At 42.0% G+C, this 243,793-nt stretch overlaps 3 protein-coding genes and 2 long non-coding RNA genes across 9 annotated transcripts in view; 1 reads left to right on the top strand and 4 right to left on the bottom strand.

Moving 5' to 3' along the window:
- Positions 1–3,547: 3,547 nt before the first annotated feature.
- On the bottom strand, positions 3,548–31,168 carry LOC310670451. Its single transcript, XR_014507572.1, has 7 exons — positions 31,081–31,168; positions 22,706–22,805; positions 20,440–20,544; positions 19,324–19,459; positions 12,426–17,227; positions 5,576–5,685; positions 3,548–4,357 (listed from the first exon to the last, which is right to left on the bottom strand). It is a non-coding gene; the product is annotated as an uncharacterized lncRNA (long non-coding RNA).
- TOLLIP (toll interacting protein) lies at positions 30,326–64,756 on the top strand. 5 transcript variants are annotated; one of them, XM_083425642.1, is made up of 7 exons: positions 30,340–30,719; positions 47,050–47,199; positions 48,149–48,331; positions 50,290–50,442; positions 51,861–51,951; positions 57,271–57,291; positions 61,397–64,756. In XM_083425642.1, exons 2-7 carry the CDS (start codon positions 47,161–47,163, stop codon positions 61,609–61,611), a joined length of 702 nt encoding a protein of 233 aa, XP_083281768.1. In that variant the 5' UTR covers positions 30,340–30,719; positions 47,050–47,160; the 3' UTR covers positions 61,612–64,756. The 5 variants fall into 5 exon arrangements, with proteins under 5 accessions (XP_083281766.1, XP_083281768.1, XP_083281765.1 ...); XM_083425639.1 differs by having other exon boundaries at positions 30,350–30,922; XM_083425641.1 differs by lacking the exon at positions 30,340–30,719 and adding an exon at positions 31,215–31,371.
- Positions 64,757–70,247: 5,491 nt separating this feature from the next.
- LOC310672041 (mucin-5B-like) lies at positions 70,248–133,122 on the bottom strand. The gene is made up of 49 exons (XM_083428572.1): positions 132,997–133,122; positions 130,492–130,563; positions 128,381–128,642; positions 127,756–127,870; positions 126,129–126,219; positions 124,601–124,710; positions 123,967–124,180; positions 122,425–122,550; positions 122,055–122,172; positions 120,130–120,268; positions 119,254–119,364; positions 117,475–117,544; positions 116,265–116,402; positions 116,002–116,166; positions 115,352–115,446; positions 112,792–112,918; positions 111,773–112,028; positions 111,262–111,314; positions 110,822–110,922; positions 109,718–109,869; positions 108,455–108,593; positions 108,242–108,355; positions 107,081–107,260; positions 105,884–106,123; positions 104,263–104,419; positions 103,700–103,828; positions 103,147–103,291; positions 102,524–102,567; positions 102,247–102,435; positions 91,313–101,458; positions 90,509–90,622; positions 89,409–89,674; positions 88,381–88,549; positions 87,568–87,815; positions 86,844–87,027; positions 86,003–86,234; positions 85,060–85,238; positions 84,266–84,335; positions 82,533–82,633; positions 81,568–81,599; positions 80,132–80,309; positions 78,893–78,997; positions 77,881–77,924; positions 75,354–75,476; positions 75,053–75,148; positions 73,727–73,855; positions 73,132–73,183; positions 72,448–72,559; positions 70,248–70,924 (listed from the first exon to the last, which is right to left on the bottom strand). The coding sequence occupies exons 1-49, from the start codon at positions 133,019–133,021 to the stop codon at positions 70,750–70,752; spliced, it is 16,632 nt and encodes a 5,543-aa protein (XP_083284698.1). The 5' UTR covers positions 133,022–133,122; the 3' UTR covers positions 70,248–70,749.
- A 28,442-nt stretch (positions 133,123–161,564) lies between these two features.
- Positions 161,565–223,316, bottom strand: MUC5AC (mucin 5AC, oligomeric mucus/gel-forming). Its single transcript, XM_083428543.1, has 49 exons — positions 223,205–223,316; positions 219,291–219,419; positions 215,545–215,616; positions 214,648–214,909; positions 214,093–214,207; positions 212,979–213,069; positions 211,695–211,804; positions 211,258–211,474; positions 210,567–210,692; positions 208,931–209,048; positions 207,902–208,040; positions 205,848–205,958; positions 204,934–205,003; positions 204,470–204,607; positions 203,359–203,523; positions 202,391–202,485; positions 201,812–201,938; positions 199,990–200,242; positions 199,035–199,087; positions 198,545–198,645; positions 197,774–197,925; positions 197,520–197,658; positions 197,300–197,413; positions 196,557–196,739; positions 194,807–195,046; positions 194,027–194,183; positions 192,970–193,098; positions 191,507–191,657; positions 189,771–189,817; positions 189,442–189,669; positions 181,128–188,174; positions 180,685–180,905; positions 178,467–178,638; positions 178,058–178,308; positions 176,936–177,119; positions 176,291–176,486; positions 175,249–175,427; positions 174,600–174,669; positions 174,295–174,398; positions 173,454–173,485; positions 172,408–172,585; positions 171,317–171,421; positions 170,134–170,174; positions 168,755–168,877; positions 168,540–168,635; positions 166,968–167,087; positions 165,710–165,761; positions 164,670–164,781; positions 161,565–162,927 (listed from the first exon to the last, which is right to left on the bottom strand). The coding sequence occupies exons 1-49, from the start codon at positions 223,275–223,277 to the stop codon at positions 162,627–162,629; spliced, it is 13,689 nt and encodes a 4,562-aa protein (XP_083284669.1). The 5' UTR covers positions 223,278–223,316; the 3' UTR covers positions 161,565–162,626.
- A 15,151-nt stretch (positions 223,317–238,467) lies between these two features.
- LOC310672085 overlaps positions 238,468–243,793 on the bottom strand; it is a 25,465-nt gene continuing 20,139 nt past the window's right edge. Inside the window, exons 3-4 of the long non-coding RNA XR_014508388.1 lie at positions 242,940–243,042; positions 238,468–238,594 (exon numbers count right to left, since the gene is read on the bottom strand). This is a non-coding gene — a long non-coding RNA (uncharacterized lncRNA). The remainder of the gene's footprint in view (positions 238,595–242,939; positions 243,043–243,793) is intronic.

The following is a 243,793-nucleotide window of genomic DNA, read 5'->3' as shown; positions in this document are numbered from 1 at the left end:
AACCTTCACATTTCCGTGGTATTGTGTTTTTTTAAAAAAGAGACAATTGCTTCTTAGTTGATATTTAAGGAAACTGCCAATGAATGCTCTTTTAACCATGGTGCTAAACATTTTAGAAATTAAGATCCCATCATATTAAATGTGAGTCTCTCTTGTCCTGTAATGCTGCTGTGTGTTAGGCTGAAGAAAGACAGTAGTATTCTGGTTTTTGTTTTGTTTTTCTGGAAGAGTTGAAGATGCTATGAAAGCACCATGATTATCTGTGTTATATGTACCGGTACTATTATCACACTATGCCCCCATTTATGTATAAAAGATTGGCTTGGACCATTAATTTAACAAAGAGACTGGTTTGTCTACTTCAGCAGTTCCTTTCACTACAGAATCCCATCTTACAGATATAAAACAACAGGCTTATGGGAGACCCCAAAATGCCACCCCCCCCATCATAGATCACTAGGATGGGTTTACAGAGAGGGTATTCACTAGAGTTGCATCTTGGCTGAAGGATCTTGACATCATGGTGAGCCGTAGAAATTTTTATGTTTCTTTTGTAGATCTAATTCATTTGTAGAAAATACATTTCTATAATGTGTATAACATTGGCTGGGTTGAATTGTGAGCTAGTTTGCAATAGGTTCAGAACATTATCTGTGCCATGAGAGAATCTGGGCAAGCCAAGAGGATTAGGAAGTTGTGTGTGTCTACCTTTGCGTGGAATACTGAAAGTTATATATCACTGCTGTATTTAGCCAACTGCGGAGGAAAAACTAATACTCTGATATAATTGTCCAGAGTCAAAGAGATACAAACAGCAAATTCATTCAGGCTACAAAATACCACTTTAATTTTCACATATTATGAACAGGCAACATGTACAAAGTATCTTGATGGAAAAATGAATCTAACTGTACTGTGGTTGATTTTACCCATGAATACACTGAAAAGAATTGATATATGATGGAACTGTGGCAAAAGCAATTGGGCATAAAATAAGCAACGTTCTGTATACTCAACTGATTGATAATGGTTTGTATCAAAACCTAATAATGTTTATACTCATGTGAAATGCAGCTTAATATTCCATGCATTTTAGTACAACCATCACTGTATTTACTTGTTTAATGAAATAAGGAGCTTAAGACCTTTCTTCTTTCTCCTTTCTCAGGAAAAACTCAGTGAAGTGGAAAAAAAATGTACTCATACCATGTAATGGAATCACTTATTTATGATTTCAATTAATTTTTCATTATATGTTTCAAATTAGAAGTATATCCAACACCAGATATTACATTAAAAGATATCTGTACAAGAAAAAGGATGAAAAAGTGAATCTCAATTTAGATATAAGCACTAGAGCTGAATTTGTAAGTTCTGTTTTGGTTTGCTCTATTGTCAACAATACCTCTATTTTTCCACTGCATTTTTAAACTGCCCCCTTGCTGTTACACTTATTTTTTGTCCAAGTCCAGGACATTAGAAAGAAGCATGCAAAAGCTACTTTTTAAGGCTCCTCATAAACATGGTGTCTCTGAGCTACTTTACAGGGCAGCACAGGGAATGATGTGATTCCTAAGTTTATCTGTTGAAGGTCAAGGACATTCTCCAACAAACTAAGCTTAGGCAAATGCCAGTGTATATGCTCCCTGTAGCACATATGTGAGATAGCATGGAGCTATGCAGTAGAATAAATTAGAGATATTAACTTGAACAAATCTACCTTTCCATTTCCCCCCATCTCCCCTCCCCTCCCTTGCTCTTCTTTGGTATGTGCACTGTGGCTTTGGCTGTGCAGTGTGTCTGGGCTTTTCTGGACAACATGTTTCTTCAGCATCCATCCTGATTTGCTTGCACACAGCTTACAGAGTGGTTAGACTATGTCCAATCTTTATTGAACATTTGTTCCAACTTGCTTACAGGGCAGTTACATGACAGTGAGCATTCATCCCCAAGTCATCCTGATTTGCTTGCAGGATGCTTTATACGTCTTCTCATTATTCATTCCTTCAGCTCACACCTTCCAATGCACTGCCCTCCTGCAAAATACTAAGAGCCCTGAGGCAGCCTCTATCTACATAAAGACAGGTATCAGCTGTGATCCAACAGCCAGCTATGTTGAGCACAGGCAGGGTTATGCCAATGCCAGCTATGGCACTGTAAAGCTTGTATTTGAATTTCACAGCTCTCCATAGCAGACAAGGGGACCTGGTTTCACAAGTGTTACGCTGCATCAGGATCACTGTATTGATACAGTAGGTGTACCTAGGGGTTGGCAAAACCAGCCCCCATTGGGGGTGCAGGCCTGGGAGGGATGGGCATGTGCACTAAAATCTCCCCAGAAATCTGTCTCCAGTTACTTGTGTAAGGTTGCAAGCTTAGACAAAAGCTGGGAGCTGAGCAATAGGAGAAATGGCAAGGCGGTATAAAGGTAAACCATTGGAGACTATGGAGTGTATGACATATATGTGTGTTGCGAGATGACACTGTTGTCAAACACCTGACAAGGTTCCTGTCCTTCTTGCACTGTAGCAGAAAGGCGTGTGATTTTGTTCGCCCTTCCTCCTGGCCTTGCTCACACTCCATACACTTCATATATATGGTTTGTATAAAATATAGTAATTTCTAATGTGGCTACCGCAACAAAGTGATTATTTTTCGGGGGTGGGGTGTGTGCTGAGAAAACAAAGGATCCCAGGTATGCCTCTAATTGTATTATGCTTGGTCCTGAGAACCTTCTCTCATTTGGAGGTCAATATGGCAGTGTTAATACTTTGGGGCAGGCTTGCTAACAATAATTACTATATAGCATACTAAACACAAATGAATAGGGTGGCAACCAATGTTCATCATACCCACAGTAGATCCATTTAAGTCAAATAATTTAAGCGCAAGGGAGGTCTACTGCCGGACTAACATTGGATATCACCCATGATATTTAAAGATATCAGAATAACAGAACAAAACAAAAAACATTTCAGTAAGTGTTTCATTGGGTTGAGAAAACTCAGGAGTGCGAAGGCCAGCCTGCTGAAGTCATTTGTCATCAGTGGGGCCAAAGATTTGTAGAGATGACAAGAGATCCATCTCTCTAACTTGCAATTAAGTCGGGCAGGGGAGAGTGATTGATTTTAAGAGCTGACCTTAATTTTTTGTTTAAAACGAAATCAGCCCCATGGCAAAAAGCAAATGAACTGCATTTTCAGTTTAATTAAAATGCTGACATTACAATGTAAATAATTGTGTTTTATTAATCATTTGCCTTCAAGCTTGTGACAGCAGCAATACTAAAGACAATTAAGTTGCTGGTGCTGAGTGCAATGCCTTAATAATTATGTGGCCAAAAAAAAAAGCTTAGGAAAATCTACATAGCAATTAGTCTGTCTGTCTGAGCTTTTTAGGACTGAAAACAAAAGGTGCAACTTTAAGCTAAAGTTATGCTCTGGAATAGACAAGGATACACTAGGAAAGCTAAACTACAGCACACAATTTGTGTGAATTCCATGATTAGATCAAATGATACACTGAAAAGTAATGCAGAGAGAGGCCCTTCCATGTAATTAAGAAAGATATCTTTATTCAGACAAATAAGAGTAAAGGCTTGGTAGTAGGCAACAGACTGCAGGAGTCAAGATTCAGGAGTTCTGGCATCAGGCAAGTTATTTGGAGAGAAGCAACAATGGGAACTGCAGTTTTCAAAACAGAGGAGGCTGAAGAAGTAGCTATGGTACAGGTCTGAACTATGCCCAGAAAAATTATGTGTTTTGACACATTATCAACACTGATAATTGTACTAATAATCCCATTTAGTGATGCTTCATAAATGGAGTAGCAGCTGTCTTCAGATGGCTTATGATTAATTAAAGTCCAGCGCATTTGAGGAAACCTTGGTATATTGGTTCCCTTTTTGCTGCAGTCCACAAGCCAGCAGAACACAATGAAGATGAAAATCTAGAAAAATGCTAGGGGCGTTAGCATTTTATTTGAGTCTTGTGCTATAAGAAAAGTAGCAGGTATTTAACTGACATACAGCTGAACAAATGAATTCAGAGTTTATATATTTATGTCTGCAAGACCATGTTGTCAAAATAATTGTACTGGATCCCCCTGCCTCCTGGATGCTTTGCTTTCATTTGTACAGGAATCACAATTCAAAATAGTGACATTTTCCGCTGCCATCAAAATGTCAAAGCTTGGAAACATTCATTGTACAGGTAGGAAAAGGAAGTAGTGGGTTGGATTCAAAGGTGCTGTTCTGGATGTGGGAGGAATCTCTTGTTCACAAAAGGGCTACTTCTCACCTTGTAGTACAGCTTTGCATGAGGTAAAAATGGGGGAGGGGGGAATCCTGCTGTTCCACCTGTGGAAGTGTTTGTACAGTTAGAAGCATGATAACTCCTAAAGGATCTGCCCATTATTTCACTAGCATTTGCACAATTGTTTGCGTCACAGTTTTAACAGAGGATGCTAATATTTGGGGCACAGAAAATCTACCTGACAAATTACAGGTTGCCCTGGGTTATATGGATACTGATAGTTCGTACGGTGCTTGTTGTAGAGAGGCCCAGGAATTAGTTGTTTAGCATGAGGAATTAATTCCATTCTTAACAGTTCAACTAAAGCTAGAATAAAGGAGGTCAAGCTGATCAGCCAATGATTATGAGATGAGGCTCTCTTGAAGCACCGGCTAAGTCAAAACCAAGAAAAGAAAGGCTTTTGAAATGACTGGCTCCTAATGCATCTGAGGTGAGCCCTACTCATCGTCGACTTAAGCTGAAGCGCTTGGATTTAATCTTGTGAACTACTGTTTGGAGAGAACAGATTTCCAGCAACAAATAATCATTTACAGTGCTACATTAGTACTTTAGACCTGTCCTAGGTGATGTAGCCAAACTGCATATTAGTAGAGAATTAGGGCAGGGTTATTGATGCCCCCCCCCCCGAAAAACCCCCATGAAAAATGCTGGTTTTGTTTTGGGCCAATGTTCAAGTGCAAAGGCCCATTCAACAACCAGGCAATTGCCTTCACAGAGCCCAGGTATTATAAGTCCTCCTATTGTTGGAGCAACACCTCTCTCACCAAACCCCTTGCTTTAACTCTTACTACCTGGCTGAAGAGCTCCCCTGTTGGTTCAATACTTCTGCCTTGTCTTCCTGTCTCTCTGCCCTACTAACTGCCTCAGAGAGTCTTTGGCCTGGCTCAGATGTTCTGCAGCTTGTAACCATAGTTTCCTAATCTACATGCAATGGGACACAATGGTTAGTTGAACTCTTCCTGGTTTACCACTACATAGTAAAAAAGGAAGAGGAAGCATGCGCAGACACAAGGATTGTTCATATCTTAGCTTATTAAGCTGAAATATGAATGTCTGGCCATTGTCTAAATGGCTAGGAACAGCAAAATGAGATGCAATCAAAGCTGTTAATTTGTGGAATTTTTGGGGGGTAGATGGTTGCCCTAATCCAGCTTGGTTCAGGCAACAATCAGATGCTGGGAGGGAAGGCAGTGTTTGAATGAACCCCACCCCCCAATGACCTGCCCCATCAAGCTGCTGTGGTATTCATGCACATAACCCACCTGTGTGGAATGACTGCAATATGAAGCGGTAGCTCTGGCATGATGTTTTTCTCCCTCTGAATCTCCCACTCACTTCCTGTGCGAAGGAGGCAGCGCAGAGAATTAAGGGTCTACGATAGGTTGAGTGGAGACATATAGAAGCTATTATTAGCATTAGCAGTTTGAACAGTCAAATTGATGAGATGCTTGAGGAAGATGTTGGTAAATTAAATGCAATTAGCAACATTCTAAAACCATTCTATCGCTGATTTTTTAAAGGACATGTTTATTGCAAGGATGACCAAATGGAGCTAGAACTCAGAATGCTGTGCTGAATACCAATCCACCAAGAGAAAATGTATCTATTACATATTCGTAACAGGTTTGTGAAAAAGCAGATTATGCTACTGGGCAAAAAAAAAAGTGTGGGGGGGGGGATAAAACTGAGTGTAAATCAGAACAAGATGAGGGGAGCTGAAACAGAACCTTTTAATTGCTTTCTGATAGTCTGGGTCAAATGCTGAATGTGATTTTTTAAGAAGCTAACAGAGAAGTACAAGATCTTCTATTTGATACTCCCTCCTGCTGCTCTTTGAATGGATGTGGAGAAGCTTTGAATCTAATTTTTAAAGAGAGGGAGAGATTTCTTAGGGTTACCTGCTTTTTCCCTTTTTTAAAGATTCAAGCATTACTTCTGAAAAATGCTTCTCAATTGTAAAGCATAAGCATTCCTTTAGAACATACAACAGACACACAATCAGCGGCAATCACCCAATCCCAAATTACATCTAAGATTCTTGGACTGATTAACACAGAGAGATTATTATTATTATCATCATGATTATTATTTTGATTATCAGTCCAATGCAAAAGGAGCATGAAATTAACTGAAGGACAGATCCAGGTCTAGTTTATCAGTTGGAAGTTCCATTTGTGTCAAACAGCCAGAGGGATGATACAGTGGTACCTTGGTTCTCAAACTTAATCCTTTCCGAAAGTCCGTTCCAAAACCAAAGCGTTCCAAAACCAAGGCTCACTTTCCCACAGAAAGTAATGCAAAATGGATTAATCTGTTCCAGACTATTAAAAAAAACCCCTAAAACAGCAATTAACATGAATTGTACTATCTAATGCAGGGGTCTGCAACCCGCGGCTCCGGAGCCGCATGTGGCTCTTTTACACCTTTGCCGCGGCTCCGGGGCGGATACTAGCGACGGGAGGAGGCGCACTGTGTGCCCCGACACTCCCCACTGTGGCGGGCGCTGTACTGGCTGTGACGTCGCATGGGGGTGGTGCGTGCGTTAGTCACGCACCATCCCAACGTCACCTTCCCGCCCGCTGTCAGATCGCGGCTCCGGAGATATATTTGTTTTAAATGTCGCAATGGTTTTGTGGCTCCCAGTTGTTTTTTCTTCGGAAACGGGTCCAAGTGGCTCTTTTTGTCTTAAAGGTTGCAGACCCCTGATCTAATGAGACCATTGATCCATAAAATGAAAGCAGTAAACAATGTACTGCAGTCACACAGTCAATTAGTAGCTGAACTGGGTTCCACACAGGCACACAAAAACCAACAAAAAAGAGCCACAAAAATGCAAAATAAATAGCAAAAACAGACAGACCTCAGCATAACACTCAAAACGGAAGTATGTCACTCAAATCAGAAGCGTAACACTCAAAACGGAGCATGTTCAGCTTCCGAAAAAGGTTCGCAAACCGGAACACTTACTTCTGGGTTTGCAGTGTTTGGGTTCCAAGCTGAGTACAAGGCGTTTGAGAACCAAGGCACCACTGTACTTAAAAGAAAGAAAGAAAGAAAGAAAGAAAGAAAGAAAGAAAGAAAAGGAAGCCCTCAGAGAGTCATTTGCTATGCATTTTCGCAGTTCCTTTTACAATGACTAACTCCCACAAAGAAAGCAGGCTCCACAGTCACCTCTGTGTCTACCTCTACCAACTCAAGGGATTAATTTGGTTAAATGTGCTCATATTGTTTAGGGGAAGGAGCTGGGAGGCACAGCTAATGGCTTCTCTTCTTGGCAAGGAGCCCAAGGAGGTGCCAGGCTGGTGATTATTTTTTACCTTGCACTGGCAGTCCCTTGGAGAATGCATTTCCTTCCCAGTTTGGGACACTAGCCATTATTTTGAACAGTGCCCTTTTCCTCTAGCCTTTCAAGATGAAACTCCTTTTCCTTTTATTATGTTAACATACTATTTCTTCCTCCTCATCCTGGAACTCGCACCTCCCTTTCTCTACCTTCTGAAAGGGTGTTCAGGTAATGTCATTCAGGAGCTTTCAATACTGTACACTGTGCCTAAGGGCCAGTGCACACACTCGCCTAACTGAATGGTGGAGGAGAGTGTGTGTTCTCACATGCCGCTTCCTTCATGCACAGAAGAAAATGAGAGCTGCCCCTTACTTGGCGGGAAAGTCCCTTATCCCAGTGCTGTGTCCCACTGCTGCCCCTTATTGATGCTGTCCCTTAAATTTCCCGGGTTTCAAAGGAAGCAGCTCCTCTCCCTCCCTCCCTGCTGGCTAGGGAGGAGGGGGGCTCCAACTGTGTTGCTTGGCTGCGTTGCTCACCCAATAAGGAGTCTAAGAACAACTGGGGGGTGGAGCTTGCATGCCTTGTGCTGATCAAATCAGCTGCGTTGCCTGTGGACTCGCCTTTGCTCAGCGCTTCCCAGCGGAGAGGTGACGGTGGTTTTCCTTGCTGCATCCCCTTTGCCGGGTTGCTGCGCTGTGGGAACCACCTCTTGAGGCTTCGTTTGGCTGTTGGCCTTTGGCTCAGAGGGGCTCAAATCCCTTATTTTGGCTGCTGATCCCTTACTTTGAGGCTGTAAGTTGACAGCTATGCCCCCTACTCCTTTCTGAACTGGACCTATGGAGTTCCTGGGTATGGAGCATTCATATCCCACATTACTTAGAGTACTCAGGTACTCTGGCAGCCATTTCTGGGCCCGGGAAAAGAATTATTTGCACTTTTTATGATTATGTAACTCTTTTCTATCTTATTGTATTTTAAATATACTGTAAGTTGTCTCGTGAACCTTGCTTAGCAGGCAGAGTATAAATGCTCCAAACTAACCAACTGCTGGAAATGGAAGTTGTCTCAGTAGGAGGCAGGCTCACATTTTCAGGAGGCCCTTCTGCAAAGATGGAATGGCCATCTGCCAGGGAGGCTGGATCTGACACTGAGCTGAGGCTGGACTATAAGACCCTTCCAATTCTGTTTTTCCATGGGGCAGTCCAAGGTTCCCCCAAAATGAGGGCTACGGTTCTGCTTGTTTTGCACTGAGCCTATATACCCTTCAAGTATCCCTATTTTCCAGGGACATACCTGATTTAGAGAAGCTGTCCCGGTTTCTGATTTGATCCTGGAATGTCCCACTTTTCCTTAGGATGTCCCTATTTTCATTGGAGAAATGTTGAAGGGTATGAGCCTACACACTGGGGCATAATGAAAAAACATCTCTTTGGGTCTAGGAAACTCTCTCACTGAAGCAGTTCATTAACATTAAATATTCATTTGGATAAAATAAAACCCCTATGCTAACTACTAATGGTAGTAATAGGGTCCTTGTCTAAGTCAGATTTCTACCCTTCTTGTCAGAAATAATCTCTTTTTGCTGTCACCTCAGTCACCTCAAATGTTAGCATAGATAAAACGGTATTGTATATTAAATATTATGTCTTGGGTCTTAAATATTGAGTCTGTTTCTCAATATTTATGTGAACAAGTCAGGGTTTATCCACATTTGAACATTATTTAGCTGTTAATTAATTTTCCTCCCATGTGAATTAGACCAGAGTAGACCATACTCAGATACGTCTGAATTTGTATATGAGAATCAACTTTGGTCTTTTCTGTTCATGTCAGTAGGTGCTCCCTTTTCGTGTTAGTCCCTGCCTCCTATTTTTTCATGTCCATAATGCTGACAGGGCCTGTGTGCAGATAGCTATGCAACCTTGCTTTTAAAAAACAAAAACAAACCACCCAAGAACTGTGCAAAAGCAAACAGGCAATTGTAATTTTTGTTGTGTAGCTTTCTGTGCAAATCTGAGGGATTGAAAGAAAAAACTTCATCTTCCACAGCACATGGGAAATAGTTATGAGCAACAAATGGAAAAGAATTGGAAACATTGAGGAAGTGACCCCAGGTGCAGCAGAACCCGGTTTTTCCCAGTTTATCAGATTATTCCTGTAGTGGGTAAACCCGAATTTACAGGAGAGAAACAACAAGGCTGGTGTTGTTTGAAGGTAAAATCATGTGGACTATGCAAATTATATGGGAACACAAACAGCTATAAACACACAGTCAATTCCAGCGTGGACAAGCCCTCATTGAGTTCAACACGTGTTGTTGGAAAAGCATAATACAAATATTAACCCAAATCAAATATTAAATCAAATTGTTGGTAATAAGGTGAAATATAGGCATTTATAATTACGGTAATATGTGCTTTTTGGTTTCTATTTGAATTACAAATGGCTCAAGGCAAAACCTACTTTAACCTTCATCTGTGAAAACACTTTTACATTGCTTCTGGAAGATTCTCCAGCTTCCTTCAGAAGTGAAATCAGAAATCCCAGGAGCCTCTACCAGCCTTTCTCAACCTGTGGGCCCCAGATGTTGTTAAACTACAACTCCCATCACCCCTAGCTAGCAAGGCCAGAGCTCAGGGATGATGGGAGTTGTAGTCCAACAACATCTGGGGACCCACAGGTTGAGAACCACTGCGTGACAAAAACGAATAGAGACTCATGACCTCAGCATTGCTTTCTTTCTGCTTTTCCCTCAGAGTGCTGTTGGGATGATAGGGGCTCTTCAGGAGGCATTTATTCAGGGCAGGTTTTTGAAGCCGGTCAGAATTGGCTTTATTTGATGCACCCGATGTGCCTACAGGGAATTAATTTGCAGCACAGGGCTTTGTAATTTCATGCTAGAACAGCATAAAATGGAGGAAGAACAACTCATCCAGAAGGAGGAGATTATGTAACAAAAGCAAAGAGGAATCTGTAGTGACATTAAAGATCCTTTGGAACAATCTTCTTGCTAGTTCTGTAATTCTGTATACCCCTCTAATTGGCTTTAAACAAGAAGCTGATAAAAAGAAGAAAATAACCCAGAATTAATTGGCTTCAGTTCCCTAAACTTATTTGAACAATAAATATATTTCAACTGAAGAAACGTATCACATCTTGTACAAATTTATTATGATTAAACACCACTCCACACATACACACCCATAGCATTTCCGGCTTTCTCTTTAAGCACATTACAACTCTGGTAAGTGGTTGCTCTTGTGGTCTATGCACGACCAAGAAGTCTTTGCTGCTACTGAAGGCAAATTGGGTTTTTGAATGGAGACTTGCAACCCAACAAGTGGCACCTGTGTAATACACAATTTGAAACACCAGCCTGCCATATTTGCATTTACATGTTCGATTCTACACTTAATTTAACTTTACACCTCACCTAAAAGAACAGCCCTGCTGGTTCAAACCAAAGGCTTATCCAACACCCATCATCCAGTGAGAATGCTGTGAGGCCAACCAGATGCCCACACAAGCAGCACATGAGCTCAACACCACTCTCCTCCTCATGTTCCTCAGCAACTAGTTTTCAGAGGCATGTTGTCTGTGATACTGGAGATAATATATCATGTCTAGTCTCCCCAGATTGGTTTATCCTCCACGAATTTGTCTAATCCTCTTTCAGAGCTATTCAAGTTGGCAGGTGTAATCTTGTGGCAGCAAATCCTGTAGTTTAACAATGCTCTGTGTATAAAGGCACTTGGTATCAACTGTCCTGAATCTTCCAGCTTCGTTGGAGGACCACAATGTGGTACAAACACTGTGCCTACTGGGGACAGAGATAATAATAATAATAATAATAATAATAATAATAATAATAATAATTTATTATTTATACCCCGCCCATCTGGCTTGTTTCCACAGCCACTCTGGGCAGCTTCCAACAGAATATTAAAATACAATAGTCTATTAAACATTAAAAGCTTCCCTAAACAGGGCTGCATTCAGATGTCTTCTAAAAATCTGATAGTTGTTTTTCTCTTTGACATCTGATGGGAGGGAGTTCCACAGGGCGGGCGCCACTACTGAGAAGGCCCTCTGCCTAGTTCCCTGTAACTTGGCTTCTCGCAGTGAGCGAACCGCCAGAAGGCCCTCGGCACTGGGGAAAGGACTGCATACCTTCAGAGGGAGGGACTTTATCCTCAAAATGATAGGCCAAACAACCAGAGCAGGTCTACCCTGTCTCCAGAGGCCTGTTCCCACCAACACCATTATTATTATTATTATTATTATTATTATTATTATTATTATTACAATATATTTTTATTAAAGATTTCTTAGTTTACAAAATAAAATGTGCATTGTCTCTTTTTCAAGTTGTGTTTTCTATAAATCAGTTTCATTTTTTTGTGAGACATTAGTATTGCATGCAGTAATAGACTGGGGAAAAAAGAGGGGGAAAGAGGGGGGGTGGTGAGTGGGGTGGGGTGAGGTGGTAATGCTTCTATTCTTCTACTTAGTGTATGTGTGGGGTTTTGTGTCAGTGTCACTTGCTGGACTATTATTTGAGGATGTAGCAGAGGCCATGAAGTAAGACTTCTTTGCTGCCTTTATTGCCACATGGTAGATGTGATTATGTGTTCTAACCAGTGCTTCATTGGCCTTAGAGTGAGACTTATGCCACTGATCATAACATGGAGGCAATGGCTTATCAGGTGTCTAGAGAAGCCATGAAAGTGAAGACGATGCATGTGTGAAGAAGAAGCCCATCAGAGGTGCATGTGTGTTTGTAAATATGAAACTATCAGTAAATACTCGGGCTTCAACAACATGCTTACCAGTTGCAGACTGATAGTACATACTGCCACTTATGGCTAACCCCATATTTCCATACAGTTCCCTTTGCTATCTGCTTTGAGAGTTTCAAGTGAATGGTACCGATGGTTAATCATTATGACATCAGAGTGATGTGAAGGTATAAGTAGAGAAGAATTCTGAACAAATATCTTACTCTTCCCGCTGCCTTCACAATATTCCCTAAACAGGCACGCATAAGTTGATGAATGGGGAATTATCTAAGTCAGGGATATGAAGCCTGTCAAACAGCTGCAAAACGGCATTCTCCAAATAAGATGCGGTTAAAAGAAAGAAACATTGTTCAGGACCTGAACAGGAGTATAAAAGACAAATCGCAGTCCCTCAAGAAATGGGTGGAAGAACTGGATAGAGATGTGGAGGTGGTTATGAGCCTGATAAATGAGAAAGAGGAAAAGATTAAGAAATTAGAAAGTCGCAACAGGAGCTTGGCACACATCAATCGAAAACTAGGCACAAACAAGAATAATGGCATCAAGGTTTTTCAGCATCAAGATGATAAACCAGGACCTGCCTTACAGAGTAGAGAAAGCAACGAGCAGGCCAATGTAATTCAGGCCAGAAGAAAAGAGCCTCATTTATCTACGAAGAAGCCCGATTCTTATTTGGCAAGGACCAATTCTGATACAGAAACAACAATAAGAGACCCTGTGGAACAGTCTGAAAATATTAGGGGGGTACCTGTACAGTATCAAATTACTCCAAAGTTACCAGAGGGAAATGAGAGAATGAGTGCTGAAGACTTACTCATAAGGCCTAAACAAGCCAAATTGTCAGATTACCTCTCCGATCCTTTAAAGCTTTTGCATGCAGTTTTACTTTGCATTGGACTTTGCACAGTGTTCATACTATTATATACCTACTTCTTCAACAATAACTTCATAGTTAATAGCCTTCTCCTGCTGCTGAATGACCAAGACCTTGCAGAACTGATACAATTTTTTTCGCCATGCCTTACTTGGAAAAATAATGGCCTAATGCCATTTTAAGAATCACTCTTCTCAACCTTCTAGGAACACCTAAGATCACTTTATTGCCACTTTAAAAAGCAATATGTACTTTAAATTTATAATTTCCTTGTATTAAAAAAAAAACCCACTCTCCAAAAGTATGTCATCTGATTCTTTAACTATTTTGCTAACATGAATTAAGAATTTCAGCAAGGTTTGTTCTCCTGTACAGAAGACATCATTAAAGAAAGGCTGTAGCTCAGAAGTAGCTTGAGTGCTTTGTATACAAAAGGACCCAGGTTCAGTCCACAGCTTATCAAGGTAGGTTGGGAAAAACTCCTGTCTAAAATCCTATACAGCTGCTGGCAGTAAGTGTCAGTCATACTATGCCAGATGGAGCAATCACCAGACTCAGCCTAAGGCACCTTGCTATATGTTCCTATATTCACATTATGTACCATGCCAATTTAGGTGTTTAATGCTACAATTCTAAACCCACCATTTGCTAGAGATCAGGCCCCATTGAACACAAGGTAACTTACTTCCAAGTAAACATGAATAGGATGATGATGTTATAGTGCAGTACAGTAGTTGCGTGTTTACTCAGAAGTAAATTCTGCTGCATCAGTTGGGCTTATCCCTGACTAGTAAGTGTGTTTAGCGTTACAACCTTACAATTGATTTTGAGAACATTCCAAGACATCTTAAAATTGTATGTTGCTGATGATTAAGAATGCTAAGAAATAGAAGGAGGGTAGTTCTTTAATTCTTCCAGAGTTTATTTACCCAGGGAGGCAGACTGGTCAAGTAGGGAGGAAGGAGAAGACCTCTTGCAAGAGCAATGCCTGCTCATGCTACATTGGGTTTCACCCATCTTTTGCTTACATTAGCTGCTTCGGTCTTTACTTAGGGCCTACCCAGAAAAGTATGAGAAATAAAATGTCTCATATATATATATATTCTAAATACACTTGACAAAATTTACCAAATGAAGCCATCAAAGCCATGTTCAAAGGGGTTTCAGTGGGAGACCTCATTTGCTTTTGGAAGAGGCTGCAAATACATTACTATTGTCTTTTCAAACCTCTATGCATACATTATTCAAAATCTTTACAATAATCCTGTAAAGTTGGTCAGTATTATTATCTGCCCACTGCAACTGGAAGACTGAAGCATAGTGCCTTGCCTAAGGCCACACACCCATGAGCTGACACCAGAGGTGAGCTCTGAACCAATAGTTTCCTATGTCACAGCTACTCAGAATTAGCCATTATGCCATGCTTCCGCTATCATGACTTATGTAGTAATTTCACCTCATGATACAGGAAATGTATGTTTGTTCTAAAAATCAATTTAGGAGTCAGGAAGCCGTGAGTCCAAAGTCTAGAATTAACCTATTCTCTTGGTTTGTAGGAGGCGAATCAACTTGCGAAAGCCTTAGATTTTCTTCTCTCTCATTTGTGCTGGAAGCTAGAGGAAGAAGGAAGAAAAGTCACAGAGTTTGCTTGGATTTGTGAATAAATGTTTTCATTGCGGACATTTGGCCCAGATGTTCCATATTTGCACTAGGCAAGCTAGGCAAATGTGTTTCGTAAGTGCTTTCAGAGCACATTGGCAGATTTAAAATCAACTGAAATAAACAGATAGCATTTTGCGACAGGCAAATAAAAATCCTAAAGATCAACATGGCAACCAGCCAAGTGGCAGCCAAGTTGAAGCTTCAGAATGGTATCTGACATTTATGTGTAAAGCAGATACACGAAGCCTGCCAGGCAGAGGCCTGTAGATAAACAGAAAACTGAATAAACAAGATACAGAAAATGAAAACTTTACCGTAGGAAGGGGACAAGACTGATACGCCATTGGTTTGCTTATATGGGGCAATGTAGCCTTGGAGTTTAGTAACAGTAAGCAATAATAATAATAAATTAAAATCCTGCAACTTATTGTGGTTCCTTTCAAGCATATGGTTATGAGAAGATGGTCCCCCATGAAGTAAACAGAGAGAAGAATCATCGGGGGGAAATGCCCAGATTACAATGGCCAATGAAACTATGAAATTCATTGCCATAGGATGTTTCTGTTGGTGACTAGGATGGAAAAGAGGATTAGGTACACATGGGAAATGGTTCTTTTTGAAGCTTTAGGCTGTGGCAAACAGACATTGAAAGGCAATATACTGCTGAGACTGGGGAATGGCAATAGGCTGCAGCTGAATTGTCATTGACCTGCATGTAAAAACTTCCTTGTAACTTTTGGTTAGTCACTGTTGAGAGACAGAATACCAAGCTAGATGGACCATTGACCACAGACTGATGCTTATTTAGTTCTAACGCATGTTTTTCAGTTTGGGAACAATTCTTAAGGATTCGAGAAAGTAAGCAGACAGATCATTTCAGACAACCTGGAGTCATTTCCAGAATTTCTCCAAAAAGCATCATATGAATAAGCTAAGCAGGATCTGCATCCTTTTCTGAATGTCTCCAATAAATAGTGAATAGCATTTAAAATATGCAGAATGTTTTTATCCACAATCACAGGTTATTAGTATGCATGTCTGAATGCTGTTAATATAGAACAGAAGGTTTGCCTTTGGGTTTTATTTTGTATATTCTGTAGTCAGCATAAAAAATGTAGATGTAGGATATGCAAAAATCAGTCAAGGTGCTGCTTGTGGAAAAGCTCATATACTTTCCTCTTTATTTTTTCATGCACCTGTGCATACTAAGGCAGGTTGGTGGAATTTCAGGGGATTCTGATCAGCAGCAGGACCACAGGGGGAGGAGAGGGAGAGTTTGAATTTTACCCCACATAGTCTCAAGCTGCTGTTTGCATCAGGAGCCAAAAGCCTCCATTGATCTCCCCATGTAAGTTATAGAACCTTCATGGAGTAATTTTCATTAGAACAATGACAAGAGGGGAAAGGGTTGATCTCTCCCTTCTCTTGCAGTCCTATTGCAGCTTTGACTCCACTATAGCTGCTATTTACAGTTATCAAAACAAACATTCCTATTAGTCCTATTTGCACAATTAACAATACATGTAGTCTGACCCTTACATTGCTGTGAATGCCTCAGTTCCTGTTCATGCCCAGTACACGACAAAACAGCTGTAACGTCACTCAGCTTCATAAAGGACCACATCACAGTGTACAATCCAAGATGTGTTTTCATTTCCACAGCAGAAGTATGAAATACTGAAGCCAACAGTGAGATGGGGCCAAGATGATTATCAGAAGCTGAATCCCTTCAAAATGCCTGTGTCTGCCTGATTGCCCACACCCATGCAGAATCAGTCTCTTGACCATTCCTCCAGATCCAATGAAAATGTGCCTGTCCTGTCTTGCATGAGGCCAACATGCACTGAAGACCCAAGCCTACTATGAACTGTAGACACACACACAACTGGGTTATCAAGCAGCAGTCCATTTTAAAAAAATATTTCCCTCCTTTTCTCTGTGTGTATAAGGGTGTGTGTCTCTCTCTGTGTGTGTGTATACACACACACACAGCCATCAAGCACTTTGTTTGCTCAGGTTCCTAAACAAGACATTTCACCCTGAAAAGGACAATCATCTAAAAATGGGGTGCTCTCCTCTAAACACTTGGTATGTTTACACCTAGCTTTTCTCATGTTAATTGCTCTATAACTACAATATGGCAAAATGCCCTCTTATTGGAAAACAGCCAATAGGTATACAAAGAACAGCTTGGAACTTCAAGTAACATTAAGGTAACAATGCTCTGCTGAAATCAGTGTTACTGCTTTCAGTCACGCCAGTAGGGGGAAAAAGTGCCCCAGAAAACACCCCTTACCTGAAAATTTACATAAACACGTTACCATAGAGACACCCCCTCGAGCTTTGAGCTTCCTTTAAAACTAGTCACTGTTCTTCAAAAGTCTCCCCTCCCCCGCCCCCATACCCCTGACAACCTGTCAGACCCCGGAGGAATAGCCCAGTGGTAAGCTGGAAATAGAAAAAAACCCTGGTACTTCAGACCAATTATGCTGTACTGTATCGTTTAAAACTAAATATTTTTCCAAGGGGAATTTTTGGACTGGGGTCTTTAAGACGACAGGGTTTTAAGGCTGACAAATGTGCTAGCGTGTCAATGTGGTAATGAAGTTAGTTCTGCACCGAGTGCAGCATGAAAAACAGAAAATTTCCTTGCAAGGTTTGTGATTAAACATCTAACAGAAAATAATGATTTGCTTGAAGGCACTCAAGCACCAAAAACAGTGAGGTGACGGGAGAGAGAGAGAAACAGGATATGGTAGGGGGGTGGGGTGGGTGGAACCTGCTGAATGTCACTATTGGGAGCTTCTATTATCTTAAAATCTCTTTAATATTCACTGTTAATTATAAAAACTAATAGCTATAAAATTGGAGTACCCAATGGGGGAATGTATGACATTCAAGTGGCAGAACCTCCTCCCCAGCCCCAGCCCCCACTTCCATTCCTACTGCCTGACTTTCCACTTCACACATGAAATTGATAGGAGCTGATTTGCATGTCTATCCTGTTACTGCAGGGAGAGGAAAGGATTAGCTAAATTATAGGGGATAAACACAGTTTCACTGCATAAAAGCAAAGACTACTTGTAATGAACCAGAGTCAAAAGAATAATGATGTTGACTTTGCTTGAGAGAGAGAAATGTATTTTTTCACAGAGTTAATGAGAACAAGACGTTGGAATTACCCTCCATTTAAATTTCATCAATTCACCAAAAGGACAATTTCCAAAGGGTTTTGCTATTTATTTGGTGACTACCCTGCTCTGTCTCAAGGGCCCAGAGCTAGAACACTATTGCGCTTTTTGAGAGGTCAAGAAAAATACTTCAGATGTCTAATTGGCATATGAACATCAGAACCACCTGCTGGATCAGGCCAATGCCCCATCTAGTCCAGCATCCTGTTCTCACAGTGCCCAACCAGGAGCTTATGGGAAACCTGCAAGCGGGACCCCAGCACAAGAGAACTCTCCCCTCCTGAGGTTTCCAGCAACTGATAATCAGAAGTATTACTGCCTCTGACCCTGAAGGCAGAGCATAGCCATCATGGCTACTAGCCATTGACAAACATATTCCCCCATGATTCTGTCTAATCCTCTTTCAAAGCCAATGAAGTTGGTTGCCATCACTGTCTCCTGTAGGTACATAGTTTAACTATGCACTGTGTGAAAAAAATGCTTCCTTTTATCTGTCCTGAATCTAACACACTAACAGCACCATTATTTTAATCAGAGGTCATTTTTGCTGTTGCTAAAATTGGAAAACAATGCATCTCACAAGTAGGGTGTTGTTGTTTTTTAAGTCACCTTGGTATTGTTCCTATTAATCCAGCATGTTTTAAACACATTGAAACGAAAACAAAGACCCCCCAATGTGTTCAGCTGGATATGATTGCCACCTGAAAATATGTGTAAAGCGCTCCTTTCCCATAGAGGCCGCCTGAGATGCTGGCGTGAACTTGATTCACATTGAAATAACTTTCATTTTAAGACTGCCCATGCAATGAAGATGTAGTCCTGAAATAAATAATGATTGTGCTATAACGTTCAATTTTGTCTCTATTGAGCTGCTCAACCAGGTGTTGAAACCCAATAGAATTTTCTTTTCTCCCTTTGAAAAGCTATTCCAAGTGCTGCATGACTGAAGAATGGCCACTTATTAACTGCTCAGCAGTGCTTTCCACTCTTCTGCTGCAGTCTCCAGCAATTGTCAGAACACCAGTTCTGCCAATATTAATCTAGTCCAATCACTAACTATGACAGTGTGGTACACAATTATGGAGACAGGGAGGGATGCGTGCTGTTTGGTCTAATGTCTGTTTTATAAATTGAAGCCTGGAATCTATTTATCTGTTTGGCAAAACAAGCAGAGTAATCTTTATTATTGCTTTATACTTACTATGCCTTGCCTCCATGAACCTGACTTTAGAAATGGATAGCAGCCATTCTTCTTCTTCCATCTTCCCTTTTGTTCCAAACCATGTATGTGTGACAGACATAAAGGCATAGCCCACCAGCGTGAACAGAACCACTGTCTTTGGGGAGTAAAGCAAACATTTAGTTTTATTTTAAAAAAAACACTGCTTGATATAATAAAAATCTTACATGGGGGGGAAAAGATACATCAATATTACACCGTATTTGAAGATGGTCATTGGTTATCATCTCTCCTCTCAGTTCCCTTGATCAGAATACAATACTTCTGTTGATGTAGCCTGGAATAGCATTACCTATTTTTACTGCTGTATCATACTATTGACTCATGTTAAACTTGTGGCCTTGTAAGATCCCTAGATCCTTTTCACATGTACTACTGGCAAGCCAGGTGTCCCCCATCTTTTATTTGTGAAATTGGCTCTTCCTGCCTAAGGGTAGAACCTTACATTTGTCCCTATTGAAATTCATTTAAAAAAAAAAAAATAGTTTGGGCCCAGTTTTTCAATCTGTGAAGGTCATCTTGAATCCCGATTCTGTCTTCTGTGGCAATAGCTATCCCTCCCAGTTTGATATCATCTGCAATTTTCATGAGCATCCCCTCAAATCCTTCACACAAGTCATTTATAAAGACATTGAACAACAACAAGCTCAGGGCAGAACCCTGCGGCACCCCCCTTGTAACTTTTTCCAGGATGACAAGGAACTATTATTGAGTACTCTTTGGCTCCAGTTGTCAATATAAGTATTTCTAAAGTGCTGGAGGATCTTTTCAAGAAAGGTGCAACTGAAGAGCAGATATTCCACTCTGTTTCACCTGGAATTTACATTTTATTTTTTTATTCTCTGTCACTTTACTTGAGAACGTTGCAAGAAAGGAAAACACAATTGCTGTAATTTCTGTGTAGGCTTCTGCATGCGGGTCCTACATCCTGTGAAAGGAGAGGAAGAGTGGCTTCATAGCAACCCAAGAGCAATTCCTCATTTCTCTTCTATAGTTTCTCACGGATTTTGCTTGAAATTCTCCACAAGAAAAGATCTGTTAATTCCAGCCCTCAAAAATTCACTTATGGAGATGCACCTGAACCTTCTGCTGAAACTGCTATGTGGTATCTAGATGGTTCTTTCTTTTGTTGGCAGCAAGTCCGAGGGCAAGGTACAGCATCCCGTGAAGTGTTCTATGGTTCTGTAGGAGACAAAGCACACAACATTCTAGGGAGATATATTGCACTTCTTCAACTCGCTTTACTTTGTGCTGCATGAACAGTAGACATTCTGCTGGTCTGGTGTGTATTTCATTCCTCTTATTTCTCTGCTGCCCAGTGAGCTACCTGTCTGAACACACATTTCACAGCTGTGTTTCACTTAGCCTTTACACTGAAACAGTAGGTCAACTTTGAGGAGCTCTGAAAGGGCATTTTTCTGTCTCTGCTTTCTTCACAAGCTCCATGGTACAGGTATGGATTTAAGAGGTACAAAAGCCCAAGACTCCCTGGGGCTGCTTCTCAGCAGAAGTAAACGGTGCATTTCATTTATGGGATGAAAGGCTTCCTGAAACAGGAATGTCTTCAACAGGTACAAAAAAGTAGAGAAATCTAAAAGGTCCATGGAAGGAGGTACCTCGTAACATCTTCCCCTAGGCTTTATCTGAAATGCAAGAAGCTAGAAAAGATAACTAATAAGCTTCTGAGATCTGCACCCTTGCTGGTTTTGTTTTTCAACGGAAGCTCTTCCCTTTAAAGAGTATTTCTACACCCTTATTATTCACCTAATGATTTATTTAAAAGTAAAAATACTCTAGAAAAATGTTAACAAAAAGCTTCTGTGCCTCCCTGTACTTGTAAAAAAGCCCAGCCAAGGACTTAATAGGGTTTTCAGGAAGTTCAGGACCCCATTAAACCTACAGAGTGCAAACAACTGGAGAGATTATTTAAATAAGGAAAGAACACTCACAAAATATTTGTCCACCTCCAAAGTAAGGTGAGCCCAACAAAAACCTTGCACCTTACCCATGAGAACATCACTGAAATGTTCCTTCCCTTTTGATATTTTTCCAATGCATTTTTAAAAATTAATTGGTAGAAAATGTTCAGATAAAATGTGGAACAATTTTTGGCACAGTATTAGTTTTGTCAGCAGGATAGGTACATAAAGATCTTGGTGCAGCCATGACCGCTTCTAGATTGTGCTGCTAAGGTCTCCACAGGTAACTGAAAGAAGAACCTGTGCTCTAATAAGCTACTGGCCTATTAGAATCAAGGATACTATTGTTGACAACTAAAGACAGGTTACAGATGTGTCTAAGTCAGAGACAGAGACACAACAGGGAGTTGCTAAGCGTAACACTACATTCCCTAGCCAAGGTAATGCAGAAGCACTCATTCCTTGGAAAACAGACAACCAGAGAGGTACACTGGGGAAACCAGTGGCGGGTAGTTCCAAGGGAGGAACTGTAACAACAGGGGATTGTTATATGTATAACAACTGTTTGTTTTCTTCTCTGGATCAAGCTCTGTTCGCAGCTCACATTGATTCATATGGGGGTATGTTACGATATAGAAGCAATGCAACTGCAAACTGGTAGCTTGAAAACAAAACATGATGTTGGGACTGTCTGTGGGAAACAAAGGGACAGTCAGTTCACAGGGCAATGCACCGGAATTAGCTCAGAGTGTAATATGAGCTCTTCCTCTTGTGTATGTACAGGAAGTACAGGAAGTCTTTGTCACTTGATTGCTGGAGTTTGAAGTGAGCAGACATGTTTTCTGTAATGCTGCAAAAACAGAAATAAAGGCATGTAAATACATTTCTGTCTATTTCTTTTCCCTGCTGGGGGAGGAGGGAGGGGGGTGTTCTTCCCACGTTTGGGAAGAATCGCCTATCGAGACCTAGCCTGGATCTTGCTGGGGAATGCAGCCAGGGCGGTCAACAGGAGACCAAGCCGGGTGCCTGGGAGAGTTGTCTGTTTCTCCCGATAAAGGCTTGATTTCCGACACTATTTGCAACAAGAAAAAGCGTTGGATTAATGCAACAACTCGTTTTTGTTACTGGCACTTGCAATCACTCATGGTAGTCAGACTGGGAGTAGAAATTATCATGCTAACAAATTATCATGCAAAAATTATGCATTAAATTAGGGAGGGGAATGAAAGCAAAGGCTGAAGGAAGAACAAACGCAGGAACTCAAATTATGGAATGGGGAGGGGAAATCTTAGTGTCTAAATTTTTATTACAAAACAAATTTGATTTGTAGCCATTTTAGACACCTTAACTGCTTCTCCAAGCCGCTTTTGAAAATTACATCCATATGTTACCATAGTGGATTTTTAAGACTTCTGTTCTCTCACCTTTCCCATGGCTTCAATTTTCACTTTAATTACCAGATTTAGTATGAATTCATCAGATGCCTTTGTTCACCAGTGACTTCTACTTTTAGAAATAGTCCACCTGGGAAAATAGTAACACCTGTCACTCCCATTAATAACTACTTGCTCTTTCATGAACCGCTGAGCCAGTGGCAATGGCAACCTTCCTGCCCCACTCCTCCCACCTCATATCAATGGCTGCTAATGGCTAAGCTGGGGAAACATAAAATGTGATGAGTCCAGTGCTTCTTTTCTGGGGGTACACAGTACTGGCACCTCCCCCCCCCCCCAATGTTAAAAGTGTGGCACTTACTGTAACTTCATGGTGAATGCTAACACCTTTTTCTCTTAAAAAACAACACCGGTTATGACATCACAGTCCATGTTCCTTAAGCACTACTAGAACGAGGCAGGTTCACTCATCTCTATTAATGCTTTAGCCACCTCCAGTGACTTGGGGGTACCAAGATAATATAGAGCCTACAAGTAGCCTGTGCTATGTGGATTTTTGATATTGTTGTTTTTGTGCGGGATTGACTCTGAACTGTGAGTTTATGTGGTTTGCATGCTCATTACCCTGGTATAAAAGTGATCACAAAGTGTTTCTCTCCACTCCCAAATCACCTCTTCTAAGCTAAAATAAGTAACTCCCTCTCCAGGCTACAATCATGATGATATCTCTCAAACTTTACATATTTTTTCTTTAAAAAAAATGAGTTCATAACTGGTAGGTGATGTTCTTGTACTTAGCATTGTTAAGTTTAATGAGCTGAATATATGCATGCTTTGCTTGAAATGTGGCAAAAACAAGCACATTACTTCAATGCTTTGTCTCCTCAGCATGGAAGAAAGCATCATCATCATCATCAGTAAATAACCTACAATTGAAGAGCTGGAAACTTTGCTAAACTTTAAGAGTAGGATACCTCCAGAGAGTAAACAACTAATCAGGCTACATTTGAATAATTTTAAAAATTGGTTTTCATTTTTACTTTGTGTAAGAGGCCTAATATCTGCACATATAAATTACATAGAAGCATACACACACAAATACAGATTTTGGAGGAACCCAGGAGAGGCTTTTCAGTCTGAGGCATTCTGTAAATCTGACCTGCACTGGATATGCTGCTGCTGCTTTAGATCTGCTTGATTTTCTGTATTAAGATTTCTGATTATTCATATGCTGACTTCTTTATAACTGTATTTGATTGGATTCAGTTTTGTACACAGTTTTGTACCCTGCAACCAACAACCAATACTTGTTGGTTTGTGCTGTTTGTTGCTAATACTTATATTAAGAGAAAATAAATTATTTGAATTTTACTTCAATCTAGTAGCATATGATTAGATCGCTGCTGCTTGATGCAATAATCTCAGAAATAAAGGATTCTGAATGCTGGCAGCACTTGCAAAGATGCAACACTGGAAAACCTTTCAATTTTAATTGGGCTGACACCAACAAGTTCATTAGTTTGCACTGGAATAATTGGATTGAATCCAAATTCTTGTGCAGCTAAGTGAACATCGTTCACTCACACAACAGAACTTCCCCCACTGCCTCTAAGTGCCCTTCTGAGGTTTGAGGGGAGATGCAGAGCAGATTTGGGGCAAAGTATGGCAGTCATGCTGGGGGAGGAGAGGGCGGGGAGGTGTTGTACAAGAGCAATTCATTCCATTTCCACAATGACTTTGCTGGAAACAGCCCATCAGATTTACACAGATAGGCCTATACTGAGGATCTAGTCCATATCCATAGAAATAAAAATTGAATCCTGCTTGATTTTGTTATTACAACTTTGAAATTAATTGTTTTGCTCACATGAGAGAATGAAATGTGCAAAGGATTGTTCATTCCACAAATAGCCAAAATCCTAGCATCTGTAACAATATTCTAGGAGATCCTTTTACTGACCCACATTTGTCACAATCCAAGGCAGAAGCAAGCACCATTGAGTTACTTGGAGCTTACTGCTAGTGAAGCAGGTCTAGAATTGTAGCCTAAGTGTACATCCTTCTAGCTAAGAAACAGCAATAACAGATGAAAATTAAAGCAGGGTTTTTAAAAAATAAGGTCTAGATCAGGAATGCATTACCGCAGCAGGATACATTCAACAATCCATGTAGCGTTCTAACTTCGTCCCACAGACCTATTATCTGTGGACAGGCTGCAATGCATCAGTATTGCCCCTAGCAATAAGGTGAAATCCTAAGCATGTTTAATCATAAGTCCCTCTTGGGGGGGGTTACTTCTGATTACATGAAAAAGATAACAGTGACTTCAAAAAACATTCTGCAAACAGGAACCCGCCGTAGAAAAGACCCATTCTCGTGCTGTCACCCTGCAGACCTCTTGTGGAGGGAGCTCATGAAAAAGGGCCTCAGGTGATGACCGCAGGGTCCAGTTGGTTCATATGGGGAGAGGCAGTCCGTGAGGTATTGCAGCACCTTTTGCTTGGTAAAGGCTCTATCCACCCCACTGGGTTCCTATTGCCTTACAGGGTTACCAGCTCTGGGCTTTCAATACCCCAATCAGTCTTCTAACCAGTGCTTTTCTTCTAGGAAACCAAAGTGCCAGTACTCACCATGAAGTTGTTACAATAAGTGCCATACTTTTAATCAGTGCTTTGCTGCTGCTGCTGCTTCTTCTTTTAAAAAGGTGCCGGTACTGTGTACCATTGAGTAACCCCAGGAAAAAAGCACTGCTTCCAACTACGGGTATTCCACTGCCAGCTTCAAATCTCCATTGAGCCATGGACCTCATTGTGTGATCTTAAGTCCGTAATTATCCTTTCAGATGAACCCTCCTCACAGAATTGATGTGAGGATAAAATGGATAGTAGGGAATAACTCTTTATTTAACACTGAGCTCCTGTGAGGGATGGTGGTATATGAATGTCAAAGGTAATAAGATAAGGCTGCAATTCTATGCACATCTTCCCAGGAGTAAAACAAATTGAACACAGTGCGGCTGGCGATTCAGTAAAGATGAAGCCAAGCCATAGGACTGTGCTACAAGCAGATACCAAAAAACCTTTGCTGATATTCAAGATACACTTTCCTTAACCAAGCTGTTAGGAAATTTAGTTGCAAGACCTGGTAAGCAGACAATAACTTAATGTCCAGAAAGCTATGCAGGAGGATTCAAGAACTATGGTAGTTCTGTTACAGTTAATTTTATAGTGATGATCTGCATTGTCAATTCTGCTTCAGCAAATTAAATGCCAGAAACAAAGGTTGTGATCAGAATTACCCAGAGCCACAACTAACAGGTTTTCTTTTCTTTTCTTTTGCCACAGAGCCCAAACTTGATTTTCATGTCACAAATTTGTTTTCTAGGTTTGTCCTTCAGCATTTCAGTTTTATCTTAACAGCATGTAAGTACACAAGTATCCATACTGCCAAATACAATCTTGGACTAACCACGACCACTTCTTGAGATTTCCCTTCTATGAGAATAAATTCCTAGGAGAAATCTACTCCAGGCCTTCAGCGCAAGCAACCAGCAAATTTGCTCTAAATCAAGCACAGCCTTGCAGAAACAGCCTGGAGATTCTTGGATAACTGTTAACATCAAATGAGGACATGCTTGCAGCCTACTGCCCCCTTCTGGCCCTGCTTAGAAACAAAACCACTCTGGCATACTACAGTACTGATTTGCGTTAGCACTCAAAGATCAAGGCAACAAACAGCAGGATATATAATCATTTGGCTAAACAAACCCTATGTTCACTTGCCTGAATTGAATTCTATTTTGTTGCTGACATTTGGTGGCCTTTGTTTTCAAATTGTCCTGCTAGAATCTAGTAGATGCTATCTTTCACACTCTGTGAATTGCATCCATTTATAATCAATGTATTTATTGGAGCCAGCATGATAACTCTGAGCTGCCATACCTTCATACATGCATTACAATAGTGCATAAAAATATCTGTTATAAATTTAGAAAGCTCCTAATTGCACTATTCTATTTCCAGCTGTTGGGATCTGCAGCACGAATTTTAATTAATGACTAAATTAATGCTGCAGATATTAGCAGCAGGAAGCAGCTACATTATTCAAATAGACTTTGAAATGATCAGATTTTTATCTCCCAGAACAGCACTCAGATTAACATGAAAGTTGTCTTTGTTCTGTTGAAGAGACCAGAATTACACAAGAGGCTAGAGGAGGTCAGATGCTAAATATTTAAAAAGCAGGCTGAACTTGCAGCAACTACCATTTGATGCAGACTCCTCTTTAGTGATGGCACAAATTGCTCTTCCTCTATACAAGGACCAACCGCCGCTTCCTTCAGAAAATCAGAATATGTTCCAAGACTTCAAAGGCCAATTCTTATGCACATGTATGTTACTTCAGCTCAGTTTGACCCAGCATGTAAGACTGCAGGAACAAACCATTGGCAATGGTTTCCAGCTTGTGCAAAATATGCCTTGGTCTACAAACTGAGCAGAATGTGGTAAAATTCTAGAATGGACAGTACCTCTTTAAACTAAAGAATGCTATATTGGAATGCTCCCTTCAAAAACCACACTGCCCTTTGTCAGGGAGCAAAGATCTAGCCCATGTCAGCTTCCTACATGCAAATATTTATTACTACTACTCAAGAGGCGTAACTAGGGGGAGGGGGGGCACTGGCTGCCACACTGTGGAGGGCTGCACTTACCATGGGGCCTGCAGGCACCCGAGCCATGCATCTCTTCTGGGAGTGACACAGTGGCTCAGGCCCCTGCAGGTTCAATGCTGCCTAAAGCAGCCGCATGGGGCTTGCATCTGCCCACTGCCCCTTCCTCAGCCGCCCTACAGCTGAGGGGGAGGTGGTGGCAAGTCTCTGCACAGCATGCCCTGCCCCAACGTGTCCCTCCCCTGTGTGTAGGGTGCGTGTGCTGCCCAGGACACCCAAGCAGCTAGCTATGCTGCTGCTACTACAGTGGTACCTCTAGTTACAAACTTAATTTGTTCCGGAGGTCCGTTCTTAACCTGAAACTGTTCTTAACTAGAGGTGTGCTTTCACTAATGGGGCCTCTTGCTGCCGCTGCGCAGCCGGCACACTATTTCCGTTCTCATCCTGGGGCAAAGTTCTCAATTCGAGGTAACTCTTCCAGGTTAGTGGAGTTTGTAACCTGAAGCATTTGTAACCTGAGACGTTTGTAACTTGAGGTAGCACTGTACTGCCATATAAAAGGGCATTCAAAAATACGATTCTCCTCTAGTACAAGTCCTGCTTGTAGGCTTCCCATAGACATCTGCCTGGCCACCGTGAGAACAGCATGCTGGATTAGTTGGGCCTTTGTTCTGATCCAGTTGGGCTCTTCTTATGTAAAGTGGTAATGGCTATTCTACCACTTAGGAACTCTTATCACTTAATTCTTCTGCACATGTAGATGCAGACCACACACCATGAGAGATATATGCACATGAAGCTGCTAAGTTTGCTCAAACTCTCCACCTCCTTTGTGATCAATAGATTATAGCACACCACACTGCAAGCATAGCCTTCATAGAGACAGAAGAAACAGGTAGCAAAGTAAAATATTATCACCCCCCTCCCCATCTGCTGGTGCATCTCTGGTAGGACAGGATCCTTCTCCTTTGAGCTACCATGGACACCAACTACCCTGTAAGGAAGAAGCAGCTAATGAGACAAAATGTCACCATCACTATATAGTTAAATAGGACAGTTAAAAACCACACACTTCTATTTTTTAAAAATGATTGATTTTTAAATAAATATGTAAGCCACTCTTGGAGCTGTGTCACCTAAAGGTCAAAGGAAATGCTTTAGATAAATAAAACACACCACACAATGTGGCTCCTGTCCCACTGACTCAGATGAATGTATGAACCGCTTTGATTAAAATATTATAACATATATGAAACTGGTGCCTGTACTGGCTTTCATACTTGTGACTCATTGACTGATGTTATAAGCCCTATTTGGGCATTCTTTGTTCCTCTGTAGAACAAGGAGCGAGGCCTTGCTAAGTATTCCTTGGCATTACATGTGTTCCTCTGCAGCAAGGGAGCCTTCATTGAATGAAGGCAACACTGATCACATTTACCCAGCCTTTAGGAAGGTATTTGAAATCACCCATTAACATAACACTTCCTACTTGGGATACCTCATTAATTTCATTCTCCATCTCAAGTACCCCCTGCACTTAATTAATTTTGATACTGATACTACCACTGAGTGATTCTATGAAGGAGTCTACACCTCTGAAAATTTCTAATTTGTTGGACATCTGTGCCCTCTTTGTTATACAGAGCAACAGGACTTCCAAAATGCCTTCCATTAGAGAAGAGATGGGGAATTGGACTCACCAACAGGCCAGATGTGTGATACCATTTAAATCCTGGAGGCCAACTGACAAGTGGGCAGCCGAAGGCCACCCACCCTTTAAAGTCAATTTTCAGGTGCAGTTTGGATTCAAACCATACCAGCAAACAAATCAGCACTGAAAGTGATCCCTCTCAGCTGTCCTATGCAGTTTTTGATTGGGAACTTCTCCTTGCTGTTGATTCCAGTAGCCCCACGTGCAAAAGACCAGCCCTACACTTGATGTCACGTCAGCTGTGGGGCAGATGAGCAAGGTTTAAGGAAAACAGTCCCATGGGCCCAGATGGGACCCATGTCTGGGCCTAACTAAGCCCATAGGGTGGAAGTTACCCCTTTGTAGTGTTTGTACAGAAAGATAACCATGACCCACTGGTTCTCTCCACCAGGTTGCCATTATGTTCACTATATCTATGTTCTCCTTTAAAACCAAGCACTCCAGCTCAGCCATTTGGTCCAGCAGGCTCCAGCATTAGTATATAAACAGTGTCTCTCACCGTGTGTTTTACTTGAGGGACCTTTAGCCTCTTTGAATTCTCTCCCTCGACTGCCATTGCATAGTTCTAACCCTCTCCAATTTGGACAATCATAAACATCATAAACGATTGGACTACATAACCCGTAGACTCCTTTCTAACTCTAAATATGCATAGAACTGCACTGTTAACCATGGCCAAAACAACATTGGCTTTCTATCACTCCTATTACCACTTCTTCTTTTATCATGTGCTGATATTGCTACTTCTGGCCATTTATTCCCCAGCCCGACTAGTTTTATGGTAAACTCTTTAGATAGTGTGTTTTTCCCCTCTCCTGCACAGGAGCAGATGAACCAGCCATGCAGTATAATTAGTGTTCTGGCCCATTCACTTGTGAGATTAGCGTGAGAGCTGAACGAAGCTATCATATTCCTGTATACTGTAGATGCAGGGAGAAAGAGAGCGAGCGGGTGTGTGTGTGTGTGCGCGCGCGCCCGTGCCCCCCCCCCCCAACTTCTCTCCTGCGAAAAGACGGAGAGAAGTTTGGGGTGGACTCGTGCCAGCTGTTTTTAGTTGTAGGAAGTTTCAGGGGTGGCTTATATTCACACACACAGGTACCCCTCACTTAGTCTGAAGCGACAGGGGTCAGAATTCTACCATCTCACTTTTCTGCGCGCGCAGGAAGACAAGCGGCGACGGATGAAAGGTCACGCGACCCTTCCGCTAGGACTAACGCGGCCCCGCCCACCCGCACTCAGTCAGCCAATCAGGAGGTGCACGGGCACGGTTGCGTCAACGGGTTCAGTGAAGCGAGAAGCCCTTAGCTTAAAGTCCACTAGGGTGGGAAATGGCGGTGCCTTTTTAATGGGCGGGGCGGGGCTAGTGACGTTAATAACGGCCCGTTAAAGCAAAACGTTTCTAAAATATTCAGCCGCCCCTGCGGAGCCGTTTCTGTCATTCGGCACATCCACGGCAACGGGCCCCAGATACTAAACAAATCCGTCTGGGCGCGCACGCGCCTTAGACGGCAGCAGACTCTGGGATTCCCATCGTGTGCGGCGAAAAGGGGATGAGAGGATAAAGGATGAGAGGCGCGCGACAGCAGCAGTTTGAGAACGGAACCTCCTCTGGCCTGCGCCTGCGCGTGATCACGTAACGGTTCTTACGGCGGCGTCTACTGAGGGTGAGGGGCGGGGTGGGATCCTCCAGGCGCACGCGCAGTGCCGGATAGCGGTGGACTGGGGGCGTGGCCAGACGGTAAGGAAGGGGGAATCAGCTGACTCTGCCGCGTCGGATTGAGGGACGTTTCATCGGCGGAAGGAGGGACGACCACCCCGGTTTGAGGGAGGTGCCATGGCGACCACTGTTAGCACTCAGAGGGGCCCGGTGAGTACTGGCCGCTGCTGTGACTGACGACGCGTCCCCTGGGGCCCCGACCCGCTCCCTGCTTCTTCCTCCGGGACCTTCTTCTCGAGGGTGTGGCGGGTGGCCGAGGAGGTGCCCCTTTTTGCCCCACGGAGGGTTAGGCCGACGGTTCCGTTTACCTGCGTGGGCCGAGAGTGCCCCCTCAGCTCCCTCCAGGGCAGAGGGATGGGGCGGACCATGTGTCCGCTTCATTTCCCTCCGCCCGGCCGCTCCTTGTGACACGCGCGAAAATGGTCTTGCCCCGTCGTCATGCCTCTTTCCTCACTCTTTCCCTCCTCATCCTCCGCCTCTGTCTTAACCACGCCGGGTATGTGGGCGAGCGAGGGAAGGGAATGCGAAAAACAGTCAGGCCGAACTAAGGAAAGCCCGTTTTAAAAGAAGAGGACGGTTTTCCGTCATTCCTCACATCGGTATGTAATTCTGTCCTTGGCAGTGTAATGTGTAAGCTGCAAATAGGAGCTTCTCTCGGCTGGGGGGCGCGTATTTGCAAAAACGAGACTTGCACAAACTTTGGTACGTATTTGAAATCCATGCTTTCCCCCCTCTTGGCCTAAAAGAGCTGAGAAAGTCCTAGCGCACCGTACCGGCTTTTTAAACAGAGTGGCTTCGTGGAAGGCTCCAAAAGAATCTGTTATGTTTGTGAATGTAGGTCTGTATTTGTGCAAAAGGACACGTGGATTTTGCTGTAAGGGAGCTTTATTTATTCTGACATACACGTCAGAAGTGGATGAGCATCCTGAAAGCTTGTGTTATAAGGTCTGCATACCGGTACTGGCTTTCCCCTTTGCAGAAGATTTAACACAAACATATTAAGTACTACCAATTGCAAATTATAGTATTCCTCCTTAAAAAAAAAAGTAACCAGGAAGAATGGTTTAACATTCAAACGTTTTAAATAAATACATAATAAATTAAGTAAAACCATTTTTGAATAAGTCTTGGCCTGTAACCTATAGGACATTTCGTTACATGGTGAATACATAGTATGTGAATTGACCTTTGCCCATGTACACAATGAAGTACTTCTATCTTTGCTTCCACAGGCATTTGGGAAGTTGTGGCTTGACAAAATACTTAAGATGATAGAGGCTAGTCAGCCATCTTCTGTTTTCTATCAGTCCTGTTTTCTTGTAGATCTCTGATTTGCTCCTTGATTTTATTTCTAATTCTTATCTGTGCCCGGGAGTTAGCACTAAAGGGGCTTGTATTTGCATGTTGGCTAATTTGACATTTTTGAAATTACAGGAAATTATATACAAATGAAGTGCAAATAAAAGCACATAGTAGTGGTTATACAGCAATACATACATATATACTTTAGGGGTGTTTGTGAGAATACAGCATTTTAGTATTTTTATTTTTTCCAGTGATATCAGTATTGTTAATGTCTGGAGCCAAAATAATCTTTTAATAATCCCTCCCACTTTGCAATTTTTCCTTGTAGAAGACCTGCTTGCCTTGCATTTCCTCTCCAGTATTCAAACCATTGTATTTAGTCTCCTTGGATTACATGATTCTGCATTTGATACAAAAAATTCTAAGGCTCTTGTCTGGATCATATTTTCATGTCTTGACAGATTTTTGGTGCAGAGGGAGACTTGAGACAGTGATGCATAAGCATTCTGTTCTGCCAGGTGGCTGCAGTGCCAAAACAAGTACTGCCAGTTCCTCGTATATTTTAGAAGGCAGTTTCTAGAAGTGTAGTGTAACCACATAGCCACTGAAGGATGCTAAAGAGCTAAGTTTTTCTTCTCATTACAAAGCTGTGATGGTGTCTTCTGCCCTAGGGGAAATCTGTATTTAAAAGATGATGTATTTCTGACAGTTCACATATATGGAATTCCAACACATTATTTGTGCTACTCTGGCCACAGTTTTACATTTTTCTTATTTTTTTAATAAAAAAATTATTAATTTTTTTAAATGCCAAAACTGAAATCTTACCACTCTACTGTGTACAGACAACTGTAGAGGGTAAGATTTGTCTGCAGGTCATCTCCCTTGATGAATTATTTCTTGGTGTCGACAGTAGTAGCCATTCAAATACATTGTCAAGAACTGAGCTGTAAATATGATGGGTTTAAACAATTGTTGTTCACAATAGTTGAACTTGAAGAGGCAAGTAGGTCATAGACTCTGTCCGCCTGCCCCTGATCAGCTCATGTAGGCTTCTCCTTACAAACAGATAACTGTAGATAATTTTGGCAGCAAATAGCCCCAGATGAAGGATAGCCAATCTGCATTTTTAGGGGTTGCTTTGTTCTCTACACATTAGTCTGAAGGCCAGAACTATGTGACCCATTACAGATAGAATTGGCAGAAAGGCCTTTGTAGAGACATCCTTGTAGAGTATTAGATCTGTTAATTTTTGGAAGGCTGATGAATGACTGCTTCCTCCAAGATTACATCAAGTTAGCAGTGACCCATTGCTTTTCCAGAATGTGCATGATAGTGCTGCAATGTAAACTTTGTGGAAAGCAATATATTATATTCATGACAGTTTCTTCCTTTGTGCATGCTTCCACTTAAGAGAAAACAATCTCTTAACACATTTTCACTAAAACTCAATATAGCATTCCAGGGCACAAATATAGTTGCTTCCACCACTAGTATTACTGTCTACACCTGTTCTTGATGACCCACCCTCAGTTAAAAATTCTTTACCATGGCCCAAATCCTATTGAATTCAATGAGATTAATATATTGAGTTGTTGTTGTTTAGTCGTTCAGTCGTGTCCGACTCTTCGTGACCCCATGGACCAGAGCACGCCAGGCACTTCTGTCTTCCGCTGCCACCCGCAGTTTGGTCAGGTTCATGTTTGTAGCTTCGAGAACACTGTCTAACCATATCGTCCTCTGTCGTCCCCTTCTCCTTGTGCCCTCCATCTTTCCCAACATCAGGGTCTTTTCCAGTGAGTCTTCTCTTCTCATGAGGTGGCCAAAGTATTGGAGCCTCAGCTTCACGATCTGTCCTTCCAGTGAGCACTCAGGGCTGATTTCCTTCAGAATGGATGCGTTTGATCTTCTTGCAGTCCATGGGACTCTCAAGAGTCTCCTCCAGCACCATAATTCAAAAGCGTCAATTCTTCAGCATATATATTGAGTATATACTGTCAAATGCACAAGCCAAAGCGTACATTGCAGGGGGGAAAACAATGACTCAAATTACAAGCTGTGGCTAAGTTCATAATAGTTTTGGTTTACAATCTCTGTATTACTGCATGGATGTTATCTTGTCTCTTTAAAATGTCATTAGTGTGAGAAGCACACACTAAGATGATTGAGCAGGTGGTTGCTGGACAACTCCAAGCATGCCTGGAGGATGTGGACCATTTGGATCTCTTCCAGTCTGGATTCAGGTCTCATTATGGGACTGAAACTGCCTTGGTCATGCTGGTTGATGATCTCTGACGGGCCCCCAGGCTAGGGACAGAAGTGAAAGCTGTTTCCTAGTTCTGCTGGATCTCTCAGTGGCCTTTGATACCATCGGCCATGACATAAACATAAACTTTGCCCTGTTGTTTAAGCCTCTTTCCTCCCTTCTCCCCTTCTGTGTCTGCATCTCCCTTGTGTCTGTCTCCCTTCTCACCTCTATATACGGTAGTTCTATCCTTACTTAAGACATTGTGATATCTCAAAATCACAGTGTTTATCTCGTGATATATCATGATACTGAAAAGCAGATATCGCCCAGCCCTACTTTTTACACAGGTTATTTTTTAATTATTGTTTTAATAAATAATGAAAATAGGCTGGCCATCTTTTAAAAATCTTGTTCTTGGCTAAGGCGGCAGGGTTTTGAGTTCTGTTTTGTTGTATTTTTGTACCTCCCTTTCTTTACATCATAACTTTGTGTTTCAGTTTTTACCTTCTTTATTGTGCGCCATCCTGAGTATGCTGTTGGATGACCTGCAAATGTAATAAAAATGCTATTTTACAGAATTTGAATTGGTGCCATTTCAGAAGGTGTAAAGTATGATACATCTGATCATAGCAGCTCCTTTTAAAACCAGTAGTGCAGCTACAGTGACAGCAAAGGTTTACACTCAATTATCTGGGAGAAATAAGCCAGAGTTTAGTGGGGGTTGCATTCAAATAAGTGTGAGGTTTCAGCTTTATTGCTTGCAAAATTACCACCGGAAAGTGATGGACAACTGAATAATGCATAAACGAATGAGGCATGCCTCAGTATGAGTAAGTCTTGAGATTTGCACTGATTTAACACTAACTGGAAGATTCCATTTTATATCCTTTCAAAGCATCACTGGGGGAATTTAATAAAACCTTATTGAACATGTAAGTCTATTCTTTCTTAACTGGAGGAAGGTATTTGCAATTCCTAATATACTAAATCAACTCAGAATTACCTTAAGAGCACAATTCTATGCATGTCTACACAGAAATAAGTCTTAGTGAATTAAATGGGACTTAGTCCCAAAAGTTGTAAAGGATTGCAGACTAAATCTCTAGTCCAGTGTTTTTCAACCAGTGTGCCATGGTGTGCCTTGAATGATGGTCAGGAGTGCTGTGAGCAACACTGGCCTCTGTCCTTCTTCACTTCTCTCTGATGCCCTCTTGCATCTCTGCCTCCCAAAGGCTTGCACATCTGTTTGTTGCAGCAGCCCTGGCTACAAGCTCCATTGATTAATGGTGCCTCGGGGGCTGGCCAAGAGGTGCTGGTTGCCAGGAGCTGAGGCGGCCTCGGAGTAAGCAGGCAAGGGAGCCCAGCCAGCTAGCCCACCAGCCCTTGCTGTTGGGAATGAACAGACAAGTGGGAGGCAGGCAGGCACTGTGCTGGCCTTTCATTTGTTTGCTGTGTGAAGGCCTGCCTTGGAGCTGAGTGCCTGGTGCTGAAGGGGGGCCTTTCTGCCACGCAGGTCTGGCAGCACCCGTTGCTGCCTCCCAAGGTAAGGTGTTGCCTCCCGTTCAACTTTGGCTAGTCTCTGGTTGGGTTGGGGGCAGCTCAGAGACCAATGGCTGCAGCTGCTCAGAGGACTCCTAAGGAGAGGGGGGAGGAGAGGAAGCTGAGGGAACACGCCACAAGGGAGGGTGTTTGAAAAATGATGAAAGGATGACAGCTCTGCAGGCAAGGGGTGACATAACTGGGCTCCCGAGCCCCACAAGGGTGCCGTAGAAAGAATGTACTTGGTAAAGGGAGCTGTGAACTCAAAAAGGTTGAAAACCTCTGATCTCGTCAATTGGCTAACTTTCACTTGCATTTGACCTTAATCTTGTGCCACCTTCCAATATGGATATATAGCATTAATTTATTTTTGGACCATCTACTCCACCCCACCTGAACTTCACAGGATTTCAGTAGGCAAGGGGTGGGGAGACCTCCAGAATTGTTTAGAATATCCATAGCAATATAACTGCTATGCATTCTTCTTCAAGATTAGATTACCTGCTTCATTTGGGTATCTTCTGTTTACTTCTTGGTTGCCCATCAAATGGCCTAATGACATTGCAGAAAAGCTTCTCCCACCTCCATTTTTTCTCTTGACCATTTGACAAAAGCATGAGATTCATGGCCAAGGCCTTCCTGCGTAAATAATACATAACATTTGCATAGTGCTCCTTGTGTTCTTCATATGCATTATCTAGTTATAATCCTTATAATGGGTAAGTCACTGTAACCATCCCTACAGTGTAGGGTGGGAGAGGGACTTCTCCTGGGATCATATGCATTCCTTAGCCCATCTACACTCTAGGTCAGGCATAGGCAGACTTGGCCCTGTAGGCCCTTTTTGGCCTACAACTCCCATCATCCCTAGCTAACAGGACCAGTGGTCAGGGATGATGGGAGTTGTTGTTCCAAAACATCTGGAGGGTCAAGTTTGCCAATGCCTGCTCTAGGTACTAGTCTAGACAGTTCATAGCAGAGGTAAGGCTTTACTGAGTGGCCTGTAGGCATGGAGTTCACAGTTATGTGCCCTTTTGTATATTTTCTCATGGTGTTGTTGCATAAACTGTTAGTTCTGGTCCTCAACTCATAAAATGCATCGGCTCAACCTGCACTTGCATTTTGCAAAAAGGACATACCGTATTTTTCGCCCTATAGGACGCACTTTTTCCCTTCCAAAAATGAAGGGGAAATCTGGGTGCGTCCTATGGGGCGAATGCAGGCTTTCGCTGAAGCTTGGAGAGTGAGAGGGGTCGGTGTGCACTGACCCCTCTTGCTCTCCAGGCTTCAGGAACAAATCTGCAGGCTAGGCAGCCCTGCGGGAGTTCCCGCAGGGCTGTCTAGGCTGCGGATAGCAGCCTGCTTCCCGGAGCGTCGGGTGCACTGAAAGCAGAGCGCCTGGCGCTTCGGGAACACATCCGCAGCCTAGGCAGCCCTGGGGGAGTTCCCGCAGGGGTCCCTACGTTGTGGATAGCAGCCTGCCGCCAGGCGCGAGGGGTGCCCTGAAGCAGAGCGCCCCGCGCGCCGGACAGACATCGGCCAGCCCCACAAGCTCGGGGGACAGCAAGGAGGCGCAGCGCCGCCATCCCGCTGTTCCTTGACCTGGTTCGGTTTCCCTGACCTGGTTTGGGGGGGGGGGAATAAAGGAAAAAATTTATTCCTTTATTCGCCCCCCCCAATAAAACTAGGTGCGTCCTATGGGACGGAGCATCCTATGGGACGAAAAATACGGTTATTCGCTTCAAGAACTCCTTCAATTTTTTATATTTGTATTTCCTACTGTTGATCATTGCCCACTATAACGAAGTATCCGTTGGCATGCCCCTGGGGGGTATTGTAATTTGTTTGTCTTGTATCTTTGTTCTTATTTTGGTGAAATGCCAATAGAGCAGCACTCCTGTCTCTTTCAGACCACACCAAATTGGGAGGGATAGCTATTGCCACAGAATAGGGATTCACGATTGCCATAACAAATTGGAGAACTGGGCCAAAACTAACAAAATGAATTTCAGTAGGGACAAATGTAAGGCCCTACACTTTGGCAGATTGCCTGTGGGGAGACCCTTCCAAATCTACAATTCTATGATTCTATTATTTTACAGTTTTCACACTTAAAATCAAATGTACCTATCTAGGCTTGTTTATAGTACAGTATAAGCTGTTCTGTTTTGGTAACGGGGATGGGTTATGAATTTCTTGTTGATACCCTTGTGGATTGTGAAGTATCTTCGCTTACATCCTTTAGCCTTGTAGTGATTTAGTTTCTAGCAGTGAGCAAGAGAATTACTTTGTTTACTTGCAGACTGTTACATTATTTGTTCTAACTCAACCACTGTAACTATAACTTCAGCTTTCATTTTGAAAGTGATTTAAAATGTATCCTATACTCAGAGAAAGTAGTGAAATTTGTCCCCAAATGCCATAAATTAAATCAAACATTGAAACCCCCAATAAATGTCAGACACTTTTGTAGCCTGGAGCCTTTGCAAAATCTGTTGCATCTCTTCTGTAGCATAGATAATGTCTTAATGGACAAAAAGCATATCTTAAGATATCAAAAAGGTAAAGCAAATTGTTGTACTGGAAACTTCACTGCCCTAAGCCTTATTCTTTATGTAACTAATGCATTTGAAGTAAATCTAGAGAATATTCATACATTTCACATACACACAGTTTGAAACTCAGGACCACTTCACACAGGACAGTCAGTTTTGGAGTGTGTAGGACTTCCTTCAGGCTATGGTGGGCTTGCAGAGAGGGTGCTGTTTGCCTTAGCTGGTACCTTCTCATAGCTGTACATGCAGCCACCAGTGATGGTGCTTTAGCACCTGCCACCTTCAAGGAAATAACAATGTCAATACAAGGTATTCATTCATTCAAATGATATTCCTGTGCAAGCGTAGCATTTCACTTCATGTTAACTCTTAGTTTTTCTCATTTTGTTTTATTGTTGTGGTTATTATTTATTCAGTTTGTATACTGCCCTTCATCTGAAGCTCCCAGGGCAGTTCACAACAGAAAATCAAAAAATGAGAATACCAGAAACATATTAAAACAAAAACCAAACCAAGAACTCCCCTTCCCACAAACACATATAAAAAGCCATGGAATGTAGGCGTTCCGGACAAGTGGAATAGACCACAGCAGCTCCCCCTCCTCGACCCTCAAGTCTGCCCTGATGCTGCACTGACTATCCAGGTGGGCACAGCTGCATGAGACCAACTCAATTCTGCTCACCCACGCAGGTCACAGTCATACAGACCAGATCAGCCTCCTCATCCACAGTCAAATCATGTATAAATGAGATCTTACTCAGTTGACCTGGCATTCAGCAACAGCAGCTGTAGACCTGAGGACTGACTGAGAGGACAACTCCCCTGGTTAGAAGAGGGGACTGGCACATGGCACAGTCACTAACTGCCATGTGTCTATTACCTAGCCTGTCCTGTCTCCCACAACCCCTACCCTGAACCACTGTGATTGCCCCCCACCCCATTCTTCCCAACTAATCTCTTCCCAGGCACATCCCATGTGTTTCAGTTAAAAGCAACAAAACCCCAAATTTAAACCAAGTTAAAAAGTAGTTGAAAACCATTTAAAACAACTTGAGTAATAATAATAACAACAACAAGACCCACTAAGCAATACCCAACCCAAGAGCCCATTCAGATGTCTCAGCTTTTGTACTGCAGTTAGTCTGGGCCATACTCTCCTAGGCTTGGCAGAACAGGCCTGCAAGGCAGGGAGCAGGTCCCCCAAGACCCACAGTCTTGGGGGCCTTTGAAGGTATATTGCCTTCAAAGGCAGTTAATCCGACAACCATTTTTCCTCTACTGTAATGATACTTTTTCCCATTGCTAGGCAAGGACAGTCTGCTTTGGAAATGCATTGTGTGGGAGTTCAGAATTCTTTGAGATCAGTTTGCTTATCTGTAATGGCACTATACTATTTCATGTGGATTTTAGCTTATTTCAAAAAGTATGTGGGGGTTGACAGTGCAAAACTACCCATAAAAAGGCTTATTTTAGAAGAAATAATATGGTCAAAAGATTTTTAAAAATCTTGTACAGTATGTTTAAATAACCCGAATATGTTTGCACTTCTCTGCAGCTGTGAGTGAATAAATAGTTGAGCTTTGTGGTTCTCGTGAACTGGCTCTAATTAGCATACCAAGCAGATTTTGAGATGGATATACTCCTTTGCGTGCCTTTCTAAACTGTTCTTAAAATAAATACTTGTTGTAGTTTGTGGCTTCATTAACAATCTAGGGTGGCATGAGGGTCTGTAAAATTACATGTATTACAGATAGCCCAGTTCAACAAACGTAAGAGATGGAAATACATACAAGATGTTTCTAGTTCTAACTAATAGGTGAGGGAAATGCCTTTCATGTAAATGACAGCACAAATGCTATTTTTACAACTCAAGTAACATAGCTTTGGGGGAAAAACATAGTTCCCTCATGCATTTAAAGTATGAGATTGGGGACATCCAATGTAGACTGCAGGTTTGGAGCCTTAGTACTAATCTATAAATGTCTACTCAGAACCCTACATTCACCAACTGGAGCCGGATGCAGATTTGTGGCAGGGTGGGGGACATACACTTAGAACTGAGCTACAGTGTGTATCGAAGCACATTCTCCATCAAGGAAGTTGTTTTTAGTAGCAGAACTGAGCCATTACACATAAAAATCCATTCCTAGTTTCTCCTTCTCCTTGCCCAAGATTTCTTCACTTCAGCAAACAAATTTAAGGGGGTTCCTTTTTTGTTGCAGTTGTTTAAAGTGATGGGAGATTAAGCTTTTATACTTATGCTGCCAGTCACCCACAGGTAAGGTAATAGAGCCTCATCTATCTTCTGCCTGCAATTTTTAGAGAACTCTGGGGAATCCCTCTGCTGCTGTCCGCCCTGCTGTGCCAGAGGGACGGGGACAGTTTCGCCTGGGGAGTAGATTTATGGAGGCTTAATCTGAAAAGACTTGTAAAGTCTGCTTTTCTAGTTTTTATCTCTGTGCGTTGCTAGACAGGTACACTCTGTATAATTCCTGCTGCTTTTTGGTTGAAGTTACTGTTTGGTGTTTTGTTTATTTAAGCATGTATGCATGCTTCAGTTGGAGCTTAGAAAAAACTTGGCTTGAAAGCTCTTTAAAAACAAAGTTCATTGCTCGTATTTAGAACTTCAAAAAATATGCTGCTGTGCTCTTGTGTTCAGCTAGTGGAGTGAGAAGGCACTCGGCTTTTTAGGATAATAAGTAAATTGTAATTTTAGAAAATAGTAGAGGTATGTGGCTCGGGGGATGTATTAGTAGTCTGTGTTACAGGCACATTCAATAAGTATTAATAGGATTTATATTTCACATAATACTAGCAATGCAGTTGGGGCACTCAATCCAATAAACAAAACCCTCTCAAAATACAGAATACGATGGTTTTGAGATAATAAGGAAAGAGTTGTCGTGTACAGAAGAGGATTTCTTTTGTGCATCATAGATCCGGTTTTGAATGTGTGCACAAACATAATCAGTATGAAAATAGTTTGGATCATAATATAAGTTAACTAAAGCAACTTTACAGAAACATATTTTCCTACCTGTTCTATCCTACCCCCATCCCCAACCTGGGCAGCTATCTGGGTAATAGTGGCTGGGGCTGAAGAGGTGCTATTCAGGAGGGATGGTCCAAATCAGATAGAAGTCTGCCTGATTTTGGACAATTTCCCCCTCCTTCAGCAGCCTTCTTCAATTAACTTAATGTTAGGCTGTTTAGGATCCAAGCTGTTGTTGTTGTCTTGAATTATCTTACTGTGTTCAAATATTATGTTTGTTTAGTGTTATGCAAAAACAAGTGAAAGTTTTATAAATAAATAAATAAAGGATTCTCCTAAGTTGTATCCTATATCAGTTGTCAAATTCAGAAGATTCAGTTTTGGTTATAATCAAAAATATTGTGGTGTTCAGATTTTGTGCACTTTGACAGTAGCCTATTATTATCATTAAAAATATGCTTATATACCACTTCATGTCACAAGTGACTTCAAAGCTATTTACAGTTTAAAAAACATTATAAATCACAGAACAACATTAAGGGAGCAGTAAAAGAAAGGATCAAACCTTAAACCAGTTACATAATGTTGACAACACTCCACTTACTTACTTTATTTATCCTATAATGTAAGTTAGTATCGCCCCAAGCTTGCAGGTAAGGGAGAGAGATGGAGAGAATAGTGACTTGCCTAAAGGTAATTGTAGAGGTAAAATTTGATCCAAAGGTTAACTCATAGCTCAGGGAGCTATGCAGTTGTGGTGTCCTGCTTCCAGAATGGACTTCAGCTCACACAAACTTCTTCACCCTGCAGCTGTCAGCAACCCCCCAACCAACATTTTGCTGGCACAATATTGGTTTCCACCCTTTGTCTCTTACCCAGTGTACTGTACCAACTCTATAGCACTGTGTACCTTTGGGGCCTTTTGTTGAATTCCTGGTTCTCATTTTTGATAGGGTTCCCCTCCACCCACCTTTTAATATGGATTTTTACTTTTTCCATTGTATTTTTTTATAATTGTAAATTAATTATGTTATACATTGTCAATATTGAAGAATCTTAACTTTGATAGACTTTTGTGGTACAACTTCCAAACCGCAGTTTTTGACAAACAGCATCTAGTCTATAAATCTTATGTAGAAGCCAATTTCTTAAGTTGGCTAGCTTGTTTTTGCTTATTAGGAAAATCTGTGTGTGTGTGTGTTAAAGACTATTTGGATTGCTGGGTGGGGGTAACACCATTGGTATTACCATTTTTTGATGGTATTACAAACTTAGTGGATCAGAGAAATGCTGTGGACATAGTGTATCTTGATTTCAGTAAGGCTTTTGAAAAAGTCCCCCATGATATTCTTGTGAGGAAACTGGCAAAATGTGGGTTGAACAAGGTAACTGTTAGGTGGATTTATAGCTGGTTGACTGACCAAAACCAAAGAGAACTCATTAATGGTTCCTCGTCATCCTGGAAAAAAGTGAAAAGTGGGGTGCTGCAGTGTTCTGTCCTAGGTCTGTTGTTCAACTTGGATGACGGAATTGAAGGGATGCTCATCAAATTTGCTGGTGACACTAAACTGGGAAGGGTAGCTAAAGCAGCAGAAGACAGAATCAGAATTCAAAATGACCTTAACAGATTGGAGAACTGAGCGCAAGCTAACAAAATGAATTTCAGTAGGGACAGATGTAACTTAGGACAGAAGAACCAGATGCACTAATATAGGATAGGGGGCACCTGGCTTACTAGCAGTACATGTGAAAAGGATCTAGGGGTCTTGGTGGACCACAAGCTTAACATGGGTCAACAGTGTGATGCAGCAGCAAAAAAAGCTGCTGGGCTGCATCAACAGAAGTATAGTGTCCAGATCAAGGGAAGTAATAGTACCACTGTGTTCTGGCTTAGTCAGACCACACTTGGAATACTGTGTCCAGTTCTGAGCACCACAATTTAAGAAGGATGTTGACAAGCTAGAACATGTGCAGACGAGGGCAACCAAGATGATTAAGGGTCTGGAAACTAAACCTTATGAGGAACACTTGAAGGAGCTGGGTATGTTTAGCCGGAAAAAGAGGAGACTAAGAGGAGATATGATAGCCATGTTCAAATAGCTTAAGGGCTGTCACATGAAGGGGGATCATGCTTGTTTTCTCCTGCTCAGGAAGGTAGGACTCGAACCTATGGCTTCAAGTTGCATGAAAGGAGATTCTGACTAAACATTCTGAAAAACTTTCTGACACTAAGAGCTGTTCATGAGTGGAACAGACTCCCTCAAAAGGTGGTGGACTCTCCTTCCTTGGAGGTTTTAAAACAGAGGTTGGATGGCCATCCGTCATGGATGCTTTAGCTGAGATTCCTGCATTGCAGGGGGCTGGACTAGATGACCCTTGGTGTCCCTTCCAACTTTAAGATTCTGTGATAGTTGTGCCCTATAATTTGTTTTTCTGCCTTGTGTGTAAAACCAATTGAGTGTGCGTTTCATTCTGGTTCTCAAGCATAAATACAAGTTTCCTTGCTGCATACTGATTAAATGTCTGTGCAGTATCGTACAGAGGTTTTACAAGTTACTTCTGTCCTCTCTCTGAAACTGAACTGAGAGGTGAGTAACATGAACAAAGGATGAAAGTTTTTTTAAAGTAGACTTTTCTGCAGAGCAAATGATCATATATCATATAAAGCAATTTGGACTTGTTATTTATATAACTTAAGGTGATAATTTTGATAATTTTGGTATACTGTGTAACTAAGATAATACTGTCTTATTTTACAAGTTTGTAACCAGAATAGGTCTTTCCGTGCACAACTTTACAATATATATTTAAAAATAAATGTGCATTTTATTTTAATTTGATAGACATTTTTCTTCATCTTTATACTTAACATTAGTTTCTAGTCTGAAGCATTTGCATATTGTAGGACAGTATTCTTCATTAGCTGAATCATCAGAAAACAAGATGTTGTAGATCCAGCTGTTTGGCAGGCAGTAAAGGGTGATACGGAGTTAATGCAGGACAATTTGTCAGTGGTCTGTTTCCAAGAATGATTCAAAGTGGTGATTTTAACTTTTAAAGCCCAAGGAGCTTGAGGCTTGGATATCTTAAGTACCAACCCCTCCCCCCAAGCCTCCCTATGCATTAAGATCTGTCTTGGAGGCTCTTCTCTGGATACCATAGGTAAGAGATGGTGACTGGAGATATGGCCATTTCAGTAGTGCTGTCCTGACTTTTGATTTTGTCCTTGGTGAAGGTTTATTTAGCACAGGAAAAACACCTTTCCTGGTTATGATGTTTGCAGTTCTTGCATTATATCTTATTTTGTTATAGTGTTCTAAACTGATTTTATTGCTTGCAAATTTTAACTGGTTTTGTAAATGAGTTGCTCTGGGCATTCTCTGGATTAAAAAATACATATGTTCAGATAAACTTTAGTTTTTCAGACACTTTTCTAGGGACAATGAAAGGCATACTAGTAATGGATGAGGAATTCAATACTATGCTGCTAGTGATATAGTTGGTCATAGTGTCAATGTTAGCTGCCAGGGGGAAGTTGAGGAAAATCACTTGCAAAAATGTTTCCTTTTAAAGGCAAGAATGCTTTTTCCATTACAGAATCAACAACATATTGAGTTGTCTTTGTATGTTACTTGGGGGTTTTTCATTCTCAGCTGTGATATTCTTGATACTCTTGAAGGATACTCTTTGTAGGACAGCAGTATTCCTCCTCTTGAAACTTCTTCAATGCATTTCAGCTCCTACCAGCTGCATTTAATCTTGCTGCGGTCCGGAGGCAGAAGCAGGAGCTGCTGCTTCTGCTAATTAAATTTTATGTTAACTCCTACACTTCAAAGATGTTATCTTGGAGAACATGAGTAGCTCTCTGCCATATTAAAAAACTCTAGCCCAAGGCCTATATATCCCTGGAAACGATGCTATTTATGAAGACATGTATTTGAGTTGAGAACTCTAGGGTAGGGTTGCCATATTTCAGAAAGTAAAAACCAGGGCACCAAAGGTTGTTGAGCTTGCCTGTTACGTTTGTCTTTTGTTAGAATCCCTAACATGTTACCTCGTTTAGTATAGCAAAAGACTGGTACAGTGTTAAAGTAGGCTTTACCTATGATCTACAATTTTAGAACTCTTTGCATTGTGGAATATTAAATAAGCACAGTTTTCTACCTTTCCTTTATGTAAGAATCTTGCTCATGTGGCTACTTCAACCCTTGTTTCTAAGTTTACTCTGTAATCAGAATCTTGATTACGTGGGCATGTCAATGAGCAGAAGTATTGCAGACTAAAGTTTCATATGAAAAAGGGGTTGAAATTCTGGTGCACATTTGTTTGCATAAGTAAACATATACTGTAATCCTTCACTGTATTTCCCCCCCCCCCATAGTAAACACTGTCCCCAAATTGCAGCCACTTACCATTTACAGATTCCTTTCTATAAATAAATGAAAATGGTTGGGGCAAAAAAAACCTACAGTACCAAGTAAACCAACTGAATATTACAAATGGGAGAACTGACCTAGAGAAGTAGGTAGCTACTTTTCTTTTGAAATATACCACATGTAGCTTTATTTTGGGACATTTTACTACCTCAAGAAGCATTTGAATTTGGCTTGGGGTAGAAAAATACCCCCTAAAGTTTTCTTACATTACTTTCTTAGTTTCTGTTTACCATGTTGGGGTAAAAAGAGCAAACTTATTGAAACAAGTAGATTATAGTACTCTGCTCCTGTTGCAAAACACATGTACCTTTTTTTGAGACCCAAGCTACATTGTAGGCACACTTTGTTAGAAAATACTACACAAAATTTTGTATCTGGGTTTTTTATTGGATGACTTATGAAAAATCATCTCTTTTTTCTTTCTTCCAATCCTAAAGAGGCATATCTGGCGCTTTTTCTCTGGGAGTACGCAGGGGTACGCATACCCCTAAACATTTTGTGAATCTACGTTTGGCCTCATTGAGGGGCAGTATTTCAATATGAGTAGGAAAATGAGAGTACCCGTAAACATTTTTTTAGAAAAAAGTACTGGGGATAGCTAACAGTCACTAGCCACGGTTAGATAAATAGTAAAATCAACTAAACTTTATCTTTGGCAATTAAGGTTGCTATACATCCAGACTTTCCTGGACATACCCGGAATACTAAAGTCGGAAGCAGTGTCCGGGTGGAAATCAGCAACATGTCCAGGAAAATCCAGATGTATGGCAACCCATGTCAGCAGAGTCATTTTTGCCGATTTCCTTTAAAAATAGTTTCAAAATATCAAATATTTTTGTGATCTTGCCCAAAAAGCTCAACCCTGCTTTAGCTCTTCAAATTCTAGAATCAGGTATTTCCTTGTTTCATTGATGTCCTTTTTACCCGGGGCGTGGGAGTCCTAATCATAGTGGTGTCAATTTTCACAATATTTATTATTAAGGATTTCCATTTCAGATGTCTAAAAGAGTCAGTTTTGCATTAGTTGTACGTGTCTCATAATGCACCCAGTTCTTCTTGGCAGCTTATGTTGAAGTGGGGTTACAAAGTAGATAGGGGGAAACTAGCGAGTTGTGAGTGAAATATATTTAAAGGGACCAAATAGGAGATTGCAGGGTGGAACAAAGAGGATTATATTTTTGGTTTATGTGTTTCTTGTACAGGTGTATATTGGTGAACTTCCTCAAGATTTCCTTCGCATCACCCCAACTCAGCAACAACAACAGATCCAATTGGATGCTCAAGCAGCTCAACAATTACAGTACGGAGGAGCAATGGGTACTGTTGGGAGACTGAGCATCACTGTCGTGCAGGTATTTTGAAATGTACATCTTAGATGTGGCACATGTTTACATTTTGTAGATTCCTGGGATGTAGTGCTAAGTACAGTGTTGTCATAGTTATTATGCACAGACGCTGACAGTAGCTTTAAAAAGAGTATCACTGGTTCCTGGCTAATAAGCAGTTTGCATTGATCTTGCAGAGTACAACTAACTGCATACAGTTTTCACTTGCTATTTATGTTCAGAATTGCATGATTTCAGTGCATATTAGTGTAATCTTCCTATGAAACCACTCATCAGCATCTACTGTGAAGGCAGTATATAGGAACTGAGAGAACATGTGCTCTCCATCAGTAGGTTTTTCATCATCTAACTTTGGACATTTAACATTTTTGTGGTGGTTTTGAAGTGCTTATTTAGAACATGAAAAGTTTGAGTAGCTCTGTGGTGATTTTGGAATAACTGGTTAAATGTAACTGGAAAATATTTAAATGAAAAAACTTCAAAGATTTTGGAGATTCATTATGTAAGGTTATGCTATTTTTGTCTATGTATACCTTGAAAATGAATGCAGACTTTGTTCTCACAGCAAATAAACCCTATGAACACTTAAATCAGTTGCTAACGGATTACAAAAAAGCCCTAAACTAAACTTGTACAAATAAATCAATATGAACATCTTTTTTATTATGGCTAGCATTTCTATTTGGACAAAGTAGATCTGTAGTGTTGTGGGCAGAGTGTATTTAAATGGAATTATTGCAGATTTCATTTGAATTGAGGCATTGCAACTCATTGAGCAGAATGTCTTAATTTGAATCTTTATTCAAATCTACTCTGTTTACAAAATTTTACTTCTCAGTGGTTGATATCACCGTTAATATGCTGATTGCAACTAAAAAGTATAGACACTTCAGTCTAGGAAGGTGCATGGAAAGCTAATAACAACATTATTAATTTCCTTTGTCTACTTCCTTAGGCAAAATTGGCAAAAAACTATGGCATGACACGCATGGATCCATACTGCAGAATACGACTTGGCTATGCTGTCTATGAAACTCCCACAGCTCACAATGGAGCCAAGAATCCCCGATGGAACAAAGTTATTCAGTGCACTGTTCCACCTGGAGTGGATTCTTTCTATTTGGAAATATTTGACGAGGTAAGAGCATTAAAAAAAAAACCTGATTTGTAAAGAGGTTGGCTTAGGGGAGGAGGGATGTTTGGGGGGCACAATTAGTATGAAGTTTCAGTTCATACTAACTGAGAACATTCTCTCTGGGCCTCTACGGTCATTTTTGTTTTTTGCCCTTTATCCTAGGTAGTCTGTATTGAGAGCTGAGCCTAAAAAAAATACGGAACCTTTGTCTGCTTCCTTAAGCAAAATTGGCAAAACACTATGGAATATGTATCATTGTGCTTATGGAAGGGCTGTTGATCTCTTCAGTGCCTCTGCTAATGGGGAAAGGAGGGCAGGCAATTGCTGCCAATTCCAATTCCCGCATGCAGCCTCCTGTGCCTCCCAAAATTAGCTCCAGATAGCAACTCTAACAGAAATTATTTCCCTTTCGCTATACTGTAAATGCAAACACTTCATATTATCAGTGCAAAAATATAATGTTTTCTTAAACATAAAAATCAGTTCATGCTTCCATCTGGCAGTTACTTTTTTCTCCCAAACTAGGTAGCTCCTAGTTCTCATGCTGGTAATTCTCCAAGGCAATGTTTCACTTGCATGAATTAGGTTTATTTACTTTAGAGCATGGGTGAGAAGCCTCTTGCCAAGTTAGGCTTGTCTCGCCTTCCAGTGTAGCCCCACAAGGCTGTTCTCCCTTGGCCACACCACACCCACATGTCACTCACCTTGACTTTGAGTGGGACAGAAAACTAGAGCTGCAAAGAAACAACCAGGAGCCATAAAGTGTTTTCCTGATTACAGTGGTACCTCTGGTTGCGAACGGGATCCGTTCCGGAGCCCCGTTCTCAACCTGAAAGGAATGCAACCCATGTCTGTGCACGCGCATGCGTGTGATGTCATTTTGCGTGTCTGTGCATGCACGAGCGGCGAAACCTGGAAGTAACCCTTTTCGGTACTTCCAGGCCACCGCAGGACACAACCTGAAGCAAACGTAACATGAGCTATGACTGTATTCCTCTGTAGCTCTGCCCATCTGTCAAATGTGGTCTACAGGGGGTTGGCCATAATTTGATCTGACCTTCTTGCTGAGAGTGGTTCCCCACTCTTACTTTAGAGGCTTTAAGTAGCCTAACTGTGTGCATGATTGTAATGTTTGTAAAACAAAATCTTGAGGTTGCAGCCAGTGGTTGAAAAAGCCCATGGCAATTCACACATCCAATATTCTCCCTTATCCTTCTTCTCCCTGTACCTCCCCAAAAGCCACTCTCGAAAGTTGGCAGAACTACTAAACATTTGTGAACAGTGTTGCACAAAGCTATAGTAGGAGGGGGGAGGGAAGTAGTTGCTTTTTGCTTTGTAATCATTGGATACAACCCTTGGAATTCCACATCATTTTAAAATCTCCTTGTTCAGTTCCTGTTTGTCTGTTTGACTTATAATGACAGTAGAAAAAGTTTGACACTGATAAGAGTCTTTCGGCCAAATTCAGCTAACTAATCCTGTCAGCGGAAAACCACACAAGGATTTCTGCTGGTGCAACAGGGCTTTCCCCCTGCCTCCCTGCCCCAAATTGACTTGGGAGAATCCCTAGAACAGCACACTGGTGGAGAGAGGGCAGATCATTTCATCAAACAAGCAGAAATACTTGTGCTGATGGACCTAGCAATAACTTGAATTGATCCCTTTAATTTTATATTAAATCCACTAGGTTTGAAGAAATGTTACTTTCCAGTTCTTGTGTTTATTTTTCTGTCAATCTTAGTGCTCCAAGTTATCCATGAACCATGGTGTTTCTCCTTATGAGTGGATTAGGAAGGACAATTAGCCTACTTCTGAAGAACAGATGAGAACTTGATTCCATTGAAAGCACAATTATTTTAACTTTAATGTGAAATAGCAAAATTTTAAAACTGATAGTGACACTTACGTTTCTGTCCCTTTAAATTCCTCCTCTCATAATTACCTAAATATGTATCTTTCAGCGAGCATTTTCAATGGATGATCGCATTGCTTGGACGCACGTTACTATTCCTGAATCACTGAAACAAGGAAAGGTAGAAGATGAATGGTATAGCCTGAGTGGAAGGCAAGGAGATGACAAAGAAGGAATGATTAATCTGGTCATGTCTTATACAGTAAGTTAATTGACAATAGTTGCTTTAGTGCAGGAGGCAATGAGTTTGCTGACAAAATGGGGCAGAAAGAGGCTTTGTTGGAACCCGAGGCATTGCACTTCTGGAACTTTATATATTGAACTACTCAAAGTCTGTTTGATACATGAAGAGAATAGAGAAGTGAGTAGATAATATGTAAAGGTGTATCAGAATTAACAGAACTGCGTATTGAAAACCAAGATTAACAGAATTGAATTCATAAAACATGGTCCATAGGGTGTCCTGACTGTTCCTAGAGATACCTTTTCAGCAACTCCTTCCACAAAATCTCCAAATTACCTGGAAATTTTTTATCGTATTAATTTTTGGAAATCACTTTTGGAAATTTTGTAACTTAAATTTGAAATGTAGAGCAAGTGCATCATGTAACATATCATATTAAAGCCCATGTAGTTCTGAAGAGATTGATGTTTTTAGTTTTGATGTATCTCAAACCTGGGCTGAGCCTTTAAGGTTTTTGTGTAGTCCAGGAAAACCAAAATAATTGCAATTTTTTGGAAATTTCAAACCCTCATAACGTGAAAATGGGATGAGATAAATTTTTTTGAGATTTAAACTTAGTTTTGATCATTCAACAAGTGTACAAAATATTAAGAAAATTGGATGATATGAGGTAAAAAAGTTGGACCACTTGATATAGAATGACCCATTGTGTCCAACTAAAAATACTGTGTGTGTTATGGATAAACCTTTGGGAATATGAATATATAAGGTAATATTTTTTTATGAGAGAGAACAATTATTAATGATGAAGGACACTGAAGAGAATTTTGCTGATGGTCTTCATGTTTTGTTTCTAAACTGGGGAATGATACTTTTGTACAGCAAAATTTGTAAATGAAGCTTATTACAGTCTCTCACATTGTGAGAAGTAACAGTGTACAAAAAGCAGGGTTTTATCCAGAAGTGGTTTATCTGTACAATTCATTGTGTAAGTACTTGCATAATGTAGCACAATGTCTTCTGTTAGCTCTTGCACACTAATTCACAAAGTAGCAGCACTAGGAGAATTTCTTCTAATTTCACATTTCTGGATCTGGGCCAGAAGCTCAGTATTCCACCTCTGAAGCTCAGTATTGTACTCTGAGCGAAACAGAGCTTAAACTGCCTGCAGTTTATCATAAAAGCATAATTTGATTTGAGCAGATGGAACTCTCTATTTATAGGTTATTATAGTTCCTTTGAAATGTCTTTTAAGTCAATGGAACTCATTTAAATTTCCTGGGATGTGTTGGCACTTACTGACTTGTGCCAAAAAGTTGCTTCCTAGCCTTTGTATGGCAGGACTTAAGTGGTTTTTGTGCATTTTCTTGCTGCTTTGTTTTGTTCCTAGAATAATTTTCAAATACTCATTTGTTTTGCTGTCTTTTGATATCCAGTCCTTACCAGCTGCCATGATGATGCAGCCTCAGCCAGTGGTCCTGATGCCCACAGTGTATCAGCAAGGAGTTGGATATGTGCCTATAGCAGGTATGTTACTCCTTTTTCTTTTTAATTTGAGCTTTGAAAAACAAGTCTCTTGGAAATTGCTAATTTAAGACCAGAGGGAGAGACAAGCTCTGTTCTTTGAAGTACCCAGCATAAAATCAAACATTCCGTATGAAACTATAATTTGGAGACTAATAAGGCACTTGCATGCTCAAGCTGTTTACAGATTTTCACAGAACTGAAGTATTTATACAGCTGTCAGTGTGCCTACATTTTGAACAAGCCTTAGCGAGCCTTGGGTTTACAACCCACCCACCCCGGGCAATGACTGAGAAGAGATTAAAAAACAAACACTTCAAATTCTCTTTTTAAATGAACCACAGTTTAGTGTGTTGTCCAGACCCAATCTGTGGTTAATCTTAGTTATGGTTAGTGGTAACAAGCCAGCTTCATTAACGGGGGTTTGAAGTTGACTTGTTTCCACTAACCATAGCTAAAATTAGCAACAGTTGTTTGGCATCAGAGAACATAGGAATCTACATTTAATCTAAAGTACCGTATATACTTGAGCATAGGCTGACCCAAATATAAGCCAAGGCACCTAATTTTACCACAAAAAACTGGGAAAATTTATTGACTCAAGTATAAGCCGGTTCACCACACCACAAACCTGGTGGTGGCAGCAGCAGCGGAGGAAGAACAAGCAGCCCAAAAGGGCTGATTTCAGGCTGCTTGTTCCTCTCCAACAGCAGCAAAGGTGGAGGAGGAGGAAGGAGCAGCCTGAAAGGACCCTCACTCGTGTATAAGCTATGGGGGGCTTTTTCAGCATAAAAAATGTGCTGAAAATGTCGGCTTATACTCAAGTATATACGGTTCTTGCTGTAACCACCATCAGCTAGCTGATCAGCAGTTACAGGTAATGCCTCTGAAGTCTGTTTAAGGGAAGTTGTTTGGATGCATACTGTATCCTCCAGATGAATAATCTGCAGAGATAAAAATGTTCTATTTGGAGGTAATACTTTGAATTCAATCTGCTTCCTCTAAGTAGAGAAAAAGAGCCCCCTCACTCCCTAGTGCAACCATCCCAGCAGGGCTCCCTGTTGACTCAGATTAGGTGATCAGCACTGACAAGGAGCCCTGCTTGCAGAGGATTACTTGGGAGCTCTTGATTGGTCCTTTGCTGCCATGGCTGTACCTGCCCACACCTAGTGTGGTTTGTGGGGGGCGGCATTGCCGTCCAAGTTGGACCCATCCTGGCCTATGTAGGCCCAGCAGCCAGAGGTTCCCCCACCCCTGGTCTACCATGGTATCTGAATTGCTCCAGTATGTGGTGCACACTATATTTGGCCAGACTACTTATACAGGTTTATGTAGTGCTTAAAACAGTATCAAGTAAAAGCCAAAATAATCTGTTTTCAGTGCAATAAGTACTGCTGTGATAGAAGTACGTGTAATTTTTTTATGTGAATGTCACAGGCCTCCTGTTGGCTTGTATTCATGAAAAGTTTCACATCCTCCCCCTCTCCTTTGACTGGAACAAGTTTAGAAATGTTTAAAACATTTATTTCCTCTTTATGTGGAAGAATGGATGTTCATCTGCATTGCTCCATATCTGCACATGTACATGGTTGTTGATCAACAGTGAAAACAACTCCAGGAGTAAAATGGATTAAACCGGCAGCTTGCCTTCTGGTCTATTGATTTTCCTAGTATTTAAAATTATGTGGAAGTAGTGGGCTGTGTTTAGGGTACAGGGAAACTGTGTGAACACAAGCTCTCCCATCCCTTGTGCACCAGAGTTCTTGCCATGCCATTTAGACTTGTACCTCCATAGTGAGTTTTCTCCTATTGATCTTCAAAAATTATTTCTCCCTGCAAATCTCTCCTTATCTTGCATTCCCTGTTTTCTGGTGCTACTGTACATAAGAATATTTAGTCTTCTATAAAAACAAATTTCAACTCAGTATCTATTATGAAGTTGGGATGGCAAGATGTCAGCTTCTTCAAAGGCTGAAGCTTTATGACATGTCTCACCAATATGATGATGTTCGACAAAAATTTGTGACTAAGGATCAGACTGAAGTGCGTATTTCATTTTTTCCTAAAATGTGTTTGTTGGGCATGATTTGTATATTCAAGCATTTCCCAAACTTCTGATAGTTGAGACTTTATAGCCTCTCTGCCTACCCCCTTTCTGCCCCCTTTCTACTTTTTTTAAGTATCAAGTGAATGCAGACAAGATAAATGCATGTGAGTTGTGAGCTTACTGTACACAGTAATAATAGTGATTAATTTAAATCAGTCATGCTATCTTTCTAGCTACACTAGCATAGCACCTGTACTATGAAAGAATTCCAAATTTGCTGATCACTTTTAGTTTATCAGGGCTATTGTCACAATTGAAGCTTATGTGACAATACATATGTTAGTCTCTAAGGCAGGCATCCCCAAACTCGGCCCTCCAGCTGTTTTGGGACTACAACTCCCATCATCCCTGACCACTGGTCCTGTTAGCTAGGGATGATGGGAGTTGTAGTCCCAAAACAGCTGGAGAGCCAAGTTTAGGATGCCTGCTCTAAGGTGCTAGACAGTCTCTAAGACTGTCAGTTTGATGCTATGCTACGCTGTAATCTACCTGTGTATTTGCATGGTTATCTGTCTATATATTATGATGGAATAAAACACTTTGAATATTTCATACCATAGCATTCAACTTTTTGTTGGTTCATTTAGCAAAATGCCTTTTAAATTCACTTAAACCAGGGAAGGAAATGGCCCATGGGCTGTGTTGGGCCCTTGCTCCTTTATCCCACTAAGCAATTTGGGGGCAGGAGCGGGAAGACTGAACAACCCTAGCTGAAGAAGTTAAGTCATCTCTGGCTTCATTACTAATCAGATACATCATATTGCTTTTAACTGGTGGATATCTTTCATTCATAGTTTCACTTTTCACTTAAAAATATGGGGTGGCACTCAATGCTTGTAATACACAAACTTGACCCATTGAAATCATTAGCCTTAAATGACTTGTCCATGTATTTCAGTGGAGCTACTCTTGAGTATGACTAACACTGGATATCATCTCTGGTCATTAAAATGATTAGTCCATTGTGGAGCAATTAATTAGGAAAATCTTTTTTATTGATCTCTAGAAGGAAATGCCTTTTTCATTGTACTTGTTCTTAAATGAAGGCCTTAGCTCCAGCAACTAATATATATTTTGTTTAAAAAGTTTTTAAGTACTGAACAATTGGCTTCAAGCATTTAAATATCTATGGTATATTCTACCCAGTCTTTAGAACCCCTTCAATAATAAATCTTACTTTCAAAAACAAACTGGTTGTTTCAATTTGACTGCTGTAAACCCAAATTATTCAATCTGCCAGATGTGATAGAGAATGTCTCCCTCTTACTTCTACATAGCAACTTGCAGTATTGTAAAAACAAGGGCATAACTTTGTAGTATTGAAAAACTCAGTTACCTTATATTTTGATGAATTGAAGAGCAGGGTATGTACATTGTCTTGCATATGTGCATGGAGTGTTTCTGCAGTGAATGAATAAATATTACATTGCCAGTAGCATGTATTTTATCATGCTTACAAAGCTTCAGTAGTGTGCTTCTTCAAGCCTCAGTTATGAATGAGATCCAGATGTCCTGTTAATAGCTCTGCAATCTTTATTCAGCTTATGCATTGGTGATATTTCTCCTCTGGGTGTCTTGTTACAGCGAATAATGTAGTATGTATCAGAATCATGCAGTACATATTTGAGAAGAATGGTTCATTGCTGTCTAGTTCTTAGTATGATGTACAACTTCATTCAGCCTTTGCATGGTCTGTTGCAAGGACTGAGAAGTGTAAAAATTTCTGGCACTTTCACAGAATTTAGCCTTTGGTACCTAGGCCATCGGTAGCCAGTGTGATGCCTTCCATATATAACACCATAGACAGCAACACCTATCGGCCCCAGTCATTATGACAAGTTGTCACTTAAACCATATTGCAAGATTGGATGGTACTCTGCTTGATTGCTGGGAAGACGTGATAGATAAAGCATGCAGAGTGGTTGAGGTTTGGCTTAGGTTCTAAAATAAGGAAGAAAGAGATACCACTTGGTGAGTGAGAAGACTTAAATTGATTTGAAAGAGTCTTGATGCTGACTGATCTGTGTGACTGCAGACTTAGAGACTGGACCTAAAGATCAGATTATGTAGAGAGCCAAAGGCTTTTGCTGATGAGGGACACTTCACTCATAGCTGTGAACTGCAAATGTGTGGCTTTGCAGTTGCCATCAATTAACCGGGTGTTTGTGATCTAGGAACAGGATAAGATGCTATCATGCTGAGGAAACAGATACTTAGCAGGGGGGATATAGGCACAAAGGGGTTAGGATTAGTTGTACCTTGGCAGGAAGAGTAAGCAGAGATGGATTGAAAAGGGGCTGTGCAAAACAGCCTGTGATGCCATTAAATATTTGTAAAGCAGTGAAGAGATACCCTGTTGTCCACCCTCTCTGTTGTGTACACACACACACACACACACACACACACAAAATAAAAACAGTATGTGTGATGGATGAAGTACAGAATGTCATCTATTCAGTCCCATTGACTCATCATTTTCAAAGGTTTCAGCAATTAATTAGATAAAATGCATCTTCTAAAATTCTGTAGTACATATGCAGTAAAAAGGTTGGACACCAGGTGTCATCATGATCTTCCAGCTGCAGACAGCAATACCTAAATTGTAATATGTATTTAGTTATGTTATTTGTAGAAGTTAGGTTTTCCACATTCTCAGGAGGAGGTCTAAGAAGTCTTTATTCTTGGATAGTAGAAATGGTTTTCTTCTAACAATTTTTATAAACTGGAATTATTTTTTGGATCTCTACCCACCCATCAAAGTAATCAACTTGAATTAAGAAACTTATTCTTCATGTTTGGCATTGTTGGAATCTTACTTCCCCCATTCCTTTTACCACGTGAAATATAAGGGTGGCTAGATGTAAAGAAGTGGGCTTATGTGTGGCAGAAACTAGGACGAAAGGAACTCTAATGATATGGAAAGAAGAGAAATATACAATTTGGGACAGTATGGTGTCCATAAAATGGAAATGGTGGACATTACTTAATGATTTCATAGGATGTAATGACATTGGGTAAGTGTAGATCACTAGATGTGTTAGTGGAAATATTCATAGGGTTGCATGTTGCTGTTTGAAACAGCAGGCAAAATCCTGGCATCTAAAATCTGTAATGTGTCCGAATTCAATCTCCTTGGAGGAAATTTCCTAGCATTAAGTAGAATAATGCCTGTTTTCCATGTTTTATTCCTTTCCCACACTTTCACCTGTCCTCAGGGCTTGAATACTTGGCTCTGGGTAAGTCTTCTTAATTCTTTTTGCATCCCATTCAACAGGAACAAGAATTATGCATGAGATCATGCAAACTGCTTTTTATTTGTATGCAATATGTTGCAATACAAGAAATTGCAGGTGGATGTCACAATACACCAATTTCAGAATTATTTATTTTATCCTATGTGATTTCAGTGGGAAACAAAAATGTGTTAGAAAAATGGAAGGTAGTTCTTCATATAATAACAAATTTTGTTATTACAAATATTAGGCTTATTTATCTTAAAGTTGGCAGAAGTTTCCAAACTTTCCATTAGTGTTCTTGATGACATGAATATATATATTAGCATTAAGTTGTGTGTCCTCACTTTTTCCATACTCATTTATCACTCCATCATCTGACAGACTTACCCCTGGAAATTTGTATGACTTCACTTATTTTTAATAAAAGAAATTGCTTGCATTTGCAATAAGGCTCCAAAGTTTAAAAGTTATTTATCACTTGTCTTGTGAATTTGAAGGAGTCTGAACTTGTGCACTTTTGAGTAGGAAAGGGATGAACCTAGCAGAATTGTTTCTACCTTAGGGAAGAGATAGCTGCTGTCAGAGGACACACAGTACAAATAATCCTTGAAATAAATTAAAGTAGCTTTTCCATGCTTGTGGTCACTCTTTGAAAGGAGGGCTAGTACCTGAATGTTTGTTTTCCTACTCTGGGCTGGAGAAAGGACTTTGTGAACTAAGAGGTGGTACCTCTAGCATGTCTAGTCCCTTTTGAACATAATAACAAAAGAAAGGCGTGTCAGACAGTACCTTGTCTTCCACTAGTCTGTACCATTTTTTTACCATGTTTCAGTACACGTTCTGTGTTCAGGACCTGCCCTATGCTGTTTTCAAAGATGACTTCTGTTTCAGTTGCAGAAAAGGCTTTTCCTGAGCAGGCATGGCATTGGCACAGAGTTTTCAAAGTAACCATGAATTTCTTACATTGCCTCCTATGCTAAATCTGGGCCTAGTTCAAGTGAGAGCATGGCCAATTTAATGCCCAAGCTTAACTGTTTCCATTTGCAACCATTTTACCTTGGTTCTGGATTTCTGTGCTGAGGAGGATGGTGGTTGTGCTACAACACCAAACAATCTTAAAATTAAAAGTTGTAAAGCTGTGGAAGGGCAAAAATCATATCCCATTGGGTTCTCCAGCAAACCATCTTGCCATTAATTTGCTTGCCTATTAGATTTTAAAGCATCTGCTTTCATCTTTGCTTTTGATCAATTGCTCCACAGATAAGCTCAGTTTTGAAGAGTTATCAACCTGGCTTTTCCAAGCTGCCTAAAAACAGATTGCATTCACAAAACTGCTACTGGGTACTTAATGCCCATTTGACTGTGATCTGGAACGTACACACTTGGTCAATATGCTTCAGTGACAGATTAGTTTTTTTATCAACTTGGGGGCAAGGGACAGAACCTGCTAATTTGCTTCTATCAAAATAACTACTTTCAAGTCAATTTCATCAGGGCTACCCAACACTGACTGTAATATGGGACTTGTCAATTACCTCTGAGGAGATCCTAAGCTCCAGTAACTATCTGGCTTTATTGCAGCAGTGATTTGCAAGTCCTGTTTGTCATGTTGCCATAAAAATGGGGGGGGGGGAGTGAAAGCTACTTAGGCTGCATTCCCCCTTTCTCCTTTGTAAAATCTTGTGGCCCATAGTGCAACACAGTATGACTTGAAATCAGAAGGAGTATTGTGACATCCTCACTGTTAACTGCAGTATAAAAATGTCCAGTCAAGTGTCTCTTTTCTCATTTAGTAAAATGTTCAATATCCAGAATTTGGGAGCAGGCACAGGGTGGAGTTGGGGGATATAATGCAACTGTTAGCATTTTTATCTGTCCCGGAATTATCTCTGACCTCCATCATAGGTATTGACAGAAGAAAGTCTCTAAAAGATAAAGAAAGTATGGAGCAGCATTTTAAGTAAGATACAGAGATGCTCATGAAAGTTAGATTCTACCCCCTCCTGTTTGTGGCATTTGAATCTGTTCCACTGATAAACATTGATAGCTTTAACTTTTCCTTAGGAAATTTTGAGGGGGTTAGGGTACTGGGATATGAAGGCACTTGACTGTACTAGAATTTTGTTTTCAATTCTGCAGTATTTTCTGTACAACTCGAATACATTTATTTTCAAGACAGTTTTCATTGCTTGTTTGTAAATAGCCAGTGTGCATTATCAAACACATTGCCATTTTTGCATTTATGTTTTATTAAATGCCAGTGCTTATGCCTGAATGCTTCTTGCTGCAGCCATGCTGGTGCATTGAGACCAAACCTGTTTCATAAAATTTGAAATACATCCTTTGTAAGTAGGAAATAACATCAATGAACAACTCTGTGTACATTGAAGTACGTATTATTCAGTACTAGTGTTGATCAGTTTTAATTCAGGTAGGTTATTTCATAAATAATTGAAGTGTCTGTCTTGTGATAAGAAAATAATTTTAATGTTACGTTTACTTTAATTGGCCACATTGATTGTCAGATTATTAGGAGCTTTGTTTCTTGCACAGAATGAAAATCACAACAAATTCAGTTATACTACTACTATTAGTCTAATCAAATGTCTTAAATAATAGAAGAAAGCTTTTAGACTCACACAAGTGTACTCTTAAGAACTGAGTTGTGCCAGACAAGAGTATACATCTATCTAGAGCTGGGTTGGGAAACTGGAGACAGCTGGCAGCCAAAGCTCCTTATTTCCCCTACCCATCATGGGCAAAGTATGAGAGGCAGCTTATCCACTTGTCAATCACTTAATGTCAGGTGATACATTTTTGCATAATGCTGTTGACGCACCACCTTGAGGAACTGCTGATTGTTGGTACTTGCATAACTGTGCACAGAAGTGGGAAGGATCAGTGGGTCATTGTGCCTTGCATAATGATGTATACAGAAGCTCTGGTGATCCCCTAATGGTTAGCACTTGCAAAAAACCATTTTTGCCTAACTGTGTCTTCCTGACCCACACTTGATTGCCTGCAGGCCACGGATTCCTCACTGCTGATCTACAGGCTTGTGCAACTTTGCATGAGGTCACAGAATAATCTGAAGAATTCAGCATGGACTTTTGGCAGTCTGGATTGCAGCTAATTTGAATATTATATTATACATTTATGCATTATACATTTTCTGCAACTTCAACAGCTTCTCCCAAATAGTTTTCGCAATGACCTCTTCTCACAGTCCTGATAGTTATATTGCATTTTGTCAACGATGGAGTTATCACCTAGTCTATATAGTGACTAAAAACAAATCAATTAATTTATACATTTGATTTCCAATCAAAAACATTTGTTCTGATTTTTGCTTTTACTGGCTGTAACATCAAGATGGTAGGAACACCTCTTGCTAACAATATCAGCTAGTGGAATCATTAACATCTTGTGTCTTCAATATCATTATTACCTCTCCAGTAGTGCAAATTGTGGCTGATACTGATGCATTTATCTGTGGTTCAAGGTTACCTTTTTATAGCAAAATCCTGTTCACTATCTAAACTTAAGGTTAGGGGCAGGAATTGTATTAATAGAATCCAGCGTGAAATATTTAGGAGGCAGTATTTTCTGTTTAAGCACAAGGACTGCATGGGACTAACCAGGTTTTTCAGATTTTTGGCATTAGTAGCCAGTTTTTAGGTGCTTGGCAACTTCCAGTCTTGTAAATAGCTAATTTTCCAAAATAGCAAACGGGCTCTTTAATTAAAATAGTTGATTCTTGTGTTTGTTTGTCTGTGATTTTACATCTAGAACACAATACCATTACTAAACAGGAAGGTTTTACCCACTAAACACTTTGAACTTGTGGAAAGTTAGGCCTAAGGGTCGTATTAACCTAGGGATGGGGAATGTTTGGTCCTCCTGATGGTGTTGAACTGTAATTTCCATCATCTCTGGTCATTGATGCTGCTGACTGGGACTTGAACAGCATCTGAAATGCCACTGGTTCCCTATCTCTGTCTTAACTGTGCTTTAACTCCATGAGCTTGATGGTATTTGAAAGCTATTTCATCATTTTTAAAAAATACTTGCCAGTCTTCCTCAACTGTCTCTCTCTATTTTCCAGGAATGCCTACCGTTTGTAACCCAGGCATGGTACCTGTGGCAGTTCCACCTCCCGCTGTCAACCCTCAGCATGTATGTAATGAAGAGGATTTAAAATCTATCCAGGACATGTTCCCCAACATGGACAGAGAAGTAATCCGTTCAGTGCTAGAAGCCCAGAGAGGGAACAAGGATGCTGCTATCAATTCCTTGCTTCAAATTGCAGAGGAATCTTAGACCATCTGCTCATTTTCCATCTTCATTGTTACCCTTACTTTTGATTTGCCAAGCCCAGGGATTTAGGTAGAGGAAGAATTTCCTGTGAAAACATCCTGTCTGAGAGATTGTGTTCCCATTTTGTTGGTGGTGGTTGTTGGACATTTGCACATTTTGTTTTTACATATGTTCTATAGAAATCTCAGCCATTTTTATTAATATATCAGTTCTGTCATGTATGGCTGCATTGGTTTGAGAGGTGGAGTTGGAGCATCTATGCTGCTTTTTTTCCTTCCCCCATTTTGGAAAACAAACACACACAAGCTTATTCACCTAGTTTTGACACTATGCATTCTGTTGACATAAGAGATAGAGTATAGGTTGAGTGATCACAGCAGACTGTTGTTCAACAGGGGTTTTTCTTAAAAGTTCCCTCCTATCAAAATAATATTTGTCTGAAAAGTGATTACACAGTGCCCTTCAGCAGGTTCAGCAATTTATAACAATTCTTAGTATAGACAAACTGGCTTTCCTGTAACTTTTGTGATCTTTCTAATGAGAGATTCCATTGCTCAACCTATTAATCGGGCACCAATGCAATATATTTGTTGAGTTTTGTTTGTTTAGAGATAGCTACTCTTATTGGATGTGCTGCTGTGCATCTGAAATCTGAAGTTAATTGTTTCTCGGGCCACAGTAGCAAAGACTGGAGGAACAGGGTTATTTCCTAATATGCTATTGTGTTTACTTGCACTGTCCTTGCTTCTACATTTGTGAGACATTCAAAAAGATAAAGATTTTATACTTGGGAAAATTTGGCATCACATTTTAATAAATGTCCTTATGATCAGTTACCATAAAATAATAATAATGCTTTAAAAGAAATTTTCATTTTTCATCCATAATCATTTGTTATGGATGAAATCTTCTATTTTTCCATTTTGAAAAAAAAATAATTCAAGGCATAATACCAGTACGATATACACAGTCATTACTCATTGAGTACCAGTTGGCCTTAATTCCATCAAAACTGAGGCATGTGAAAGAATCCATTGTCACAAATGAGGCAAACCAAATTTAAAATACAATCCCAGTATGTTGGAAGAGGGGAATTGTACATATTCATTGTGTATTGTTAGACCTGCAGAACTGTAGAAGAGAACAAATGTTTATCTGTTTAATCAGTTCCTTTCTTTTTTGGCAAAAAAGCAAAATAATGCACTTTAATATGCACATTTTTTCTAAATGTGCTGTTTGGCTTATTGATGGGTTTAAAACATTTTAATTACTTTCTGTAATTGCCAGCCATACTTTGTACTTTCTCAAGTGTTTGAACACAGTTCAGACTCTCACATTGGTTCTGACTTTTATCACTTTAGAAAAAAAGTGTGCATGTTTTTTGTCCTCCCCCCCAAATTCCTGCTCCGCTCCTGCAAGCATTCAAAAAATGGTCCACTAGAATACTTCATCATATCATCATAAGTACTCCTGGCACAGCCAGCTTATAGTTCAAATATTTATTTTTTTAATGATTAAAATATAGGGGAGGAAATGATTTTTAAATACAGTACCAAAAATTTGTGTGTTTTTTTCTGTTTGTTGCTTAAAACGTATGTATCCTTCCATTTAGCTAGCAGATTTGCATCTGTGAGCATTTATTCCCTCCTCCGCCTTCCTATCCTTCTGTTGCTTTTTAAATACATGAATACAATCTGCTGCAATGTGTGTATTTTACAACATCCTCTAGATCAGTCTTTAACAACTTGATGCCCTCCAGCTGCTTTGTATAACTCCCAGCCAGCATGGCTTTGGGCAGTTGTAGTCCAAAACATCTAAAGGGCACCAGACTGACAAGGGCTGCTCTAGACCGAAGAAGCTTGTGTGTCCATCAGAAAATTAGCTTGGGTACTTTCTTCATATTTTACAATACTTTCAGATCAAACTTTTATCTAATGGCATACATTGTCAGTAGCATCATAGTACAGGTAAGTCTTGTGGTATTTGTGAACTAATATATTTTGAGAACTCAGATGTACTCAGCAGAAAGTCTGGAATAACAATTTGATGTTTGGAAAAATCTGCTGTAGCATTATACCCATAGAATAAAATGGACTGTGTAGTTCTAGAAAACAACATCCAAGTACTTAAACAGAATTATTATTAAGATTATTCTGGAGATGGTTTTAAAGGGTTTCTTTTAGTTTAGGGAAGATCCTTAATTGTAAACACAGTGCAAACAGTTGAGAATGCACTTCCACAGTAAAGACATGAATAGGAATGGGAGTGTTATGACTAAATTCAGTTTCTGGAAGGTACAAGGATATGAGACCTTTGAAAAGTCTGGGAAGCTTTAGTGGTGGTTGTTAAGCTGCATTTTTAAACAATACAGCAGAGAGAACCATCGAAGAACATGGGAAGTAAATATGATAGATTGCTATTAACATGTTCCTCTATCATGAAGAAAACAATGACAACACACAGTCCTGTATTAAATTAATGTCCTGCATTCAATGACTACTATGTATCATTAAAGTTGAAAGGGGTAAATGCAAGCATGGCTACAGTTATATGCATATCTTTTCTTGATAACTAGCGGGATTTCCCCCGATCCTTCAAACGTGTTTGGAAGTAATCCCCATGGATTTTAATGAAATTTGCCTCCAGATCAATGGGAATAAGATTGGGGTGCAAATTGCTGATGTGTGAGCTGAAATGCACTAGTCACCTGTCAAATAAAAGAAATGCTGTGCAACGCACAATTCTCAATACAATTTCTCATATGCTCCGTTTAAATGAACAGCATGTTCAGCTTTGTGCATCTGGCACAGCATTCCTCCACAGCCGGAAGAACTCTGCTGAAGACTGCACTAGCTTCAAACCTGCCAAGGACCTGAAAGTGGGTTAAATACAGGAATACTTTTGTCTAGCTAGATGCTTGCCACCTTCTTCTCTACTGCTGTGTGAGTGTGTGCTGATGGTTCCAAGTGTTTCCCTTTGCAGATATTATTGCTTGTGTTGACTGACCTGTAATACTGTATAGAGGATGTTTTGCTGTAATAATTCTGAAGACATTGTTTTTTACTGTATTGAGGTTCAGATGTTTGTCTCTTGCATTGTAAAATATTTTATCCCATTCTATCTAATTTAATAAATGTGTACCAAACCATGGGAAAGTGTTTGTTTTTAATAGGCGACATTATGTTCCAGAGGCTAGGAATTATATTAAGTGAAATGTAGACAATTTTTAAATCCAGCTGTTACTCACTGAAGCTAATAGGACTAACCTAAGTCTGTTGCTACATTGAGTAAAACACAACCCAAAATATTGTAGGCCACAGAGGCTTTCCTGGTATTTGTTTATACTTAGTGGAATATCCATACTGCAAGGATAGTTTGTTTGAAGGAGAGTGAATCATTTAAGAATCTGTGTGGTGAAGTGGCTGGTGGGTGTTGCAGATGAACCCAGGAGATAGAGGTTTGAGTCCATTCTTCCTTTCAGTCACACTGCTGTTCTTGTGAAGTCATATTTTCTCCCTCAGTTTCTTGGTTAATACAACAGGAATAAGAGGGATTTGCCACACAGGGTGGTTTTGTGGGGCAAATAAAATGAAGTTAAATTGCAGTACTCAGGAAAGGGGTATTTTATAAAATTAAACTTTTATTACTACTGTCTAGTAGTGATCATGCAATTTAATATAATTTGTAGGCTGCATGTGCCTGTGTTACAACCCTTAACACTTTATACATTACCTCTCTCTGCTGCTGATGAGCTGGAGTGTCTTACAGCACTGTTTGTATATCATTGTTTGTGATACTCCACTCCAACGATCTCGTTTGGGGAATAGTGCGTCCTAAGTGCAATTGTGTGCAAATGTGGAAAAGTGGATGAAATAGACAGATTTATGACTGCATGCATAATTAAGCATGCATAATTGGGAAGATAATGCATTGAAATTAATTGTACATATCTGAAATGGGATGATTAGTACTGGACTACACGATGAATTTACTCCATGAAAGGTTGCCTATCCAGACATTGGTTTTATTTTTTCAGTTATAGTCTATATGTTGGTAGGATATCAGATGAAATCAGAGTTGTTTTAAATTAACACCTCCAGGTATTTTCAGTAGTACATTAATTTAAATACCTGTTTCCCGGAAAAGCAATTTTAACAATGGCTTTTAATATATATATAATAAAATCAAAGAGCAAATTGCATGAATAACATCTGTCACATCTCAATTATTGAACAGTTCGCACAATCGGGCATGTCTTTATTGCAAGATTGTATACTCAGGTACCAAACCACATGGTGAAACTAGTGTGAGCAGTTACATGGAGACATCCTCAGTCATCTGACATGCACTTTGTTTTGCTCCTGAGCTTTGAGAAGCAAACAACACCACAAGTTGTCCTTGTGCACTTAGTGCTTCAGGCAAGCCTTTGGTGGTAATTACATTAGTAATTCAGTTTAATTGAGTTGTGTAGATGGCTCTTAGCAGAGCTTCATGATGGTAAAATATTTGAAACTACCTATTCCACATTATAATCCTAAGAGCCCTATAGAGCTTCCTTGGTAGTGATTACAAGCTCGCTACATGGGAAGAAAATTATATCTCCCCTCCCTCATGTGCTAGTCTCCCAAAGCATATTGTTTTGCTCTAATCAAGCCTGAAGTGGTTCCAGTAAATGACACAATATCCTGTCAAGATTAATAGTGGCGTAATGCAAACGATGCTTAAATGGCTTTCTGATATTCCCTGGGCCAGAAGAGTTTGCCATCTTTTGAAGCAAAATAATATGGGCAAAATGGTGAGGAGGAAGAGGAAAAGAGCTACTTTCTGAAGGGAGTGCATAAATTATACTTCCATTTTTACTTTTTTTTACTTTTAGGTAATCAATAGTGACTTGTTTTTCCTTCAATAACAAGTTCCAAAAATGAGAAGGGGAAAAATTGAACGGACACAATTCAGGACAGAATCTGGAAATAACAGAAGAGGTTCTGTTATGGATCAGGAATTGTTTTAAGTAGCAGTATTCAAAGTTTTGGAAATAAATTGATCTCTAACTGTAGGGATGTGGAAAGTAAAGCTCCCCAGGATTAGTATTGGGATCTTTGCTTTGGTAATAGGCTTATAAACAATATAGAGTTAGTAGGGGTGAGCAGTGTGGTGACTAACTTCTCAAGGGCATTTGTATGGGCTCTGTGGAAAACAGGATTCTGGACTGGAAAGGCCTTTGGTGTAATCCAGCAGGACTGTTCCCAACCTTTTTTCCCCCTCAGTCATCCACTACATTCCAAAATGGTAATGTTTTCCTTCATGTTACCCAATATTCCTCTGCTGTAAATAGAATTGAAACAATTTCTACACAGGAAAAATAATAATTGCCTAGGGTGCCATAGGTTGAAACTAAAAGGAAAAAGTTCTCAGTGAATATTCTTGATGAGGTGAGTGAATGTTTTTGGTAACTGAAGTGATAAATCTGATTATGCCTTGAAGCATAATTACTAACTTGGAAGTCTTTTGCAGAGCCATAGCTACGTGATCTTGTGCCCTGGCAGAACCCTCCAGATTGCGCCCCTTAACCATGGACAAGTTAACTCTTCCACCTCTCCTCCACATACCCCTCCACCCATTCAAGTCACCCTCTATTTAAAACCATTTCTTAAGAGGCAATAATCAATATTTATATTTATGGACATATTTTTGCACCCCCCAAACACCTTCACCCCTGGCAGGGGCCCACCTTGCCACACCCTAGCTATGTCCTGTTTACAATAACTGCAGAAGCTCATCGTCCTGGTGGTACCTTTGACATCTTAATGACTCTTGCAGCTTCTTTTTAAAAAAATAAAAAATAAGCCAGTTGGATTAAGTATTAAGTTCTGTGTTAATGTTTTTTCTAATTCTTTGATGAAAATAATTACAAAATGCAGAAAATGAACTCAAAAGGGTTCCCATTATCTCTCATGGGTGTGTTTTACTTCAAAAGAAGTAGGAGATTGTTTTATGTGGCACTTAAGAGTTTCAGCAGTGTTGCTCAGCATGGAGGCAAAAGAGCCGTGTTCCTTGTTGTTGACCTCAGGGCATCGCCTCCTGTAATGTAATCTAGATGTCATTTCGAGGCCTGCGTGTTTCATTATAAGCTAGGCAAGGAAACATGAATCCTCGTGCTTTCCTTATATTAAATGAACATCATAACCAATTAGCTCAGTCAAAGGCACCAGAATTGTTCTTTCAGATTGAAGGCTTGCTGCTGTCACCACCACTCACTGAATATAATCATTACACCAGCTGAGAAAATCGGAAGAACTTAATTAATATAGTGTTGCAACACAGTTGGCTGTAAGCGAACAACATGGCCACAACAAGGGCTCCAGTGTGTCTGGATCTCCATAAAAACACCCTTCGATTCAGAGATACAGGATGCTAGAACATAGCAACTGTTGTTGCTTTGAGGCTTTCAGGAAGAATGCTGATTTTGTACCATTGGTTAAAAGAGAAAGTGGATCAGAATATCTTTACTGTGAATATGAAATAATACCCGATTTGGGCTTTCGCTGCTTTTGGAAGGCTTTCCATTGTTCTTTAAAAAGTGCATGAGGCACTGCACATTAATATGCAACTCTCGAGTCTCCATCAGTCTTTACTCCTATCATATAATTCTGGCCATTCCCTATCCAGGAAACTGAACAAAGCATATGACCAATGCATCAAGCACAATCTAACCCCATTGAGGCTGTAGCCCTATGTACACCTGTCACTAGGAAGCAAATTAAATTCAGTTTAGTTGGAATTATTCTCGAGTAAAAATTCTTAGAATTGTATTTTAAGTCCACGATTCTCCATCCTCTTAAGACTGTTAAAAAACTATAGAATGGGGTTTCCATCTTGTCTTCTTCTAACCTAAAGCATTTCACTCACTAGAAGTTTGCACACCACTGAGATTTTTTCTGTTGACTAATGAAGTGGATATTGCTTTTAAATTCTTTGTGAACATGTAGTCAGTGCTAGGTGGATGGTTGCTGCAGTATGGAACAGTGTATAAGAAACATTTCCTTGTGAGTTCCATACCTTCAGTTTTGAATGTATTTGACACTCTCCCATGGATCAGAAAACCCTGAAACATTATTGAATCCAGGAGGCAGGACTGGACAAAGACATTTTGCCACCTGAGGCAAAACAGAAAATGCTGCTGCTGCTTCCCCAGCACTTTTTTTGCTGCTGCTGTGCATGGTTCTGCCTCTTCCAGGCCTTCCTTCTGCCAGTGCTAGCTTCCTCCTCCTTGTAACTTGATGGCTGCAGCGGCTGTGAAAAGGCATTTCCCTTTTTAGTTTTTCAGCAGCCACAAGGGAGACAAGTTGCACTCCCTCCTTCACACCACTGCCGCCTGAGGCAACTGGAGGCGGACCAGGGAAACCCCGATGTGCAGAAGGTGAGGTTAAACATAGGAGATAGGAGAGCAGCAGGCAACAGTGGCTGCACTCTTCACAGGCGGTGCAAGAAGTGCAGGGAAGATGAATGGCAAGGCCTTGCGGAATATCTCCACTCTCACTGAGTTTCAGCGAAAGGGGGGGTGCCTCAGGCAGCAAAACATTCTACTGCCTTTCACAGCAGGGGAACAGCAAACTGAATCTGTTAAAGGCTGCAATCCAGCGTGAAGATTAACATGCTGGTAGAGAGGACAGTGTTTCCTTGCTCTACAGCAGGGGTCAGCAACCTAAGGCCCATGGGCCACAAGTGGCCCACGGGGGTCATTTAACCGGCCCACGAGCCGCCCCTGAACCGAGCTGCCCGCTCGGCAAGTCCCCGCGCGCTGCACTAAACCAGAACAGCGCAGTGCAGGGACTCATCCGCAGCTCTGAAAACCACGTCTGCGCAGACGCTGGGAAATGCAGGTGCATGCGCTTACAATCTGCAGAGGGATCTCCGCTGGAGTGAACCGGCCCAGGTAAACCTTGCCAACCCCTGCTCTACAGAGTGTCTTTCCCTGTGTTGCAGGGCTCAGCAATGCTTTATAGTTGTTAAAAATAGGTTTCACCAAAGGCTTTTACATTTGACCTGAAGAGCATTAAGTAGAATGAACCAGCCGAATCACATTTCTCACAGTAAAATGAGAAATGCAGGGTAGGGAGATTGTAGTTCTATGGCTTATGTTTAGAAAACAGCTCAAGAGATTGGTTTGAAGCTCGGTAGCATAGGAGAGGAAGGTTTGAGGATGGTCTGTACTGAATTTGGTGCATATACTGAATTTACTGAAATGATAAATTTCTTACTTTGAATGAAATAGGATTGAACTATTTAAATTAAAAATTCCAATCATTAATCATTTATTATTTCAGTTTTATAACCTGCCCTTCTTCCGCAAAGGGAGCCCAGGATGGCTCGAGAAAAAAATGGCATAAAAAAATTTGTAAAACAACATTGTAATGTAATGATAATCTTCAAATGCTGCTTAAAATAAAGAAGATTTAGCTATTGCTTTGCACTTTGCAACTGGGTAGAAAAAACATCCATACAAAGCCCAAAAGCACCCTGAGAGACTACAGCTGGGCCCCATCCTTTTTGGTGTCCCAAACAACAGAATCATACCCCTGTGTGGTGTGACTTAAGGGATGTCAATGCCCAGTGAATGAAATCGGCAGATGTCAAAGTTGAAACATGCTTAAATTTTTATTAATCTTAAGAAACAAGAGTGAAAAGGAAAGCAGTTTTATCTTTGTCAAAATCACATGCCTGCTGACACTATACAAAACACTCCTTCTGTAGCAAAGGTTGCTCAGTAATTTAAAAGATAGTTGCCAAAAAATAAACAGCATTGCACAGAAAATTTGAAGCAGAAGTTTAGTTTTCTACAGTACAATGTTATACATTTCTATCATTTTATTATATTTATAGGGATCCTTGGAGGGTTTTCTAAATGCACTTGTTTTTGTAAATAGCTAGCCAAAATGACCAAAAATGATCATGCAGGAAATAGAACATTAATTTGGTTAGGCAGCTGACCAAGAAAAAGGCTACTATTGACCTTTTCAGGGACATAGTGAGAGACATGAAGTAGCATTTAGATGGCGACTCGTTTCAGCTGCTTTGGAACATGTTGGGTTCTTTTTCCTGTGACGAATGCAAATTCACTACTTTTTCCTCTTCCTGTAGCTAAATTTTGGATTGTGGAATGCACGCAGTCATGCACTGACACTCGTCCACGTAGATGTAGTCATAGTCAATGTTTTTGCCATCCTGGCATGTCAAGGTCACCTTTCTCCTATGGCTCTTGAGCTCCTGGCAGCAGGTACACTCACGTTGCATTGCATTTGCCTCACTGGAATACCTGTCCAAGTGAAATACATTAGATTAGAAGTTTTCCTGAAAATGTGACTCTGCCACATTTAGCAGTCTAGGCTCACTGTTAGATCTCACTATTCCCAGCTTAGATTTACCAAATCCCAATGATTGGCTTTAAGAGCAGGAGGTTTTTGCCTATCAAAACAGGCTTAGGTGAAGTGCTGATTTTAAAGAAATGTGTTTGCTTTCAAAGCTTCTATTTATAGTTTTTGTTTCATGAGCAATTTGGTCCTCAACATGCTACCAAACCAAGGGAGGAACCAAAGCAACATGAGGAGTGGAGGAGTGGGGATGCAAAAGGCTACGTCTACATAAAACACTTTCCTTTCACATGATTCAAGTTTTACTTCCAAACCAGAATATGGGAAGGGAAACAGATCTGGGGAAATAAAAGTGTGTTATGGATTGGGATTGCCCCTCCAATATTCCTGTAGGAACAAACCAATGTTCCTACACATAGATTGAAGAATCTGTGCACAGATCAGGATTCTCTAGTTCTGCCACATGGATAGACGGAAAATCAGGGAAACAAGTACATGGAAACAAGATACTTTGTGAGTCTGGGTGTTTGAAATTAATGCACCTGAATGCTGCAGTGTCTAAATTGGAATAGTGATCCAACCCACTTACAACTTGTCTGTTGTTTAATAAGAATGATTGAAATACTGTTGTATATTTATTTTGCTTCTAATGTTTTGAATAAAGCACACTAAAATTAGTACAGTTTGTCCCAAATGTAAAAATAACAATAATAAAGAATACATCATTTCTCCTGTATGTAGTTGTGTAAAGTGTAGAATCAGGATGACAGTCTTTTATTCAATGACTGGCAGTTAATACACACACAGGAAATGATCACATGTACAACACTTCATGTTCCAGCTCTGGTGAAGATTATTTCTGAATCTGGGACTAAACCAAATTCAGCATCCTGTTGTGCAATGGACTTTCATGTCTGCAAATGGGAACTTCCCTTTCCTCTGCTCCCCACTCCAGTCTCCTGTGCACTCCTAAAGTCTGTTCCAGAGGGCTTGGGGGCCCTAAACAACAAATTTGAGGGGGCACAGGGAGGAGGAGAGGAAGGGGAAGTCCTGTTGCATCCACTGCAGTGACACTGGATTTCTCCCCTGGTTTTTTATATTAGGGACACAATGCAATTTTGAGAGCCCAAGCAGCAAGCTGAAGGGAAATAATGGCACTGATAGATGCTACATACACACCATGCATTGAAAGCAAATTTTCATCCCAAAAAACAATCCTGGGGTTGGTTTATATTCCCCTCCCAGAGTTACTATTTCCAGCACCCTTAACAAACTAGGGTTCTGTGTACATTGTCATAATGACAGAATGTAATCAGCGTACTGGTGTATTCACATACAAGAGCTGAGAGTGCTCCTGCTTCAAAATGCATATGAAATTCACTGTGAGGACCTTTGTAATTTTCTGCTTGGTATGACTTGAATATCCCAAAATGACGTGGATAAATGGATAGGACTTTTTGTCACTTACTTTGAAGAGCTTGGACAAGCCCCTTCACAGTAGGTCAGTTCCACAACTTCAGAAGATATGCATTCACTCTGACGTATAAGAGTTTGGTTCTTGTGAACCTTGCAGTCATTCGCTGAAAGAAAAAGAGGTGTGTGCGGGGGGGGGGGGAATCAATAAATATCATGTCATAATGTTCACTGATGTGGATTTCTACCTCTGGCTACAGATGAGCTACAGAACAAAAGAGTCATATAGACATATGGCATCAAAGGGTAGGCTTAATTTAGGTCTTTAGTAATAGATAGCACTCTGCTAAATGCTATTTATAGACAGTTTCTTGTAGGTAGGTCTGTTTTTCAAAGCAACCATAGTTTGCTACTTGCCTGCTGTGCTGCTTCCCTCAGGCATCTGATTGGCTACTGTGAGAAAAGGCTGCGGGACTAGATAGGCCATAAGCTTGATCCAACAGACTCATCTTATGAAGACTCAGTGCAAAACAAGACTTTCAGCAAAAATAAGTAGGACAAACTACAGCTGCAGGTTTCAGAAGAGGCTTCTCTCCATCTCAAACAATATAAGAAGGTTAGATAATAGGAGATGGTTCTTAATCTAAATAGAGTTAAGCTGGACCTAGGCACAGTATTGTTCAGTCATTTGTTGTAAAATGCCCTAGTGATCAAAAAGGTAAGCAAAAACTTCACTTACTTTTAGGTTTACATGTTTCACAGCAGCCATCAGGAGTCAGTTCAAGTTCATGCTATAGAACAGGAAAAGAAGGTTGTTGTTGTTTTAAAAAACAAAACACTACTGCTGCATGCAAAAGTGGGAACTTTCTAGTACAGTGGTACCTCGGGTTAAGTACTTAATTCGTTCCGGAGGTCTGTTCTTAACCTGAAACTGTTCTTAACCTGAAGCACCACTTTAGCTAATGGGGCCTCCCCTTGCTGCCGCACTGCCGGAGCACAATTTCTGTTCTCATGCTGAAGCAAAGTTCTTAACCCGAGGTAATATTTCTGGGTTAGCGGAGTCTGTAACCTGAAGCGTATGTAACCTGAAGCGTATGTAACCCGAGGTACCACTGTACTGGATTTGCACCGTGCCCTTACAGACCCCCCAAGTGTCCCTATATCCGTTGTCCAGGATAAGTCTGACAAACAAGTATTGTTTATTATTTTAAAACTGGTGACAGTGATTGCACATGATATCTTACTCAAAAACGGCTTGAGAACTTATTGTCTGAGCTTTAACATAATTAGAGCAGAAATGATTATAAATTAAGAATGGGGAAAAGAAAACTTACAGATTCACACTCCTCTGGATGAATGATGGGACATTTCCTTTTAGATTGGACCAGAATGAATGTATCATTCATTTGCTCACATTCGTAGTAGCTGCAGTTATTTCCTCCTGGTGGCCAAATATCACCAGGCTGTTGTCATGAATAAAACACAGCATTATTCGTTTTGTTTTCAAGTTTTAGCATACCAAATATACTCTAAAATTAGCTAGATTGCCACTGCCCACAATCACATCTCATTGGTTCAGGACATGTCACAATTTATTCTAACCCTCATTTTCCATAGCAACTCTGTAGTTATAATTCTAAACACGCTTGTTGGAAATTGGTATTTTTTTCTTAGACGCAGGTAAGTGGGCTTTGGCTTTGCATGTGAGATATACTGCATGTGAGATATATTGCCACATTACCAAAACAACATTTGAACTTGCATCACCTGACATCCAAATCCAATACATCCTAAATATATTTGAATGATGAGAAATAATCAGAACTTAGAGCAGTCAAGGCTGCTTTTAAATGCTACTAAATCAATTCAAAACATGACATTAATGGTAATGAACAATTCTACCTTGTCCTACTGATTCTAATATTAACTGGGGTAGGGAACCCGCAGTCATTCAGATGTTGCTGAACTACAATTCTGATCATCGCTGACCACTGAGGTTGAAGAGAGTTAGAATCCAACAACATTTGAAGGGCCACAAGTTCCCCACGCCTGATTTAAGCACTAACTCAGGTAGTCTGGCAACTTGGATCTCACTGGACCCAGCTTGACCTCAGTGCTTGATAAACACCAGGCAATTGCATAATCAGGTTTAACTAGCTAGCTTTTTATTTTGTGATTGGGCACCACCTATTTAGGGAGCAACAGATTATTTGCAGGATCAGATTCTTCACCTCCTGCAAGTGACTCCCATTATTTTGGGTGCTAGTTTCTGTGTTTCCTTGTTTGATGTCTCACAGCTCACTAGATCCTTAATCCACAGAACTTTCACATGCTTTCCTTTTGACCTTCTAGCTAAGTCGTAGATGAGTTCTCAAATATCAGGTAGACAGTTGCTGCCATGAGAGCCATGCTTACAGATACTGAATGACCATTCAAATCCCCACAGAACTGCCTGTTCAGCTTAGCCTGTTCACATTTCAGTCATTTACTTGGACCCCTCAGTGTTTATTTGTGTATGCAGTGTAGACTTTGGTTCTCTAAATTCATGTGTCCCAATTTGAAAAGAAGGCCAAGAATGAGCAAAAAATATGCTTGAGAACGCCTACAATCATCATTGTCAGTTGGGTAAAGAAAGAAGAAGAGTGAGAATACATAATTACCTGTAGTATCTCGGTGGTTTCATTCATGTTGATTATGCATGCGTTCTGGACACACTTTCCACAACACTCCCCAGCTTCTACCTGGTACTCGTAACCCTGTTTGGCAGACAGGAAAAGTTAACCATGCATGATACGTGTGGAAGAGGCAGCCACCTGCAATGATTAAGGCTGCAATCCCAACCCCACTTAGTTTGGGAAAAGACCCACTGAATTCAATAGCACTTACTTGTGTACAGACGTAAGTTAGAATTGTTCTGTTGGGAAAGAAGCAGTAATAGGGGAACTAAAGATTTGTGCTTACCTCTTGGCAATCCTTATCACATGTAACTGGTTGACATTTTACAAGGTTTGTATTGGAGTCTGGGTCCTTTTCAGAGCTGCAGACACATGTTTCACAAGGCTTGCTAGGAACAGGCATTTCAGCCTGAGAAAAGTCAAAGAATAGCAGTTGTATTTATAAACAGAGTGTATAAAGCAACTTTGTGAACCAAATATCAAATTCTTTTTAAAGATTTCTAACATACAAAATGTTTTCAACTCCTTTATTTCACTTTATAAGAACTCCATTAATATTCTAAATAAGCAATCGGGGAACAGAAAAACGATGAATGAAAGCAACTTATCCAAGGCCACCAAGTGGGTACAGAAACGAGCAAATATTTGAAGCCACGTTTCTAAGAATCCAATATACTTCTGTGGAAACATCCTTGATTTTTAAACTATTAATTCCTGTTTTATATTGCAACTGTGTTTGCCATAGTTACGCCAATATTATATTTGCATTTTCCTAGGTAAACATGTAAAGTGTAAGAAGAAATATATGTCTAATAGGGTTGCCAGCTTCTTAACCAACCTCAGCTGCTGTGTTTAACAGCCATGTGATCTAGAGAGATACGAAGGTATAATGTTCATTTCCATGCTGTGAAAAGTTTCAGCTGTTAATTTTCTAAAGTCAAGCTGCTGTTAATTTTCTAAAGTCAAGCTGCTGTTAATTTTTGAAAGTCAAGCTGCTGCACCAGAGCAGGTCAGATGTTTTTCTAGATATTTGGCAAACCTAACCTAAACCTGCCAACCTAAAGTGGCCATTCCTTGGCATGCATCCTTGAGTATTTCGTAATGTGGTTCTGACTTTCACACATGAGATGTTTACTGTGGGAAATGTTGATACAGTCCCAATGCAACCCAAGAAAAATATGATTGTGAAGCAGCACACTCATATCATGATTCATGATATATTGTGAGGTCAAAAATTATGAAACAATATCACAATATGGATTTCAAGCCAGTTTTGGATGATATTTTTATATATTGTGCAGCCGTACCCAGGATCCACATTACATTGTCATCAACATATCAACCCATATTCCCCCCATCTTTAATTCAGATTTACTTTTTCCACAGAAACTCTGCTAGGTTAAAAAAATGTTGTCAATGACCCATTTGCGATATCTCAACAACCTGTTTCTAATACTAAGCTCCTGTCTAAATGCATCCCCAAACTACCCATTATTAGAAGACAGAAAACAGTGGCTTGAGTGGCCTCAATGAATTGCTTTTCATCTGGCAGAAATATCTGCCCATTGTCAAACATTTTCCATAGTTAATGAAGCGGTGTCCATTTGAAATGGCCATTTAAAAACTTCCCTGTCTGGACACTTAAGTGTAGGTGGTTTAAATAATTTAGTATGATTTGCACTTTTACTCAAAAAATGCTTGCTTGGGAAGTCCCCCCTCCCCCGCCCTCTGTAGTATGGCCTCAAGTTCAAATTCTTAACTTTGAAGTTTACATTTTATTTTGCACCTTTCCCAACCTAAAGTGCTCAAAGCGGCGTACAAAGGAACATTTTAAACGGTCAGAAGCCAATAGAACAGTACAGTAAATTGATTTGTTTGGCCCCCTAGTGCCCAAAAGTTGAAAGGATTTCTTGAGGGGGAAATTGGAACTGAGCCCGTTTTGAGGCCTGCTCTCTGGAGAACGGTTCCAAGATGCCACAGGCCAAAAACGGCAAAACCCCCAAATAAAACCGGTTATTGTTCATCTCACTGGCATATATACATTATGCTGGTGATGGAGGCCTACTGGATACATCAGTCTCCCTGAGCGCTGCGTACTTTGTAAGCAGCAGTGTGACTGGAAAAATGCCTGCTTTTGGGATGATGCAGCCAACTCAACAGCACAGCTATCAGTGAAGATTTGCACATGCAAATCATTGCATGGTTTAGGCAGGGAGGTGCAAGCCGTGGCCCTCTAGGTATTGGGCTCCAACTACCACCAGCCCCAGTCAGCATGCCCAATGGCCAGCGAGGGTGACAGGCAAGGATATTTTTCAGCCGGAACTTGCCGGAACTATGTTCTAGCGCCTCTCAGGTGGGTGCCATTGCCATTTTCCTCCTCTGGAACACCCTCCTCAGGAAAGCTCACCTAGCACTGACTTCAATGTCTTTTTGGTACAAAGCCAAAATAATATTCTTTTATCTCCCCAGAACCTTATGGTGTTTTATATTATGTGGTTTTAACATCTGTTCTTATTGTTTGGCGGTTCTGCCATTTCACGTTCCTTTTTGGTTGTTTTTAGCTACTCTTGAGAACCTGCACAGTTGAAAGGTATAATAAATATGTCTGAAAATCAGTATATTAAAAAAAAGCATGCTCAAACAGCATTGCTTTGACTTGACAGGTACCCCTTGAAATTAATTTCAAAGTCCGGCTGCTGCTACTGCTACTGCTGTTGCTACAGTCTCTGCCTATGACTGAAAAGGGAACAATAGAAAAGAAGGATTTTAATCTGTGTACATAGTATATGTAGACATAAAACTCGCATTCTTACCCTGTAAAGTGTTCCATTGACAAGACAGACATCTGGGATTGGTACTGAAAACAGAAACAGATAATTACTTTAAAATATGGTGGGGAAATTATGTTTATAAGGTCCATTCCTGGATCCTCATCCCCCTAGGCTTTCTTCATTTCACCTGCCTAAATTAAGTGGGTGGGGGATCAATTTGATGTTGCTATTGTTTCACAGCTGGGAGGCAGATATCCTTGCTGATCTAGTGCAGATCAACCAGAGATCTACATCCACCTTTTGCTGACTCCAGCTTTAAATATGGTAACTTATCTGACAGGGAAACTCTTTGAAAGAGATTGGGGGACGGGGAGAAGAGAGTAAGGTGATACCTCATTGCTCACTTGACTGTTGGATATAATCCTTTCTGTGCAAAAGTGAAAGGAGATACATGAACACTTTGCGTGTGTATTTATTTATTGCTTAAGGCAATGTGTATAAGTCCCTCCCACCACACACACACAGACACACACACACTTTTACCATCACAACAATCCTGTGAAATGGATTCAGGTGAGAGATAAAACTGTAAAGAACATTTGAAACATGTTCTTTCCCTCAGGGAATGTTAGGCACTGTGGTTTGTTAAAGGTTGCCAGGAATTTTAACTGTGAGGGGTAAACTACAGTGGCCAGAATTCTTTTGGAGGAAATAATGTGCTTTAAAGGTATTTTGTGTACACAGTGACTGGCCCGAAGTTACTCAATGAGCTTTGCGGCCTAGTGGAATTTTGAAGATGAGTTTCTCCAGCTTTTAGTCTGACACTAGTCCAAGGTGGCTTTGAAGTGTAGTTTATACTGTTTGACGCTGCACTCCAGAATGTGTCTTCAGTTTCTAAAATGTTTTAATGGCAACATTTTTGTTTGTTTGTTTTAAGGAGGGGAGTGTAGAATGCTTCCACTGTACGTAAATTATGTCTGGGTTCAGCCTAGCTTGATGTTTTAATCTCTCTCATCTACTTTCTCTCTCCACATGTCAGAATGCTAGCACTTACTACAGGGAAAGCTGACACAGCAGTCTCCTTCAAGCAGGACTGGGGTTGCCTCGTATCCAAGTTCACAAGGTTTCTTTTCGTTGGAGCAGGTAGTAGTATTGCATTCTGTGGAATAATCAGAAAACATAACAGAGCTGAAGAAGCAAGTCTAGCACCCCAGCCTTAAATGTTTAGACCAGCAAATATTCCTGTGGTGCTAGGACAATAATCCTATTCAGTATCATGACTGGTGGGTGAAAGTGTACTGGGGTGGGGTAGGTATGCACGAGGAAGACCAGCATGGCTCCCTCCATCAGCCAGAGAAAAAACAGCTGAAGGAGGTTTGACACATACATACCCACTCACCGCCCAACACGTCACACGCTAGTATTGTAGAGCTGAAGGACAGCATACTCCAGGGCATTAAAAGCTGCTAGAAGTTTACTCCCCTTGCCTCCCAAGCTGGCCATCGTGGCAAGTGGAAGAACCAGCCAATCCCCACCCATCCACGATCCACAATAAGCTTGTTTCACCCCTCCAGGCTAAAAAGAACAGTAAGATCCAAGGTCTGAGTATGCCTCCCCCCCCCCCCCGCCCACCGCTTCCTTTCCCTCTCATGCCAGGTCTGTTATATGTCAAGACCTAGGGCAGGGACTGTCTTATTACTGATCATTGTAAGTTTTGCTGCAAGCCTTTTTCTGGCTAACAGGTGGACTAAAAATGCATTAAATAAATAAATACATTTCAGAATTGACTTAGCTTGCCTTCAGATCATATTGTAAAGGAGGGAAAGGAGACTAGCAAATCTCCTGTTTCTGACAAGTCCTCCAGTCCTAAGCAGATTTCTGTCAAAAATTCCTACTAAGGTTGAAGGACATACTGCCAAGTTTATGTATGTAGGATTGCAGGTTAATTGTAGTAAAGCTCTTTTGACCATACGGTGAGCAAAGCAAAGCATCCAAACCCAGAGATTTAACTCTTTATCTGCCTGTCAGTCCCCATATGACAAGAGAAAATGGTGGTTTTTTTTGGTATTTTTTACAGATTGCTCTGTGTGGTTATTTACTATAGAGATAATTAAGTTGGGATAGAATTGTGCAACTGATATTACCTGCCAACATGTAATGCTGTCTAGATGTCTGTGTTTCCCCCTCAACCAAAGCAACAGTAACCATAATAGCACAAATTGTTTCATCAACAGAGGGCAGAATTGGATTGATTGGCATTGGCTATCAATAAATAATACATGCAAATACGTACTGCATTGAAGTTCTGGACAGCACGGGTCTTTTGGTGTCAGCACAGGGACAGGCACAAACCCTTCTTTCTCACATTTGGGTGGTTCCGATGACACACAGGTCTGTGGCTTGCACTGGACGCTCTCAGTCAATGGGTCACAAATACACTCTTGACAGTTGCTCTTCCATGAGGAGCCAGGCTATATGAAAAAGAAAGCAAATCAGTTAACACTGTATGGCAGCAATGAAACCTATCATCATCTGCTTACTTGTCAATTATTAGACCTTAAGCTTTCTTTAGAAGGGGCACCTAGTTGATCTTAAGTTTCCTGTAATATCAAACTTACGGTAACTGTGCAATAAGCTTTGGACCAGAGCCATACAATACAACTTGAAGGTGCTTCTTAAGGATTGTTTCCACCACCCCACAAATGGCTATAAAAAGACTTCCTTAAATTATAAGATGCAGAAAGTTATGCTGAACCAGGTTAAATTTCCTTCTAGGCTGTTTCAGGGAGATGCACATATATAGCATTGGTTCTATATGTGCCTTCGGCATGGCCTTCTGAGTCCTCTGAAAGTCTTCTTGGTCTTCTTCTGAAACCCAAGCAAAGTACTTATGATGGAGACCACAACCTCTACCAGCTGCTATTTTAATTTCCATCACTTCCATGCAAAGTCTTTCTTTGAGATCACAAAGTGTTGCATTAGATGTTAGTCCTACTCAGAATAGACCCATTGAAATTGATGGACATGACTAAGTTTGGCCCATTAATATTAGTGTGTCTAATCTGATGTTTCAAAGGCTTCAGGGGACAACTGGTGTACCTCTCAATCCAAAGGGGGCTGGAAAGTGTGCTGGAGAATCCATCTCACAGCTATAGAGCCCAGGAGAGGCTGGTATTTCAGACTATGTCTGCTTCTCCTTCAGAAGCACTTCTATGTTTCTGACCAGCTCACTATTTCTGCATGTTGATAATAATTATCTGGATCTACTGGTACATGCCAGTTATGCATACCAAAACTACAAATCTTTTTGCTACAAAGAAAAGTTTCAATGACTTCTATTGCTTTCTTTTGGTTGTTCTCCAACACACACACACACACACACACACACACACACACACACACACGGTGTATAACAATAACAAGAAACTAAACAAAATAAAATAAAATATTGTGAATTCTCTCCCTCCCCACATGACTTTACCCTCCCTCCTAAAATCTGAAATGATCTCCGACTCCTACTACAATATAAAATGATGCCCTTGTCTGGTAAAGCAGATGTTTAGCACTAATAATAACAGTTTGCCGCCTTGTGAATGTATGTGCAGGGGTGCAGGGTATTGCAGTCATAGTGGGTCCAATTATTAGTCCCTTGTCAGTTCTGGATGATTCTCTATGTTGCCTGTGTATAGGCAACGGTCTAGGCATAATCTTTCCAAGTGAAATACTCACTGGTTTGGGCAATCCGTCTGGTCCCACGCAGCCTGGAAATAAATAAAGGCATAAGAATTCATACAGATCCCTTATATTCCATAAACATGTAAACTGCCTTAACTTTAACACAAGTTTCCTGTAGCCATTATTATGCAGCTTTTTCCAGCTAAGTAACCAGTTTATACAGAGAATTTCACCACATGCTGAATTTTTACAGGATTCTTCCTGGGTTGTTCTTTAAAAACATACCTCCATGCAGTATAATAAAAATACAGGCATAACAATACTGTATTAACCACATAGTAGTAAAACTTAATTTCATCACATGGAACGGAGCATTTATGTGTAACCACAGAAGGAAATGGATGCTGAGGATGCCATAGCATCCTGCTATTCTTCACCACTTGTGGCATGCCCCCTGCAGGTCAGCTGCTCATTTTGAGTTTACAGACATAAATTGAAATTACAGAAAGACATGCAAATGTTAGAAAAAGCTAAAGTTACCCTTGTGTTATTTAAGCCCTAATTATACACATGCACACACCTCTGAGCAGATAAGTAGAGGATTGCCCTTCCACATACCACCTCTAATGAGCTTCATAAGCTGTTTATTAGGGGCAACAGACCAGAAATAAAACATACAGGACAAGCATAGCATAGTAACAGCAGCTTAGAAAATAGAAACTAGCAAATAGACAAAATAGCAAATAGCTTCAGGTAAGCCCCTGGAAATAATCCTTCCAGCTTTGGGTGGTTAACTGACTTCTTATTGTCACAGCCACCAACAGAAATTTGACTGCTGTCTTTAAAACTTGTGGGATTTTATCTCCCAGCAAATGTTTAACATAGAATTGAGTTGACCTTCCTGGTAATTTGGCAAGTAAAGGGCCAATCATTTGCTGATGAACTCCAATACCTTTAATTATGCATCTGCTTTTGGTTTAAATTGACATAATTAGCCGATCAGGAATAGAGAAACTTACCACATGTTTTGACACAGATATCCGTGTATGTATTGAAGAGGATTTTGTCCTCTGGGCAGAAGCATCCTTCAGCAACATGCTCACTTGTATCTTTGGTTGGTCTGCAAGGAAAAGAAGAGCAGATAATATTATTTCCAGTTCTGTAATCAAACAGTTTAATAGCTTCAATGCTCACCTTCGTAAAAACACTATTTTTCTAAGGGATTACAGTATTTAAATGCAAAAGAAAATTGGCGCTTTCCTAAGAAGTAAATAAATACTGGAGCCATTCACTATAGATGGCATAATAAGAGACAACAGGTTAATTGCAACAGTTTATGTTAAGAGTAAGAATTGTGTGTTGGGAATCCGGTCAGCACAATAATTTGCATGTCTACTCAGAAATAAGTTTTTCAGGTCAATGGCACTTACTCTCAAGTAAGTGTGCATATGGTTGCAGATTAACAGCGCACTCTGAACCACTCAGGTCAAAAGTGCTGTAGGCTGAATCTGGCCTATGGGCTGTCACTTCTCCACCCCCAATTTAAACCTGTGAAAGCTAGTCTGCCAGGCCACTGTGCTCAAGCTGCAAACACTACACTAGAAGGAAGAAATCTTTGAAAGGATCTTTCTTAATCTATTTACAGTGGTACTTCAGGTTACATACGTTTCAGGTTACAGACTCCGCTAACCCAGAAATAGTAACTCGGGTTAAGGATAAGAACAGAAATCGTGCTCCGGTGGCGCAGCAGCAGCAGGAGGCCCCATTAGCTAAAGTGGTGCTTCAGGTTAAGAACGGTTTCAGGTTAAGAATGGACCTCCAGAACGAATTAAGAACTTAACCCGAGGTACCACTGTACAATGCTATCCAATTGCACTATGCATGGGATCAGGGTTGAAACAGAATCCCTTTTTTGAGCTAAGAACAAGGTAATGCGGAATAGTTATCCTGGCTTTAAACTCTTTTCACCTGCTCTGCTTTACTTAATTTGGGACGGACCCCACCTTTTAACACCCTTGACTTAAGGTAACCAAGCTGAATAGAGAGAGTTAAAGCTAGAATAACTATTCAACATTACCATGATTTATGGTATCAGGTAAGTATGCTAATCCATTTATGTGGCCTATACAGTATTTGTACTCTTGCCTCATTAATTTGTGCAGAGTACAAGCAAGTATGTGATTCCAGGGTACACGTGTTTAGCACCAAACATTAGAATTACCATGCCCTGGATTAGCCATAGGGATAGGGCCCGAAGAACCTGAAAAAGTTTATGGTGCCCTGGAGGACTGACTGGATCTTGAAACATCCTTGTAAAATGAGTAGAGTTGAAAGACCAAGGCAGGGACCTCTGTGGTGGGAACTGCTCAGGCTCTGGCAGGTTTAAAGTATCTACCAGCAAAGAATGCAGTTTAACCAGGGTTAAAAACCTGAAGCTGGCAATCATAATTATTTGGGGAGGAATTGACATGGAATTACTGACCATATAAATAGGTAAGAATGCATTTTTTAAAACAAATCCTATTAATTAATGCAACATTCCCCTAATAATTAACACATCAACTATCCGCTGCTGCCATACTTGGGACGATACTAACTAATTAAAGATCTTCATATAAAGATCTTGATATGACCTTTATACATTCACCATTTTCTAGCAAGTCATATACGTATTTCATATTTGTCTCTTATTCAAAGATACAAAAGTGCAGCCATTAGCATTCAGAGAGCTAATTATTTAGTTAATACATACCCATCATCACAGGTGACAGGGTGAATGGGGCCACATGCATTGTACACCTTATCTTTGGGGCAGTTGTATGCTGTATATAAGAGAATAAAATGTGTCATTAAAAAGCAGATTGACTCCAACATGAGGCAGAACTATGTATTACATGTTGTCATATTATGTTTTTCCCATTAGCTTTTTAAAAAAATCACATAAAGCATCTATGGTTGGCATCAGATTGAATGAAGGAGTGGCGTTTGCCAAGGCAAGGCACACCCACACCCAGAGGACTGTTGTAAGCCCCAGTGCATGCTCAATCCTGACCGACAAATGGAAATATCCATAGCTGAGACCATGGATTCAAGACAGACATCCACAGATGGATTCTAATCCAGTGGAGAAAACCTGTTGGTGGAAAGAGAAGGAGGCAACGTTTGCCAATTCCCCCATCCTCTTGCAGTGCCACCTCCCATGTTGATCTGGAGGATCCTCCAACCCTCTGGAGCAGTTTCAGAGGTTGCAATGGGCTTCAGGGAGATGGAGCAATTAGCAAAAGTCAACTTCCCTTCCCTTCTGGATTCAATCCACTATGAAGTGCAGAAGCTGAAATCTTAATTCTTGTGAAAAAAAGACAAAGACTGAGGGAAACAAACATGCAACTGAAGTTAGAACATGCTATTGTTCAGTTTGCATTGATTACTATTCATCTGCTGACACCGTTTTGAATGGTTGATTGATTGGTTCACTCAGCTATTATTGCTCTACGATAAATTGCTGCTCACTTTAGGATAAGCGAAAATACGTTGTCTTCCACTTACGGCATTTTCCTAGCGTCATGTTCCTCCAGTCAGTACAAACCCCTTTAGCTATGCAGAGGGAAGCATATATCTCCAAATTGTAGCAAGGCACAGAATCATTGGAAGACTGACAGGCTTCAAGGAGGCAGTCTTCATAGTATATTCTGGGAGGCAGAACCTTATGGCATTCTTCAAAGACACTTCAAATACAAAAGAATACATGGTTGAACTATGGCTCATAAATATTGCAATGTCCCCTTGCCACCCCATTTTCAGTATGAAACTGTGACTGAAAGGATAATATTCTTAGCAAATATGTACAGTACATTTCACAATGATATCAATTCTAGAAAGATCAGCTTTGTATTACTATGGAAGTAAAAATCCTACAGTGTTGCAATGTTACAGCTCTTTATGGTATGTAAGGTAGCCGAGATGCCTTGAAGATACTAAAACAATGCCATGCTTATTGTTGGATGGATCTTATGTTCTTTGTATACTGTGTTAGTTTTATGATGTTAGCCACCCTGAGCCTGGCTCTGGCTGGGGAGGGCGGGGTACAAATAAAAATTATTATTATTATTATTATTATTATTATTATTATTATTATTATTATTTTATATTATCTGTGAAATATAAGAATAATAAAGGAAAAGGGTGTTATCTATCCCTAGAAAACATTCCTGATGTCCTAGCAGTAGATAAAAACATAAGAATATAAAGTGAAAAGCTCTGCTGGAGCAGACCAAAGCTTTATCTTTCTAGTCCTGTGGTCAACCCATGGCTTATGTCCTGCCCACAAGCTGGACAGATGAGGTCATGTGCACAATGTCTTGGTGATGATTTTATGTTCCTATGTGTTCATCAGAAGTGGGTTTTTTTAAAAAAATAAAGTTGTCAAAGCGATAGCTTGCTCTGCAGGATCTAACAGCTGAAGCATTTGTAAAGACTGTGTTGAACTTACTCGCTCACAATCAGCTCACACAGAGGAGATGGAGTGGTGCAGGGTGTTGGTGCTGGTGTTGTCGTTCTTGGCTCATGCGGAGTTGTTGTTGGAGGTGATGTTGTTGGCACTCCATAGCAATGGGGCTTGTTTTTATCGTAGGTCTTCCAGTAGCTGGCCATTTCTGAGCAAGAGGAAGCTTCATGGCCGTTGGGGAGGCGGCAGTCATCTGTCTTGTCATTTGAACATACCCCTAGGAGGGAGAAAGGGTCGCATCGTAAGTGTGCTGAATATGCAGTATACATTAGTGTCACTCTGAATGACATTGAAATAACGAAGCGGACTTCCTAATTGAAAAAGCCATTGTTGCTATCATAAAGTGTACCTTGTATGCATATTCTGTTTCCTACTCTTCAGTATGGATATATTAGTCAAACCCAGGCTTCCTCAACCTCAGCTCTCCAGATGTTTTGAGACTACAATTCTCATCACCCCTGACCACTGGTCCTGCTAGCTAGGGATCATGGGAGTTGTACGCCAAAAACATCTGGAGGGCCGAGGTTGAGGAAGCCTGGTCAAACCATAGGTCCACCAAGCCCAATTAGGTCTACTCTGATGGGCAGCAGTTCTTTCTTCATCCCAAGAACTTTCAGATGTAGATACCAGGAACTGGACCTGGGATGGTCTAACACCACACACATGTGTTCGGCCATGGAGCTGTGGCCCCTCCCCCCAATGGTTAATTTTTCTTTATTGCTTTTCTAATGCTCCACATCTTCCTATGTAAAGAAATTTGTTTTGAAGGAATACCATTGTGAAAAAGGATTTGAATGGTTGGGGATGTTTTGATCCCTTTACTTACCACATTGCCCCTCTGTGTTATGCTGAAATAGGTCAAAGGGGAGTTTTACTGAGAAAGTGAGCCCGTTGAAAGATATAAAAGCTTGGAGTGCAGGGATTTCGACACTCATGACAGTTCCAGTACTGGTGACAGAAATACCATATTTGGTGAAATCTCCATTGACCAGCTCATGGTTGAAAAAAATCTGAAACAGCAGCACAAAAGAGGCAAAAGAATATAAATCTGGAGGATTCAGAGTCTTCCAGAGCACTTGAGGGCAATCAGTCCTGGCCATGCTGATATTTCCTAGCTGCCTGTTTTTATACTACTTTTAATACTGCAATGATTATTTTACTGTGTTATTGTATTTAATTAAAAACAGTAAGCCATAGTTTTTAACTGAAAACATACACACACACACATGTATATATGTGTGTGTGTGCGCGCGTATGTCATTGATTCTATAACCATTAACTGGAAGTAAAGTGCATTAAACTCAGTGGGGGCTTTCTTCTGAGTAGTCATTATAGAGATGCACAGTTTGAGGAATAGCATCTCAATCCTAAACATAATCTACACCATGGGATTAAGTAGCATTCCTCAAACAGGCACTTTGCCATGATTGTTATGTAAATTTTACAACCCATTAGCTGGTTTATAAATGTCATTTTGACATTTTTGTTTTGGTAAAAAATAATTATTGTAGGAAGCTGACACAGTTTGAGAAATCTGTGGCACACAGTACCTTGTTAATTCTCACTCCTTCATGCACTTCGCTGCTTAGCACAACTTCCATTGAGTTGTAATTTACAATGATGGCTCTGGAACAGGGCTGATTGTTAGTGACATCACAGAAATAATTGTCAAGCAAAACACTGAGGTTTCCATGTATATTCACAATCTCTTTCACCAAGATGTAAGTGCAGTTGTCATAGAAAGTGTAATAAGTTCCATCAAATGTCAGATAGTTAGCATCCCAACCAGTGCAAATACCTGTAACAGAAATCAAAAGATCAAATAAGGTTCACCTGGAGTATAGTCTTGAGCAAACCAGAGTAACCAAAGTAAATATACACTGTGAAATCATTGGTTATTATGCTGTTGCTTGTATTAACTTTGATGGGCTAGGTCCTAGTTTGGTACACCAATTAGAAAGTGGGAATAATAAGAGAATTCTAGGAGAGCAATGTTGATGGTGCAGATTTTGTGGTGAAACAACTGCCATAGCCAGAGTCCTGATGACTAGTGATAGCCAGGGCAGGAATTGGTTGAACCACAGCATTTTCTCCCTTACTCCTTTCCACTGAAATATTAAAAGCCACCCATTGACCTTTTTAGGAGTATGCTAGAGAAACAAGAGGTTTAGGCTTCTGCAAATCCATAGCCATCCCTGAAAGACCCTCAAAAGTCTCACCTCCCTCAATAAATGGAATTGCAACTGCATGACATTACACCTCCTGAGCTTTGTATGATACAGTCCTGTAAGTTAAATATCTTACTCTCTCATTCCATATCATAAAGATATATGTACTTTTTCTGAATGCTCAGTTATACTTACATTCACATTCATAGCGTTCGACACAGCCATCCTTATCTACTATTTTTATCGGTGGGAGTCCACTCACACATACTGTCTTCTCTACAGGTGGTTGCGGCTTCAGAACTATTTTGTTGTTTCCTTCACAAGTTGCCACAGTGCAGTTGTTAAACATCCAAGTTTCATTGGTCTAGAGGGAAACCAGAGAAAAAATATTCTACAAGTGTCATACTCTTAGAAAGACACCATCTCCACTACCAAGGGTTCTTGTCCTACTGGAAGAGGAAAACCCATCTGGAGGCAAAATGGGGTGTTAGGGGGAGAAGCTGTTTCTCAATGGTAGAGCACATGGTGTGCATGCAAAAGGTCCCATGTTTAATCCTTAGCAACTCCAGATAGCCCCAGGGAAGACTCCTATATGAAACCCTGAGGAGTCATTAGCAGTCAACAAGGACAAGAGTGAGATAGATAGACCCATAGTCTGCCTTGGTATAAGCCAGCTTGCTATGTTTTAGAAAAGTGAGGCAAACAAGAACATTTGGAATGGACTTGAGATTTCTCCATATATGCCTCTGTGGCACGGGTAGGCAACCTGTAGCCTACCCAAAGTTGTTGGATTCCAGTTCCCACCAGTTCCAACCACCAGTGGTCAGGGATAATGAGACTTTGAATCCAGTAACATCAAGATCCCCATCCATTTTCAGTGAGATCAATAGCACAAATAAGATCTATAACAAGAGAGTTGATTGTGACCAAGTGCATGGTCACATGACAGCTCCTCATACCTCCCAAAACAGTGGTGCTCATACAGCATGAATTGTGGGCAAAAGTCCTAGGGGTAGTCAGGATTTTCTTTTCAACATAGACACCTCGTTCACCAAGAGAGGATTCATTTAATGGTTTTTAAGAGGGGTGAAAATGGAGTGAGAGAGGCATTTGGTAGCCAACAGCTTTCCCCAACATGGAGCCCTTTTGATGTTTAGGGCTACAGCCTCTCATCAGCTAGCAAAAGCTATCCCCAATGTATGTATGAAAACAATGCTAATTACCTTTCTTGGTGGATCAATATCAGGGCAACCTGTTACAGGAGTTGTGGGGGTTGATACAGCTGCAGTAGTGTATACTCTGGTTGATGGAACAACAGTAGTGGGTGACGGAGAAGGCTGGGTTCCTGCAGTTGTAACTGATGGTGTTGATGGGTGGGAAGGAGTTGTTGAAGGACATGGTCCCTGGAACACCTCAATTTCACAGCTTCTGTTGCAAACTGCATAAAAACTGCATCCGGAACTATCAGTTCTATTGTATATTACTTCCCCTATTTTAAAAAAGGAGGGAATTTATCATAAAGCACCATGTACGAAAATTATAAAACAAAACATGTCATAACGTTCTAAAATGCAAATAAAATTCAGATGAATTTGTCTACTGACATGCAGTGCAACTCTCAGCAGCAAGTCTGAGAAAGCATGCATTGGATTGTGTAATTTGTAGTGGGCAAGCTCCAACCCCACACCACCATGGGAGATCAGCAAGAGGTTCAGCCGAGGCCTTTTCCCCAGTTGGTCCTTAGCCAGTAAATCATATACAAGTATAACTTGTGACTCACAATCCTAGGGAGTAAAAGGACATGTTGGCCACCTGTTAAAAGTAATGGCTGGCAGATAGTGGTAGATGTACATATGTAAAAGGGGATAGGGGATAGGTGAGAGATGGATCTATTGACATCTCTGTGGTTCAATACTGTTCAAAGAATGTATGGCATGAGAGAATTACAGAATTCATCTCAGCTAATACTTTTGCTCCCTAGGTTGTTAAAACGTGTAAAGCAGTGTAGAGTAAAACACAGATACATAAATTCAATAAAGCATTGAAAATATCAGCCCCAAACTTGCAAAAAACAAACAAAAAACCCAGATAAAGAAGGATTAATAAAATGATTTAAATGTAAATGTAAAAAGTAAGTAAAAAGGTTTCTACTCCTCCTCAAACTATACAGCAGAGCACCAAAGTAGACTCCCCTGTGGAGAGTGGTGCACAATCATGATGTAGGTATAAGGAAGGACGTATGTTGAGCATATGTACAATCAAAGCAATATGTGAATGAAAACATTGCTTCAGCTGCTTTTCAAATTCATTAAGAGAAACTCACCAGGAGAAAACAAGCCCTTACTAAATCCGGGCACACGGCAGAAACATGGAGTTGTTCTGCTCAAAGTGACTGTTGTAGTTCCTGTTGTAGAAGGTATGGAAGTACTTGTTGCTGCTGAAGACACAATAGAAAAGAAATAAATGTATAACAGTTGTTACGTACTGCTTGAAGACATACTGCTGGAAATGGATGCTAAACACTGTAGATACTTAAGATTTCAGTGTACACTTCCAAAGCACCAACTGAAGCATAACAATTCAGAATTCCAACTGAGCTCAACCGGACTTACATGTATCTTTAGGGCTGGAGAATTTAACTTGATAATTGTACTACAAAAACCAGTTTAATGGATCAGATCAATACTTTGCTTACTTGCTGTTCTTATTATACACCTACCATACTATCAAGAAACAGGGGAATCCAGCTATATTCCTCCCAGTATCAAGAAACACACCCCTCCAGTCCAAAGGTGCTGTTAATAAAATTTCAAATATCTAGCGAGAGAGCTATCTACTACTTGTAATAGCATTGAAAACTTCTTTGAAAAAAGCACACTGAGATCTAGGCAAACATTTTTGATAAGTTGCTAGCTGATAGACACTAGGTTTCATAATTGGGATACCAATTTTTGAAAAGGGTGGTATATGAAATAAGATCACCTAGCCCCCATTAATATGAAAGAATTTGCTAACATTTGGCATGACACCTGTAATTGAGTAACATGTAATAAATTTAATTGTTAGAATATTTACCAAAGGTAACAAGATTTTCATACTAGGATATGCAGATTCATTCTGTAATTACCTGTTGTAACAACGACCAAAGGCTTAGTGGAAAATGGCACTCTGGTAGGGACAGTTGCTGTTTCTACAGTAATCCCAGTAGTGGATATCGTCGACACAGGTTTGGAAACATGGGTAGATGGAAGAGATGTGGTTGAAACGCTGGAAGCCACTCCAGAAGTGATGGAAGGTGTGCTGACGGAGGCAGGGGTTGAGAAAGGGATGGTGGTCATGGGCTTTCCTGTTGTAATTTCAGGAGTGGTGGAAACAAGGGTGGTGCTTTGGGTGGTAGTGACTACAATGGGAGGTGGTGTAGAAGTTGTGGAGGATGCTGGAGTTGTGCTCTTGCCAGCAGTGCTGCCTGGTGTTTCTGTGGTTGTTGGCTTTCCTGTGGTTACTCCTGGAGTTGTGGAAACAAGAGTGGAGCTTTGGGTGGTGGTAAATACAATGGGAGGTGGCGTAGAACCCGTGGAGGATTCTGGAGTTGTGCTTTTGCCAGCCGTGCTGCCAGGTTTTTCTGTGGTAGAAGCAGCAGGTGTGCTCAGTGGTGTTGTGCTAGGATGGCAGGGCTTGTATTCACAGCACTGGTATCTAACCTGGTAGTTATAACACATCTTGTCTGTTTGCTTTGAATTTTCGCACAAAAGTCCAACAAGGAGGTTACATTGCACTTCCTGACCAAGCAAATACAGGCTGACATCAGGGTGATTCTCAGCTCTGCATTCAATGTCTTGTGGATGTTTGCAAATATTTCCTCCAGCTTTTCGGATGGTCTCAAAATTCTCTATATCGCCATCATCTGGACTGCTGGTAGGACGGTGCAAATCATACCAGGAGGTCCAGTTACACTTTGGGAGGCACATAGTAGAGGTACTTTCTAGCATAGTGGTAACAAGGGGAGCCAGGGTGGTTGTTGTGGTCAGCAGGCCTGGAGGGGTTTGTGCAGTGGTTCCGGTGGTGGGTATTGTTGAGGAAGGCTTGGAAACAGGAGTGGACTGGAGTGTTGTGGCTGTCACCGTGGGGACCACTCCAGTGGAGACGGCAGCAGTGCTGACTGAGCCTGGTGTTGTGAGAGGGAGGGTGGAAAGCGGCGTTGAGTGGGTGGTGGTGGTTGGCTTTCTTGTTGTAACTCCTGGAGTTGTCGGAAGAAGGGTGGTGCTTTCGGTGGTGGTGAATACAACGGGAGGTGGCGTAGAGCCCGTGGAGGATGCTGGAGCCGTGCTCTTGCCTGCCGTGCTGCCTGGTGTTTCTGTGGTTGTTGGCTTTCCTGTGGTTACTCCTGGTGTTGTGGAAACAAGGGTGGTGCTTTCGGTGGTGGTATGGACAACAGGAGGTGGCGTAGAGCCCGTGGAGGATGCTGGAGCCGTGCTCTTGCCCGCCGTGCTACCTGGGGCTTCTGTGGTGGTGGCACTTGTTGTGACCAGTGGCGCTGGCGTGGTTTCACAGTGCTTGTAGTCGCAACACAGTGCTCTCATCTCATAGTCGTAACAGATCTTGTACTTCCCTGTCTGTTTGGCATTCTCACAAAGGATTCCAGTGTTGATATCGCAGATCATGTTCTGTCCAAGTTCAGATGCGCTGAGCTCTGGGTAGTCCACTCCTCTGCACTCCACCTTTTGAGGGTGTTCGCAGATGGTACCGCCCGATGCCTGGATGCTCTTAATGTCCTCGCGATCGCCATCCCCAGGGTCGGAGCTTGGAGTGTGAAAACTGAACCAAGAGGTCCACTGGCATTTGGGTTGGCAACCGGTAGTGGTGCTTCCTGGCGTAGTGGTAACAAGGGGAGGCAGGGTGGTTGTTGTGGTCAGCAGGCCTGGAGGGGTTTGTGCAGTGGTCCCGGTGGTGGGTATTGTTGAGGAAGGCTTAGAAACAGGAGTGGACTGGAGTGTTGTGGCTGTCACCGTGGGGACCACTCCAGTGGAGACGGCAGCAGTGCTGACTGAGCCTGGTGTTGTGAGAGGGAGGGTGGAAAGCGGCGTTGAGTGGGTGGTGGTGGTTGGCTTTCTTGTTGTAACTCCTGGAGTTGTCGGAAGAAGGGTGGTGCTTTCGGTGGTGGTGAATACAACGGGAGGTGGCGTAGAGCCCGTGGAGGATGCTGGAGCCGTGCTCTTGCCTGCCGTGCTGCCTGGTGTTTCTGTGGTTGTTGGCTTTCCTGTGGTTACTCCTGGTGTTGTGGAAACAAGGGTGGTGCTTTCGGTGGTGGTATGGACAACAGGAGGTGGCGTAGAGCCCGTGGAGGATGCTGGAGCCGTGCTCTTGCCCGCCGTGCTACCTGGGGCTTCTGTGGTGGTGGCACTTGTTGTGACCAGTGGCGCTGGCGTGGTTTCACAGTGCTTGTAGTCGCAACACAGTGCTCTCATCTCATAGTCGTAACAGATCTTGTACTTCCCTGTCTGTTTGGCATTCTCACAAAGGATTCCAATGTTGATATCGCAGATCATGTTCTGTCCAAGTTCAGATGCGCTGAGCTCTGGGTAGTCCACTCCTCTGCACTCCACCTTTTGAGGGTGTTCGCAGATGGTACCGCCCGATGCCTGGATGCTCTTAATGTCCTCGCGATCGCCATCGCCAGGGTCGGAGCTTGGAGTGTGAAAACTGAACCAAGAGGTCCACTGGCATTTGGGTTGGCAACCGGTAGTGGTGCTTCCTGGCGTAGTGGTAACAAGGGGAGGCAGGGTGGTTGTTGTGGTCAGCAGGCCTGGAGGGGTTTGTGCAGTGGTCCCGGTGGTGGGTATTGTTGAGGAAGGCTTGGAAACAGGAGTGGACTGGAGTGTTGTGGCTGTCACAGTGGGGACCACTCCAGTGGAGACGGCAGCAGTGCTGACTGAGCCTGGTGTTGTGAGAGGGAGGGTGGAAAGCGGCGTTGAGTGGGTGGTGGTGGTTGGCTTTCTTGTTGTAACTCCTGGAGTTGTCGGAAGAAGGGTGGTGCTTTCGGTGGTGGTGAATACAACGGGAGGTGGCGTAGAGCCCGTGGAGGATGCTGGAGCCGTGCTCTTGCCTGCCGTGCTGCCTGGTGTTTCTGTGGTTGTTGGCTTTCCTGTGGTTACTCCTGGTGTTGTGGAAACAAGGGTGGTGCTTTCGGTGGTGGTATGAACAACAGGAGGTGGCGTAGAGCCCGTGGAGGATGCTGGAGCCGTGCTCTTGCCCGCCGTGCTACCTGGGGCTTCTGTGGTGGTGGCACTTGTTGTGACCAGTGGCGCTGGCGTGGTTTCACAGTGCTTGTAGTCGCAACACAGTGCTCTCATCTCATAGTCGTAACAGATCTTGTACTTCCCTGTCTGTTTGGCATTCTCACAAAGGATTCCAATGTTGATATCGCAGATCATGTTCTGTCCAAGTTCAGATGCGCTGAGCTCTGGGTAGTCCACTCCTCTGCACTCCACCTTTTGAGGGTGTTCGCAGATGGTACCGCCCGATGCCTGGATGCTCTTAATGTCCTCGCGATCACCATCCCCAGGGTCGGAGCTTGGAGTGTGAAAACTGAACCAAGAGGTCCACTGGCATTTGGGTTGGCAACCGGTAGTGGTGCTTCCTGGCGTAGTGGTAACAAGGGGAGGCAGGGTGGTTGTTGTGGTCAGCAGGCCTGGAGGGGTTTGTGCAGTGGTCCCGTTGGTGGGTATTGTTGAGGAAGGCTTGGAAACAGGAGTGGACTGGAGTGTTGTGGCTGTCACCGTGGGGACCACTCCAGTGGAGACGGCAGCAGTGCTGACTGAGCCTGGTGTTGTGAGAGGGAGGGTGGAAAGCGGCGTTGAGTGGGTGGTGGTGGTTGGTTTTCTTGTTGTAACTCCTGGAGTTGTCGGAAGAAGGGTGGTGCTTTCGGTGGTGGTGAATACAACGGGAGGTGGCGTAGAGCCCGTGGAGGATGCTGGAGCCGTGCTCTTGCCTGCCGTGCTGCCTGGTGTTTCTGTGGTTGTTGGCTTTCCTGTGGTTACTCCTGGTGTTGTGGAAACAAGGGTGGTGCTTTCGGTGGTGGTATGAACAACAGGAGGTGGCGTAGAGCCCGTGGAGGATGCTGGAGCCGTGCTCTTGCCCGCCGTGCTACCTGGGGCTTCTGTGGTGGTGGCACTTGTTGTGACCAGTGGCGCTGGCGTGGTTTCACAGTGCTTGTAGTCGCAACACAGTGCTCTCATCTCATAGTCGTAACAGATCTTGTACTTCCCTGTCTGTTTGGCATTCTCACAAAGGATTCCAATGTTGATATCGCAGATCATGTTCTGTCCAAGTTCAGATGCGCTGAGCTCTGGGTAGTCCACTCCTCTGCACTCCACCTTTTGAGGGTGTTCGCAGATGGTACCGCCCGATGCCTGGATGCTCTTAATGTCCTCGCGATCGCCATCCCCAGGGTCGGAGCTTGGAGTGTGAAAACTGAACCAAGAGGTCCACTGGCATTTGGGTTGGCAACCGGTAGTGGTGCTTCCTGGCGTAGTGGTAACAAGGGGAGGCAGGGTGGTTGTTGTGGTCAGCAGGCCTGGAGGGGTTTGTGCAGTGGTCCCGGTGGTGGGTATTGTTGAGGAAGGCTTGGAAACAGGAGTGGACTGGAGTGTTGTGGCTGTCACAGTGGGGACCACTCCAGTGGAGACGGCAGCAGTGCTGACTGAGCCTGGTGTTGTGAGAGGGAGGGTGGAAAGCGGCGTTGAGTGGGTGGTGGTGGTTGGCTTTCTTGTTGTAACTCCTGGAGTTGTCGGAAGAAGGGTGGTGCTTTCGGTGGTGGTGAATACAACGGGAGGTGGCGTAGAGCCCGTGGAGGATGCTGGAGCCGTGCTCTTGCCTGCCGTGCTGCCTGGTGTTTCTGTGGTTGTTGGCTTTCCTGTGGTTACTCCTGGTGTTGTGGAAACAAGGGTGGTGCTTTCGGTGGTGGTATGAACAACAGGAGGTGGCGTAGAGCCCGTGGAGGATGCTGGAGCCGTGCTCTTGCCCGCCGTGCTACCTGGGGCTTCTGTGGTGGTGGCACTTGTTGTGACCAGTGGCGCTGGCGTGGTTTCACAGTGCTTGTAGTCGCAACACAGTGCTCTCATCTCATAGTCGTAACAGATCTTGTACTTCCCTGTCTGTTTGGCATTCTCACAAAGGATTCCAATGTTGATATCGCAGATCATGTTCTGTCCAAGTTCAGATGCGCTGAGCTCTGGGTAGTCCACTCCTCTGCACTCCACCTTTTGAGGGTGTTCGCAGATGGTACCGCCCGATGCCTGGATGCTCTTAATGTCCTCGTGATCACCATCCCCAGGGTCGGAGCTTGGAGTGTGAAAACTGAACCAAGAGGTCCACTGGCATTTGGGTTGGCAACCGGTAGTGGTGCTTCCTGGCGTAGTGGTAACAAGGGGAGGCAGGGTGGTTGTTGTGGTCAGCAGGCCTGGAGGGGTTTGTGCAGTGGTCCCGTTGGTGGGTATTGTTGAGGAAGGCTTGGAAACAGGAGTGGACTGGAGTGTTGTGGCTGTCACCGTGGGGACCACTCCAGTGGAGACGGCAGCAGTGCTGACTGAGCCTGGTGTTGTGAGAGGGAGGGTGGAAAGCGGCGTTGAGTGGGTGGTGGTGGTTGGTTTTCTTGTTGTAACTCCTGGAGTTGTCGGAAGAAGGGTGGTGCTTTCGGTGGTGGTGAATACAACGGGAGGTGGCGTAGAGCCCGTGGAGGATGCTGGAGCCGTGCTCTTGCCTGCCGTGCTGCCTGGTGTTTCTGTGGTTGTTGGCTTTCCTGTGGTTACTCCTGGTGTTGTGGAAACAAGGGTGGTGCTTTCGGTGGTGGTATGAACAACAGGAGGTGGCGTAGAGCCCGTGGAGGATGCTGGAGCCGTGCTCTTGCCCGCCGTGCTACCTGGGGCTTCTGTGGTGGTGGCACTTGTTGTGACCAGTGGCGCTGGCGTGGTTTCACAGTGCTTGTAGTCGCAACACAGTGCTCTCATCTCATAGTCGTAACAGATCTTGTACTTCCCTGTCTGTTTGGCATTCTCACAAAGGATTCCAATGTTGATATCGCAGATCATGTTCTGTCCAAGTTCAGATGCGCTGAGCTCTGGGTAGTCCACTCCTCTGCACTCCACCTTTTGAGGGTGTTCGCAGATGGTACCGCCCGATGCCTGGATGCTCTTAATGTCCTCGCGATCGCCATCCCCAGGGTCGGAGCTTGGAGTGTGAAAACTGAACCAAGAGGTCCACTGGCATTTGGGTTGGCAACCGGTAGTGGTGCTTCCTGGCGTAGTGGTAACAAGGGGAGGCAGGGTGGTTGTTGTGGTCAGCAGGCCTGGAGGGGTTTGTGCAGTGGTCCCGGTGGTGGGTATTGTTGAGGAAGGCTTAGAAACAGGAGTGGACTGGAGTGTTGTGGCTGTCACCGTGGGGACCACTCCAGTGGAGACGGCAGCAGTGCTGACTGAGCCTGGTGTTGTGAGAGGGAGGGTGGAAAGCGGCGTTGAGTGGGTGGTGGTGGTTGGCTTTCTTGTTGTAACTCCTGGAGTTGTCGGAAGAAGGGTGGTGCTTTCGGTGGTGGTGAATACAATGGGAGGTGGCGTAGAGCCCGTGGAGGATGCTGGAGCCGTGCTCTTGCCTGCCGTGCTGCCTGGTGTTTCTGTGGTTGTTGGCTTTCCTGTGGTTACTCCTGGTGTTGTGGAAACAAGGGTGGTGCTTTCGGTGGTGGTATGGACAACAGGAGGTGGCGTAGAGCCCGTGGAGGATGCTGGAGCCGTGCTCTTGCCCGCCGTGCTACCTGGGGCTTCTGTGGTGGTGGCACTTGTTGTGACCAGTGGCGCTGGCGTGGTTTCACAGTGCTTGTAGTCGCAACACAGTGCTCTCATCTCATAGTCGTAACAGATCTTGTACTTCCCTGTCTGTTTGGCATTCTCACAAAGGATTCCAATGTTGATATCGCAGATCATGTTCTGTCCAAGTTCAGATGCGCTGAGCTCTGGGTAGTCCACTCCTCTGCACTCCACCTTTTGAGGGTGTTCGCAGATGGTACCGCCCGATGCCTGGATGCTCTTAATGTCCTCGCGATCGCCATCCCCAGGGTCGGAGCTTGGAGTGTGAAAACTGAACCAAGAGGTCCACTGGCATTTGGGTTGGCAACCGGTAGTGGTGCTTCCTGGCGTAGTGGTAACAAGGGGAGGCAGGGTGGTTGTTGTGGTCAGCAGGCCTGGAGGGGTTTGTGCAGTGGTCCCGGTGGTGGGTATTGTTGAGGAAGGCTTGGAAACAGGAGTGGACTGGAGTGTTGTGGCTGTCACAGTGGGGACCACTCCAGTGGAGACGGCAGCAGTGCTGACTGAGCCTGGTGTTGTGAGAGGGAGGGTGGAAAGCGGCGTTGAGTGGGTGGTGGTGGTTGGCTTTCTTGTTGTAACTCCTGGAGTTGTCGGAAGAAGGGTGGTGCTTTCGGTGGTGGTGAATACAACAGGAGGTGGCGTAGAGCCCGTGGAGGATGCTGGAGCCGTGCTCTTGCCTGCCGTGCTGCCTGGTGTTTCTGTGGTTGTTGGCTTTCCTGTGGTTACTCCTGGTGTTGTGGAAACAAGGGTGGTGCTTTCGGTGGTGGTATGAACAACAGGAGGTGGCGTAGAGCCCGTGGAGGATGCTGGAGCCGTGCTCTTGCCCGCCGTGCTACCTGGGGCTTCTGTGGTGGTGGCACTTGTTGTGACCAGTGGCGCTGGCGTGGTTTCACAGTGCTTGTAGTCGCAACACAGTGCTCTCATCTCATAGTCGTAACAGATCTTGTACTTCCCTGTCTGTTTGGCATTCTCACAAAGGATTCCAATGTTGATATCGCAGATCATGTTCTGTCCAAGTTCAGATGCGCTGAGCTCTGGGTAGTCCACTCCTCTGCACTCCACCTTTTGAGGGTGTTCGCAGATGGTACCGCCCGATGCCTGGATGCTCTTAATGTCCTCGCGATCGCCATCCCCAGGGTCGGAGCTTGGAGTGTGAAAACTGAACCAAGAGGTCCACTGGCATTTGGGTTGGCAACCGGTAGTGGTGCTTCCTGGCGTAGTGGTAACAAGGGGAGGCAGGGTGGTTGTTGTGGTCAGCAGGCCTGGAGGGGTTTGTGCAGTGGTCCCGGTGGTGGGTATTGTTGAGGAAGGCTTAGAAACAGGAGTGGACTGGAGTGTTGTGGCTGTCACCGTGGGGACCACTCCAGTGGAGACGGCAGCAGTGCTGACTGAGCCTGGTGTTGTGAGAGGGAGGGTGGAAAGCGGCGTTGAGTGGGTGGTGGTGGTTGGCTTTCTTGTTGTAACTCCTGGAGTTGTCGGAAGAAGGGTGGTGCTTTCGGTGGTGGTGAATACAATGGGAGGTGGCGTAGAGCCCGTGGAGGATGCTGGAGCCGTGCTCTTGCCTGCCGTGCTGCCTGGTGTTTCTGTGGTTGTTGGCTTTCCTGTGGTTACTCCTGGTGTTGTGGAAACAAGGGTGGTGCTTTCGGTGGTGGTATGGACAACAGGAGGTGGCGTAGAGCCCGTGGAGGATGCTGGAGCCGTGCTCTTGCCCGCCGTGCTACCTGGGGCTTCTGTGGTGGTGGCACTTGTTGTGACCAGTGGCGCTGGCGTGGTTTCACAGTGCTTGTAGTCGCAACACAGTGCTCTCATCTCATAGTCGTAACAGATCTTGTACTTCCCTGTCTGTTTGGCATTCTCACAAAGGATTCCAATGTTGATATCGCAGATCATGTTCTGTCCAAGTTCAGATGCGCTGAGCTCTGGGTAGTCCACTCCTCTGCACTCCACCTTTTGAGGGTGTTCGCAGATGGTACCGCCCGATGCCTGGATGCTCTTAATGTCCTCGCGATCGCCATCCCCAGGGTCGGAGCTTGGAGTGTGAAAACTGAACCAAGAGGTCCACTGGCATTTGGGTTGGCAACCGGTAGTGGTGCTTCCTGGCGTAGTGGTAACAAGGGGAGGCAGGGTGGTTGTTGTGGTCAGCAGGCCTGGAGGGGTTTGTGCAGTGGTCCCGGTGGTGGGTATTGTTGAGGAAGGCTTGGAAACAGGAGTGGACTGGAGTGTTGTGGCTGTCACAGTGGGGACCACTCCAGTGGAGACGGCAGCAGTGCTGACTGAGCCTGGTGTTGTGAGAGGGAGGGTGGAAAGCGGCGTTGAGTGGGTGGTGGTGGTTGGCTTTCTTGTTGTAACTCCTGGAGTTGTCGGAAGAAGGGTGGTGCTTTCGGTGGTGGTGAATACAACGGGAGGTGGCGTAGAGCCCGTGGAGGATGCTGGAGCCGTGCTCTTGCCTGCCGTGCTGCCTGGTGTTTCTGTGGTTGTTGGCTTTCCTGTGGTTACTCCTGGTGTTGTGGAAACAAGGGTGGTGCTTTCGGTGGTGGTATGGACAACAAGAGGTGGCGTAGAGCCCGTGGAGGATGCTGGAGCCGTGCTCTTGCCCGCCGTGCTACCTGGGGCTTCTGTGGTGGTGGCACTTGTTGTGACCAGTGGCGCTGGCGTGGTTTCACAGTGCTTGTAGTCGCAACACAGTGCTCTCATCTCATAGTCGTAACAGATCTTGTACTTCCCTGTCTGTTTGGCATTCTCACAAAGGATTCCAGTGTTGATATCGCAGATCATGTTCTGTCCAAGTTCAGATGCGCTGAGCTCTGGGTAGTCCACTCCTCTGCACTCCACCTTTTGAGGGTGTTCGCAGATGGTACCGCCCGATGCCTGGATGCTCTTAATGTCCTCGCGATCGCCATCCCCAGGGTCGGAGCTTGGAGTGTGAAAACTGAACCAAGAGGTCCACTGGCATTTGGGTTGGCAACCGGTAGTGGTGCTTCCTGCCGTAGTGGTAACAAGGGGAGCCAGGGTGGTTGTTATGCCACCTGTCACTTTAGATGTAGTTCTGGATCCTGCTGTTGTTATTTCTGGTGTTGCTGGAGTTGTTGATGCACCACATGGTGTGTATAGGCAGCATAGGAACCTGATTTCAAAATTCAGGCAGATTGGTGGTGTCTGATCCTTATTGTTGCATATCAAACCGCTAGACTTGGAACATTGTACCTTTTGTCCGAGGGTTTCTATGCTTTCATTAGGAAAGCGCTGAGCTCTGCATTCCACTTCATCTGGCATTTTACATACTTTGTTTCCTCTATCTCTTATTTTCTCTGGTGTTTCATAATCCCCATTCTCTCGTCCAAATTTAGGGTAGCTGACATCATACCATTCTGTCCATTCACATGTTCTATGGACACATACTGTTGTTTGCGCTGTAGTGGATTCTGTAAGAAACAACATCACTGGTTATTTTAATCCGGTTTATTTAGGTCATAAATCTCCCTATCTGTTCTCTGCCTCCTCTCTCCTTCTCCCATGTAACCTCTCTCCCAAGTTTTTTCTGTAGATGAGGCAGGGATTGGGGGGCGGGGGCAACCAGAAGAGCACATTGGTGGAAGTGGATCATTCCATCTGGGGAGCTGCCATGCTTGCGCCGATTGAACCTTCAACTTAACTTCATGTTGATTTCCATCTTGTATATTTTTATTTTAAAATAATATATGCAACATGTAACAAAAAATATGAATATGGTGTATTTGGGGATGTTTTCCTATGTTATAGAAGATTTGTAAAGTTTTTCATTATCTCTTCATTTTCTTACATACTTTGTTTATAAATGCTTGCTTTTGATCATGTTGCATTTACATCTAGTTTGGTTGAGATAATTGGTAAAAAATTATGTTATGGAGCTGGCTCAAATACCTAAGTAGCGCTAAGGAGATTGCTCCATTAGTACAGGCCCTGTTGCACTAGTGGGACTCATTTGTGCTGGCTCTATTAACAGAAGTATTTAGTTGAATTTGTCCCTTTGTGTGGTGTTGTATGGCACCTCTGATTTTAACAGCTGACCCAAGATGTGGTGCTATTTGTCCTACTACTGCAGTGGTAGGAACTGTTTCTCTGCTCTTTGGTGTAGTGCATGTCTACTCAGAAGTATTATTCACTGTGTTCAATGGAACTTCTCTCAGCGAAGTTTGGAAAGAGTTGAAGCAAAAGATTTGGACTGAAATACCTGCTTCACTTGTTGTTGTAGTTGAAACTGTAGGTGGTATTGTGGTAGTCCCAGCACATCTGAATAGTTCTCTGTGGATTGTTCCATTGACATCACACGTTGCAATCATGCACCAGCCCAAGCCATCTGTGGTGTTGTAGATGACATCCTTGTAGATATATGTCTTTCCTTCATAATAGCAGTAGCATGCTGAAAATTGACAGAGTAAGAATGGTCAGGTAACATCATATGAAATATGATATAAGGTGCCATTCATAACTCACTACATACAGCTTACCTTTGGCATCATAGTTACACTCTATGCCTTTACTGGTGCATGTACTGTAAAAAAAAGATAGGAAAATGTGAGACCCAGGAATCATAAAACTGCATTCTGCTATTTATTTTCTACTTAGTTTGGTCTGGAAGTTAATTTCATAGTTTTTCCCCTACCCCCTTAAGCATTCATTTACCGTACTACTTCTTGTCTGTGATTTCATCTACCACTTTCACACTGAATTGCAAATAGGAACATTCTAATAATTTTCTTGTTCTGGTTTTTGGGATTTATTGTATATGTAAAATCCAATTTAAAATATTACTTCAATCAATTAGATTCTCAACATACTTCATTCTAATGGTATATTATGAGTATATGATAAAGGATGCAATCAGAGCAACAAGATTCATTCTAGAATCAACAAGAATAACATCTCAAGGGGTATACAGAGAGTACAGTAGTACCTCCGGTTGCGAACGGGATCCATTCTGGAGGTCCAGCCGGATCCCAAGGTTTTCGCTACCCGATGAAAAGATTTGTCGCTTTCACAACCTGAAGTTTACGTTACCGAGAGTAACGTAACTGGAGGTGCTACTGTAATTGATCATTTCTCTTAGTGTTGTCAAGCTATACATACTTACCATGCCTGACATGTCTTTCTTGAGTCAAATGTTTTTCCTAGTGGATGATAGTTACCCTGATCATCATAACAGCCACACACATCAACACACGTCATCTCATCCTCATTGAAATAAGGCCTGTCTGCTGGACAGTGTGGGTAGCAGCCTGAGACAAAGGAAGGTGTGAGGGAGATAAGAGCAATATATAAAATCTGTCAAAAAGCAATTCCATTTAATTTACTTTGGGGGAGGGGTATTTTAATTAATATTTGTCATCTGGTCCAGTGCTGGGATCTTTCCACCAATAGCTTTTCCACATGCTTCCAAGTTTCCATGAAAGGAAAAAGGTTGTGGTCATTTGCAGGTGTGTTGAATGAGCCCTTGATCACATCTAGGCTGGCTCATATAATTTAAGCCTGACTGCAAGCCATTTGAAACCCAAAAAGATGAGAACACAAGGTGACCTATTTTCTATTGGTTTAGACAACCAACAACACTCCCCCAAATTTGAAACCTATTAAATGTTGTGCATAGCTGGCTTAATGACCCTATAAGTCACTAGAAGTCTTCTTACCTTCCAAGCCAGGCAACTGATAATGGCATCTCCCGCTTGGGTTTCTGCATGTCTTCATGCATGGGGCTCCACAAGGCTTGTAGTGCCATTCACATTCACGTTCATCATTGTAATAATCACAGAACATTGCTAAGGGGAACCGAAAGAAAAAGTTGAGGACCAGACATTCCACCATGGATCTGTATTGCTGTCAATGCCATTAAACTAATGGTGGGCACCATGACAAAGTATGCTCATGAGGCCAATACCTAAACTGATAAGAAGGTGGGAAGCAAAGGCATGAAGAAAGCACTGAAAATGAATGTAGTTATTTCTATTTACTGCAACATAGTTATATCAATAATCCTACATTAGGCAGTTGCTGATTCATTGAAGGTATTCACAGTACTGTAGCACACACACACACACACACACACACACACACACACATCCAGACATTTTCTTCAGTGTGCTGTTTATTGTCATATATATCTAATGGAAAAATTATCTTGAAGCTAATATCTCATTTCCCCTTCACCCTCCTCCCACTTCCAGTATACATTCAAGTGTGGTCCAGTACTCACGACAGAATGATGGTGTTCTCCATGATATGCACACTCCAAATTCACTACATGCTTGAGCATACGCAGCTACAGCTGTACAGAAGCATTCACAATCTCCCCCCGTGTCACAAGCGCAGGAATCAGTTACACAAGCTTCGTAATATCTCGTTGGCTCAACCTGTTAAAACATTGAAGCATCAGCTATGGGTCCTGCTGACATTTCCTAAGTTTGTTCCACGGGAGATAGTGTGTTTGAGAAGTTGTTGGTAATATCCCCACCCCCTGGGTTTGCAATTGCTTTCATAGACTGTTGGCTAGTGTGCAAAAGATCCAAAGGGCCAAACTAAATATGAGGCCTGAATGCATCTTTGCATTTAATGTGTAAACAGTAATTATCAGCCCCTCCACCACACCAGCTGATTCTATTTACAGTGGTACCTTGGGTTAAGTACTTAATTCATTCCGGAGATCCGTTCTTAACCTGAAACTGTTCTTAACCTGAAGCACCACTTTAGCTAATGGGGCCTCCTGCTGCCGCCACACCGCCGGAGCCCGATTTCTGGTCTTATCATGAAGCAAAGTTCTTAACTTGAAGCACTATTTCTGGGTTAGCGGAGTGTGTAACCTGAAGTGTATGTAACCTGAGGTACCACTGTACATTAAATATTTGCATACAGTGTAACAAAAACCAAAACATAAGGAACGTAAGAAATTCAAAGTCAGCGAGAAGTTCACATCTAAAATGTCTATCCATGAAAAGTGTCCTTTCAGGGAGTGCTAGTTGCATTTTAAAAAATACCCCCAAAACCTTCAGGTGCGATGGGAAGGCACATTTAACATCCTTTCACACTTTGCTCTAAGTGGTGAAGATAGAGTGTTCACACAGAAGACTGTACACCGACTGGTGTGCTCATGCAACTTGCTGAAGAATATGAGCACTGCTCATTCAGGCAGCGTGGATCACCTCTTGGAGAGAGGAGGGGAGGGGAAGGGGTATCCAGACTGACTCCCATACCCACTCTTTCCCTCCAAAACGCTGCACAGACCTGGAACTGCCCTCCCATTATCTTTTTGCATTGGCACAAATACAGGCCTGTAAGCAAAATTCCATTTATGCACACCTATCTTGCCTGCTGTATTGGGGTGGTAAAAGTTCCATAGTTGAATATTCACATCAAGAATTGATTAGCAAAAGAAGGCAATAAATTGGGTCGTAACAGTCAGTTAGGGACTTCCGTTTAAAACAGGAAGAAAAGATATCAGCATAAGCTAATTTTCTGAATGGTCTGTCTTGACTTAGGCTGAATTCTTCTTATTAGTATTTTTCTAAATGGCTTCTTCACAATCCAAAGCATTAGAAACAGGATCTAGTGATAAACATTTACACTGAACACACTCCAAAATCTAAAATATGACAGCAGTGGGACACATAGTAGAGGGTTGTTAAAGGCACTACTTAAAGGTGCTGCTAGACAGTCTTCAGAGTTGGTGACATCCTGTAGGGTGTTACGTGCCTTCTGTAATGGACTGTTGAAATCCATGAAACCACCACATGTATAATTATAGACTTGTAATTGCTCAGGAATTGTGGTGAACACCTGAAAAATTCTAGACTTCAAGATAGTTCTGCTGCAAGGTATACCTGAGAGTGGCAGGCAGCAAAGGCCTTGCTGTTGATGATGCTGCATTGCTTCTGTGCCCAGGACTTTCTGTAAGGGTTCTTGAAGCAAGGATCCTTTGTGCATTTGGCTTCAGGACATGTGGGAGACACCTTCCAACTATTACCAAACTCCAGCACATCACTTACTACAGACTGACTCCGGGTAGTGAAGTCATTCATTCCATTGCCATCATAGTTCCCACATAAACCACAGACCTGACCCTGCACAAAGAAGCAATGAAAACACTTGAATTACAGATAAATTGCACGAACCTCTTAGCCCAACTTAATTTTTGATTTTCTCCCATTTAGTTAATTAACACGCTGCCATCTCTTATTACAGGAAACTATCATTATTTGTTGCATTTAGAAAACACAAGCCATGTGTGCCTAGAGGTAAGAGATTTGTTTTTTCTTTCCTTCCTATGAAGATTATTTTGCATTTGTTCAAAAATACAAAAAAAAGAAGAATTTTATATTGTGTTTGATTTCTCAGTTATTGTTAATCTACAAGTTATTGTCTATTCATAACTTCTCTGTCTTATTGCCATATGGGGATCAAAAGGGCAGCAGATATATATGAAAAATATACTGCATTGGTATAAAATTCATTGAAATGTTCAAACATTGCTCATATTTTGAAATGATAACAGAACTATTATATTTGGTCTCCTTATCAAAACATGGTGTTTTCTGGGTCAGTTAAAAAGTAGATGCTTGCAAGGTGAGGTTGCAAACAGATACTCATCTAAATCAGAATCATATACCTGTTTACTAATGATACTTTATACAATATGGATGTCAAGCAAAGGCTGTTTGCAACTTCTTCCATGTGGCAGCAGCTCCCTGTGGAATAGCCCTGTTTGTTTGATATGCCCCATGTCATCTTCAAATAATCCCGGTGGAGGCAGTTGCATGAAAGCCAGTCATGCCAGGAACCAATATATACCAAAGAGACAAGGCATATGAAGTAGTTTCCCTTATGAACCATCCTTTTTGCAGAGGCTATTTCAGATGACCTCCCCATGGTTTCTGTCTTGAAAATCAGCTCTTAAGGTGTGACTCTAAGCACACTTACAATTGAAATAATTGTCATGGAAATGAGTGGGATTTGCATCTAAATTATGCACATTTAAACTTAAAATGTAAGAGGCACTAGTCTGGTAAAAAGTGCATCACCTTGAAATCATCACGTAATTTGATAAATACGCTGGTTTTCTTATCCCATAAAAGGATCAGCCCATTGTTTGCTTCAATAACCAAATACATGCCCATGTAGCGAATCTTGTAAGGTACTTGGCCTTCATCACCCCTTTGTATTAATTCATGGCGCTCCTCACTGAGGATCAGATCATAGTTCTGGGGGAGCAAAATAAATAATGGGGGAAAGTCATTACAATGTTCAAAAACAAAAACTGGTGCTCATCATCCATCAATCCTACGTATAATGTGTTGCAGAAAATTCAGGCAGGGAGACTGTTGGGCAGCGAGGTGGGTGGTAAGCCAGAACTCCTAATCTGTCCTGGTTGCCCAGTGCCAGGATCACACACTCTAGATGCCACCCACCTCCAACTGCTCAGAAAGCCAAGAGAGAGAGAATTTCTACAGACCAGAGCAACTTTCCCTCCCTGAGCCTCAAGTCTGCCCTGATGCTGCACCAAGTACTGGTGTGTGTGAGCCCAACTCCACCCTGCTCATCCACCTAGGTCTCAGTGATGCAGAACGGATTGGCCTCCTCATTCATAATCAGACCAGGGATGAGGAAGGTCTTGTTCAGAGCTGACCTGGCATTCAGCAATAGTGCCTGCAGAATCGAGGGCTGGCTGATATGAAAACCACAATTACCCAGGTTGGAGAAGAGGCTGGCACATGGCACAGTCACTAACTGCCTGTGACATGTGCCCCTTACCCGGTCTGCCCCGCCTCCCACATTATACCTCGCCCCTATCCTGAACCACTCTGATTAGGGCACTCCTCAATCTCCTCTCTTTTCAAACGCATCTCCCCTCACTCAGTAAAAACAAACAAACAACAACAACAAACCACACAAATTAAAAACAGTTAAAACAATTGTAGCAGTGGCCTTATCTCTGCTGCTCTCAACTGCTGGTGCTGGCTTGCCTGAAGGTGAGAGGCTCAGTAGGTGCAAGACTAGCAGGAGGGAGGGGGGGGGGCTGTAGGTGGTGAGAGGATAGAAGTCTCTTCTCCTGCCCTCACTTTCTCTTTCCAGTTCACCTCCTTGCCTCACTTAGTTGCTTGTTTGGAACCTAGTATGCAGATTAAATCATCTCATGCTAAACCCCGATACTGTTCCCTAATAGTACTGGTAACGCTACTCACCCCAAAGAAGACTTTAATAGATTTTGAGCAAGTGGTTCCAGTAGTACCACAGGGAACATTTTCGGTGATGACTCGGAATGTTCCGGGGGCAGAGTTGTTCTGTCCACAGTGATCCTAAGAAGGGGAGGGTGAAATAAGGGAAGAGATGACTTCATTCTGTGGTGTATTCAGCTTAATTCTCCATTCATAAGGCCAAGACAAATTGCTCAGTACCTGAACTAGTGTATATTCACATTTCCCATTGAAAATGTAACGCTTGTCGTCAAAGGTGATATAATGCCCATCTCCATAAACAGCACAGGTACCTAGGCATCTGTCCTTGGTGCATTCCCACATCCTGTTCTTACATACGCTGAGGGAGAAGAAGGGAGAAAATGGAGCATTTTAAAGTGATTCCTTGGTTTGCGCAGATATAAGCTGGCATGTATTCCTTTAACACAGGCTTAAATGACTTATCTCTTAAATTAATCATAGGCAATGTGTGGAGAGGGGAGGGGAGAGCAAGGGAAGCTGCCTTATTTCTTACAACCTGTAAAACATCAGAAAGATGGGAATTAAAAGAAATGAGCTATGTAAGTTCTTTCATAGGCCACTCAAGAAGGTTACAAGTTCACTGTACCATATTGTGGACTAGCCTAAGGGGAACATAAGAAGAGTCTGCTGGATCAGGCCAATGGCCCATCCTGTCCAGCATCTGTTCTCACACTGGCCAAGCAGGTGCCTTATAAAAGCCCAGACCTCCCTTATAACACTTTCCTGATTTGTTCAGAAATAAGCAAGATGTATGTGTGTGACTGTGTGTATAATGTATCATTGTGCTACTGAGGATATGAAGTTCCTCCTATCCAGCTGTATTTGGTTACTTGGCTCATTCACCTCCACATCAGCCTGTCAATGCACAAAAGTTACCATCAGAAGCTTTCTTCTAGGTGTGCCCACAGACTTGGGGTGTGGCAGGGGGTGACCAGGAAGGAAGCTTGTTCAGTGGTCACAGCCCATCTAAGGAACAGCCAGAGTGGTTTAGCTGGTGCCCATGCTACTATGTTTCTTTGGCAACAGATGAGGGCCACTTTGTTGTCTATGGCCTTTTAACGAACTTTAAAGTCTGAATTGACTGTTTTTAATTATGCTTTTATCTGCTGCCTTTCATGATGTTGTTTGTTGTATGTGGATTTTACATAAGTCAACCTGGAAAATTTAATTTGACAAATAGAATACACATTTATTAATTAAAAAATGTCATAACCACATAATATTTTTAGGTATTTATTTCTTTAGTTATTTATAGTATACATAGGTGTACATTAGAGAGTAAACTCTGGTGTACATGCATAATAGTGTAATACGTGAAATGACCCTATGTATATCTGCCAACCTGTTATTCAACTTGATAATTATTTATATTTTTTGTGTTAGTTATTTTAGGAACATATAAGATGATGGTAACAAGAGGCATTTTCTGCAAGAAGTCCTTACCAGGTGTTACAGTTGACTTTAATCTTCTCTCCTGGCTGATATGTGGCATCATTGTGAATGCATGGACACTCTTCCATAGCGATGCAGCCCCCTTTACCATCTGACACCAGCCCAGCAGGGCACATGCAGCCAGAGACACACTGTGTGCTATACTGTAAAAGCCAAGAAAGCATTACTTCAGAAGAGAGAATAATGCTGATAACAATTGAATTATTCCACTAAAACAGGGCTGGATCAAAAGACTGTAGGCTGTGGGAATTCAAGTAGGCGAAAGCCTATGCTTGTTAAATTGTGAACTGACACCTAATTCAGCAGCTCCTTTGCATACCCAGGAGCCCCAATTTGCAAGGCGGGAGGTCTCCAGTGTATACATTAAGGTTTGAATGAGCAGTGGCTGGTCCACTTAACTTTGATGCTGGTGCATGAGAAGACAGTTCCTTCCCTGACACTGAAGAGAATGGAAGATCCCATGTTTATCCCCTGCTTTTTTTTTGTAAACCACTTGTAGGTGTGTGTGTGTTTTAAATTTAGTGGTATGTATATTTAATGAAATAAGTAAGAAATTATGCAAAGTTCCAATATATGCATTATAATCCTGCAGCTCAGGGATGGGGAATGTTTTCAGTCTGAGGTCCACCTTTCTTGTTGACAACCTTCCAGGATTTTCATGCCAGTGGTAGGTTGGGTCAGAGGTAAATGTGAGTGGAGCAACAGATGTAACCCTAACCTTATGTACAGTAGTCTACATTCTGATCATGCAAAAGGCAGAGGTTCACACACTTCTCCATCTTCCATCCTTCATCCAGACAAGCAATAGGCATTTGTCACAGTTCAAAACACATTCCAAACAAGCAAAAGCACTTGAGGACACGAAGCAGGACCAGGGAGGGGAATGGGCTGAAAAGAGGCCTAAGGATACGGAGGCTGGGAGGGCCCTGTTCAGCTAACATCCTGAGATCCCTCACCCCCTACTCTAGATGGGGAAGAGGGTGAGGACAGGAGAGTGCCTTGTCCAAGGTCAGCTAATAAGTTCATGGCAAAAGCAAAGGGCGTTCTGATTGATAGCACAGTCTCTTAAAAGATCATCCAGTCCTGCATACTTACACAGTGCATATCAAGAGTCTGACAGCTTTTCTGGCATTCAGCTCCAGTTTGGCCTGCAGTGGCATTTCTGCAGTTAAAGTAGACCATGGGGGCAACGCAGACTAGCAGGGCAAAAGGAGAGAAAATGTGTAAGAGATGAAAGGACAGGCTTGGGTACCACAGAACAGGAAGACCTCAAACAAACCTTTTGAACAGAAGTCTGCTATGGTTTGTGGAACTATTATATAATTAACTATGAAGCCCGTATTAACTTGAAGCTTTTAATGAATATGGTTTTCCAGTGAATATTTAATCATTGTGCCCAGTTGTCATTTTGTAGCCATCTACAATATAAAAGGCTTTTAACAAAATAAGGAACATAGCCCAATTGTCTGCAACTTTCCAAGATGGAAAGTAAGTATATATAACATATTTTACATATATAGGTATATTCTCCTTACCCTGTTTTGTGTCCCCATCACCAATGCAGTTCAACTTTCCTTGGCTGCATGTGCTATGTAAAAGAAAGAGGAATTAGGTTTGCTTTAGCATTCACTTTCTGGTTGTGCTTCAAAACTTGGAGCCTTCAAGTTGTGAGTCTGTAGTTGTGCCCTATACAGAGTAGAGCAGTTGGGTTTACTCCAGAAATACCAGTTATTTAGGGATATTTAGAATCTGAAAATGGGACCATACAGGTCACTAATTTGGATGTTTTTCTAAATTCTGTTGCTCATTATGTATTTAGGCATTTTGGTCTATTTACTTATAAGATATGGAGGGGAAATTAGTTAGGTAGCGATAAAAGAATCTGGGACAAAATGCAAGCATTCCAGATACCGGCACTACTTAGTCATGTATTCTGATAATGCTAGAAGAGCCTTTGCTATGAGTTGTAGTCCCTAACATTTGGAGGGCACCAGGTTGGTGAAGGCTGTACTAAAAAGTTAAAGGCAGCAGCTTGAATCCTCTTACCACAAAACACCAACATCATGGAGCACTTCACCGGAGAGTATTGACGTTCCTTTGTAATAGCATGGGCATTTGTTAGCAGGTACACATTTTCCATAATCATCCATGTAGGTTCCAGTTTCACAGGTGCATCCATCAACTGGGACAAATTTGACATTGCAGGTAACATCAGGTTCACTCAGAGATCGGCAAGTAGGTTGACAAGAACTGATGGAATAGCTGTAATTCAGGGATTTGGGGCATGAAGTGGTGTATCTGGCTGGAAAGAGAAAAACAAACAGTTTGATTGATTGATTGAAAGCATTTCTGTGACCTGCCTTTTCGTCCTAAGACACAGACATACAGACATACACACAGTAGTTTACAAAAAAATAATAATTAAAAAATAAGTTAAATTACTAAAGGAAGAATACATGTGGTTATATAGATAGCTAAATGCCTGCTGAAACAGAAGCCAGGCAGACCTTCAGGAGGGCATTTCATAGTGAGGGTGCCACAACTAAAAATGCTCTGTCCCTAGTACCTATCTGCCACAGAGCATCAAGGAGACACAGAGCAGAACTTGCAAGGGCAGGTTCTTATGGGTGAGGGCAATCCTTTAGGTATCCAGGTCCCAGACTATGAATTTAGTGGTTAAGACCAGTACTTGGAATTGAGACCAGAAGCAGATAGCCAGTGAAATTAGAGTAGTATTAGTGATGTGTTCCATACATTCACCTCAGATAGTAGCGTGGCTGCTGCATTGTGAAATCTGCAGCTCCCAGATGCTTTTGGAAGGCATCTCCACATAGAGTGCATTGCAGAAACCTAGCCTGGATAAAATCAAGGCATGAATGCCCATGACTAGATCCATCATTAAAAAAAAATGGAATTTTTTTTTTGGGGGGGGGGGGATGTGTCCTGAAGTCTGTTACTCCAGACCATCACCAAGAGAACCCAGCAAGACAAGGAAAATGCTAAGATTCATTGGCACAAAAAGTTCTTTCATTTTAAGACCCGAGATGGCTGTTTAGAAGACTTACCACAGACATTGGTCCTCCATCCTGGAAGCTCTACTTTTTCAGCTGCACAGGCTCTAACATAGGAAGAGAGGGCAGCACACATGCAATCCTCACTTCTTTCACAGTTGCAGGTGTCAAACATGCAATTCTGGGGAAGTGGAAAATGCTCTTATTAAAAACAATCCATTCCAAGTCAATTATCCTTTTCCTACTGTTTCTCAATTTGACTAGATTAGATTTCACTTGTAACTTTTTTTCAGACTAACTTATATCCCGTTCAGTGTCATCTCTCATCCTTTAGCAGGCAGGGGCTCAATGTACTTGGCTTCAGCAGGAGAATTGTATCATGTGCCTTCAGGCCATTTTAGCAATACAATAATTGCTGACCCAAATTGGATTTTCAGTTCTGAGTTTCACTATTGTCAGTCTTACATTTTGGTTCGTAACTGGAAAGGGAAATCAACATTACTTGCAAGCAACTCAGGATTATAAGCATTATGCTTCAAAGCAAAATGAAGTATCATGTGGCGTGTATGTGAATAAAAGGGGAAAATATTTATCTATATTTAGATCCAGGAGATGACGGAAGTATTCCTACTCAGACTAGACCCATTGAAATTAATGAACCCAAGTTACTTCTGGCCATTAACTTCTGTGGGTCTACTTTGAGTAGGACTATCACAGAATACTTGGGACGCGGGTAGCGCTGTGGGTTAAACCACAGAGCCTAGGACTTGCCGATCAGAAGGTCGTGGTTCGAATCCCCATGATGGGGTGAACTCCCGTTGCTCGGTCTCTGCTGCTGCCCACCTAGCAGTTCGAAAGCACACCAAAGTGCAAGTAGATAAATAGGTACCGCTCCAGCGGGAAGGTAAACGGCGTTTCCGTGTGCTGCTCTGGTTCACCAGAAGCAGTTTAGTCATGCTGGCCACATGACCCGGAAGCTGTACGCTGGCTCCCTCGGCCAATAAAGCGAGATGAGCGTTGCAACCCCAGAGTCGGTCATGACTGGACCTAATGGTCAGGGGTCCCTTTACCTTTACCTATCACAGAATACTACTCATTGAGTTCAGACATTCATCTGACACAGAAGTCTTAAAGCCAGTGAGCTCATACATGTGCAACACTAGATTTCTCATCAGTTGATGATACAGAGGAGAATATGTGAACTGATTCTTTTGAAAAGTTTATGTGTGGTGATATGGAATGGCATGAAAACATTGTCTGTGGTACAGTGATATCTCAGGTTAAGAACTTAATTTGTTCTGGAGGTCTGTTCTTAACCTGAAACTGTTCTTAACCTGAAGCACCACTTTAGCTAATGGAGCCTCCTGCTGCCGCTGTGCTGCTGGAGCACGATTTGTGTTCTCATCCTGAAGCAAAGTTCTTAACCCGAGGTAATATTTCTGGATTAGTGGAGTCTGTAACCTGAAGCATATGTAACCTGAAGTATATGTAACCCGAGGTACCACTGTATTTGATTTGTGATGGCCCATTCAGCGGCATAGCTAGCCACTTGGGTGCTGGGTGCGGCACGCAAATCCTGCAGCTGGGGGTGGGACAAGCCACCCATGGGGGCGGAGTGGGCTTTATGGAGCCTCTCTGCCATCTCCCCCTCAGCTGTAGAACGGCTGAGGGAGAGGCAAAGGGCAGATGCAAGTCCTATGCTGCCGTTTCAGGCAGCACAGAGCCTGCAGGCGCCCAAGCCACCACGTCACTCCCAGTAGAGACATGTGGCTCGGGCACGCTGCAGGCCCCGTGGTAAGTGCCGGCCCCTGTGGTGTAGCGCCCAGTACCAGCCGCGTTTCATTACGTTTGTTGACTGAACTAAAAAGTTTCATGAGCCCAATTTTTATTTTAAAAAACTCATATTTTTGTCATTATGCCATCCCCCTCAGTGATGACACCTGGGGAGACCTGCACCCCCTTCCTCCGCCACTGGGCCAGTTTACTCATGGAATCACCATTTGATACTGTAGTCATCAAGTGATGTGCATGCATTTGTGAACTAGTCCTTTAAACGCTCCTATGCCTTCTAGTCAAATCCTGACTGGCTTTTCTCCCAGCCTTCAGAACATCAAGAAGCTCTATTGAAATTCTTTCACATCATCTTCACTCCTGGACATTCTGTTTATGCTCAGCACTTCACTGCCTCAGCAAGGCCTATGTTAACTGCACAGCACTCAGCTCCCTTACTCCCTTGTCAGTTTCACCCTCTCCAGTTGTTGATTTCTGCTTTACTCTGTGAGGTGACATACCTTGCCTCATCCCTGAAACATGTGATGGTATGGCTTGGACCCAAGTGATCCAGTACTGATGACACCTTCCATTTAGTTCCACCCATTTGGTCTTGTCCCACCAGTATGTTTCCTTATAGATTAGTGGTAGCCAACATGGTGCCCTCCAGATGTTTATGACTACAATTCCCACCAGTCCCAGCTAGCATGGCCAGTTGTCATGGACAGTGGGAGTTGCAGTCCAAAATATCTGTAGGACACCAGGTTGCCTACCCCAACCAAAGATACTTTTCAGCTTCCTCCAATAAACTGTTTTCAATGAGAGGTAACAGATAGCTTCATACCGTATGATAAGAAGCTGGATTAACTGAGGCATGACATTTAGCAAAAGGTCCTTCAGAGTCAGTCAACAATCCACACCAATGTCGGGCGTATTTTTCTACAAAGAGAAGAAATTAATCCATATCATTTTGGGAATTTCTATAGGTGCAAATGGCAGCTTTTACCTCAACTCACATCACTGACTCTAGACAGGATATCCTGGTGCTGCTACAATGCTTGTTCTACTCACTGCTGTTCACTCATTACTGAGCCTCCTGAAGCCATGGACTGAGGAAGGAAATGATCTAAATCTTGAATATGTGCATGCTACAGATACCCAATATACCCAATTATGCATAGGGCTGTTAGTTTATAGACTACTTGCAAAACTTACAAGCCACAGTCTAAAAAAGAGGTAGCCATGTGTACATCCACTTACCGTATTTCAATGGGGGGTGGCATACCTAACTTCTTCTGTTTAGATTGTGGCTACAAGATCTTGATTTGCAAGGTTTTATTGTTATTTATTCCCCCTGATTTCCCCATTTATTAAGATTTGTTTTCAGTTAGTTCTTCTAATTTGTTTATTTCTATTAATTTTCCCCATGAGCTAGGTAGAATTATAATTTCGAAGTGTTTGTGAGTCTTGCTTATAATTCTCAAATATGCCTACCATTTTCAATGCTAAGCGTGCAAGGGTCCTCAAAACTTTGTTTGATGTTGGGACATGCAGCCTGAGTTTTCCAGGTGTTAGCAAATGCAGATGCTGTTCCTTCCACCACTCCACTTATGGCTGTGAAGTCATCCATCTGGCGCTTGTCAAAGTTTCCACAGAGACCTTTGAAAGAAACCCCAAAGAGTTTTATAGTCCAGTTTTACAATACTTTGCCCCCCAGGCATGCCACAAATTTCTTTTTGCTTTAAAATACTTCTTACCACAAGTCCTTCCTTTGAAAGATGGATCCACATGAATATACAATTGCATTGTGGGTACGAGCTGGATTACTAGCTGAAGGCCAAAGTTTGTATGCACAATGATGAAGAAGGATGAAGGTCTGAACATGGTTACATTAGCTATGGACAAAGAAGACACCATTCTTATGAGATTCAGAGCTGCAACTGCCATCCATTACTCAGGAAAAGAAGAACCAGATTTGTGAAGGCCAATTCATGCAAGCACGTTGGCATGTTGTGACTGTGGGCTGGATGGATGTGTGAAGGGTTTGATACAAGTTGAAATAGTTATATGTTTACTTTCAGATTGTGCCCAACCATCAGCCCAATCTACATTGGCCACCATATCATTGTTTGCCCCAGTTTTGTTGATGATTAAGTGGTATGAACTGAAACAATAATGTGACATATATGGCATGGGTCTAACAAATCGTAACCATCAAAGGATTGGGGGAATATGATAGAATAGTCTGGCACCAGAATGATAACAATGATAGCACCAGAAATCTTTTAGAAGGCAGTCCCATAAATGGGGTGCAAAAAAGGGCTTATTTCTGGCAGCCAACTCCTTAATCTCTGGACACCAGGTGAAAGACCTTTCACAAAATATATCTCAGCTGATAAGTAGTTTCCTATAGGAGGTGGCTGTTGTTCACATACTCTGGTCACAGCTACAGAGATAGCTTAGGACCTTGTAGTAAACAGCAGCAGTTTATATTCTCATTATGGAGAGTCCTGGTTAACAAACTTGCTACCTAATCTGGAAGTTCCTTTCAAAGGTTGCCTTACATACAAAGCATTATATTATAGTAGCTGTGGCCGGATGTTATTAAAACATGGCTGTTTGTAAGAGAATCCTTCATTTCCAGGGGAAACCTCTACATTAGTTGTGAAGAACATTTGGTCTTTCAAGTGTTGCTGAACTACAATGCCCATCAACTCTGCTATTGGCCTTGCTTCTTGGGGCTGATGGGAGTAGTGGTCTAGCAACATTCAGAGGGCCACAGGTTCCCCACATCTGCTCTACACAAACCCAACTTTCTTTTCCCAGTAGAACTGGAAAAGGGAAAATAGTAACCCAATGAAACCTTGCTAGCTTGTGGAGTAACAAGCCCTTCTGCTGAGCTTGCCCCTAAGATTTCAAACTTTTAAGGCTGCCATGGCAAACAGAAATTTCTGACATGCAACATACCTGCTGATAGAGGCAACTGAGTGTAGAGCGAGTTGACTAATACACCACCGTTAGGACTGATCACAATGGTCTGGTGACAAAGAGGAAAGGAGTAATAATGAGTTTGGTGATAAATTACTTCTTGTGTTTCTTCTAATAAGCTTTATGGGGGGGGGGGAATAAAAACTATTGCATGCAGGTCCTGCTATCAGATAAGTGAAATTAGGGAGTGTTCAGCATTAATGTAACCAATCTTGAATGGTTGATTTTGAGGCCGGACACTTTTTACATCTATCTATCATCTATCTATCTATCTGTCATCTATCTATCTATATCTATCATCTATCTATCTATCTATCTATCATCTATCTATCTATATCTATCTATCTATCATCTCTATCTATCTATCTATCTATCATCTATCTATCATCTATCTACCATCTATCTATCTATCTATCTATCTAATCTATCATCTATCTATCTATCATCTATCTATCATCTATCTAATATGCATGTTAAAAAAGGCAAGCTTTTGGCAGGTTGCCAACCATGAGAAGCATATTGTTCATAAATAAGTTCAAAGGATGCTCCATCAATCCAATCCTGATTCTTTCCATCTCTCCGTGCATTCATTACTGTGAACACTAAGGGGCACAAATTATACCATAATTTCATAAACTGGTAAAAAAAAGAAGATGATAGGTTCTGAACAATATGGTTGACAGTGTTGGCTTTTATGATTTAAAACCTCAACTGATTATCCCACCCCCATGCCCCATTCTTCCTCCCTTTCAAATAGTTCTTTCGACGACATTCTTCCAACCAATTTAAAACACATTTTCCGGTCATTCTCTAATTGAACTTTTGTGGGTACTAAGTCATTTTGCTTTTCATGGACAATATGCCTTTTCAGAGCTGATTATTGTCATGGAAGAGCTCCTTTTCATGGTGGAGCTGGCATCCCAGCAGAGAGTCCCACTCACAAAAAAGAGTCAGGAGAGATGATTTCTACTACTTTCCCTAGCAGCTTACTGTACTGCTTCCCATGTTCTTCTGGGAGGTCCTCCAACTCTTTGGAGTAGCTCCTTGGGTGTTGCGGGCATCAACAAAAACCTCCCACTTCCATGAGTACAGTTCCACTCACTGGTTGTCTGGATTTGACCCATTGTCTTCAGGAATACATAAGGGCAATTTATTTGATACTTTATTATTCTGACTCTAATACTTTGGGTATCAGCTAGAAAAAGCAAGTTGCCTTTACATACAGATTCTATTCTAGGAATGGGTGAATCTGTCACTTTTGGTCTCTCTCAGATTTTCCAGTCTCAAGCTTAGTTCTCCACATTTCCAGATCAGTTTGCATTTTTACAAAAACTCCTCATGAAAATTTATCAGCATTTTAATGCAAACGTTTTATGCAATTTTGTTTGTATGCAAATTGGCTCACATACACATTTTTGCAAAGCTGTTTCTCTTACTATAATGCATTTCTGCATGTTATTTTCACTAATTCAATTTTTAAGCACACTTAAATTGTACCTAAAGTGTATTTTAAGCTTCAGTTTATGCATTTTTGCACAGATTATTTGACTACAAAACTGTACTGAAAATTGCATAGAAGTGCAAATTTTGAAGAGTGCCTGTGTTTAAATCCCCATATAGTTTTGGAAAGTGTGAATTAGCCAGGTGTGTCTTTAAATGTGAATGGAATTGTATACCCGCCCCCCCCCCAAGGTACTCCTGTCTCTTAAGGCATTGTGGCTTAGAAGGTGTTCTCTATCCTTTGGTTTAGAAACTTACAGTCTGGTCTCCATTGATGTTGAGGGCAACCATCTTCAAGCATGTCTCAGTCTCTGTCAGGCCACATTTGCGGAGTTCTCCGAGAACACTAAATGTATCATCTCCACAAAACTAAAAAAGCAAGCCAACACCCAAGAATTACCATCTGCATTGCAAACTTACTGCAATGGCGCCTAGAAATTAAGATTGCACTGAAAAAGTATCGCAGATGCACAGTTCTAGCTTCCTTGAACTCAAAAGTATTTTGGTTTTAGGATTTGATTTAACTTCTTATAAAGGTTGCTTTAGCTAGGGAAACTGATTCAGGATCTTTTAAATGAGAGAGTAAACATTTTGAATCAAAACTGTTGAACAGGAAAATCTGCTACTTCCCCCCTTTATAGATATTGAATGTGTTGGGCTTCTTAAAAATATGTAAGCAAACTTTCCAAGTTGTTTTAGGGCACTCTCATGGGCCTTTTATTTGAATGTGTGGCATCTCCCTGAACAACTTTATTTCAGTTTCATTGTCGTATCATATGTAATTCTCCTGATATGAGATTCTACCCCCCATGCCCTGCTTTATTAATTTCCCCCAAAGGTGTCTCTTCTGAGTCTGTGTCTTCTACACATCTAAAAAAACCATTACTGCTTTAGGGAAAATAATGGTGTGATAATGTAGAAGCAATAAGGAAGTGAGAGGGATTTAAAACTTGTAAAGGGAAACTGAATAAGCTGTGTGCCATGATATCCAAACAAGGGATTTACTATTGGAACAATTACACTGGTTTTATAATCCCAGAAAGAGGATTAGTGTGTGTTTGTGTGCCTGTATAGCACTGTGGTAATGGGGACATTTTTGCTAATTATAGTGACAGTATATCGTAAGTGACTTGCCTTTGAGAGAACGTAAACGCAATCTCCATGGACATTATAACGTTTTTTATCAAAAGTGGAGATGTGTGATCCACCTTCTACTGAGCAAATGCCAGGACATGGGAGTTCTATGCAGTTCCATTGGCCCCCAACACAGGAACTTGAAGTGAAGGAAGAAAGAGAAGAAACATACATTTTAAGGAAAGATATTGCCACTGGCATTAGCTTATATTATTTTCCATTATTAGTTCCATTCTTTGAAGTGTATGTGGAAACATTTGTAAAGTGTAGGAACCAGCACAGCTTTGTGTTTAAAGCGTCAACATGTGGGAACTTAAAAGCTATGGGTGGGACTCATCTAATGCTTCCCATCAGAGGAAGTTCCACACAAGGACTGCTTGCCCAATAGGACTTTCCTTCCTCTCCTCCTGCCACACCCCTTGGTGCCCTCTGAACATGGCTGGGGGGGGGGGTCAGGACTACCCCTGGAACAGCATGCGGAGGAAGTAGGGAGAGAACCAAAATGCTTGCCCTGATGGAGTGATTGCCTTTCTCAAACTTGAGTCCCCAGATGTTGGACTACAACTCCCATCACCTCTGGTCCTGGTAGCTAGGAATGATGGGAGTTGTAGTCCACCAAACGTGCCTTAGCGCAATGTTGAATTCTTCCCTATGAAGGGCTCCACAGCTCAGTGGGAAGCACAAACTTTACATGCAAAAGGTTCCAGATTCAATTCCTGGAATCTCTAGTAAAAAGGGTGATGTAGCATGCAATGGGAAAGATCCCTGCCTGCCAGTCAGAGTAGATAACAATAGTCAAGATGAACAAATAGCGTAATCTGGCAGAAGGCAGTTTCCTAGGATCCTATTGTTACTGTAGAATTTTAGCTTAATGATGTGAAAAGTCGCTACTAAACCATCTCAGTGGTAATCCTGACCCATTGAGTTGTACAAAAGACTGGCTTCATTTGGTCATGCCCAAGTAGCAGCTTGGTATGTAGCAGAATGGGACGTGGGTGGTGCACTGGTGTAAAACCACTGAGCCTTTGGCTTGCCGATTGGAAGGTCGGCAGTTCGACTACCCATGACGGGGTGAGCTCCTGATGCTCAGTCTCTGCTCCTGCCAACCTAGCAGTTCAAAAGCATGTCAAAGTGCAAGTAGATAAATAGGTACCGCTCTGGTGGGAGGGTAAATGCCATTTCCGTGCGCTGCTCTGATTTCGCCAGAAGCAGCTTAGTCATGCTGGCCATATGACCCAGAAAAACTGTCTGTGGACAAACGTCGGCTCCCTCGGCCAGTAAAGCGAGATGAGCACCATAACCCCACAGTCGTTCACAACTGAACTTAACTGTCAGGGGTCCTTTACCTTTTTTATGTAGCAGAATGGCTAGCAGAGGCCTTATGGGCAGGGCTAATGTGACATGCATGGGAACATAAGCTGGAGTGTGGCCACTAGGTCAGGGGTTGGCAAGTTTTACCAGCCATGGGCTGGAAATTGCATCTGCGCATGTCCGTGGCGCTGGAAATCGCTTCTGCACATGCCCAGATGCCAGAAATTGTGCCTGCACAGAAGCAATTTGGGGCATCTGGACATGCGCAGATGCGATTTCCGGTATCTGCACGTGCGTAGATGCGATTTCCGCTTAGTGAGTCCCCACGCCACGCTGTGCTGGTTTAGTGCAGTGGGTGAAGGACTCACTAAGCGGGTGGGGCGGCTCAGGGGCCTGTAAAATGGTCTTCGTGGGCCACACGTTGCCGACCCCTGCACTAGGCAGAAGCCAAGGTAAGGAATCTATCACAAATACAGTTGAACTTTCATTGGGAATCATGTTCAGAAATAACTCATTCAAATAATTAGGCAGAGCTTTTAAAATGTTGAAATCATGGATCAAGCCTAGATTCCTACACAAAGTACTTGTTCATCATATTAAAGGTTGTCAATTACCAAGAACGGCAGTTGTCTGAATAAGTTGTCCCTGGAGCATAGGATTTTCCATTGTAAACACAGGAACACTGCTCGTGGGGGATGCAGCCAGCATTGTCAATGTCATCATATACAGTTCCTAAAGGAAGAAATAACTTAAACATTATAATGGTTAAAAGATGTTAAATGATAGTTGGTTACATGCACAGCTTCCTTGACACAAATTATAATTGTACCATCTCTTTTCCTAAAAACAACTTGCCTTTTCTGTAGATTTCCTTGCTTGCATGTTGAATACCATGAGGCGAGTGCCCCATTAAGATCTGTGGCGCTTACTACTGAGCAAGTGTGTAAAGGGCTACAACAGTTGGATACAAAGGTGGAAGCTTACCTGGTGGACAGAAGCAACCATCCACACAGTGGTCCTCACACAGCTGAGATCTTTCAGAGTTGGAGCAAGTGTCTGTACAGGGTGATTCACATTCTTGATACTGCATGTTGGAAGAGCATTCCATTGCTGAAAAGAAGGATATTAATTATAACTCAGTTACCCTTTGATACACGCAGCACAATTCCTTATAGTGATTCTGCCTTGAACAGAGACCTGCCTTCTGTGTGTTGCATTTAATGCTTTTCTGCTGCAACTCCAAATGGCATCTGCTTTCTTTTGTAGCCACATACCACAACTGATGAATGTTTTGACTGGGGTCTATTATAATTCCTATGATTTTTTTCATTATGCTAGAGCAGTGGTGGGGAACCACCAGCCCAGCTGACTTCTGAATCTGGCCAGCTCCCCTGTGCCTGGCTTCATATGGTCTTAGGTGTGGGAAGCTTCAAGCTGTGGCTTGAATCGGATGCCTTTTGAATTTGGTGCCCTTTTCTGCTGCCCTGCAAGATGACAGAAAAATGTATCAAATGCAAAAGGTGCCAGAAGGAAGAATCAGAAGTAGACTTAAGAGTGTGGTCCTGATTCTTTAATTGAAGCCATTCTGCACTTTTGGAATTCAGGCCATAACTGGAAATTCAGGCCTCATTGACCTGTCAAAGTGGCCCTCTCAGAGGGTTAGCCACTGTTGGATCTGACCCTCCAGCCAAAATGGAGTGGCCCTGCACATCATGTGACCAACCAGGCATGTATTGTGGCTTGCCATTTGCTCAGTGGTATATGTGCCTCCACTTTTTTGTGGGCCCTGGTGGCCTAGCTGGTATTTACCATTTGGTTAATAGACATTAGTTACATATTATTAATATCTCCTTCTGAACCCATCTGCCTGATGGACTTTCTCTCCTTTCATAGTTTATTGCTCAAGTGGTAAGACTGTGGGGAAAAGGTCCTCTCAAAAGCAGGAGCAATATAAGCTGGGGCATCTCTGATTACTTCATTTCTCTATGCACTGCAGATCATACCTCCCAGACTCACCATTGCCCAAAACAGCAGAGTTGATGAGCAGATGAACATCTAAACTTCTAAATTAGTTGCATTTATCATTTGATTGCTGAAAACACAGTGTTCTGATACATTCAAATAACTCCTAGCTGTCACTATGTCCTCTAGTCTGCTTCTTTTCCAGTTTCTCTCAGCTATGTATCACCTGCAAGTTAGAGGTATCTCTCTATCTCCCACCACCTGCTACTTATGCAAGTCATTCATAAGCAGGACAAACTCAATATAGGGATCTATGAAACACTTCAGCTTCTTATAGCCTGGTGCTCATCCACTAGTCAGGTGCTCATCCTGAGACCTGCGGGTATAGGGCAGTATACAAATTCAATTAATTAATTAATACCTTTATAAGCATGCAACTTTGTGTGTACTCTACTTTGGGTTGTACCTTCTAATTTCCAGTTCACCAGAGTAATTGCTGAATATCATGTCAAGCTGTATCAAATGTCCAGCTGAAATAATTGACTAACTGTGATTTACACTTACGGCACAGGTCTGGGCTTCTCCAGTTCTGAGGTTCCCCACCAGCATGAGCACATTGCCGGGAATATTCAGCAAAAGTGTCGCAGAGACAGGAGGTGATATCTTCTTGTTTACAGAGGCACAGGTCTTGTACACAAGACTCAATGTAGTCATTAACTCCCACCACAGCATTGCATTGAAAGAATGAAGAGCCAGTCAGTACATGCTGGCAAAGCTCCTAGATGGAAAAGCAAAAGCAAAAAGTTTTTATCCAAAAAGGACTGTTTTTAATGGTGATTAACTGATCCTAGATCAGGGATGAGGAATCTGTGGCCTTCCAGATGTCGTCAGGCTCTCAATGTTTTTCATCAGTGGCCATTCTGGTTGGAGAGTCCAGCTACATGTGAAGAATGACAAGTTTACCCATTCCTGTCTTAGATGACAATGACATATTTAGTACACAGGGCACTTTGTAAAGTGCCATAAATACAAGGAAAAGAAATCAGGTTCTTGCAACAAGGAGCTTATAATGTTAATTTCAGGAGCTGAGGAAACAACAATATATTTTCTCGGCCGTTACAATTCTTCCTTAAGATTTAAGCATCCTTTTGGAAATAAAACAAATGTAAAGTGTAAGAATAAGCAAAAAAAATCTTACAAACTCATCAGTGCAGTTGCTCAGAGAGACCGGCGTAGGATCCTCACATTCTTCTGTCGGCCCATTCATTTTCTGCATATTCCCAAACTGCAAAGTAGTTATTTCAGCCCCTGTAATGAAAAACAGCAACCCATGACTTCAAAAAGATTCATATGAGAAAGTATCTTACATTGAGGTTGTTGTTTCAGTTTGGCAAATGAGATGCTGAGAGGGATTCCCCTACTCTTAGTAAAGCATTATAGCACAATGGGATGTGCAGTAAATATCTTGTGGGAAACCAGATGTTTCCCCCCGCTTGGACAACCCTTCAGAGCACCAGCTGGGAGAACTGTACAGATCACATGGCTCTCTGTCAGCCAGTGGGATAGGAAAGGGCCAGCATGGGCTGAAGCACACACCTGTTTCAATGGGGAAAGAGCTATTGACTGTATGGGAACAGCACATGATTCTGAACCCTAGTTGCGTGGAAGCCGCTTCTCCATGGGTAGCTCCTGTGTGACCAAGGCAATGTTTAAGCAACCAACTATGTGAGTGAGGGTCCCAACTTCAGATTTGCTACCTTTCCAGGAGGACTGTCAATTCCACAGAGAGGTCATGTGTGTGCCCCCCCTCCAAACCCCAATGGCTGTTTACTGAGGCTGTTTGGGAGAAAATCAGCTCCCCTGCAGCAACAGTAACTTTCAAAGGGCCTTTTAACTATGTACAAGCTCCAGTACGTCTTCTCTATTGACGTAAAAATACCATTGGCCAACATTCCCCCTAAGAGCAATCTCAGTAGGTAAGTATGATTGCAGCAAAAACAAGCCGAGGAGAAACAAGAGTACTCATTTTTCAGAAGCTAAAGCAGCAATGCTGAACCATCTATCAAAACAAGCAAAATATCTACACCCCACCCAAACAAATTAACACAGACAGAAAAAGCAAGCAACTCTTCCGCTCAACAACAAAATGTCATCATGATTTTTTAATTAAAAGGATAAAACATCGGGAAGAGCAAAGGGTCTTCGCAGCTTGTGTCTGAGGGCACTATGGTGGCCTTGGTTTAGAACCTCAGAAATAGAAATGTTTTTCCAATCACTAATTCATTTCCTTAATGCTATCAATATCATCCATATGCTGAAAATCTATTTTGATGAGCATGAAAAGTGAAATTCACCTAATATCTAAATATTCAATGCGTGTTGTTGATTTTAAAAGTGAAGAATGACAGATATCAGACAAATCCACCAGGTTTTTATCCTCGGGGCTTTTTCTTATGATGGGTGCTCACTAGAACAGACTACTGGCACCTCATTCCCCCTCCCCCTGCCAATGACAGCCATTTTGTGCTGTCATTTTTATCAATATGTATATGAATACCAGCACGTCTTTCCTCCCCGCCCCCCAAAGCACTGCTTATACCACTTAAAATGTTTTGAAATGGATGAAAAGCCAAACCTCTGAAGAGATTGTAGTTCCACAGCACTCAGTGAATCATGACATAAATAGTTGATACCCAATTTCAATAAGCAGTGTTTTTGATACTTACCGTTTGAAAAGAATTCATTGTATTGTGGAATGCCATTAAAATCCCCACAAAGTCCACAGGTCTGATTGGCATATTTTTTATCAAGTTCCAGCTGAAATTATATAGGAGAAAGTTGATGAAAGTTAATATTACTCTCCATGATATAGATTGAAAATTCAAGACAGCAGCTGTACTGGAGACACCAAGATAACTTCCATCAATGTTGCAATTCAAATTTAGTGAATAGAAAATTGGGGTATCATTTTTGAGTCTCAGCCAGTCTGTGCTATTCATAACAACCTAATTTTCATTGTAATATTTACAGTATATATATAAAAGCAGCTGACTCTTCTCCACTTATGCTTTCTGTTCTTTGAATGGGATTCCCTGCTCTGCAATCTATAGATAAGGTTAGGGCCTATAAAAGAAATTTTACTAGAAAATGAAAAATTGAAGCAACAGGTGGCACCTCCTGCAAAAATGTGAATATGCTAAATGTGTAATCCAAACGTGTTTTCATCTCTTTGAAAATAGAGATAAAATGTCAAGTGGAAACATATCTTGGTTGATTTCTGCAGTTAGATACTGACTGCAAATAAGATTTGTAAGGGAAGTAAGTAAGTAAGGGGATGCGGGTAGCACTGTGGTCTAAACCTCTGAGCCTAGGGCTTTCTGATCGGAAGGTTAGTGGTTCGAATCCCCGTGATGGGGTGAGCTCCCATTGTTTGGTCCCTGCTCCTGCCAACCTAGCAGTTGGAAAGCACATCAAAGTGAAAGTAGATAAATAGGTATCGCTCCAGCGGGAAGGTAAATGGCATTTCCGTGCGCTGCTCTGGTTTCACCAGAAGCGGCTTAGTCATGCTGGCCACATGACCCAGAAAAACTGTCTGTGGACAAACGTCGGGTCTCTCAGCCAGTAAAGCAAGATGAGTGCCGCAACCCCAGAGTCATTCGCGGCTGGACTTAACGGTCAGGGGTCCTTTACCTTTTACTAAGAGCTTATTATGAACAGAACAGGATGTATGTGTGTGAGAGAGGGTGGGGAGGGAGGCAGGCAGGCTGAATACCCCAAAGAGCCTTGTGCATATCAAAGCCCAATCTGTACTTAGAAGCAATTATTTGGGTGGTTTCTTTTCACCAGTTACTGAAAATCTGGGATGTTAACTTGCATGAGTCGACATAAGAGCATATTGCAAAGACCCTATACAACAAACTGCCTTGTGGTATCATGATTTTATCTGTAATGTTGTTCAGGTGACATCATACATACAAAAAGTAAACTCAGCTGCTGGGTTATGATGATTATGATGAAGCCAGAACAAGGCTAGTGAAAAATACGAGGGAGGTATCAGCATGCTTCATGGGAAATCCAAGTCTTGCAGAAGTAGAAAAATATTACGGGGGATCTAAAGGGGTGATCCCTGCCCCCAAACAACCCTGTGAAGACTGAGCATGCTCAGTGGTGACAGAATTTTAGTTTCTGGTGCGGGTGGGGAAATAGAAAAGCAGCAGGAAGGGAGAGTGGAATTGGGTATTGCGAAGGAAGGCATGGCTGGCTGGCAGGCTGGGATACTGAACAGGAACATTCTACACTGCCACATTCTGCTGGGGTCACACTTGTCAATTCTCTATATTATGTAGAACTTACCATTAGACTGTCCTTTTCATTCCACAGTAAGGTTAGGCCCAGCTTGACAATCACTCTCACATAGATGGTAAATTTCTCAATAACAAATCCTGATCCAGTGTAAGGCAGCTGAACCCTGATGAGAAAGCATCAGAGATACTGGATATGTAATTCAAAGCAAAGTGACATGTGGCTTTTTTTGAGGGTGTATAACTGCCAAATTGCCATCATGTGTGATTGTACTATCCCGTTACAGAACTTACTGCAGAATTACTCATGCCCACCCACGACAAATTAGAAGGGCATGTGGCTATGGTGACCACAGCAGCAAAGCCTACTGGAGGCCACAGGCAGCCTCCTCTGTGGTTGGGAATTTTGGGCTTTCAATAGCCTTTAATGGCTTCATTAATGTATTTCTCAGTGTGCTTCAGCATGGGGATTTCTGGGTGTTGGACCACAGATTGATACTGAACATGGTAGTCACTGCACACCACTGGCTGGACACTGACACCCAGATTAGAAGTGGCTCCCATGGACCTTTCATGGTTATTGGTTCTTAGATCATGGTAGGACTGAACTCTATCTGCCTATTAAGGAATCTATTTGAGGAAGTAGGTCTGCTCAGGACACAAGTCTGTGTTATTACCTTTCACCATTCACCACAATGGCATCTTTTTGCATTTCAAAATCCGTCCCATCCAGCCGCATGGTGACAGAACTGATAGTGGGAATGTCTTTCACCATTGTGCGCCTGATCTGGATGTTGAAGTCCTCATAGGCAGCATTGCAATGGGAGGCAAATACATAGTTGCAGGTCCCAGGGAAATAATAGATGTCCCCATCAAACGTCTTGTAGTGGAATTGGCCCCACGTGCTGCAGACTTGCCCATTATGAGCTGAGTTGAAGGCTGCAAATTCACAAAAGGTTGTAAAGGTATACTGCATACTTTTTGCTGACAACATCTTCATTTCTTCATTTTCTATGCCAGCTTACATAGTGACATTACTAGCCTATCACCCATTACAAACAGGCTTTTGTTCCTTGCCTGCATTTGCTCTGGGTAGACACTGTTACTTCTTTTGCCACTTTATGTGGTCAGCTCAGAAGTAAGTTGATGCTGATGCCAGCTTTCCCTTAGGCTGAAGTGGAGAAGTGGAGAAGGCCCTCCAGATGTTGTTGGACTCAAACTCTCATCACTCCTAGCCTGCACATCCAGTGGTCGGAGATGATGGGACTTGGGAGTTCAGCAACATGTGGTGCATCACAGGTTCCCCAACCAGGCTGAGTAGGGGATCAGAGGAAGACACATAATCCTTCAAGTTATTCTGTTGTTCAACATAAACTAGAGTTATGGCAGGATTTATTACTAAAGTGCAACAGAGCATGCTCAACAGAAGCAGGAAAAGCCCTGTGCCCTTTTGTTACCCACAACTGGAATCAGATTTCACTGCAGGATATACACTGAGTACAAAATAAGTTTAAATTAGAGAACAGAAGATCAAACACTGTGCAATATGTTATTTAGCACTCAAAGGGAACTAAAAACCTGTGAAGGGGAGAAGGGATTTTACTGTGTAAAATCTACAAAGGTGTAAAAGATCTCCAGAGCTGGGAAGAAAATAGTGTATACTCAGCCTCTCTCTATATAGTCATTGCCTTGACCTTTCATAACTGGCACAAAGACTGTCACCTTCATCCCCTGAAACCCCCTGCCAAAACCTGGGCAGGAATTTTGTAATCTCATTACAATGAGAAATAAGTAAGTGCTTACACCGTGACAGCATAGAAGGAAAGTAAATAGTTTAGATTTCAGTTATCTCTTTGCTCTAGATGGAAATCCTTCAAAGGTCACAAGGAAGTGTGAGGCATATCCCTTTATTTTTACCTTCCTTTAGGGGTGAGCAAATATCTGCAGATATATACTAGATCTGGAAATAATAGACCTACTTAAAAATATATATTAACCATTCTGTACAAATTAATGAGAAAATAAATTGCATGCACTTTCTTTACTTCTGAGGTGGCCAAGGAGTGTTTGGGAACACCCTTTCATTCTTCCTATCATCTTTATTGTGGTCTGCATTGTGCAGCCTCCCTAGGTGCCTGCACTTGCACAAAGTGGAACATTCTTGGCTGGGCTTTATTTAAGGTTATTTACAGTGCAGTCCTATACAGATAGAAGTAAGTCCCATTGAGTTCTACAGTCCCTGCTCCCCAGTACATGAGTAAAGAACTGAAGCGTCCATGTGTTATATGTCCATCAGCTTAACTTGCTTTTATAACCTCTCTGCTTCTTTCTCTTTGTTTAGTACTTTGATAAGAGAGATAAAAATAAAGATAAAACTAAACAAAATGAGCAAGTAATAAAGCCAAGATAAAAGCAACAAGAAGAGTAAAAATAGCACTGCAACAAATAAAACAGCGCAGATAAAATCTGAAATTTAAAAGCAGCAGCAAACGCCCTCACCTCCGGCAATATGCCACAATAAAATACCTGAGTAAATAAAACCATTTTTACTTGGCACCAAAAACCCATAAGAGGGGTGCCAGGAGTACAGTCCCAGGGAGGGCCCTGCATAGAAAGAGAATGCATTGCTTTTTTTTTCAAATTTGCCAAGATGTTTGTTCTGTTACTTACCTGTTGAATCATCTACCCATCTATTCATCTGTTTCTTGACCTTATCCATTTTGCCTTTCTTATGAGTATATCTGATAGATACAAGGAAATAACTGAGACAGTTTATGGGTAGACTTACATGTTATAACTGGTGTTGTTGTCAATGGTGGGATGATGGTAACCTTTCCCGATTCACCTTCTGCACTAGAAGCTACAAACAAAGGGAACAGAAAAACCATAATTTGTATGTATGTTCATTTGTGTGCATTCTTTAAACAGTTAAAGCCATAATCTCAACTTTCAGGGCCTGGTAAATGCTATGATTGTGCTTTTGCACCAGTGTGCAGAAAGCCCATGGTGGAAGATAGCAATCCAAAAGTTGGCAATCGAAAAGCAGTGTGTGAAACTCTTATAAGAGCACACTCACCACGAAGTGTAGAATATGCATGACTGAAATTGGTGGATACTCTAACTATACCAGCTGCTGACAGTGGTTCTCAATTTCAGTGAAATTATAAATATGTATTTTCCTTTAAGTTTGTATATCAAACTAACAGATATCGTGAATGGGCACAATCCAGCCAAAGTTAATCAATCTTTCAAATCTTTATCATCCAAAATATTGATGGGCTCTGATACATCTTGGCTCTGGAGGATGTTACTGCAACAGGTATTATTAGATACATTGCCATCCACTGCTCTAAAACTTCCAAGAGTCCAGGAGAGGACACAATTAATGGTTTGGGTTTGGCCAATGAGGAATGCCTGATCTGGCCGATTGCTGTTGCTGGGCCTGCCTTCAGTGTCTTCAGATGGAAGGTTTGGGGCACAATCTAACTAAAGATAGTTTGCTATATATCTCACAGATATCTGTGGGGGTTTAATTGATGGTATAAAATTAGACAAACATAGATAAAAACCCAAAGAAAGAGTCCCTCATTGAAGGTAAATGGAAAATTGTACTGTGATAAGAGGCTTTGGCTATAATAAAAAGGAGTGAACCTGGCACAAGACCTCTCAATACCCAGCACTCAAGTCCTATTGATAGCAAGCACTATTGATTTTAATGGAATCTGCTTCCAAAATAATGCTCTTGGATGATGATGATGGTAGTGATGATGACCTAAAATGTTAATCCCTGCCTAGAAATCTCACACCTGCCCTGAAAAAGCCTTACCCCTCATTTATGTCAGCTGGGTTGGTTGAGATTCAACACCATTTGTCATTTCTTCTTCGTTTCTATTTCACATTTTCCAGTGCTGAACTTTGGCACTGAATACAGGTTTCGGCTTAAATCCTAGTAAGGAACTGTACCAATCAACCGCATCCCAGGATGCAATTCACATGGCATCAGTAATGCTTCCTGATTCAAATGAGACTCTAGTACCCTTTAACATACAATGAAACCGATAACATTTGGTACTATTTGGACCTGACATCTTTCCGCAGGGCCTGCAAGACAGAGTTGTTCCACCAGGCCTTTGGTCAGGGTGCAGCCTGACTCCCTCCTCTGGCAACCTGCACAGAATTTTGCTTAACGGTTGCCATCAATTTGATTTTAATTAATTTTTATAATGAAATGTTTTTAGAATGTTGGATTATTTGATTGTTTGATTATTTGATTGTTGTTAGCCGCCCTGAGCCCGGCTTCGGCTGGGGAGGGCGGGATATAAATAAAATTTTTTATTATTATTATTATTATTATTAAGCAAGAGTTTTAATTCTTCTCCCCGGCTGCCCTGTATAGAGGGAATTTTTGTTCCTTTTCTGTCCTGCCTCTTAGCCAATGTAGTTCAGGAAGCAGAATGAGGGACCTGATTAAAAGATAAGCTCAGGCCTGAAGACTTGTGGGTCTTCAGTAAGCAATTCCCAGACTTGTTTGTAAATTAGGGATCACCTCAGTGCTTTTTTTCTGGGGTGGTAACATTTGGATTTTGCATTTGGGAGCTACTTTGTTGAAAAATAACACATACACACACTAGAATTTACACATCAGATACATTCATATGAACAAGGCTATGGAGGGATAATGCAAAGTGATGCCCCCCCCCCCTTTGTCTATCTTTTTTGGAGTTTAGCTGCTGTACATACTTCTGTATTTACTAGAGTCTAATGCACCATCGAATCTAATGCAAACTCAATTTTCAGAACCTTGAAACCCAAAAAAGTATTTGCTGTCGAATGTAAATGTGCCATCAAATCTAATGCACACCTTCATTTTCACAACATAATTTGGCCCAAAAAGGTGAGCAATAGATTCAAGTGAATACAGTAATATGCAACTTTAAAATGTTAGTATGTTAGTATTCTGACAGACTTCTAACCAGGAAACATGCATTTCATACTTTTCATAACTTTTCAAGGAGAGGCCCAAATTGTACTTTTCTATTTGATCCCCATTCAATCCACATTAAGATGTCACTAAATGTTTTCGCTTCAGGAAGTACAATATTAAAATACCCCAGTTTATTCGGAATTGTTAAACATTTAACTGAAACAGTATTAAAAGGGTGAAAAACTCTTTGAAATTCAAACATTTGCATGACTCACAAAATAGAATGAGGTATAATTTGAGTGAATTGAGATATTCAATTACATTGGCACTTTTTTTCTTGTAAAAGAAGCAAAGGAAATGAGCTTTTACCTTTCTGTTGGATGCTGCAGATCATGAATGCTAGGGCCCATAATGGCACCCTCATCCCTCTACCAAACCCCATACTGGATGGAGTTCGGTGTTAAGGTACTCAGCCCGCTTCTGGCCAGAAGGACTAGTTCACTTGCACTCTCAGAGGCTTATATAGCAGGAGGTTCTGTCTATTTTCCCAGCTTGTTTGACATGGTCTAACAAGGTGGGGCTGTGAGGATCTTAGCAGATACAGGGGTAAATAGAGGATGCGCTTTCAGTTCCTTGATGACTGGCCGAGCATGTTTGCCTTTTGGGAGGTATATTTTTTTTTGTCAAGGTTCCATCTAATAAAGGAAATTAGAAATGAATAGCAAAAAGGTAATATTTCTTCCCCAGCAAATGCCATTGAAGATCCTGGAACAAAAATCAAGGAGCTTTTGAGTCAATCTGTGGTTTTCTGAGTGACAGGCAGGTCACTGTTTAATATTCTGGTTACTGTGTTAAGTGATGCCCATCTAGTGTGGCAAACGCCTCTTTTCCTTGTTAGTGCTGAGAAGGAGTGAAAGCTTTTTGAGGTATGAAAAACTATGATAATTTGAGACCTTCTATTCTGAACATTCTGAAGGACAGATCGTGAAGCTGAGGCTCCAGTACTTTGGCCACCTCATGAGAAGAGAAGACTCCCTGGAAAAGACCCTGATGTTGGGAAAGATGGAGGGCACAAGGAGAAGGGGACGACAGAGGATGAGATGGTTGGATAGTGTTCTCAAAGCTACCAGCATGAGTTTGACCAGACTGCGGGAGGCAGTGGAAGACAGGAGTGCCTGGCGTGCTCTGGTCCATGGGGTCACGAAGAGTCGGACAGGACTAAACGACTAAACAACAACAACATTCTGAACATACAATGAGGCTGCTGAATCAGGCCAATGGCCCACCTTAGTGCATCATCTTGTTCTCATAGTGGCTGACCAGATGCCTGTGGGAAGCCTGCAGGATCCAAGCACAATAGCACTCTCCCCTCCTGCAGTTTCCAGCAACAAGTATTCAGAGGCATGCCACATCTAACAGTGGATGTTGAACATAACTGTCATGGCTAGCAGCCATTGTGCTTCTGGATAAATCCTCTGTAAGGGGCTGATAACAAGAGGAGAGCCAGAAGTGACTCTCGAAACAGTGAACCTGACGCGTGCTCACAAATGATTCCTTGACGTCCTGGAAAAAAGTGACAAGTGGGGTGCTGCATGGTTCTGTTCTGGGCCTGGTGTTGTTCAATATCCTTGCAAATGACTTGGATGAAGGAACTGAGGTGGACCTTCCTATCAAATTTAGGTAGCTAATACCTCAAGACATAGAATCAGGATTCAATATGATCTTAACAGATTGGAGAACTGGAGCAAAACTAACAAAATGTAGGGACAAATGTAAGGTTCTGCACTTAGGCAGGAATAACCAGATGCACAAATATAGGATCGGTGACGCCCAACTTGGCAATAATACATGTGAAAAGGATGGTCTTAGTAGACCATAAGCGTAGCATGAGTCAGCAGTGCAATGCAGCAGCAAAAAAGTTGATGCTATTTTATGCTGCATCAACAAAGGTATAGTGTCCAGATCAAGGAAAATAATAGTACTGCTCTATTCTTCCTTAGTCAGACCCCACCTGCAGTCCTGTGGCCAGTTCTGGGTACCACAGTTTAAGAAGGATACTGACAAGCTGGAACGTGTGCAGAGGAGAATGACCAAGATCAGTGCAGTGTGGCCATTGTGGCTGCAGCATTGAATTGGCTCTGTCATTGTGCATACTCCCCATGTCTCACCCATCCTCTTCTTCAAAAAAAATGGTGTCAGGAAATCAGGTGTGTGATACTGTGCTGCCTGTGCTCCCTGCCAATCACTGCTGACACCTCCCAATGTATTATTCTGTGATGCCACCGATGCAAGTGGAACGGGATAGCTTACAATCCATAGCCTACGAGGATGGCTTGATCATTTGTCAGTGTTTTTCTGTTTGATGATGTGAAGTAGGAGAATGTTCCTGAGAATGTCTGATCAAGGCACAGTTAAATAGTCATTGCCTAATGTTGTTTTCTGACTGGAGGTAAGCAAAGTTTGCCTACAAGTAGACCTTTCAGAAGCAGGACTTGTTTGCTGCACTAAAATGGAGAAGGGTCACAGTTTGGTTATAGAGCCCACGTTTTGCATGCAGAAGGTCCCAAGTTCATCCCTGGCATCTCCAGTTGGGGGAGGGGGGCAGAATCCTGGCTGAAACTCTGGATGACAGCTGCCAATCACTGTAGACAATATTGAGCTAGAATAGGCCAGTGGTCTAAGGCAGCTTCCTATGTCCTGCAATGTATGCTGTATTGTTTTTAACACTCAATTGGAAGCTGCCCAGAGTGGCTGGGGAAACTCAGCCAGGTGGGTGGGGTATAAATAATAAATTATTATTATTATTGTTGTTGTTGTTGTTGTTGTTGTTGTTGTTGTTGTTGTTATTAACAGATACTTGTCTGCTTTGTGTCCTAGCAGGACTGACAGTTCTAAGAAATTATTTTCTTTACTCAATGTGAAAGCAAATATCAGAACGCACTATCATAAGAGATGATGAGGATGAGGGCTTCTACACATCTGCACAGCAGCTATTTCTCAAATGCTCTCCAGAATTCATAGTCAAGTAGAAAAACCAAATAATACTATCTGAAAATGGAGGTGTTTGAGAATAAAGGAATTTGAGCAAACAGACCTATTTGCTCAAATACTTTTGGGAGCCTGGTATTGCCTATTGACTGTTCTAGAAATTGGTTATTTTCAGCTCAGCTGTGAAATTCGTTGTCTGAGAATCAATTGCTGTCTTTAGAGAGAGTTCTTTCTCTCCCACACACCTTTTAGACACTTTCCCCTTTTTTTCTTTGAATATATTTTCAGAACTCACAAGCAATATTGCTTTATGGATTAATGAGATCAAAAGGATTGCTGTGCCTTACAAAGAAGCCTCCTTAAGTAAATAAAGATGGTTTCTTGTCATCCTTAAAGCACCAGCAGCCCCCCCCCTTCTAACAGCTATTTAACCATGACTACTTCAGATCGTTGCTCCTCTTGTCCTGAACAATGGGCAATGAACTATCCACCTGCCTGCCTAACTACCTACCTAAATTGCAGCTACGAGGGTTTACCATATATGCCCTAACTACAACAAACATGGCCAATAGTCAAGGATGCAGGGAATTAAAGTTCACCATCTGAAGGGTCATACGTTCCCCATGCCTGCCGTAAAGGCTTTGAACATTTCTAAAGAATAGGAAGACCACTTATGCATTGCCAAAAAAAGAGGACAAAGAGGTGCTTATTTGCTAACAAACAGGTGAAGAAAAGTTTGCTCCTGACATCTGGTACTAAGGTTCAAACTACATGGGAGTCACCAGGGAGATCTATGACTGCATTGTCTCGTATCATCTCCCCTGCCCCACAAGCAGTCACAGGGACTTGATTTGGACTGGGCAGTTGTGCAGTGGGGCAGGGGGACTAAATCCTAAAGAGGCTATGTGGGAAGGGAGTGGAAATTTTAATTTTTTAAAAACTTACTGTTCATCTGATGTGCTGTGAGCCAATTTGACACCATTTGGGCACTATTTTGTCAAAAAGTAACATACAAATAGAAAGAGGAAGAGGAGGTGGAAATGCTCCCAGTGCAAATGCAGAACAGCATGTGTAGCCCTTTAGGACCCAGTCACAGACTTTATGTCAGAGCTTTCCAAACTGTGTGTCGCGACACGTTACTGTGTCAGCTGCAGTGTGTAGCTATGTCACAAAAATGCTCCCGCGCTTCTCCCAGGGCTGGAAAGGAGTCATTGTAACCTCCGGTTTGCTAGTAAAACTAAATAATTGTGTCATGAAATGATGCATGTCTAAAAAATGTGTCACCAACATGAAAAGTTTTGAAAGCTCTGCTTTATGCCATGCTATATGTTTCATTAAACAAAAAGAAATATTTTACGGTGAAATAGAAATATATCAAAAGTTATTTTCTTATTAACTTATTTATTAATAAATTGGTAAGTCCCAAACTTTGATTTTTAAGAATCCTTGATCTCCTCAGATATCTCAGCTTTTTGCTTCTCCCGCCTCTCTATATTTAGTCAATATGGCAGCATTTGGGCTATATTCACAATTTTTAAAAGATCATATTTATTTTGTGAGATGAAGCAAAACTGGGGGGAAGGAAAGGAAATTCAAGAAGGCACAACACTCCTTCTATGCTTTTGGACAGATGCAACAAAAATCCTAATAAATCCTGTATCCCATTGAGTTCTAGACCACAAGTAATCTCAACATGCATGAAGCCAATGATTACACCCATGCTGTACTATTTACTTTCCAGAGGTACAATATGAATGTAATTCTTATCATCTATAGTATTTATATCTTCTGAACCTGTACGCCAGTAGGGAACTGTTCTTGTAAAGTTCTTGGTGTGGCAACATAGATACTTATCACTTGCTGAAAAGAATATTGACACTGTATGCATATTTGTCACTCCAATTACTACCAGCATGTACTGCTGTTTCCTGGAAGTTTCCAGTGATGACTGTGTATGTGGCTATAGGCCTGTGTGGAAAGCAACACAGCTCTGACGTGGTTGGTTGGTTGATTGGTTGGAAGGTTAAAGAAAGGCACATGAACTGAAGCTGAATCCTAACAAGATGGAGGCACTTGGTTTGTTGGTTCACAGGTTGGTGTTCTGGATACGTTTTTTTAAAAAAAACAATTTGCAAAAGAAACTTTATGGAATGAAACAAAAGATATATAATTCCAAACACTAGAAGAAACAAATTCCCAGGACCGCTTATTATATTACATTCATTAATCATAATTACAAATATTAGTAAAAGATAGATTATATGTCTAGTCCTTCACAGAAACATATAATAAATCATAACTCATTGTGACCATCAAATGTATCCAGACTCTGAAGAGAAGATGCAATTATTGATTCTGTATAAGTGTATACCATGCTGGTATTCTGTTCAGATCTTCCAATTTTGCTGTATTATTGAGCAAATCAGACAAATAGTGTAAAATTTGGTCTTTTTTTATTTCCCCCCTAAATAATTTCACTTCAGTGGTCAGCTTCTCAGAAACCACCTAGGACCACAACATTTCATACCATGCCTCTATAGAGATTCATTGTATTCCCTTGAATGAGCAGGTGTGCAACAATTAGAGTAGTCCTTGAGCATGTCAGAGACAAGAGTTCAATCTACCGGTATCTTTCTCCCCATACTCTTTTTCTGTGTGCACTAAGGTGGTTGTTGCTGCTGCTTTTGAAGGGAGCAGGGAGCCATTCAAACACGAAGCATGCCCCCTCAGCACAGAATGGTACAGTCCAGGAAAAACTTTTCCATTACTTTCTGCTAAAAGTATAAACTGTCTTAGAGTCTCAGTGAAATGAATGGGCCTTGAAGCAATGATCCGATTACATCATCAGATTTCAATTAGATTCCTCTGAAAACCCCAGCCTGCGATGATAAATTGAGACACTCTCCCTCAGATCATAATGTTTTCTGTTGTATAACACCCCTTCTGACATAAGCTATAATACTGCAGCTTGTCTCCATTTTACACTCCATTAAAGACCATTATTACCTTTCCCCCCACTTGCAACATTACTTGTAACCTTGTAATTGATGGTGCTGAATTTGGTACTGAATTTTGTTACTACTTTCAATTCAATAGGATCCAAATAACATTTTCCATTTTGCTTCAGGTGCCCTTTTTTAAAAAGTCAAATTCTGACTGGCAGCTGAATCCTCAGCTGAATCTGAACCTTTTAGATTCGATGTGAGGCATAACATGTTGGTGGGTTGTTGCTTTTTACTCTTCTGCATGTTTCAAGTGTAGGCTTTCTTAACACATGCCGTGTGCCACCCTCCTAGCTTTTTCACTTTCCTCCCCGTTTATGATATCTATCTTGCTAGTCATGTTATCTGTTCTATTTGATTTTCAGTCTCCAAATGCACACTGAAAAACAATAGATTACTGCCCATTTTCTTGAGGGATTTATTTTCAATACAGTCTTTTTGCACATTTAGGGCCAAACCACAACAGATGCTAAATACATGGTTTCATGTTATGTGTATATGTAAACTATCAGTAGCAGCTGCTCAGATGCCAAATCAGGATCAGGATTGTGGTGAATGAGCAGAGGGAGTTTAATGCAGAGGCGTATTTAGGGGAGCACAACCAGTTTGGTTGCCCCAGGAGTGCTAATGGGGACGTCGCTTCTTTGATTTAGAAATAAGCGCAAGAGGCAGAGGGGTGCTAAATTTTAGCGTTGCACAGGGCGCCACTGAAATTTGAGGATCCCAAGATCCTCCACGGTTTAATGCTTCTCTCCCAATGCCCCCATGATAACACAAGAAATAGGACCCAAGCTGAGCATTCCCTTGAAAATGGTGGAGTGCAAATGAAATTGGGAGAATGTTTTTTGTTGTTTCTCAGGGGCAGGGGGCTGTGCTTACCCTATTTCGCTGTATGTGGTAGCTGGGGTAGAGGGGATATTTTTATTTCCACATTGTGTACATAAAAAGCAAGTAAAATCCTGTTCACACACATTCACAGCAGCCCACATCTCTATCTTTGCTGACTACCAGCCCAGCAGCACCTCCTGGGGTGCCTGTGTGACTAAAGGCTGTTGCGTAGTAGTGACATAGGTATTCCAGGAAGTGCTGCTGGGCTGGAAGCCAGCATGGAGACAGCTTTGTACTGCTGTGAGCACACACACAAGACTTTTACTTACACAGTGTTTAAAGAATAATAAAAAATCCCTGAGCCACCTTGATCAGTAAAATAAGGCAAATGCAGTCCCCCACCCCCAATTTTTTCTCTCCCTCCCTGCAATTCTCACTGTATAGTAGAAAACTGCAGACAGTCACTCTCCAATTAACAAGGAGTTGCATGGTATTGCAAAATGGAAGGCAAATTTTGGCCCAGCTCTCGTATAGATTAGTCCTGTTCAGGGTTCCCCACAACCAAACATGCCTTTTTTCAGGTTAGTCATTTCCATTTCCCACCCCTTTATACCAACAGTGAGCATATAAGGTCATAGTCAGAATAGACCCATTAAAATTAATACTTAGTCTATTGATTTGGTTGGATCTTTTATCACCCTAAGTGTCCACTAAGCATGCTTAGCCCTCACTGGCCTGTTATCCCCATTCCTTATATTTCCCTCCCTAATTTTTGTTTTTGTATTTTTTTGTGACCCTTGGTACTTTGCTCCTAGTCTCCCACTTATGCACAGATGGACTGTTTTGATTGTTTCCAAATTCAAAGAATTAGTTCACTATTACTTACAGAATACAGATAGTAAGATTTGTTTTATATCAGATCACGCCATTCTTGCTTCTGTAACGCTCCTTCTCTAAAAGCATAAGTTACAATTAAGGAATTACTTAAGGATATCAAGGGTATTATCACTTGTCTGCACGGGTATCTGTAATGTTTCATGCTTTATCTTGCTTTGCAGGCACATTAAAACTGTAAATATTTGTTTATGTTTATGTTTTATTTTTAATAATGTTTCTTAATTTCAAAAAAATCTTATGCAATATTCTGCAAAACATAGTGCTATCAAACAAGATCTGATGACAATATACATTAGTCCATATCCTGGGCATAGCCAGGATTTGTGTCAGGAGGGCAGGCTTTTTGTTGGGGAGGGCAGAACCTCAGTTAGTTAAGTATTTTTATAGATTTACTTGATTGGGGAGAAGCTGCCCCCTCCCCCCGCAGCAACACCCATGGTCCATATAAAATTATAGATCACTGTCAAACAGGCATAAAATAAAACCGAAATAAATAAAGCACAGGTATGTTAATGCATGGAACTATTTACAGCATAGACATAATGGTTAAATAAGACAGGACTACAAAGCATGGACCTTATTATACCAAGGGAATGTAATTAAGTATTCAAATTCCCTGATTCACTGTATCAGCCATATTCATACATAGGCCAAGGGGGTGGGGTCCTTTTCATTTTATTGCTGATGCTTTAATGAGATGCAAATGTTTTTCAGTTATGATGTTAAGAAAATCTATAAATTATATTACATGTCTGAAGGTTGATACGTTTCTTATCTTTGACCTGAAATGCAGTGAGTGTTGTTGACCTTTGAATAAATCTGTTCCTTATTCTCTGACTGGTTGCTCTTAAGCTACACTGAGTTTGGAAGCAACGTTCTTGCTGGTCTAAATGTATAGCTAAATCTGAGGTGCTCAATCAGTAGGTCAATACATTTGCCTTCTTATTACACAATGTTATGTGATCCTTTTCAAGCAGTCCAGGATGTTTGATGAAGCTACTTTATCTGAATCAGTGGTTAGCTGTTTGCACACCCCAAGTTTACATCTTCACGGTTCATAAAACCTGGAAAATAGAATGGAGAACAGAAAAAGAGCAGGGCTTCCTGCCGAGAAACTGTGTGCATGTGTACCAGCAACTTAAATGGAATGCAAATACCTCTGTACATGAAAAGCACACGTGGCACCTCAGTATCCAAACTCCTGAAATGAGCAAAAATGTTTTAAATAAATATCATTGCACATCACTCCAATCTTTGAGAGGTGAAAGATTCCAGGGGTTCCAGACACTTTACCCAAGGTTCATGTTTCCTTTTGGAAATTAGGCACAGTGGAGACTGTTGTGTCTTTATGATATATGGTTTATTTACACATATATACAACCCGACCCTACAATGGAGGGGTTCACAGCACTCCAAGATAGTATTGCTTCTCCCATAGCTGCAACTGTGGATTCAAACAAACATCAGCCATGGCTCAGGTCCTCTTTCCAGCTTGCCGCCTTTACCAGACTGCAACCTTTTTCTTCTAGGTCACATCCCAACCAATTCTAAAACTCTGCCTCAAAACTCTGGCATTATCTTCTAAATCAGAGCTGGGTGAGGAGCCCGTCCCACTTGCAATCTGGTACAGAGCTTTTGCCTTTATAATGGCTTTCTTAAGGGCTCACCACCTTCCTTTTGTTCTCTTAATTGCCCTTCACCCCAGGCGATTTCCTGATAAGGAAACAGGGCTGGCTTATATTTTAACATTTCTGAACCCAGGAATTTTTGGGGAATCTGATACCCACAAACTCTTAACAATATATTTGATATGCTTGTTTAGCTAAGTATTTAAGTAAATGACAGGATGACAAAATAGATAGCCAGTAACAACTGAAGTCATACTATAGCAAAGTACAGAAGGGTAGTGATAGAGCATCTTCCTCTGCATGCAGGGGCTCTCAGGATATTCACTTGCCAGGGCAATCTGACTGTCTCTCAACATATTGGGCTATTTGCACACTGGAAGGAGTTCCCAAATATTGCTATGTAAATATTAGTAAAGTTCAAGCTCATCCCTTCTCAGAGATGGGATGAAACCAGATTGTCCTGTTTAAGCTGGTTGTCATCTTAGATTTAATGTTTTCAACTGAGATAACTTGAAACAAAGTCAAGCATGCATTGGATTGTACTGCCTAGTGCTCAGTGCTCCTGAGAGCCAATTCCAGGAGGCACATTCCTACCTTTTGGAATGTGGACAATATTCTATAGCTACTGCTATGCTTGGCTCTCATGTTACAGGAAAGACCTGCAACTTTTTCATCTCTCAACTTCTCATTTTCCCCATCTTAAATTCAGTTATCCACGTTTCTGCAGCAGTTTATGATTTTTTTTTATTAAAAAAACCCCTCACAAAGATTTCCCGGCATTTAAGTATGAATTTCTCCCAATAAAGACAGTTTTGCATTTATGCAGTTTTGACTAATGTACAAAATTGGCAAGTTGTTTCCTCTAATTAAATGCATTTTTATGTGCTATTTTCACTAATATATGCATTTGTACACACACTCTCTCCCCAAAGATATACATTTTTGTAAACATTGGTTGGCTAGGGAGCTGCATCACCAAGCTTTTTTTTGAGGAATAAAGCCATTAGTAGCTGGCAGCTCTGTGTACTGTACATCTCTAGATCAGTTCCCAGGACAATAGAGAAGCATCATATGAGACACATTTCAGGGCATATCACTCACAGGAAAATAGATGAGAACTGGAAAATATAAGATATTGAGCATTAGTGCCTTATGAACACAGAAGCAGAACCAGCACCAGAGGCTTATATTGTTGGGTACCTGCTGAGGCCCACACTCCAGCAAGGAGCCTACTGTCAACCCTAAAGACCTCTGACCCTGCCTGTGCTTCTCATTGTCTCCTGTTCACCTGCCCTATTCCAGCAATTGAGCCCATTTCAATATATGGGTACAACAACAAAATTCACACATACATATATGTTTATTCATTTTATAATATCAAAATCCATGTTAACAAGCTAACAAACATTACAATTAACATTTCTGTAAACAGATGGAAGATATCCATGGATGAAAAACATTTCTTCCATAATAATAAATGTCCACATTTAGCCAACAAACCTTTTTCAATTGAATCCAAATTGCTAAGATATCAATCACAGAAAGCACATGGATATAGAAAGGTTGTCATTTTCGTACCAATTAAATTTGAATCAAAGTAGCAGCATTGCAAGAAGGCAGCCCAAAGCACACGTGCATTAATCTCTATCAATACCACCAGCAGTTCTTCCTGTAACATGCGCCAGCAACAGCCTTTGAGCTGGAGATTGTCAGGTTCTTGCCCTTCCAGTTCAGGCAGAGATGAGCCAGACTTAAAAGTTGGACCCAGCTCTTGCAAATCTCATAGCTAGATGCCAGGTACAAAACAGAATGTCAGACTTTCCCCCACAAACAACAGAATGAGAGAGGGTGTGAGAGGAACAGAGGTAGAATGAACAGAAGAAAGGATAGTATGTAGACCTCGTCAGTTTTCTTCTGCCCAGGCTGCTGTAATAAAGTACAGATCTGTTGATCGGTGAATTGTTCAGACTTCTTACTGTGTGTGTATTATATTATGGAGGACCTGACTTCCTATTCCAGCCAAGATTTATGGTACCTCAAGGAACAGCTTGACCTTAACACTCCCTGGGAAGATATTTACCTTGAGGTCAATAAATCTTGATCCTCATTTCAGTAGAAGTTAATTATCCTCATAATATCATTTCTTTAAAAGGAGGAGAGTGGCCTTAATAATTCACCAAAGAAGAACATTTTTCAAAACTACAAAATTTGCACTTAAACAATATTTTAGGAAGGGGGAAGTTTATCCATGGGGTCCAAAATGGTTTCTATTAATGTATGAATTTTAGTTATTTAGGGGACAGGGCCTGAAACATGGCGCTTCCTTCCTCACAACTAAGAGCTTGCCTTTAGGATAGAAAGGAAGGATATTGCTCTCCCATCATCATAGCCCCAAAGATACTAAGCCACCCACTGTCAGTGGGTGGGGCATGTTTTGCTCCAATTGTAACATTCTGAAGTGCAGCATTCCCCCACAGGAAGAAAAGAAAATTCATTGGAATTGGAGATCCCAGCAGTTCAAAATCAAATTTGTCCCCACCCACATAGTCAAATTGTGGGTTGTGTTGCTTGGTCACCCTGAAGTGTGACAAAATGTTGGGTGACTGACATAGAGAATTGTTGGTAATTATGTAAGAGTCACCAAGAACAATATAGAGAAGCGCCTTTCTCCCGATGATGCCTTTGTCTTTCTCTGCAACTCTGCTTACAAGTTTAGCTGTTGGCTGGTATGAGGGACAGAAAGTAAATGTTTTATTATCATCTCCTGTCAGTGGAATGCATGTGACAAACTGAAGATTTTCTTAATGTTAATTCAGTATTAAGGGAGCATCCGGCACACCCTTGTTGCCTAGCTTCCCACTGTTGTTCTTGACTGCTGTTGCTTACATTCCCATACATTCCCAATCTTGCCTTCTCCCAAGCCATACACCTGCAGTGGGATCTATGGATTAGGAAAACCTTCAAGACTGGCCTGCATATTAGATAATCACAGGATAGACACCAGTCTCTCAGGAGCACTCCCATTGGATAGCCCCTTTCAGGAATCCTATAGCCCATGATCCCTAGCTAACAGGACCAGTGGTCAGGGATGATGGGAGTTGTAGTCCCAAAACATCTGGAGGGCCGAGGTTGCCTATGCCTCCTATAGCCCATGGTGCCTCAGCCAGTCTTTGAATTGTTGTTGGCTAAGCTAGCACCATAACAACATTGCACAAAGCTGTTACACAGCACCTGAAGCATTCAGGACATAGTCAGGCCACTATTACTTACTTCAGTGATAACATTTGGCATTCATATGTGGTAGGAGCAGGGCTTTTTTTTCAGCTGGTGGGCGCCATAGCCATTCTGAGAGAATGAGGGAGGTGTTCATGTTGAGTTCCGGCACCTCTTTTTCTAGAAAAATAGCACTGGGTAGGAGCCTGTTAAAATATTGCTGACATATTCATTGCAGCAGTTTGCAGACTTGCACAGTTTGTCTGGCTGCTGTGTCGGCACATTTATTTAATTTGTTTTTTACAACCCATCCCAGTCTGAGAATAGGTAACAAAATTATAAAACAAATATTAAAATATGACATTAGGGTTCAGCTGGGCCACTTAAACATAGCATAAACACAGCTGCAAATACATCACTCAGTGCAATGCTCTACATTCATTATTATTGTTATTATTACCCAGGCCCTACAGAAGCTTACAGCAACATAGAAATACATAATTAAAATCAGTTAAAACAGGATCAGTTAAAATAATAGGATGGCCCTTAAAAGTATATATCTTGGGTTTCAAGGGCCAGAGTGAAGAGGTTTGTCTTCAGCATATAATGAAAGCTATACAATGAGGGTGCCAGACGTGCCTCTGTAAGGAGGAAATTCGACAGTTTAGGGCTGCCAAAGTGAGTGGGTGCACAGGATGCATCCATGGATGTGGCCTTTTCCCCTGAGTTCACTGGGAGTCATCCATATCTTTGCACTGGTATATAATAGTCAATCTGAGCATCAGTGTCGGCCCTTTTCTTGACCCTAATGCCCACCTCTAGGCACAGTTTCAGCAATTCAGCAAGAACAGGTGGGATCTGATATTTCCAGGCACAAAATGTTCTAAGGTCAGCACTGGTCCTATACTGCATCTGTCTGCCACATGGACAACCAGGGAACAACCCATGCTGAAACATAGATTTGGGGTTTAGGGTTTGGAAGTCCTGTGCCAATGAGTCTGATACCCGGAAATATTCATAGTTCATTTTGAGTGGAGATAGACAGACAGATGGACTTGTACCTGGGACATATCTGAGTCCCACGCTTGATACAAACTAACTAATCTTGGACCTGTCACTTTCTCTCATTTTCAGTATTTTATCAATAAATGGAATGGTAGTGCCCTAACAGGGTTGCTTTGGGGACAAATAAATGCTACCCAGTAAGTTAAAATGCTATGTTAATTATAAATTTTAATGTGTATAAATAGTATGAACACACTGTTTTCAGACTCGAGGGCGTCAAAAAGGGTTACAGGATGAACCCTGTCCATCTCTAAACCAGTACCCTATTTATAACAGTGTGGGCAACAAAGTGTCTATAGAAAACACACAGTCAGCACCTGAAAGGAAGGGTCACATTCATTCTTTGTCCCCAGCATCTGGTATGTAGAAGTATACTGCTTCTGAGCATGGAGGTTCTATTCTATTAAGGCTGGTGCTTTAGACAGCTGACTTTAAAACAGGATAATTCTATGGCCCTGCTCATCAGTTACTTCTATGTAGGGCATTCACACACAGAAGCAGCAGGGCCAGTTTGCTGTCCCTACCCCTGATGGACTGAATCTGCCACTTCAGTTGGCAGCAGCAATGTTTCTGAATATCACTTGCTAGAAACCACAGGAGGGGAGAGTGCTCTTCTACCTGAATCCTGCTTCCTGGTTTCTCATAGGAATCTGCTTGCCACTATGAGAACAGGATGCTGGACTAGATGGGCCATTTTGGCCTGATCCAGCGGGCTCTTCTTATGTTCTTCTGTATATGACATAATTCCCATGGATTACTCTGATTCAGACCAGGAACAGCATGTACTTGAAGAATGGGAGGCAGAGGGCATGAGACAACAGAGTAGAGTTCAGTTGGTAGAACCTCCCTCCCACCAACCTCTGGATGTGCCAAGCTCTACTGTTGAAGAAGGAATCCCAGATGCTTCCTCTTCCATGCCTATGGAGAGGCGACTGCCAGAGACTGTGGCAGATGCTTCCCCACCAAGGGGCAGGGATGACTCCAGGGTGTGGTCTGATGTGCCACAGTGGGAGGATTTGGAGGTGGAGACACGCCCGGCGTTCTCTCAGGGAGAAGAGAAAAGAGGATATGTGACCCCCAAGACTTACAACCCTATAAAGATAGGGTAGGAGTCCCTGTACTGTATTTGGCTCTTTCCATGCCACTGAATCTGCTGTAATAAGTATCCCTTACTTATATGTAATGCACCTGCTGTCATGTTTTGGGTGGGAGCCAAGACAGTATGTTGTATCTGGACATTTGAAGAGGAACTTATGGGTCCTAATCTCAGGGAATCCCTGATTTGTGAACAGCTGCTCGTCTGAAGGGGTTCCTTTACAAATGTGCATGCTCAACATCCAAAAATTATGTGGCTAAGATGGCCACATAGCGTCAGCGTGGTGCCAGTGGTGTGGCCCCAATCCTTCTTTACCCCTTTACCTTACTACATATGGGTAGCACAATGATAGAGCTTTAGAGAATTCATATTATTGTTGGAGCACTACAGCCCCCAAAGACCTGTGTTATACATGCATACACTTATAAAACCATTGCTAACTATGGAATGGACTTTTGAATGGAGATGCCATTATTATTCCAGTGGAAAGAAGGTACAGAGCAACCATGGCTTTCAGTGTATTAACATGCTTCTGTTTTCTTTCAAAGTCTGTTAGAATGTCAACAGGATCTCACACGACCAAGTTTTGCTTTTGGGTGGAACGATAAACTACCCTTTAATCTATCTAATATTTGCTCACCATAACCTTTCTTTATGTGTATGCATATAAATGCTGCTGTATTAGTATAACCAGAAGTGATTGTATTACAAACCACAGGAACAAATAATCCTAGCTGTTGGGGGATTGCTTTTTCACTTTGATTTTCATGTTTGTTCACATAGAACAGGGGTCAGCAAACTTTTTCAGCAGGGGGCCGGTCCACTGTCCTTCAGACCTGGACTATATATTTTTTTTGGGGGGGGGGAGAACAAATTCCTATGGCCCACAAATAACCCAGAGATGCATTTTAAATAAAAGGACACGTTCTACTCATGTAAAAACATACTGATTCCCAGACCGTCCACAGGCCAGATTTAGGAGGTGATTGGGCCAGATCCCGCCCCCGGGCCTTAGTTTGCCTACCCATGACATAGAATCATAGAGCAGGAGGGGTGTTTGTAAACCATCTATCCTGCCTGCCCACCCTGCTGAGTGCCAGAAATCCAGGGCTAGTAGACCCCCCAGAAAAGAGATGTCCACTGCATCCCCAGGCAATTGGTTCCATTCTTCAATTGGAACTCTTTAGAACTTCTATTCTTGAAACAAAATCTATCCTCCTGTCACTTGGAATTAGTCATGCTCCCTGGGGCAGCTGAAAGTGAATCTTTGCCTTCTTCTACATGACAGTTCTTCAGGTATTTAGAGAGCGCCATCATATCCTCCTTTAATAGCCTTTTCTCCAGATTAAGCCATTTCTATCAACATTTCCTCATAGGTCTTTTTTCCTTACTGCTGATCATGTTGAGTGCAGTTTTCCAATCAGCTGTGGCTCCGCCTGATGGAATTATCCTCTAACCTACAATTAACCAGTTTCCTTAACCAAAATACCACAGGGAACGTTCTCAAATGGTTTGCTGAAATCAAGTGAAATTATGTCCAAAGCATTCCAACAGCCCACTAAGCTAGTAATAAAGAAAGAAATAAGAATAGTCTGGCAGAACTTGTTCTTGGCAAATCCATGCTGGCTTCTACTAATCACTGGGATGTTAACAAGATGCTGGCAAACTGACTCTTTTATAATTTGCTATGCTATGAAAGACTTTGCAGTATAAACAGTGACACAAATTCAGTTCTCAGATCTGCTAGTGAAATTCCATTAAAGCAATCAACAGTTCAATATGCTGATGACAGGCAAGAGAATTCTATATAAAACCAGTATCTCCATCTTGATGCTGCAAGGGTTAACAAAGTCCTCCCTAACTTTGCCTTCCCCAATCCCCAATGTCTACTGAAATACAACATGAGGCAGAAAGAAGGGGAGACAGCAGGAGAGGAAACTACTAATATATGTTTTATCCAACTCTAATTCTTTTGTCCACCCATGTCCATTATACTGCAGCTGGGTTTACAGTATCCTGAACATCATTCCAGATTGGAATTATGGCCTCTTAAAATTATGTCTTAATGGAATGCACATGCAAATTATAATTTTTGGGTGTTGGGGGCAGAATATAGCATTTAGAAGAACCTTGTCGCCTGGTGAAACATTCTTTGGGGTGTAACCATTCAGTTAGCATCATTTTAGCTAATATTTGCACATTAAGGGGGAAAGAATGGAATGGGTGTGCATGTATGTATGTTGCTTTGTTTGCTCTGCCTTGTAGGATTAGGTAGCTATTCAATAGTGTAGATAAATGTTCCAGGGTAACATTGCTAATAATGCCTAGATTCTCCAGCTCAGGGGTGGGGAACCTGTGGCCCTCCAGAAGTTGTTGGACTTCAACTTCCATCAGCCTGAGACAGCATGGTTATGAAAGATGAGAATTATAGTCCAGCAGCACCTGGAGAGTCACAGATTGCTCATCTCTGCCCTACATGAGTGCACCTCAGCCTAAATGCAACAAATCAAGGATTACATCAACTTCACTGCAGTAGGATCCATTTTGTGGCTTTAGTTCATAGCATGTACAGAATGTTTTCTGCCAGCTATAATCCAGAGTAGTATGTACACCTTCTCTTGGACAAGCATTTGAAATAACCTGGAATCCATGCCAAGATAAGAAGATGCAACTCATTCACTCAGAGGGTTTACTTGTGAATTGTTACCTGGGGAGATCAGTCTCAAGCCCCCTACATACAGGTGGACTCTTACTAATTCCAGATGACAGCCAAGGTGTGCCAGTTTTGCATGTTAGCTTGGTATTGCGGATATTTTTAAAAATGCTTTTTGTCAGAGGATCTTGGAAGACTGGCATCCTGAAGACAGGGAGCAGATATTGATGTGCCAACTTCCTCCTTGCACAAGAAAGGATTAGCTACCCGGATATAGAGCAATAGTTACAAAACTATTCAACATTTTTGGTAACTGTAGTTGAATTAACTTCACTGATAGTAAATGATCGATTAATAGATAGTTTGCTTTGTATTAAAGAATAAATAAAATTATGCCTGCTGTTGATTAGAATTTGGAAGGGTATGCTACAAAAAAGTTTTGTAGTGAAATATTAGGCTGCCTTTGTTGGCAAGAAGTAAGTTACTTAAGTCCATTGAATTTAATGGTTCTACTCTCTGAAGGGTTGAAGAGACCTGACAGAGGAATACAAAGTAATGTGTTCTTGGTAGTAATCTGGTCCCAGGTTTTTCAGGACATCACATGACAATAGTATGATCTTTACCTTGGCCCAGTAACATATCAGCAGCCAATGAACTTCTTTCAATGCAGGTGTTATGCATGGTCAATAGGAAAACCCCTTTAACAGCCTTGCTGTGGCATTCTGTATTCGCTGCATCTTCCAGACCAATCTTAAAGGGAAAGCTCACATACAGCTCATTGCAGTAATCCAATTTGGAGATTACCAATGCTTGGGCTACCATGCCCAATCCTCCTGCACATGTTACTTGCAAGAAGGGGGCATCATCTGGTTGCCAGGGGATGAGGCCTCACTCCTTGCTCCACCCCTATCATTGGGCACAATGACTGATCCTAATCTGTAGATCTCCACAGGTGAACATACATTTCAGGGAGTTGGACTGGAAGACCCCAAGGATCTATTTCAGCTCTACCATTCTATAATTCTGTGAACATGTTGTCTGCAGTGAAGAAGCCTACATGTTGACATCCTCAAAGGGCAAAGTGCTAGTATTGGGCAGTGTCTAATTTTACTCCTGGCAAGCTATAACAAAGCATTTCCATAAACTCCACTTTGCTGTAAAATATAGCATGTGGATAATAAGATAATTGCCATAAAGAATGCCCAGTGTAATCATTTGTGCAGAGCACCTTGTTTCATGTGGAGTTGTGTGAAACTAAGTCTGCTTATATCCTCCCCTTCTTTGAAGAATTTGTTCTGTATCACTGTGCTGGGAAGGCTGTGAAAAATAAAATGTCACGCAGGCGGATTTTATTTATCTTGGAGGCGGTGTGCTGACATCCTTGTATCTCAGAGACACTTTTGAAGTGACATTTCTTGATCATTGCTGGTGGCTAAAATAATGATTTCATTTACAATTGGAATTCTTCTCTCTTGATCCCCGCCAAGCCTGAAGAAAGGTATCTTTCCTAGAAATCATGACAGGGAAGGGATCAAAGGCAAGTTGCTTGGGGAGCCCTTCAGCCAGGAACAATACTTGAAAATACAGAAGTTTGATGGGAAATGCCCACTCAAGACCACCCCCTGCACGACTTTTTTGTACATGTGTTAATAATCATCATCATCATAATTTTTTATTTATACCCCGCCCTTCCTGGTTCAGAAAACCGGGCTCAGGGTGAAAAACAACAAATTTTAAACACTTAATGGTAATACAATATAGAAGCAGCATAAAATACAGTATAAAAGCATGAATAACAATAAAACTCAAAGTTCAAAAATCAATATGGGGGAAATGTGATGGGAGGGGAAGAGAAGTCTTGAATGTGCAGCAGGGCTGGCCTTTTCCATAGGAATTTTCCCAGGCTGTCCTCATGCCTTCACCTTCCACAGTGCTTATTTGTTTTTTGTTTTTGTTTTTAAAAATCTATCTTGCCTTTCTGCCTCAATAAGAGGCACTCTAGGGAGCTCCTAAGTGAACCATAACAAACAAACAAGCAAAAATTAAAAATACATTCAAGCCAAAATGGGGTGGGGGAATCAAAGCAGAAAAAAACTACCCATACTCAAGCTTTTTCTGCTTTTTTTTTAAGGAACCGTTTTACGTTTTTATTGTAATGTATTATTTTTATCTGTGCTGTAGATAAAGTGTGAGTCACTTGAAGACTTTTGTGTGCAGCATGCAATAAATATAGATATAGTTGATATAAACCAAACAGTAATGTTGGAGCAAGAAAAAAAGTCTGGAGTAAAACCAAAAGACTTGTGGTTACAAATAATATCAGATTGGGAATTAGGGGTTCAACCTGTTTCAGAGGGAGTCACTCCATTTGAGGACTCGGATTTGCAACTTGAGGGTACCTCTTGGATTCAGCCCTGAACTCAGATGCGTAGGTTTCAGCAGCGGCCAGGAGCACTTTTGAACAGTTGAGGCTTGCTGCCGGTGCACCAAGCACTGTACTCCTGTTCCTGGCGATGTCAGACCTGACCATGATGACACACACCTTACTTATAATAGAGGCAGCTTCTGCCACTTAGCCTAGTCTCTAGTGAAGCACTGTGACTGCATCTATGTCACAGTGAGAGGTTAGAACCAAAGAGGGTCCTACTTCAGAGAAGCTGTAAAGTACAAGTATTTTCTTATCTGACCTTACGAGGCAGCAACTGAGAAGGAATCTTTCCTAATTATTAATGCTGTATAAAGGAACACTGTTATTGCAAAGGCAGGGGGATAAGATGACATGAAGAATGAATTCATTATCACACAATCTCTGTTAGTGAGCATTTCAAGTTTCATTTCATGGCCATGGTCTCAATTTAAAAATAAAAATAAAAAGTGGGTAAAATACAGGACCATAAGAACTAATATGAATCTTGCCATTCAGTGGGACATTGCTTGCATCCTGGGACTCTGATTGCTACCGAAGTATGAGGAATAAAGTTCGGTGCCTGATTTATTGCTCCCCCTCCTCTTCCGCCCATGGTTGCCACATATAGCTCGTTTCCATAGCTCATCTCATCATCTTTTCACCTGACAGTCGTATTTTGAGAAGGATTTCATGTGGATCCTGGCTGACGCACTCAGCCTTGGTAACATGGCACAGTGTACAAGCACGTCACACTGTGATGCAGCCAGCGCCACACCTCAAATAGGCTGGTAGGCATGAGGCAGGAGGTCTGTCTGCTTCTTTTGTGTGACTTCTGTTTGCCCAGTTTACTGCTACCTAGTCAAGCTGAAGTTGATTAAAGAATTTCAACGTAAAGAGAAGCTGATGTTTCTCTTGGCTTCTAGATAATGAAAGGAAGGATAAAGTTGTCATCCAGGGGTGCCTGGTACCCACCGGGACTGGTAGGGTGAAAGGCAGGGAGATCAACAGTGGGTGGAGCCATGGCTAACTACAGGCAGATCCAGCTAATTCTGGTTTTGTCTGCATCCTCCTCCCTGCTGAGTTCTACATGGGCAAAACTGAGACTAGGGAGGAGGAAGCTGTCAGCTTGGTTGTAAGTAAGAAGGCAGGCAAGAGGGACTAGTTAGAGCAGACTGAGGTTGGTGGAGCAGTGCCCCATTTGCTCTAATTGACCAGTCTCTGTTACTGGTAATTGTGGTCCACTGGTCCATTGCTCCATTACTGAATAGGTTTTCACCCACATTCTGACATGTTGCTGAGATTTGCAAAGGATTTCATAGCAACAAGATACTCAACTCCCATGGAATTTGTATGCTTCCCTTTTCCTTCAAGACTACACCTGCTCAGAATTTGTTTTGTTTTTTCAAAACAAGGGCCATAACTCAGTGGCTGAGCATCTGTTTTGCATGCAAAAGATCTCAGGTTCAATTCCTGGCATCTCCAGCCGGGGCTGGGAGCCTGGGAGAAACCCCTGTCTGAAATCCTGGAGAGCTACTGCTAGTTAGAGTAGACAGTACTGACCTAGAAAGACTAATGATCTGACTAAGTATAAGGCAGTTTCCTATGTTCATCAGACTGAGGGTAGATTTATGCTGCTATTTTTTCATGGTGAGCAGACATAATTTCTCAGTTTGGCCACAAGTGAACTGTGTGGCATGTTGAGCTATTCATAGGACCTCAATCTGGCTGGAACTTTGCCAGGATACCATGGCGAAAAATGATCATACAAATTCACTTTCAACAGTGGTTCTCTGGGGAGCAGAATCGTATCACACAGTCATACCCTTCAACATGCTGAGTCCCCAAACAGGGATACACATCTTCCTGTCCAGGCTCCTGTGTGAATTGATGCCCTGTGTTAGGTGACAGAGCCCAGAAGATGCACTTTTTTCAGCACTGTGCTCTCACAATGTCCCAAAACTTGCATTCTGGTGCACCATGTGAGATTGTGTCCATGAAAAAAGTGTGTTGTTTTTTTCCTGGGCAAAATCTTGGCACAAAATCACGAGAGATCCAGACCCTCCAAGTCTCCCTATTTTCCAGGGACAGTCCTGGATTTACAGAAGCCGTCCTGGTTTTTTATTTGATTCTGGAATGTCCCACTTTTCCTTAATACGTCCCTATTTTCATCGGAGAAATGTTGGAGGGTACGGAGATCACGTTGCCCAAAATGACCATTGTTCTCTAGCCGGGGGGGGGGGGGGGACAGACAGGGTGCATCGGTTTTTTCCAGGACACTTGTGGGGTATGCATAGTACTGGCTGATGGGGCAGTGTGGGTGAGCCATCCTTTCTCACTATAAGTCACTGCCAGTTACGAAGAGGAAGAGGGGTGAAGTAGCAGGCAGCTCAGTGTGGTGCTGGGGCTTAGAGACAACCCACTGCTCCTGCTGCTGCGCCGGCACTGTGTCAAACTCCCTGTAACTGGCCACAATGCACAATATTAAGAAGCCAGGTGGGCAGTGCCACAATGGCGGCCTCTGCTGGTATCACAGGAAGCATATTCAATGTAAACCTGCTCTTAGTGACAAACGGCTGGAAAAAGGAGAGCTGTACTGAGTCAATGCCAATATAGTAGCAAAACTCCCTAAAATTTGAGGGGTGGCAGTCTCCAGAAGGATCCCGGTAACACTTTGCAGCTAATGAAGGTGCTTTTGTCAGCCCTCCCAGTAAAAAGAGCAACAGGTAGAAACAACAAAGTTGGAACTGAGCACTTTGTATTACATGAATGGTCTCTTTTGTTAAGTAATACATAGTACCTAGCAATAGATTGTGGACTGGATGCCAGGGAATAGGTTTTGGATGGCTACATGGCACTGCTGTCCTATAATTGTAAGCAATGTGATATCCTTGGGGAAGGTAATTCAGGGTTATTTTAACTAGGGTTTCAATTTTTAATTGGTCTAATTGGTCGATTCTTTAAATATTGATGTTGTTGATTTTTTTTGACGTACCAATAGCACGAAATAATAAAGTTTAATTAAATAATAAAGTTTAATTAAAAACGGGAGGCAATTAACTGGCAAAGTCAAATTTTAATGGGTGGGGGTGAACATTCAGAGCACACATCTGTTCCAGCTATAGTAGTTCTGACCATTAACTGTGATACCTAATAAAAATAAAACATTGTCACAATGGGCCCTTTCTTCTGACAAAGATTAGCAACAATTTTCATTTAATTAGTAGTAACTACCAACAATACCTCAAAAAGGCATGTCTCTTAAAGTCTTGGTAATGTACAAATTTAATCTTTTAATGAACTGATCAGTTTAATAAAAGGCAGATTATTAATCAACCTTTTTTAAAAAAATCATAGCATAATTTTCTACAATAATACAAGTGGTGTCAAATCTCATTATATTTACAGATATTTCGCTCTCATATTAGTTATATCTCTTACTTACAGGTGGTTCTAAGTTGTTGCCGAATATCTGACAGGAGAGAATTCTAAAGGGCAGCTGCCACCACACAAAAAGACCATTTTCTCTATCACACGAAACAGACTTGTCAATAAGGTGGTATCTGCAGGAAGCTCTCTTCTGCAGGGGGCAGCTATCACTTGGGTGTCTGAAAGGGGAATGATCTTTTAGGAGGTGGTTGTTACCTGAAGTAGACACCTTCATTTCTCCTAATCCAGGATCACTTCTCCACCATCCATTTAAAGCACCCTTAAACAACTTTAACAGTCATGGCTTTCCCCCCAAAGAATCCTGAGACCTGTACTTTGTTAAGGGTGCTGGGAATTGCACCCTCCAGATGTTGTCGACTACAACTCCCATCATCCATGACCATTGTCCATGCTGGCTGGGGCTGATGGGAGTTGTAGTCCAAACTTCTGGAGGGCACTACATTGGGTATTTCTGTTCTAATAGTTTCAGTTTCTTGGGCTGCTAGAACAAAGATCTTTTATGAGTTTTCTGACAGATATACTAAATGTCACAAGAAACTTCATACTGATGTAAATACTGATACAGGAGCTGGTCACACACAGTCTTCCAATGTCATGGAAAAGAAATCTGAGAAATAATCGTTTGGGTAAGCAGTAGCTTTTAAACTGATTGCTAAAGCAAACAAATTGCAACACCATGAAAAGGAAACAGGTGGTTTTATTGTGCAATACTGGAATGGTAAGTTAAAGCACGACAGTGCCAGTGCTCATGGTACTATTGTCACCTCGGGGAGATATTCCCTTTTGAAAGGCCAACAAATATATATATATATTGCATACTCATACATTCCAAGTCTTAAAAATGCTCTGTGTCCGTGTCCTGATGTTAACTTGTCAGGTGACTGTGCATTTGATGGCAGTGTTCATCTTAATGTTGCCAGCAGTGATCAACAACTGTCTAGTTTTGTCAGTGCTGATCTGTACTTTTGGAAGGCGAGTTCACTCATATAAGAAAGCCAGTGGCCCTTCTAGTCCAGCATCCTGTTCTCCCAATGGGATTTTAAAGCAGCAAGGACTATAAATCAACCTTATTATTATATTTCTCATTCCAGAAACCAAAGAAAATGAGCTTTTCCCCATTGTTATTTTTTGTTATTATTTTTGCTTCCTTTCCCTAGGCTTAATAATACCTTATGAGTTGTGTTACTTGTTATTGAAATGATAACAATAAAATAAATTGGGGCTGCAAACACTTCCTTGAGAGTAAGCTCCCAGTGGGGCTTACTTCTGAGTAAATGTGCATAGGATTATGCTCCACACTGTTTGTTTCTTTTCCAAAGAAAAGCAACATGACACATGGTTTTAACTGTCTTAATTTCCTGAGAATAGAGTACTATCAACCCACACTTTCCTTATTTTGCAGAGAGCGTGTTTTTTTCTTTGTAGATGGCTTCTCCATTTTATAGAAAATCTAGGCCAAAAACAGAATAAGGCTACATATAAGGAATGTTACAGGACAACCTTATCCCTCGATGGCTGGATGAGTGGGGTAAGATGATGTACAATTACAGTGGTACCCTGCAAGACGAATGCCTTGGAAGACGAAAAACTCGCAAGACGAAAGAGTTTTTCGTTTCCTGAGGTGCTTCACAAGACGGATTTCCCTAAGGCCTTGCTTCGCTAGACGAAACGGCCCTGCCTCTCGTGTCATGGTGACGGTCACTGCACGCACGCACGCTCGCTTCCCCGCAACTCCGGCTCCCTCCCACCTTCCCGCTGATGGTTGGTGCCTCGCGCCGCTGCCCACCCCCCTCGTGCGCTCCCCTCAGAGAGCCGTTGCCTCCAGCACCTCTCTCTCCCTGGAGTTGTGCTCCTGAGCCCCGCCGCCCTCCAGCAGCTGCGTCGCACAGTGGCCACAACGCGCGGGTGAGTCTGAGATACCGGCTGCGGCAGCTGTCCTGCTTCTCCCCGCCCCTCCCCGCCGTTGTCAGTGTTTAAATGCAGTGGTGCCTTGCAAGGCGAAAAAACTCGCATAACGAAAAAACTCGCGGAACGAATTAATTTCGTCTTGCGAGGCACCACTGTACCTCTCTGTTGTCCTATGCTGGTGGAGAGGAGTGCTGCTGGTGTGTGTGTGTTTGTGTGGAAGGGGAGTGGGTTCTGCACAGGCAAGCAATAAACTACCACTAGTTGCCTCACACATAGAATCAATGAATTGTAGAGTTGGAAGGCGCACCAAGGGTCATCTAGTCCAACCCCCTGCGGTGCAGGAATTTCAACTATGGCATCCATGACAGGTGGCCATCCAACCTCTGCTTAAAAACCTCCAAGGAAGGAGAGTTCACAGCCTCCCGAGTGAGTCTGTTCCTGTGTCAAACAGAGAGTTCTTCCTGATGTTATGTTGGAACCTCCTTTCTTATATCTTGAATCCATTGGTTCACTGTCTGCCTGTTCACCTGCATCTCCCCAATGTACCATTGTGCTACTTGAACTAAAACTTCCATGATTAAGTTGGTTCTCCCCCCACAAAGAGGAATCAGATAATATTCAGAGAGCTGCTGCCTGTTTCAGATACCTATCTGTAAAAATGAATACACAGCTTATGAGAAATCATGGGTAGCTGCAGAATCTTTATGCAAAAGCCTTGAGCATGAGATTCAGTTGTGCTCAGTCACAAGACCAATGTGGCTTAAAAACAAAGCTTTTATCCCACTACATTCACATACTTCCTTTTTGCCAAAAAAGTCAAGGTAGCCTCTACAGCTTTCCCTGCCCCCATTTTATCATCATAACCTTGTGAGTTGGGTTGGGTTGGGTTGAGAGATAGTGGCTGGTCCAAGGTCACCCAGCTTCATGACTGAGTGGGAATTTGAACCCAGGTCTCCCAGCTCCTAATCCAAACTGCAGCCATTGCACAACAGCAGCTACAATGTGGAACACAATTTAGAACTACTGTTAAATCAATTTCTTTGGCGATAATTGAGTTGTTCTGGGTATCTGCTAGTGTAATGAGATTATGTCTATTTAGAATATAATTATTTTGCCTAGTAAACCATTGGTTTTGAAATCTTGGCCCTGTTTTTTTGCTGCTCTCCCTCAAATGACTGTTCAGTACCAAGGATTACACTGAGAAGATATATGTGCTGTCTGGAATAGACCTTTTCTATCAGACTTTGGTTTATTAAGTTTCATGTATAATTGAATCATAAAGCAGTCCGCTTTCAGACAATTCTTTTTGAAATGTGACACTTTGGTAAATTGTGTATGCACTGCCCTCTAGTGCCCTTCCACCAGCATGTGATGGAAACATCTTTTGGATTTTTTTTGCTTGATATGTACAATGCACTAACGGCATTGCTAACTCCTTTCACCAGAACAGCTCAAGAGCTGTTTGTTAAAAACAAATTGTACATTTAAAACTTTTTTTAAAAAATATATATATTCAAAATTATAACAAGACATATTATCCAAAAACATATCATCCTTGTTTTCCCCCCATTTTTCTCCCTCCCCCCCCCAACCCACCCACCCCCACCCCCCAACTTCCCTCAGTTCCAGTCTTTGGTTTCTCTAAGAATGCTGTTTTCTGCATGTTACAAAGTTGTATAGATACTCAAACTATTTAGCTGATTATTATCAATAAAAAGTTTGTGAATGTTTACTCAAAACCTGACAAGGAGTCCAGTTCGCTTTGTTGCGTCCTCAGATACTTTGTAAAGGGTTCCCATTCATCCTTAAAGTCACAGTTATCCTTGTCCCATAGCTTATATGTCAGTTTTGCCAGTTCTGCATAGTCCATCAATTTTTCTTGCCATGATTCTTTAGTTGGAGTTTCTTCAGTCTTCCATCCATGTTCTACCAGAACTCTCGCGGCCGTTGCCGCAAACATGAAGATGTCTTTCAACTTTTTTGGCAGGTCTTTCCCTACAATCCCCAACAAAAATGCTTCAGGTTTTTTAACAAATGTTAAATGGAACATTTTCTTCAATTCGTTGTATATCATTTCCCAATTTTTTTAAATTACCTTACAATCCCACCACATATGATAAAATGTCCCCTCCTTTTCCTTACACTTCCAACATATATTTGAACTACAGTGGTGCCTTGCAAGATGAAATTAATTCGTTCCGCAAGTTTTTTCGTTGAGCGAGTTTTTTCGTCTTGCGAAGCACCACTGCAGTTAAACACTAACAACGGCAGGGAAGGGCGGGGAGAAGCAGGGCAGCTGCCGCAGCCAGTACCTCAGACTCACCCGCGCCTTGTGGCCACCGCGCGACGCGGCTGCTGGAGGGCGGCAGGGCTCAGGAGCGCGACTCTGGCTGCAACGCTGGCTGCTGGTGGCAACGGCTCTCTGAGAGGAGCGCGCGAGGGTGGTGGGCAGCGGCGCGAGGCAGCCAGAAGGTCGGCCGTCAGCCGGAAGGTCGGAGGGAGCCGGAGGAGCGGGGAAGCGACCGTGCGTGCGTGCAGTGACCGTCGCCATGACAGGAGAGGCAGGGCTGTTTCATCTAGCGAAGCAAGCCCTTAGGAAAATCCGTCTTGCAAAGCACCTCAGAAAATGAAAAACCCTTTCGTCTAGCGAGTTTTTCGTCTTCCGAGGCATTCGTCTTGCGGGGTACCACTGTAGTTTTGTACATTTCCCCTAACTGCACTGGTGTTATGTACCACCTGTACATCATCTTCATGTAATTCTCCTTCAATAGGGAGCAATCTGTAAATTTTAAGTCAGTTTTCCATAATTTAACCCAATCTTCCATCATAATGTTGTGACCTACATCTTGTGTCCATTTAATCATAACTGATTTTACCTCTTCATCTTTCGTCTCCCATTCTAATAGTATGCTGTATGCGGCCTTCAGTAGTTTCACTTTCCCTTCAATCACTTCCGTTTGAAACCTAGATCTAGTATAACTAAATCCTTTCTTGCTGTCTTCTTTATGTGTTTCATATAGTTGTCGATAATGCAACCAACTCTGAAAGTACATTTAAAACATTTAATGCATTTCTTCCTACAACTGTATCTGGATTGACATCTGGTCTGTGTTGCCTAAACCCGAGACACCTTGCTTGTGACTAAGGACACATCAAGGCTGTCACTGTTTCACAGGTAGAATTAAATCACATACTGGATTTGGCACTATTTCACATCAATTCTGCTTCCCAAAAATGTTGGTCTTTTTGCAGTAAGCAAAGTGAAAGGAAAATGCTTTGAAACTGTGCGATAATAATGGCTTGCTGGGATGCTTCATAACCTCCACAGAAACAAATGAGAATGAATGCTAATGCTGCATAAACTCCATGAGAACTTTGTGCAAGCAAATCAGGATGGATGCTCAATAAACAGAATGTTTGGAAATCAGCAAGAACTCAGCAGCAGACAGTATGTACTCCAAATAAACTTCTTAACTTTCAGTATAAGATGCAAGCTTCATCAGTTCACAAAGATCTTTAGTTGTTTTGGTGTGGTCTTTTTTTTAATGCAGTGGCTTTTAAATTGCTATATTTGGGTGAGCAGTGACCAATATGCAAACTGGTCCAGTTGACATCTGAGCTATGGGGGTCTGGCATAACAGCTATGGCAGAATTGTGATCACGTGTACTGCTATGCCAGGATTGTGGTCATTATACTTCTGAGGGAAAACAGTGGCTGCTGGTCAAACTGAATGACACATTGAATTGGTGTACATCACAAAGGCAGATCAGAGTAGTAAAAAAATAAACTGAATGACACAACAGGTGCAAAATGCTAAAATTTTATTAATCATTGAAACTGTTCTCTTTAAGAAACAAATAAAAACAGCAAAAGGTAAAGATATCCCTCAACCAGGCATCATTTGACAGATGGTGCTAATACAGAAGAAAATAGTCTATTTTCCAGAAACAAATAAATAGTAATGGTACAACGTTAAAAAATAATTCATTGTCCTAGAACAGAATTTATATTATTGATATTTACTACTTTGGTTTAAAAAGTTCTTCATATGACAATTCGGCAAATATATCTATATATCTTATGTTCATTTTGTAAACATTTATATTTAAAAAAATCCAGATCTTCATACAATTACTATGCTGATGATATCATGTAAACAGTCTTCTTCAGCAGCAGCCATACTTCATGGGGAGTTTTTTTGTACAAAAATAGATCTACAAATAATATCTGAGTATTATAGCCCCACAGCCTTTGAGAGGTTGAAGTTTGTAGAAAAAGGAACTTGGGGGGAAAACACAAAAAAGGCTGACCAAGTTATGAAAGTGAGATCTAACTTTTGCAAAGGTGATAGAGAACAGACCATGTTGACCAATGGAACTGTAATGGAACTGGACACTATGAGTAGCTCTTTCTGCTCCAAAGTTATGGCTGGCTTGTGCTACTTGGTGGAGGAAATTCTTCTGGGTGTATTAGAAATGCCAGTGTCTGTACCAATGCTTTGTTAATATTGGCATCATAACTTCACAAGAGTTCAAGCTAAAATCCTTTTTTTGTCTCCCACCCTAACCTTTTATCATGCCAAATACTTTCCTCTCCAAGTTATTTGTAACTGTGCAGTGTAGTCTCACAAAGGCCTCGCCCCAAGAAAAGTGTCACCTAGAATTTCTAATTGTTTGGCACCCCAAAGAAAAGAAAATACTTTTCTGCCAAGAGTAGATTTAGAAGAAGAGAAATTCATCTGTATGTTCAAGTTGCTGCCTTGGATACTTTTTATTTCAAAACAGCAAGATTCATTTTAATTTATCTTCTGTTAATTATTGGTGTTGGTCATTTAAAAAATGTCTAGGTCAGTCCTGGCTCCTGTTTTTATTTCTGGCCAAGCTGCTGTTCTTCTTGCTGCTGCTGCTGCTGTTGCTGCTGCTGCTGCTCTTCCTGCTGCTGTTGCTGCTGTTCTTCCTGCTGCTGCTGCTGCTGTTCTTGCTCTCCTGGTGTTGGGCTGGGCTTCACATCACATTGATTGCTCATACACTCACATGAGTCAACATGGATGTATGAATATTCAATGGTGGAGCGATCAGGGCACATCAGTGTCACTTGCCTCTTGCTGGTTTTGCTTTCCTTACAGCATGCACATGTGTGATCCAATGCGTTAGCCTCAGAAGAGTATCTAAGAGAAAACAAAGAAGGCTTTAGCTGCTGCAGAATCAAGTCCACCACTCACACCAACCCGCAGTGCCATCATTCTGCTTTTGTTTGTATTGGAAACAATCAGTCTGACATGGTTCATTTAGAATAGATTGAATACTGGTATCCACTTAATTCTATTGCCTGCTGTCATACCTAAGTTTGCATTAGACATAAATTGAGTTTTTGGGGAAGAATTTTTAAATACAAGTACCATTGTTTGAATAAACAATCACTCTCAATATTATGGCCCACCTCAAACTCCACAACAAACTTATATACAAATGGTAAGATCACAATATAATCTATCACACTGCCTCCATGCTTTGAAAAGTGGGTATATTTCCTGGGCCAATCTCCCTCTATCATACCATTTAATATTAACAAGTCCCTCTGCTTTAAAACATGGGCTAAACAAAGCTCTGAATAATTACATCTATGATCTTTAGACAGACGGGAGGTACCTCTGGCTAAGAAAATATCTGGTTCCAGAATCTGATTGTAATGGGTGTACAAATTTACATTGTTTACTCCCATATGTGCGTTAAAATCCCCTGCAATGATAAAGCGTGTTCTCCTTCAGGGAGAGCACGTGTTGCGGTGGGGTCTACTGAGCCACCCCTCTGTTACCAGGCAAGGTCTCTAAAGATGGCCTGGGGCAGTGATTGGTTCACTGGGTTGCTGGGGTAAAAGTTATGTTGCAATTTTGGTGGGAGGGGTAAAAAGGTTTAAATACTCTGCACGCAGCCTTGTACTTTCTCTTTTGCTGCGTGCAACGGATCACCCGCCCACCCGCCCTAGAGTAAGGGGTTGTTGCGTTGACCTTGCTATGCCTGTCATGGGGGTCGTCTGCCTTTGAGCATGGGCCTGGTAGGAATTTTTCCACCTGGCAAATTGGCTGGCTGGGTGGTTTTTGCCTACTGCATAGCAAATCGTCACAACTTGTAAGGTTGTGGTTAGGCTTTGGTTATAAATCTGGTGGAGGAGGGGTCAGGATAGGCTGTGCCTGCCCCTCCATGGTTGCTGCGGAAAGGGAATTCCGTTGGAGGAGGGGTCAGGATAGGCTGTGCCTGCCCCTCCATGGTTGCTGCGGAAAGGGAATTCCGTTAAAGGAATCCTGGGGCTTGCCATCTTTTCGTCCAATCCCTGGAATGGGACTAGGGCCGGCAAGCCTTCGGGGAGCAGGCGGGTGAGAGTTGAGGGTCTGTGTCTCAGCTCCAATTCCTCCCCGACTTGCTTTCCCCCGCACTGTCTTTCGGTGGTGCCCGGAAGTCAGTTCTGTCCCCAGGCGGGGGGACAGATAGTCTTAACCAATGCCTAAACAACCACTCACGGTTTGTATTTGAATAAAGTTGTGGCCAAAATCATGCCAAAAATCTTAAACAAAAATTACGTGTCTGTTGTGAGTTATTTGGGGGGTGGATTGGGGACCTCGACACGCAAACACTGCAGTAGGATATAGTGATTCCAAAGATTCTATATAGTTCTCTAGGTCTATCCAGATAGTATTTACAGTAGTTTTTGTTGTTGTTGTTTTGACAAGAAAGTGAATTGCCTGATGTCACCTGTCAAATGAGTACATAATTGAGCTCAAAAATGAAGTGCTCTGCTTCGCAGCACAATTTTCCATGTCTTGCTAACCTGGACTTCAACCTGGACTATTTATTGGGTTTTAGAGTTTTAGAGTTCCCCGGGGGAGGCAGCAATGCCCACTTTTCTACTTACATTGAAGAACTGCCACAGTGGCCTTCGCAGAACCGTAATTCGACAGGTTCAGTAGCTTCACATCCATTATGTCTGATGAGACTTGTGATGTTCTTTGGAATACAATCTCCCGCTGTGAGAGGGGAGAACAACCAAAAACAAAAACCATCATAACTGTGTGCTCACAAATACTGCCTAACAGAAGACTGAGTAGGGTAAGGTGGTGTGTGAGTGCACATGTGCAAACTGTCAAAACTGGCAAGGAAAAATGAATTGTAGGTCCAGGGCTTTTTTTCCAGCCGGAACTCACTGGAACTCAGTTCTTGCACCTCTCAGGTGGGCACCATTGCCATTATAAGAGAACAAGGGAGGCATTCAGGCTGAGTTCTGGCACTTCTTTTTCTAGAAAAATAGCACTGGGTAGGTCCATCATAATGAGAACCCACTTCTTGATGCACTGGAATGTCAGGATGGGAGGAAAGAACATGATAAACTCCTGTACTGATCTAGCCTAATGCCACTAGCATGTTTTGACAAAGAAGCCTGTGCTATACATTTGACCAGAAAGACTTCTCGCTCCACAGTACTAGTCTCGATGTTCACACCTATGCTGCAAAGGTGCAGAGGAAAATCTTAGCACTTTCTCTCTGCACAGATAATTTATTGGCTCACTTCCTGCCTGACCGTAGCAAATATAGGCAAAAACACAGTCTACTGCAGGGGTGTGGAACTTTTTGTAGAGGGCCTTTTCCCCTCAAGCATAATCTGTTGGAACTACATATTGGTGGTAGTAGGCCAGAGTCAAAAGTGGGTAGGGCTTGAGACAAAGGTAAGGGAGGGGCACAGCTTTCCCTCTCTTTCTAACCCACTTTTCATTCTCTCTCTCTCCCTTAAACCCTTTCCCCTATTTTTCTCCTCCTTGCCACCCATGTGAAGTTATGGACCACATGAAATAAGGATGTGCAGAGGTAGTGCCACAGATTGCCCACCCCCTGCTCTCGTACATTGTGGGGGTTTTTTTTGGTGTGCAGGCTTATTTTAACAATTTTGTCATAACTTACGTGGAGGTCCGCACACCTTGCAGCAGCCATCTTCACTCAGTCTCACATTCTCCTGAAAAACCAAAATGGGTTAGATGAATTTACAGATAACCTAAACGATTATTATTCTCTGAACAAATGCAGTTTCTTTGTGACCATGAGAGACCTTCACCATTGCCAGGACTCCCTGGAAAAGTGTGCACAAAGGCAGGTAAACAATATTTGGGCCCATAGACTCCAAAGCACATTGTCTCCCACAATACAGTTAATACCTTCTATTAATTTTAAGCACTGTAATTGGGATGCTTGAAGATTTTTACTGGGCTGCATTTTTAAGCACTAATGCAAAGATTAGAACACAGATAGCATTCTTTTTTTGCAGTTTTCTGAATTGTGATGCATTTCTGCACTTAAAAACCATGTAAAATGTATATTTCAGGTTAGAATATGTACAAAAATGTTTATGTGCACATTTGGGGTAAACTAATCTCTCAATGAATAATTCATCACCTGTTTATTACAAGTTATACCTTAAATTTCTTACTGTACACAGCATTGCCAACTGTTATACAATTCTGTGTAGTAATGCTCCTACTCTCTCCTGCTTCGTATTTTGCTTCATCTTATTTACTATCCTTAGTCTGTCTAGGTTCCTTTAGTTTTGATTTATTGTTGTATTATGGTATCATTGAAAATTAATATTTTTTATAAAATGCATACAAAAGTATGTATTTTAAGGGGAAATGTATACAATATTTTGTGGGGAAAATGCATATTTACATGTGTTTAATAATGATGATAATGATAACAACAACAATAATAATCCACTTTTTAAAAAATTCCCTCCCCGCAATAATAATCCACTTGATACAGAATCAGGATGAAACACTTATTAAAGAATACATGTGAAACTGACATGGACCAAAATTAGACTATTTATACAGCCCTAACCAACAATTATATAACTACACAAGCATTTCATTTAGCATTTACAGTATCTAGTGAATCACACTTCTCAGATTGCATTAAATAAAGTAGGGAACTAAAGAGATATATGAATAGGAACTTGATAAGGGCCCAAGTCTGACTCTGTTAATTTAGGCTTGGTTTAGGACCCTTGCCTATCATAATAATTCCAAACTACCTAAACAAACCCATATGATTTATGCATTTTTTAAAAAAAAACATACCCTCATCCAGCTTTCTTAGATAAACCCTGATCTCACTGAGTAGATAATCTAACAGACACAAAGACTTTTGATCATATTGGTAAACTTACAGGTGGGCAGTTAAGTGGAGCGCAGGGTCTTTTGGTAGGGACAGGAATATACTGGTCCTCAACCAATTCACATTCATAAGTTGTGCAGTTGTTTCCTGGATGATGCCAAATCTCCCCAGGCTGAAAAAAGTCAGAGTTATAGTTATGGTATTAGAAGCTGACACGTGATTTTTATGTCCTTCAAAGGGCTTTGATTGTATCACTAAGATAATACAGATAGGGTAAAAAAGCAAAGGAAATTTATGATAAATTTACTATAATAAGGAAAGGTCATTATGAAAACTATGTGGGAAAGAATATAGCTTTCATATTCACAGCTAGGTTTGCTTGCCTCCACTCAGCTCTACTGAGCTACCTTTATCAAACTCTAACAGAGCATGTCCTCTGCTTTTGCCATCTGTTTTCATCATTGTGCATATTACACAGATGAAGGAAGGAAGAAACCCCGTGTGGATTTGTTGATACAATTGAGTGCCTTCTTTCATTGCTTCATGGTCTCTGGTCGTCTCAAATGCACAAATACACACGTTCTCTCTCTCTCCATGCCTATCTTCATGACAAACTGCACTGTGAAACAGTTTGGCATCACTTTGCTAAATGTGACTTCATTGGCCTCCTTGACACAAGGATTTGACCATATATAAACCCTTTAGCTCAGGCACGTGGAGTCGGAATTCTGCCCCCAGATACTCATGACTGCGTTCTGTCAAGAGAAACAGATTGTGTGATCAAATATCTGAAGGCATAGCTTGGTCACATGTGGCATCTTACTTTCAAGCATTCTCTCTGGAGTCAGATGGGTTCAAGTGGTGGATGACCACATGCTTCCCACACTTTATGGGGAGGGTGGTAGGTTAGTGGCAGAGCTTCAGCCACAGACTCAATCCCATGCATCTCCAAGTAGGGCTGAGGGAGAGCCCTGCTTGAAAATTTGGGGGTTTTCCCCTTAAGAAGGTTGGGAGAGAACATAGGCTGAGTGGTACCAAAAAAGGAAAATAAATTCTGGAGAGCCAGTGAGTTTAGACAGTTCTGAGCTAGACAGACCAATGGTCAGACTCAGTAGAAGGCAGTAGAAGGCTCCAGGTTCAATTGCTGGCACCTCTCAGGAATTTCAGGTTGCAAGTCTAAGACTTAGGAGAGTCCTTTCTAATCAGACTAGGCAACACTAGGCTATATTCATTAATAAAGCTCCAATAAAAACTACACTTCAAATTAAAATAAGGCATTGGTATCTCCTTCACAGAATGTGGGGAGTCAACGCAACATTGGCTATATGGGCCAACCATCTGATAGGGCAGCTTCTTTTTTCTCCCTTTTTACTATTTTTATATAGCACAAAGTTTCACAAGCCAAAAAGATTTATACTAAAGATTTGCACTCAAAACATCCAATGGAGCAGAAAAAGGCAATGGTAGGAAAAGATAACTATGGGAATTTAAATGCAGATCTATTAATTATTGCTTCAGTTAATATCATTCATGGCCTCTAGTAAGCTTCCACTCCAAGCATGAGAAACACAAGTATGGCAGAACATGAGATTGCATGTATGGGTATTCATAAAACATCAGCTACCTTGATAACCTGAACACTGGATCCCTCTTTTATAACACATGCTACCGCTGAGCATTTACCACAGCATTGTCCAGGGATTTCCTTGTATTCTTGGGCCTGTATTTGAGAAAATATGGAAAGAGATTCAGAAGATCAAGGAGGTGAAATAGCTAGGTTTGCAGATAAATTCCTGAAAAGCTGGCAATTTACAAAAACAGTTTGTAACACTAACTTACCACTGGGCAGTTTTTGTCACATGCTTGTGACACACATTCCACCGTGTTTATTTGGCTTTCTGGATCTTGCTCAACAGAACATCTGCATGTTTCACAGAGGCCTCTTGGAACAACTGCTCCAGGCTAAAGAAGGGCAGAGGAGAAATGGTCCTAAATAATTCTAAACTGTTTTCATAAATCAGAAATATCACAAATGTATGCAACTGGTCTTCCTCCACCAACAGAAAGCCCATTGACCCAGCATAGGCTTCCATAAGTGTCATGAGCACGGAAGTGATTCAGTGATTCTCTCTCCTGCTATAGCTTCCTGCACCACCTGCCATGTTGTTCTGTGGGGTTCCCCAACCCCCTGAAGCATATTTGGGGCTTGGGAGAGGGGCAAGTGACACACTAGGAGGGGTAAAAACTGCAATTTGCTTTTCTTTCTGTTCTGCTGACAGAAGCACCCACTGGATCATAGAGCTTTCTGTCAGTGAAGGATCACCAATTGGATGCAGCTTCTTCATTTAATCTTGAGTATACAAGATCATTTAATTCTAAGAATGCTGGAAAATGTGTGGATTGTCTTGCTTCATCTAGCTCAGGATTCTTTGAAAGAACCCCAGCAACCAGCAGGCCCCTTTTCAACTTATGAACCAAGGTGGTTTTTTCTTTCTACCGGGATGCATAAATGTTTCCATGAAAGGGGTATATATATCTATGGGTTGTGGAATGGATTTGGAATTGTTAATCTGGGATGAAAAAGAAATGTAGGGTTTCTAGTTCCTTCCTTTTGATCTGAACTGATAGGCAACTTATTTAAAGGGGGGGAAATTCTGCACCTTAATGCAGGATACACTGAGAATTCTCTTGGATGCTAAAGTATTTCTACTGTGAAAGCTTATAATTCATAGTTTGAATCAAAGGAAGATATGCAGGGTTTTCCCAGTAACATCATAACTTCTAAAAGCTTCTCATGGAGGGCTAAACACACTCACTATTAATCCGCATCAATCAGAGGCACCATCTTCTGAAGCACGTTGAGGGCAAAGATGCAATGTCCTGACATTGCGAGCACAGCATCACACAACATGCCGACATTATTCCATGCCCAACTCCACCAATATGGGGGCCCGGCCCCCTCAACAAACAAAAAGACACTGAGGGGGCCCACAGTGCCTATGGCATCAATCATTTCTGTGCAGATCATTTTCTTAATAAATCATTTTATTTTATTTTTAAAATAATGCTTTATGTATATTTCTTTTTTTATTGGTTTATGTAATCTAGTTTTGCTTTATTCAGCCGTGGACTGTTTTTGTGAGCAAGTGATTTATACATTTACCAAACAAACAAACAATTTATTGCTTCTAGCATTCATTATTATAAAATGTACTTACTTTGTAGAATATGCCTTTGTCAATACAGCCGGGTATTTTCACTGTAAAACAGAAAGGTGCAATGGAATGAATCTTAAAATTTTCTTTTCAGTGATAAGAATGGAATATTGCTGTGTACGCTACAGAGTATGCATTTTAAATGCATGTAAAAGACATTCTCAGCCACAGGCTCAAATAATTCTGGAAATGTAATTTGCCAAGGATTCTGGGAACTGTAGCTCTGTGAGAGGTAAACTAATGTTACCAGGATATATAGTGTGTCCAGAACCTTTGAAGGCAAACAAGGAAGTACCAATGTAGCTGTGATTCAAATGGTTTCTTGATAAGTGTGCAATGGGTTCTTCCAGTAGAGTTGTTTGAGGAATTCAGTCTTTTAGGAAGTCCAATACAAACTAACCTGATGTGCACCACTCATACTAATGCACAGATCAGAATTTAACTATCCACCAGATTTCAAACTTCACTGAAAGCCACAATGCAGTTCTCAGTAATTTGAATATTTCAAAAGATACATTTAAATACATATTTTGAGAGAAATATATATCCTAAATAATATATGGTTTGGGAGAAAATTTGTTTAGTAAATGTAAACAGGTATTTAAATTTGAACATTCATGATGATTTCATCTGAAAATGCAGGTCAGCATGGAAATGGGATGGTATGGGTTTATGGGTACACACATGTGAAAGTGATGTGGGCAGGAAGTGGATGGATCCACCCTAATGTCTACTCCTAGTAACCATGCCAGGATCAAGTACACAAGCAGTAAGGATTCAACTTGAGGTTCTGCAAACCCTACCTTATGCAGGTTTGCAGAAATGTGTGTGTATATGTTACAAAATATCCTCTCCCAAAAGAAAATCTTACAAAATACCCCTATTGCAAAAGAAGCTCCAACAAAACTGGGACTTGCCAGCAGTATCTTATTTGACCAGCTTCTCAGCAGATATGAGATATATAACAAATTAAATATTTGCTTCTTCAGAACAATTTCAGGATTCTTGCAACAGGAAATAAAAACAGTTGAAGAGGCAAAATGGCCACTGGAATGCCAGCTCATAGCATGGGAGGTGGGGATGGAATATGACTCATCTGGAGGATGGGGAGTTGTAGAGAGAGAGGGAAGTGGGAGGGGAGAGAAGTTTCAAATACTCCTGAGAAATGTCATGTTTCAGTTCTTACCACAAGTGGCTTTAATGCAGCAATCTCCTGGCAGCTTTTGTTGTTTTAATTCATATCCTACTGGACAGGTCTCAACGGATTCAGGACAGTAACTAGTGTTGCATACTATATAAGACAAAAAAGAAAAAAAAAGAAAAAGCCATAAAAGAAAGTCAGGATATTTTCATTATAACAAGAACATACAGGGCATTTTTCAACACTCCAGTTATGTCCAGAAAAACATCTGCTTCCATTATAACAAGAACATTATAATAAGAACAAGAATGTCTGAAGAAGAGGTGTGAATCTCTACAGGATGTTTTCAGGCTCCAACTCCTAGCCCCTGTGGTCAATGGAGATGCAGTCTAATAACAGCTGGAGGGCCACAGGTTGCCCAACTCTGCCCACCAGCACTCATGTAGTATGGATAGATTAACCACTATGCCACATGATTTGTGGCACAGGGCTTCAGTCTAATTGTAAGACCTCCTGTGGTGTAACTAATGGGAATTTACCTAAGTGGAAAAGGTACCCATTTGGAAGTGGCTGCTTTGAGCTATTCACAATGGATTGCATCCGATATTGCAGAAGCAGAAGGAAATTAAGCATAATGGACCTTTCCCTTTTGCCTCCTCCCTCTTCAATCCCCCGTACCCACACAAGCCTCTTAAGCCAACAGGCTGAGAAGTGATAGCCTCTTCTACTAGACAGCATGGGATATGTGCTGTAGTCACCTTGAAACTCACCAGGGGAAAGGACAGGGGATGTATGTATGTATGTATGTATGTATGTATGTATGTATAAAGAAGATTATGTCATTTGCAGTTTCAGTAGGAGGAAAGAATCACCCAAAAATGGGCAGAGAAAACTAACATTGGTACAAGATTTCTCCAACTGATTCTGGGCATTTCCACCCTCTCACTCAGATAACATTGCCCGTAGTATTTAGCAGTGCCCCCACCATCAGCCCCGGAAAAAGGCTTTTTAGGAGGATGCAGGAGGTAGAAAGGAAGGGAAGGGGAAGATTGGTCGTGTGAGCTGTCTTCCGCTCATGCAGCACCGGATTGAAGCATGATATATTTTGTTTCAAACAGGCAAGAGATTGTACTTACCACATTTCATCTGAGGACAGCATTTATCTTCAGGTGTTGTGACACTGACAGGCACAAAGCCTTCAAATTCACAGCGTTCTGGGACAGGTGTTGCACATATCTTTGGTGTACACTGCACTTTAAGAGTATATTTTTCACAAGTACACTCCTTGCAGTTGCTGATCCAGCTTGCTCCAGGCTGCAAAAAAATAATTTTAAAAATTGTATTTAAAAGAAAATAAGATACATCATCCCTAAATTTGCCTTGTCAGAGATCATGTCAGAAAGAGTGCCATCAACATATATTAAGGCTGTAAATACTTAGCTGAATAATCAGTTTAATTACTTACTCAATTATTTTTTTACAAAAAGGGTGCCTCCAATTAATCGGCTGATTAAAGCCATAATAATTACTGTACAATCAGGGAACGGACGGACCATAGATGCATCTTAAAAGAGGCACTCTGTACTGGGTGAGACCCCTCACCTTCTGTTCTACTCAATTCACTACATCATAGTTGTAGCGCCCCCTAGGCTTGGCACCCAGCACAGGGGAACCAGTTGTGCTGCCCTGAATTGGCCTCTGCTCCCAACACCTTCTGAGGTGACTGGAACGTGTCCAGAGGAGGGCAACCAAAATGGTCAAAGGCCTGGAAACGATGCCTTATGAGGAACGGCTAAGGGAGCTGGGCATGTTTAGCCTGGAGAAGAGGAGGTTAAGGGGGGATATGATAGCCATGTTCAAATATATAAAAGGATGTCACATAGAGGAGGGAGAAAGGTTGTTTTCTGCTGCTCCAGAGAAGCGGACACGGACACCTAAACATTAGGAAGAACTTCCTGACAGTAAGAGCTGTTCGACAGTGGAATTTGCTGCCAAGGAGTGTGGTGGAGTCTCCTTCTTTGGAGGTCTTTAAGCAGAGGCTTGACAACCATATGTCAGGAGTGCTCTGATGGTGTTTCCTGCTTGGCAGGGGGTTGGACTCGATGGCCCTTGTGGTCTCTTCCAACTCTATGATTCTATGATTCTATGATCCACATTTCATGAAGTACATATTTTTAGTTACCTCTTTGGGCATCCCGTCTGGTCCAGTACAACCTGAAAGAAATGTAATAACAGAGATTTTTTGCATTGCTGTTCCTAAAGAGTCCTGGAGCAAATTTAGCTATCTGAGCAAACAGGCCACAGCGCCATCTGACATTGTTATCTGGCTCAAAGGGCAGTGAAAAGGTGCTGGGACTGTGAGGTGCTGCCGAGACTGAACTGTACCAGAAAGAACAACAAAAGTTCTTGTGGTGCCTTAAAGACTAAACAACTCTGTGGGAGGAGTTCAACATAGTGCTAGTTAAGTCAGCACAAGCATTTCTTGACTCCTTCAGAGCCAGATGCAGGGTTGCATGGAGGGAGGAGAAACAGGGAATGCCCTGCTGCATTGGTGGAAGACCTTGCGCAGGCTTCTGCTAGCACGGCTCATTCGTTGAATCCTGCCTGTTATTTATAATTATTTAAGCTGCTGTAAGACTCTTCGGCTATTTTTGTTGCAACAGACTAACATGACTATCCCTCTGGAAGTTGTGGGCATGAAAGTTGTATCTACAGTAGCCAGGGATGTCATGTTTGAAGGATACATGGAAATTCCTCATTGTATCAAGACTCTGTTTCCTTCTGAAACTCGTGCAAGGTGACCACTGATCACATAGCATTCTCTTGAGTGATTATTACTGCTTATTGAGTTACTCCTGATGTTTCTGGAAATCACTTTCTCTTGGGTTTCTAAGGGTGCTTCTGTCTCCCTGCTGAAGCTACCTAGATTAGGCTGACCTGAATTGCGGCTGAGGAACCCTCCACTCCATATAGTGTTGCTGCAGTATGGTACCCTCTGCTGTCCTTGAAATAAAAACACTTACCACATTGTTCTACACAGATATCATTGTAGGAGTTGAAGAGCTTGGATCCAGGAGCACAGAAGCAACCTTCAACTATGCCAGTGCCATTATGCTGACTAGCCCTGCTGCAGAAAGAAAGCATGGGTTACGGTCATACAGCACCCTTTTGCATTGTGAAAATTCAGCCTGTGCCTTGAATCATCAGCACTGTTAAGAGCGTGATGACTCTGAACTGAGTTCAAATCCAGCATGCTATTGACTACATAACACTGGCTCCAACAACTGGAGTGAAACAGACCTAAACAGAGATTCCGTTCTTTCCTTACCTATTATCACATGTGGGAGGGTTGATAGGGCCACATGGGTCATATACTTTGCCTTCAGGACAGCTGTATGCTAAACATGGTGAGAAAAATAAACCAAGGTGAACATAAAGACATACTTTGATAGACTTTACATTTACAGCTACTGCAGCTACAGTATGACTTTCCCCACACTCTTTTTCTCCTTTTACTGGTAGTTAATGGCATGGAAGGGTCTCTTTGTTAAAAAGAAGCAAACAGAAACCAACACCCTAAAATTCTAGCCACATTTCAACATGTTTAGTTGCCATATAGTCTGCTTCTATTCATATAATTGTTTTTATTAGATATGCTTCCTGTGAACATGATGGCACATTCCTGTGATCCTAAAGACAGAACACTATACTTAAATGAACCAGAAGAGCCCAGACTCTAGATCTCATTTGGATATCTGCCCTCTTAAAGCCTCAGTAAATGTATAGCTGAAGAGGTTCTCAAAGGCTGAGAATGTCCTCTCATCTTTCTGTATTTTAGTCATTAAACTACAATTCCCTAAGATGGATCTATTTACAAAAATAAAACTGACACATGCAAAGTATTTAATGAACAAGGCTCCCATGGCTGTAATAATTTGTGGAGAAACTGTGGCATTGATGAACACTCCAGTACTTACGGCATGAACCATTAGTCTTCGCTCTCCAGTCAATGCAAACACCTTTAGAGGCACAGAGTGAAGCATATATCTCTAAGCCTGAACACTGCATGGTGGTATTGACTATGTGGCAAGAATCAAAGGAGCAACCTTGGTGGAAGGGCTTTGGAGGTATGATTTGATGGCAATCAGCGAAGACTCTGTAAAAAAAATAATCACAAAGACATGATAATCAGGGAAGACTCTGTAAAAGATATCATAAACACTTGACATGAACATACATTTTTGAATATGACTATTTTCACTTCTGGGATTTGAAGAGCTGGAAAACAGGATTTTTTAAAAAAGGTTTCTCAGGACTGAATGTTCATCATGGTATAGAATTTCACGCACATGAAATTCAGCTTTCACTAATTTCAGTTATATTCACAACAGAATTGTAGCTTTCTGGAAGAAAGATGTGGTATGGTGCAAAACAAGTCTGCTTTAAATGCACAGCAAATGAGTTGATTGCATCAAAAGTCTCCCAGGAGCCTTTAAAAAAAAGGGTTGTCGCAAACTAACTTTCAAACAAAGTTTCACAAGCCAAATTTCCAATAACAGCAACAAGAATATTATAACCTAGGGTTGCCATACATCCGGAATTTCCTGGATATAGCTCGGATTTGGTCAACAACGTTTGTATTGTATTTCACTTTTTGAAATATGGCTAGCCTATTATAACTGTAAATTGATTTTTTTCAGTGAATTTGTGGGTTTGATATGCAAGCTTGAAGAAATGTGAAGCTAGATGTGTTAAGACACCCTCCGCCCCGCAGACCTTTATAGTAAGAGGTAGGGCTGTCTAGAACTTGAGCTAAAGGGCCTTTTATATAGCTGTGCTCTTGTACAGAGAAATCCTATGCATGTTGGCTCAGAACTACAGCCCACTCTATTCAGTAGAGTTGACCCTGAGAAAGTTGTGCATCAGACTTTAACATTATTTCCCCTTCTCCTTCCATAGGATACTTTTATTATCTTATCTAAGCAGGAAAGCATACATTAGAACAATTTTCCAACTTACTCGCTCAAAATTATATCGCAAACAGCGGACGGTTTGCAAGGTACTGCGGGTGTTGGTGTGACAGGAAGTACTGTTTTGTTTTTGCAGTAGTTCTTCTTCTCATCATCGACTTTCCAATGTGGAGCCATGTAGGGACAACTGGTTATCTCGCCAGTTGGTAAGCGACATTCATCTTTTCTGTCATTTGTACAGGTACCTGGGGGAAAACAAAACAGAATCAGAACAGAATGGAAGGTAGCGAGTTTTATATATTTGCAACAAACTACGCAGTGTTTTGCATTCAGTGCAATGCTAGAATCACTGAAATACATAAAATTTAAATCATGCTATTGATTGAAGAAACATTCTCCTTTCTTTTGAAGCAAATGTTGTGCTAGTCCATTCTGGGTTTTCTCCTTCTCAAAATTTTCAGCAGTATCCAGGATACCTGGCATCCAAGATTTGGGGGGAAATAAATGAGATTTTGAGGAGGAGGGGCAGTCAAACAGAGAAACCAAGGTGCTTTTTTAAAACAACAAAAGTGAAACTGAAATGAAAAACATGGTTCTGACTTAACTTTAAATTGGTAATTGGTTCGAAAGAGTGAACCAATCGTTGATGGAACAACATGGATTTTCATGGGAGTAAAGCATTATTTTCCCTTACCACACTGTCCTTCGGTGTTGTTGCCAAATTTGCTATATGGAAGTTTTATTGAGAAGATCAAACCGCTGAAGGTGATGACAGCCCCAAGCTCAGGAATCTCAACTACCATGTTGACACCAACCATGGAGACAAAAATGCCATCTTTCTGGAAGCCTGGGTTGACAATCTTACCATCAAAGTACATCTGTAAATGAGATTAATGTTGCAACAATGAGGAATTCTCTTTGCTTTGCTATGCTTTTTTAAAAAGTAATTTATTTACTTTTGTAGATATGTTGTTAAATTATTTATTATGGAATTTATATTCCACTTGCTCTACAAAACTAAACTTAAAGTACATGAATTGAATCTACACAAACAGCACTTCTGCATCCACATAAGATGTTTGACAATTTCCCCTTCTTGTGATAGCCTACTGTGTCTCAAGGAATACCACTGCACAGGGTCCCCTGAATGTCTAAGAAAGAAAGGAGGAGTGTGATTGTATTAGGAATTGTGAGACTGAAAATCACTTTGAATCCCAGTCTTGCTGTGCTATTTAATATGTACAATGCTGCTTTTCACAGCTGACACACAGTTCAGATTTGTTCAGAAAATGTGTTGCTCACATTTTATCTGTCTCCTCGTGTCCCTAAGCTAATCAAATGTGAGTGAGTTGACTTGCACATAGCCTTTTTACAGTTGACCATAACTAATCTAGGAAAGATTTCACTCTGTTGAAGATCAATAATATTTTCTAATAAGAATGAGACAGCAATGTTTTAACTTCAGAAATCTACATTTCTGATCTTGCAGTAAATTTCTGATTTCTCAGATGGGGGTAGAAATATAGGACAGGCTTACCCATGCATGTTCATCATCTGAAGACTCAGTCATCATGTAACCCAGGGACTATAACCCCTATCAACCTCAGGCAGGACCAGATGAGTGAAGGCTGCTATACAGTACACCTACTGAAAATTCTTGGACATAGCTAATCATGTTCTCTTGAGTGTGGGCTTTGTCTTGGGTTTCCCTTTACTCACTAAAGTAAATATGCCTAGCTCCTTCAGTCCTGTTGCATTTTCTATAAAATAATACATTGAAAGAAGCAATTCAAGTAGTGTACATATTTTTTTTTACCTTGTTAGCTTCCACACCATCAAAGAGTTTGCGGGTTAGCACTACCACTGACGTTTTGTAGTAAACAATGATAGACTGAGGGCATGAAAGTCCATCTTCAGCATCACAGAAGTAATTATCAATTAGAACCCTGAAGTTGTCATATTTAGGTGTAATCTGCTGCACCAACACATATGTGCAGTTGTCCAGGAAAGTGTAGTACGTTCCATCAAATGTGATATAGTGAGGATCACCCCAGCCGCTACAAACACCTGAAAAATTAGAGGGGGGGGAGATGTTAACCATTAGGACTTAAGTTAGACTTTAAGAAAAGCATAAACAATGACTCAAACAAGAGTATGTTTGAGGTAATGTTTGCATCATGTAAACGGAGTCATGAGTGCTTCTTTAGAGATTTATTTTCACTCACATTCGCATTCATAGTGATAGCAGCAGCCATCTTCACTGAAGACTTTGATTGGTGGGTACCCATTTTCACAAACAATATTCCTCACTGGTGGACACTGTACTTGCTTTACAGAAATTTTATTGTTTCCCTCACAAGTTGATACGGTGCAGTTCGATACCCATTTGTCGCCAGTCTGTGAAGAGAAAGACATTGTTGCCACTGACACCCAGCTAAGCTTTATGTACAGTTTTATATATAACTGATAGGCACTTCTTCTTTGGTTCCTGCTTATTTATACCATTTATATATGTACAAGTGAATGCATCCTACTTTAGAAATCTCCTGGTATCTAGTTTACTTCAGCACCAACCAATCAGAGGTTAACCATAGAAGCTTTGCACCTACATCAAGGATGGGGAACCTGTGGCTCTCAAGATGTTGCTGGACTCCATCTCCCATCAGCTAGCATGGCCAATGGTCAGGGATGGTTGCAGTTGCAGCCCAATAGAATCTGGAGGGTAAAGGTCTCCAGCACTTGGTCATTTTGATGCTGCCAGCTGTCAAATATTGTCCAACACTATTGCCTATTATTGAACTATCATTATCACATATTTGCGGTGGTATTCAATGCACGTGTTCCATGAGTGAAAGGATTTCTACTTGCACACACTCCCCCCCCCCTCCTCATCCCATGATCACCTTCCCCAAATCTCTCCAGGTCGGCAGGTAGGGGTATGGCAAGAGAAGAGGGAGGGAAAGTACTGTTGTGCAGCCAAAAGTCATTGCACTGGCAGAATGAGTGTGCTGAATACTGCCCTTTACACCACTGGAATGACAGTTATTGAATAATTATAAATAAAACACATTGGGTTGTATCCAATTAAACTTTAGAGCAGTCCCATTGAAATTAATGGACCTATATTGGTCATATCTATGCATTTTGGCATGTCTAGTCTGGGTCTACTATGCAAAACTCCTTAATCCTGCTGTATTTTTTGTTGAATTACTTACGTTCTATGTGCAAAGTCATAAATAATTTCTGGTTCCTTAGTTTATTCCACCTGTTTTTGTTTTGTTTAACATCTCCTCCAAGGCTGTATCAAGTGATTTTAACACAGGCTACTGCACATACCTTTTCTGCCCCATTGGCCCCCAGCAAATACTGTTAAATATTAAATACCATTGCATATCAGCTACCACGACACAGTTAAATAACAAATATTGTTTGGTGAATATTCAGCAAATTTCCAAGAATACCCTGTTAATAATAATAGCAACAACGTAGTCCTGTAAATGCCTCTTTGGAAGTAAGTCCCACCGAGACACATTTCCAGCTATGTGTGGACTGGATTATAGTCTAAGTGACATTAAGATTTGCAGAGGAGAATTGTGAGAGGGATTGTTTGAAGCAGTTGATTAGGCAGTTAATGGTCCAGATTATCATAATTTTCACCACATTATATGCATCGTAACAAATTCTTCTGATTTGCATTGATTTCTGATTTACATTGAATCAAGCAAAGCCACTCAAGGCCACAGAGTCTGGGCATTCCCCTGCTAAAGTATTCTTGTGAGGTCCAAGCACTTCCAGGCACCTGGTTATGAAGCCTCAGCCTATGTATCTTTTATGCAGCAAACATATCTCCTCCTCAGCTCTACAACCGCTTGTCACATGACAGATATTAAAATACCTGGATAGTCACTGGGCAACCTAGGCAACCCATTATCACCCTTTACTGGATTTCCCAAGAGCATCTCTGGCTTGGACTTTTTGAATGCACATGCTAAACCCTCATCATGGGGGGTGGGAACACCGTAGCAAATATTATATTAAAAGCCCCCAAAGTCATGACATGTGGGGGAATCATGCAGAACTGATCTAGAGGCAATTTCTTCCTCCACAATAAAGAGAGAAAATCCACCACTATTCCCACACCTGTATTGCACAAATAAAAGGGCTCACTTGATACAAAGTTTGAAAATGTCCCCACCCCCAGGACTGGAGCACTCAGGTTCGGAGCTGGTAAAACTTCATGGATAACTGGAGTTACACCCCTACACAATATTCAGGTGAATGCAAACCTAACCATGAACCAGCCAAGAGATATGCACTGCGAAGAAGTAAGGCTAATCCCTGTTGCCCTATTGAGTATTTCCAGGTACCCAAACTGTAGCTTTCTGTGCATCAACTTCCAAATGGAAAACATTATTTCAAATCAAGATGAAAAGAGATTGGTACCTTTAAGGGTGGTTTAGCATCTGGGCATCCAGGTTGCTCAGTGGTGGTAGTGGTAGTGGCAATGGTAGTGGTGGGGGTGGGGGTTGTGACAACAACTGTCGGAGTGGGTTTTGGTGTTGTTAGTTTGCATGGCCCTTTGGATCTCTCAACAGAACATGTTTTACTACAAACAGCAGTGAAAAGGCAACCATCACTGTCTGTTTTATTGTAAATCGTTTCACCTACAAAAGGGAATCAAAGAGTTAGACTGTAAATATTTCTAACATACAAAGTAGTAGCACAAAATAATGAAAGAATAATGAACAATGGGCTGTATTAAAGAAAGGAGGGTTTAGCAAAAAAGTGGAAAAAATATGCAAATGAATCCATAAGCAATATTATTTTTATAATTTTAAGTAAAAAATGATGTGCAAAGTCCATAGGAATCTACATCGGTTACTTACCACGTCTGTAAATGGTTTCATTAATCTTGCAGAAACAGGCAGTTGGTGTTACTGGTACTGTAGTGGTTGGTTTGGGAGTGGTGGTGGTTGGGATGGTTGTAGGTGGGCAACGTGGGTTCACTTCACAGCACAACACCCGTATCTCATAATTCAAGCACTGCCTGAATTTCCCAATTTGCTCAGCATTCTTGCACACCAGTCCAGAATCAACATTACACTCAACTTTCTGACCAAGCTGGTCAAGGCGGAGGTCAGGGTGATTTTCAGCCCTGCACTGGATGTTTGATGGCTTGGCACAGATTTTCCCTCCTACAGCCCGGATTTTGTTATACGTCTCAATGTCACCCCCGTTAGGTCCGGAAGTGGGATAGTCAACATCAAACCAGTCGGTCCACTGACATATAGGTCCACAGGTTGTTGTTTCTGGAGAGGTGGTAGTCGTCTCAGTAGTTGTGGTGGTGATTGGCACAGTGGTCGTGGGCAAGGTGGTTGTGCTTACTGGCCGAGGTGTGGTGGTGGTGGTGGTGGTGGTTGGTTGCGTTGTGGTGGTTGTTGTTGTTGGTTGCGTTGTGGTGGTTTTGGGTGCTGTAGTTGTTACTGGTGTGGTGGTGGTTGTTTCTGGAGCAGTAGTAGTTGGTTTGGGAGTGGTGGTGGTTGGGACGGTTGTAGGTGGGCAACGTGGGTTTACTTCACAGCACAACACCCGTATCTCATAATTCAAGCACTGCTTAAATTTCCCCATTTGCTCATCATTCTTGCACACCAGTCCATAGTCAACGTTACACTCGACAACTTGACCAACCTGGTCAAGCCTGAGGTCAGGGTGATTTTCAGCCCTGCACTGGATGTTTGATGGCTTGGCACAGATCTTCTCTCCTGCATCCCGGATCTTGTTATATGTCTCAATATCACCCCCGTTAGGTCCGGAAGTGGGATAGTCAACATCAAACCAGTCGGTCCACTGACAAATAGGTCCACAGGTTGTTGTTTCTGGAGAGGTGGTAGTCGTCTGGCTAGTGGTGGTGGTGATTGGCACAGTGGTCGTTGGCAAGGTGGTTGTGCTTACTGGCCGAGGTGTTGTGGTGATGGTGGTTGTCGTTGTTGGTTGTGTTGTGGTTGTTTTGGGTACTGTAGTTGTTAATGGTGTGGTGGTGGTTGTTTCTGGAGCAGTAGTGGTTGGTTTGGGAGTGGTGGTGGTAGTGGTGGTTGGCTGTGTTGTGGTGGTTTGGGGTGCTGTAGTTGTTACTGGTGTGGTGGTGGTTGTTTCTGGAGCTGTCGTGGTTGGTTTGGGAGTGGTGGTGGTTGGGACGGTTGTAGGTGGGCAACGTGGGTTTACTTCACAGCACAACACCCGTATCTCATAATTCAAGCACTGCTTAAATTTCCCCATTTGCTCATCATTCTTGCACACTAGTCCAGAGTCAACATTACACTCGACAACTTGACCAACCTGGTCAAGGCGGAGGTCAGGGTGATTTTCAGCCCTGCACTGGATGTTTGATGGTTTGGCACAGATCTTCTCTCCTGCATCACGTATCTTCTTATATGTCTCAATGTCACCACCGTTTGGTCCGGAAGTGGGATAGTCAACATCAAACCAGTCGGTCCAGTGACATATAGGTCCACAAGTTGTTGTTTCTGGAGAGGTGGTAGTCGTCTCAGTTGTTGTGGTTGTGACTGGCACCGTGGTTGTGGGCAAGGTGGTTGTACTTAGTGGCCGAGGTGTGGTGGTGGTGGTGGTGGTTGTCGTTGTTGGCTGTGTTGTGGTGGTTTTGGGTGCTGTAGTTGTTACTGGTGTTGTGGTGGTTGTTTCTGGAGCAGTAGTGGTTGGTTTGGGAGTGGTGGTGGTTGGGACGGTTGTAGGTGGGCAACGTGGGTTTACTTCACAGCACAACACCCGTATCTCATAATTCAAGCACTGCTTAAATTTCCCCATTTGCTCATCATTCTTGCACACCAGTCCAGAGTCAACATTACACTCGACAACTTGACCAACCTGGTCAAGGCGGAGGTCAGGGTGATTTTCAGCCCTGCACTGGATGTTTGATGGTTTGGCACAGATCTTCTCTCCTGCATCACGTATCTTCTTATATGTCTCAATGTCACCCCCGTTTGGTCCGGAAGTGGGATAGTCAACATCAAACCAGTCGGTCCACTGACATATAGGTCCACAAGTTGTTGTTTCTGGAGAGGTGGTAGTCGTCTCAGTTGTTGTGGTTGTGACTGGCACCGTGGTTGTGGGCAAGGTGGTTGTACTTAGTGGCCGAGGTGTGGTGGTGGTGGTGGTGGTTGTCGTTGTTGGCTGTGTTGTGGTGGTTTTGGGTGCTGTAGTTGTTACTGGTGTGGTGGTGGTTGTTTCTGGAGCAGTAGTGGTTGGTTTGGGAGTGGTGGTGGTTGGGACGGTTGTAGGTGGGCAACGTGGGTTTACTTCACAGCACAACACCCGTATCTCATAATTCAAGCACTGTTTAAATTTCCCCATTTGCTCATCATTCTTGCACACCAGTCCAGAGTCAACATTACACTCGACAACTTGACCAACCTGGTCAAGGCGGAGGTCAGGGTGATTTTCAGCCCTGCACTGGATGTTTGATGGTTTGGCACAGATCTTCTCTCCTGCATCACGTATCTTCTTATATGTCTCAATGTCACCCCCGTTTGGTCCGGAAGTGGGATAGTCAACATCAAACCAGTCGGTCCACTGACATATAGGTCCACAAGTTGTTGTTTCTGGAGAGGTGGTAGTCATCTCAGTTGTTGTGGTGGTGACTGGCACAGTGGTCGTGGGCAAGGTGGTTGTACTTAGTGGCCGAGGTGTGGTGGTGGTTGTCGTTGTTGGTTGCGTTGTGGTGGTTTTGGGTGCTGCAGTTGTTACTGGTTTGGTGGTGGTTGTTTCTGGAGCAGTAGTGGTTGTTTTGGGAGTGGTGGAGGTGGTGGTTGGCTGTGTTGTGGTGGTTTTGGGTGCTGTAGTTGTTACTGGTGTGGTGGTGGTTGTTTCTGGAGCAGTAGTGGTTGGTTTGGGAGTGGTGGAGGTGGTGGTTGGCTGTGTTGTGGTGGTTTTGGGTGTTGTAGTTGTTACTGGTGTGGTTGTTTCTGGAGCTGTAGTGGTTGGTTTCGGAGTGGTGGTGGTGGTGGTTGGCTGTGTTGTGGTGGTTTTGGGTGCTGTAGTTGTTACTGGTGTGGTTGTGGTTGTTTCTGGAGCTGTAGTGGTTGGTTTGGGAGTGGTGGTGGTTGGGATCGTTGAAGGTGGGCAACGTGGGTTTACTTCACAGCACAACACCCGTATCTCATAATTCAAGCACTGCCTGATTTCCCCAATTTGCTCATCGTTCTTGCAAACCAGTCCAGAATCAACATTACACTCAACTTTCTGACCAACCTGGTCAAGGCTGAGGCCAGGGTGATTTTCAGCTCTGCACTGGATGTTTGATGGTTTGGCACAGATCTTCCCTCCTGCAGCCCGGATCTTGTTATATGTCTCAATGTCACCCCCGTTAGGTCCGGAAGTGGGATAATCAACATCAAACCAGTCGGTCCACTGACATATAGGTCCACAGGTTGTTGTTTCTGGAGAGGTGGTAGTCGTCTCAGTAGTTGTGGTGGTGATTGGCACAGTGGTCGTGGGCAAGGTGGTTGTGCTTACTGGCCGAGGTGTGGTGGTGGTGGTGGTGGTGGTTGTCGTTGTTGGTTGCGTTGTGGTGGTTGTTGTTGTTGGTTGCGTTGTGGTGGTTTTGGGTGCTGTAGTTGTTAATTGTGTGGTGGTGGTTGTTTCTGGAGCAGTAGTGGTTGGTTTGGGAGTGGTGGTGGTGGTGGTTGGTTGTGTTGTGGTGGTTTTGGCTGCTGTAGTTGTTACTGGTGTGGTGGTGGTTGTTTCTGGAGCACTAGTAGTTGGTTTGGGAGTGGTGGTGGTTGGGATGGTTGTAGGTGGGCAACGTGGGTTTACTTCACAGCACAACACCCGTATCTCAAAATTCAAGCACTGCCTGATTTCCCCAATTTGCTCATCATTCTTGCAAACCAGTCCAGAATCAACATTACACTCAACTTTCTGACCAAGCTGGTCAAGGCTGAGGCCAGGGTGATTTTCAGCCCTGCACTGGATGTTTGATGGCTTGACACAGATTTTCCCTCCTGCAGCCCGGATCTTGTTATATGTCTCAATGTCACCCCCGTTAGGTCCGGATGTGGGATAGTCAACATCAAACCAGTCAGTCCACTGACATATAGGTCCACAGGTTGTTGTTTCTGGAGAGGTGGTAGTCGTCTCGGTAGTTGTGGTGGTGACTGGCACAGTGGTCGTGGGCAAGGTCGTTGTGCTTACTGGCCGAGGTGTGGTGGTGGTTGTCGTTGTTGGTTGTGTTGTGGTGGTTTTGGGTGCAGTAGTTGTTATTGGTGTGGTGGTGGTTGTTTCTGGAGCAGTAGTGGTTGGTTTGGGAGTGGTGGTGGTTGGGATCGTTGTAGGTGGGCAACGTGGGTTTACTTCACAGCACAACACCCGTATCTCATAGTTGAAGCACTGCCTGATTTCCCCAATTTGCTCATTATTCTTGCACACCAGTCCAGAGTCAACATTACACTCTACTATCTGATTGAGTTGGTCAAGGCGGAGGTCAGGGTGATTTTCAGCCCTGCACTGGATGTTTGATGGCTTGGCACAGATCTTGCCACCCGCATCTCGGATGTTGTTATACGTCTCAATGTCACCCCCGTTAGGTCCAGAAGTTGGATAGTCAACATCAAACCATTCAGTCCACTGACATATAGGTCCACAAGTTGTTGTTTCTGGAGAGGTTGTAGTCGTCTCCGTAGTTGTGGTGGTGACTGGTATAGTGGTCTTTGGCAAGGTGGTTGTGCTTACTGGCTGAGGTGTTGTCGTTGTTGTCGTTGTTGGCTGTTTTGTAGTGGTTTTGGGTTCTGTAGTTGTTACTGGTGTGGTGGTGGTTGTTTCTGGAGCTGTCGTGGTTGGTTTGGGAGTGGTGGTGGTGGGAATGGATCTGGTGGTGGTGGCACTGGTGGTTGTCTCCATTGTAGTCCTTTCTGGTGTCATTCTAGGCAAAGTTGTGCTTACTACCACAGGTGTGGTGGTTGCTTTTGTTGTTGTGATGACACTGGTGGTTGTTTCCGTTGTCTGTGTTGTGGTGGTTTGCAATTTTGTAGTTGTTGTTGGCTTCGTTGTTGTTGTAACTTCAGTTGTCGGCTTAGTTTTCGGTGTTTCAGGTTTTGTAGTAATTAATGGTGTTGTCCTTGTTGTGACTTTTGTTGTTTGTAGAGGTTTAGTTGTGATTGATGTTGTTCCATTTAGTAGCGGTGCTTTTGATGGCTGTGTAGTTGTCTGAGTTCGTGTAATAATAGTCTTTTCTTTGGTAGTAGTTATTGGTGTTGATGCTGTTGTGGTTGTTTTGCTGGTGGTCGTTGTTTGTGAGGTTGTAGTTAAAGGCTTTGTAGTTGTTAGTGGTCTGGTTGTTGGACATGGTACAATTATTTTTTCACAGCATTCAATTCTTATCTCATAATTATAGCAAATTGGTGGAAGTTGTTCTTTGTTGTAACATATAAGTCCTTCTGTTTTACTACAAGTAACTTTTTGCTCTAATTCATTTAGTGGTGTATCAGGATATCTTTCTGCTCTGCATTCAACATTTTTGGGTGCCTTACAGACTTTGTATCCTTTGGCTCTTATATTCTTAAATGTATCAAAATCTCCATCATCTGGTGCGGATCCTGGGTAACTTATATCATACCACTGTGACCATTCACAAACTTCCTTAGTGCATTGTTCAGGTGTCGAAGGGGCTGTTGTTGAAATTGTTGTCGTTTCTAAACTTTTTGTTGTCTCTGGAACAGTTGTTACTGTTGTTGGTGACTGTGTTGTAGTTGGAGGTGTTGTGGTTAGTGTTGTTGCTTCAGAAGTAGTTGACACTGTGGTTGTACCTTTTGTTGTAATTTGTGAGGTTGTTGATGTAGTTGTTGACACAATTGGATGTGTTGTTTCTTTTGTTGTGGGTGTGGTTATAATTTTAGTTGTAGAAGGTGTTGTTTCAGGTGTAGTTTCTGGAATTGTAGTGGACGTTGTGGCTGTAGTAGTTGTGGTTGTAGATTTAGTAGTAGAAGGTGTGGTTGTGACTGTTGTTGTTTTTGGCTTAGTTGTCACTACTGATGTAGATGTTGTTTCTGGAGTTGTACTAGTAACTGTGGTAGTTACTGAAACAGTACTTGTGCTTGCTGTTGTAGTTTCTGGAGTGGTGGTCAAGCAGTCAGTATAACAGCAGTATACTTTGATCTGATAGTTATAACACATCTGCAAGATTCCTGACTGTTCTTCATTTTTGCAGACAAAGCCAAATGTCACATTGCACTGAACAGTTTGTCCAATTTCATCAATAGATTTCTCTGGATATTTCTCGGCCCTGCATTCTATACGTTCAGGTTTTTGGCATATATCTTTTCCTGCAGCCTTAATGATTTCGTATGTTTCAAAATCCCCTTTGTTGTCCAAAGTGGGAAAGTGCACATCGTACCATTCAGTCCATTTACATGTGAGTTTACAAGGTGTTGACTGTGGTATTTCTGTTGTGGTTGCTGGGGTTGTAGTTGAGATGCTAGTTGTTTCGGTTACTACAGTTGTGGTAGGTGGTAGGTTTGGTGTTGTTACAGGAGTAGGAGTTGTTACAGGAAGAGTAGTTGGTGTTGTTGTGTGCGTAGTCCCAGGTGTCGACGCAGTAATGCCACATGGTTCAAAGCTACAACACTGGATTTTGATTTGATAATTGTGGCAGCTCATTGGATGCTGATCCTTGTTGTAACAGATTAGCCCCACTGTTTTACTGCATTCTACTTTCTGGCCCAGTTCACTTAATGGAGTATTGGGAAATTTCTCAGCTCTGCAGGCAACGGCACTTGGAGCTCTGCAGACTTTATATCCTTCTGCTCGTAGTTTTTCAAAAGTATCAAAATCTCCATCATCATCTCCAGAGCCAGGCTGGCTCACATCATACCACTGTGACCACTGGCATACTTCCTGAACACAAACGGATGTTGTTACAGGGACTGTGAGGGTAAAAAGATAAAATGGCACATTAGTATTTTCATGCTTATTTAAACTTTTAAATGTTAAGCATGTACGGTAGAAGCTGTGTGTAAGAAGGAAGTTTCCTTGGGGCTCTTCTAGACTGCCAGGTGGGATTCAGTCACATACCAGCAAATTTATTTGGTGCAATTGATTTGGTGCTCTTGAGCAACAAAGCCACTCCCTTCTAAAACTGGGTTACTTGCATAAGAGACTGGGAAATGCCCTGGAAAAGGGTAGGATAACATTGGCTCGAAACCGTGTTATCTAACCTCCCTGGCAAACAAATCAGAATGGATGCTCAAGAAACAGGTGGTTTGGAAGCAACCTTTGAGGGTTTAACTAAATCAGTTGATCCGAGCCATCTGGACTGAACCAATCCATTGGACCCCTCTGGAACTAGTTGCTGAGTAACACAGGCTTTTAAATATCTCTATTTCCTTTTGTAAGAACAAAATGTAAAATCAAAATGTTGGAGTGAGGAAATGAGAAGGAAAAGTGATATGGGCTGCTGGGACTGGAGCTCCTCAGAGACCTGAATCAAGAAAGTGGGTAGCAGCTGATTGAGATGGGAGGAAAACTGAATGAAGCACATATGAGATGGGTGGGAGCACTATGAATAAACAGGGTTGCCCAGAAATTAGTCAAGGAGAACCTGGAGTGAAGCACCTCCATTTTTCTCCTCAGCTCTTTGGGAGATTGGAAACACATCACAGGAGGGACCACAGCTTATTGGCTTACTTAAAGGTACCCTATATACATTTACTTACAAGTAGTTCTTCACACCAGTAAAGAATGCTTATTGTTTTCTAAAACATACTTACACATTTCATTGAAAGATTTAAACTACAGAGGCACAGGTCATATTTTGCATTGCTGGAGCTGGAGAGGTAGCCCTCTCATCCGGGCTTCCCAGAAAACACCCATCCCTTCCTAGATTGATTGGAATGGCTGGTATTCATTTCCACCAGCTCAGAAAATGCTAAGGGTAAAAAACGCCCATGCAGTACCATTCCAGGACTACCATTCCAGGAGGCAGTACTATGTCTCCGCCATAGCAATGTACCACACAGCTATGCAAAAGGTGGTAAAGAAACTACGGAACTCCACAGAAAACGTTGCAGGGTAATGCTCTTGAAATTTATACTTTACTACAATCTACTAATTCCAATGTGCTGGAGATGGGTTTCACTGAACAGGGTGGGGAGGGAGTGAACCAAACGATTGCACTATCATCAGAGTTTTTACCTGCAGTAGTGGTTGCTGGTGAAGAGGTACTGGAAAAGTTAAAGACGGTAGTGGTTGGTGCAGTGGTGGTGGTGGTCGTGGTGGGTGTTGTTGTGCATGGGAAGATATTCCTCTCTATTGTTCCATTCTTACTGCAAATCGCAGTGATGCACCCTCCAATGCCATCTGTTGTGTTGTAGATGACAGCCCCCGGCTTGATAATCTTCTCTTCATAGATGCAGTGGCATTCTGTCATTCAAAAGAAATTGTCAGCATTAAACTTCTTAAAATGTAAAAGGCTGTTCCAAATCACTCACAATTCATATTAAAACTTAGCACTGAGAACATACCAAGTTCATCGTATCGACACTCTGGTTTGCCAGCCATGGAACAATAGCTGAAAGGAAAGAAAACACATTTGAAGGTAGTTAATTTTCTTTAGTGAGCAAAGAAGACACTAACAGCCCTCCTTATATTAGTTGTTGGCATCCGTCTGCCTCAAGAGACAATGGAAGCCGCCCAGAGTGGCTGGGGACGCCCAGCCAGATGGGCGGGGTATAAATAATAAATTATTATTATTATTATTATTATTATTATTATTATTATTATGGAGTGTGCCCTCAGGGGTTAAGCATATACAACCAGTATAAAAGAATGTCTATGGAGGTGAAATTCTGAATAAACTACTACACTTGGATTGAGAAAGCAATTTTAGGCTTTGACTCTAATTGGTTTTACTCATTTACTCAGAACTAAATTCCATGACATCCAGTAGTAGATTGTGATCGACTGCTAGATCTCTGAATGGCTGTGGTAGATCACTGTCAGATCACGGGCTCCCCCCAAAGAAGCTCCCCTAAAGAAAGCGTTCCTCCTCCCTAAAAAAGCTCAAAAACATAGACTAGAAACCCCCCCCCCCCAAAAGGGGGTAGATCACTGCCGGTTTCTTTCTCTGAGAGTAGATCACGGTCTCTCGGGAGTTGGCCACCCCGGCAGTAGAGCTTCCATTTTCCGTTTTCCAGGTGAGTGTGTGAAAGACTGCATCTTACTTGCTGTTGGAAGGAAGTTCCATTGAAATAAATGGACTGCACTTCAAAGTAAATGGAATTAAAATTGAATCATTTATCTTTTTGGTTCCACAGGGAACATCCAATGATTAACTCTAATTTTCTTTTTGTAAAAGCAGATACCCCCTTTCCCCCACAATTGGTATAATGGCTGTTGTTTAGAAGGTGGGGCTAAGTGATGATTCCCAGGTAAGGTCCTCCCCCTATTGTGTGGGCAGGTGGTCCCTCCCCCTACCTGGCCTGATCACCTTGGCAACGCCTCCCCAGACAGAATTGGGCAACTGGTAGGCAGAGACCTCCAGGTATCCCACCTGGAGAAGGCGAAGCCAAGCCTGTGCTAATGGTGCCGCATAGGGTCCAGGGGGCTGCGCGCGACCACACAAAGGGCTTACTTAATGTGGGGAACGGTCATTCCTAAAGCTGATTTGGTTGGTTATTCATTCTACTAATCAGCATGGACAATGGCTGTGTACATAACAAACATTTAAAGCAAATCTCCCCCTGAAAGAATCTTGGGAACTGTAGTTTACCCCCAGAACTAAAATTCCCAGCACACTTAACAAACTGCAGATCCCAGGAATCATTGGGGTTGGGAATGTGCTTTCAATGTATGGTGTGTACACAGCCCTAAATATCAGAATCTGTCCCTATATAAAAGGAAGAAGCACAGCACATAGGATAGCAGAGAATCCTCTCCAGAACCTACAGAAGAGGAGAAACAAATTAGCTGAGTGAAAGTGAAGAAAAGAGCAGTAGTAATTTCACTAGAGCCTTCAGGCAAACTTTCTTTCTACCGCAGTAGAAGTTAAAAAAGAGGTGGGCAGGAGAGAAGAATGGAACCCTTATTATAATGTAGTAAGACATGCTGGAGCAGATTAATCCTAAGGAGAACATTTCCAAACTTTGCCTTCTCAAACCTGTTTCTGCAGTATGAAATAGAGCATGCTATGCCTCTGCCACAACTTTAAACAATTTTACATTCACATTCTCATTCTCATCATTTGAAAGACAAGCATTACCATGATTCACAGCTCTTTTGTGAAGGCATTTTTTCTCCTGGTTTATAGTGGTTTCCTTTGCCATCAAAGCAGCCACACGCTGGAAGATCAACACACTGCATCTCATCTTCATCAAAATAGGGCTTATCAGCTGGACACTTTGGATAGCAGCCTGTGGTAAGAAAGAGAGTTTTTACCATACCCTGCACAAATGTTAGCCTTTAAGCTGATTTTGTGTATGGTGCTGTCACACCATAAACCAGGGATGAGGAACCTTTGGCCTCCATGCATTGTTGGACTCAAGCTCCCATTAGTCATAGCCAGCATGGCCAATGCTGGGAACTGTAGTTCAACAACATCTGGAGAGCCACAGGCCGCCCATCCCTGCCATATCTTGATCTCACAATTATAAGCCATATGTTAATCCATAAACTCAGACTAATTGTCACACTGGCTTGAATCCAACTGTGTATCCCCACTAGCAGAAGCTCTTTGGTCCAGCAGAGGATTCTGTGAGTGGAAACTTTGTGAGTCCTGAAGTAGGTTGTTCTGCATTTATACCATAACCCTTCCACAGATTGTCAGTGAAGTTTATGGTAAAGAAAAGTCAAGCAACTGTCATTTAGCAAGACTGGGGCTCAGGAAGAGGCCATGGAGGCAGAGGGAATCTCTTGACCAAAAGGAAGATTGACCTCAGAACCCGCTTTAGACATTCCTGCCTCCTTGGGTGTTCTAGCATCAAAGGAGCACATGATGCCTGCACCTCTCCACCTTGAAGAAGTTGCCTTGTCTTCCTCGAACTCTGGTCTCCAGCTTAGAGGCAAGAACTTAACCTTGGTCTCCCCCAAGCTTCCAAAGTGAATGGCACCTAGTGGCTGAACCTCTAACTGTAAGGGCTCTATGCATCAGAGAAGAAGTTAGCTTCCCAATCAAAGCAGCAATCCTACTTAAGGCTCAGTCCAGGATAGTTGGGTGCTGGAACAACAGTCCAGCCTAGATTTCACTTGGAGCTAACTAGGGTTTTACTACTATGTTTATTTGCTCATCTGCCTTTTTGGACCCCAACCTCTGCTTTACTTGACTCTGTTTATCTGGACCTACTCTCTACTTTGCTGGAATGACCTCAGTGGAACCTGATCTGTGTTTTACTTTGCCTAACCCCAATCATCAGAATCTGACCTTGCCCGGCTGAAACCCAATCTCTGCTTGATCTGGCTTTGCTTCTGGATCCCAGATAGGGACCAGCAGTATGTGACCTTGAATTTTCTGTGTAGGACATGCCTCCACTGGGCTAGATCCTGTCCCCTTGACTGGGACAAAACAGTAACTTCCCTTTCCCTAAACCAAACTTCCCATATTCACAAAGCATCAAGCATTTTGTTTTGGGCAACCACAGTTTTTATAACAATTAATATAAAATGAAGCTTTTAAGTTTCCTGTAATCATCATTTGTAGATCAAGGGTAAGGTCCACAATCCTTGTACCTTCTAAGCCTTGTAACTCATGGAGGCATTTTCCACTTGGGTTTCTGCAAGTCTTCATACAAGGAGAGCCACAAGGCTGGTAGTGCCACTCACACTCCTCTTTTGGATTATAGTAATCACAGAACAGAGCTGCAAAAGGAGGAAAGGGTTTTTTAAATGTTACTTTCAAGTAAAATGCATTAATTTCATAGCACTCAATACCTATCCTTGCACTGTATGCCAGTCATTTCTCATTTCTATGTTCAGTGATCTGGTAAGCAATATTAGTTGCTTGTGTTTCTAGTGTCATTATTCACTACACCAGTCAGGAACACCATCAAATGAATTTTGTGAGCAGGGATGTCAGGAACAGACCCAGTTACCCTCCTGCTACATCTTCTCCCCAGCTGGTAGGAGGTAGGATCAGAGATATTGGGTGGGTCACAGGTAGGATTGGGTGGTGAATGCTGGGCCTGGTGAATGGCTACACTTCCTCCGCCAAAATATGAAAGATCTATGGTCTTCTAAACGGGTTACTGGTGGGTTTTCTTTTGTTATTATGTTATGTATTCTGCATTTTTGTACTGTAAACCACCCTGTGATCTTAGGATGAAGGGTGGTATATAAATTTAATGAATAACAAGGCAGGCAGCTAGTAGCAGCAGCAGTACTTGTTCCAGGGAAAGTCTTCCTATTTTCCTTGACCTCATGGTCACAGGCAGCTATGGACTGACAGCACGGGAGACAGTAAGGAGGGGAATTGGACAGTAAGGAGGGGATATGCTGAGATTTAGCATATTCTGAAGACATTTAGCTCCTGCAAAGTTAGGATAAATTCAAATGTTCTTGATATGAATTTGACAAGCAGGAATCATGTTGTGATCGCGTCACTGCATTCAAAATGAATGCAGAAATTGGATTACAAAAATATGCAAATGTTCAGCAATGCTCCAACCTACTGCATGACATCCTACCACATACCATATATGGTGCTACAAATACAGAAACATTAGCCTACTCCTTGTTCTCACTAATCTATCTTTTTGCTATTACTTTAAAAGGAATGGGCAGTACTCACGGCAGATGTTTGGAGTTCTCCAAGAAATGCAACTGCCAGCTTCATTGCACGCCTGAGCATAGGCGGCTACAGCAGTACAGAAGCATTCACAGTCTCCCCCAGTGTCACAAGCACAGGCATCAGAGATGCAGGCTTCATAATATTTAGTTGGTTCAACCTGTTAGAGAAGGAATACACATGGCTTGATTTGTGGTTCAGTCTTAGCAGGCCATGGTCGGAGAGGGAGGGTGCATTTTCTGTTGTTTTTTTTCCCAATTACAGTTCTCGTTTCTCCAACAAAGTCAGCATGGAAAATTTGTGACATCAGTCATTGTTTTTATTTTCAAGTTGCACATTTTGTTATAGCAACAGAATGGCATGCAGAGGCTATTTGTTGTTAATAATAAACATGAATGCTTCCGAAACGTCAAGCAGACGTGAAAAGGTTATGTATCATCTACCATTAGTAATTGTCAAGGAAGTAATTTGTCATTGAAGCAAAGGGTATTTTTATGCATCCACTGAGGAAAACGTAAAATTGGTTGGCAACCCCCTAAACATTAATTATCTATTAAATGTGTTAATATCAGGCATTTACTGTGCTGGGGAACCTAACCAATGTGGGGCTCACATTTAACTTTTTCTTATCTGAATTATTAGCTGACAGAATGACAACACATTTTTTATGTTGCTCTTATGCAGTGGTTGGTATAGCCTGTCCCAAGAGCAGGCACATCAAGTCTTAAGCTTGGAGCTGTTCAAGTGTCCTATACATTCTTTTAAAAATGCATTTGCCCATACCTGAGAGTGGCAGGAAGCAAACACTTTGCTGTTAATGATGCTACATTGCTTCTGGGCCCAAGAACTCCTATATGGGTTTGTAGAACAAGGATCTCTGCTGCCCGGGGCATCTGGGCAAGTGGGAGACACCTTCCAGCTGTTACCAAACTCCAGTACATCTCCTACAACAGACTGGCTCCTGGTGGTGAAGTCGTTTATGTCATTGCCATCATAGTTTCCACAGAGGCCACAAACTTGACCCTGCAGAGAGACAAGCACAAGTTAATGAGGAGTGGAAAATTTATTTTCCTGGGATTAGAGACCCTGCATTTTCAAAACGGAATAATACTTTGGTTATTTATAGTGACTGTCATACTTTTTAGTTAATTTCTGCAGAGGAAGCTGACAGCATGTACATGACTGTCCCCATTACATGAACTGATAATTTCATGTGCTCAGAGACCCTATGTACACATCAAACACATGCAGTCCACCAAATTAGCACACCTATTTAAGCATAGCCTCATAACATATAAAGTATATTAAAAGTTATATTTTAGGCTTCTACGAGAACAATTGCTCCAACAGTTGCTTTTTTTTAGCAGAAAAAATGGCATAGGCTGATTCCCCACCCACTCTCAATCACATTTTTTTAAAAATAATTTCATTCAAAAAGATTCTTTAAAAAATAATGATATATAGTTATTTTGTGAAAAGTGAAGGGAATCAGATTCTGCTTACCATAATTACAAATAAAAAAACAGAAACTTGAGTGATTTGTTTCTGCATCATTAGGGAGTCCTTGAGAGCAGAGGTGGTAATCTCCTTGGGTTTGATTCATTCACCCTTGGTCAACCCTCCTAAGGCTGCATTGCAGTGATGGATGGGACCAAAAGTAGATGCAGCCACTGCACATTCTCTCTCTCATACACAGGCACACAAGGGAATTATTACCACTCACTTTCCTGTGTATCAAATGATCAATTTGATGACCAGAGGAAGGGCAGTTTCCATCACTATCCGGATGTTGTGCTTGTCCAATTTGGGATGGCCAGCATTTACATATGAATGTGAATGTCAACGCTAACCATATTTCGGATATTGACAATCACAGCATATATTTTGCTGCATTATTATGAAAAAACAAACGAACCTTTACTATACTATACTATCACAGTGGTAACCAACACGGTGCCCTTAAGATGTTGTTGAACTACAACTCCCATCAACCCCAGGCAGCATGGGCAATGGTCAGGGATGATGTCAGGCACCATGTTGTCTATCACTGTCCTGTAACCAGTCCTGTGCACATTGATCATGCAAGAAAAAATAGTTCTGCGATAGAAATGATAGCTAGAATGTAAAGAGAGCCATTCTTGATCTGGCTGATATAGTCTAGCATTCTTTTCTCACAAGGGCCATCCAGCTGCCCATGGGAATCCCACCATGAGATCACATAAAGAATAATCAATTTCTGGAGTCATACTTCATCATAATATGAAGTTAGTACATTGTCTTGTACTTTGTTTTTAATGTGACCAGTTTCTCATTACTATCAACAGTTCTTCATACAGACAAAGAACCTATGTTAAACTGACTATGAAGAGGTCAAGTAAGGGGATTCATCTGATAAATCAACTGACTGGAATATTTAAATGCTAACATTAGCTCTTAATGTTTGTCCTTTACAGAATTTCCTGGAAGAATGTTGTAGCACTTCTCTTTCATTACACACACCCCTATATAATCTGATCTGGCATCCTCAGCATACCTTAAATTCGTCATTGAGTTTGATGAAGATACTGGTTTTCTTGTCCCACAACAGGACCAGTCCAGCTGTGGTGTCAATCACCATGTAGATTCCCATGTAGCGGACCTTGAATGGCACTTCACCTCCACCAGAAAGCCTCTGTACCACTGTAAATTTTTCATCAGCGAGTATCAGCTCATAGTTCTGAAAGATGAAAAGCAACAATAAGTTGTAATTCAGCAACTTCTCTTTCAAGTAATTACAACTTATTACTAAACTGAAAACTATGGAGAGACCTGGTCTGAATAGAGATATTGGATTCTTGTCTCATTACACATGCTAAAGCTATTTTTGGTCATCTGTATACTATCCTTTGCTTTTTCCTGTAGGACTAATTCCAGTCGTTAACAGTGTCAACAGGTTTACCATACCCATCGAGTCAATCACCCATCTCCTACTACCCTTCTAAAAAACCCCCACCCCACCTTCCCACTATATATAAGAGTCTTCTGTTTCAGTGTATCTGAAGAAGTGTGCATGCACACAAAAGCATATACCCAGAACAAACTTAGTTGGACTCTAAGGTGCTACTGGACAATTTTTTATTTTTTTTATTTCGACTACATCAGACCAACACGGCTACCTACCTTTACAGCTTAGTTACTTTGCACTCCATGATTTCCCCATTTGTAGATTTAATATAACCCAGTTCTGTCCAGGTGTACAAGTCATATTTTGTGTTCATCTTGCGTGAACCTACTTACCCCCATGAAGACTTTAATGGCTTTTGAGCAGGTTGTCCCAGTGGTGCCACAGGGGATGTTCTCCGTGATCACTCTGAAAGTCCCTGCATTTGAATTGTTTTTACCGCAATGATCCTGTGGAGAAGAGGGTTATATGGTGTTCATGAACACAGCTTGCCATATCAAGACTAAAGACTCTGCATTTCAAAAAAGCAAGTGCTTGGGGAGAAAAGTATTATACCTGGACCAGTGTGTATTCACAGTCTCCACTGAAGCTATAGCGTTTGCCATCAAAAGTGATGTAATGACCATCTCCATAAACAGAGCATGTTGCCAGGCAGGGTTCAGTGGAGCACTCCCACTTTCTGTTCTTACATGTACTGCACAGACAGAAATATGGTTAAATTCCACAGTGGCGGGGTTTGTTTGACCCCCCCCCCATTTAGATGGAAGAGTTCAATACTTTTAGTTCAGCTTATAACAGGCTATACGTACCAAGTATTACATTTCACCTTGATGCTGTCCCCTGGCTTGTATGTGGCTTCATTGTGAATGCATGGACACTCTTCAGCAGCTACACACCCACCTTGGCCATCGGCCACCAACTCCTTGGGACACATGCAGCCAGAGACGCACTGTGTGCTGTACTGTAACAGAAGATAAGGCAGCAAAAGATGTTACTTGACAAATCAATAGGTGAGAAACAAAAGTGTCTAAGATACTAGACAGAGTGAAATCAGTATCTGTCTCCAGTGGTGCGTTACCAATGAAGAGTCAATTAATTAGCAAGCTATGCAAAACTGCTTCAAGTTTACTTTTTCAGAGGAGTTTAGGTGTGGAGAACTTTTCTTGAACTCTTTGAGAGAATGCTATTATAAATCACTAGATTGTGAATTGGTATATTGATACCCTTGATTTTTTAAAAAATGTTGGGTGTCCCTTGATTTAAAAATAATGTTGGGTGTAAGAGTGATTCACAAGTCATAACATGGTGGTTAAACTGGTTTACCATGCCCTGCGCCTCCCTGTCTCTACCACTGAAGTACCTTCTGATGGGTTCTGTAGGCTAGCTTTCGTCATTGCCTCTGATCACCCATCAGCATGACTCCTATTTTGTAACAGGAGACCATGATGAATGCTGAGCGGTGCTGACAGTTTCATAAATTCAGGAAAGAAGTGATAACTGCAATCATCATGGGAACAATGTAATACATAAGTTAAACAGGTAATTTAGATAAGAAATGGTTACAATGTAGTCACACTTACGCATTCCATGTCAAGGGTCTGACAGCTCTTCTGACACTCGGCTCCAGTGGCTCCTACTGTGGCATTAGTGCAGTCAAAGTAGACCATGGGAGCAAAACATTCTGATAGAAAGGAGAGCTAGATGAAATCTCAGCTTGAAATTAGACATTAGCCACCATAACAGTGAGTGTATGTCATGAAAACTAGTTCAGGGCACACCATTATCAACACCTCACTTAAAAACACACATAAAAGTCTTTGTACGACGACAACATTATATTTTCACTCCCAATTTTAAGACAGAGGCTGGTGGCTATCTTGGCTATGGTTCTTAGCAGATAATAGGAACTTGCATCACTCAAGGTTGGAAAACAACTCCTCACATCTGTACATTGGAGGGAAGCTATGGGATATTTTCAGCCAATCTACAGAGTACTCAAAGTCCAATTGAATATTTCAGTTTTACAAGGTCTCTGGAACTACTATTATCTTTTTCTGTGATTTGGCTTACCTGGTTGTGGTTTCACTTCTCCAATGCAATGAAGCTTTCCCTGTGTGCAAGTGCTGCAAGAGATGAAGAATGTTTCTTACTTAAAAATTGAACCAGTTTCATGAAGAGCAGTTGTTCTTGCCTGGCTAAAGGACAGCAACAACAAATCCTTCACGGTGTGGAATGCTGAATTGTCACCTTGTGGCCAAAAGGAAAATGTTTCCCTTAAAATAGCCTGTTAAAATGCTTTAAGAATTCCTCCTTGGTGGATCTGGACTGGGCATTTTTATCAGGAGTGGACAGACCTCAGAGATCCACAGGGCACCTATGGTGCTGTTGCCAGTCTCAAGTTCTCTCCTCACCCTCACCCTCCACCAGCCATTACTAGAAAGCCTGTTTTTAACAGATGTGATAGTTTAATGGTGGGAGATATAGGATAGACAAACGGAAGCACAAAGCATAGTTAAACTATGGAATTAATTACCAGATAACATAGTGATGGTTCACAACTTGGAAGGCATTACAAGAGGATTAGACAAATTAATGGAGGACAAGGCCACCCACAGCTACTAGTCATGATGTCTTTATATTGCCTCCAATATTGCCTCTGAATAATGTTGCTAATGAGCATGAGCTGGGTTGCTATTGCATTCATAAGTTGCTTGTGAGCTTTGCACAGGCTTCTGGTTGGCCATTATGAGAATAAGATGTTGGACTAGGCAGGCCTTTGGTCTGATCCAGCTGGGCTCCTATATTTTTCTCACATAAATAAGAAACTTTGGGGCATTTAGAAATGTGTCACAAAGGCACCTAATATCTAAGCACCAGACATTACAAAATTAAATTGACTGAATCTTCCAAAAAACAAAATTTAAAAAATCATAATTAAGGGCAGCTTAGAAGCATGGTTCTATGGAAGGAAATTTTGGCTATTCCCATCACCTCATAACAATGCTTATTTCAAACCATCACTTACCATATGACACCATTTTCATGGATAACTTCTCCAGACAGTAGAGGAGTCCCTTTGTAGTAGCAGGGGCAGCTGGTAGCAGGTACACATTTGCCACTCTCATCCATATACATCCCTTCTTCGCAGGTGCATCCATCCACAGAGGTAAACTTAATGTTGCAAGTGACATCAGGCTCACTCAGAGATCGGCAGGTGGGTTGGCAGGAAGTAATGTTGTAACGGTAAACCAGGGTTTTGGGACACATTTGGTATTTGGCTTGAGAGAGGGAAAAGAAAAGAAGTTGTTCCAGAGGTTATCAAAGGGCTACAGTGGCTATAAATTACTAGACGTCGCAGGGTACAATGTATACTCAAAAACATTGGCTGTGTGTGTTTAGATGCATATCTGTATATCTAGATGCTGGGCTCTAGTCCCAGAGGCTGGAGAAGCTTAGGATGTCTGCCTCACCATCCAGGTGTGATGGGATGTTCTGGGTACAGTGACGTATGCTGCTTTGTGCATAAAGACTGTATGAACGATTGCTTGGGTGCCTTGAATTAAATTTAACTTGCAGAAGGGAAGTTACTATCTTGTATGGGTTTATGAAAAGGAGCCTGTTCAAAACGTGACTAATCCATGTAATTTATTGGCCTTTGAATCAAGCTATGTGATTCCAGATTCATCTTTAAGTCACAGCTTTGAAAACTACTCATTTGATAGTTTGTGTGTTTTTCTATCTTTTCCAAAAAAAATATGTCTTTTACTCCTAATTTCTAATCCAGTGCTGTCAAGAATTCTTTGGTGTAACTAGAGAGAGAAACTAGCACATGCTCCATTATTCACATAAGACTGTAAGGTTTTTTGGTTGTGATTTGCCTCCCCATGGCAAACAATAACTTTATTTCCTTCTGAACTTTCTGCAGCTCCCGTAAGCCTCATCTGTATCTGCTCACCAGATTAAGACTTTCAGGAAACTACTGGCACCACTTTGGGGGTGTCACACAAACAAAGCATAGATGCTTCAAATTCCTTCAAAATCTTGTCCAGGATAATTTTGAAACTACAGCTGCTACTAACTGGCAAAGATCGGGTCCACATAAAAACCACCTCCTTGAAATGAGTTGTTTTGATTCATCAGTATTTCAGGCTGTGGAGGGGATCAAAATTATCTTGAGAGGGAGCAAATTGAACCAGGTGGCCTTGTTCTGATGTGCAGTTGGGGAAATTCAAAATGGCAGCCAACAAAAAAAAAACCTGCCTTCTTTGCCACTTACTAGCAGGCAGCAGTTGAATTTCTATAGAAAAAGCCACACATCTACAGATGAGTAGATGTTTCTCTCTAGCAGCTCATTTTATTTGAGAGATGCAGTGGCTGAAGCAGATGCATCAAAAATAAAGTCACAAAAATGAAGTGGTGTTCTAAACAACTGCAGTATATTTTTAAAACATTTGGGTTTCTTTCTTCTTTTTAAAAAAGAATCAGTTATAATATGCATTGTTACATTATGTATTATGCACCCTGCACCCTCCCCAAACCTGTTCTTGAGGGTTGGGGGAACTCCAAGAACACATTTAAGGGGTGTCCAGGCAGGGCGGAGGGAGAAAAGAGAAGAACTTTCCATCTTGCGCTGACAGAGATTCACTTAGCACCATGTTGGATACTTAAAAGTAAGCTCCATTAATTTCATTGAGACTTACTGCTAAGAAAACTTGCAAAATAATTCAGCGACACTGAAAAAAATCCAAAAATGTTGGGGTGAATCATGGTTTGGAGTTCTATTTGAAACACTTTGACAATCTCCTCTGGTCACTTGCTTTTTGGTTTACAAAATCCTCATAACTTACTACAGATGCTGGTTCTCCATCCGCTCAGCAGCACTCCCTTTGCAGCACAGGCTCTGACATAGGAGGAAAGGGCAGCACACATACAGTCCTCACTCCTTTCACAATTGCAGGTATCAAACATACAGGTCTAGGGAGACAGAGAATAGCCATTAATATTAACTCCCCCCACCCTTCAGGGACATTTGCTCTTAAACCTTCACATGAAGAACTCATCTATGAATTTAATCTAAAAATATGTCTTTATATTTCACACTGCTTGCTTTAAACTACTGAGGACCTGGGAGTTTCCTGAGAACCAGCTGCTTAAATGTTAACCTCTGTCTCAGAAGTTGGCAAACTACATGGCCAACCACACAGAGTGGAATGAGGAGATGTTTATATTTAGTAGTGAAGCGAGAAATGAATATGTAGGATAACATGATATGGGGATTGATAATATACATTAATGACAGAAAGTTTGGCAGAGAGTATACTGAAGCCCTGACATTGTTTATCCACTCTAACAGGTTTAATTCCCACCCCCAGGAGTTATGTTCAGATTCTCATTGGCACTTCAAAGAAACAGAATGTACAAAGTACCGTGTGGAAAACAGTAGGATCTACTGCAGAGTGGCACTTCTGAAAGGGTCCATTGCTGTCCGTCAGCAGGCCGCACCAGTGTGAAGCATATTTTTCTGTACAAGACAAAGGGCAATGTGGTTTTATACATATTACTGCAGTGATGGGCAATGTGTTTCAGCCCAAGGAACACATTCCCTTCTGTGCAGCCTCTCAGGGACCTTACGCCAGTGGTGGGCAGGGCAGAGCTACAAACTTCACCTTTGTACAATAGTCTAGTTCCTTCAGACTCATGCATCCCTCTATATCCACCACCCAAGCATGTAAGAATCACTATCAGAGTTCGAGAACCTATTCCAGCCAGTCAATGAGAGAAAATACTGTATTAGAACTTGCTCTCATTGTTAACTGTATCTTTCTGCCTTCCTTCTGCATCATATAGTTGTGCTTGCTTGCTCAAGTCACCTATAATCTGCTTTAACCCGTCATCTTTTGTCTGTCATGCCATTTTTCTCTGCTGTCTTAATACACCATGATCTGGATAATGTGGAATAGTCTGCAATGATTGTTCCAGCTGTACAAAGCCCTTTTCTCTTACGGGGAGCCATTGTCATCTGAGAGCCAGTGTGACATAGAGCAACAAACTATGACTTAGAGAGTGAGTGTTGGACTCACCCACCCAGCTTTTAAGATCCCTAGGTGTCCAAGAACCAGTTACATTCTCTCAGACAAGCTTACCTCACAGGGTTGTTGTGAGGATAAAATGGGAGGGAGAAGAATTAGGATGCTGCATGAAGGAAGGGTGGAATATAAAAGCTAAAAAAGTCAACATGACCTTTATGTCCTTACCAGGGCAATTTCTATTGTACAATAGTTAATAGAGTTAATGTGAGTTTCTGCTTAAAAAATAATTCTAAAGGGTCTTTCTAATTAGGCTGTTGGTTAAAGAGTGTCCTAGAAGAAAAGCTGCAAAATATCAGTGCACATACCATTTTCTATGCTGAGAGTACATGGGTTCTCGAAAATATTTTTGATGTCAGGACAATTGGCCTGTGCTTTCCACGTGTTGGCAAAAGCAGCTGAAGTTCCTTCTACTACTCCACTGGCAGCTTTGAAGTCATCTGCTTGGACATTGTTGAAGTTTCCACAGAGACCTGGAACAAAACCATGGGGACTTTAAATAACAACAATAACAACAACAACAACAATAATTTTATTATTTATACCCCGCCCATCTGGCTGGGTTTTCCCAACCACTCTGGGCAGCTTACAGCACATAAAAAATGGTAAAACATTAGACATTTAAAATTTCCCGATACAGGGTTGCCTTCAGATGTCTTCTAAAAGCCAGATAGTTGTTTATTGCCTTGACATCTGATGGGAGGCCGTTCCAGAGGGCAGGTGCCACTACCAAGAAGACCCATTGCCTGGTTCCCGGCAACCTCACTTCTCACAGTGAGGGAACCGCCAGAAGGCCCTCAGAGCTGGACTTTAGTGTCCGGGCTGGACGATGGGGGGTAGAGACGCTCCTTCAGGTATACTGGGCCGAGGCTGTTTAGGGCGTTAAAGGTCAGCACCAACACTTTGAATTGTGCTCGGAAATGTACTGGGAGCCAATGTAGGTCTTTCAAGACCGGTGTTATTTGGTCTCGGCGGCCACTTCCCAGTCACCAGTCTAGCTGCCACATTCTGGATTAGTTGTAGTTTCAGGGTCACCTTCAAAGGTAGCCCCACGTAGAGTGTGTTGCAGTAGTCCAAGCGGGAGATAACTAGAGCATGCACCACTCTGGTGAAACAGTCCGCGGCAGGTAGGGTCTCAGCCTGTTTTCCAGATGGAGCTGGTAGACTGCTGCCCTGGACACAGAATTGACCTGCGCCTCCATGGACAGCTGTGAGTCCAAAATGACTCCCAGGCTGTGCACCTGCTCCTTCAGGGGCACAGTTGCCCCATTCAGGACCAGGGAGTTCCCCACACCCCACAGTACACCTTTCCTGTCAGGATTCAACTTTAAATCCTTGCAATCCTTCATACAGCATCACAGTGATTTCAGTGAACATCACCTCTATGTCTTGAGACTAATGACTAATTGACTCACTTACCACATGTCTGCTCTTTGTGGGCTGGGTCCAAGCGTACAAATAATTGCATGATGGGCACGAGCTGGATCTGTAACTGGAGGCCGAGTTTTGTATCCACAACGATGAAGAAGGATGAGGGCCTGAAGATGGTGACATTGGCTGTCGAAGTGGAATATAATGAGTTTACTAATGGGATTAAACATTTCATCAGGTGTCAACTGATGATTCATATGGCTATGGCATTTGCTACAAGGGGGGGGGGGCACGAGGGTATGTGCATTTTGCATACTTAACAATGAGGTAACACTGCTTAGCATTTTAACCATTTTCCCTAGTAAATGGCCTTCTAGCATAAGAGAAAAGTCCAAAATCCTAAGAACATCAGAAGAGCCTTGCTGAAGGTATCCTTCATGTTGAGAACAATAATAGAGTAGGAGAGTGAAGAATGATGAATGTCATGTGTTATCTCTGAAAGGAGAACTTACATGCTGAGATAGGCAGCTGGGAAAGGATCATATTCACATACACGACCCCAGTAGACTTGATCACAACTACCTGGCAGAGGAGAAAGGTAAAGATAATGATGAACAAGTATGGTTAAAAATATCATATACGCTTGTTTTCCTGTTTCTTTGTGACTTTGGATGACACTGCTCATGCACATAAACTTCCAACAAAATCCACATTGCATTGCATCTGTAGCAGTGAAGCCTCTGACACCAGTTGATTGTGCTGGAAATGAACTGTTCATGAATGCTCCAACTGCTCAGGAAACAAAGCTGCTAGAATGTCTGGAATAACTTTTATGAGGGAAGGGACAACTGTCAATTGACTGGAATTAAATCCTCACCCAGCTCTCTATGGATCAGAGTATGTTTGTGGGGCAGTCTGGAGAATGGGAAGAATCACAAGGAGATAAGGAAGCAAAGGGAGGGAGGGAGAAACCGGAAGCAAGTTAGTTGAAGGAAGAGAGCACTAGGCCAAGAAACAGTAACCAGAGGAAAGGATAGATATGGGGAAGGAGACTTGAAGAAAGGAGCATTGGAAACAAAGAAGTGGGAAGAGAAGGAAAATGTGCAAGGAAGGTAAGGTGGAGGGCTTGAGGTTGTGGGGCAGTGGGCTTGCAATATGAAATCTAAACTGTGAAAGGACTTACTGTAACCTAGAGGGAAATGAGGGCCACACAAGGGGACTGAAGTTCACATTCTGATTGGGACAGGTCAGTTGGCTTATTGTTAGGAGTAGTAATTGAGACTAGGAGATAAAACTGAGCAGTTCTACACATTTTGCATAAGACTGAACATATTTGCTGTTTCACTGTGGGCGGAAGGAGTGCTTCTATAAATCAGTGTGTAATCTCCATTTTGAGCATATAGTTGGCCTTGTTTTCCATACTTACTGTCTCTCCTCCATCTATGTTGATGGCGATGCCTTTCAGGCAGGTCTCGGTGTCTGTCAGGCCACATTTTCGAATGTCTCCCAGAACAGTGAAGGCCTTACTGTCACAGAGCTGGAAGTGAAGAACACAGAGTGTAGGCAGCATGCAATGCTTGGCTTTTTATATAATCATTACCGCATGTCTTTTGAGCTAGCTGGGTTGTTTATTTAAAATAATGACAGCCTGCTTTTCATTGTCAATATGGGGCAACTTCCCACAATTAAAACAATATAATGTCGTTTTTACAACACGTTGCTAACATGTTTTAAAAAACAAAGTATGCTATAAATAAGACTAAAACGTGATAATTTAGCAAGTCAAATATCATGCCAAGTTCCTATGGAAGATTAAGAGCTTGCCTAAACAAGCATACTTTACCTTGTATTTGAAAGGCAAGGAAGATCATAGAATTGACATTTCTCTTAGAATAGGAGCCAGTGCTGTAAAAGGTCTATCCCTTGCTCCCATTGATATTTCATTGCAAGGAGCTAGCACATGAATAGGGCATCCTCTCCATTATCTTAATGGGCAAGAGGGCTCATGAGGTAAAAGAGCTCCCAGTGTTTTGCTGGACCAACACCTCCAGATGCTGCTGAACTACAACTCCCATCATCTCTGACTGTCCGGAGGCCACAGGGTCCCCATCCCTGGCTTAGGGCTTTATACAGGAAGTAATCTGAGGAGAGGTGCTGATTTGAAGTGAAAGCTTCTGGACTGGATGTAAACTAAATTAGTCATACTTTAGCCCCATTGAAATTAAGTATTGGCTAAGCTCAAGTCCCATTAATTTAATGGGAACTAAGTCCAATTAGATGGGACGCGGGTGGCGCTGTGGGTAAAACCTCAGTGCCTAGGACTTGCTGATCACATGGTCGGCGGTTCGAATCCCCGCGGCGGGGTGAGCTCCCGTCGTTCGGTCCCAGCTCCTGCCCACCTAGCAGTTCGAAAGCACCCCCAAGTGCAAGTAGATAAATAGGTACCGCTTTATAGCGGGAAGGTAACGGCGTTTCCCTGCACTGCGCTGGTACTGGCTCGCCAGAGCAGCTTCGTCACGCTGCTCACGTGACCCAGAAGTGTCTTCGGACAGCGCTGGTTCCCGGCCTCTTAAGCGAGATGAGCACGCAACCCCAGAGACAGACACGACTGGCCCGTACAGGCAGGGGTACCTTTACCTTTTTTAAGTCCAACTAGCCAACCTAGCAGTTCGAAAGCACGTCAAAGGTACTGCTCTGGCGGGAAAGGTACTGCTCTGGTTCGCCAGAAGTAGCTTAGTCATGCTGGCCACATGACCTGGAAACTGTACGCCGGCTCCCTCGGCCAATAAAGCGAGATGAGCGTCGCAACCCCAGAGTCTGTCACGACTGGACCTAATGGTCAGGGGTCCCTTTACCTTTACCTTTAAGTCCAACTAGCTTAGTCTCAATCGGCGTTTTGTGAGATGAGCCTTGTCAATGAGGCTGTGTCCTTCAGGTGTAGCATACACATAAAATCTATAGGGACTCAGAACCAAGATTTTCCAGGCCCCATTCCATCTCCCCAGCCACTAAAAAACACTCTATGTGCTTGGTTTCCCAGTCTGAGAAATACACTGCAATGCTTAAACAGCAGTGAATTAAACTAGCCTTCCACAACCTGTACCCTCCAGATGTTTTTGGATTCCAACTCTCATCATCCCAGACCAGGGCCATGCTGGCTGGTGCTGAAGGGGGTTGTTGACCAAAATATCCAGGTTGAGGATGGCTGAATTGAACAGTTGCATATGAAATCCCCAAAGCATGGCAACTGCAGTTCTTTCCTATGGGACTTTTGCAAAAGCCTGCTGACATCAACGTACTTATTTTATGTTGGACTCTTTGCTGGGGTTTCCTGTGTATAGAAAATTACTGTTGATGTCAATAGCTTAATTAAATCAAACCTTTTTCCTGTGACATTCTAACCAAGCCATTTTGATCCCTGCATGTGGGGATTTCTCCATTGCAAACCTCCCCAAAAGTTAAATATTGCCTTTTGGTTACCTTAGTTAAGACATAGCTACAGTCCCCAAAGACCGAATAACGTTTCTCATCAAATGTGGAGATGTGGGAGCCTCCTTCAACAGAGCACATTCCGGGGCAGTCAAGGCTGACACAGGCCCACTGGCCTCCAGTACATGTACTGAAGAGAAGAGAGTGGTGTGCATCAGGTGACAGTGTACACAAGGAAAACAAAACAAGCAAAAAAGAAAAGTACAATAATTAAAGCTAGGCTATTTTAATACACTTATTTCCCTCTCTTTAAGTGCTGCTGTAGGTTGTGGTCTTTTATTAATGAACAACTTTTCTGTAGGTAATCCAATGTTCCTTGATGAGCTATAGCAATGTTAATAACTGTTTTTGAAAGACGTTGAAACAATAAATCATAACCCGTGTATTCCTGAAAGCTTCGTATTTCAAAACACACTGCCGAAATGGGGCCCTTTAGTTAATTTTGGAATAGAAACGGATTGATGTTGCATATTTGAACAAAAGCCTCTTTAAACCTTCATCTCCTTCATATACAATATGAATGCATTCAATGGGTTGTTGTTTTTTTATTTAAAAAATGGGGTTTCTCCTCCACCTCCTCCTTCACAATGACATTAACCTGCTCCTTAAAAAAATCCTCAAATATCTCCTCTTCTTTGTGAATTTTGATGTCAAATATACCTGGAGGGATATCCTAGAAACAGCAGGATATCCTTTGAATATGGATACCTGTACTTGACATTCAGCCATATTAATTCACTCATATTAATCTGATGCCCGTCAGTTGGTGTTTTTTCAGTATTTTGTAGCTTATTTTGTTTCATATCATTTATAGTCTACCTTTCTTCTGTCACGGAACCCAAGGGAGCATCCATGTGGCTCCATGCTGCAGTGTTTTAGCATTTGACGCAATTGACACTAAAGTAGTAAACATCAATACTGAGATTCTTTTTTTAATACCACAACATTCTACGCTTGAGTCATTATTCCCATCACATTTATTTTTTAGGCAATAGGAATGAGCAGATGTGGGTGTCTTACCATGCAGTGCACTGGGATGCAAAAGAAGCTCCAGGAGAATAAGTGTCTCCATTGTAAGTACAGTGACAGTCCTTCACAGCGATGCAACCAGAGCTGCTTATGTCATCAAACACAGTGCCTAAAAGAATAAGGAGGTAGGTTAGGTATCAGTTTCATTGTTTTTAAGATCTGTGAGGCACATTACACCATTCCACTGACTTTGGTATTGTCATGCCAGACTCCTGATGGCAACCTACCATGTTACCATTTTCAAGTAGCTCGAGAAATTGGCATTGTGGGAGCTGCATTATGTGGGATGTAATCCACTGGGAGCAGTCAAGTACAACATTCCTTGTTTTGCTAGAGTGGACATGCAAGGGAATGTTTGGTTCAGCCAGTCAAAACTTCCTGTCTTCCTGGCCTGGAGCATTCTTCCTTGCATGTGACTAGTAGGTGGGCATGACCTTTCCAGACCTGGTAAAAGGCAAGTCACGCTGCTACCTTCCCCTTTTTGACCTTCCCGTTTGTCCTGTCTGCTTCCTGCATCACCTGGACTGTACTGCTGGCTGCCACAGCAGTTCCCCATGTTATCTCCCATATGAGGTAAACCTGTTTGTACATGTGTGTAACTTTAAGCCTAAAGCCTGCCTTCAGGGATCACACTGTGCTCTGCCTGATCGTGAGTAAAACTACTTTTTGTTACTTATGAATAAGACTGTGGTGTCTTTATTCTTTTAGGAGGGATTCAAAAGGGGTCTTATCAGGAATATTAGAACATATCTCAACCTGGGCAACCCAGATTGAATTGTTTATTGTCTTAAGAAACTCACATGAGTTTGCAACCAGTTTTCTGCTCTGTAAGAAGGGGAATGCACTCTAGCAGAGTGAAGAAACTTGCTAGTGCAAGTTGGGAAGGATATTAATAATCAATATATCCTTTCCTGCCACCCCCAACATTCCCACACATTAAACACCTGTAGTAGTAGTAGTAGTAGTAGTAGTAGTGTGTGTGTGTGTGTGTGTTCTTGACCAGATTTGCTTTGTTTTAAGAGCATACAAGCTACCATGCTGGATCAGTTCATTGAGCCATCCGACTGAACACCCTGCCCTCATAAAACTTGCCAGTCATTCACTCTCAGCAAAGTTCACAGGAATTTCTTTTTCCCTCTTTCTGCTAATACTAGAACAAAGCATCACCCACTGAAACTGAAAGTTACTCAGAATAGCACCAGCACTTCAGCATGAAATAAATAAATACATGCATTTGTTAAAAAATGAAAAGGAACGATCTTTTTGATTGTATGTATTTCTAGTTTGCCTTTCTGCAAGAGTGTATGACCTTTCCAGCAAGAAGTATTATAAAATAATTAAAAACATTTTAAAAATAAAATTAAAATATGCAAAGAAGTGTGCATATATTAAATTTTTAATTTGCCTATCCACAAAAGCACTCTATAAAGATATATAGAAAAAACAAGATCCAAAATAAATCCAAAAGTGTGTGTGTGTGGGATTAAGAACCACCCTTAATTTTCATAGCAGAGGATAGCAATCATGACTATCTCATTTAAAACTGTAACTGAGGAAGCTGTTTTCCATGGAAAGCTATTAATATCCAGAGCCCCTGCTGTCAGCCTAATGTTGTTTGTTGACTTACCTGGTGGACAAAAGCAGCCATCTGTACAATGATCTTCACAGAGCTGGGACCTTTCGGGATTGGTACAAGTATTAGAACAGGGGGAGCCACATTCCTGGTGCACCATATTGAAAGGGCATGTCTTGGCTGAAAGGAGACATGAATTAAGAAGCATTAGATGACCCACTATGTAATTTTTGTGTTGGTTGTTTTCTTGAGGTGAAATTGCTTTAAACAAATGGTGTTTTATGTTCTGGTGAGGGTTTTTTTTAAAGCAGGAGTATGGAAAACAAGCCCAGTGAGGGGAAAATTAAGAAACTGGGTATATGTATACTAGGCATAGACAAGAAAGCACACTTCTAATACATGAAGAACTGTTGCACCAAACAGGGAAAAATTGTATCTTCTGCTGCCCCAGAGGACAGGACTAAATCAAATGGGCTTAAGCTACAGGGGGTAGACTTCAGTGGAACAGGAGGAGAATCTTTTTTGATGGAAAGTTCTATTCAAGAATGGAATCCATTGCATGGGGTTGGAGAGTTCCCTCTCTCACTAGAGGTCTTTAAGCAGAGGCTGGGCAACCATCTGTTGGGCTTACAGGATTTCTGTATTAAGCAAAGGATTAGGCTAGATGGCCTACAACAGTGCCCCCCACATTATGATTAATTGAGTCTGACCCAGAGAGGCGGAAGTGCCTTTCAGAGATACTTACCACACAGATCTTCTGTCCTCCATTCCATTGGCAGTCCACCAGCATGGGCACATTGCCGGGAATATTCAGCAAAGGTGTTGCAAATGCAGTAATCAGTGGCAGACTTATCACAGCTGCACAAGTCTTGTACGCAAGCATCAATGTAATCTTGTACTTCAACCAGTGCATTGCAGCCCATGAATGCTTCACCAGTCAATACTGTTTGGCAGACAGTACTCTGGAAGTAGGAAATAGACAGTGTGTGTAATCAATGGGCTTCATAAAGCGCCAGTTAGCTATTGAACTACTACTGATTTTAACCAATGATATTTGTAAGTTAGCATTTATTTCCAAAAGTTCATTGTCTCAGTGTCTTTTGCATTCCCTGAAGACAAAGCAAAGGGAAAGAAAATATCAGATCTCCCTTAAAAAGAAGGTACAACAAAAAGAATCCTTACAAACTCCTGACTGCAATTGCTTGCAGCTGAAGGGGCAGGATCTTGGCATTCTTCGGTGGGTCCATCCATCTTCTGCATGTTTCCAAACTGCACAGGATTCAGTTTGATGTCTGCAATAAGTATGAATAGCATTATTTCCAAAATGGTCATCCTAAAATTGTAGTTAGAGCAGGAGTAGATCGGGTACAGCCAACCCTACTGGTCCAGAGTGGCACAGGCCACATCTTTATTTTCTTTATGCCAGATAAGTTTGGCAGATGGATGTAGAAGCAAGAGCTTGAACCCATGAGGTGACAGCCAGGTCAACTACTGGAAAGATATATTTTAAAAGTCCCCACCCCTACCCATTTACCTCAAGAAAGCCCAGATTCATGTCCCATACCTATGCATTAACAAATTCCAAGTTGTGATTAATCTAACAGCTATAGTTCCTATTAAGGTCAATGAGGTTAAAGTAAAAACACCCACATCTGTCTGCATCATCTTGTTGGCAATCCCAACCAAGATGCCTTCCTGGCCACATCAAACCAGAAGTTGCTCAAGATCCATGGTGAATTCCCTGCTGGATGGGCTGTTATCCTTTATGACAGATGGGTTGGTGCATAAGACCAAAAACAGAATGTAGGTCTGTCCTCTTTCAAACTTCCATGAAGGAATCCTACCCACGTCTGCCTTGAAAGATCCTGCATCCCAGACTAGCACTATGTAGTGGCATAGGTCAGGGAGACAAGATATAGCCAGGTCAGAAACTTGGAGGAGGATGTTCTCTGCTACATCATTACTCTCCTTGCTTGACACAAACTCAGGAAAGGACCATAGCTCAGTAGTAGAGCAAGTGTTCTACATAGAGAAGGCCCCATGTTCAATTCCTGGTGTCTCCTGGTAGGACTAGAGGAGACCCATGTCTGAAACCTTAGAGAGCTGACACCAGCCAGCATAGACAGAGCTAAACTAGATGGACCAATGGTATAAGGCAGCTTCCTATGTTCGTATATTCGAAGTTGGGAGCCCCGTTCCCACATTAAAAAAAATAAATACTCATGTTTTAAAGATGTAATAGACCATTTACAGAATTAGCTACAAAAAGACAGGGAAAACAAAGACTGCAATTTTTGCAAGAGATCACTTCAACAGACGAGCCTTGGTCCTTTTAAAATGCCACACAGCCTTTCACAAGTGTTTGCCAATATAAACATTGCCGTCTTACAAATGAACTTTCAGAAGCAATAACAACAGAACTGCCTGTGTGCATTGTTTTGTGGGGGGGGGGGGTTGTATACTTACTGTTAGAAACAAATTCATTGAAAGTTGAGATTCCATTGAAGTCTCCACAAAGACCACAAGTCTGATTAGCATATTTCTCATTCAGTTCAAGCTAAAACAAATGGGGGAAGCAAGAGATAAGTATAGTGAAATCACAGAGTGTTGAATATGATGAATAAAAATGAGAGCTGATGGCTGGTTTTGCATGAGAGTGGTGAACAACTGATGTATAGATGAACCCAATATTTACAAGCTGATTGAGCTTGTAAATATTTACTACCTGACTGAGCTAATTTTGAATGGCTCATTTTGATTACTCTCTATTCTTAGAACAGTTTCCCCTTCTTCCTTGAACCCTTCCCCACATCATCTTCTATGTTGGTCTGACAGGCTCCCCAACCCCCTGGAACAGATTTGAGTGGGGGCATGTGGGGCTGAAGAGAGAAGAGGGAAATGAAAAAAAAAAAAAGGAAGCACACTCATCACTTCTGCCTGTAGGAGTGTCTGGTTAGTGCAATTCTGCCCCTTCAAGTTTTGATCCAACCCACTGAATTAAGATATTAACATGATGAAACATAATGACCAGACCACCAAAGAAATGAGCCAAGAGCTCAAGAGAGCAAAGGGATATACTGAATAATCATTCTGGTTCACAATATCAGGCATGACTTATGAAGTCACTCATGAGTAAACTGAAACAAAACCAAACCCCTTTTTAAAAAAACCTCAAGAGTTATAGCTATCTTTACATTTCACTTTTAAAATAGTATGAATTTAAGTGCGGGGTTGTGCTTGTGCTTTTATCTTCTAAACTGTGCGGCTCAAGACCTTTCTCTAAAAGATATGCACTCAGGAATGCTGATTACATGAGAAAAGCGATTAATTTTTAGCAACAGCTTTCATCTTGTTTCCCCCCTCTTCCCCCTCTTTACTAAGAAGAAGGTAATCTTGCATTAGGTAATCTTCGATGCCGAATACAGGCAAATTTGTTTTTTCCTAATTTCAAAACGAAATGGAGGGCATCACATCTAAACTGCAAATACTTTTAATCACCACTTACTTGCTAACAAACACATGATAAATAGTGCCATGGTTGTTCGTTACAAAACAGCATATTGAGCATTCATATTCTTACCAGAAGGCCATCCTCTTGGTTCCACATGATCACCAAGCCTAGCTTGGAAACAATTTTCAGGTAACCTGAGACTGTCTCCATCAAGATTCCCAAGTGGCTGTAGGGCAGCTGGACGCTGGAGATAAAGCAAATTGCAACTGAAGGTGGCAAATAGAAAACCTCTCGTTGACAAAAACCTAATTCATCTTTTTAAGAACATTCATGGCATCCCTTCAATATAAACAGACACATGGTTCAAGCATATGAAACTACCCCATTCTTATAAGACTGATGTGGCCCAGGTCTAACCATGACTATTCTCATGCAAAGACACTTTTCTCTTAACAATTTCACTTATAAATCAGCCTTATTCCAGCACTTTAGGTGCCTGATGATAGGATTGTTGCTCTCTGAAAACACTGGAGCCTGTGAACTACAGCTACAACCAATAAAAGCTGTGGCATTTATAACCCACCTTGGACTATGCATAGCTGTTTGCTCCTGTACCACACAGCCACTCTGTGTTGTTGGCCCCAATAGCATTAATAAGGTCGTTAGTAAAGTAACTGAACTTACTGTTCTGCATTGACAGTAATGGAGTGTGGCGTCAGTTCAATGGCTGCTCCGTCAATTTTTATGATGATATGGCTGATAATGGCAGCATTCTCAACCACAGAGCGCCTTATTTGGATGTTGAAGTCTTCATAATCAGATTTGCAGTGGGAGGAAAAGACGTAGTTGCAGGTGCCAGGGAAATGGTAGATGTCCCCATCAAAGGTCTTGAAATGGAAGTTGCCCCATGTGCTACACACTCTCCCATTGTGAGCAGAGTTTCCGGCTGTGGATTCAAAATAATCTGTAAGGTTCTACCCAAATCCTTCGCTCACCCACCCACCCACCTATCCATTCATCCAAGAATCACCCTCAGTTTATCTTCAAAATCTACATTTCTATAAAATATGGCCACATGATATTCTTTTATTTGCTCTTGATCTGTTGTTTGATCTTGAAGGGAAGCCCATGGGTTGTTGCCCTTTCCTTTGTTTCTCCCTAGTCCATTTCTAACCGATATGATACTAAGGTTCAGTTTTGCAATCTTCCTTTCTGGAATACAGCTGCTAAAGAACCTTTGAAGTAAATGGAATGGAACTTGAATCAGTGGGAGGAATCCAACTTCTTGCTAATGGAATAGTTCCGTCAAGGAAAGCATTTCAGCTTGCCATATGGAATAACCCCCCTCTCTTCCACCCCACCTCCCCAACCCCAATTTGGGCACTCTCCCAACTCACCAGAGCCAATGGCGGTGGGGGAGGACACAGGGGAGATGGGGAAGAGGAGCGGGGGAAGAGCCCCATTGCACAAATGGAAGTCCTTGCATAGGGCTGCCACTGATAGGACTCATTTGTTGAAGTTCACCCAGTGAGTGGAAGATTATTGTCTAAAACACAAGAATGTGGTTTGTGGTTCACTTACCTTTCACAGCCAGAGTTGTTCTCATGGGAGGGATGATGGTCACAGGAGGACTACGAGATGGTTTGACAAAAGCTGATGGAAATAAATATGATTACAGCTTGTACCAGCATTTCCATAATGAAATAATAGAGAGATATCTCCAAATCCATTTGATGAATAAAGCACTAATGCAGCTTCCCCCTGCCTGGCACTCTCCAGACCTTCTGAACTACAACTTCCACAATCTCTTACTGTTGGCCTTGATGGCTGGGGCAATGAGAGTTCAACTATGATTCTCAATCCCCCCCCCCCTTCTATTCTGGATAGTGTGGCTTTTAAATGCAAATTCTAGTGAGCTATTAAAGGATTCTAAAGTAGAGGCCAAGTGGCTGGTGATGAAATCCTGAGATTTGTCATACTGATAGCCCAGTTCTGTGCATAGTTTACCTGAAAGTGATTCCCCAGTGAGTTTACTGAGATTTCTTCTCAAGTAAGTAGGGACAAAATTTCTGCTTAAAAAAATAAATTCTTAACTAAGTGTTCAGATATGCACATGAGGAAAGTATCGGTGTGACACTACCTACCACTTTCTGCAGAAATAAAATGTCAAAAGTGTTCTGTCAGAATTGGCACCAAATACAACTTGTCAAAATAACCAAAATGGTGCCAACTTTACTCATGTAATGAGGCTTTTCTTATGTGGAGCATACGGTAACTTGAATATGATACCAGCCTCTTCCAGGTAAAAACTAGTCACATTGTAAATTAATTGCTTTCCCTTTGCTTTGTGAAAGGGCATCACATACACTGTGAGCAACGTGAGAGGGATTAAATCCTTTCACTGTGTTTGGCTCAAACAAAATGTGATTATGTTTTATGGAATATCTTGTTTCTGAACTTGCATACAAAGAGATTTGCGCTGGATGTATCTAGGCATAACAAACAGCAGCATCTATAATAGCATGGTCTTGGTCTGGATTACATGTAACATGAAGCCATCATATGTTGAATCAGAGTTGTTTGTTTGAATATTCAAAGCTGTAGTCAAACAGATTAAGCATGGTTTGTTTTCTGGTCACAAACTATGGCACACCATGGTTTGTTGTTGGCTTTTCAGCCATGGCTTATTTTAACAAAGGTTTGACATTTTGTCCAAACCCAGCAGCCTTGCTGCTTTACCTTGGTTCATTTGGCCATCCTGCCTGAGACAATTGCCAAGTTACAGAGACAGAAGGCTAGAAACAAAACATACTTTGGGAAAATAAACTGTGGCTTGCTTACTTGTCTATAAGATGATATGTTGTGGTTTGTTAACCTAGCCATGGTTTAAAGAAACCATGGTTTAACTGTGTGTGTAATTATAGCCGTTCTGTGTTGCTACACTGAAGTAGCAGTTCATTAAACCTGGTGTGAGAGGAAAGGATATCAGCATTTGAGGGTTTCCCACAGGCATCTGGGTGGCCACTGTGAGAAGAGGATGCTGGACTAGATGGGCCATTGACCTGAACCAGTAGGTTCTCCTTGTCTTAGCCTCTTTTATCATTTCTGAAATCTCATTAGGGGCTAGCCATGATTCAGGAATTACTTCCAGATATTCCTACATCAGCGCTTGCCCCTTTGCAGTAAAAACATAGATTCTGTTCAACACAAGGGCTATTGCAACATACAAGAAGAGAGGAGGAAATAGCGGGCTTCCTCCCTTCCCACTAGAATTTACCAACACTTGTAGTTTATGTGGGACTGAGGTACCAGTCATATGCAGTTTTTTATGTAAGAATTTCTACAGTTTGAAACATAAAGCTTTCTACAGTTCCCCCAGAAAGTCCCTCTTTTCTGTGTTGTTGTTTGTTTGTTTGTTTTTTTTTTGCAAAAATATAAAAGATAATGAGATGCAGAAAAGTTATATTAAAAAATTACTTAGTGCAAGACTTAGCCTGCCTTTAAAAGCAATACAAAACTAACTCCGTGTATCTTGGATGATTCAAAATGTGAATAGTCCTGATCTTTTATAGCTCCTACCATAAATAGAGGGACGCGGGTGGCGCTGTGGGTTAAAGCCTCAGTGCCTAGGGCTTGCCGATCGAAAGGTCGGCGGTTCGAATCCCCGCAGCGGGGTGCGCTCCCGCTGTTCGGTCCCAGTGCCTGCCAACCTAGCAGTTCGAAAGCACCCCTGGGTGCAAGTAGATAAATAGGGACCGCTTACTAGCGGGAAGGTAAACAGCGTTTCCATGTGCAGCTCTGGCTTGCCAGAGCAGCGATGTCACACTGGTCACGTGACCCGGAAGTGTCTTCGGACAGCGCTGGCCCTTGGCCTCTTTGAGTGAGATGGGCGCACAACCCTAGAGTCTGTCAAGACTGGCCCGTACGGGCAGGGGTACCTTTACCTTTACCTTTTTACCATAAATAGAATACAGTATATGAAATGAATACCATAGTTTATTTTAAGAACCACTTTGGTTATCATTTGCATAACTTGTGTCAAAAAAAAAAATTACCTAAGAATTCTTTAATTCTGTTTAACTGGGCAATATCCAAAGTTAGTCATACTCAGAGATGACTCATCAAAATAAATTGATGTAAGTAATTAAGTCCATAAATTTCAGAGGGTCTACTCTGACTTCGTTGGCTATTCCCCATAGTTTGTAGATTGCACAGAGTGTGAAACCCAATTAATGTTAGATTAAGGCAAAGCAAGAGCTAATCACCTATTTCTCAGAACAGATAAATTTGTAAATTGCACAAAGTGATAAAAGCCAGTGTTCAACAGCACATTTAACTCTTCCATTGAATTTAAAGGGGCTTTGTATTGTTTTTAACACTCAATTGAAAGCTGCCCAGAGTGGCTAGGGAGACTCAGCCAGATGGGCGGGGTATAAATAATAAATTATTATTGTTATTATATTACAGTGTTTGACTTTGGCTGGGTCATGGGCTGTGTTCCTTTCTGAATCTCTTTAACTTTGGCTTCTCCCTGTCAGTTCTGTTCAAGCTGTCATTCTTACTTTAGCTAAAAGGGAGCCAGTTTTTAAGCATATTATGTAAAATGGACAATGTGCAATTTATTGTAGAAGCGAAGGTGATCTAGCCGGTGAGCCATGCAAACAGCTTTCTCTAATTATTCAAAAACACAATCTAACATTCTTAGGCATTTCCAAAATGATAAAATTACTATGCAGATATGCTGGACCTGTCCCAGTTGGGAGTGATGCAGTTTAGAACTTCTAAGCACAAAGGGATGTATTTAAATGTCCCACTATCATGGGTGTACCACATGGGTGTACACCCATGCTCACACGTAATATATTTGTGTGCTGCGCAAACACCTATGCAATACAAACATAGTTCTAGATTAGATACCTGCCTCGCATGAGGGTGTTTGCTTGCTCTTTGACTGATAGAAATTAGCATAATCTCAAGATAAACAAAACTTTATCCACTGTACACTATCTAAGAATCAAGCCTTAACACCCTACATGTTCCCAAAGATAACAAATTAATAGCTTGAGGAGCTCAGTTTTCATTTTCAGAGCAAAAAGGAACAGGTGCAACTCAGAGGGGTGTGCAAGCAATCACTTTGTGAGCTAAAGCAGAAAACCTTTAGCTTCAGTATTGCCTCATCTCTGCCTACTAAGAGGCTGGGATGCAAAAACTATGTAGGAATTTAAAGCAGAGACCAAGAATATGGGAAAGACGGAAATAATTATGGCTTGGCAATTGCAAACATATCTGGCTAGCGCTGGAGTCCAAATGAAGTTAGAAACACCTACGGTCATCATGTGTCGGCTGCACAGATGGATAGTCGTAATTTGACTGCTGCTGCTGCTGTTGATCATACTGCTGGTCTTCATACTGGGATTGCTGGTCTTCATACTGGGATTGCTCAACCTGGGTGTTGACTGTGGCAACAGTTAAAACAGTGAGAAAGGGACTGCAACAATTCTGCTAACTAGCAAAAGGCAATGGCACAGGATTTGACCAAACTTTAATTCATTTCTTCATTAAAAATATTTTTTCCTGGCCCATCAACTTAACAGCTAACAAGCAAAACTACATACAAAACATCATAGGTGGGGGAACTGGCATCAGCTCAAAATACAATTTTCAAATCATCAACCAGTCTCCTAAAGCCATTCCCTTCCTCTTTCAAAAGCCCAGCTAAACAAAGTTGTTTTTAGCATGCTGTCTGAAACCAAGAATGGAAGGGGCTATGTGAAGTTCTCAGGAAAGGGCACTCTGAAGTCTAAGCATCAGTATTTTAAAAGACCTGTCCTTTGCTTCAAACCATGGAGGCATATTGTGCATGGGTGTCTCACTTACAAGTAGGCAGACCCACAGATTTGATCTCATGCTAGAAAAATGAATTTCAATAGAGACAAATGTCAGGTTCTACTTAGGCAGGAAGAACCAGCTGCACAAATTTAAGATGGGGGGCACCTAGCTTGCCAGTAGTACATGTGAAAAGGATCTAGGGGTCTTAGTAGACCACAAGCTTAGCATGAGTCAACAGTGTGATACAGCAGTAAAAAAAAGAAAAGAAAAAGACCAATGCTATTCTAGGTTGCATCAACACAAGTATAGTGTCCTGAACAAGAGAAGTAATAGTACTGCTCTGTTCCACCTTGGTCAGACCACACCTGGAGTCTTGTGTCCAGTTCTGGGCATCTCAATTTAAGGAGGATATTGGAAAGCTGAAAGCTATGCAGAGGAGGGCAACCAAGATTAGCAAGGGCCTGGAAACAAAGCCTGATGAGAAATGGTTGAGGGAATTGGGTATGTTTTGCTTGGGAATGAGCAGGCTGAGAAGAAGGATAATAGCCTTCTTCAAGTATCTAAAGGGCTGTCACATGGAAGAGGGACCAAGCTTGTTTTCCCCTGCTCTGGAAAGTAGGACCTGAACCAATGGCTTCAAGTTACAAGAAAGGAGATTCTGGCTAAACATCAGTAAGAACTTTCTGATAGTAAGAGCTATTCAACAGAGGAACAGACTCCCTCATAAAGTTGTGGATTCTTCTTCACGGGAGGTTTTTAGGCAGAGGTTGGATGGCCATCTGGCAGGGATGCTTTAGTTGAGATTTCTGCATTGCAAGGGGTTGCACTAGATGACCCTCAGGGTTCCTTTCAAGTCTACAGGTCTATGATTCTACGATTATCTGTGGCTTTCCCATTTGTAAAGCATCAGATGCTTTCAGTTGTTACTGGACAAAGCATGTGCTTTACCACTGAGCTCTGACCCTTCCCAGCAGAAGCAGAGTATCAAGGCAGCAGACCTTTCCCACTCTCCCCCTCACGCCACACAACTGATACACTGTTCAGATTTGTACTGCATGAACATGGAGGTTCCACTTAATTATTATGGTTAACAACCTGCTCTCCCTGACTGGTTTTCTGCTCTTCTTTCAAAGTCACCTAAGAGATGCCTTCATCTTGCAGCATCAAATTCCATAAATGTGTGTAAAATGATGAAGGACTTTCCCTTATCTATCCTGAATCAAGTGCTAATCAGTTTCGTTGGGTAACTCCCTGTTCTGGCATGAGAGAGGGAGAAAATACCTCTCTGTGTCCACTTTCTCAACACAATCCATGCTTTTGTCAATCTCTAGAATTCACCCTTTAGTTACCTTTCTTTTCTGAAGAAAAAAGCCCCCTTCTTTTCTGAGCTCACGTTTCCTGAGTGGGAAACTGCTCCAACCCATTAATCCCTTGAACTGACCTTGCCCAGTTATTGAGATAAGGTGGCCAGAACTGTGCAGAATTCACGTTCACCCACACTTCCCCTTGTCCCACACCTAGAAAGCATGAGTCTCAGGAGTTTTCCACTTGCCAGACTGCTTTCCCTAGGAAAACCTGCTCTTTCCCACTGAAACAGAGCAATCATCAATTCATGGAAAATCCAGTTGACATTTGCTGTGATTCAGTTGTAAGGAGCTAGTTTCCCCAGAGGAAAGTGGTAGGACAAGATAAGTGTGGATAGGTCCTTTCAAGTGCAAGTACACCACAGACTTATATAAAGACACTGGTGTGGATCAAGAGAGTTAGTGGAGCAGACCCACTGAATGGGGCTTATATTGGTCCAGAGGAACTTTACCCCATTGATTTGAAAGTATAAAGCATGATTAACTTAGTCTGGATCTAACCCATTATGACAAATTGCCTATTCTATTTCCAATCCCTTTCATAACAAAACCCTAAGGGGGATTTTGCCCTTCAACTGCTGCAGCATCCCAAGTTGACATTTTAACTGAGCTTTGCATCTATCGCCACCCAAAGCCAGGTGATGACTTTGATGGGAGCTGGATTGGTCATTAGACCTTTGAAAATCCTGTGTGTAAACTGACAATTGACTGAACACCAAAACCTATTTGCACAATTTTTTGCCACAGTGTAGCTTCTTATTGTTGGTATGCAAAATCATACCAAAACATGAACCAGTTGAATCAGCCTTGGGCAGCTTCCTCTTCTAGACCACCCGCCTTTAACCCCCCCCCCAAAAAACCCCAACAAACTTTCCCTTACTTGCATACAAATCATGTGCAATTCTCCCTGAAACAGCTGTCCTGAATTCTATGCTATTTCTTCAGTATAAATGAGTAGGAGATCTTAAATAAGGCAGATTTGTAATGATAGTGATGTAGTTCATTCCATGTAGCCTACACCAGCTGTCCTGTGGTGAAGTATTCACTGTATTTACTGATGCCCACATAGAAGATTGTAGCTGTAAGTGGAAACCATCCTGTTTCAATACATATTTGCAATTGAAGGGGAAGAGAGAGAAGTCATTAACTCAAGAACACTCTCTGTGGATGCACTGCTGAGGAAATAACTGGCTCTGGGCTTGGCTGGTTTAGTTTTCAAATAGCTATGTATTGTGCTATTTTCAGAACCTAGAGTTTGCATCCATTTTTGCTCTAGGCTCAGAAAGAAAATGTGAATGGAACTGGTTGACTCTTGAAATTGTTCTCTATCGAAGATGCTGATAGAAGGAAAGAAGCTTTCAAACCTGTGTTTCCCTTAAAAGTATTGTCTCATTTTCGGAGAGCATTTTAGTTCCATGGGTCACAATGGTATGTCCCTTATTTCAGAATACTTTGATTCCATGGAAGGCTGCTGAAAAATGCTCCACCGGCACAAAGTCCTATTCTAGTACCCCTTTCTGTATGGCTGATCTCAAACATAACTGGATTTAAACTGGAACTCAGTTCATCAAAGTCAGCAAGAGTTTTGCTACTGACTTCAAAAGGCTTAATGATGCAGTGATATGGTTTTACAAATAATATATACAATTCTCTCTTTGCCTTATTAACCTGCCAGGTTTGCTCCTTTTGACAATCACATTTTACAAACCTCATTCGTACTAGTAAAAATCAATCAATCAGTGTCTGAGCATAAAAGATGAAACCAATTTTTAATGGCTTTTATACTGAGGCTGATCTACTTACTGATCATGGCCTATTGATCTACCAAACGACTGCCTCGGGGCACTGGGGCAGTGAATTTTATATCCCTGAAACCTGAGCATATTGTCTTTAGAATGGTGATAGGAAAATACAGGGCAAATATGTTTAAAGTCCTGATTAGATTTAATGAGGCAAAGCAAACAAAATCACTGTAAAGTCTTTCGGACCATGGAGAAAGCAGGCACTAGCTGTTGCCCAGGGAATGAAGTTCTGTTAAAATTTCCTACCTTTTTGGCATGTTAAGGCGATCACTAGCATTGGTATCCATAGTGGTATCCTTGCCCCCCTGCCTGTCCCCATCTTGGCTGGGATTCGGCAACAGGTACCGAACGACAGGCTTCTGAGGAGGCACCTGTCTTTTGATGACTCTTATATAGCAGGAGTGTGGACTTTGGCTTAGTTCCCAGATTGTTTCACAAGTTTCCTAAGAGGTGGGGCTTCAGAGATTTTTAGCAGGTGCATAGGTAAATAGATGATTATTATTTTTTTTACTCTGTCAGGGGCTGGCCAAGTGTATTTGCATCTGGGGAGGAGTATTAATTTTAAGGGACTTTTTTTTTCCTGTGAAGGAACTCAGGAGGAACAAGCAGTGGAGAACATCCTTCCCTTGAGGCTAATTTTCATTAAAACATTTTTGGAAGACCTGTAAAACAAATGTAATTTTGGAATCCTTAGAGGAAAGTGGTTGACTTACAGTGTGTGTGTGTGTGTGTGTGTGTGTGTGTGTGTGTGTGTGTGTGGGAGAGGGAGAGAGAGAGAGAGAGAGAGAGAGAGAGAGAGAGAGAGAATTGTTCTAGGACATATCTCATGATTGCGGCTTGCATAATTTCAGAAGAGCTTTTGTGTTGATTTCTGTGTTTGCTGGGAATGGCATGATAACTCAAAATTACATGAAGATTAGCAGCCCGAAACTTATTTATTTATTTGCACAATTTTTGGACTACCCTTTCCATCTAGTCAGGAGTGAGTGCTAAAACTAACATTCATTGAAATATTAAATAAAAATAAAAACAGAATAAAAATCAAACCCAGGACATTTTGCCGCTCCAGCCCAAACTGAAAATGCTGAATCCACCTCTTACTCCACAGCCACCATTATTCCAAGGGAAGAAAAGGAGCCAGAGAAAAGCAGGTGGTAGGTGGGTGGGCAGTGGGTGAGTGGTAGTGGATGCATGGTGGCAGCACCCATCCCAGCTGTCTGGAACCTGCCACCCTGAGGTGATGGCGTCAACACACCTCATAGCCACACAGCCCTGATCAAACTGCTTCACAGCAATAGCCAGACAACATAGGCCATACTGAAAACCAGTAGAGATTAATGAATGCCATTGTCTTTTTAAAAGAAGTATTGAGTTTATGGTAAAACATTATTTGGGAAAATGCCCATTTCAAGCTCCACAAGTTGAAGGGTAACTGTCTGCAGTAGGGAGCACCCTGGACTCATGGTTTAGATTTAGAACCCTCATTATATGCACCTCAATTGCGTATCTCAAGTATATGGGTGGGTACACATTTAGGAAGGCCTTTGCAAATGGAAGACGTGACAACTCCTCAATCCTTCATGTTTAAACATTCACATTTCCTCAGTTTGTGTGTTATTCTGCCCAGTAACCCCTGGCAGATCAGATCTTTGCTATTGCCGAACAGGTAGTATAACTTCCCATAAATATTTAGATATACTGTATATCTATCCATATGGTATACATAGAAATGAAAAGGGTCTCACCTCACCATTTTTTCCACATAAAATTTTATGAGCCTGTTTCCCACGTTGCACAGCAGAAATATTTTACCAGCTCTGTAGCTTTACAGGAATTTATTTTAAGAAGGTACCATTGTATTCAGAACAATGTAAATGCTAGACAGTAAGCATTTTTGTAAGCAGGCCAGTGGTTTTATTTAAAGAACTATTACCTCTACCTGCTAGGCTCTTCGATACATGGCATCTCTTGTTGCACAAAAACGAGCGCTTAATTCAACAGATCTAGCCCTGTAAGTCATGTTCTTGCTGAAGGGGATTTGTTTAGGCTTGGCAAATTTGTTTGAGCTGGGAGAGGGTGGTGAGACCTTTACAAGGTGACAGAGAATGTAATGTTTCCCTTGTACACCAATCGGCAGTATAATAAATTTGCACTGTACATAAGAATAACTCAGCAGAGACCATCAATCACCTTTTGCTTCATGAATCAAAACTCTGGGAAAAACCTATTGGCTGGATTAGGGTTACAAGAGATATTAGACAGAAAGAATGAAGCCCCAACAAATGTGGACCGTGTCACAAATTACTCAATAAATTGGATTGTCAACAAGACTCCAAATTACTGGAAGGAAGTGGATTATAATAGCAGAACAACCCAACCAAATACTTCCATATGAACGGTGCTACTCATTTCTGAGCTGTCTTTCACTTTAACTTAAGCATTTGTGTCTGTCAGCTAGAGACATTCCAGCCAGACAGGCTGATATGCATTCTATACTCTTAGTTACAGAATTTATGGATGTGAGCTCATTTACCTCAGATTCCAGTGGTAAAGCTTGGACTGAACCACTTCCGGCTGTGCAGGCAGAACTAACAGATTAGCACATAACAACTGACAACTCTCTGATAGTCAAAATGAAAATTGGGCAGAATCCTTTACATGCTACCTATTCTGCTAAAATATACTGGCAGTCTATGAGCAGAGATGTGTGCAAAAACCAACCATATTAGAATAAATAACACTAATTAAATACATCTGCATTTTTTAGTTGCATAATTTAATTTGCTGTGAAGGCAAATTATGCCATCAGTAGATTTCTTAAATATTTGTACTGATTTCAGTCAAGGTTGAGTAACATCCTTCAGGCACAGTACACCCATGTGAAAGGTGCCATTTAAAAGACCTGTTTCCATGGGCAGTCTGATTCTGGGATTTGGTTCATATGGCAACATCGGAAGCAGAAATATGACCCAAGGGCAACTAAAGTGTGGCTTTGTTGCTGGTAAATGCCTGTCCCTCCATCCATTATGTTATAGAATCTGCTTCTATGGTTTCCGTGGCCCATAACAACCCAAAGAATGCCACACATAGGGATGGAATCGGGCATTCTCTGCACAGTGGCATAAGAACCTCACCTGGAGTACTGTGTCCAGTTCTGGGCACCACAGTTCAAGAAGGACACTGACAAACTGGAACGTGTCCAGAGGAGGGCAACCAAAATGGTCAAAGGCCTGGAAACGATGCCTTATGAGGAACGGCTAAGGGAGCTGGGCATGTTTAGCCTGGAGAAGAGGAGGTTAAGGGGTGATATGATAGCCATGTTCAAATATATAAAAGGATGTCACATAGAGGAGGGAGAAAGGTTGTTTTCTGCTGCTCCAGAGAAGCGGACACGGAGCAATGGATCCAAACTACAAGAAAGAAGATTCCACCTAAACATTAGGAAGAACTTCCTGACAGTAAGAACTGTTCAACAGTGGAATTTGCTGCCAAGGAGTGTGGTGGAGTCTCCTTCTTTGGAGGTCTTTAAGCAGAGGCTTGACAACCATATGTCAGGAGTGCTCTGATGGTGTTTCCTGCTTGGCAGGGGGTTGGATTCGATGGCCCTTGTGGTCTCTTCCAACTCTATGATTCTATGATTCTATGAACCATTGAGCATGAAGAGTCAGGTTCTGCTGGCAGTATTCCATAATCTTTGGCGGATTCAGCCCGCAGCCCATGGAGGAAACTTGCATTGACAAGTTAATTTGTAATTAAATCAACGGCAACTTTAGACTGGCTAAATGTAAGCCATTCTTAAAACAGATGCACAAAAATAACTCAGGTGGAAGATGTTTCCATAGTGCTTGCAAATGATCCCGATAATGACTTCACTCTCACTTCCTGCTTCCCCATACTTTTTACTTCAACTCAACACATCTCTGACCTCCTCAGTTGCTGAAATGCATTCAGGAAACCAGTTGATTGAAGGATTTTAAATATAACAGGCTGCTCAAGGCATCTCCCATTAATGTTTGTGAGGGAGGAATAAATGTCAAGGCTGGCAATGGGGAAGATGCTACAAGAAACAAAGCACTCAATAGTGCTGAGCATTTTGGTCAGCGGAAAGCACTGTGGTTCTGAGCAAGACAAACCAAGCGGCCATTGTTCGTTTTGTGGCCATTGTTGTTGTTTGCTAAAAAGAAATAATATGAATAAACCAAGCACAACATGAACAAGAATCCAAAAACCACCAGAAAGTATCATCCACATATACACTGTCTACTGAAGTTAGACAGGCCTCGACATTATACACATTTCATCAGATGCTAAAAATCATGTCTCTGTTCCCTAGAAGAATGGGTTGACTCACAGATTTCTTTGGGGGAACTGTGTTTAATTTGCATTATTTGTTCTGTTTGTATTGTTTTATACTGATACCATATTTGCTCAAGTTTAGTGGTCTAAACCACTAAAGAACGACAAGTCCAGTCCTTAGGAGTCTGCATAGACCTGAGGCCAATGAATACAAGCCAGTGGTTTCACACATTGAATGAAAATATTAGCAGAGCATCAGCTAATATAATTTATCATTTCTACATGAGTGCCCCAGCAGCTCAGTAGTTCAGTGGTAGAGCATCTGCTGTGCATGCAGAAGTTCCCTCTTAGGTTCAGTCCCCAACACCTCCAATTAAGACTGGGAGAGACCCCCATCTGAAACCCTGAGTTGCTGGTCAGTGTTGGTAACACTGAGCTAGATAGAATATGGTCTGACTTGGTATAAGGCAGCTTCTTGTGTTTGTGTGCGCAACCATTCTGGATTGTAATCATTATGTACATCCTCTTGGAACAACAGTAAAGTTTAGAAATGCTAACTGATACATCATTATATCTCCTCAAATTCTTCATGACTTGGATCATATACAAACTGAAATTCAACTTGTACCTGGGATAATTTATATGAGTTGTGTATTCAATGAAACAGAATTATATTGTTCAAAGAAATAATTAAGGAGAAGCTGTAATTAATGTAGCCTTTATTACTTTCAAAGCAACTTGCGAATCCAGCAACCAACTCATTTGACTGAGAACCAAACAGCATCTACAAAGTAAAATGCAAAGTAGGGTGAGATTGAAATCAATGGGGCTTACCCCCATATAAGTAGGATTAGGACTGCATCCTTACTCAGTGCTAGGCCAACACTGCATTTACATAGGAAACTGCCTTATAATGAGTCCAACAAGTGCAGAGACAATGATCTGCCCACCTCGCTCTTGTCTGAATCAGCCCATCTAGGTGGGTTGTTTACATTGACTGGCAACGGCTTTCCCAGGTTTCAGGCAGGGGCCCGAGTTTTGATCATATGGATTTGCTGCTGGGATTCAATGTAACATCATCAACCTATGACTTTCTTTAATATTTCACATGTGTCCATATCACAGGAAATCTGATTATCAGAAATCTGCAGAATGAGTGACTGTTTATAAGTGCAGATTGTCATTGTCATGGGAGAGGGATTCTGAGGAATGAAAGAAAGAGGAAGAAAAGTGATTGTTCAACTACTTTGCAATGTCTTAATTGTGCAATGAAAGTGTATAGTTCTTAGTACCTATATAAACTGGCAGAGAAATAATATTTTAATATTGGACAGTAAAAATACTGAAATAACTGACCATGCTTTGCATTGGATAATTATTTAATACTCTGCAATCACTATTTGTGCATATAACATCAACAGTGTAGTAGAGACCACAGAATGACATGCTCTCTTCCTAGAGACCTTTCCCAGGGTTGGTCTCTATTTGCCATAGGATGGGCATCATTTTTTTTAACTTTTATACCCCTTTCCTGGCCATATTGCTTAACATTATCCACTGTGTGATTCAGCACAATTGTGCCATAAGCTTCTCCTACAAAGGCAAATGCTACTGACATGTTTCATGGCCTCCTGGGTAAGGATCCACTTGGTTGAATCCTAAAATCCATGAGGAAAGCACCTCCATCAATTCCTGTGCTTCACTCCCAACAGTCTCTTGAGTCCCCCTCCAAAAATCTGTTCCGGAAGGTGTGGGAGATTTTTTGGAACATCATGGCAGATGAAGTGAGAAGAATTGGCAACAACAACAAAAAATCTATCCAATTTCCTTAGTGGTAGGCTCTGATGGATTGCAGTCACCTCTATGAACAGAAGGGCTCCTTCAATTTGTGGGGAAACTGTGGTAGATCTAAGCCACTATATCAGTGATAAGGAACTTACAGCCCTTCAGTTGCTGCTGGACTGCAACTCCCATCATGTCTGACCCTTGCCCAGGCTGACTGGCTGAGGTTGATAGGAGTCAAGATGTTGTTGGGAGTTCAACAAGATGTGGATAGGCACCACTTCCTCCCCCCCCCCCTTGCACTAAATGGTGCTCCTGTGTTATCTGTCAAAGCTTAACTATATAATTCAGGCTCTTTCCAGGTGCTAATTGTTTTAATTAACTGGGGGTTATAGAGCTTAATTGGTTTCATCAACAAGGTTCTTAGAGCTTAATTGGTTTCATTAACAAGATTTTATAGAGTTCTGTGACAAGGCTCTTACACAGTTTTGCTGCAAGATTTCTTCCAGACCAAAAGAAGAGTTGAAGGAAGGTGTCTAGAGGTGAGGTTGTCATTAAGGGAAACCATAGTTACCGCCTGAGGTTTCTGACCTAAGTCCCCCAGTTCCTTTCCTTCTTGGACTTATCCCTATCCTTTAACTTTGTCTGTGGTTCATCCCCTCAGATCCTTTGAAGTTACTATTGCAGGTTGTTCCCCCATGGTTTACATTTGCTTTCCAGTACATAAAGCCTTCTCCTTTGACTCTTGGTAGATCTTTTTCTGAAGTGAAGGGGAAAAGAAAGTTCAAGTTTTTAAAAGCAGAGCTGAAGAATTTAAGAAAAGAGAGCTTGAAAGGGGGGGGGGACATATTTGCAATGTGCTTCAAGATTTACTCTTTATAAAGGGATTTAGATTTTACAGTAATAATGATCAGAGAACTGCCACTTCTGTGCTTCTGAAGGGAAAGCAATGAGACTGGATCAGACTCAAGGACTAAAGTAGACTGCTCTTAGGTTTAGTTAATTCCTTTCATTATCTTGAGAAGCAAAGAAAGGACAAGTTCTGGACAATCACATCCACCCTCCCCACAAAAATCTGCTCTGGGATATGGATTGTATAACTTTTTCTACTTTTCCAGAGATGCTCAATGCATTAGGCTTCTATGCAAAATTCATGAATAGAAATGGTTTAAGAGTTGCAAGTCTGAGACTTTGGTCTGGATTGAGGATCATGAAGAGGAAGTGTAAGATTTCCCTAAAGCTAAAAGTAGGCATTGCACATTTTAAAAAAGATTTAAAAGAGAATATTCTGATTTTCTTTCTCTTTCTTTCTCTCTTTCTCAATGGGTGAGGGTGACATGAAAATGTATGATGTATGCACCTAGGTTTTACAAAAGGCAAGAGACCTGTTATATAATTCACCCCAAAACAAACCAATCTGAATTCCCATTTATTTCAGGGAATTAAACATGTTCAGTTCTCAAAGAGTAATCAACTGGATGGAGGATGCCTAGTATTTGTAAAGGGAGTATGTTTGTTTCCATTCCCACAGTACTTTTAGAGGTATGCCCCCACTTGCTTAAAGCTATTTCCTATCTTTTACACCCAAAGAACTCCCACTACTCTATAAAGCCAATAAGAAATGTAAACTTAATCAGAAAACTGCAGATAAAGTGCTGAAAAGTGTTATGGGACAAAAGCAGTATTGTAATTGAAACATGTGTTTGACATGTATTTACATTGTAGGTGTGTCTGTAAATGTTAACAGAGACCCCCTTGGAACTCTTAACCCTTATCAATTTCCTTCAATAGCATTTATTGTAATAATTAAGGCACTGGACTGCTCAGCAATCCTCTGGCATGTTTTCTGAATGGGAGATAATACTCGAGAATATATGCAATACACCATTCAAATGTTGCTGACTATAAGAGAGATGGGTTTCATCTTCTATTTACTAATTGTAAGTTCAGCCAACTTTTCAGCTAAAGACTGACTCCCAAGTGACAAACAATTAAAATACAATACAAAAAAAGACCATTTCAGATGTGTCCAGGCATAATGGAAGGGTGCTTAAATACTGCTGTCCTGCCTCTGATGTCCTCACTGATGGCAGCTAGTAACTGAAGCAGGAGGACTGCTGCTGCTGCCCAGCTAGGACCATCCTGCTGAGAGCCTGAGGGCCCTGCTCCTGCCTCTCTCTACCTGGGCCAGCAAGGACTCTTTGAGTTTGTCTTCCTTGAGTTGGGCAATCATGACAGATTTGGGAGTCTGCTGGTTTACTGCCCGCCTCGCTACCCAGCAGTCTCCCTGCCTGAGCTGACAGAGCTGGTCTCAGAGGTGGTGTTGAGGATTCCCAGACTGCTGGTTCTGGGAGACTTCAACATCCATGCCGAGGCAGCTGGCTCTGGGGTGACTTAGGACTTCATGGCTACCATGACAACCATGGGGCTGTCCCAACATGTCACCAGCCCAACACACATGGCAGGCCACACTCTGGATCTTGTCTTCTTGACTGGGCAGGAAGAGGGTGATTTGAAGGTGGGGGACATTGACATCAGTCCTTTGGCATGGTCAAATCATTTCCTGTTGAGATTTAGGCTGTCCGCAGAGATAGGGGGCCTATTAGATAGTAAAAGGCGAAAGATTTATACGATCTGAGGAGAAGCCAGAGTATAATCGTGGGCCTATTAGATAGGTCCACCCTCAGATGCTGATGGATCCAGTGGGATTCCAAACGCCTCTGGGGGGTTTTCTGGCTGAAATTACTGGTGTCCCTGTCAAAGCCCTGGCTGACCTCTGGAACCCCCAAATGACTTGGGCTATTGATACACCCACGAGTGCCTTCTCTCACTTTGTGGAGTCCATTTGGCCCCCTGGTATACTCCAGAGCTTTAGGGCAAGGAAATAAGGTGGGAGATGGCTTGAACACAATTGGAGCAAAAATCATAATGAATGAAACCACACTGGTAAGAGCTCAATTATTGAGTCTACCTAGCAGCAGTGAAGGCAGCAAAGAAGACATACTTTGCTGGCTCCATTGCATCCTCATTATGTCGTCTGGCAGAGCTTTTCTGGGTTGTAATGGGGTCTTTTACAGGCTGCTCCAAAAGAGGTAGTAGACCCAAAGGTAGCTCAATGTGACTAGTTTGCAGCATTTTGAGGATAAAATTGCTTGCATCCACTAAGAACTTGACTTTGCCGTTATAGCAGATGAATCTCATGGGGTGTCCAGAGCACAGTCTAGTCCTGTTATCTTGGATGAATTTCAGTTGGTAAGGCTTCAGGATGTGGACAAGGTGCCCAGATTGGTCAGGGAAACCACTTGCACTCTAGACCCTTGCCCCTCTTGGCTAATAAAAACCAGCAGGGAGGGAACAGCTGGCTGAGCCAGGGAAGTGATCAATGCCTCTTTAAGAGAGGGGGTGGTCCCTGCCTATTTGAAGGAGGCAGTGGTAAAACCTATCCTTAAGAAACTTTCCCAGTTCAGAAAACCTAACTAACTACTGGTCAGTTGCCAATATCCCTTTCCTAAGCAAAGTTCTGGAGTGAGTGGTTGCAGACCAGATCCAGGGCTTTTGGAAGAAACTGATTTTCTGGATCCATTTCAACTGGAGTTTAGGCCCGGTTTTGACACAGAAACTGCTTTTGTCACCCTGTATAATGACCTCTGTTGAGAGAGAGACAGGGGAAACATGTCCCTGTTAATTCTACTCAACTTCTCAGAGGCTTTCAGTACCATCGACCATTGTATCCTTCTGGACCGACTGTCTGAACTAGGGGTGAATGGCACTGCTTTGTGGTGGTTCCAGTCCTACTTGGATGATCGTTCCCAGAAGGTGTTGCTTGGGGAATGCTTTTCAGCCCCGTGGAACCTTCAATGTGGGGTTCCAGAGGGCTCATTCCTATCTCTTATGTTGTTTAACATCTACATGAAAATGCTGGGTGGTTTGGAGTAAATTGCCAGCAGTATGCTGATGACACTCAGCTCTTTACATCTGCAGTTGAGGCAGTGGAAGTGCTGGACCAGTGTCTTGCCTCGGTAATGGACTGGATGAGAGCCAGCAAACTGGTATTCAACCTAGATAAGACTGAAGCACTGTTGGTGGGTGGTTCCCTAGACCGGATGGGAGAGAGATCACCTGCTCTTGATGGGGTTACACTTCCTCTGAAGGAGCAGGTTTGTAGCTTGGGGGTACTCCTGGATCCTTTGCTGTCACTCGAGGCTGATATGGCCTCAGTGGCCCGGAGTGCCTTCCATCAGCTTCGGCTGGTGGCCCAGCAATCTGGACAGGGATAGCCTAATTACTGTTGTCTATGCTCTGGTAACCTCAAGGTAAGATTTCTGCAATGTGTTATATGTAGGGCTGCCTCTACCTGGCCTCAGATTCAGAAACTTTAGCTAGTGTGGAATTCAGTGGTCAGGTTGCTCACCAGAGCAAGACGGTCTGAGTATATTACACCAATCCCGGTCAGACTGCACTGGCTACCAATTATTTCCAGGCCCAATTCAAAGTGCTGGTTTTGACCTATAAAGCCTTAAACGGCTCAGGACTGCAATACCTCAAGGACCACCTCTTTCTATATGAACCTACCCAGACTCTGAGATCATCTTCTCAGCCCCTTCTTTGTGTGTCTCCTCCTTGAGAGGTCCAGAGGGTGGCAACACGAGAACAGGCTTCTCTTCAGTTGGCTCCCCATCTGTGGAATGCTCTCCCCAGGGAAGTTCGCCTGGCACCTTCATTATACACCTTTTGGCGCAAGGCAAAAACATTCCTTTTTAACCAGGCTTTTGGTTGATTGACATCCTATGCCCTTTTCAAATCTGGTGGGGGTTTTCTTGGGGGGGATTATTGGGTGGTGGTTGTTTTTATTTTGATTATGTATTTTGTGGTTTTATATTTTGATTTTATTCTGTGAACCGCCCTGAGACCTCCGGGTATTGGGTGGTATATAGATTCTAATAACAATAATGAGGAGGAAGAGGAGGAAGAAGAGGAGTCTGGCCACCCCCAATTTGTAACAGTATAAAGAGCACTTTTCTTTCTTGTGGAGTGGAATGTTACGCTTCTATGGTTGATTCTTAGGAAGGTTAGAAACTTTTAGGATAGGTTCAGGTTAAAAGGTGCCTTTCCTGGCCACTACCAAAGCAATGTAGAATATTGTGTGCCAATAGCCTTTCATGAGAGGTTTATCTCATGTTAATATTGACAGAAAGGGCTGGTTTGAGTTGTTCGCGTTATCAACACACCTTTCTTGATAAAGCCCCAATGGTGGCTGTAAGTATTCCATTGTTTCCAACATCTTTGTAGAGATGTGCATAGGCAGAATATTTTTTTTGTGCTCTGGAAAGAAATAGAATGTGAAGATTTTGTATCAGTATGTCATAGCAGGAGCTTGGATCATTGGAGGTTTTGAAACCACTGTGGCCAGCCTGCTAAAGCCCTCTCTTTCCTTTCCTTTCCTTCTCTTCCTCTACACCTGGGAGAGAATGGGAAAAGGTAAATTTGCTTTTATGGTGTGGGTCTAGATGGTATGGAACACCTTTGTATGCTCATTCATTCACTCTGATTCACTAAAGCAAATGGGTGGGAAAGCCTTTCAGTGCTGACAATATTTGGTTTCAATTCAATGCCTCTGAGAAGCTGATTCTCATAGAGCAGTACAAATCTGGAGTTATTTCTCTGACGCTAGTTGTCTTTAAGGGGGCGCGATGCAACATTTGCTGGAAAATACAGTATTCCTATGTTTGGCCGGGGAAGGGGGTAGGGTCCCTAAGTGATGGTTTCTGAGATGTCTTGACATGTGTTTCTGATAAGCTGGTTTTACAAGCTTATAGCAGTGGTGGGCAACCTCCAGCCCATAGGGCTAATTAGGTCTGGCATGCGTCCCAGTTTGGCCCATGAGGATGGCTGCTCAAAATCACACCCATTTGCCCTACACCTGGTGTCATATGTGTTTGACAGGAGATTGAAAGGCCCTTACCATCCATCAAAGAGGTCCACTCCTGGCTTATGGACACCACTTTGACAGTTATTCAGTACAGTACATAGAATCACAAACTTCCTATCAGCTTTCTCTTGTGTACAGGTGATTCTTGCATCTGAAGGCCTTGAAGTGCTGGCAGTATGGATTCTGCTTCCCATACTGATTTAAAAAGACTTACGGCACAATTCAACACAGACTTTCTTAGAAGTGCATTCCATGCGGTAGTGAGTATGGATAGGATTGCAGGCAAGAACCTTGCAAATCTTTAGATAAACTTCTGTCAGTGACCCAAGAGGAAACTGAATCTGAAGTAGTATTTCAAGATCACAAATTTCATTCCATGAAGACCTCCCCACTCCCAATTCTGCTTTGTAAACTGGCATATAGCAGTTAATAACCCAAAGATTGCCTCTTATTTTCAAATACTTCCTTTATTTGAAAAAACCTGCAATCTCATGATTCACAAAGCCCCATACACAGTTTTAGTTCTCTTTGGTTTTGAAACATCGTCTTAGAGACGTGTGCAGGAGGAAGGGACATACAACATAGAAAGCTGCCTTATACAGATTCAGACCATGGTCCCACCTGGCTCAAGACTGTCTACACTAACTGGCAGCATCTTTCCAGATCTCCAGACAGGGAGTCTCTTCCAACCAGGAGCGGAGGAAGGGGTGGTGGTGGGGGTGTCTGCCCTAGGTGTCACCACTGAGGGGGGTGACAAAATGCCAGGCGGCACTCAGTGCACCCGAGCCATATGTCTCTCCTGGAAGTGACGTGGTGGCTTGGGCACCCGCAGGCTCTGCACTGCCCCAAACGGTCCGCCCACCGCCTCCTCCTCAGCTGTAGAGCAGCTGAGTGGGAGGCGGCAGACAGACTCCTCGGAGGCCCCACGGAGCATCCTGCCCTGGCTTGCCCTGCTCCACAGGCGGTTGGCCCTGCCCCCACGGGCATGCCACCCCAGGCACCCGATCAGCTTGCTCCACCACTGCTTCCAACCATATCTGGAGATACCAGGAATTGAGCATGATACCTTCTACATGCAAAACAGATGCTATATAAATTTCCTGAAGAATCTGTGTGTATATGCGTGTGGAGAAACCTGAGCTTTGCAAGGAAATCCATGTGCTGGGAAGCTTACAATATTAAAACACAAAAATACACAACATAATAACAAACAAGACAATACCCCACCCCCACTGGTTTAAAAGGCCATCATTTGTTAAGTTAGCCAAATGCCTGGGAGAAGAGGAATGTTTTTGCCTGGCTCCTAAAGATATACAAGGAAGGCACCAGGTGGGCCTCCCTGATGGGAAGTGGTCCTAAGATGCCACACTTAGGTAGATGGCTTGTCAGTTACATGATTCAAGGTGCACTGAGCATTGTGCTGTGGAAAATAAACTTGCAAATACTGAAAGATTAAGAGAAGCAATGCAGCGGTATATGGAATGTGGAAGATACTGTGCTTTTTTTAAAAAAAGAAAGAAAGAAAAGAACTTACAAACCAGATTGGTGGGATTCAATACTTATAACAAGTATTAAAGTGTGGCCAATGAATAATATGTGCACAATCTCTAGTGTTTGTCCAAGACCAAGATGCACTTAGGTGGAAGCTCTTTTCAGATCAACATGACTTCATGTCAAAGACATAAACACATTTAGGAATGAGAAGGAGGGCAGGAATTGGCAGGCTGGCCTCTCAGTAAGAATATCGGTTACACCTTTTTCATGCCGCCCGCAGCTCCTTTAACTTGAATTAATCTTGGAGGAAGTTATCAATTACTTCCTTTCCAGCAAAGAAGCTGGTAGAGAAATACTCTCACCGGCAGCTTCTGCAGTGTAATGAAAGTGTGACCAAGACCACCATCCCCCCCCCCCCCCCGTGCTTCAGAATTAGATAACTGTTGCCGGCATCTTTGCTTAGAGCTTCAGAAACACAGTATTTAAAGAAGTTGTGATTTATGTTGGCTCCCACCTAAGCAAACATAGCTAATGAGAACATGGTTCTTGAGAAACCTGGTCAAAGCCCACACTGCAAAGGCATCAATAAATAAACGGAGCTAAGTGCATTCACTGCTGTTGTATAACCAGCAACCACTGATTCACATTGCAAAGTATGAATACAGGAGATTAGGAAGGGCAAACCCTAATAAAATCTTAAATACACAATCTGCTCTTGGCAATATCTGGAACAGGACCCAAGTGATCTGAACAGTCTATCATGTAATAATAGTGGCGTGGGTTGAACTTCAACAGAGGGCGAGAGCCTGAACAGAGCCGGCTATTGTCACACAGCCCACTTGAGCTATTGGAGGGCAATTTATTTTCCGTTCTTGTTGTATCTTCAGAACAAGGCACGAAAGCTGCTAGCTGGGTTTCATGGTGTGAAAACAGTCCTTAATGAAATATTGTGTATTTGAGACAATGCTTGTGCTAGTTGGCATCAAAGAGTACTTTGTGCCTGTTCAGCCTGTGAAAAGAAACTTCTGCTAAGTGTGCTGAAATAGGTCAAGATAAGGATCTCCTTATGCTGTGTCCTGCATTTTCATTCCAAAACAACCATAAAGTATAAAAGCCTACACTTCATCGAAGTGCTATTTGACAACAAGCCTTGCATAGGAATGTAGAAGAAACTTTCCTCAAAGCGAATAAGTTGGGCAAGTCAGGAGAGAGTAGTTCATGTTTCACTCAGTCACTTTGAGGGCTTAATTTAATTCACTGGATGCTTTACAGCCAAGATGTCACCTGCTTGCAATGTTTTGATGCATAGACTGCCAACCTGTGGCTCAGGGGTCACACATAGCAGGGCTTATGGCAGCAGGAGGGATGCAGGTGGTGCTGTGGGTTAAACCACAGAGCCTAGGACTTGCTGATCAGAAGGTTGGCAGTTCAAATCTGTGCAAGGGGGGAGCTCCCGTTGCTTGGTCCCAGCTCCTGCCCACCTAGCAGTTCGAAAGCACGTCAAAGTACAAGTTGATAAATAGGTACCGCTCCGACGGGAAGGTAAACGGCGTTTCCGTGCGCTGCTCTGGTTCGCCAGAAGCAGCTTAGTCATGCTGGCCACATGACCCAGAAGCTGTATGCCTGCTCCCTCAGACAATAAAGCGAGATGAGCGCCACAACCCCAGAGTCGGCCATGACTGGACCTAATGGTCAGAGGTCCCTTTACCTTTACCTTTATGGCAGGAGGAGGAGGCGGACCTGTGCTCCTAGCTATGAGATACAATTGGACTTCTCCCATCTCTGTCTTTTATTGTAGCACGTGAAACCTTGCTTGCATAAATCACCCACAGGTATTTGTTCTCCAAGTGTTCATGTCTCCTCTGCCCTGTGCATCTGCACTCTGTGGCACATTGGTAAACTGGATTTCTATGTGTTGTGGCAGAACAGGAAGCTAGCTAGATGATGCCATGTTCTGCAACACAGAAACAAAGCTACTGTGATGCAAATTATTTCCATGAGCACAAACTGATGAGAGGCCAGCATGTGCTACTGGACATGGGATGCGCAATGTCTCACCACTTATTTCTTGTTGGTTGGAGATTTGATCCTTCCACAGTTGTGCTAATCCCTTTGAAAGGAGGATTTCTTCTGTACTAAATAAGTGGAACACAAAGGCAGCAAAGAACTCACAATGAGAAACAACATCCAGGAGAGATTCACATAGGGACAGTAAGTGGCCATTAAAAACATTTTTTAATAATAATAATTTTAAAAACCCTCCTCTAAACTAAAAATCTAATTTCATTCAGGCACCTAAGTTAACAAATGAATATCACATTTTGCATCCCAAATGTTGGTGAGAACCTTTAAATTTGTTTGCAGGAAAGACTTCTAATCTAAACATCTCCAGATTTTTTGAATATTAAGTTCAATATTTTACATCAAAGGAAAAAGGCAAACATTTTATGTTTTCTTTTTCTTCTTCTGACATATAAAATGGAGATCGTGTTAGTGTACACTCTGCAATTTGTGTGTGTCAGGGTCTGGGCAGAGGAGGAGGAATGGTGGAGACCACCTCCCCATCCTAACCCTTCCAGGGAGGAGGAAGAGGAAGACAGTATAGATTTACAACAGTGGTTTGCGGGAGGTCACAGCTCAGAGGCAGATGAGGGGGAAAGTTGGGGAATCATGGGAAAGGAGGAGCAGGCAGAGCCGGAGCAGCAGCTGGCTGACACATAGAAAGCATTCCAGACCCACCATCTCCCAGAAACCGGTGAACCTTCAAAGTAGGAGAACAAAGAGCTCAAAGACAGATGGCACTTAGCAGCACCCATAGAAGAGAAGATTATGATAATGACAAATGAGAAAGTGGGAGAAAAAGAGGGTGGAGGTTCACTCAGGACACCACCATTATCCAAGAGGCTAGGTTCTATAGCCTCTCACTGTAAAGTTTGAAATAAAAAAGGACTGTAATAAACTTTTCCTTGTATTTATACTTTCCTGGGCAACCAACTGGGAGCTGCTGACAGCACCCTGACAGTGTTGTGTGTTTTGGTTGGCATTTAACAGCATTTGGATAATTGTTTTAATTTATTTTTACCTGCAGAGAGCTTTTAAGATGGGTGGAGTGCAAATCTTTTTTTTTTTTTTTAAGTCAGATGTGACCAAACATTAAGAAAAGTAGCACAATTAGCGAGGAATTCATCGATTGCACCATTGCAGCAGCAGAGACCTCTCCCGCCCCCGCCCCCCATCAACAAGTTAATCATGAATTGCCCAGAAGTTCAAGCAGGAAGTTCAAGAGAAGACAAGAGAGGCATGCAAATTGTTGGCTTTAATCATTTGCAACACACACTGGTAATGCAAACACAAGATTTAGAGGGCAACACAACAATTCAACAACCCACCACAAGTGCAAAGGCACCACAAGAAGGGTACTAGCAAACAGTTCAAAGCACCCATGATGCTATTCCACCAAATAAGAAAAGCCTATACAGTGGTACCTCAGGTTACATACGCTTCAGGTTACAGACTCTGCTAACCCAGAAATAGTGCTTCAGGTTAAGAACTTTGCTTCAGGATGAGAACAGAAATTGTGCTCTGACAGCGCAGCGGCAGCAGGAGGCCCCATTAGCTAAAGTGGTGCTTCAGGTTAAGAACAGTTTCAGGTTAAGAACGGACCTCCGGAACGAATTAAGTACTTAACCCGAGGTACCACTGTATAGTACAATCTCTCTCTTTGAAACTTGATTTTGATTTTACTGTAGTATTGCTGCCATCTTCTTATACTGGTTTTAGGTGTTGTATTTATTGTACAGTTGTTTTTATGTGTGTTTTCCTTTGAAGAGGCACACATTTGTGTGTGCATCTACAAGAAGGCAGTTTCTGCACATGCTGTAAAGGGAAATGAAGGGCAGATGGGGCTCGTCAACCTGGGAAGGTAGCCCATCAAGGAGAAGGAAAACTCTGATCCTAAACCTCTGCTGCCTTGCGGCTATACTCATTTGTGAGAAAGGCTTTGGGAGTAAACCCTGAGGAACAATCCATACGCACTGTCTTGTGGGACATCTTCAGGAGAAGAGGCGAAGGAGTAAACCTATGGAGTATCTACAGCAGCACAACTGGACACTTTCATCTGTCCCAGCCACAACAAAACATGTCTCTACAGCCACAGCGGGCTCTGTAACGCTCCAATCATCTGACTTCATCTGCAAAGGTGCACTCCTCCATTGTCTACCAAGACAGAGGGATGCCAATCAGATTATCATTGAAAACTCCCAAGTTTTCTTCTATCTCTCACAGCTCATGAAGAGGCTGTTCTACCTCCTCTATATCAACACCCATAGTCATTCCACAGTTGTCCCCTGTCCCATCATTTTCCTCTCAATTTTTTGATACTGGTTGGCCTGATTTAATAACTGTGTTTACAACTGCCACCCAGAACATATCAGATCACTGGATCTCCTCTTGATTTATTGTTAAACGAATGACCAATGACGCAGAGAAAAGAATCCAATAAAAAACTCCTATGCTTTTCACAATGCTATTCTGAGTTCAGACTTTCCATTTAATTCACCATGCTCACCTTTTCCTGGAAATGATGCTGAGAAAGTTTATTTGGCTTTTTAAATTACTGCTAAAACCTAAACCTAAACATTTAAGGCTGCAATCCATCAGCGTGGGACAAGTCTCTTAATAACCTGGTTATCTGCCAGTGCATTTGCACCATGCTGACCTTGCCAATACCCATCTCCTTCTCCCAGTATGTCATAGCAATGCTGGTGACAGGAAGTCAGGTAAGTACTACTGCCCTACCCTGCCTCTACTGCATGTGGAGACAGTAGGCTAGCTTGGGGGTTGGGGTTGGACTGGGTCACATGGCACATCGAACTCTGTCCTCTAACATCCTGCCAGTGCTACCCATTCTCCAGCATCTGCTTCCTGAGCCAGTTATCTCCCTCAGCCTAATGTTAATGCCAGTCCTGCTTTGTGTATGTGCCCCACAAAATATTTACTTACTCTGCTAAATTTGCATTCTGAGGTGCTTATTCAGGAAGAATTATATGTGATATTTTTATTCAGTCATCCGCTGGTAACATCTCTCCATAATTTCTAGGGGAAATTCCTCTGTGAACATAGATGTGGACATGATCTAGATCAATGAATCAAGCAAACCTCATAAACAACCTGTCATGAACAACCATTTTTCTTCATGAAAAGTCCAGTCCACTGATATTTCAGTGACTGAGGCCAACACAATAACCCTTTAACTGAGGGAGGAGCGGTAAATTAAATACAGACGGCTTTAGAAATAGACTGGCATGAGGTAAAAATGCCCAGCCTAAACTGAGATTGATGGACCCAACATGGGGTCACTGACTGAAGTGCAATACTGTTGCCCATATTACTTACTTTTCTATGACCTGAACATGGGACTTCATTTTTTTATTATTAGAAAAGGGAGAAACGACAGTGTAAAGATTATAAAAGATAAAACAACATATCATTGTTCAACAAAAATACGTAAACTGATACCCGCATGTTCAGAGAAATGTTGTGATGGACATATGTGGCTTGCAAGGATTCTAAAGATGACTGGTAGATTTAAACAAAGGAAATAAAGCCAGGCTAGTAGAAAAAGAAAATATAATAATAATAATAATAATAATAATAATAATAATAATAATAATAATAATACATTAGGAAAAGAGGTAGGCTCCAGCTTCAGGACTGAATTTCATACATACAGTAGATTGAAAACTGAATGGGCAGGTGTTGCATTTTCATGTATAGCAAAGTGGTCATCTGATTGTTCAGTGGAGAGAAAATGTTTGCACTATACACTGAAGGGTGAATGGAGAAGTTCCCAAATAAAGTACACAGCTACCTATGGAAGTTTGTGTTTGATTTCATTTTTCTGGTGTCTCTCTAACGGCTTGGGTTCTTATGACCAGCTTTACAGCAGACATCAGCGCCTCCCTTTCATCCCCCCCCCCCAGTTGTCTTTCATAGATTGCATTGTCATGCATTTTAGCATGGATTTCCATCACATCAGTAAAACTAGCAGCACGTCATTGCTGAATAATGGAGCACAAAATGTTGGGTGCAAATAAATGGCACACTGAGTTGAGTGAAAGCTTGGATCCTTGGAAAGGGGTACCTCTTTGCCCCAGGCCCTCAGCTGAGTAGATATCTGATTATTCTGCTTTGCTGTGCCCTGGAGATTTGTGCTCCTGTTTCATTATTCTGAAATTGGTAGGTTTTGTGGTTTAATTTTATGATTGTAATTGTACATTGCACTTACTTATAGTGTTTTGGTATGCCACCCTTGGACCATTTGGTGAAAGGTGGGCTGCAACCAACCAATGGTTATTTCAATCATTTTTTCTGGAAATACCACAGTGTGTCTTGGTTAACATTTATTTTAGGAACTGCAGTAGTAAATCAGATGAACATCGGAATGTGCAATTGAATGCACATAAAAATATGGAAACTCACCATTAAATTCTATTTCATGCACATCTCAGAGGCGCTTTTCCAGATGCCATCCTTTTCTTTCAACAGAATGCTCGTTCAGATGCACATCATGCCCATTCACTAGCTGGAGTGTGCAAAAATAAATAAATAAATGTGCTTATAGAAATCATTTGAAAATAGATTCTCCCATTTTTCTCCAGTAAGCTTGCTCCAGTGAACTAGTAGCGGTAATCAGAAATGAATCAGAGACAGACGAAAAATAAAACAAATTGGAAAGATTTATTTAAATCAAAGGCCAGAAATGATGAAAGTATGCAAGCAATGAGTGAAACATGAAAATGGAAAAACGTATGAATGAAGTATAAGAGAGGAATTTATATAAATGAACAAATATTAGATTGTTAAATAAAAATAATGAACAGCTACCAACAAAATGGGTCTTTGAGAAGTGTCCACTGCCTTCTCATTTGATAACGGATAATGTCCACTGCCTTCTCATTTGATAACGGCCAGTTAAATGTTATCAAAGTGCCAACTGACACTGAAATTATTTTCTTGCAAACCTGAGTAAATAGTACTAGAAGTATCAGTCCTCCTGCAGACCTTGTCCTATCTGGCTGATGACAGAATGTAAGAGGCCCAAATGCATTTCAAATGAGCAATTTTTTGTACATTGTTCGTTCTTAGTGGAGTACAAAAAGACTTTCCCCTTGCAAAGGAGAGCTGCACCAGGTAGCTTTGTTTTTAAATACATCTAGTTTTTACACCTACTTTCTGTTCTAAGATATCATGTTTCACAATTGCTATTGTCATGTTTGTAGGTTGTAATTTTATATGTAGTTAGGCAGCACGTTATGTACTGAACACTGAAGTTT

The sequence above is a fragment of the Podarcis tiliguerta genome (assembly GCF_965153285.1).
Source record: "Podarcis tiliguerta genome assembly, chromosome: 1".
In the NCBI taxonomy this organism is placed as follows: Eukaryota; Metazoa; Chordata; class Lepidosauria; order Squamata; family Lacertidae; genus Podarcis; species Podarcis tiliguerta.
This window is presented reverse-complemented; position numbering and strand designations above follow the sequence as displayed.

Bases quoted from the DNA above. Each gene is read 5' to 3' on its own strand.
- TOLLIP (XM_083425639.1), top strand. From the start codon at position 30,890: ATGGCGACCACTGTTAGCACTCAGAGGGGCCCG. The intron at 30,923-47,049 runs GTGAGTACTGGC...TTTCTTGTACAG, and splicing joins TTAGCACTCAGAGGGGCCCG to GTGTATATTGGTGAACTTCC. The intron at 51,952-57,270 runs GTATGTTACTCC...ACCTGTCCTCAG, and splicing joins TGGATATGTGCCTATAGCAG to GGCTTGAATACTTGGCTCTG.
- LOC310672041 (XM_083428572.1), bottom strand. From the start codon at position 133,021: ATGATCTGCAGCATCCAACAGAAAG. The intron at 127,871-128,380 runs GTAATAACACAG...CTTTCTCATCAG, and splicing joins ATTGTGGTGAATGGTGAAAG to GGTTCAGCTGCCTTACACTG. The intron at 106,124-107,080 runs GTGATGCACTTT...TTCTTTGTGCAG, and splicing joins AATTACGTGATGATTTCAAG to GGTCAGGTCTGTGGTTTATG.
- MUC5AC (XM_083428543.1), bottom strand. From the start codon at position 223,277: ATGGGGACAGGCAGGGGGGCAAGGATACCACTATGGATACCAATGCTA. The intron at 178,309-178,466 runs GTGAGTGAAAAT...CTAATTTTTCAG, and splicing joins CTATCACTATGAATGCGAAT to GTGTTTGTAGCGGCTGGGGT. The intron at 170,175-171,316 runs GTAAGAACTGAA...TCTGTTTTACAG, and splicing joins CTGCATTAAAGCCACTTGTG to TGAAAATACCCGGCTGTATT.